General features: G+C 43.2%; 2 protein-coding genes and 1 pseudogene across 14 annotated transcripts; 1 reads left to right on the plus strand and 2 right to left on the minus strand.

The window, feature by feature from the left end:
• Positions 1-818: 818 nt before the first annotated feature.
• LOC130357440 (protein spinster homolog 1-like) lies at positions 819-79,675 on the minus strand. The gene is made up of 3 exons (XM_056560132.1): positions 79,509-79,675; positions 76,217-77,748; positions 819-871 (listed from the first exon to the last, which is right to left on the minus strand). The coding sequence occupies exons 2-3, from the start codon at positions 77,721-77,723 to the stop codon at positions 819-821; spliced, it is 1,560 nt and encodes a 519-aa protein (XP_056416107.1). The 5' UTR covers positions 77,724-77,748; positions 79,509-79,675.
• A 25,663-nt stretch (positions 79,676-105,338) lies between these two features.
• On the minus strand, positions 105,339-242,446 carry LOC130356112 (angiopoietin-2-like). 13 transcript variants are annotated; one of them, XM_056557159.1, is made up of 16 exons: positions 152,732-152,775; positions 149,163-149,381; positions 147,409-147,675; positions 146,462-146,622; positions 146,177-146,336; positions 145,582-145,752; positions 137,387-137,478; positions 129,148-129,305; positions 126,892-126,992; positions 126,470-126,694; positions 124,437-124,522; positions 122,359-122,495; positions 111,359-111,448; positions 110,499-110,707; positions 109,901-110,107; positions 105,339-105,775 (listed from the first exon to the last, which is right to left on the minus strand). In XM_056557159.1, exons 3-16 carry the CDS (start codon positions 147,583-147,585, stop codon positions 105,488-105,490), a joined length of 2,262 nt encoding a protein of 753 aa, XP_056413134.1. In that variant the 5' UTR covers positions 147,586-147,675; positions 149,163-149,381; positions 152,732-152,775; the 3' UTR covers positions 105,339-105,487. The 13 variants fall into 13 exon arrangements, with proteins under 13 accessions (XP_056413134.1, XP_056413135.1, XP_056413132.1 ...); XM_056557160.1 differs by lacking the exons at positions 149,163-149,381; positions 152,732-152,775 and adding an exon at positions 158,303-158,419; XM_056557157.1 differs by lacking the exon at positions 149,163-149,381 and having other exon boundaries at positions 152,732-152,778.
• LOC130359730 (U6 spliceosomal RNA) lies at positions 215,431-215,489 on the plus strand (annotated as a pseudogene).
• Positions 242,447-288,358: the final 45,912 nt, after the last annotated feature.

Raw genomic sequence — 288,358 nt, forward strand, 5'->3', positions numbered from 1 at the left:
CCAAGATTTGGGTATATAGTTTGTCTGACAATTCAGGGGATAAGTTAGATGGGTGTGAATATACTTTTAACGTTTTAAGAATGCAGGGCGTACCTGTACGCCCTGCGCCTGCTCCTTCTAGGATATAGGATCTGAACCGTGTCATATTAGGGTGATGATCACGGTGATGCCCGGCATTAACCCGGAGCTGATCGGGACCACCGCAATAAAACCGAGAGGACAGCGGGAGGGCCCTTACCTCCCTTCTCTCCATCCAATTCTCTGATGCTCCAGGAAGCCTCAGCAGCTTGGAGCAATTGAGCACAGATAACACTGATCAATACTATGCTTTGGCATAGCATTGAACAGTGTATGCAATCCAAGGAATGCATGTAACATTCACCTATGGGGACTAAAAATAGTGTAAAAAAAAAACCTGTAAATAAATGAGAATTAACTCCTTCCCCAATAAAAGTTTGAATACCCCCCTTTTCCCATAAAAAAAAATGTAAACAAAAATAAACACTGTGGTATCGCCACATGCGTAAATGTCCAAACTGTAAAAATATATTGTTAATTAAACTGCGTGGTCAATGGCATATATGTAAAAAAAAGTTATAGTGGTCAGAAAAGGACATTTTTAAATGTACTTTTTTGTGCACAAAGTTATAATTTTTTAACAGAAGTAAAACAAAATCAAACCTATATAAGTTGAATATCATTTAATTGTATGGCAAGTAGTGGTCGGCACTTCTGCATGTGGTGGTGCATGTGGATGAATTAACACATAGTGGAAAAGAAGGTCCCGGCACTCACCAATCTGCAAGCAAGTAGAAGTTTTATTGCATATCCTTATGGAACAGGACGCATTTCAGCATCAAGCTGTATGGACCTACAGAATAAAGATAAGGTGTCATTTTTACCGAAAAGTGCACTGCGTGGAAACGGAAGCCGCTAAAATTACAAAATGGCAAATTATAAACCCTCATATCTCAGGAATACAAAGGTGTATCAAGAAACTGTAAAAAAAAAAGTGTGTATTCAAAGCTATTTAATGAGAGTAATATCTAAATTTTTGGGGGTTGGCCACAGGTCCACTTTAACATACAGCATGAGCCACTGTGATAAATATGCTATATCTAGTTTAGTTCTTTAGCTGGGTTCAAGTATAATTTATTGGGAATATGTGCCAAACACAAACTGGGAAATGTGGATCTTTTTTTTCTTCTTATATTCTGAATATATTTCTAGTGCCTGGAAATTCTTGATATTGATTAGAATGGGGCTTATCTGTGTCCATGACTGTTATACTGTGACAGAAAATTGAGACTACCCACAGAATTTTGTGCCGTGTGCTTCAAATCGGCTTTTTCGCACATACCCTTAGCTGCCAAAATTAAAGGGGTACTCCAGTGGAACAAAAATTGTAATCAACTGGTACCAGAAAGTTAAACAGATTTGTAAATTAGTAGAAAAGTACCACGGCACTCGAAGGTTCCAATGCACTTAAAACTTCTTTATTTCGGCTCACAGGTTACTTAGGTAGGATGTGAACTAGATCCAACAAGTGCTGGTTTCACGTCATGTGACGCATCGTCAGGGCATGATGGGAGGAGACAGGTGTGTCCTTTTAACCTCCCACACATAGCCCAGCATGCAATGTTGCAATAGAGAATTTATACAAAAAAACATAAAAAAAATTGTGATACTCTTGTACGGTATTATTCTTGTTCCACATGATACATAATTCATAAAAATTAGGATAAATCATTGCAGTCATTTAACCCCAATATCCCTGTTGCACCTGTACGGATGATCCTTACTGCCTCTGCCTGGAGGAGTCTGGTATGACAATCAATTCTGCTGTCAGATTGCAAGATTCATTGGAGACCAATTAATCTTAACCCCTTTGTGTCCCCTGCATGTACAGGGTGGGCCATCTATATGGATACACCTTAATAAAATGGGGATGGTTGGTGATATTAACTTCCTGTTTGTGGCACATTAGTATATGTGAGGGGGGAAACTTTTCAAGATGGGTGGTGACCATGGTGGCCATTTTGAAGACGGCCATTTTGAATCTAGCTTTTGTTTTTTCAATAGGAAGAGGGTCATGTGACACATCCAGCTGATTGGGAATTTCACAAGAAAAACAATGATGTGCTTGGTTTTAACGTAACTTTATTCTTTCATGAGTTATTTACAAGTTTCTCTTTGTTTACAGCCATTGACATGTCGTCGAGGTTAACACGTGAGGAGCGGATAGAAATTGTGTTGATGTCTGGTGAACGCAGCAACCAGGTCATTGCAGCAGATTTCAATGCAAGACACCCTACGAGACCACCCATCTCCCATGCTACAGTTAGCAAACTGTTTGCTAAGTTTTGTGAAACTGGTTCAGTGTTGGATTTGCTAAAATGTGGACGCATGAAATCTGTTACTAATGAATAAACATCAGTGACTGTCCTAGCTTCATTCAGCAAGAGCCCACAGCGTAGCACTCGCCGGCGGATATTAGCTACTCACAAATGGCACCCTTACAAACTCCAGCTACTGTAGCATCTCAATGAGGATGACCCAGATCGGCGCACTGAATTTGCAGAATGGGCAAAACAAAAATTGGAACAGGACCCTCAGTTTACGCAGAAGATTTTGTTCAGTGATAAGACAAACTTTTATGTGAATCGTGAAGTTAACAAACAAAACCACCGCTATTGGTCTGACACTAACCCACATTGGATAGATCCCTCCGAGACTGTTGGAACACAAAAATTTATGGTATGGTGTGGTATATGGGGTAAAAAGATAGTGGGGCCATTCTTCATAAATGGAAACCTCAATGCCACTGGATGTGCGAAATTGCTACATGATGATGTGTTTCCCTCTTTATGCACTGAAGCTGCCACGTTCCCTGAGTTTTTCCAGCAAGATGGTGCACCACCACATTATGGGTGTCAGGTACGAGCATTCCTAGATGAACAGTTTCCTGGAAAGTGGATTGGTCATCGTGGGCCAGTTGAATGGCCCCCAAGGTCTCCCAATCTGACCCCCTTAGACTTTTATCTTTGGGGTCATCTGAATGCAATATGCTGTGAAGATACGAGATGTGCAGCACCTGAAACTACGGATACTGGAAGCCTGTGCTAGCATTTCTCCTGCGGTGTTGCTATCAGTGTGAAAAGAGTGGGAGAAGAGGGTTGCATTGACAATCCAACACAATGGGCAGCACATTGAACACATTTTATAAGTGGTCAGAAACTTGTAAATATCTCAGGAAAGAATAAAGTTATGTTAAAACCAAGTACATCATTGTTTTTCTTGTGAAATTCCCAATAAATTTGATGTGTCACATGACCCTGTTCCTATTGAAAAAACTAAAGTTGGATTCAAAATGGCCAACTTCAAAATGGCTGCCATGGTCACCACCCATCTTGAAAAGTTTCCCCCCTCACATATACTAATGTGCCACAAACAGGAAGTTAATATCACCAACCATTCCCATTTTATTAAGGTGTATCCATATAAATGGCCCACCCTGTATTACAGAGAGCGACAGAGAGCAGTGTGTTGCACAGAACAGCAGCGATTCAGCGCAAGTAAAAATCCTGCCTAGAAGCACTGATAGGGAAGGGAGTGAGATTGAGAGAGAGAGAGAGAGTGCAAATTTGGGTGTGTGCTGCATCTACATCTCAGGGCCACATGAGTCCTGTGGGGGCGGAAGTGGAGGAGGAGGGGGAGGGGCACAGTGGAGCACAGTTTAAAGGAGAACTCCGGAATAAGAAAATTGCCCGCCATACACCCGGCAGTAAAAAAATTAAACTGGTACATACCTCCCTTCTCTCCCCCATTGCCTCCAGTAACCGTCTCCGGCCTCTACCGCGATCCTCTTCCTGGTTGCAGGTGGTCGGCGAGTCATACTGCACTCAGCCAACCGCCGGCCGCAGCGAAGTCCCGACTTGTCCGGTGATAGGCTGAGCGGCAGTGTGACGTTTTCGGCCCCAGCACCAGCTGCAACCAGGAAGAGGATCGCGGCGGAGACCAGAGCTGGTTACCGGAGGCACCGGGGGAGGGAAGGAAGGTATGTACCTGTTTGAGTTCTCCTTTACATTTTGCCAATTGGTCGGTTTTTCTAGTCATCTGACAGGAGAGGAGGAGCAAGAGGAGCTAGAGCGTTATGAGGAAGGCGAGACAGAGGAGCCAGACACACCGTAGCAGTATGCAGTGGAGATGGAGGCAGGAAGTCCCTCCGAGTCACTTGCACAAATGGCACGATGCATGCTCAGTTGCTTGCGTAGTGACCGCCGAATTGTCACCATTTGGCAGTGGGATGACTTCTGACTCTCCACCTTATTAGACCCTCACTACCAGCACAAAATGGGGGCCTTTTTTTTACACCCACTGAGAGGGAGGACAAACTGACCTACTACAGAGACATCCTATGTAGTCAGTTGGCCGATGCCTATCTGCGCCATCGTCCATTCTCTCGCAGGTCTGACTCAGGGGGCCCTCTGCGCTCACCTTCCAATGCCATGGCTGCTGGGGAGGGTAGAGGTGGCAGGAGCAGTACCAGCTCTATCAGCAGCAGCCTGAGTCTACAGTCGCTGATGATTAGCTTTCTTCACCCACATAGTGAAGCAACTCATCAGCAGCAGGTAGACCTGTAGCAAGACCTGAACCAACAGGTGACGGAACCTTGAAGATCCAAACTTGATTTGTGGCCGCAACTAGCAGAGTTTGCCCTGGAAGAGCTGTCCTTTCCGACCAGTAGTGTGCCATCAGAGCGGGTGTTTAGTGCGGCGGGGGGCCATAGTAACCCCAAGGAGAACTCGTCTGTCCACAAAAAATGTGAAGAGACTGACCTTTGTGAAGATGAAACAGGTATGGATCAGCCAGGATTTCCACCCACCAATGCCTGATGCATCAGAGTAGATTGACCATGGTGCCTCACCAACACTTCACAAATATGTTGGTTTTGCATTTTTGCATTTTCGTTTTTTGCTCCTTGCCTTTAAAAAATCATAACTATTTCAATTTTGCATCTAAAAATCCATATGATGGCTTATTTTTTGCGCCACCAATTCTACTTTGTAATGATGTTAGTCATTTTGCCCAAAAATCTACGGTGAAACGGAAAAAAAGATCATTGTGCGACAAAATTGAAAAAAAAAAAAAGTTTTTTAACTTTTGGGGGCTTCCGTTTCTACGTAGTACATTTTTCGGTAAAAATGACACCTTATCTTTATTCTGTAGGTCCTTACGATTAAAATGATACCCTACTTATATAGGTTTGATTTTGTCGGACTTCTGTAAAAAATCATAACTACATGCAGGAAAATTAATACGTTTAAAATTGTCATCTTCTGACCCCTATAACTTTTTTATTTTTCCTTGTATGGGGCGGTATGAGGGCTCATTTTTTGCGCCGAGATCTGAAGTTTTTAACGGTACCATTTTTGCATTGATAGGACTTATTGATCGCTTTTTATTCATTTTTAAATTATATAAAAAGTGACCAAAAATGCACTATTTTGGACTTTGGAATTTTTTTGCGCGCACGCCATTGACCAAGCGGTTTAATTAATGATATATCTTTATAATTCGGACATTTCCGCACGCGGTGATACCATATATGTTTATTTTTATTTTTATTTACACTGTGTTTTTTTTTATTGGAAAAGGGGGGTGATTCAAACTTTTAATAGGGAAGGAGTTAAATGATCTTTATTCACTTTTTTTTCCACTTTTTTTTTGCAGTGTTATAGGTCCCATAGGGACCTATAACACTGCAAACACAGATTTTCATCATTCATCACTGGTTTCTCATAAGAAACCAGTGATCAACGATTCTGCCGCATGACTGCTCAGGCCTGGATCTCAGGCACTGAGCAGTCATTCGGCGATCGGACAGCGAGGAGGCAGGTAGGGGCCCTCCCGCTGTCCTGTCAGCTGTTCGGGATGCCGCGATTAGCTGCGGCTATCCTGAACAGCCCGACTGAGCTAGCCGGCCACTTTCACTTTCACTTTTAGCCGCGCGGCTCAGCTCTGAGCGCGCGGCTAAAGGGTTAATAGCACGCGGCGCCGCGATCGGCGCTGCGCGCTATTAGAGGCGGGTCCCGGCTTCACTATGACGCCGGGCCCGCCGTGATATGACGGAGAGAGAGTGATATATCAGGAGAGCAGGGCCAAGGGCGTACCTGTACGCCCTTGGTCCTTAAGGGGTTAAGGTGCTGCTCCCCAGTTACAGACATTCCTCTCCATCAGACAACAAGTAAGTATTGAGGATATGCATTAGCATAAACGTAACTTTTCTTAGGATAAAATATATGTACTCAATATTTTTTTTAAATCAAACAAAAGGAAAGGTGTACAAAAAACACCATGTGCCACCTACACCACAAAGTATTTATGTGATGCAAAGACCTCTAAGGCTGGGTTCACACTACGATTTGTAACTACGGTTCCCGTATATGGCTGGGAGGGGGCTTAATCGTGGGGCTTAACCGTATGCGGTTTCCCGACCGCAGGCAAAAACGTGGTCGACCACGTTTTTGCCTGCGTGTCGGGAAACCGCATACGGCCGAAAACGCAGCCGACCGGAGGCTGCGGTTCACTCCGATCGGCTCATAGACATGCATTAAATACGGTTCCCCTATACGGCTGAGTGCGGGAGCCGCGATTAAGCCCGTCCCCTCCTCCCAGCCGTATACGGGAACCGTAGTTACAAATCGTAGTGTGAACCCAGCCTAAAAGGGGGAATGGAGCAACGTATGGTCCATTGTAACCGGTGGGGGTAAAAACTTCCCTGTAAGGCCCTACTCTCGCATTATTAATTCCCTTCTTTGCAAATGTTAATCACCCTAAAAGGGTGGCCCCACACAGGAACCTCTCCCTATTTCCCCATACAAACACTGTCATTTCCCAGGGTTTTTACGTGGAAATAGAGAGAGTTTCCTGTGTGGGGCCGCCCTTTTTAGGGTGAGTAGCACTTGCCAAGAAGGGAATTAATAGGGCGAGAGTAGGGCCTTACACTGGAAGTTTTTACTCCCACCTTCTACAATGAACAATACATTGTTCCTTTCCACTTTTTTGAGGAAAGTGTTACTCGTCTTAAAAAGGGCAGCCCCACACAGGAACCAATCCCTATTTCCACCTAAAAACCCTGGGAAATGGCAGTGTTTGTAGGTGGAAATAGGGAGAAGTTCCTGTGTGGGGCAGCCCTTTTTAGGGCGAGTAACACTTGCCAAGAAGGGAATTAATAATGCGAGAGTAGGGCCTTAAAGGGGAAGTGTTTCCCCCACTGGTTACAATGTACCATACGTTGTTCCCTTACACCTTTTAGAGGTCTTTGCATCACATCAATACTTGGTGGTGTAAGTGGCACATGTTTTTTTTGCACATCTTTCCTTTGGTTTGACTTAAATAAATATTTTGGGGGCATATATTTTATCCTAAGCATATTATTAAAAGTTAAGTTTTACGTAATGCATATCCTCAATACTTTGTGGTGCACACTAACACATTTACAAAAGAGATCGTTTTCTTCTGCCTACCTGCCTCAGCTAGTATCCTGATCCCTCCTGATGCCACACATCTGATGCCAAGTTCTCCTTTTTTCACCCACCTTCGTCACCAGGTATTGGTATTGCCACCCACCGCACCACCTGATGCTGTTGCTGCCACCTCCAGGCTGTCTCATTCTGCCACCATATGTTCTCCTCATGCTGATGCCAGCTCCAATCTGTCTCATACTGCCCCCATATGTTCTCCTCATGCTGCCGCCACCTCCACGCTGCGTCATTCAGGCATTATATGGTCTCCTCATGCTGCCGCCACCTCTATACTGTGTCATTCAGCCACTATATGTTCTCCTCATGCTGCCGCCACCTCCATGCTGTGTCATTCAGGCACTATATGGTCTCCTAATGCTGCTGCCAACTCCAGGCTGTGTCATTCAGCCACTATTTGTTCGCCTCATGCTGCCACAAACTCCAGGCTGTGCCCTTCAGCCACTATATGGTCTCCTCATGCTGCCGCCAACTCCAGGCTGTGTCAATCAGCCACTATATGTTCTCCACATGCTGCTGCCACCGCCGTGCTGTGTCATTCAGCCACTATATGGTCTCCTCATGCTGCTGCCAACTCCAGGCTGTGTCATTCAGCCACTATTTGTTCGCCTCATGCTGCCGCAAACTCCAGGCTGTGTCCTTCAGACACTATATGTTCTCATGCTGCCACCACCTCTATGCTGTGTCATTCAGCTACTATATGACCTCCTCATGCTGCCGCCACCTCCATGCTTTGTCATTCAGCAACTATATGTTCTCCTCATGATGCCTCCAACTCCAGGTTGTGTCATTCAGCCACTATATGGTCTCCTCATACTGATGCCACTTCCAGGCTCTGTCATTGTGCCGCAATGTGACATGTGACTCCTTGTTAGATTTGATCTTTTGTAACCACACTATTTATTCAAAGTAAATGCCGGGGCCCGGGAAATTAAACTTGGGAGTGTAATAATACATTTTAATTTCAAAATCTTAAATTTAAATTTCAAAAAATCGATGTAATCTTTTCAAGACTGAGGCCCCATGGTTGTCGACGTCATATATTAGCTGTGGAATTACCACAAGAATCCAATGAAACAGGTTGGAGAAATAACAATGAACCATAACTGATTAAATGAAACATTTGCAGTTCTACAATTTTGACACCATATGGTCTCCCTGCTGCCACATCCAGATGCTCTGTGGCAGTGATTCTAATAGCGATGCCTGAAATCTGCATGTCGTGCTTAATAACAGTATTATTTCACTAACACAGCACACTCCCAATGCATGTTAGGACAAGGTAAAGTGTTTTCCACCCCTATTGAGACTCTCTGTAGGCCAGAAATAGCCGTTTTTAATAGCGATTCGCTGCAGATGAATTCGGAACAAAACTAGTTTTGTTGGAAAATTCGGCCCAATCAAATTTTTCAAAAATTCTCTCATCTCTACATGTTGCAGCAGAATCCTATTGTAAACAATGAGAGTCTGCTGCATCTGAATTTCTGAGCTAAATTTTTCTGCCAGATTCCACTAAGAAATTCTGATGTATGTATGGGCTCTTAACCTGTTAAGGACGAAAGGCGTACAGGTACTCCGTTGCGTCCTGGTACTTAAGAACTAAGGGTGTACCTGTACGCCCTGAATCCTTAAGCAGCTTTGAAGGGAGCGCTGGAGCTGCGCTCGCTTCAGAACAGTAAGTGCCGGCTACTATCAGTAGCCAGACACTCACTACTAATGACAGGTGATCCCGCCGCCGCCAGTCATTAACCTCTTGGATGCCATGATCACTGCCGATCACAGCATCTAATGTGAAAATGAAACACCAGCGGTTAATCCGAGGGGCTCACGGAACCCCTGCAATGTGATCGCGAGGGTTCTGCATGCTAAAATGGCAGGGAATGGTCCCCTTACCTGCCGCTGAATGCCGATTCCCTGATGTAGCCTGGTTTAGCCAGGCTATATCAGTGGATCGCCAATCAAACTGTATAAGGCTATGGCATCATATAGTAAATGGCATCATACAGCAAATGCAACATTCAATCAAGAGTATAGAAAAGCGGCAACTCACCAGAATTAGCGGGTTAAAATGTTCAATGCTTTATTTAAAATATGCAACATGACTGCGTGGTGGGGAGAGGAGGTGGGGAGAGGAGGAACAGATGGGTGAGGACGGCTGTAGCTACTTCGCGCACACCTTTAGGCCTAACAAAGCGCAAGGTGTGTGCGAAGTAGCTACAGCCGTCCTCACACATCTGTTCCTCCTCTCCCCACCACGCAGTCATGTTGCATATTTTAACATGAAAAGAAATAAAGCATTGAAGATTTGAATCCGCTAATTCTGGTGAGTTGCCGCTTTTCTATACTCTTGATTGAATGTTGCTTTTTTCGGATCCCGAGTAATACCCCAGGACCCGATATCTACATTGTTATAAGCAGAGCACCTCCAGTAAGCATTACATCTCCAGCCTCCATATAAGCATCACACCTTCCGTTATCCATATTCACAAGTAGTAGCCGACTCCTTACTATCTACGGTACTTTTGGTTCACAGTAAATGCAATCTAATGATTGAATATCAAAGTCCCCTATGGGGACAAAAAAACAAAAATAAAAAGAATTCAATTGCATTACAATACAAAATATAACATTTTGCCAAGATGTCCCACTACATTTATGGATCATCACTTATAATCCATTTCTGCTACCATGAATAATAGAGTTGCAGTCATCTCTGATGCCAGTAATAATGCTGGTTTACTCTAGATCTGATACCAAAGGGAAAGAAACTTAAATTATACCTAGTACAAGATGGAGAATAAATCAGAGGTCCACACTGATGCCAACAGAAATTGAAGAATGACTCTAATCTAACACACCTTATATGCTGCCCTAACAGATATGTGCAAAGGGTACCTCATGTTGGCATGCTTGTGCAACATGGAATATCATAGCTGTAGCTGCCATGAGGCAACTGAGACAGTGGCCTCAGCGCAGCTACAATCTTTGATAAAGGGGGTGCAGAAGTGCTCCTTTTTTTTAAATTTACCTTATTTTCCGGGCGGCCACTGCAGTGTGCGGTCGCCTCAGTAGGCATATCTGCGTCTCTGTAGAGGAGGCGCAGACCTGCTCCTCCCTTTGGTTTTATTACTTCGTTACTGCTTTCTACACTTATACTGCAGTGGCTGCCTGAGAGTAGAGCGGAACGTCACATCAGTGATGACGTGCGACGTGGTCCTGGCAGAGAGGAGCGCGCGGGTCCTGTGCATGCGCCCTCCTCAGTCTGCCTGTCGCCGAGTCCTGGGCCCGCGTTTCTGAGCTGCTGTTGCTGAATGCGGCAGCGCCAGGCCTCCTGGGCCAGCCCAGTGCCACCAACCATTTAGGTACACCCCCCACTGGCCTGCCCCCTACCTGCCTACCCCCATTACACCTGCCTGCCAGTGCCACCATATAGTTAACCCCCCACCTGCCTACCCAGATAACAACACCCCCCCCCCCCGGCCCTACATACAGAAAGGGAACCAATCAGCAGATTTCAGCAAATATACAGCTTGGCAATGCGTAATATATGCTAGAATCGTTATCCGCACCACCCCTGGGGGGACGATTGTGCCTGTGTCTGTTACCTAATTCAGTGTTTTCCCACCAATATGCCTCCAGTTGTAGCAGAACTACAACTCCCAGCATGCACAGTCTGTCAGTCCATGTTAAGAGTTGTAGTTTTACAACAATCGGAGGTTTGCGCCCGTAAACAGCCCCTACTCCCCACAATGTGAATGTAGTCACAGCTTTACAGTGAGTTTCCAAATGCAAGTTTGAGCTGCAGCAAATTTTCCACCGCAACTCAAACTCCCAGTGGGAAACTCACTGTAAACCCACGCCCGTGTGAATGTACCCTAAAAACACTAACTACAATACACTACACAAAATAAAAAGTAAAACACTACATATACAGGGTATTTGTGGTGGAGGAGGCAAGAGTAACGCTTGCATCCGTGTCCACACCTATGCAAATCCCTAATTAAGGCCTCAAATGCACATGGCGCTTTCTCACCTTGGAGCCCTGTCTTATTTCACGGCAACAGTTTAGGGCCACATATGGGGTATTTCTGTACTCGGCAGAAATTGTGTTACAAATTTTGTGGGGCTTTTCCCTCCTTTTACCCCTTATGGAAATTAAATATTGGGGTCTATACCAGCATGTTAGTGTAAAAAAATGTAATTTTTTACACTAACATGCTGGTGTTGCCCCATACTTTTCATTTCCACAAGAGGAAAAAGGAAAACAAGACCTCCAAAATTTGTAACACAATTTCTCCTGAGTACGGAAATACCCCATATGTGGACGTAAAATGCTCTGTGGGTGCACAACAAGGCTCAGGAGTGAGAGCGCACCATGTACATTTGAGGCCTAAATTGGTGATTTGCACATGGGTGGCTGATAGTTACAGTGGTTCTGACATAAACGCAAAAAAAAAAAAAACACCCACATGTGATCCCATATTGGAAACTACACCCCTCATGGAACGTAACAAGGGGTATATTGAGCCTTAAAGGGGTACTCCGGCGAAAACCTTTTTTCTTTTAAATCAACTGGCTCCAGAAAGTTAAACAGATTTGTAAATTACAATGTGCAAGGAGAAGGTGAAAAAGTCGGCAGACTCACCAAGGCTTCTTTTTTCAGGGTTGCTTCTTTATTAAATACTCACATACAAAACTTTGTGCGGAAGGGGAGAGAGGATCATATGGAGGGGGGTATTCACTGTCACCATGTGATCCTCTCTCCCCTTCCGCACAAAGTTTTGTATGTGAGTATTTAATAAAGAAGCAACCCTGAAAAAAGAAGCCTTGGTGAGTCTGCCGACTTTTTCACCTCTTCCTTGCACATTGTATTTGACTCGTCTCACAAGTCAGAGCACTACCTCAGCTTCGGGGATTACTCCTATTCATCCTAGATCCAGGTCCTTTTCGGTGGTCAGCAGCAGTGCTGGACATCGATATCTCTGTTTTTTGCCAGATTTGTAAATTACTTCTATTAAAAAAATCTTAATCCTTCCTGTACTTATTAGCTGCTGAATACTACAGAGGAAATTCTTTTCTTTTTGGAATTCTCTCTGATGACATCACGAGCACAGTGCTCTTTGCTGATGTCATAATAATAATAATAACTCTATATTTATTGTTGTCCTTAGTGGGATTTGAGCCCAAGGCCCCCGCACTGCAAGGTAGCAGTGCTTACCACTGAGCCACCATGCTGCCCTTAGCATACATCTGCTATGCACGGTTGCTAAAATGGACAGAGATGTCAGCAGAGAGCACTGTGGTCGTGATGCCATCAGTGTTCCAAAAAGAAAGGAATTTCCCCTGTAGCATTCAGCAGCTAATAAGTACTGGGAGGATTAAGATTTTTTTAATATAAGTAATTTACAAATATTTTTAACTTTCTGGCACCAGTTGATTTAAAAGAAAAAAGGGTTTCACCGGAGTACCCCTTTAACACCCCACAGGTGTTAAAGTTAAAGTTGTACATGAAAATGAAAATTTTTATTTTTTTCACAAAAATGCTGGTGTTACCCCAACGTTTTCATTTTCACTGGGGATAATAGTAAAGAAAAGCCCCCCAAAATTTGTAACCCCATTTCTTCGGAGTAAGTAAATACCCCAAATGTGTATGTAAAGTGCTCTATGGGCGAACTACAATGCTCGGAAGAGAAGGAGTGCCATTGGGCTTTTGGAGAGAAAATTTGGCTGGAATTGAAGGCTATGTTCGTTTACAAAGCCCCCCATGGTGCCAGAACAGTGGACTCCCCCCACATGTGACCCCATTTTGGAAACTACACCCCTCACAGAATGTAATAAGGGGTGCAGTGAACATATACACCCCACAGGTGTCTGACAGGTTTTTGGAACAGTGGTCCGTGTAAATCAAAAAATGTTATTTTCATTTGCACAGCCCACTGTTCCAACAAACTGTCCATAGCCAGTGGGGTGTAAATGCTCACTGCACTGCATTTTCTCCTATTACCCCTTGTAAAAATAGTAAATTTGGGGAAAAACCAGCATTTTAGTGGAAATTTTATTTTTTCATTTACACCTCCCACTTTAACAAAAAGTCGTCAAACACCTATGGGGTGTTAAGGCTAAGTGTACCCCTTGTTATGTTCCTTGAGGGGTGTAGTTTCCAAAATAGTATGCCATGTGTTTTTTTTTTCTATTCTGGCACCATGGGGGCTTCCTAAATGCAACATACCCCCCAAAAACCATTTCAGCAAAATTTGCTCTCCACAATCCCATTGTTGCTCCTTCCTTTCTGAGCCCTCTAGTGCACCCACAGAGCACTTTACGTTCACATATGAGGTATTTCCTTACTCAAGAGAAATTGGGTTACAAATTTTGGGGGGCTTTTTCTCCTTTTACCCCTTGTAAAAATTTAAAAAATGGGTCTACAAGAACATGTTAGTGTAAAATTTTAAGATTTTGAATTTTCTCCTTCACTTTGCTGCTATTCCTGTGAAACACCTAAAGGGTTAACAAACTTTCTGAATATCATTTTGAATACTTTGAGGGTGTAGTTTATATAATGGGTTCATATGAGGTATTTCTCACAGAAAGGTCTCTCAAATCCATTTCAAACTGAACTGGTCGCTGAAAAATTCTGATTTAGAAATTTTCATGAAAAACTGGAAAATTACTGCTAAACTTTGAAGCCCTTTAACGTCTTCAAAAAGAAAAAAAATGTCAACTTTATGATGCCGACATAAAGTAGACATATTGTGTATGTGAATCAATATATAATTTATTTGGTATGTCCATTTTCCTTATAAGCAGAGAATTTCAAAGTTAAAAAAATTCAAAATGTTCAAATTTTTATGAAATTTTGGAATTTTTCACCATGAAATAATGCAACTATCGCCGAAAATTTACCACTAACATAAAGTAGAATATGTCACAAAAAACTGTCTTGGAATCAAATTCATAAGTTAAAGCATCCAAGAGTTATTAATGCAGAGGTCAGATATGCAAAAAACGGCTGCGTCCTTAAGGTCAAAATGGGCTGTGTCCTTAAGGGGTTAAGAAAGGTATTCACTAAGAATACCATGGGGTTGACCATACACAACCCCCCCTAGTCTCCTCGTACGGTAAGTAACCCTCTTCACTAGGTTCAGTCTATTCCCCCATAACATTTGGAAGAACACACTGTAGACCCGGGTCCACAGAGGTTCTGGCAACATGCATACACTGCCCAGATATATCAGAAAAGGGAGCAGGAATGTTTTGATAAGGTTAACCCTTTCCCGGAGGGTCAAAGACCAACCCTTCCACTGATCCACCTTCTGAGCAGTGTTGTTTGGGGTAATCCCCTTGGCCCAATTTGATGCTGAGGGCTTTTGCAGATTCCTGGGGCTCTGGAAGGGCGTCCGGGAGATCAAAACCAGGATCTCCCCCTCCCAGCCAGAGACTCTCACACTTATCCTGATTTTTCTTGGACCCGGGTGCCTCCGAGTAGCGATCCACCTCTGACATCACCCATTGGCCTTCCTCTTGTGAGGAGACAAACACGGTGACATCATCAGCATACGCTACCGCCCTCAGAGCCGAATCCAGCACAGCCAGATCCATTCTCACCCCCGCCAACGGTCCACAATCAATACTCCTAAGGAAAGGATCAATTGCAAACACGTACAGCAACGGGCTCAAAGGACAACCCTGACGGATGCCAGACCCAACTTATAAAGAGCGGCTAATCCAACCATTCACAAGCGGGAAACCCTCTGCCCCTACATACAAGGTCTTAAGCCAATCAACAACCTCCCGCCCAGCAGGAGCAGGCCATATCTCAGAAGAACAGACCAGAGGTACTCATGGTTAACCTGATCAAACTCTTTTGCCTGATCCATGGACAGCAAGTACCCCTTCCATTGGCCAGCCCTACCCTGCTCCACAGCCTCTCAGGCACTGAGCACATCACTAAATGTACTGCGGCCCGGAACAGAGCAATGCTGAGCCCCCGACCTCTGCTCTTCCGGGGGGTCTCTGTGACATTAAGAGAAAACAAAATTAAACAGTGGTCGGAGAACTCCACCTCAACAACAGAAAATGCTGAAGAGACAGCTTCCTCCTTTAAATAAAACCTCTCTATGCTGGACCTACAACTACTCCTATGATAGGTGAATCCCGCATGACCTGGGTTTTGCCGGATGTGGACATCCGCCAGGCGAGTCTCACTGACTACGCTATTAAGGGTGACGCTATCATAAGTCAGCTTGTCTCTGGAATGTCCCCTGTCCTGGGGCTTCGTGACAGCATTAAAGTCCCCTCCAAAGACCACCTGCCGACTTGTAAAAAGATAGGGCTTCATTCTCATAAAGAGACACTTACTGTCCCACTTAGACTTTTGGCTGTAGATGTTAAAAAGGCAAAGTTCTTGTCCCTTCATGAGGACATCTAAAATCAGGCACCTCCCCATTTCTAACTCGATAACCCGTCGACAATCTACCGCTGCGGTAAAAAGGACCGCTATGCGGCTCTCCTGCAAGAGACCAGTAGGAGAGCCCATGCCTCCACTCCCTTCTGGCTTTAAATATAGATGACATATCTGTTAACCTGGTCTCCTGCAAAAATAAAATGTCAGCATTCATACGGCTAAGCGTTAACACCAGCGTTAACGGAGAGGGTGCCGCCATCAAGGGTGATAAAGTTAGACAGCTTTCTTTTTCACATTCCCCTTCTCACCCTCCACATCATAAGAACTCTTCACCCTCTTAAGAGATACTGAAGTATCCATCACACCAAACCCATTTTTACTTTCCTCGTCTCCGGACTCCAGGCCAGACCTTTCCCCTGAGGACATAACCTCCTCAGGAGATGAGAACTCGGCGCCCCCTGGAAGCCCCACCGTTACCTTCAGAACCTTACCCTCAGCCTCCCCTTCCGAGGAAGAGATGTCCTTGAGGGTTTGGAAACGATTGGAAAGGCCAATCAGAGGGGAGTAAGTTATGCCTTACTTTGGCACCTGAACCAGGGTGGGCGAAGATCTTTAATCTCCCCTTTTTCTACTTGTACCCCGCTTTCGTGTCTCCTTCTGCCATCCCTTATCATTCTTCACCACGTTATCTGAGGAAATGGCACCTTCCTCATTCTTGATCCTCCTGACCTCCTTCATCCAGCTCATCATTCCTCAGGGTCTCAGCAGCAAGGTTAGCCTCTGGGACAGGATTAGAGGTCATCCCGGTAACCTGGGCTTTCCCCAGCACCCTATCCCTTTGGCGTTTATCAAGACGTTTTAGTTGGGCTGGTGTCTTTTTCTTGCTAGTCCCCTCCCCAGCAGATTCTGGCTTGTGATCTTCATCCGCTAGGGCCAAGACCACATTAGCGAAAGAACAAGGACAATGACTGAATGGGTGACCTAGGTCCCCACACAGCACAGGTGACACCTAATCTCTGCACAAGATGCGGCAAGATGGCCTACACCCCACACAAGGCACCTTTCTGTACCATACAGTTTGCACTAAAGTGTGTGGGGTCACCACACCTGTGACAGAGCTTCGACTGACCCCGGTAGAAAATCTGGATACGATCCCTACCGAGAAAGGCAGAGGATGGAATATGGGTAACTGTATATCCTGAACACTTAAGTTTTACCAAAAACATCCAGGCTCCTGTCCAGATGCCAAACTCGGCCCTGTTCTTCTGGGGAACTCCCATGACCTCGCCATACCGTCCAAACCAGGTGATGATGTCTACATAAGACCTGTATAACCTGTATTATACTCCAGAGCTGTACTCACTATTCTGCTGGTGGGGTCACTGTGTACATACATTACATTACTTATCCTGTACTGATCCTGAGTTATATCCTGTATTATACTCCAGAGCTGTACTCACTATTCTGCTGGTGGGGTCACTTTATACAATGTATAACTTTTTTTTTTTGGGGGGGGGGGGGCGTAATTTTCTGCGCTTGCCTCAGGTGCAAAAGGATCTAGCTGCAGCTCTGTGGAGGATTATGACTATTGTATGTTATAGTATGCCGTTTGTGTCCAAATACCTTTACTTTGGCTTCAGACATACTAAATAGCAGTGTTTCATCTCTCTGTCCCGTAGGTGTACGGGAATTCAGCCTCAGGTACAAAACAGCAGTCTAGACCATGAGTTAAGATGGTCACATCTGAAATTGGTCTGTATGGTGTTTCGACTTGCAGTGGAATCCTACTCGTCTCTCTATTATATGCCTAAAAATGACATTGTGTCAAAATATAAAGAAGTGACTTTAGCCGCAAGAGTGTCTCTGATCTACAGTTGTTCTTCTGATGTATAATTTGAATAATATTTGTTTTTGAAGAAAAACTGTTGTATGCTGCAAATAGATATAAATACATAAAAAAATAAAAAGGTATCTGATCAAAAGTACACTGTTCATAAGATGAAGAGGCTCAAGGGCCCATGCCCTTGACATAGACAGAGGTGTCAGCAGAGAGCACTATGGTCAGGCTGAAAAGAACTTCACAACTTCCTCTAAAGCATACAGCAGCTGATAGCTACTGGAAGGATTAAGATTTTTTAATAGAAGTTATTTACAAATCTGTTTAACTTTCTGGCACAATAAAAAAAAATACTTTCTACTGGAGTACCCCTTTATTAACAGCACTGACAGCCAACAATCACCACTCAGAAGTGTAAATCTTCATTCAGTAGCAATGTGATGCAACAGCGCCAGTGCAGATTTTTTTCTATCTGGGCTTGGCGATGTAGGCCGAGCCCAGTCTGTCCATTAAGCTCTAGGAGGATGGGGATACAATGCAGAGAGGCCGTGCAATCCTATGGCATAGTGGAACCTAGGCCACACCTCTGTGACACTAAAATTGTGTTTTATAGCTAAATAAAGACTCGAACACTAGTTACAAAGGTGTAACATACTTTTTTGATATATTGAATAGTGATGTCAGTTCATTAGCAAATTTGTATATGACAGATTAGCTTCAAAGGAGTAATCTGACTTGTAAGCCAAAACATAAAAATGGTTATATTTCGAACAGGCTTACCAGGTGTTTTCTCATGAAAATTCAAACTTCCTGCTTGTTGAGTGTTACATAATGGCTAAAGAATTTCACAGCGATAAAAGATGTACAATGACCAGTTACATCACTTTTCATTTGCAAGCTATGGGCCAAGAAATTATCTAGGAATATCCCTTTTAGGGTGCATTCCCACGTGGCGTATTTTGCTGCATATTTGCTGCGTATTTGGTGCTGCGTATTTTCCTACCCATTGACTTCAACAGAGAAAATAAAATACGCAGCAGCAAATACGCAGCAAATACGCCGTGTGGGAATGTACCCTTAAAGGCACATTAAACAGAGAAAGTTCCCAAACAATTAATACTTACAATTAATACTTCCTCCTTTTTTTTTTTTTTTTTTTTTTTGCTCCTATTGTGTCTCAAACTGAGATATGTCTTGTTTAACCCCTTTATGATCAGCAAATTTTTCTTTTTTGGCTCACGTTTTTTTTTCCTCCTCACATTCTAAGACCCTTAAATTGTTCCACTGACAAAGTTGTATCAGGGCTTATTTTTGAAACCTTTATTTTACCATATAACAGAACCAATATATATATATATATATATATATATATATATATATGTAAGGCAAAATTGAAAAAAAATTGGAATATGGAATTGCACAATTTTGTAGGGCAATAATGTTTTCAAACTTCACAATATTGTAAATCTGACTTGCTAACTGTATTGTATGGGTCAGAGCAATTCCAATGATAACAAACATAATTTTTTTTGTTTGTTTTATGGTATTTTTATTTTTTTTTGGTGGGAAAACGTGAAAAAAAACTTTTTATTACGTTTTTTTTCTGGGACTGGATGTGACCAAAAATCATCTCTCCATGTGGAGTCTGCAGAAAGAATGGACAGTGCAGCAGAATCCCATTGAATACAATGGGACTCTGCTGTTTAGGAATCTCCAGAAGAATTTTAATGTGGAATTCTGCATAGAAATTCCAGATGTGTGAACATGGCCTAAGTGTTCCCCCAGTTTTCACACTTTATTCCGCTTCAGGATGCAGAAGCTGGACTTTAGCTGTTGGGAAGACACCAGGGGGAGATTTATCAAAACATGTATAGAGGAAAAGCTGACCAGTTACCCATAGCAACCAATCACATTTCTTCTTTCATTTTCCAGGGACCATTTTTTAAAAATAAAAGAAGCAATCTGATTGGTTGCTATGGGCCACTGGTCAACTTTTCCTCTGGACAGATTTTGATAAATATCCCTCTGGGTCCCTACCAAGTGGTCCTGGTTAGGTGGCAGCTGGCCATAGATGGTATTAGCACAGCAACAGAGTCTGATGAAGCAGAGCTAACTTGGTTTTATAGCTAAGCAGAGGAAATCAAATGCAGTGTGGTAGAGCAGCTTGCTCGGTAGACAAAAGCGTAGTCATCAATCCAGGCCATACACATGAGAATCAAGCAGGTACAAGGAATGAGGTAGATGCAGGGTCAGGATATGAGGTTCAGGCCAGACACAGGTATGTCAGATAAGTCAGGAACAAGGGAACAGCCACCTTCGCTTGTAGATACTACAATATTGCTCAGACACCACAGGAAGGGAGAAGTGCTATCATATAGGTGGTGCATGGCAAGGACTGGAGAAGGACAGAAATCAGAAATGCACACTGCCTTTATAAGAGAAGACGTGCACACACATGGCCCCAATAGAACATGCCAGAAACTGTCATAGCAAAAAAAAAAAAAAACTAAAAGACATCCAGAGCCTACAGTATACTGCACACACAGCACTGTACTGGTAAACATCAGTGCATACCACATGCCGGGTGACTCCAACTGCTGTTCATTAGCAAATTTGCATAGATGAAACCATCTACCAGATTCTCTGGATCTTCATTCTTTTCCTTTACAAAGGTTTGGTAGATGTAGTAGTTGTCGCTAATTTCTTTTATAGTAATTGGTGGCTTAGTATGCTTGTAGTTTATAATCATTCTGTGTAATGAAAATGATCTGTGCGTGTACTGAATTCTTAGTGTACATGTGATAGGCTTGTGTTTATATAAAACAAATAATCTTAAAGGAGTAGTCCAGTGGTGACTCAGTGGTGAACAACTTATCCCCTATCCTAAGGATAGGGGATAAGTTGTAGATCGCGGGGGGTCCGACCGCTGGGGCCCCCTGCGATCTCCTGTACGGAGCCCCGACAGCCCGCGGGAAGGGGGCGTGTCGACCTCCGCATGAGGCGGCGGCCGACACGCCCCCTCAATACAACTCTATGGCAGAGCTGAAGCGCTGCCTTCGGCAATCTCCGGCTCTGCCATTGAGATGTATTGAGGGGACGTGTCGGCCGCCGCTTCGTGCGGGGGTCGACACCCGCTATCTGGGCAGAGAGCCGGGGCCCTGTACAGAGAGATCGCAAGGGGACCCAACGGTCGGACCCCCCGCGATCTCAAACTTATCCCCTATCCTTAGGATAGGGGATTAGTTTTTCACCACTGGACTACCCCTTTAACCACGAGAGCTGCAGTGTATAGAATGGGTAAGAGGGGACAGAGTAGTAGTCGGAAGTTTGATAATGCAGGAGGTAGATTTCAAACTTCTTCATGCTCTCACTAAACACTATGGCCGATATTTATCATTGTCTTTAGACAGTTTTTTGTGTCTAGAAAAGGCACAAAAAAGGCGCAAGCAGGGTTTATTTGTGCCTTTTTTACGCCTTTTGGTTTACACATTTCTGCTGATTTTGAGTTGCAATGCACTGATTTTGGCACTACACATGATATGGAAGGTGTTACGCCGAGCGCTCCGGGTCCCCGTTCCTCCCCGGAGCGCTCGCCTCATCCTCGTTGCTGCAGCGCCCCGGTCAGATCCACTGACCGGGTGCGCTGCGGTACCGCCTCCAGCCGGGATGCGATTCGCGATGCGGGTGGCGCCCGCTCGCGATGCGCACCCCGGTCCCCGTACCTGACTCGCTCTCCGTCGGTCCTGTCCCGGCGCGCGCGGCCCCGCTCCCTAGGGCGCGCGCGCGCCGGGTCTCTGCAATTTAAAGGGCCAGTGCACCAATGTTGGTGCCTGGCCCAATCTTCCCAATTAGCTTAATTAGTTTCCACCTGTGCACTCCCTACTTATACCTCACTTCCCTTGCACTCCCTTGCCGGATCTTGTTGCCCTTGTGCCTAGTGAAAGCGTTCCCTTGTTTGTTCCTAGCCCGTGTTCCAGACCTCCTGCCGTTGCCCCTGACTACGAACCTTGCCGCCTGCCCCCGACCTTCTGCTACGTCCGACCTTGCTTCTGTCTACTCCCTTGTACCACGCCTATCTTCAGCAGTCAGAGAGGTTGAGCCGTTGCTAGTGGATACGACCTGGTCACTACCGCCGCAGCAAGACCATCCCGCTTTGCGGCGGGCTCTGGTGAAAACCAGTAGTGACTTAGAACCGGTCCACTGGCACGGTCCACGCCAATCCCTCTCTGGCACAGAGGATCCACTACCTGCCAGCCGGCATCGTGACAGTAGATCCGGCCATGGATCCCGCTGAAGATCCTACACTGGTCGCCCAGCTAGCCCTAAAGATCGCCCAACGAGATCACCAGCTGACCTCCGTGACACTGCATCTTCAGTCACAGATACAGCAGCTTCAGTCACAACTTCAGTCACAGCTACAGCTGCAACAACCATCTCCTCCGCCGGCTCCTGCAACTCCTCCGCAGCAACCGGCCGCTCCTAACCCCTGCTTGTCCCTGCCGGACAAATTTGATGGGGACTCTAGACTCTGCCGTGGTCTCCTTTCTGGAAAGGCCATGGATCCCGCTGAAGATCCTACACTGGTCGCCCAGCTAGCCCTAAAGATCGCCCAAGGAGATCAACAGCTGGCATACTTGACCTCCGTGACACTGCATCTTCAGTCACAGATACAGCAGCTGCAGCCGCAGATACAGCAACTTCAGTCACAGCTACAGCTGCAACAACCATCACCTCCGCCGGCTCCTGCAACTCCTCCGCAGCAACCGGCCGCTCCTAAACCCTGCTTGTCCCTGCCGGACAAATTTGATGGGGACCGCAATGATCCTGCCACAGCCACAGTCCAGTCCTTCTTCGCTGAGGTCCGTGGTGTCTTCGAGGAGCCTTCCCGAGCTTCTTCTGCCGAGACTGCCCTGCTGAACCTGGCCCAGGGTGTTTCTTCCGTTGGCGAGTACGCCATTCAGTTCCGTACTCTTGCTTCCGAGTTGTCCTGGAATAGTGAGGTTCTCTGCGCGACCTTTAAAAAAGGCCTATCCAGCAACATTAAAGATGTTCTGGCCGCACGAGAGACTCCTGCTGACCTACATGAACTCATTCATCTTGCCACTCGCATTGACATGCGTTCTTCCGGATGGCGTCTGGAGCTCCGCCTGGATATGGACTTTGTTCGCACGAGGCGTTTTTTCTCCCCGGCTCCTCTCTCCTCTGGTCCTCTGCAATCCGTTCCTGTGCTTCCCGCCGCGGAGGCTATGCAAGTTGACCGGTCTCGCTTGACACCTCAAGAGAGGACACGACGCCGCATGGAGAATCTTTGCCTGTACTATGCCGGTACCGAACACTTCCTGAAGGATTGTCCTATCCGTCCTCCCCGCCTGGAAAGACGTACGCTGACTCCGCACAAAGGTGACACAGTTCTTGATGTCAACTCTGCTTCTCCACGCCTTACTGTGCCTGTGCGGATATCTGCCTCTACCTTCTCCTTCTCTACTATGGTCTTCTTGGATTCCGGATCTGCAGGAAATTTTTTTTTGGCCTCTCTTATCAACAGGTTCTACGTCCCTGTGACCAGTCTCGCCAGACCCCTCTACATCTATTGTGTTAACAATGAAAGATTGGACTGTCTCGTGCGTTTCCGCACAGAACCCCTCCTAATGTGCATCGGACCTCATCACGGAAAAATTGAGTTTTTTTTCCTCAGGTTCTTTGGCCCCAAGAAGAGGGGGAGACCCAAGGGGGGGGGGTACTGTTACGCCGAGCGCTCCGGGTCCCCGTTCCTCCCCGGAGCGCTTGCCTCATCCTCGTTGCTGCAGCGCCCCGGTCAGATCCACTGACCGGGTGCGCTGCGGTACCGCCTCCAGCCGGGATGCGATTCGCGATGCGGGTGGCGCCCGCTCGCGATGCGCACCCCGGTCCCCGTACCTGACTCGCTCTCCGTCGGTCCTGTCCCGGCGCGCGCGGCCCCGCTCCCTAGGGCGCGCGCGCGCCGGGTCTCTGCAATTTAAAGGGCCAGTGCACCAATGTTGGTGCCTGGCCCAATCTTCCCAATTAGCTTAATTAGTTTCCACCTGTGCACTCCCTACTTATACCTCACTTCCCTTGCACTCCCTTGCCGGATCTTGTTGCCCTTGTGCCTAGTGAAAGCGTTCCCTTGTTTGTTCCTAGCCCGTGTTCCAGACCTCCTGCCGTTGCCCCTGACTACGAACCTTGCCGCCTGCCCCCGACCTTCTGCTACGTCCGACCTTGCTTCTGTCTACTCCCTTGTACCACGCCTATCTTCAGCAGTCAGAGAGGTTGAGCCGTTGCTAGTGGATACGACCTGGTCACTACCGCCGCAGCAAGACCATCCCGCTTTGCGGCGGGCTCTGGTGAAAACCAGTAGTGACTTAGAACCGGTCCACTGGCACGGTCCACGCCAATCCCTCTCTGGCACAGAGGATCCACTACCTGCCAGCCGGCATCGTGACAGAAGGGTTTTATGAACTGCAAAAAAGGCGCGAAGCCACTGAAAAGTCTCTAAAACTACCCCAGCCCAGACTTAGCGTAGCTTTTTGGTGTATGTGAAGAGAGAAATTTCAGAAAATGTGACCTGCACAAAATTTATCAAATGCTCTGTGACCATTTACTAAATTTGGTTCTCCTACACATTACCAGCACACACAAAAAATGTGTAGAAAAATGCTTCACTTACACTTACAATGATAAATGCCGGCCTATATCTAACCAGCAGATCATGATCAAAACGAAAGAAATATGTAACCGGTAAAGACAGAGATGAATATTTTATGCAATTGGTAAATATTTTATACAATATGAATGTTACAATTTGTTACCAGGCTAACTAGAGTAAAGGAGTGTTGCTAGTGATTTGGTGTAAGGCTAAACCAAGAGTTGAGTCCAGGAGATTTAAACAAACAACAAAAAACGTGGTCTCAAATGGCTGGAGGTGCTCAACCCCAAATATATCCTCATATGAAGGACATACCAGAGCCCGCACACCAACGCCAAGGTTTCTCAAAATGGCGCGGGACCTAACGCTAATCCTACCTGTGCGTGATAAGCAAAACAGGGGCCAGTGGGCAATTACGGAAGCATTCGGTCGACTCACAGCCTGCACCCAGGTACCCTCCAGCGTGACTGAGCACACATGCAATGGGAGGAGGGAGGCAAGCTGCAAGCCAATGTCATTGTGTACATCTCACACAGTAGTGCACCCATATTCCTGTATTGTATTATTCTAATTGTTACACATCCACACTGTCTATCTGGTGTAGGATTCTATTGTAGCACTTGTAGTCCGCTGCAGGCATCCTCCATTGTATGCTGGGGATCTCCCCTAGAAATGGACTACAAGGGCAGGATCTGCTCCCCCAGTATAAATGCACAACCGTATTTGGGGTTGAGCACCTCCAGCCATTTGAGACCACGTTTTTTGTTGTTTGTTTAAATTTTATACTTGGAGGTGTGTAAACGCCATAGTTAATGCGCCTTGAATATCTTTCAGGCAGCATTAGGGTAGCACCTTTAGGCCATGCACCTATATTAGCCAACTCAGGTGGGGCTTGCAGCTTGCCTCCTCCTCCCATTGTATGTGTGCTCAGTCACGCTGGAGGGTACCTGGGAGGAGGCTGTGAGTCGACCGAATGCAGCCATAATTGCCCACTGGAACCTGTTTTGCTTATCATGCACAGGTAGGATTAGCATTTTGATAAACCTTGGCGTTGGTGTGTGGGCTCTGGTATGTCCTTCATATAAGGATACACTGGCGAATGTCTCAATTTTAACATCAGTGTTGAGGGATAGCCAATGTCATTGTATACATCTACCACAGTAGTGCACCCAAATTCCTGTATTGTATTATTCTAATTGTTACACATCCACACCGTCTATCTGGTGTAGGATTCTATTGTGGCACTTGTAGTCCGCTGCAGGCATCCTCCATTGTATGCATTTTTATGCTGGGGATCGCCCCTAGCAACGGACTACAAAGGCAGGATCTGCTCCCCCAGTATAAGTGCACAACCGCATTTGGGGTTGAGCACGTTTTTTGTTGTTTGTTTAAATTTTATACTTGGAGGTGTGTAAACTCCATATGTTAATGCACCTTGAATATCTTCCAGTCAGCATTAGGGTAGCACCTGTGAGGCCATGCACCTATATTAGCCAACTCAGGTGGGGCTTGCAGCTTGCCTCCCCCCTCCCATTGTATGTGTGCTCAGACACGCTGGAGGGTACCTGGGAGGAGGCTGTGAGTCGACCGAATGAGTCCAGGAGATTGTCAGTTCTTTATCTTAAAGGGGTACTCCGGTGGAAAAACATTTTTTTTCAAATCAACTGGTGCCAGAAAGTTAAACAGATTTGTAAATTACTTCAATTAAAAAATCTTAATCCCTCCAGTACTTATCAGCTGCTGTATGCTCCAGAGGAAGACGAGTTGTTCTTTTCTGTCTGACCACAGTGCTCTCTGCCGACACCTCTGTCTATGTCAGGAACTGCCCATAGCAGGAGAGGTTTGCTATGGGGATTTGCTCCTTCTCTGGACAGTTCCTGACATGGACAGAGGTGTCATCAGGGAGCACTGTGGTCAGACAGAAAGGAACATTTCAACTTCCTCTGTTGTATACAGCAGCTGATAAATATTGTAAGGATTGCGATTTTTTTAATAGAAGTAACTTAAAAATCTGTTTAACGTTCTGGAGCCAGTTGATATGAAAAAAATTGTATTCCACTGGAGTACCCCTTTAAGGGCCTGGACCTCCCACTTCTTTTTAGCATGGTTCAGCTTCAGTGCTGAACCATGCTAAAAGAAGTGATATGTCACTTCTTTTCTGCATGGTTTACCACCACCTATTGAAGCAAAATGGGAGCAGGGTTTCAGACACTGACACCGCATGCATTTACCCTGGAAATAAGCATGGTATCTGCAGCAAAAAACATGTGAACATGCCCTTAAACCCTGCACAGAGTTTTGGTTTCCCCACAGGGAATTTTCAGGTTGCTACCCTCAGAGTAGTCTTGGAGCAGTAAGCAACTGTTGATGGAAAACACTAATATGTAGTATCAAGCCAGAAGATGGAGGTCTAGGCAGACAGACATATGTTAGGGCAAGCAGAATTCTTTAAAAATGGTCTCCAGGCAGGAAGTTTGAGCAGGTAGAGTTCTAGCTGTAGAATAACAGTCAGGGCAGTAGACTGAAGAATGTATTCAGACATATATCCAGGTTGTTACCAGAAGATTGCAATGAAATAATCACTTTAGTACAATCAAAAGGATTGCTCAGGCCCAGAACAGTGGTCCTTTAAAAATTCTAGGGCAAGCAGGGGTTCATCCAATTTGTAACAGATGGCCCAATAAGAAGCAGGAGGTAACAGTAGGGACCCTACCGGAAGAGCAGTGGTGTCTGGAGTGTAGGTGCCAGGCAAAAGAAAAGAAAGAGAAGCAGTGTCTGGATCATGTGAGCCAGAAGAGGAGAAAGGGCAGCAACGACTGGAGCATGGATGCTGTGCAGGTAAGTCCAGCATTAAAGATTTCTCACAAAAAAAAGTGACTCTTTGCACCACAATAAGTGTGATACTTGGTAAAATGACATTCCGAGTCTAACAAATCTTAACATAAACCCTGCAAAGAGATATGGTCATTCCCTGTCATATTCCCTGGTTGTGGTGCCCAGTAAATAAGTGAAGTGAATATTGAACCATGGATCATCAGAAGGAGAGTGGTCTGGGTGCAACAAGCCAAAGGATAGCTCAGTATGCGTTACACAGACTGGTAAGTGCTTTATTTCTCCTACAGTGGTGCTGCAGGGAAAATGAAAACCCTGTGATCACCTTATTTGGAGGCCATTTTAACAAAAAAGGATTGTCCTTAAAGAGTACCTATCATAATCTTGATAAATATTATAATCCTTCCAGTTCACTGCGCCTATCAAGATAAACCACCCTGTGCCTTTATTGTTTGTTAGTTTTCTACCTTGATATTGCTCTATATTTTCTGCTCAATCTCAGATTCACAGACTGGGAAGGCGCGTTACCCAGCAGGAGTGATCATCTGAAGCCACACAGGAGAGAATTTCCTCCCTCACTACGCTACACACACCCAGAACAGTTAAGTGTGAAAATGAGCTATGATTGGCTATGGTTGCACACACACCCTCAGCACTCCAGACTGCATTTCCTGATTTTAGACTTCTGCCAGGCCAGCATGAGTCCAATGTCTGTGCAAGAGGGAGACACCTAGTGGCAGCTTTTTTTAACACAAATAAAACATAGAAAACTTATTTTTTTAAACAAAGTACATTAGAAAGATTATTTACCATAAGGAGTGCAATAGCAAACATTAGTTTTAATGAGAGTGCCTATTTAATGGAAAGTCCTTAAAGCACAGTTTACTTTCCCTGTATAGAATCATTACCAAGGCAACTTAAAGGTACTCTTCGCTATAGGATGTGCTTTCAGTATGTTTGTTTGAAATGACTGATATAGAAAGCCCAGTGTTATTATGATTATGGTCTAGTTGGCCTACAGCAAGCTATGACAAACATTTTTTAAACAATTGACAATTCGAGGGTTCTCTTACTTATCTGTAGAATGATTATAGGCTGTCCCTCCCTACGAGTTTACTTGTCATTGTAAACATGTTAAACCTATTAAACAAAATTATTAACAATCTGTGAGTCACAGTAATTATTTCATTGTCAACTTAGCAACTTTTCTGTCCCAATATGTGCCCTAGACTTATATCAGTCACTCAACCTTCTTTTTTCCCTTTTTCTGAACATTATTAACAGGTGATAGAAATTGCATTTTGAGTAAGAAACAGGAATCTTTTATCCTTAGTTTCCACCTGTTTAATAACATACATTAGTGCCTTGATTTATGGGACTTTATAATCAAGTAATTATACATATCAACCAGCACTGAAAAATTATTTCCAAATAAGCAATGATCAATTTTCTGCAATGATGGCAATGATGGCCTACGTGTAGTCACCTTGAAAATAGATGCTAAAAGCATACCAAAAGTACAGGCGTATTGTTAAAGGGGTACTCCCGTAGAAAACATTTTTTATTTTTTTTATCAACTGGTGCCAGAAAGTTAAACAGATTTGTAAATTACTTCTATTAAAAAATCTTAATCCTTCCAGTACTTTTTAGGGACTGTATAGTACAGAGGAAATGCTTATTTTTGGGGGATTTCTCTTCTGTCACAACCACAGTGCTCTCTGCTGACCTCTGTTGTCCATTTTAGGAACTGTCCAGAGCAGCATATGTTTGCTATGGGGATTTTCTCCTGCTCCTGACAGTTCCTAAAATGGACAGCAGAGGTCAGCACTGTGGTCGTGACATAAGAGAAATCCAAAAAAGAAAAGCATTTCCTCTGTAGTATACAGCCCCTAAAAAGTACTGGAAAGATTAAGATTTTTTTAATAGAAGTAATTTACAAATCTGTTTAACTTTCAGGCACCGGTTGATGTAAAAAAAAAAAAAATGTTTTCCACGGGAGAACCCCTTTAACCTCTAAATGACTGATGATACGGAGAAACTTCCGCTCTTGGAATATCAACCCCTCACATGCTGTAGTCAAATCATGACTGTTGCATATAAGGAGTGCCTGAGTACTGATCTCTGTCAAAGTCCTCTTATGGAACTAGTAAATAGTAAAAAAAAAATTAATTAAAATAAAATATCATACAAATTATTTTTCTACATAAAAGTAACACACATATATTTGGTATCTCTGCTTTCTAACCACTCAAACAATAAAATTATTTTATTATTTGTTCCACACATTGAACACCAAAAAAAATAACTATATCAATTTGGTAATATAAATTATACAATAAGACATATGAATTCCATAATGGTGGTTCAAATAAAAAGAAGTCCCACAAAAAAAGCCCTCACATTGCAAGTTACGGCAATTAGACGACAACAATGGACAAAAAAAAAAAAAAAAGATTGCTATAGAGATAATCCAGGAATCGAAAAACAGACCTAATTTCTTTCAAAGACTGATCCCTGTCCGTCTCCACTTTGGGTGTGGTATTACAACTTGGCTCCGTTCACTTCAATTAAACTGAACTGCAGAACCACACCCAACATGGAGACAGACAGGGAGTGGTTTTTGAAATAAATTATCCCTGTTTTTCGTTTCCTGGATAACCCTTTTAATCAATTTACTGGAAAGACAAAATATAGAAAAGTATGGAATATGAACTTTTGAACCAAGCTTAGTGACATAAGAATAAGGAAAAAGATGGGCGGGCATAGTGTGGCATAGAGAACGGAGGCAGTTAAGCTTGGCAAACCAGCTCTGCACCTCCATTGCGCACTAAACTAAATTACCATTATAACAATTGGGGAGCGCATCTTCAAAATGCCTGAACCGATTTAAGTTACTGATACCTCATTTTACTCCTGTTAACCCGCAGTATAATCAGGGGTCAAGTCCTGGGGAAAAAAGGGCAGGACTTTTGCCAATGGGAACAGTGCTCCTGTTTTGGAAAAAGCGCAGGAACTCAGTTCCCATGTGTTCCTGCAGGAATTGAGCCTTAGTATAACCCAGTGTATTGAGTTTAGTGCGGATAAACGGCCTGTGAGTTTCCCTTTAAAACAAAACCGATCAACTGATCACTGTAAGTCTGACTTCTTTAACTGCTGGTGATAAGCTGTCATTACTAGAGGAAGCTGTATGTATGCATACAATTTCCCTATAGTGGCAAGTGATATATAGCATTACTTGTCAAAAGAATGGCTGTTTACGTAATGCATCGATGCATAGTAACTCTTCTTTAAGGTACATTTACACGTACAGGATCCTGCGCAGATTTAATGCGCAGGATTTGTAACTGCCGATTAGAAGTTGTGCTCAGTCATTTAGTTTACATTGAAATCTACAGCAGAAAATCCTGTGCATCAAATGCTGCGCATCAAATCTGCATATGCGTGAACTTAATGTTTCCCATGTCATTAACAGGGTTTCCTGGCCTCCTCTGGCCTTCCTGCGGCAGCCAGCATTGGTCAGGAAGTGAAAAAAGCCTAGCCGGCTGTTTTCCACAATTTATGTAACTAACATTTGCTTTCATGGAGGTTGTAAACAGCATGATATTGTGGGTTACACTGTTTATGAAACTCCAATTAAAGTCAATCATTTTTTAGCTTTCTAACCACCTTTGGCAGTCACAAGCAGGCCGGGGCGGGGGGGGCTGGGGGGATTTGGGTTAAAGAGGTTTTCAATAAAAAATTTGCATCTTTATATGTCAGTCATTGGTAATATTCTTTTTTCTTTCAGTGACAAAAAAAAAAGGGGGTCCTGGGGTCTAGAGCCCTGCTGCTGCCGCTTCTCTCCCCCTGGCTATCGGCGCCGCTGCCCCATTGCCGGCGCCGCTGCCCCATTACCTCCCCCATCCCCGGTTTTATAATTACCTGTTCCCGGGGTCGGGTCCGCACTGCTCCTGGCTCCGGCGTCTCCTGTGTTGTTGCTATGCCCTGTGAGGCGCAATGACAAGTGACGTCTTCAACGCGATGTCACTCGTCATTGCACAGCGCATAGCAATGACGCAAGAGATGCCGGAGCCAGAAGCAGCGCAGACCCGACCCCGGGAACAGGTAATTATTAAACCGGGGATGGGGGAGGCAATGGGGCAGTGGGGGCGGCGGTCTCTGGACACCAGGACAGGCAGGGGCAGGGAATCGGGCAGCGACGGCAGGTCTCTAGACCTGCAAAAGCTGCTGCAGTTCATTGATTTAAAGTGCCCGCTTTAAATTAATGAATGACAGCGGCTTATCGGCATATAACACGCAGATAGCAAGAAAAGAGCGGAGCATTGACGGTATTTGTAGCAGATTCCTGTCAGGATCCGGACTAGCAGCTGGTGAGGACACTGGAGGTGGATCCTCTGTGCCAGAGAGGCGATGGCGTGGGTCGTACTGGGGGATCGGTTCTAAGTAGTTACTGGTCTTCACCAGAGCCCGCCGCAAAGCGGGATGGATTTGCTGCGGCGGTAACTACCAGGTCGTGTCCCCCAGTAGCAACTCGACCTCTCTGGCCGCTGAGACAGGCGTAGTACAAAGGACAAGGCAAAGGCAAGGTCAGACGTAGCAGAAGGTCGGGGCAGGCGGCAATGGTTCGTAGTCAGGGGCAACGGCAGAAGGTCAGATACACAGGCTAGGCAAATACACAAAACACTTTCTCAGGGCACAAGGCGACAAGATCCGGCAAGGGGAGGAAGAGGAAGTGAGTATTTATGCATTTTAACTTGATTGGGCCAGGCACCAATTAGTGGTGCACTGGCCCTTTAAATTTCAGTGAGCCGGCGCGCACGCGCCCTAGGGAGGTGGAGGCGCCGGGAGGAAGACACAGCAGGACCCGACTGGTAAGTGACTTGGGATGCGACCCGCGGGCGGGGACGTCCTGCCACGCGTATCGCATGCCTGCCGCAGGCAGGGGGACAGCGCTCCCAGTCAGGGACAGTGACCGGAGCGCTGCTACAAGCCGAATGCCGCGAGCACTCCAGGGAAGCCGTGGGACCCGGAGCGCTCAGCGTTACAGTACCCCCCCCCCTTAGGTCTCTCCCTCTTTTTGGAGCCCAGGAACCTATGGATGAGCTCCTTGTCGAGGATATTGTCCTCGAGCTCCGAAGACCTCTCTTCGGGGCCACAATTCTCCCAGTCAACAAGAAACATTTTTTACCTCTGATGACCTTGGAGGCGAGGATTTCTTTTACCGAGAAGACGTCAGAGGACCTAGTGACAGGAGCAGGAACGGTGACCTTGGGGGAAAAGCGGTTTAGAATGAGAGGTTTGAGAAGGGATACATGAAAGGAGTTACGAATACAAAGAGAAGGATGAAGATGGAGCTTGTAGGAGACAGAGTTGATTTGACTGTTGACTCTAAATGGCCCGAGGTAACAAGGACCCAGCTTGTAGCTAGGGACACGAAACCGAATATATTTGGCAGCGAGAGCCACACTTTGTCACCAGGGGCAAAGACAGGAGGAGTTCTTCTCTTCTTATCCGCATGTTTCTACATGCGAGAAGAGGCCAGTGAGAGCGACTTTTGAGTGTCTTTCCAGATAGAGAAGTCCTGGGTCAATTCATCTACGGCAGGAACTCCAGATGAAGTGGGAATGGGGAGGGGGGAAGCGGGTGACGGCCGTACACCACAAAGAATGGAGACTTGGCGGATGCGCCCCTGAGGAAGTCACCAAGAGTGACGGAACGCGTGGGGACTTAGGGTTTTTGGGAGACACCCGCTCTTTACATGACAGTGTGATGTATATGTATTTGCTTCTTTGATTACATCATGTGACTTGGGTTATTTGATCTATTTATTGTTGCAGCTGCAGTGTATGGATTAGACTTGTGCACTAGAAAAATTTTCGTTTAATTTCGTTTCGTTTTTTCGTTTTGGAAAAAAATTTTGGTTCGGCAATATTTTCGGTTTTGATTTTTCGGATACATTCGGTATTCGGGTATTCGTGTTGTTTTTTCGGATACATTCGGTATTCGGGTACATTCGGTAAATCTTTAGTCTTTTTTTGGACTTTAGCGATCCTAATAAATAATGGAGATACCTTTTTTATTAAAATTTCGCAGGGTATCATAAAAAAATCATAATAAAAAAGATACAGTGGTGATGGAAAAAATTGTATCTAACGAAATGTATCTTTTTTATTATGAAATGTTTATTCATTTTTAATCAGGGATCAATTTATGTGAGCGGGTAAAGCACTAAAAATGTAGCCGACAATAATGAAAATGTAGTGTGTGCGTGTTTTTCACTTTTTTTAAAAACATTTTTTAGGTAGTACTACTACTCCCAGCATGGAACACACTCTTCCATGATGGGAGTAGTAGTTACCTGTACTAATTGACAGATCGCAGGGGTCCCTTGCGATCCTCTTGTATAATGTACAGATGCGGCGGCTGCTCTTCTATGGTCCCCTGCACTCACGTATATGTACACATATTCATATTTCGTGCAGAGCTGTGATTGGCCAGATGGTTCCAGCCAATCACAGCTCTCTGTGAGAAATAGGAATATGTGTATATATACGGCCGTGCAGGGGACCATAGGAGAGCGGCCGCCGCATTCATACATTATACTGGAGGATCGCAGCGGCTGTCAGGAGTGATACCCGCAGTGATCTTCCCTTTACTACAAGTACTATCACTCCCAACATGGAGTACACTCTGCTCCATGCTGGGAGCTGTAGTACCTGTATTAATAGACAGATCGCAGCGGGTGTCAGAAGTTACACTCGCTGCGATATGTCTATTAATGCAGGTACTACAGCTCCCAGCATGGAGCAGAGTGTGCTCCATGTTGGGAGTATTAGTACCTGCAGTAAGGGACAGATCCCAGGGATGTCACTCCTCCTGACACCGCTGCGATCCTCCTGATGTGAATGTCGGGATCAGCTGTTCTCAGGGCTACAGAGCCAGGAGAACAGCTGACGCTGAGCCGTAGGTATATATCGTATATCTACTGCCCAGCAAGAACTTACAGTGAGCCTGCAATGTGTATACAGTATACATCGTATATCTACTGCCCAGCAAGAACTTACAGTGAGCCTGCAATGTGTATACAGTATACACATTGCTGGCTCACTTAACCCCTTGCTGAGCTGTGCGCTATGCGCAAGCCCAGCAAGGGAAGAGTTAACTTACACTGCTGGACAGTGTAGGTTAACCCTTTGTGCGGTATACACTTTATACAGCTATCTATAGATAGCTGTATACAGTGTATACAGAAGACGAAGTCCAGCTTACTTCCCTCGAGCCCCGGGCCGGGTTCGTGTAGCTCCGCCCCCTAGTGATGACGTCATTAGGGGCGGAGCTACAGAAGGGAACAAGGCTAGTTTATCTGAAGCTCTGTTCACATTGTACGTTTTGTATAATGTGAACAGACCCTTCTGGCAGTGTCTACCCAGACAGGGAGACTCCAGCTGTTGCTAAACTACAACTCCCAGCATGCCCAGACAGCCAAAGGCTGTCTGGGCATGCTGGGAGTTGTAGTTTTGCACCAATTGGTGGCTCCCTGTTTGGGTAGACATTGCATCATGGGTGCTCTCCCCAGCGGACAGCGCCAAAAATGTCATAACCAATTTTTTGTGTTTTTTTTTCTTCTCGTTTCAGATCCGTGTATGCAGAGGATTACTGCGGATTCGATGGATTACGGCGGATTATTTTTTTTCCCTTTAATAAAATGGTTAACGAGGGCTGTGGGGGAGTGTTTTTTTAAATAAAATAATTTTTCCAATGTGTTGTGTTTTTTTTTTTATTTTTATTGAATTTTCAGGGTTAGTAGCGGAAGCTGTCTTATTGACGGAATCCATTACTAGGCCAGGGCTTAGTGCTAGCCCCAAAAACAGCTAGCGCTAACCCCCAATTATTACCCCGGTACCCACCGCCACAGGGGTGCCGGGAAGAGCCGGTACCAACAGGCCCGGAGCGTCAAAAATGGCGCTCCTGGACCTAGGCGGTAACAGGCTGGCGTTATTTAGGCTGGGGAGGGCCAGTAACAATGGTCCTCACCCACCCTGGTAACGTCAGACTGTTGCTGTTTGGTTGGTATTGTGCTGAGAATGAAAATACGGGGAACCCTATGCGTTTTTTTTTTTTAATTTAAATAAAAAAATTAATTAAAAAAACGCATAGGGTTCCCCGTATTTTCATTCTCAGCCAGATACCAACCAAACAGCAACAGCCTGACGTTACCAGGGTGGGCGAGGACCATTGTTACTGGCCCTCCCCAGCCTAAATAACGCCAGCCTGTTACCGCCTAGGCCCAGGAGCGCCATTTTGACGCTCCGGGCCTGTTGGTACCGGCTCTTCCCGGCACCCCTGTGGCGGTGGGTACCGGGGTAATAATTGGGGGTTAGCGCTAGCTGTTTTTGGGGCTAGCACTAAGCCCTGGCCTAGTAATGGATTCCGTCAATAAGACAGCGTCCACTACTAACCTTGAAAATTCAATAAAAAAAAAAAACACAACACATTGGAAAAATTATTTTATTTAAAAAAACACTCCCCCACAGCCCTCGTTAACCATTTTATTAAAGGAAAAAATAAATAATCCGCCGTAATCCATCGAATCCGCAGTAATCCTCTGCATACACGGATCTGAAAAGAGAAGAAAAAAACACAAAAAATTGGTTATGACATTTTTGGCGCTGTCCGCTGGGGAGAGCACCCATGATGCAATGTCTACCCAAACAGGGAGCCACCAATTGGTGCAAAACTATAACTCCCAGCATGCCCAGACAGCCTTTGGCTGTCTGGGCATGCTGGGAGTTGTAGCTTAGCAACAGCTGGAGTCTCCCTGTCTGGGTGGACACTGCCAGAAGGGTCTGTTCACATTATACAAAACGTACAATGTGAACAGAGCTTCAGATTAATTAGCCTTGTTCCCTTCTGTAGCTCCGCCCCCTAATGACGTCATCACTAGGGGGCGGAGCTACACGAACCCGGCCCGGGACTCGAGGGAAGTAAGCTGGACTTCGTCTTCTGTATACACTGTATACAGCTATCTATAGATAGCTGTATAAAGTGTATACCGCACAAAGGGTTAACCTACACTGTCCAGCAGTGTAAGTTAACTCTTCCCTTGCTGGGCTTGCGCATAGCGCACAGCTTAGCAAGGGGTTAAGTGAGCCAGCAATGTGTATACTGTATATACACATTGCAGGCTCACTGTAAGTTCTTGCTGGGCAGTAGATATACGATGTATACCTACGGCTCAGCGTCAGCTGTTCTCCTGGCTCTGTAGCCCTGAGAACAGCTGATCCCGACATTCACATCAGGACGATCGCAGCGGGTGTCAGGAGGAGTGACATCCCTGGGATCTGTCCCTTACTGCAGGTACTAATACTCCCAACATGGAGCACACTCTGCTCCATGCTGGGAGCTGTAGTACCTGCATTAATAGACATATGACAGCGAGTGTAACCGCTGCGATCTGTCTATTAATACAGGTACTACAGTTCCCAGCATGGAGCAGAGTGTGCTCCATGTTGGGAGTATTAGTACTTGTAGTAAAGGAAAGATCACTGCAGGTATCACTCCTGACGCCCGCTGCGATCCTCCAGTATAATGTATGAATGTGGCGGCCGCTCTCCTATGGTCCCCTGCACGGCCGTATATATACACATATTCCTATTTCTCACAGAGAGCTGTGATTGGCTGGAACCATCTGGCCAATCACAGCTCTGCGGGAAATATGAATATGTGTACATATACGTGAGTGCAGGGGACCATAGAAGAGCAGCCGGCGCATCTATACATTATACAAGATGATCGCAAGGGACCCCTGCAATCTGTCAATTAGTACAGGTAACTACTACTCCCATCATGGAAGAGTGTGTTCCTTGCTGGGAGTAGTAGTACTACCTAAAAAATGTTTTTTAAAAAAGTGAAAAACAAGCACACACTACATTTTCATTATTGTCGGCTACATTTTTAGTGCTTTACCCGCTCACATAAATTGATCCCTGTTTAAAAATGAATAAACATTTCATAATAAAAATGATACATTTCATTAGATACAATTTTTTCCATCACCACTGTATCTTTTTTATTATGATTTTTTTATGATACCCTACGAAATTTTTATAAAAAAGTTATCTCCATAATTTTTTAGGATCGCTAAAGTCCAAAAAAAGAATAAAAAGATTTACCGAATGTACCCAAATACCGAATGTATCCGAAAAATCTAACTATATCCTTTTTATTATATTTGTTATCAGAATGAATTCTTCACGTTCGTTTACAGATAACGAATGCATTCGTTATTTACAGCATTATGGTTGGGAAATAACGAATGTATTCGTTACTTTGCTATTCGTATTATCGTGGCTATTTGGGAATGTTCAAAATATGTTTTCGTGCATTCGGTTCGGTCCGAATGCACGAAAACGGTAAAATTTGTTAATTTAGACATTCGTGCCGAACCGAATTGCACATGTCTAGTATGGATTGTTAAGCATTGTTTATGTAGAAACTGCACTTTTTGAAGTAAGACTGTATGCATTTTTGGACCCATAAGAGCAGCCATTTGTGTACCCTATATCATACTGTGTTGGGGCCAGAAGTCACAGAGGGACTATTGCACTTTACTTTTGAGATATTTAGACATGAGACGGGTGTCTCTGTTTTGTGGGGGGAGTACCAGATTAAGTCTGGGATCCCTCCCTATGGCTTAAGGTGGTCCGAGATGTTTTGTGGACCTCCTTTTTAAATGTTTTTAATTACATATGGCTATTTTTTTGTACAATAAAGATTTATTTTGATACATATACATTTTTGGTGTGCTATCACTTTCTGCTTTTTCCTCTCTATTTATGGTTGTACATTTTGCTTTTAAGCAGGGATAAGCACCCATTAATAACAATAGCCCTTGTGGTTGAGCCCACTTATCTATTCACAAAGAAAAGAAGAGAGACAAGTTTGTGCGTGACAAACTAGATTGCAATCACGGTTTCATATTCACATGGAACCAGAAGAAAACAGCTTGGGGCAACAAAAGATACTCACATTATCGGCGCAGACCATTATCAGATTTCTGGACAACAGATTCAGAGTCGAGCCAGTCGGATGAGGTGGGACCTAAGAAGGATGTTGCATCAGGTCCACAAGATAGAGAACAACCTGCCCCTTTAGAAAGAGGACAAGAAGAGGGAGGCACAAGAAGAAGAGACCCACGGAGAGACCCATACAGGAAAAGAAAGACTGTGACCTGGAGGGATCAATAAATATTTCCAATTGTTGTGAATGTCTCAGACGTTCCATTATCCCCTGACTGAATTTCTCTCCTTTCTAGAGGTCTAAATTTTGGCCTTACAGAATCCTTTGATCCTGTTCATTACCAGATCGATTTATTTAAAGGTGTCAGAAAATTAAACCTTCACAAGTTTTTCAAATGCTATAAGCCTAGTGATGTATCTGCTGTACCAGAGGGTGAATCTCCTGCAAGAATAGGTCCAATAAGTTTTAGCCATATTGATAATGCTAGCGTGGTAGACAGACAGGTCATTCGGGATTTATGTGAACTCACTGATACTGTAATAAGTGATAGCATTGTTCCCACCACTCAGGATGCAACTTTTAAAGGGGGAAATGCATCTAGGTTCACCCCTCCTGTCCTCCCGGGCAGTCCATTGGATGTGTTCAAGAGGGCAGTTATGCAGGATGTCAAATCCTTGATATACCCCCCAAAAGTAGACAACCTATCGGGTGGTGAACTAAAGGCATTGAACTGACTCTCTAGTAGAAACAATTTGAGAGTCTGTAAAGCAGATAAAGGTGGAGCTACAGTGGTGATGTCAAAAGAGTACTATCATGAGGAGGCACTCAGACAGCTCGAGAATAGAGCAATATACACTCCCCTTGCCACTAACCCCACATGGGATACAGTGAAACAACTTCGTTACTTATTACGTGTTTACACCGAAAAAGGTATTATCTCTTGCAAATTAGGTGAGAGATTACTTCCTGAGTTTCCCAAATTCCCTACATGGTACTGTCTACCAAAGATTCACAAGTCGCAGAGCCGACCCCCGGGCAGACCCATTGTTGCGGGGATCAGCTCTGCGACTGAATCTCTTTCCAAATACATCGAATGGTTATTACATCCCATTTTGCCACATACCCCTACATATGTAAAAGACACAGGTGATTTGCTACATCATTTAAATGACTTCCAGTGGCAGGACACATTCAGACTTGCCTCACTAGACATAGAGAGCCTGTACATCCGCATCCCTCATGATGCGGGTGTACAGTCTGTCATTGAGGTTCTGGCCAGCACAAATAAATCAGCAACATTCATTGAGTTTATTACAGATTCCCTACGGTTTATTTTAACCCACAATACATTCAGGTTCAAGAACAGATGGTATCGGCAGGAGACTGGCACTGCAATGGGCACGCAGGTCTCCTGCACGTATGCCAATCTGTTGCATTTGAAATTATAAAATTGTTCCTTCGTTACGTCGATGACGTGTTGATAATCTGGTAGGGTACAGAGGTGATTTTCCAACAGTCTGTTAAATATTTAAACAAGACCAACAAAGAAAATATGTTTTTCACATACTCCTATTAACAATACAGCTTGAAGAAGTGCCAGTGAGGCACAAAACTGCACAGTCCTACCAGCATGTGTCATGCTTTACCTCTTGTAATAAAGAGAAGCAACTTTATTGCACTTTTGGTGAGTTGCCAAGTCTTTTTCTTCTCTTGTGATTTCAAACATAGATAAAACTTTATTTATATCACTGACAGTACTGCAGCTGCTTTGTTGCTTGTGTTGCCAAGGGGACCCTGGCCACATGACCTGGCACACAATTATAACAAAAAGTTCCACAGGACCATCTAAAATTCTATATTCTATTCTCATCTAAAAAGTATAGAGCAGTGTTTCCCAACCTTTTTCCGGTCGGGGCACACCTCAGAATTTTTTTTTTCCGCGGGGCACCCCTACTGAGGTTGACGAGCAAGAAAGGAACAAAAAAGAAAAACCGTAGAAAAAAGCAATGCACTATATCTATTTATCAGTGGGTATGTAGTTTAAAGTGCTGCTTTATACAGCTACTCACAAATGACATCTTCTCTAATTTGCAGCGTTGCCTTCTCTTCTCCATCTGGTCCAGGCCATCATCACGATTTCTTCCACACACAATTCTTCACCGTTGAACCTGCAAAACAAACCTATTAGGCTCCACACTTTTTTTTTTTACATGGGTGACAGAGGTGTGTAGAAGAGTGTACATGGGTGACAGAGGGGTGTAGAGGAGTGTACATGGGTGACAAAGGGGTGTAGAGTAGTTTAAAGAGGGGTGTAGAAGGGTGTAGAGGAGTGGACATGGGTGACAGAGGGGTGTAGAGGAGTGTACTGAGGGGTGTAGAGGAGTGTACAGAGGGGTGTAGAGGAGTGTACATGGGTGACAGATGGGTGTACATGGGTGACAGATGGGTGTAGAGGGGTGTACATGGGTGACAGATGGGTGTAGAGGAGTGTACATGGGTGACAGAGGGGTGTAGAGGAGTGTACATGGGTGACAGAGGGGTGTAGAGAAGTGTACATGGGTGACAGGGGTGTAGAAAAGTCTACATGGGTGACAGATGGGTGTACTTGGGTGACAGATGGGTATAGAGGAGTGTACATGGGTGACAGAGGGGTGTAGAGGAATGTACATGGGTGACAGAAGGGTGTAGAGGAGTGTACATGGGTGATAGATGGGTGTACATGGGTGACAGAGGGGTGTAGAAAAGTGTACATTGGTGACAGATGGGTGTACTTTGGTGACAGATGGGTGTAGAGGAGTGTACATGGGTTACAGATGGATGTACATGGGTGACAGAGGGGTATAGAGGAGTGTACAGAGGGGTATAGGGAGGTGTACAAGGGTGACAGATGGGTGTAGAAGAGTGAACATGGGTGACAGGGGCATAGGGGGTGACAGAGGGGTGAATAGGTGGTGGACATGGGTGACAAGGATGTGGTCAGAGGGTTGGACAATGGAGGGTGAACATGGGTGACAGGGATGGACAAGGCTGACAGAGGGTTGGATGGGGGGGTGTGGATATGGATGACAGGAGGGGGGACATGGGAGACAGGGGGTCAGAGGGGTGGACAGGAGTGACAGAGAGGGATGGACTATGGTGACAAAGGTACACATGGGTGAACAGGAATGTGGACATGGGTGACAGGGTAGACTATGGGGGTAGACGGGGGTAAACATGAGTGACAGGGGAGTGGACAAGGCGGACATGGTTGACAGGAGGGTGGACAAGGGTGAGAGGGGGTGGACATGGGTGACGGGGATGATAGGAGGGTGGACATGTGTGAGAGGGGAGGTGGACATGGGTGACAGGGGGGGTGGACATGGGTGACAGGGGGTGGACATGGGTGACAGGAATGAACAGGGAGGTGGACAAGGCGGACATGGATGACGGGGGGGTGGACATGAGTGACGGGGGGTAGTGGGTGGACCTGGGTGACAGTGATGGGGGTTTGGACAGGGTTGAGAAGGGTAACAGAGGGGTGGAAAGGGTACGGTACCTTAAGCAAGCCAGCCTGCGCAGCTTGCAGTTCCACGGCAGGCACGGGTGTCCGGCGCAGATGCAGCTTGTTCCGCCCCAAGGCACCATTTTCGGCTAACTGCACCGCAAGGGAGAGGGGGGTGACAGGGGGATGCTGTGTGCACAGTGCGCATGCAGGCTTCCCTTCCCCGCTGTGCCGTCAGTCATAAGGCCGCGGCGGGACATTAAAAAAAATCAATCACGGCAAAATCTCGTTGCACCACGGGCAGTGCCGAACACCGCGGTTGGGAATCATTGGTATAGAGTATCATCAAAAAATTTGCTTCCTAAATCCTCTAGTCATCCATTGAAAATGCCCAAAGAACATTGAACATTATCCACACCAAAACAGAAAGATCTTCTAAATATACTTGCATCTTTTTTTTAATACAATTTAGAATTCATATTGCTTTAATTCTTGTGAGCCACCTAAAGAACATTTCTAAATCCTGTGGTGAATTCATTGAGAGATAACGTTTTTAAAATGTGGGGATTTACAAGGGTTTCTAGCATCCAGGTCTCTCAAATCTACTTCAGAAATGAATTGGTCCCTAAAAAAATCAATTATAGAAATTTTCAGGAAAATCTGAAAATTTGCAACTAAACTTTTAAGCCCCCAAATGCCCTAAAAAGGTAAAAGGACAATTTATGAAATAACGCCAACATAAAGTTATCATATTGTAAATTTGAATTATTAACTAACTTGTGGCAGGAGAATATCAAATTTGGAAAATGCTAACTTTTTGCAAAATTTAGTTTGTCACAAAATAATAGCTGAAAGTATTAACCTTAATTTACAGCTAACATAAAAGTACAATGTGTAGGAAAATCCCTTGGTTTTATACATATATAAACTTTTACCCAACTATATTATTAAGCTAAAATTGTTTTTGGTCACCTCGATTTTTTAGCTCTGGGCAGAGTTTGAGTCTCTTACACCCTCTCATGAGGACACACAATTATTTCACGTATGCCTGAGAATACAAACGCTACACGGATAAAAACAAACACAAGGCATAGAGGTGATGTCAGCGGGCAAAGTCCTTGCGGCTGTTTTCTCTATGTTCCAGTTTACAGACAGTCTGATTGTTGAAACTCATTGATAAAGAACATGTTAAAGCAATAATAGATTGATAAATTGAATGAGTGAAAAAGACATGACGTAAGATAAAGTCTTGTGTGTTACATGCAAATGCGTATATGGTAAGTTTTCAATTTTAGTCTGGAAAATTTAGTAGGAGGCTCTGAGCAATGTAATATAGTTACAACTGGAAAAAAAAGGTGTCATTTTCATTGGTTAGTAGGAAGATTTTAATGAAAATAAGTACTGTGATCATCAATTTTAGGGCTTGATGTGATGTAATGTCTATTGGCATTTTAAAATAGACTTTTTATTTGTGTTCAGGACAGAATTAAGGGGTGTGTGGAAGAGAGACACATTAGTGGTAACAGAATACATTCCCACATATCACTTCCAGATAACATCAGAATAACAGAAGATCATAATTATTGATTCTTTTCATAGGAGCCCATGCACACTACAAAAATGCTGAGAGATTTCGTAAGCAGATCCATGCTGCCCAGAATCACGGTTAATTTCTCAAAATTTACTATGGAAAGTAACAACTGCAATCCAAAGTTTCATTGACTAATGGGCTTTTTCAGTAGCTTCCGTGTTGGAAGTTTCACTATGGAACTTCTTTAGTGTGCAAAGAGCGGCAGAATTCCATTAAGATCAATAGGATTTTGCTTCAAGAAGATTTAGCTTGGAATGGAGCACCCTTCAGCTGCTACTGAATATATGAAGACCCTCTGTTAGTCATTGGATATGTTGGTATTCTTGCCAAAACTGTTTATAAAGTCCCCCACTCTCATGTTTAGTGTATGGGGAACATTACGACAAGGACTGTATGGCTCATGACTAGATTACTAACAAAAGCAGATGGATGCAGAAATTATCTGCCTATTCAGTCCCACTCACTCTGCCTAGTCTCCAAGTAATATCTCCTACAGGCTACTATCTTCCTCTAGAAAATGGAAAGTGTTTATTGCAAAAGACTGTGCACACTCACATGATGGTACCTTCTAGAACTTAAACAAGAGACTGGGAAGCCTAAGGTTGACCGAGAAAAAAGAATGGTGAGAGGAGATAGGATGTGTGCCTTTGTGGGGTACCATCATACTTAATGTGAATAAATCTTTTTTTTTCTTTTTTTGACAATTTAATGTTGTATTGTATTGGGTCTGCAATTCAAAAAAGTGTAATTTTCTTTGCAAACTAAATGAAAATATGTCGAAAATGAATATATATACAGTACAGACAAAAAGTTTGGACACACCTTCTCATTCGAAGAGTTTTCTTTATTTTCATGACTAAGAAAATTGTAGATTCACACTGAATGCATCAAAACTATGAATTAACACATGTGGAATTATAGACATAATAAAAAAGTGTGAAACAACTGAAAATATGTCATATTCTAGGTTCTTCATAGTAGCCACCTTTTGCTTTGATTACTGCTTTGCACACTCTTGGCCTTCTCTTGATGAGCTTCAAGAGGTAGTCACCTGAAATGGTCTTCCAACAGTCTTGAAGGAGTTACCAGAGATGCTTAGCACTTGTTGCCACTTTTGCCTTCATTGGGTTCAGGTCTGGTGACTGTGGAGGCCAGGTCATCTGGCACAGCACCCCATCACTCTCTTTCTTGGTCAAATAGCCCTTAAACAGCCTGGGGGTGTGTTTGGGGTCATTGTCCTGTTGAAAAATAAATGTTGGTCCAACTAAACGCAAACCGAATGGAATAGCATGCCGCTGCAAGATGCTGTGGTAGACATGTTGGTTCAGTATGCTTTAAATTTTGAATAAATCCCCAACAGTGTCACCACCATCCGTTCACCTTTTCTGCACATGGTGGTTGGAACCAAAGATCTAAAATTTGGACTCATCAGACCAAAGCACAGATTTCCACTGATCTAATGTCCATTCCTTGTGTTAGTTAGCCCAAACAAGTGTCTTCTGCTTGTTGCCTGTCCTTAGCAGTGGTTTCCTAGCAGATATTCTACCATGAAGGCCTGATTCACACAGTCTCCTCTTAACAGTTGTTCTAGAGATGTTACTGCTGCTAGAACTCTGTGTGGCATTGACCTGGTCTCTAATCTGAGCTGCTGTTAACCTGCGATTTCTGAGGCTGGTGACTCGGATGAACTTATCCTCCGCAGCAGAGGTGACTCTTGGTCTTCCTTTCCTTGTGCATGTGAGCCAGTTTCTTTGTAGCTCTTGATGGTTTCTGTGACTGCACTTGGGGACACTTTCCACCTAGAATATGACATATTTTCAGTTGTTTCACACTTTTTTGTTATGTCTTTAATTCCACATGTGTTCATTCATAGTTTTGATGCCTTCAGTGTGAATCTACAATTTTCATAGTCATGAAAATAAAGAAAACTTCTTGAATGAGAAGGTGTGTCCAAACTTTTGGTCTGTACTGTATATATATATATATATATATATATATATATATATATATATATAAAACTATATATATATATATATAAAACTATATATAGCTAGCCTAGTAGCGTGCACCTGTAGGCCAGGTCCATATAATAGTTTGGTATCAACTAAAGTGCTGGCTGACTTATTCTTTGTCTATATATATATATATATATATATATATATATATATATATATATCACAACTTTTTAGTCACAAATTACATCAGGAACACAGTTGCTCCAAACCCTTTAGAAATGAACAAAAGTTTTTTTTAATGAATTATGTTATTTTCTGAAGAGTTTAATTTGCATTGTCACAGGGCTTAAATGATATGTACATATCACTCTCTTGAGCAAGCGCCATTATGCAATGTTTACTTTGTATTGCTAGACTGAAGATCAGACAGCTGATAACAAAATCCTCTGTGTAAAGTTCATAGAGTGCTGCATGCTGCATACTGACAATAAAGTTCAAAAAACACTAGTTTAGTCTGCGTGATTTTTACAATGTAATATCATTTGACTAGCAAAGGTGTACCATCCAGCTGTTGTTCATGGGGTCCAGTTCAAACAAAGGATTTTTAAAAGGAAACATATCAGCAGATTTTACCCTATATAACCATTAACAACAGGTTATAAAGGGTAAAATCATCTTGCTTACCATGCCCCATGTCCCCAAGGTCGGCAGCGATAGTAACGAAAATAGGTTTTAAAGCTGTTGCTTGTCATATGCTAGTTATCTCTAAGTAGACGCTGGGGAGGTGTGGCATCCGGGCTATGATCACACCTACTCTGGTGTAATTGACAGCTTGGGCATCTAAGATATCACTGCTCTGCTCCCTCTGTACATTGAAGTCTCGCAAGCAAAGAAGCAGCTTAATTCTCAGGAATAATGCTGCTTTTGGGCCTGGGAGGTGCGTGATTACAGCCCAGAGCAAATTGACACAGACATTTAAATACATTGAGGTCCACAACAGAAATGGTTAAACTTGTCATATTATATAGACTTTGCACTTTTAAATCACATTTTATATAGGGTGATTTTGTGTTAGTGTTCCTGTATTACTGCTGGTGATCTAGAGGTTAAAAGCTCTAGATATGGATTAATATATAATAACCTTGGTGGTCTATGGAGTTTTTTTTTGTTAAAGGGTTGAAAAATAATTCATAAAAAACAACAAATTGGCGTAAAAAACAACTTCACTGATCCCCTGGTGCGGTTGTTCCAACCATTGCCAAGTCCTTTTGATCTCAACTTCCTGGTCCAATCCTGATACGCAGGAAATACCCACTCATAGTGGTGATCCACCTCCTTGTGTTGACACTGAAGCAGGAAGTAGAGATCAGCAGGGACCTGGTAAGTGTTGAAAGTACAGCTTCAACAGACAATTGGTATGGTGAGTAATGCCCTTTTTTTTGTCCCTATAAAAAAAAAAAAAAAAAAATATATATATATATATATATATATATATGTAGTGGGGCAAAAAAGTATTTAGTCAGCCACCATTTGTGCAAGCTCTCCCACTTAAAAAGATGAGAGAGGCCTGTAATTTTCATTATAGGTATACCTCAACTATGAGAGACATAATGAGAAAAAAAATCCATAAAATCACATTGTCTGATTTTTAAAGAATTTATTTGCAAATTATGGTGGAAAATAAGTATTTGGTCACCACAAACAAGCAGGATTTCTGGTTCTCACAGACCTGTAACTTCTTCTTTAAGAGTCTCCTCTGTCCTCCACATCTTCCACTCCTTACCTGTATTAATGGCACCTGTTTGAACTTGTTATCAGTATAAACGACACCTGTCCACAACCTCAAACAGTCACACTCCAAATTCCACTATGGCCAAGACCAAAGAGCTGTCGAAGGACACCAGAAACAAAATTGTAGACCTGCACCAGACTTAGAAGATTGAATCTGCAATAGGCAAGCAGCTTGGTGTGAAGAAATCAACTGTGGGAGCAATTATTAGAAAATGGAAGACATACAAGACCACTGATAATCCCGCCGGAAAGATCTCACCTCGTGGTGTCAAAATGATCACAAGAACGGTGAGCAAAAACCCCAGAACCACACAGGGGGACCTAGTGAATGACCTGCAGAGAGCTGGGACCAAAATAACAAAGGCTACCATCAGTAACACACTACGCCACCAGGGACTCAAATCATGCAGTGCCAGACATGTCCCCCTGCTTCAGCCAGTACATGTCCGGGCCCATCTGAAGTTTGCTAGAGAGCATTTGGATGATCCAGAGAAGTATTGGGAGAATGTCATATGGTCAGATGAAACCAAAGTAGAACTTTTTGGTAAAAACTCAACTTATCCTGTTTGGAGTAGAAAGAATGCTGAGTTGCATCCAGAACACAATACCTACTGTGAAGCATGGGGGTGGAAACATCATGCTTTGGGGCTGTTTTTCTGCTAAGGGACCAGGACGACTCATCCATGTAAAGGAAAGAATAAATAGGGCCATGTATTGTGAGATTGTGAGTGAAAACCTCCTTCCATCAGCAAGGGCATTGAAGATGAAACATGGCTGGGTCTTTCAGCATGACAATGATCCCAAACACACTGCCTGAGCAATGAAGGAGTGGCTTCGTAAGAAGCATTTCAAGGTCCTGGAGTGGCCTAGCCAGTCTCCAGATCTCAACCCCATAAAAAACCTTTGGAGGGAGTTGAAAATCCGTATTGCCCAGCGACAGCCCCAAAACATCACTGCTCTAGAGGAGATCTGCATGGAGGAATGGGCCAAAATACCAGCAACAGTGTGTGAAAACCTTATGAAGACTTACAGAAAACATTTGACGTCTGTCATTGCCAACAAAGGGTATATAACAAAGTATTCAGATGAACTTTTGTTATTGACCAATTATTTATTTTCCACCATACTTTGCAAATAAATTCTTAAAAAATCTGGCAATGTGATTTTATTGATTTTTTTTTCTCATTATGTCTCTCATAGTTGAGGTATACCTATGATGAAAATTACAGGCCTCTCTCATCTTTTTAAGTGGGAGAACTTGCACAATTGGTGGCTGACTAAATACTTTTTTGCCCCACTGTCTTTAAGGCTGAACAACCCTTTTAACACTAAAAGAGGTTTTCTGACCTAAAAAAAATTAAAAATAAAAATAAAACCATTTTAACTGCATATGATAAATTTTACATACCAAAGTCATGGTCATGTGCTGGTCCACCTTAAAGGAATTATCGAGCTCAGAAAAATGTGTCCGCTATCTGAAGGATAGGGGATAAGTGTCAGTATGGGACCCCCGCAATTGCCTGCTGGCCCTCCGTTCATCTCTATGGGAGAGCCGAAGCTGTGTATTTGCGGCTCTCCCATAGAGATACTTGGAGGGGGCTTGTAGACCACAGCTCCATGCAAGGGCTATCCTAAATCGATTCTTACTAAGGCATATGTGAAGGTGAAAAATAAAAAACAATCTGATTTGGTTACATCTATTTCTAAAAAATCCAGTTCTAATCAGCTTCATAACCCCTTTAGATACAATTTTGTTACGAATTTCAATATTGAGGCATCTAATATTAGAAAAATATTAACTAAAAATTGGCCCATTATTCAAAATGATAAAATTCTAAACCAATTAATTCCCCCAGTCCCTAATGTCACCTACAGACGTTCCAAAAATCTCAGCAATTTATTAGCCCCCAGCAGATTTTCCGAATATCGTACACCACAGAATTCCTGTTCTATTAAACCATATTGTTTTCCTTGTAAAAAAAAGTCGCTGCCTCTGTTGTGAATGGATTATCCAAACTGATACTTTTTCTTCCTTTTTTACACAACAAACATTTAAAATTAAGGATCCACTAAATTGCGACACCACTTTTGCTATCTATTTATTAACCTGTGGTTGCGATCGCCAATACGTTGGCCGTACCACACAAACGGTGCGCTCCAGGATGAACAAACACAGATGGAACATAAAACATGGTTTTTTGTTGCATAGTCTTTCCCGTCACTTCACTCTTTATCATCAAAAAAACACTGAAACTTTAAAATTAATTATTTTAGAAACTATCCCCATTCATTTACCTAATAGAATACAAAGATTGAACAATCGCGAATCCTTTTGGATTCATAAACTACGTACTTTGCACCCTCAAGGTTTTAATGAATGTATCGATACAGTTAAATAATTTGATAATTTGGGATTTAAAAATTTCCCATCTTTCCATATGGATTAATTTTGAAAATATTATACCTTGATTTTTTCTTTGTTCCTTCTGTACTGTTCACCCTGGAGCGCCCCACGGTGTATTTATTTATTCCTTATGTTTTATTATCTAAGTTTTGTTTATTTTCCTTTCTTTTTTACATATAAACATCTTTGTATTTTTAATTTATTTATTGTTTGTTAATCTGGATTCTTGTACGAATATTCACACCCTGCGTTTTCGCCGGTTGCTGTATTCAATACCGCATTAGTTAATTGAGTTCATTTTATTCTCTAAGTAGTGTTCATACATTTCCTTTTTGATCAGTTGCGGTTTGGTTTATCACACTGTTATTTATTTTTTACTATTTTATTTTTTAATAAGGTAGCGATATACAATTAAATTTTTCTATCTCTTGAATCAATTGACATGACTCTTTATATCATATATATTTTTTGAAATAATATCCAACTTGTGTTGTTGAATGCCGCACCGGCGATTTAGCAGTGCGATTTCTTGAGTCGCTTGTGGTGTTACATTCACACCACATGCGATAATTATAATTATATTATATTATATATATTTATATACATATGTTTATAGGATTGCATTGTGCTTTCATATTGCTGTCTTATTACTATTTTTGTGATTTCTGTTTATATTTATTTATATATTTTTTTCATACATTGTCATATGGATATGTAATTCTATGCAACAACTCTTTTCAAAAAGCACTCTAATGGTTAATTCCTGGAGGTATATATACCTGTTACCAGCCTCCCCTTGTCATGCCTGATGAAGCTGCGCATGCGCAGCGAAATGCGTTGCATCTAATAAATCCATTGATTTTACTTGGCTGTCTGATGGTTCCTCTCTGCGCCAGACAAACTCCTGACTCCCTGGTCATTCGCCTTTGATTCTACACCTATCCAGGAGGGCTGCAGTGGACCTGCCTTCATATCTCTTCTGCTCCTAACCTTGTTGTGTGTGGGCGCACAACCAACTTCGGTAAGCGGCTTGGGAATCACCTTCCCCTACCCCCACCTGCAAGATCTACTGATCCCGCACATGAGGCGCCTTCCTTCCTTTCTCTAGAGCTCCATGCAAGAGGAAAGCCAGGTCGCTGGGCAGGAGAATGCGGGGGTCCCAGTGGTCGGACCCCCTGCAATCTGACACTCATCCCCTATCCTTTTGATAGAGGATCCATTTTTCTAAGCTGGACTACTCCTTTAACGCTTCAGCAATGTCAACACAAACAAGAAGTGACCATGATTTTGTGGCACCGTGGCAAAAGGAAATTTAAAAGTATGTTTTTTTAATTAAATACTTTCTCCTTCAGTTTACACAACTTCCAATAACCACTATCGGAGTTATGTAAATTGCGTAAAATAGCACTCTCAGCTGTTTTTGCTATTCCAACCACTTCTGGCTACCACAAACAAGCTGTTTGCGGCCAGGGGCCCTACATTTTGGCATAGGTGCAGCCCCCAGAGGTGAGACTATCATCTATCAGATATCTATGGCTTGCAGATATGTTTGAGATAGGAATATCCCATAAATCATCTCTGGAATTTATTTATGTAAATAGGCCTAAAACTTTGGGATTCTGATACAGAGCTCTAAATCTCTCTCTCCTCTTACCTCTTGTCACACAACCATAGAGTAAAATGATAATACTCCTCTAGCCTGCAGCTGCTGCTTGAGGAAACTCACTGAATAGTAATGTATACAGTAACCACTCATCTCAACAATAAATTCTTTTGCATCAGTCTCCCCCTAGTGGCAGCAAGAAGAATTGTAGAACTGAAAAACTACTCACATGAGTTGTAAGGCTATGTTTCCACTTCAGTGGCAATTGCAGCATGTTGACCTATTCTGTGAATAAGGCATAAATTCTCAGGATTACACAACCCCTTCTTAATGTAGAATTTTACATTTACATGTTGCAGTCACATTTTGGTTGTTGCCAAAATTTAGCAAACATCACAGCAAAACAATTCAGATTATGCAAAGCTCTAGACGCGTTTCAGGGTACTTAATCTAACCCCCTTCCTCAGTAGACAGAATCCAACTGAGGAAGGGGTCGGATTAAGTACCCTGAAACGCGTCTAGAGCTTTGCATAATCTGAATATAGCACTAAAAAGACGCATTGCTATGTGGCTACAATTTGCATTAAAGGGGTAATCCGCTGCTATGCCTTTATCAATACATTTGCCCATTGTGTAAAGTTGTTTAACTCTCTAATATGCTTGCTGTGTCAATAATGCATATTATTTCTGTTATACTTACTGTTCCTATGTGCAGGAAGCAGTGTAGTTTTTTGGTGCTTCGTGACTGCTGACAACGTTTGCGGCCATGTTGTTGTCAGCCCGCCCTGCAGTGTCGGCGTTGACGTCCGCATTTCCCTCCTCCCGTGTCCGTAGTCAAGCCGGCCCACTTCTTGAATATTCATTCTTTGAAATTGTGTGGGAATTACGTTTTTCACTTTCTTTGCCGCCCCTTGTGTGAGGTCCAATCGTCCTTTGCGCCAGGCGCATGCGTCATGTATATTTTGAGAGTCGTCTTCGGCACGTAGTGCGCATGTCTGGTCATTTTGTGAATCGAGTTCTCAGCACTACGCTTACAGCGTAGTGCTAATGTCGGCTACGTCAGTAGCATAGCCCTGCGCATGCACAGTAGTCCTTACAGATAAGGGCTTACGTTAGTAGCATAGCCCTGAGCTATAAGGACAACTGGGCATGCGCAGGGCTATGCTAGGAACGTAAGCCCTGAACTGGACGGAGAACTGCGTATGTGCATAGCTACGCTACTAATGTATGCTACGTTAGCACTACGCTGGCAGTGTAGGGATGCGCAGGCGCGCATTTCTCTACCGAACGATGGAACATAATGGGTGTGGAAAGAAGAAACAAGGGGCGGAAGCTAGGACGCCTATGGGCGGAAAAATAAAAAAAGGGGCATGCACATAGGCGTGAACAAAAAAAAGGATGGGCGGAATAACAAGGAAAAATAGGTGGCACCTAAGCGCATAATCAGGCCGCAAAGTATTAGGGGAATGGTAGTTTTCACAGACCGAACAACAGGAAATAAGCAACAACGTGAGCCAGACAGAAAGCCAACTCAGGGAACGACAACGCTAATGGATAAGGCGCATACAGTACAGGGGTGTTATGTGAAGTCATCAAGTAAGAGGTAAAAAGTTGGTGAAATAAGCACTAGGCAGCTGAGTACCCCTTTAACACTGGCTTTATTAATTACAAAAGACTACACCTACTACACCTGATCCTCTGTTCCATGTATTGGGAATGCTGTCTGCTTGAGCCACGAGTCCTCCGCACCTAAATCTCTGATCTGTGTTTGGGAACGCTGTCTGCCAAGCCACCAGTTTCCCTGCTGGAGCCTCCTGCTGGAGTAACATCTTAAGCTGCCTCGTGAGTAACCGTCCCACACAGTATACATAGACCCTGCAACTGTCCACACTAGAGAGAGCGACTCCAGCGCCTGCACTATTTCAACAGCCGCAGGACTTTACAATCGGTCCGTCCCAGCACGAGACTAGCGGCCGGAGGATCGGTGAGATATAATACAACAAACTGTTCTAGGTGGATAATTTCAGTCATTCACAGAGACTATTTAACATCTATCATAACACTATTTTTTCATTCAACATCATATGCCGGATCACCAAAATTGCCGGATTATTAAAATTGTCGAACTAACAGACAACAATATCAGAAATAGCGCTTTAATAATTAATAGCAGATTTGTAAATTACTTCTGTTTAAAAATCGTAATCTTTCCAGTACTTATCAGCTGCTGTATAATACAGAGGAAGTTCTTTTCTTTTTGAATTTCCTTTCTGTCTGACCACAGTGCTCTTTGCTGACACCTCTGTCCATGTCAGGAACTGTCCAGAGCAGTATATGTTTGCTATGGGGATTTGCTCCTACTCTGGACAGTTCCTAAAATACAGTCTTCCTGAACCTCCACCATTGAAAAAGGGGACGCAGTTCCCCGAAACGCGTCTGGTGTTAAGACAACCCTGCACATCATCTGAGACAATCGTTACCGCATTGCCGGTCCTCACCTACTCTCTCACCTGCTCCCCATGCCGTCGGGGTAGAGAGGATACCTCCAGCGTTTCCATACGCTGCTACGACCGCTAGACTTCACATCGCTGCCACACGCTGCTTCCCAGCCATCATCTCCAACCCCCAGCACCGGATCATATCACCCCTCCTACATTTCTCCCGTGCCGCCGGGACAGAGGGACGTGTATCCGGATCGCAAGCACAGCTGCACCCACCTGACTGTGCACACTGTAGCCGGTAAGAGGCACTAAGTGCCTGAACTGTATAGCGATTGCCCTTTTGCATTCAGTCCCCGTGCCGTCGGGGTAGAGGGGGCATCGCCTGTATCTCTGCACCTAAAAACGTTTATAGTGGGCCCCAATCTGGGAGGCTCCAGAGCTACCGAAAATTTGCCTTAATGGATTATCACCTTTTTTGCTATGTACTCTCATCTGGATTAATCCTGGCTCCTATAATATGACTTTACAGTATAACTAAACAGATACTGTTTGCACTGTCACATTGCCCCGCTTTCATTGTCTCATTGTCCAATAAGTGAAGTGCAATACCACTGTGTATATTTTATATTTTTACCATTTTATCTAGTGACCAGGGCCCTGCCGCAGACCTCACATCATTTTTCCAAATAAATGTTATCATTTTATGCTATTTTAGACACATTTTCTTTTTTTTTTTCTCTCTCTCTCTTTCTTCTGATTTTTGACCTTATATCTTTTACTCTGACCTAGCCTAGCAGGACTGCATCCCCTTTTTACACTATTAGTACTCTTTCTTGGCACATGGGTATGTGCAACGCAGTATCCTCGGTATAGGTTTTCTCTTTTTACGTTGAGCTCCCACATTTTTCTTAATACAGTTCCTAAAATGGACAGAGGTGTCAGCAGAGAGCACTGTGGTCAGGCAGAAAGGAAATTCAAAAAGAAAAGAACTTTCTCTGAAACATACAGCAGCTGATAAGTACTGGAAGGGTTAAGATTTTTATACAGAAGTAATTTACAAATCTGTTTAACTTTCTTTAACCAGTTCATTAAAAACATTTTTTTCCCCAGCGGAGTAGCCCTTTAAGGGTATGTTCACACGTACAGGATCTGCTGCATATTTTGTGCAGCTGATATTGCTACCCATTGCAGTTAAATGTGGCCTTAGTCATGACAGCTCTGGCTTGATCAATACAATTTATGTCAGAAATACATGAATAATCCTGCACAGCACTGTATACAGTGTATTTCCATGTATTACAAATTGTTGACCAGGCACTAGGACGCAGTATATTTGTTAATGTTCTAGCCTTAGTAATGCAAGAGAATAATAGTAAGTTAAACACAAGACTACTACCATTAGCATTGTGTAAAGTGTTTGTGTGTCTGCAGCTAATGAATTATAGACAATCCTTCTAATTAACACGTCTGAAGGCGAGGAATTGAGGAACAGCCAGACTGGAATTACAACCCAGCTGACAAGCTTCATAGCTGCATCAAATTCTCCAGAGGTACTACGTGACTTTATTCTTTAGCTTTAAAGGATGGTTATAAATGCATAGGCAAATTTTCCATTTGGCTGGGATTTTTTTGGTGGGTTGTTTTGATTGCCTAAAATATAAATAGGCTTGCAGCACCGGATTCAGCTATAGGAATAGTCTGCGTATTTTCTGAAGACAATAACCTGTTGGTACCGACAGATAGTGCAGGTGACACTGATGAGAATGGTACTCACCTTGTCCAGTTCTGTGGCGTGGATCTTCTGTAACCTCCTTTGTCAGCTCCTCTCCGGGCACCCTGCTTGGGGCATGGGCGGAGCTTACTGACGTCATCACTGCTGTTCTCTCACAGTGGAACCCAGCCGGGAGCAGCAGCAGTGACATCACTAAGCTCCGCCCGAAACTACTACCTTACGGCCCAATGACACATGCAGAGGTAATCCAATGTACAACAAAATAACCCTAAGGGGTTACAAGAAACCTCTATATTGCATGTGTCACACAAATAGTAATACAGTGGTCCCTCAACATACGATGGTAATCCGTTCCAAATGGACCATCGTTTGTTGAAACCATCGTATGTTGAGGGATCTGTGCAATGCAAAGTATAGGACAGTGGTCTACAACCTGCGGACCTCCAGATGTTGCAAAACTACAACACCCAGCATGCTGGGAGTTGTAGTTTTGCAACATCTGGAGGTCCACAGGTTGAAGACCACTGGTATTGGAGGTTATACTCACGTGTCCCTGCCGCTCCGGACCGTCACCGCTGCCCTGGATGTCGCCTTCCATCACTGTCGCCACGTCCCCGGGGTGTCCCCGACGCTCCGGCAAGGCCTCTGCTTCCCCGACATCCTCGCTCTCCGTCGCCGCCATCACGTCGCTACGCACACCGCTCCTATTGGATGACAGGATGGCGTGTGCAGCGACGTGATGACGTTGGAGGAGAGCACCGGTGATGCAAGGGATCCTGAAGAGGACGTGCCGGAGCCCCGAGGACAGGTAAGTGATCGTCAGCGGACCACACGGGGCACTGTAAATGGCTATCCGGTGGCAGCTGAAGCAGTCTGCACTGCTGGATAGCCGTTTATGCGATGGCCCCGACATACAAATGGATCGTAGGTTGATGCTGCCTTCAACATGCGATGGCCTCTGAGAGACCATCGTATGTTGAAGTGATCGTATGTCGGGGCCATCGTAGGTCGGGGGGTCACTGTACTTAACTTTTAATGTGCGCAAATTAATGTATAAATGAGGAACAAACGTATTTAAAAACACAGTTCCACTGTAGTCATGAGCGTCTGTAAATGTTCCTATAGGTCATGAGTGGGACGACCCAGTCTGGTGGATCTATACAATTGGGCTAAATGGGCCTCAAGTTTTTATATGATCCTGAGATTTAAAACTCTAGGGTCACTCTAAAGTGCTCCCCAGAGTAGAGGTCAAAAGGGTCTCTATTGTTAAGCCACTTATATATGTAGCAATTGATCGATCCTTGATCCCACAGAAGATGTTTGAGAAGTCCCAAAACTACCACCTGCTGTGCACCGCAGGCGTGGGCTATTCAACTGGACCTTATTTATTAGCTTTAGTCAGACATAAGATACACTGGAGTTGCTAATTAAAATACAAATCTGTCAGATTTGTGTAACACGTGCAATATAGAGGTTTCTTGTAACCCCTTGGGGTTATATAGTTGTACATAAGCTCCACCCGTGCCCCAAGCAGGGTGTCCGAAACAGAGCTAACAGAGGAGATTACCGAAGATCCCCGCCAAGGAACGGGACAATGTGAATACCGTTATCATCAGTGTCACCTGCAATATCTGTCGGTACTGACAGGTTAGTGCAGGTGACACTGGTGACAGATTTCCTTTAATTGTGTCCTTTGTATAGGAGTGGTAGGTCATTGCTTTAGAGAATACATAGACTATTCTAATAATTGTTTCAATTTTATAAGGCTGTTTATATCTTAGGCAATCAAATAATGTGAGTCGACTGCAAGGTGTGAACCTAGCCTCAAAGCTTTTATCTCTTTCTATATTAAAGAGGATGCACAGCAGAAATTATATCTACTAAAAGTAAATAAAAAAATATGTACTCCTACGCTCCCTTGCAATTTTGCATCACTTGGTCTCTGTCAAGCTGCATCTTCTGGTGCTGTGGTCAACATGTTGCCCTGCCGCTCAGCCAATCACTGGCTGAGGTGTGACTTGTTCCAAACACTTTGAGTGCTATCTGCAGCTGACGCCCACCATTAATGACGCCCAGTCATTTAATTTTATACATGTCACAATCAATAGTGATCTATACAGTTGTATGATGCATCACTGGTGGTTCATTGAGGGGGGCCCCCGGCATTCTTTTTTGGAATAAATCTTCAGCCTGCAGCCCTGTCACCACGCAGGGGCTGCGCTATGCAGACTGGGAAGAGCAGACAGGAAGCTCCTCCCCCTCTCTCACTCCCCTGTATACTGGACCTTGTGGAGATGGCCCGCTGTGTATATACAGGCCCGGACACCACCAGTATGGAAGACTTACCTGCCCAGTGCCCACTGCTGATGCTGCCCTTTTAAAGTAAGTAACTTGCTTGGGGGAGAGGGGGAAAGTTGTAGGAGACAGTGGGAGGTAGTTCAGTGTTTCCCAACCAGGGGGCCTCCAGCTGTTGCAAAACTACAACTCCCAGCATTCCTTTGGCTTTATGAGCATACTGGGAGTTGTAGTTTTGCAACAGCTGGAGGCCCCCAGATTGGGAAACACTGATCTATCTATCTGTCAATCTATTATATATCTATCTCCTATCTATCTATCTATCTATCATCTATCTATCTATCTATCTATCTATCTATATCATATCTATCTATATCATATCTATCTATCTATCTCATATCTATCTATCTCATATCTATCTATCTCATATCTATCTATCTATCTATCTCATATCTATCTATCTGTCTATCTATCTATCTATCAATCTCATATCTATCTATCTATCTATCTATCTATCTATCTCATATCTATCCATCCATCCATCTATCTATATCCATCTATTTATGCATCTATCTATCTTTCTCATATCTATCTATCTATCCTCATATCTATCTATCTATCTATCTATCTACCTATCTCATATCTATTATCTATCTATCTATCTATCTCATATCTATCTATCTATCTATCTATCTCATATCTATCTCATATCTATCTATCTATATCATATCTATCTATATCATATCTATCTATCTATCTCATATCTATCTATCTCATATCTATCTATCCTCATATCTATCTCATATCTATCTATCTCATATCTATCTATCCTCATATCTATCTCATATCTATCTATCTATCTATCTATCTATCTCATATCTATCTATCTATCTCATATCTATCTATCTATCTATCTCATATCTATCTATCTGTCTATCTATCAATCTCATATCTATCTATCTATCTATCTATCTATCTCATATCTATCTATCTATCTATCTATCTCATATCTATCTATCTATCTATCTATCTCATATCTATCTATCTATCTCATATCTATCTATCTCATATCTATCTATCTGTCTATCTATCTATCAATCTCATATCTATCTATCTATCTCATATCTATCTATCTATCTATCTCATATCTATCTATCTATCTCATATCTATCTATCTATCTATCTATCTATCTATCTCATATCTATCTATCTATCTATCTATCTCATATCTATCTATCTCATATCTATCTATCTGTCTATCTATCTATCAATCTCATATCTATCTATCTATCTATCTATCTACCTATCTCATATCTATTATCTATCTATCTATCTCATATCTATCTATCTCATATCTATCTATCTATATCATATCTATCTATATCATATCTATCTATCTATCTCATATCTATCTATCTCATATCTATCTATCCTCATATCTATCTCATATCTATCTATCTATCTATCTCATATCTATCTATCTCATATCTATCTATCTATCTCATATCTATCTATCTGTCTATCTATCTATCTATCAATCTCATATCTATCTATCTATCTATCTCATATCTATCTATCTCACATCTATCTATCTATCTATCTATCTATCTCATATCTATCTATCTATCTATCTATCTCATATCTATCTATCTATTAATCTCATATCTATCTATCTATCTATCTATCTCATATCTATCTATCTGTCTATCTCATATCAATCTATCTATCTCATATCTATCTATCTATTTTTCTATCTATCTCATATCTATCTATCTATCTATCTCATATCTATCTATCTATCTATCTATCTATCTCATATCTATCTATCTCATATCTATCTATCTATCTCATATCTATCTATCTCATATCTATCTATCTATCTATCAATCTCATATCTATCTATCTATCTCATATCTATCTATCTCATATCTATCTATCTATCTATCTATCTATCTATCTCATATCTATCTATCTCATATCTATCTATCTCATATCTATCTATCTATCTCATATCTATCTATCTATCTAACTCAGATAGATGAGAGATAGATAGGTAGATGGATGATATATAGATAGATAGATACATAAATATATATATATATATATATATATATATACATATATATATATATGAGATAGATAGAAAGATAGATAAATAGATGATATATAGATAGAGAGATGATATATAGAAAGATACATAAATAGATGGATAGATAGATGATAGACAGATCGATGGATAGATTATAGATACATAGATATGATATAGATAGATGATAGATAGATGATAGATAGATATGATATAGACAGATAGATAGATTAGATAGATAGATAGATAGGAGATAGATGGATATGATATAGATAGATGGATATGATATAGATAAATTTATATGATATAGATAGATAGATCAGTTTCCCAACCAGGGGGCCTTCAGCTGTTGCAAAACTACAACTCCCAGCATTCCCTTGGCTTTATGAGCATACTGGGAATTGTAGTTTTGCAACAGCTGGAGGCCCCCCTAGTTGGGAAACACTGATCTATATCAATCATCTATCTATTATCTATCTATCTATCCAAAAAAAAAATCAAGAGACCAGCACCACACAGAAAAATTAGTGCAAAAAAGGTGGAGATTTATTGCATTATCCCAGTGTAGAAAAGAAGCGACGTTTCAGCGACCTCTCGTCGCCGTTCTCAAGGAGCTTGTACACTGGGATAATGCAATAAATCTCCACCTTTTCTGCACTCATTTTTCTGTGTGCTGCTGGTCTCTTGATTTTTTCTAGTACAAGTGAAGCTCTGACCAAGGTCCACACCCAGCGTGCACCATTGCATTGGTTTTCTTCATTTTGTTGTGCTGCTCTTCTGGAGTTTTTTTTTATTATCTATCTATCCATCTATCTCCTATCTATCTATCTATCTATCTATCTCATATCTATCTATCTATCTATCTATCTATCTCATATCTATCTATCTCATATCTATCTATATCATATCTATCTATCTCCTATCTATCTATCTATCTATCTCATATCTATCTATCTCATATCTATCTATCTATCTATCTCATATCTATCTATCTATCTATCTATCTCATATCTATCTATCTATCTATCTATCTATCTATCTATCTCATATCTATCTATCTCATATCCATCTATCTCATATCTATCCATCTCCTATCTATCTATCTCATATCTATCTATCTATCTATCTCATATCTATCTATCTATCTCATATCTATCTATCTATCTATCTATCTATCTCATATCTATCTATCTATCTATCTCATATCTATCTATCTCATATCCATCTATCTCATATCTATCCATCTCCTATCTATCTATCTCATATCTATCTATCTATCTATCTATCTATCTCATATCTATCTATCTCATATCTATCCATCTATCTATCTATATATCTATCTATCTCATATCTATCTATCTATCTATCTATCTCATATCTATCTATCTATCTCATATCCATCTATCTCATATCTATCTATCTCATATCCACCTATCTCATATCTATCTATCTCATATCCATCTATCTCATATCTATCTATCTATCTATCTCATATCTATCTATCTATATCATATCTATCTATCTATCTCATATTTATCTATCTATCTATCTATCTATTCATCTATCTCCTATCTATCTATCTATCTATCTATCTCTTATCTATCTATCTATCTCATATCTATCTATCTCATATCCATCTATCTCATATCCATCTATCTCATATCTATCTATCTCATATCCATCTATCTCATATCTATCTATCTATCTCATATCTATCTATCTCATATCTATCTATCTATATCATATCTATCTATATCATATCTATCTATCTATCTCATATTTATCTATCTCATATCTATCTATCTATCCATCTATCTCCTATCTATCTATCTATCTATCTAACTATCTATCTCATATCTATCTATCTATCTCATATCTATCTATCTCATATCTATCTATCTATATCATATCTATCTATCTATCCATCTATCTATATCCATGTATTTATGTATCTATCTATCTTTCTATCTATCTATCTATCTATCTCATATCTATTATCTGTCTATCTATCTATCTATCTATCTAAATTAGTAGAAGTCCGCAGCACACAATCCAAATAGATGAAAAAAGTGAAGTTTTATTCCATAAACAGGTGAAAGTTACAGCGACGTTTCAACCAGCTCTCCTGGTCTTTCTCAAGCATAACACAAGTGCACAAAAGGACCCATTTTATGGGCCATACAATTACAAATCCAATTTAGTGAAAAAGTACAAAATCAATACAAAGTGTGCAAAATTCAAACAGTATATCACATGAACAAGTGTGAAAATATGTGTCACATATATCTATATATAATACATTATATAAATATAAACGTGAATCCCAAAATCATATAAAATCCCTAATAAGGTTCTGATCACCTACTCAGAACAGATGTGTGAAGATTAAAAATCATTAAAAACCAATATTTGCAGTAACGGATATGGGGGATCACTCACCGCCATGATGGAGAATGTAAGCGTGGGTAAAAAGTAACTGCGCATGTGCGCCCAGATCCTATAGCGGAAGTCAGAGGATGTATCTAACATGTAGCCATGGTGACCATGTACGGAGAGCATCGGCCCTACTGCGCATCCTCATGGCGTTCCAAGCCTCGCTCTCATGCTAGGAGCCTCCGTCTCCCACTGTGCACGCGCGCAGTGTTCCAGGCCTCATTCTCAGACCTATCAGCTCATTTGACGTCTCGGTCACCATGGCAATGTGTCATGTGATAGAATGGTAAGTAAACAAATTAGTGTAAAATAAATGAAGAAAAAAATGAAAAAATAAAAAATAAAGATGAAAATAAAAAATGAACCAAAGCAATAAAATTGGGATGGTCTAGTTATTTGAAGCATTCATACAGATCCCACCTCTATATTGAGACGTGTGGCTGCAGACCCAAGTAGCGGGCACAATGAAGTGTCCACACTCTGATCCGCTGGAGCACGGTATCCAGTGGTAGCCATAGTCTGAGGTCACCACTGCAACCAGCTCTCTATTCCACCACATATGCCCTGGTCCTGGGTTAAAAAGGGGGACTGTAATTAGACTATTGGAACTGCGTCCAGATATGACTCATCCCATAGCTGTTAGCAACAGCAAAATTCAAGATTAAATAATCAAAATTAATAACTGTGTAAAATAAGATAAATAAATAAAAATAAATAAATAAATAAATAAATAATAAAAAAATAAAAAAATAAAAAAATATGTAAAATAAAATAATGGAAAATGATAAAAATCATGATCAAAATTAAAATTGAAATAATCAAAAAATAAAATAAAAAATGAAAAAAAGTGAAGTGAAAAAAATGCTAAATAAAGTAAGATAAAATGTGTAAAATAATATGGTGTACTGAATATATGTATATCATAATTAATGAATATCACACATGTAATATACATCCCTGACTTCCGACAGAAAACATCAGATAATAACTAAATTGAATGTTATTTATTGTAAATGAATGAACGGAACATTTTTATATACACGTGAGTGACAATAATCCCCTCCGGTTACTGCAAAAAAGAAAGAGAAAGAACATGGTTAATAATATGTTCTAAAAGGAAATATTCCAAAAGTCTAAATAGTCATATCACTTGTGTTGTATACACCGGTTTACATGTAACCTAACTCAGAGCATGTCCAGGACTCATTACCTGCCTAGCACCCTATGTGAAATTTTGAAATCAACATTTAAACCATGAGGTCTCAAAGAATTAAGAATATATATCCATTTAAGCTCAAGTCTCTTCAGACGTCCCTGCCTATCACCCCCTCTTTTCAAAGGGGGTACATGGTCTAAGACCATGAATCTCAGGTCCCTTTCACTATCTGCAAGATCTGTGAAGTGTTTAGATACCGGGAGGTCAAGTTTTTTCTTACGAATTGAGTATCTGTGTTGATTCAGTCTAGTCTTGAGGTCCCATGTGGTCTCCCCAACATACAGGAGACCACACGGGCACCACAAGACATAGACGACAAAAGATGTACTACACGTAAGGTATTGTCTGATGGGAAAAACTTGTCCTGTGGACGGATGACAAAAGGACTCACCCTTTGCCATAAGTCCACAGTTGGTACAAGATCGACAGGGGAAGCTTCCCCTTCTAAAAGTGGTAAGGTACTGTTGGCCACTCCTCTTGGTAGACATATCTGCTTTTACCAACTAATCTTTCAAGTTTGTAGGTCTCCTATAGGCCATAATAGGAGGTGATTTTAATTCTGGAATATGTGTATATCCCTCAAGTAAATTCCAGTGTTTCCTAACAATTCTGCCGATCTCAGGGGAAAGATCATTGTACGTGGAGACAAACGCTATGCGAGGATCTGTGAGTATCCTACTCTGTCCAGACATGAGTCCCCTTTGTGTCCTATCAATTCTGTCCTTTTGTCTCACTATTAATCCCACAGGGTATCCCCTACTTTTGAAATTTTGAACCATTCTATCCAGGGCCTTGTCATATTTTTCTTCCGAATCCGTGACCCTCCTTGCCCTCAGCAATTGGCTATAGGGCAAGGAGTTTAGCATTTAGCATTTTTTTCACTTCACTTTTTTTCATTTTTTATTTTATTTTTTGATTATTTCAATTTAAATTTTCATCATGATTTTTATCATTTTCCATTATTTTATTTGACATATTTTTTTTTTTTTATTATTATTATTTTTTTTATTTATTTATCTTATTTTACACAGTTATTAATTTTGATTATTTAATCTTGAATTTTGCTGTTGCTAACAGCTATGGGATGAGTCATATCTGGACGCAGTTCCAGTAATCTAATTACAGTCCCCCTTTTTAACCCAGGACCAGGGCATATGTGGTGGAATAGAGAGCTGGTTGCAGTGGTGACCTCAGACTATGGCTACCACTGGATACCGTGCTCCAGCGGATCAGAGTGTGGACACTTCATTGTGCCCACTACTCGGGTCTGCAGCCACACGTCTCAATATAGAGGTGGGATCTGTATGAATGCTTCAAATAACTAGACCATCCCAATTTTATTGCTTTGGTTCATTTTTTATTTTCATCTTTATTTTTTATTTTTTCATTTTTTTCTTCATTTATTTTACACTAATTTGTTTACTTACCATTCTATCACATGACACATTGCCATGGTGACCGAGACGTCAAATGAGCTGATAGGTCTGAGAACGAGGCCTGGAACACTGCGCGCGTGCACAGTGGGAGACGGAGGCTCCTAGCATGAGAGCGAGGCTTGGAACGCCATGAGGATGCGCAGTAGGGCCGATGCTCTCCGTACATGGTCACCATGGCTACATGTTAGATACATCCTCTGACTTCCGCTATAGGATCTGGGCACACATGCGCAGTTACTTTTTACCCACGCTTACATTCTCCATCATGGCGGTGAGTGATCCCCCATATCCGTTACTGCAAATATTGGTTTTTAATGATTTTTAATCTTCACACATCTGTTCTGAGTAGGTGATCAGAACCTTATTAGGGATTTTATATGATTTTGGGATTCACGTTTATATTTATATAATGTATTATATATAGATATATGTGACACATATTTTCACACTTGTTCATGTGATATACTGTTTGAATTTTGCACACTTTGTATTGATTTTGTACTTTTTCACTAAATTGGATTTGTAATTGTATGGCCCATAAAATGGGTCCTTTTGTGCACTTGTGTTATGCTTGAGAAAGACCAGGAGAGCTGGTTGAAACGTCGCTGTAACTTTCACCTGTTTATGGAATAAAACTTCACTTTTTTCATCTATTTGGATTGTGTGCTGCGGACTTCTACTAATTTGTATTACATATAGGACCATTAACCAGGGTCCGGCTCTGCGTGCACTGCTTTTTTCTTCCTTTTTTTTGGGGTGCTGTTTCTCTTGGATTACTGTTATCTATCTATCTATATATCATCTATCTATCTATCTACAAAACTAAAGATCCAACAGTGATGTCACAGTTTATGATGAAGCACAGTGATGTCACAGTTTAGTATGAAGCACAGTAATGTCATAGTTTATTATGAAGCACAGTGATGTCACAGTTTATTATGAAGCACAGTGATGTCACAGTTTATTATGAAGCACAGTGATGTCACAGTTTATGAAGCACAGTGATGTCACAGTTTATTATGAAGCACAGTGATGTCACAGTTTATTATGAAGCACAGTGATGTCACAGTTTATTATGAAGCACAGTGATGTCACAGTTTATTATGAAGCGCAGTGATGTCACAGTTTATTATGAAGCGCAGTGATGTCACAGTTTATTATGAAGCACAGTGATGTCACAGTTTATTATGAAGCACAGTGATGTCACAGTTTATTATGAAGCACAGTGATGTCACAGTTTATTATGAAGCACAGTGATGTCACAGTTTATGATGAAGCACAGTGATGTCACAGTTTATGATGAAGCACAGTGATGTCACAGTTTATGATGAAGCACAGTGATGTCACAGTTTATGATGAAGCACAGTGATGTCACAGTTTATGATGAAGCACAGTGATGTCACAGTTTATGATGAAGCACAGTGATGTCACAGTTTATGATGAAGCACAGTGATGTCACAGTTTATGATGAAGCACAGTGATGTCACAGTTTATGATGAAGCACAGTGATGTCACAGTTTATGATGAAGCACAGTGATGTCACAGTTTATGATGAAGCACAGTGATGTCACAGTTTATGATGAAGCACAGTGATGTCACAGTTTATGATGAAGCACAGTGATGTCACAGTTTATTATGAAGCACAGTGATGTCACAGTTTATTATGAAGCACAGTGATGTCACAGAGACTACAGAATGTACAACTGTACATATGATGAAGATGGCGGGATGCTATCGAAACGTCACACATACATGGGGGAATAAAACACTTTGGGGAAGATTTATCAAAACCTGTGCAGAAGAAAAGGTGCCCAGTTGCCAATAGCAACCAATCAGATTACTTCTTTCATTTTGCAGAGGCCTTGTTAAAAATGAAAGAAGCGAGCTGATTGGTTGCTATGGGCAACTGGGCAACTTTTCCTCTGGACAGGTTTTGATAAATCTCCCCCAAAGTGTTTTATTCCCCCATGTATGTGTGACGTTTCGATAGCATCCCGCCATCTTCATCATACGTACAGTTGAACATTCTGTAGTCTCTGTGACATCACTGTGCTTCATAATAAACTGTGACATCACTGTGCTTCATAATAAACTGTGACATCACTGTGCTTCATAATAAACTGACATCACTGTGCTTCATAATAAACTGTGACATCACTGTGCTTCATAATAAACTGTGACATCACTGTGCTTCATAATAAACTGTGACATCACTGTGCTTCATAATAAACTGTGACATCACTGTGCTTCATAATAAACTGTGACATCACTGTGCTTCATAAAAAACTGTGACATCACTGTGCTCAATAATAAACTGTGACATCACTGTGCTTCATAATAAACTGTGACATCACTGTGCTTCATCATAAACTGTGACATCACTGTGCTTCATCATAAACTGTGACATCACTGTGCTTCATCATAAACTGTGACATCACTGTGCTTCATCATAAACTGTGACATCACTGTGCTTCATCATAAACTGTGACATCACTGTGCTTCATCATAAACTGTGACATCACTGTGCTTCATCATAAACTGTGACATCACTGTGCTTCATCATAAACTGTGACATCACTGTGCTTCATAATAAACTGTGACATCACTGTGCTTCATCATAAACTGTGACATCACTGTGCTTCATCATAAACTGTGACATCACTGTGCTTCATCATAAACTGTGACATCACTGTGCTTCATCATAAACTGTGACATCACTGTGCTTCATCATAAACTGTGACATCACTGTGCTTCATCATAAACTGTGACATCACTGTGCTTCATCATAAACTGTGACATCACTGTGCTTCATCATAAACTGTGACATCACTGTGCTTCATAATAAACTGTGACATCACTGTGCTTCATTATAAACTGTGACATCACTGTGCTTCATCATAAACTGTGACATCACTGTGCTTCATAATAAACTGTGACATCACTGTGCTTCATAATAAACTGACATCACTGTGCTTCATAAACTGTGACATCACTGTGCTTCATAATAAACTGTGACATCACTGTGCTTCATAATAAACTGTGACATCACTGTGCTTCATAATAAACTGTGACATCACTTTGCTTCATAATAAACTGACATCACTGTGCTTCATAATAAACTGTGACATCACTGTGCTTCATAATAAACTGTGACATCACTGTGCTTCATCATAAACTGTGACATCACTGTGCTTCATCATAAACTGTGACATCACTGTGCTTCATCATAAACTGTGACATCACTGTGCTTCATCATAAACTGACATCACTGTGCTTCATAATAAACTGTGACCTCACTGTGCTTCATAATAAACTGTGACATCACTGTGCTTCATATTAAACTGACATCACTGTGCTTCATCCTGTAATTTGATGTCACTGTGTATAACAACCCTGTAGTGACATCACAGTTTATTATTCTTGAATGCTGACTTCACTGTGTATATTTTCCCAGTACAATGACATCACTGTATAGTTACCCTCTACTGTGACAACACTGCGTTTATTAACCCTGTAGTGGCAAAACTGTTTATTGTCCCTGTACAGAGACATTACTGTTTATATTAACTCTGAACTGTGATGTCACTGTGCATATTTACCCTGTATTGTCACTCGCAGTGCAAGGTAAATATGTACAGTGGCATTAGGGTATACAGGCTTAATATATACAGTGATGTCACAGTGCAGTGTAAGTATCAACAGTGATGTTGCAGTATAGAGATAACACACAGTGATGTTATAGTTCAGAGATAATATACACATTGATGTCATAGTACAGGGATAATACACAGTGACGTCACAGTACAGGGTTAATACACAGTGATGTGACAGTACAGAGATAATACACACAGTGATGTCACAGTACAGGAATAATACACAGTGATGTCACAGTACAGGAATAATACACAGTGATGTCACAGTACAGGAATAATACACAGTGATGTCACAGTACAGGAATAATACACAGTGATGTCACAGTACAGGGATAATATACAGAGTGATGTCACAGTACAGGGATAATATACAGAGTGATGTCACAGTACAGGGATAATACACAGTGATGTCACAGTACAGGGATAATACACAGTGATGTCACAGTACAGGGATAATACACACAGTGATGTCACAGTGCAGGGATAATACACAGTGATGTCACATTACAGGGATAAAACACACAGTGATGGCACTGTACAGGGATAATACACAGTGATGTCACATTACAGGGATAAAACACACAGTGATGGCACAGTACAGGGACAATACACAGTGATGTCACAGTACAGAGATACAGGGATAATACACAGAGTGATGGCACAGTACAGAGATAATACACAGTGACGTCACAGTACAGGGATAATACACAGAGTGATGGCACAGTGCAGAGATAATACACAGTGATGTCACAGTACAGGGATAATACACACAGTGATGTCACAGTACAGGGATAATACACAGTGATGTCACAGTACAGGGATAATATACAGAGTGATGTCACAGTACAGGGATAATACACAGAGTGATGGCACAGTACAGGGATAATACACAGTGACAGCACAGTACAGAGTTAATACACAGTGATGTCACATTACAGGGATAATACACAGAGTGATGGCACAGTACAGAGATAATACACAGTGATATCACAGTACAGGGATAATACACAGTGATGTCACAGTATAACCATCTCACAGCCGGACCACCATGTAATTTTAGCAGAAAATAAAGCAGGGCCTCATGTTCAAGTTTCGCCTAAGGTCTCACAAAGTCTAGAGCCGCCTCTGGTCGGCCCTACCATGGGACCAGGTGGGACCATAAGTCCCAGTTGGCACTTTTCAGGGGCGGCATTTTGCTGCCCCCTTTTTTTTTTGTGCCTAGTAGGCTCATGGTAGGGTTGGCGCCGCCGCTGCTCACTGTTCTAAAGCAGCTGCGGGGTATAATAGCGCAGCCGGCACTTTAGACAGTGAGTCTGCCTCCGGCCGACAGGGCTCTGACAAGGGACGTCGCACAAGTGACGTACTTCTGCAGACCCGCTCAGGAGGACGTCAGTGACGTCACTCGTCAGGCCGCTGCCGGAGAGGAGAAGCGCTGTGCAGGGCAGGTAAGTGTGTCTCTGTGTGTGTCTGTGTCTGTCTGTGTGTTTGGGGGGGCTATGGCTACCTAATGTGAGGAATCTATGCTACCTAATGTGGGGAAGCTATGTTACCTAATGTGGGGAATCTGTGCTTCCTAATGTGGGGAAACTATGCTACCTAATGTGGGGAAAGTATGCTACCTAATGTGGGGAAGCTATGCTACCTAATGTGGGGAAACTATGTTACCTAATGTGGGGAATCTGTGCTACCTAATGTGGGGAAACTATGCTACCTAATGTGGGGAAACTGTTACCTAATGTGGGGAATCTGTGCTACCTAATGTGGGCAAACTATGCTACCTAATGTGGGGAAACTATGTTACCTAATGTGGGGAAACTATGTTACCTGATGTGGGGAATCTGTGCTACCTAATGTGGGGAAACTATGCTACCTAATGTGGGGAAACTATGTTACCTAATGTGGGGGATCTGCAGACCCGCTCAGGAGAATGTCAGTGACGTCACTCGTTAGGCCGCTGCCGCAGAGGAGAAGCGCTGTGCAGGGCAGGTAAGTGTGTCTCTGTGTGTGTCTGTGTCTGTGTGTTTGGGGGGGCTATGGCTACCTAATGTGAGGAATCTATGCTACCTAATGTGGGGAAACTATGTTACCTAATGTGGGGAATCTGTGCTACCTAATCTGGGGAAACTATGCTACCTAATGTGGGGAAAGTATGCTACCTAATTTGGGGAAGCTATGCTACCTAATAAACTGTGATTCATAATAAACTGTGACATCACTGTGCTTCATAATAAACTGACATCACTGTGCTTCATCCTGTAATTTGATGTCACTGTGTATAACAACCCTGTAGTGACATCACAGTTTATTATTCTTGAATGCTGACTTCACTGTGTATATTTTCCCGGTACAATGACATCACTGTATAGTTACCCTCTACTGTGACAACACTGAGTTTATTAACCCTGTAGTGGCAAAACTGTTTAGTGTCCCTGTACAGAGACATTACTGTTTATATTAACTCTGAACTGTGATGTCACTGTGCATATTTACCCTGTATTGTCACTCGCAGTGCAAGGTAAATATGTACAGTGGCATTAGGGTATACAGGCTTAATATATACAGTGATGTCACAGTGCAGTGTAAGTATCAACAGTGATGTTGCAGTATAGAGATAACACACAGTGATGTTATAGTTCAGAGATAATATACACATTGATGTCATAGTACAGGGATAATACACAGTGACGTCACAGTACAGGGTTAATACACAGTGATGTGACAGTACAGAGATAATACACACAGTGATGTCACAGTACAGGAATAATACACAGTGATGTCACAGTACAGGAATAATACACAGTGATGTCACAGTACAGGAATAATACACAGTGATGTCACAGTACAGGAATAATACACAGTGATGTCACAGTACAGGGATAATATACAGAGTGATGTCACAGTACAGGGATAATATACAGAGTGATGTCACAGTACAGGGATAATACACAGTGATGTCACAGTACAGGGATAATACACAGTGATGTCACAGTACAGGGATAATACACACAGTGATGTCACAGTGCAGGGATAATACACAGTGATGTCACATTACAGGGATAAAACACACAGTGATGGCACTGTACAGGGATAATACACAGTGATGTCACATTACAGGGATAAAACACACAGTGATGGCACAGTACAGGGACAATACACAGTGATGTCACAGTACAGAGATACAGGGATAATACACAGAGTGATGGCACAGTACAGAGATAATACACAGTGACGTCACAGTACAGGGATAATACACAGAGTGATGGCACAGTGCAGAGATAATACACAGTGATGTCACAGTACAGGGATAATACACACAGTGATGTCACAGTACAGGGATAATACACAGTGATGTCACAGTACAGGGATAATATACAGAGTGATGTCACAGTACAGGGATAATACACAGAGTGATGGCACAGTACAGGGATAATACACAGTGACAGCACAGTACAGAGTTAATACACAGTGATGTCACATTACAGGGATAATACACAGAGTGATGGCACAGTACAGAGATAATACACAGTGATATCACAGTACAGGGATAATACACAGTGATGTCACAGTATAACCATCTCACAGCCGGACCACCATGTAATTTTAGCAGAAAATAAAGCAGGGCCTCATGTTCAAGTTTCGCCTAAGGTCTCACAAAGTCTAGAGCCGCCTCTGGTCGGCCCTACCATGGGACCAGGTGGGACCATAAGTCCCAGTTGGCACTTTTCAGGGGCGGCATTTTGCTGCCCCCTTTTTTTTTTGTGCCTAGTAGGCTCATGGTAGGGTTGGCGCCGCCGCTGCTCACTGTTCTAAAGCAGCTGCGGGGTATAATAGCGCAGCCGGCACTTTAGACAGTGAGTCTGCCTCCGGCCGACAGGGCTCTGACAAGGGACGTCGCACAAGTGACGTACTTCTGCAGACCCGCTCAGGAGGACGTCAGTGACGTCACTCGTCAGGCCGCTGCCGGAGAGGAGAAGCGCTGTGCAGGGCAGGTAAGTGTGTCTCTGTGTGTGTCTGTGTCTGTCTGTGTGTTTGGGGGGGCTATGGCTACCTAATGTGAGGAATCTATGCTACCTAATGTGGGGAAGCTATGTTACCTAATGTGGGGAATCTGTGCTTCCTAATGTGGGGAAACTATGCTACCTAATGTGGGGAAAGTATGCTACCTAATGTGGGGAAGCTATGCTACCTAATGTGGGGAAACTATGTTACCTAATGTGGGGAATCTGTGCTACCTAATGTGGGGAAACTATGCTACCTAATGTGGGGAAACTGTTACCTAATGTGGGGAATCTGTGCTACCTAATGTGGGCAAACTATGCTACCTAATGTGGGGAAACTATGTTACCTAATGTGGGGAAACTATGTTACCTGATGTGGGGAATCTGTGCTACCTAATGTGGGGAAACTATGCTACCTAATGTGGGGAAACTATGTTACCTAATGTGGGGGATCTGCAGACCCGCTCAGGAGAATGTCAGTGACGTCACTCGTTAGGCCGCTGCCGCAGAGGAGAAGCGCTGTGCAGGGCAGGTAAGTGTGTCTCTGTGTGTGTCTGTGTCTGTGTGTTTGGGGGGGCTATGGCTACCTAATGTGAGGAATCTATGCTACCTAATGTGGGGAAACTATGTTACCTAATGTGGGGAATCTGTGCTACCTAATCTGGGGAAACTATGCTACCTAATGTGGGGAAAGTATGCTACCTAATTTGGGGAAGCTATGCTACCTAATAAACTGTGATTCATAATAAACTGTGACATCACTGTGCTTCATAATAAACTGACATCACTGTGCTTCATCCTGTAATTTGATGTCACTGTGTATAACAACCCTGTAGTGACATCACAGTTTATTATTCTTGAATGCTGACTTCACTGTGTATATTTTCCCGGTACAATGACATCACTGTATAGTTACCCTCTACTGTGACAACACTGAGTTTATTAACCCTGTAGTGGCAAAACTGTTTAGTGTCCCTGTACAGAGACATTACTGTTTATATTAACTCTGAACTGTGATGTCACTGTGCATATTTACCCTGTATTGTCACTCGCAGTGCAAGGTAAATATGTACAGTGGCATTAGGGTATACAGGCTTAATATATACAGTGATGTCACAGTGCAGTGTAAGTATCAACAGTGATGTTGCAGTATAGAGATAACACACAGTGATGTTATAGTTCAGAGATAATATACACAGTGATGTCACAGTACAGGGATAATACACACAGTGATGTCACAGTACAGGGATAATATACACAGTGATGTCACAGTACAGGGATAATATACACAGTGATGTCACAGTACAGGGGTAATATACACAGTGATGTCACAGTACAGAGATAATACACAGTGATGTCACAGTACAGGGATAATACACAGTGATGTCACAGTACAGAGATAATACACACAATGATGTCACAGTACAGAGATAATACACACAGTGATGTCACAGTACAGGGATAATACACAGTGATGTCACAGTACAGAGATAATGCACACAGTGATGTCACAGTACAGGGAGGGATAATATACACATTGATGTCATAGTACAGGGATAATACACAGTGACGTCACAGTACAGGGTTAATACACAGTGATGTGACAGTACAGAGATAATACACACAGTGATGTCACAGTACAGGAATAATACACAGTGATGTCACAGTACAGGAATAATACACAGTGATGTCACAGTACAGGAATAATACACAGTGATGTCACAGTACAGGAATAATACACAGTGATGTCACAGTACAGGGATAATATACAGAGTGATGTCACAGTACAGGGATAATATACAGAGTGATGTCACAGTACAGGGATAATACACAGTGATGTCACAGTACAGGGATAATACACAGTGATGTCACAGTACAGGGATAATACACACAGTGATGTCACAGTGCAGGGATAATACACAGTGATGTCACATTACAGGGATAATACACACAGTGATGGCACAGTACAGGGACAATACACAGTGATGTCACAGTACAGAGATACAGGGATAATACACAGAGTGATGGCACAGTACAGAGATAATACACAGTGACGTCACAGTACAGGGATAATACACAGAGTGATGGCACAGTGCAGAGATAATACACAGTGATGTCACAGTACAGGGATAATACACACAGTGATGTCACAGTACAGGGATAATACACAGTGATGTCACAGTACAGGGATAATACACAGAGTGATGTCACAGTACAGGGATAATACACAGAGTGATGGCACAGTACAGGGATAATACACAGTGACAGCACAGTACAGAGTTAATACACAGTGATGTCACATTACAGGGATAATACACAGAGTGATGGCACAGTACAGAGATAATACACAGTGATGTCACAGTACAGGGATAATACACAGTGATGTCACAGTATAACCATCTCACAGCCGGACCACCATGTAATTTTAGCAGAAAATAAAGCAGGGCCTCATGTTCAAGTTTCGCCTAAGGTCTCACAAAGTCTAGAGCCGCCTCTGGTCGGCCCTACCATGGGACCAGGTGGGACCATAAGTCCCAGGTGGCACTTTTCAGGGGCGGCATTTTGCTGCCCCCTTTTTTTTTTGTGCCTAGTAGGCTCATGGTAGGGTTGGCGCCGCCGCTGCTCACTGTTCTAAAGCAGCTGCGGGGTATAATAGCGCAGCGGGCACTTTAGACAGTGAGTCTGCCTCCGGCCGACAGGGCTCTGACAAGGGACGTCGCACAAGTGACGTACTTCTGCAGACCCGCTCAGGAGGACGTCAGTGACGTCACTCGTCAGGCCGCTGCCGGAGAGGAGAAGCGCTGTGCAGGGCAGGCAAGTGTGTCTCTGTGTGTGTCTGTCTGTGTGTTTGGGGGGGCTATGGCTACCTAATGTGAGGAATCTATGCTACCTAATGTGGGGAGTCTGTGCTACCTAATGTGGGGAAACTATGCTACCTAATGTGGGGAAAATATGCTACCTAATGTGGGGAAGCTATGCTACCTAATGTGGGGAAACTATGTTACCTAATGTGGGGAATCTGTGCTACCTAATGTGGGGAAACTATGCTACCTAATGTGGGGAAACTGTTACCTAATGTGGGGAATCTGTGCTACCTAATGTGGGCAAACTATGCTACCTAATGTGGGGAAACTATGTTACCTAATGTGGGGAAACTATGTTACCTGATGTGGGGAATCTGTGCTACCTAATGTGGGGAAACTATGCTACCTAATGTGGGGAAACTATGTTACCTAATGTGGGGGATCTGTGCTACCTAATGTGGGGAAACTATGCTACCTAATGTGGGGAAACTATGTTACTTAATGTGGGGAATCTGTGCTACCTATTGTGGGGGAAACTATGCTACCTAATGTGGGCAAACTATGCTACCTAATGTGGGGAAACTGCTACCTAATGTAGGGAATCTATGCTACCTAATGTGGGGAAACTATGCTACCTAATGTGGGGAATCTATGCTACCTAATGTTGGGAATCTATGCTACCTAATGTGGGGGGCTTGAATGAGCTGCTGCATATGGGAGGCCTTAATAAATAATTAGAAACTTATACAGCAAGTGACATATGGGGGTCCACCTGAGTAAGTGACACATGGAGGGGGGGGTGCTGAACAATTGATGTTTTGGGGGGGGGGGGCACAGGCACATTCTTTGCACAAGGGCCCTCTGCTGTCTGTGTCCGCCCCTGGGTAGAGAATAAGGGGTAAAGTGGAACATAGAACAAATGCAGTTATTTTTTTCTTAATTTTTTTAATGAAGTAAACGAGATAAAGGTAAGCAATGACTTTTCCTCAGTCTGAAGCGCGGTCCTCATCGGCAGGAAGCAGTGAGGAGGAGGAGGAGGATGACGGAGGTTCTGATTCCATCTCTGCTTCTTTTTCGTCCCTCTCTATAAATAGGGCCGTTGCCATGAAGAAGGCCCCTCCGATGACTGCCATTATGGTGCAGGTCATGAGGGCATACTCCAGGCTGCGGTATTTCAGAAGAGGGGATTTGGCATATCCTTGTTCGTAGGTGTCAGATATGAGGCCGATGAGGTACGGGCTGCCGGCGTCACCTAGGAGGTGATAGATTGTCATCTGCACGGCCAGGGCTGAAGATCTCCTCCACGGAGTTACTACTTTTAGTATAATGTCAGATATGAGGGTGAAATTTACTGACAGAAGCGTCTCTCCGATGAAGATGAAGATGTTGGTGGCAACGAGGCTGATGTTGCCAAAAGTCAATGCCAACAGAAGAAAAGGGGCAGAGAGCATCATCGCGCATCCACACACAAGCGGGTCCGCCCGTGGGTTGGATTTGCGATATCTTTTACTTATCTCCGTCCCTGCTACAACTCCCAGAATGCCGGAAACGACTGTAACCACACCAAATATTAGGATGTCGTGATAGTCACACGGTTCAGTACGGCAAGGGTCCTTCTCTTGTAGGAGTGTTCGTGCGTGGGTCAGGTATGACGGACCCCATACACCTATGGCTCCCACTATGAAGGATACAGCCGTCGATCCCATGGTGGTTAACATGAAGCTTCGATTTTTAAATAGTTTTTTCAGATCTGTCGCCCATTTGGCAAACTTCTGGGATTTGTTGTTCTTCTTCCCGTTTGTAGTCGTTCTTGGAAGCTCCTTTGGGACCAAAATCATCAAAGCCACAGCTATGAGGCCCAGGCCAGGGGTGACCCGAAATGCCCAGTGCCAATCGCCCCTTGCTGCATCAGTCACTTTGGGCCCGATGATGTATCCTAGTCCGCAGCCTACAGGTATGACGGAGTAAAACACGTTCAGCATGCGGGTCCGCTGGTCACTTGTAAAAAGGTCTGCAATGATGGAGGGGGCGATGGTGCAGAAAGTCGCCTCTCCGGCCCCAACCAGTCCACTCGTCAGCAGGAAGAGCAGGAAGTACCCGTCAGGGATGAATGACAGGGTAAGTGTCATGCTCAGCCAAACGATGACTCCTGCGCAAACAGTATATTTCTTATTACAGTGGTCGCCCAAATATCCGGCAATTGGTGCGACCAGAACGTAGCTTCCAATGAACAATGTATTCAATAAGCCGGACAGACTAGCATTGGTGTCATATGCTTTCTGTATATAAGGCAGCACCCCCGCCACGCTGGAGCGATTTGCATAGATGAGCAAATTAACAAAGGCGAGGATCACTACGGTGATGATGGAACGTGCGGCGGACATCACGCTTAGAGATGGCAGGTTCTGCCTCTCAGGGATATCGCCCTTTTCTACATCCATATCACTATGGTCCTCCATTGCTTCTTCCTCCTCCTTCAGCAATGGGTCTTGTGGAGAGGCCATGGTCACAGGTCAGAGCCTGAAAACACTAGAGAGAGAGAGATAAGTGAACACATTAGACAACATGTCATCATTCCTGTCATTATACAATAGATCCTTCATACAGAGCAGAAATGTCCAGCACAGAACCACAAGATAACACTAAGACCATCGCAGCCTCAGAAGAAGACGCTTCTCTATAAGTGTTTTATATGGAGACGTCTTCCCTGAGGTTACCAATGTCTGATAACCCTGAACCTGTCCAGTCCTAGTAATATCTGATAACCCTGAACCTGTCCGGTCCTAGTAATATCTGATAACCCTGAACCTGTCCGGTCCTAGTAATATCTGATAACCCAGAACCTGTCCGGTCCTAGTAATATTTGATAACCCTGAACCTGTCCGGTCCTAGTAATATCTGATAACCCTGAACCTGTCCGGTCCTAGTAATATCTGATAACCCTGAACCTCTCCGGTCATAGTAATATCTGATAACCCTGATCCTGTCCGGTCCTAGTAATATCTGATAACCCTGAACCTGTCCGGTCCTAGTAATATCTGATAACCCTGAACCTGTCCGGTCCTAGTAATATCTGATAACCCTGAACCTGTCCGGTCCTAGTAATATCTGATAACACTGAATCTGTCCGGTCATAGTTATATCTGATAACCCTGAACCTGTCCGGTCCTAGTAATATCTGATAACCCTGAACCTGTCCGGTCCTAGTAATATTTGATAACCCTGAACCTGTCCGGTCCTAGTAATATCTGATAACCCTGAACCTGTCCGGTCCTAGTAATATCTGATAACCCTGAACCTCTCCGGTCATAGTAATATCTGATAACCCTGATCCTGTCCGGTCCTAGTAATATCTGATAACCCTGAACCTGTCCGGTCCTAGTAATATCTGATAACCCTGAACCTGTCCGGTCCTAGTAATATCTGATAACCCTGAACCTGTCCGGTCCTAGTAATATCTGATAACACTGAATCTGTCCGGTCATAGTTATATCTGATAACCCTGAACCTGTCCGGTCCTAGTAATATCTGATAACCCTGAACCTGTCCGGTCCTAGTAATATCTGATAACCCTGAACCTGTTCGGTCCTAGTAATATCTGATAACCCTGAACCTGTCCGGTCCTAGTAATATCTGATAACCCTAAACCTGTCCAGTCCTAGTAATATCTGATAATCCTGAATCTGTCCTAGTAATGGCGGATTATAAGGGCTTGGCTGTATGGTCACTGGGCCATGTGAACTTCATACTGTAAATACAATTGGGCTATCCTGCTATATACATTTACTAATAATGAACCTACCCCACCTCATTGGGATCTATCCGTCCCCTATATGACTTTCTGCCACTAGTTGATATGAAAATTTTTCCTTTCGGAGTACCCGGAGTATTTCTATTGTTAGTACACACAGAATTCTATTATATAATATTATATTTCTGCCCTAATCTTTCTGTTATTCTTTTACTACACCACCAAATCTTTCTCATAGACTTATATCTTTTAGAACTTCATGAATTAGGACTCTTTTTCTTGGGGGCTTTTTTGGGCATAATTGCATTTTAGCAGTTTTGCAAGAAAAAGCTCTGGTCAGGATACTATCTGTGCGTTTTATTATGTTTAATGCCTAAGCCAAGTATTGTCACAATGCTATGAGAAATATAACTTTTGTTATTTCTTTTGGAAATTCATTTTTGGTTTTTTTTGCTAAAAAAAAAAAGCAACAGCATTAAAAAAAAACTGACAAACAAAAAGCCCTGTGTATGTATGAATAGAAGAGGCTGAGACTTACCTTGTGGTTCTCTCTTCAGACAAGGAACGGTCAAAATCTGGAATTCTCTATCGCAAATAGAAACTCTCTAAGAAACACTTTGCACCACAGGTTGTGAATGCAAAACACACTGAAGAGACTGCAGCCGGCGCGCACCTCCTTGTACAGCTTACGGTGACATCATCACAAGCATGTGTGACATCACAGGGTTCTAAACCATCTTCAGGTATGTGTATATCTGTATAGTAAATGTGAGTAGCCATATTAGTCCAGTGATGCAGATTGTAATACCTTTTTTATTGGACTAACAGAATTTTGTAGAGACAAACTTTCGGGATTCCCCCCTGATAATTTATAAAGTCCTTTGATCATTAGTCCTTGTCTATTGGACTTGATAAAGGGAGGAATCCTGAAAGCTTGTCTCTACAAAATTCTGTTAGAGTTAGAGACTGCAACATATTTTTTGATTTGTGTGTGTGTATATATATATATATATATATATATATATATATATAAATAGTTACAAGCGTGAGTAGGTGCCTCCAGCTAGGGTCCGTGTCCAGGATTCTGCATACGTAGTTCCAAGGAAAATGCTGTGGCACTCAAGGTATGGTGAAAAAATGAAAACTATTTATTCATCCCAAATGTGCAAAGAGCAACGTTTCAATGGTCTCACACCATCATTATCAAGCCACTTGATAATGATGGTGTGAGACCATTGAAACGTTGCTCTTTGCACATTTGGGATGAATAAATAGTTTTCATGTTTTCACCATACCTTGAGTGCCACAGCATTTTCCTTGGAACTACGTATGCAGAATCCTGGACCCGGACCCTAGCTGGAGGCACCTACTCACGCTTTGGGAGTGCTGCTTTCTTCTTTGACATATATATATATATATATATATATATATATATATATATATATTAATATACACCTAGAAATACATCAAGTACATAAAAACATCTTTTAGAAAAATATTTCTCCAGGCCTGCCGAGTATATCCCCGTACTTCACAGTGTCTTCTTAGTTTATATATTTTAGTCTTTTGACCTTTTAACCCCACTAGGACCAAGGGCATCCTGGGACTTAACCTCTTAAGGACATAGGACGTTCTCTAACGTCTCCACTACCTGGGCTTTAACCTCCCTGGCGGTATGATTCTTTCTGGAAATTTGCACCAAAAGCGGTACAATTTTTTGCACTAAATTTCACATCTCCCCCCCCCCCCGCCCATTTCACATCTCCCCCATCACATTCCCTCTCCCTTGTCACATTCCCCCTCTCCCTTGTCACATCCCCCCATCACATTCTCCCCCCTCCTTGTCACATTCCCCCCTTGTCACATTCCCCCCCTGTCACACTCTTCCCCCCTTGTCACATTCCCCCCTTGTCACATTCTCCCCCTTCATGTTACATTCCCCTCCCCCTTGTCACACACCCCCCTCTGTCACATTCCCCCCTTGTCACATTCCCCCCCCCCCCCCTTGTCCCATTCTCCCCCTTCATGTTACATTCCCCCCCCCCTTCATGTTACATTCCCCTCCCCCTGTCACATCCCCCCCTTGTCACATCCCCCCCCTTCATGTCACATTCCCCCCTCTTGTCACATCCCCCCCTGTCACATTCTTGTTCTGCAGCAGCATACACTAGGTTTGCCGGGCAGATTTCAAACCTAGTGTATTTGCTGCAGAACAAGCCCTTTCCCCTTCAGCCAATCACAGGATTTACACCACTGCGGCCTGTGATTGGCTGAAAAGGGAAAGGTCCTGTAAGATGAATAGAGCAGGGACCAGAGCGCACGGAGGGGAACGATATCTTCAGGGACCGGGATTAGGTGAGCAAAAGGTTTTTTTATTTTTACTACTTCTTCCTTTTACACTTAGCTCAGTGTTTTTCTACCAGGGGGCCTCCAGCTGTTGTGAAACTACTACTCCCAGCATGCCCGGACAGCCTTTGGCTGTTCGGGCATGCTGAGAGTTGTAGTTTTGCAATAGCTGGAGGCCCCCTAGTAGGGAAACACTGACTTTTAGTATTTTTCTTTACCTGCTCTGGCCGGCCCCCGCAACGGGAGCCGACTTGACCAGATAATCGCATGTTTTCTCGGGGGCTGCATCACTATATCGCATTGCTTTTGCGATATATCGTGCAGCCCGGCCGGGAACTCTGCAATTCTACCCCGAGCGTGACTCCGCTCAGGAGGTTAATGCCCAAGGACGTTAGAGAACGTCCTGTTGTATTTCTGGTCTCTGCTGCTCTCCGGGCAGAGATCGGAAGCGTATGCCTGCTGAAATCCTTCAGCAGGCATCCAGGGCAAACGCTTAGGGGGGCCATGTAGGCCCCCCATGTCGGCGATCGCCGCAAATCGCAAGCGAAATCGCCCTTGCGATCTGCGGCGATACCGGGCTGATCGGGTCTCTGGGACCCGACCGCCCGGTAATTTTGCCTGATCCCGGCTGTCACAGACAGCCAGGACCATGCTGGATTATAGGAGCGAGGTGGCAAACCTGCCACCTCCTCCGATCCACTGCGATCCGTCAGTTAACTAATCGACCAATCGCAAGGGGAGGGGGGGGGGGGGCGGTTACTTCCTCCCGTCCTGCCCGGCCCCTTGAAGTCCGGAGAGGACGGGAGGAAGACCGGAGGACGCGGCGGGGGACGGGGGAGTGCTGGGGACCGGCCCCGGTACTTACCTCGTCCCTGAAGACCCGGATCCCGGCGACGGAGACGGCGGCAGCGGCGACAGGTGAGTTGATCTTCAGCCGTGGTTGGGCCCTTTACAGCAATGCACGTCGCCGTAAAGCGACATGCATTGCTGTAATGGGACCCTGTAAACTACAACTCCCAGCATGCCCAGACAGCCCTTGGCGTCTGGGCATGCTGGGAGTTGCAGTTTTGCAACATCTGGAGGTCCACAGTTTCAAGACCACTGTGCCCTTCCAGATGTTGCAAAACTACACATTCTCTGCATGCCCTTACTGTCCAGGCATGCTGGGAGTTGTAGTTCTGTAACATCTGGCCCTTCAGATGTTGCAGAACTAGAACTCCCAGCATGCCTGGACAGTTTTGGCATACTGGGAGTTGTAGTTTTGCAACATCTGGAAGGGCACAGATTGGGAACCACTGTATTAGTGGTCTGCAAACTGTAGTCCTCCAGATGTTGCAAAACTACAACTCCAAGCATGCTGGGAGTTGTAGTTCGGCAACATATGGCTCTAAAGATGTTGCCGAGCTACTACTCCCAGCATGCCTGAGAATGCTGGGAGTTGTGGTTTTGCAACAACTGGAGGCACACTGGTTGGGAAACATTGTCTGTTTCCTAACTCAGTGTTTCCCAACCCGTGTGCCTCCAGCTGTTGCAAAACTATAACTACCAGCATGCACTGATAGACTGTGCATGCTGGGAGTTGTAGTTTTGCAACAGCTGGAGGTCCCCCCCCCTGTGAATGTACAGGGTACATTCACATGGGCAGGGGGCTTACAGTGAATATCAGGCTGCAAGTTTGCGATGCAGCAAATTTTGCGCGGCAGCTCAAACTCGCAGCGGGAAACTCGCTGTAATCCCCCTGCCCGTGTGACTGTACCCTAAAAACACTACACTACACTAATACAAAATAAAATAAAAGTAAAAAACACTACATATACACATACCCCTACACAGCCCCCCTCCCCTCCCAATAAAAATGAAAAACGTCTGGTACGCCACTGTTTCCAAAATGGAGCCTCCAGCTGTTGCAAAACAACAACTCCCAGTATTGCCGGACAGCCGTTGACTGTCCAAGCATGCTGGGAGTTTTGCAACAGCTGGAGGCACCCTGTTTGGGAATCACTGGCGTAGAATACCCCTATGTCCACCCCTAATACAGGCCTCAAATGCGCATGGGGCTCTCAATTCGGAGCCCTGTCGTATTTCAAGGCAACAGTTTAGGGTCACATATGGGGTATCGCCGTATTCAGGAGAAATTGCCTAAAAAATTTTGGGGGGCTTTTTCTCCTTTAACCCCTTATGAAAGGTGAAGTTGGGGTCTACAACAGCATGTTAGTGTAAAAAAATAAATTTTTTACACTAACACGCTGGTGTTGCCCTATACTGTTCATTTTGACAAGAGGTAAAAGGGAAAAAAGCCCCCAAAATTTGTAATGCAACTTCTCCCGACTACGGAGATACCCAAAAAGTGGGCGCAAAGTGCTCTGGGGGCGCACAACAAGGCCCAGAAGGGAGAGTGCACCATGTACATTTGAGGTGATTTGCACAGGGTTAATGATTGTTACAGCGGTTTTGACAAACGCAAAAAAAAAAAAAAAACAACACATGTGACCCCATTTTGGAAACTACACCCCTCACGGAATGTAATGAGGGGTGCAGTGAGAATTTACACCCCACTGGTGTCTGACAGATCTTTGGAACAGTGGGCTGTGCAAATTAAACACAGATCTGACAGACACCAGTGGGGGGTAAATGCTCACTGTACCCCTTGTTACGTTCCTCAAGGGGTCTAGTTTCCAAAATGGTATGCCATGTGGGGGTTATTTTGCTGTCCTGGCACCATAGGGGCTTCCTAAATGCAACATGCCCCCCGAGCCAAATTTGCTCTCCAAAAGCCAAATATGACTCCTTCTCTTCTGAGCATTGTAGTTCGCCTGTAGTGCACTTCAGGTCAACTTATGGGGTACCTTCATACTCAGAAGAGATGGGGTTACAAATTTTGGGGGGTCTTTTCTGCTATTAACCCTTGCAAAAATGTGAAATTTGGGCGGAAACACACATTTTAGTGAAAAAAATATATATTTTTTTACATATGCAAAAGTCGTGAAACACCTGTGGGGTATTAAGGTTCACTTTACCCCTTGTTACGTTTCCCAAGGGGTCTATTTTCTAAAATGGTATGCCATGTGGGGATTTTTTGCTGTTCTGGTACCATAGGGGCTTCCTAAATGCAACATGTCCCCCAAAAACCATTTCAGAAAAACGTACTCTCCAAAATCACCTTGTCGCTGCTTCCCTTCTGAGCCCTCTACTGCGCCCGCCGAACACTTTACATAGACATATGAGGTATGTGCTTACTCGAGAGAAATTGGGCTACAAATATAAGTATACATTTTCTCCTTCTCCCCCTTGTAAAAATTAAAAAATTGGGTCTACAAGAACATGCGAGTGTAAAAAATGAAGATTGCGAATTTTCTCCTTCACTTTGCTGCTATTCCTGTGAAACACCTAAAGGGTAAAAACACTGACTGAATGTCATTTTGAATACTTTGGGGGGTGCAGTTTTTATAATGGGGTCATTTTTGGGTTATTTCTAATATGAAGACCCTTCAAATCCACTTCAAACCTGAACTGGTCCCTGAAAAATAGTGAGTTTGAAAATTTTGTGAAAAATTGGAAAATTGCTGCTGAACTTTGAAGCCCTCTGGTGTCTTCCAAAAGTAAAAACACGTCAATTTTATGATGCAAACATAAAGTAGACATATTGTATTTGTGAATAAATTTTTTTTTTATTTGGAATATCCATTTTCCTTACAAGCAGAGAGCTTCAAAGTTAGAAAAATGCTAAATTTTCAATTTTTTCATCAAATTTTGGAATTTTTCAGTAAGAAACGATGCAAGTATTGACAAAATTTTACCAACAACATAAAGTAGAATAAGTCACGAAAAAACAGTCTCGGAATCAGATTGATAGGTAAAAGCATCCCAGAGTTATTAATGTTTAAAGTTACAGTGGTCAGATGTTCAAAAAATGCTCCGGTCCTAAGGTGTAAAATGGCCTGGTCCTTAAGGGGTTAAAGGGGTATAAAACTTTTTTATATATATCAACTGGCTCCAGAAAGTTAGACAGATTTGTAAATTACTTCTATTAAAAAATCTTAATCCTTTCAGTACTTATGACCTTCTGAAGTTAAGGTTGTTTTCTTCTGTCTAAGTCCTCTCTGATGACTTTTCTCGGACAGCGCCCAGTTTAGAAGCAAATCCCCATAGCAAACCTCTTCTAAACTGGGCGTTTCCCGAGACAGGTGTCATCAGAGAGCACTTAGACAGAAAATAACAACCTTAACTTCAGAAGCTCATAAGTACTGAAAGGATAAGATTTTTTAATAGAAGTAATTTACAAATCTGTTTAACTTTCTGGAGCCAGTTGATATATATAAAAAAGTTTTTGCCTGGAATACCCCTTTAAGATTGAACCGATTATTATTGATATATGTCATGAATGCATCAACGGTCAGATGGTCGAACGACCAAATGATGACCACATCGTCTACATACCTCCCATACCATGCGAGGCATGTGGAAAATGGATTGGTGTCAGAAAATATTAACTGCTCCTCCCACCAAAAAACAAAAAGCTTAGCCCGAGCTGGTGATGACTTTGCTCCCATTGAAGCACCCGTGCGCTGCAAATAAAAATTGTTACCAAACATAAAATAATTGAGTTTTAACACAAAATCTACCACCTCAATAATGTAATGTCTCAAATCCACAGAATATTTAGAAAATCTCATCAGTATATCCGAGATAGCTGATAATGCCAGGTTTTGCGGAATACTGGAATAGAGCGATTCAATGTGGCAAGTAAGCCACGACAGAGAATCGCTCCATGTGAATTCATCCATGATTTTTAGCAAGTGCTTAGTGTCCTTGATATAACTTGGGCATTGCATAACCAGAGGTTGCAGTACTGAGTCCAACCACTCGCATAGGTGCTCGTTATGGGATCCGATCCCCGCCACGATCGGACGCATCGGCGGCGGGAATCGGTCCTTATGCAGCTTGGGTAGCGAGTGGAAGATAGGAATAATTGGAGCAGGCACGAAAATATAATCCACTTCTTTTTGGGTCAAAATAGATCTGGCTTTCCCCTCTTCCAACAGAGTTAACAGTTCTTTTTTTAAATGGTTCAGTGGGATCCCCACAAAGTTTAAGGTAAGTTTTATCATCAGATAGTAGATTTTCATTTAAATTGATATACAGTCCCGTGTCCATACATACTACCGAGCCGCCTTTATCGGTGGATCGGATCGTCAAATTTTTGTTTTTCTTTAATTTCTTTATGGCAGCAGCCTCCTTTTTATTCAAATTAGGACGAGTTGTATTGGACATTACTTTTGATTGTAGATTAACCAAATCTTTCATGATAAGGTCCTGGAACCAATCGAAAATTGCTGGTCTGGTCTGTATGGGGTAAAAATTTTGGTTTTTAGTGGAGAAGGTATGTGCAGTATTCACTTCATCACAAATTGATATCCCACTATTTTCAAGGAGACAGAGATCTCTAAAAGCAATTTGTTCTGCTAACGTATGCATTAGTGGTAAATCAGGGTTTATAGAAAGTTATATAATGTAATGTCTCAAATCCACAGAATATTTAGAAAATCTCATCAGTATATCCGAGATAGCTGATAATGCCAGGTTTTGCGGAATACTGGAATAGGGCGATTCAATGTCACAAGTAAGCCACGACAGAGAATCTCTCCATGTGAATTTAGTTCTTCTGACCAGGAGTTTACTGAAAATTCAGATTGTTCAGATACCACGGACACTAGCGGGGACTCAGAACCGCAATATGTGAACACTCACAAGAATCGCAATGCGAGAAGACAGTCAAAAAACGAGGAAGGCGCGGTGGCAGAACACATAGGAAGAAGAGCTTCGGAGCGTAACAAGGACAAACGGAAAAAGTAATAAAAGAGGATTTTCAAGTCATTAACATTTCTGCACAAATCATTACAGATGAAGAAACCTCGATCCTATGGAAAGGACTGGGTTTCCCTCCTACACATCATTTTGATGTTTATCGGACAATTTTGGATATAAATAAATTTGTGAGAACTTTAACAGTTAAGAAACATTTTTTTGTGGAAAATGCTGATGAACCATCGGACCCACCTCAACTTTCTATAAACCCTGATTTACCACTAATGCATACGTTAGCAGAACAAATTGCTTTTAGAGATCTCTGTCTCCTTGAAAATAGTGGGATATCAATTTGTGATGAAGTGAATACTGCACATACCTTCTCCACTAAAAACCAAAATTTTTACCCCATACAGACCAGACCAGCAATTTTCGATTGGTTCCAGGACCTTATCATGAAAGATTTGGTTAATCTACAATCAAAAGTAATGTCCAATACAACTCGTCCTAATTTGAATAAAAAGGAGGCTGCTGCCATAAAGAAATTAAATAAAAATAAAAATTTGACGATCCGATCCGCCGATAAAGGCGGCTCGGTAGTATGTATGGACACGGGACTGTATATCAATTTAAATGAAAATCTACAATCTGATGATAAAACTTACCTTAAACTTTGTGGGGATCCCACTGAACCTTTTAAAAAAGAACTGTTGACTCTGTTGGAAGAGGGGAAAGCCAGATCTATTTTGACCCAAAAAGAAGTGGATTATATTTTCGTGCCTGCTCCAATTATTCCTATCTTCCACTCGCTACCCAAGCTGCATAAGGACCGATTCCCGCCGCCGATGCGTCCGATCGTGGCGGGGATCGGATCCCTTAACGAGCACCTATGCGAGTGGTTGGACTCAGTACTGCAACCTCTGGTTATGCAATGCCCAAGTTATATCAAGGACACTAAGCACTTGCTAAAAATCATAGATGAATTCACATGGAGCGATTCTCTGTCGTGGCTTACTTGCCACATTGAATCGCTCTATTCCAGTATTCCGCAAAACCTGGCATTATCAGCTATCTCGGATATACTGATGAGATTTTCTAAATATTCTGTGGATTTGAGACATTACATTATTGAGGTGGTAGATTTTGTGTTAAAACACAATTATTTTATGTTTGGTAACAATTTTTATTTGCAGCGCACGGGTGCTTCAATGGGAGCAAAGTCATCACCAGCTCGGGCTAAGCTTTTTGTTTTTTAGTGGGAGGAGCAGTTTTTCTGACACCAATCCATTTTCCACATGCCTCGGATGGTATGGGAGGTATGTAGACGATGTGGTCATCATTTGGTCGTCTGACCATCTGACATTTGATGCATTCATGACATATATCAATAATAATCGGTTCAATCTTACGTTTACCCACACATGGTGTAAAAGTGAAACCCCCTTTTTGGATGTCATATTACGTGGAAACCCTGATACAAATAAAATTGAGGTTGATCCTTACAGAAAAAAGATATCAGGCAATACCATCCGAAGGCCGAATTCATGCCATTCCAAACAAACAGTAAGAGCCATACCAGTAGGTGAACTTATACGAATTAAGCGGAACAGTTCTTCCACCGAGGTGTACCGCAGGGAAGCTGATGCAGCATGCACACGCCTGGCGGCTCGAGGTTACCCTGGATGGCTCTCGAAAAAAGCTCGGTCGAGAGTGGATCCTATGGATCGAAAATCCCTTTTTACAAGTAAGCAACCAACTGAATCACAAGATTGTCCTACATTTGTCACCACGTACAGTCCAGAATTTAATGATATCAAACGCATTGTAATTAAACACTTACCTTTGCTATCAACAGATCCCACGGTAGGGGAGATTATAAAGTCAGGTGTGAGATTTGCAACGAGGCGGGCACCTACTCTATCCAATCTCCTTGTTCCCAGTATGGTGGACACGGCTAGTGTTACCACCCAGTGGATTAGCACCAAGGGCTTCCACAAGTGCGGTAAATCACGGTGTGTGGTATGTCCCTTTGCCGAAAAATGCCAGAAAATAGAAGGTACAGTGGATGGCAAATGCCATGTCATTCACAACTTTATAAACTGTGATAGCACTTTTGTTTTATATAAAATCATGTGCACACAATGTCACTTAACATATGTGGGTTCCACCAAAAGGTCCCTTAAAAAACGCATGCAAGAGCACATTAGACATGCTGCTGGCCCTTTAAGCTCGAACATTTCTAACATATCTAAACATTTTCTAATATGTCATAATTCAGACACCACTTCCCTCAGGTTCTCAGGCATTGAGAAGGTGAAGCTAAATAAAAGGGGAGGTGACCATATTCGATCCCTCCACAATAGGGAAATCATGTGGATTTATCTTTTGAATTGCATTCAACCCCATGGTCTAAATAGCAAAAACAGATTTAATATTACATTACTGATATGTCTCCGAATAATTTATCTGTGTTTGGTCCCATGTTTTGTTTTAATCACGCGCACATGTGATGTGGACCTGTCCCTCCCCTTCCTGTGGGAATGGGGAATAAGCCCTGGAGTATGTAAGGGTGCCTCATTTGAGGATCTACAGGCTATGAGTAAGGATCGATAGATCAGAAACGCGTCAGCCATGCTTGGGACCCCCCTCTGTTTGTGCAATATTTCTTATTTTTGATATGTTCACGGTTTGTCTGCCACTGTGAAAGCTTTTAAGGAAGAACCCTGAGTAAAGACGGACGTTTTACTTCTACTTGCTGGCTTTTTTAGTATTTTATTTTAGTTTTATCCAATGTGCCAGGGATGAAAATTTTTCCCAAAGAAACTAACAACTGTCTATGCTCCCCCGTTGTTCCAATATTGGTGTCCCGTTCTCTGTTCGCCGCCTTCTGCTTTTCCTGCAGGTCAGTGAATCACGGTGCGCTCAGTGTCATCATTGTTTCAGCACCAGTTTTACAAATCAGTGTGCCTCCAGTGTTACACCAGTATTTACAAATAAGTGTGCCTCCAGCTGTTGCAAAACTATAACTTCCAGCATGCCTTGACAGCTAGAGACTGTCCGTGAATGCTGGTAGTTGTAGTTTTGGACCACCTGGAGAGACACTGTTTTAAAAACACTGCCTTAGTCAGTATTTTCCAACCTGGGGACTTCCAGCTGTTGCAAAACTACAACTCCCAGCATTCCCCTGACAGTCTTTAGCTGTCCAGGCATGCTGGGAGTTATAGTTCTGCAACAGCTGGAGACACTCAGGTTTGGTAGGTAGGTCCTTAGTCCATTGTTTTCCAACCTGGGTGCCTCCAGCTGTTGAAAAACTCTAACTCCCAGCTTAAGACTGTCCGGGCATGCTGGGAGTTGTAGTTTTGCAACAGCTGGAGGCCCCCAGGTTGGGAAACACTAGCTATGGCAGTGTTTTCGAAACATTGTCTCTCCATCTGTTGCAAAACTACAACTCCCAGCATGCTCGGACAGTCTTAAGCTGGAAGTTAGAGTTTTGCAGCAGAAGGTGGCATTTTGGTGGGTAGTTGGGCCCTTAGTCCAGTGTTTCCCAACCTGAGTGCCTCCAGCTGTTGCAAAACTACAACTCCCAGCATGCCCAAACAGCCAAAGCCTGTTTGGAAAACACTGGACTAAGGGCCTACCTACCAAATGTAACGTGGCCACCCACCTACCAACCAAACATATACCTGCCTACCTACCAACCAAACATATTACCTACCTAGCAAATGCTTTTCCTGCCTACCTAACAAACGTATACCGTATATACTCGAGTATAAGCCGAGTTTTTCAGCACGATTTTTCGTGCTGAAAACACCCCCCTCGGCTTATACTCGAGTGAACTCTCCGCCCTCAGTGGTCTTCAACCTGCGGACCTCCAGAGGTTTCAAAACTACAACTCCCAGCAAGCCCGGGCAGCCATCGGCTGTCCGGGCTTGCTGGCAGTTGTAGTTTTGAAACCTCTGGAGGTCCGCAGGTTGAAGACCACTGCGGCCTTCGACTTCATCCAGCCCCTCTCACCCCCTTTAGTTCTGTACTCATCTCCGCTCGGCGTTGGTCCGGTGCTGCAGGACTGTCCGGTGGGGAGGTCGTTCGGTGGGATAGTGGTTCCGGGCTGCCATCTTTATCGGGGGGGCCTCTTCTCCGTGCTTCGGGCCCGGAATAGTCACGTTGCCTTAACAACGACGCAGAGGTACGTTCATTACCAACGTCCCTCTGCGTCATCGTCAAGGCAACGCCTCTATTCCGGGCCCGAAGCGCGGAGAAGAGGCCCCCCGGTGAAGATGGCAGCCCGGAACCACTATGCCCACCGGACAGTCCTGCAGCACCGGACCAGCACCGAGCGGAGATGAGTACAGAACTAAAGGGGGTGAGAGGGGGCTGGATGATGTCGGAGGCCGCAGTGGTCTTCAACCTGCGGACCTCCAGAGGTTTCAAAACTACAACTCCCAGCAAGACTGGACAGCCGATGGCTGCCCGGGCTTGCTGGGAGTTGTAGTTTTGAAACATCTGGAGGTCCGCAGGTTGAAGACCACTGTATCAGACATTGACAAGCGGTGATGATGATAACATGTGGTGATGATGACAAGGGGATGATGAAGGGGGGGGGGTGGGATTATGACAAGGGGATGATGAAGGGGGGTGGGGATGATGAAGGGGGGGGGATTATGACAAGGGGATGATGAAGGGGGGTGTGTGGGATGATGACAGGGGGATGATGAAGGGGGGGTGTGGGATGATGACAAGAGGATGATGACAAGGGGATGATGAAGGGGGGTGGGGATGATGACAAGGGGATGATGAAGGGGTGTGTGGGATGATGACAAGGGGATGATAAAGGGGGGTGTGGGATGATGACAAGGGGATGATGACAAGGGGATGATGAAGGGGGGTGTGGGATGATGAAGGGGGGATGATGACAGGCGGTGATGATGAAGGGGGGATGATGACAGGGTGATGATGACAGGGTGATGATGATGAGGGTGTTAATGACGGGGGTCTGGATGATGACGGGGGGATGATGTATTTCCCACCCTAGGCTTATACTCGAGTCAATAACTTTTCCTGGGATTTTGGGGTGAAATTAGGGGCCTCGGCTTATATTCGGGTCGGCTTATACTCGAGTATATACGGTAACCTACCTACCTAGCGGCAAACCTTTTACTTGCCTTCCTACCAACTGAACTTACTACCTGCCTAAATAACTTGCAAACTTACTACTTGCCTACCTACTTAGAGAATGTTCTACTTACCTAATTTACTACTTGCAAACGTACTACCTGCTTACCTAGCAAACATATTACCTGGGTGGGGGGGGGGAGGCAGGCATATTCTTTGCACAGGGGCCCTCTGTTGTCTGTGTCCGCCCCTGCTCTATAGTGTTGTCATTGTCATGAACAGGACAATCTACATCTGTTATGGGTATTGTGTTATCATCTTATGTTAAGGGGGTTATCCAGCGAAACATGTTTTGTAACCAATGTGCCCAGGCTGTATAATGAAAGAAAAAAAGCTTCTACCTCCCTCCCTCCCAGCCTCCTGTATTGGTGACCTGGTCTCCATTAATACTTTGCTTCTTGACGCTGCAGACGTGACGTCACAATGCTGCTTAAAAGGGGCACTCCACTGGCCAGCGTTTGGAAGTAAATGTTCCATGTTGCGGGTGTTTGCCCCCCCCTCGTGATGTCACAGCCACGCCCCCTCAATGCAAGTCTATGGGAGGGGGCGTGACGGCTGTCACGCCCCCTCCCATAGACTCCCATTGAGGGTCGTGGCCGACACCCGCAGCGTGAAAACAGCGTTCGGAACATTTACTTCAGAACGCTGGCCAGTGGAGTGCCCCTTTAAGCAGAACACAGCTGCGGCCAGTGATTGGTGAAGCACTGATGTGACGCCACGTCTGCAGCTCCAGGAAGCAAAGTGTCAGTGGAGACCAGGGCGCTGATACCGAAGGCTACCAGGGAGATTAGTAGAAACTTTTTTTGTTTTAGTATACAACCTGGGAACATTGGATAACCCCTTTAATTGAAGTTTCAGGACTTGATGTAGGCAGTATGTGTCATCATACCCACTGTTCTATGAATCCATTATACAGCACCCATAGCCTGCAATGTGTCCATGTTGAGTCCCTGTGTACCATGGGGTGTCGGTCCAAGGCCACCAGGATTTTGATGTCTACTATTTTAGATCATCTTGCTTACTGGTTATTTAATAGGAAAGAATTAATGCATGACCATGTCTGGTGGGTATGGGAAAAATGAGTTATCACTCTTCAGTCTGGGTTTACAGGGGTGTGGAAATAAAAAAAAAAAAATACTTGTCCAAGGGACTAAAGCGGAACACAATCTACTTGGCCCTCAAGAAAATCCACTTGTCCTGGTAGACAAAATAATTTCGACCAAAATAGTCTGATCCCCCCCACTAGACCACCAGGGATGGATATAAGATTCCTTTAGACACTGCTGACAGCGGTGATCTAATGGTTTAATAGCGGCCACGGTGATCGCAGCATGCCAGGATATTAGCGGTGGGAGAGCTGTAGCTCCTCTTACACCCGAGACAAGCCTAGATAAGTCTAGATATAACTTTTTGATCACCATAAAAAATTTCTCATATGAAGTGACCAAAAATGAGCAATTCTGGACAATTTTTTTACATTTACACCGTTCACCGTACGGTTTAATTAACATCATATTTCAATAGCCTGTACATTTCCACATGTAGCGATACCACTTATGTTTATTTTTGTACATTATTTTTATTTAAAGAAAATTGGAAACTTTTATTAGGAAAGGGGCTTATTCACATATATTCGCACTTTTAAAAATATTTTAATCACTATTTTTCAGTCTTCATAGGGACTTATGTGTTACTGGGGGGGGGGGGGGGGGTTCTGCTTCTCCAGTTTATGTGCTGCATTTTGTGTCAGAAAATGCTGGAAGTTGCCTTTAGTTACTAGATAACTACAACATCCAGCATGCCCTGATACAGCCTATGGTTCTGTGGGTGTTGCAGCATGTTGCACTGTATAGTAGTACAGTTAAGGTTATTGTGTAACATGCTGGGAGTTGTAGTTTTGGTTAGTGTCAGCTGCAGAGCCATAGGCTGTGTCAGGGAATACTGGAAATTGCAGTTAGTAACTACAACACCCAGCATGCCCTGATGCAGCCTATGGCTCTGCAGCTGACCCGAACCAAAACTACAACTCCCAGCATGTTGCACTTTATAGTTCTACAGTTTAGGTTATGGTGTAACATGCTGGGAGTTGTAGTTTTGGTTCAGGCGTGTTTGTGTGCATCTGTGGGGCTCTTGGTTGGTGGGTGAGTATGAAGGGGGGGATTCTGGGGGTGCAATTCAGTGCGGGTGGCCAGAAACCACTAAAAATAAAAAACTAGATGGCACAACTGGTGGCGGCGGCAGTGCCCCCCCCCCCCCCACATCATACATTACATACACACATCACAGATACATCATACACATATACACACACATCATACATACACCCGCCACTGCCCCCGCCACATCATATATTACATACACACATCACACATACACTCACACTATACATATACACACACACCATACATACATCCACCACTGCCCCCACATCATATATTACATCACACAGACATCATACACACATCACACATACACTCACACTATACATATACACACACACATCACACATACACTCACACTATACATATACACACACACATCATACATACACCGCTGCCCACCCCACATCATACATCACATACATACACACATCGACAGACATCATACACACATTATACATTACATACAAACATCGACAGACATCATACACACATTATCCATTACATACACATCACACATAGACAGACATCATACACACATTATACATTACATACACATCACACATAGACAGACATCATACACACATCATACATTACATACACCTCACACATAGACAGACATCATACATACATTACATGCACATCACACATAGACAGACATCATACATACATTACATACACATCACACAGACAGACATCATACACACATTATCCATTACATACACATCACACATAGACATCATACACACATTATACATTACATACACCTCACACACAGACATCATACACACATTATACATTACATACACATCACACATAGACAGACATCATACACACATTATACATTACATACACATCACACATAGACATCATACACACATTATACATTACATACACATCACACATAGACAGACATCATACACACATTATCCATTACATACACATCACACATAGACATCATACACACATTATACATTACATACACATCACACATAGACATCATACACACAGTATACATTACATACACATCACACATAGACAGACATCATACACACATCACACATACACTCACACCATACATATACAACCACCCTTCCTGCCGCCGCCTGCATTCTCTGCCTCCTCACCTGATCCGCCATGAGTGGACATCAGAGCTGTAGTCACCGCCGGTGTGAGGTTACATGGGTTTAGAAATCTCGCCTCACACCGGACGTCCTCTCCTCCCCTGCTTTGTGTTTTCCCCGTGCAAAAATGCAGCCTCCCCGTGGTGGATTAGGTCCTGTGAAGAAAGAGCAGGGGGAGGGATAGAGCTGTGTGCGGGGGAGGGGAGGAGCTGTGTGCAGAGCTGTGGACATCCTTTCTCTCCCCCTGTCTTATTGTGTTATGTGTAGCTGCGTCCTCCATCCTCCGGGAGGGGAGATAAGGGGGCGGGGCTCAATGATGTAATGCGAACGTGCGACCTCGGGCTCTGCGGTCAGCTGGGGCTGCCACCCCCTCCATACACTCTGAGCGCCGGTGTGAGGTGTAGACTTGCATCCGCTCCTGCGCCTCACACCGGCAGTAAAGAAAATAACGGGGACGTCGGTCCGGCCCTGCTAGCCCGATACAGGGCTAAATCTATAAACAATTCACCTGCCCGGCGCCCAAAACTACTTGTCCTGGGCGTCGGGCGATAGGATTTCCACATCCCTGGTTTAGTCACCTGATCTATAAAAATTGACAGGACTTTGTCTCGGTGTCTAGGAGTACCTAAGTAGCCTCTTCAGTCTTCTTTTGTATTCATGACTAGTGTTGGGCGCGAATATTCGCATTTCAAATTTTTATCGCGAATATCGCAAATTCGGGAATATTGCAAATATATTCGCTATATATTAGAAATTACGAATACTCACTTTCTTCCGCATATGCGCATATTTGCATATGTGAATATTCGCTTATTTGAATATTCACTTATTCCTTCTTTTCACTTGTGGGCCAATTAGAATGATGCAAATACACTTGTCAGATGTTATCAACAGCATCCCTAGCAACCAATCGTAAAGTTGCCCACCCCCTCACTGTTTTCTTCCTTGAATATGTGAATATTCACATATGCAAATATGCGAATATTCGCATTTGCAAATATAACGAATACACGAAATTCCCTAATATAGGACGAATATTCGTCTATATATTCGCTAAATATCGCAAATTCGAATATGGGCAATGCCGCTGATCACTACAATCATGACCATGTTTACATCACCCCCAGTACTCCTAAAGGTACATGTTCCAGTTTAATTCAGGTCTTTATTTTGTTTAAATAATGCTCCATAAGCCCTTTTTTTTCCAGTGTTTGTTAACTTCAGTACAGTGCTGCTAATAAATGAATATTATTGAGTCTTTCATGTACACAAAAAAGTATCTACCTTCGATCTGCATTGACATTACTAATGCACGCTGTCTGCATATTTTCTCTGTAGGCTCCATTTGTTACCCAGATGTTTTTGAAGAAATTTCTATTTTAGAGAACATGAACAAAAAATAATGCCACACCAGTTAAAAGGGCTAGGACAGTGTTTCCCAACCATTGTGCCTCCAGCTGTTGCAAAACTACAACTCCCAGCATGCCTGGACGGCCGAAGGCCGTCCAGGCATGCTGGAAGTTGTAGTTTTGCAACAGCTGGAGACACACTGGTTGGGAAACACAGGACTAGGATATGCCATCACTATATGACCGGTGGAGGTCCAACCATTCCATGAAGAGCAATGGTTATTTGATGCTGCAGCCCTTTATTGTTTGTTCACAGTACTTAGCTGTGCCAGAACTGTATCTGGCCCTGTTCACATGAATGCAGCAGTGTTGCAGTTCCCTTGCACACACATTATTATTACTATTTATAGTTTTCATTTAACATTGCAAATGCATTGATTGCTTTATTGATATTTTACTCAGCATACTGGCCGGTAGTATGCATTTGATTCTAACCCCTTGGGGAAAACGACTGATGTGAGCGATGTCAATCTGCGTAGGAAATGTTGGCATTATATAAAGCATGATGACATAAAAATATATTGAGTTACATTACGTTATACAAGCAGATGTGTTAACTGTTTTGCTGATTTCAATCCGGACTAGCTGCAGGACCACACTTATGCCCTCTGCTGGTTCCCTACTCACCTCATTGCTACTTATATTGACAGTGATGTAAATTTGAAATAGGATCTTCTGAGTGACTGGCCTATTGTAGGCTATACTGTCCAAGCATTTGTATTTTGTTTGCATCAAATGTATTATTTTCACAGTGGTAGGTGACTCCCAATAAAGGGGTACTCCAGGGGAAAATTTTTTTTTTTTTTAATCAACTGGTACCAGAAAGTTAAACAGATTTGTAAACTACTTCTATAAACAAATTCTTAATCCTTCCAGTACTTATCAGCTGCTGTATGCTCCACAGGAAGTTGAGTTGTTCTTTTCTGTCTGACCACAGTGCTCTCTGCTGACACCTTTGTCCATGTCAGGAACTGTCCAGAGTAGGAGCAAATCCCCATAGCAAACCTCTCCTGCTCTGGACAGTTTCTGACATGGACAGAGGTGTCAGCAGAGAGCACTGTGGTCAGACAGAAAGGAAATTCAAAAAGAAAATAACTTCCTCTGGAGCATACAGCAGCTGATAAGTACCGGAAGGATTAAGATTTTTATATAGAAGTAATTTACAAATCTGTATAGAAAAAATATTGCCGGACCTTCCAAGTTAGTGGAATTAATTAAATATAGAATATGGATAACTGGGTCGTACTCCAATATTAATTCAAAATAATTATTTATTTAAAATGGATTCTAATACAGTGCATTAATCCTCACAGGGCCCATGTGAGAAGAACACATATAGTAAATATACAAAGTTAGACAATCTTAAAATGTAAAAATATGCAAATATTAAAATATAGCACTGGCATATGGAATAGCTCTATATAGACATATTGGGGGACATGTATCATTATTTGTGTATGGTAGAAGCATTTTACCCCTTTTCCCGAATTCTAAATTATGTGCAGAAGAGCTAAATTTATCAATCAAGTGCAATGAGCTTCATAAATTGCGGGTAAATATAGTAATCTCCTAAATCCACTCTTTGGAAAATAGAATCAATGATTTAGAGCATCTTGCTACGTTAAGTCCAAGATGGCTTATATTTGCGCAAAAAAAACAGCTCTTGCTGCAAAATTTTTGGTGTAAAAAAAAAGTACGCAGTTAATAAATCCATGTGTACTATAGATGTCACTCCAAGGTACCCTGATTCAGCCACATCTGGAGGACATGCTCTACCAAAACGTGCGCAAAAAAATTGCGGAAAAAAAGGGCTTGCGCAAAATTTTGTGCAAAAAAATACACGCAAAACAGGGGTAAAATCTTTGATACATGTCCCCCATTGATCTTATATCCTCGCAGTGTTAGAATATGATGACTACTGAGGAAAGGGTCGTATTTGAGAACCCTGAAACGCGTCTAGTCCTGCTCACTGGCACTTATGCTCTTTATGAACTCTATCCATTATCCACGGAGTAAGCTGATCATACTGTGGATTTTCTACACATTAGTCGATCCAGACTAGTGTCCGGTCCTGATCTTACCTGGCCAGCTCCGGCTCAGCTGACGTCACACGCCATCTACACGAGGCAAGTTCCATCTACCCAGCGTGCGGTCTCCGGCTTCTTCCAAGTCCAGCGGTGAGGAGATCGACATCATAAGCCCCTGCCAGCGCTTGGTCTCCTGGCAAGTATACCATCGACGCCTGCCAGCGCACGGTCTCCTGGCGATTCTACCATCGGCGCCTGCCAGCGCCACCAGCCTGTGACGACCACCACCGCGAAACATCTGGACCTTGAGAGCTAAAACCACAGCACCATCTAAGACCGCTGACTGCGATATCTAGGCACAGGAACAATTCTATTGCCTCAGCGAGAGCTGTCAGAGCCACACCATCCAGGACCGGTAACAAAGTATCTAACTTGATATACAATTGTCATACAAAAGGACACTTATATCGCATCATTCTAACACTGCGAGGATATAAGATCAATGGGGGGCATTTACTAATCTTTTACTATGTAGTCTGGTTTTTACCCTGTTTTTTTCTACTTCATTTTTGACTATGTGCGACAAATTTACTAAATTGTTGCACGGCATTAATAAATTTGCCACACATAGGCAAAAGTGGGAAATTTACTTCATGTAGTAGAAAAAATAGTCTGTTCCTTTTTCCAGCTGTCTGAATAGGTTTGGCTGCTGGTTTCCTTCTGGATCTTTTGTTTTTGAGTTTTTTTTTAGCTTTTTCACCACATCTAAATAATTCAATAACTACAGTGGTCCCTCAAGTTACAATATTAATTGGTTCCAGGAAAACCATTGTAAGTTGAAACCATTGTATGTTGAGACCATAACTCTATGGAAACAGGGTAATTGGTTCTAAAGGCACCAAAATGTCATCCAAAAATAGGAAAAAGTGACAAAGAAAAATAAGTAGATAACTAATATAGATAAAGCAAATCCTTACATATAAAAGTAATAAAGATCTGCTGGGAGCTGTAAATCACTGTCTATGTCAGTGTTTCCCAAGCAGGGAGCCTCCAGCTGTTGCAAAACTATAACTCCCAGCATGCCTGGACAGCCAAAGGCTGTCCGGGCATGCTGGGAGTTGTAGTTTTGCAAAAAATGGGGCCACCCTGCTTGGCAAACACTGGTCTATGTAGAGGACAGGAGCTTCTTCAGGGGTCCTGTACAGTACAGGCAATGTCCAAAACAAGTAATGGAGTCGCCCTCACCTGGTGTCCAAAAGAGCAGCTAACCCTGATACAGGTAAAGTGTACAGAACATGTAATACCAGTCAGTGCATACACTTCAGTAATACAGGGGTTTTACCAGTGAATGCCCATTTTGATTGGTTGGTTCTTCCAGCCATTGACACGTTTTACAGATCTGGACTGTCTGTAGCATTGTATGTTGAGTCTGGTTTCAACTTACGATGGTCCAGAAAAGACCATTGTATGTTGAAACTATTGTATGTTGAGGCCATTGTAAGTTGAGGGATCACTGTAAATTGTAGTCATGGCTCAGAAGTGGTAAACGGCGTTTAGTGTGCGTGTGTGTGTGTGTGTGTGTTTATTACATTTTTTTAACACAGTTTTTTTCTCCCTAAATGTACTTACACTTTTTTTTTTTTTGGTTACTTCTTCTACAGATCTGTGTATCCTGTGGACTCCTTCGGATTCGGTGGACTACTTCGATGACCAGCGTTTTTCTTTGCTTGATGTTAATAAAATGGTTAACGAGGGCTTGTGGGGGAGTGTTTTTTGTAATAAATTTTTTTTAAAACCTGTTGTGTTTTATTTTTATTTTACTTTACTAGACAGGCTTAGTAGTGGAAGCTGTCTTATAGACTGAGTCCATTACTAAGCCGGGCTTAGCGTTAGCCACAAAAACAGCTAGCGCTAACCCCCAATTATTACCCCGGTACCCAACACCACAGGGGTGCCGGGAAGAGCCGGTACCAACAGGCCCGGAGCGTCAAAAATGGCGCTCCTGGGCCTAGGCGGTAACAGGCTGGCGTTATTTAGGTTGGGGAGGGCCAGTAACAATGGTCCTCGCCCACCCTGGTAACGTCAGGCTGTTACTGTTTGGTTGGTATTTGGTTGAGAATAAAAATAGGGGGACTCTATGCGTTTTTTTAATATATTTAATTATTTATTTAAAAAAAAAAAAACGCATAGGGTCCCCCCTATTTTCATTCTCAGCCAAATACCAACCAAACAGTAACAGCCTGACGTTCCCAGGGTGGGCGAGGACCATTGTTACTGGCCCTCCCCAGCCTAAATAACGCCAGCCTGTTACCGCCTAGGCCCAGGAGCGCCATTTTTGACGCTCCAGGCCTGTTGGTACCGGCTCTTCCCGGCACCCCTGTGGCGTTGGGTACCGGGGTAATAATAGGGGGTTAGCACTAGCTGTTTTTGTGGCTAGCGCTAAGCCCAGGTTAGTAATGGACTCTGTCTATAAGACAGCTTCCACTACTAAGCCTGTCTAGTAAAGTAAGAAAAAAACACAACAGGTTTTAAAAAATTTTTATTACAAAAAACACTCCCCCACAAGCCCTCGTTAACCATTTTATTAAAATCAAACAAAGAAAAACGCTGGTCATCGAAGTAGTCCACCGAATCCGAAGGAGTCCACAGGATAAACGGATCTGAAATGAGAAGAAAACAAAAAAATGGGTTAGTACATTTATTATCACCTGCTCACACATCTCCCGCCCCGCACGACTACAACTGCCAGCATGCCCTTACAGTAAGGACATGCTGGGAGTTGTAGTTGTGTGGTGCAGGAGATGTGTGAGCAGGTGATAATAAATGTGACAAGCTTGTCCCCTGCCCCCAGCTGCAGGACTACAACTCCCAGCATGCCCTTACAGTAAGGTGGGGCGGAGGCCGGGCACAGTGTTTCCCAACCTGGGACTTGTAGTTTTGCAACATCTGGAGGCACCCTGGTTGGGAAACACTGTTTTAGGCCAGTGTTTCCCAACCAGGGTGCCTCCAGATGTTGCAAAACTACAAGCCCCAGCATGCCTGGACAGTCAAAGGCTGTCTAGGCATGCTGGGAGTTGTAGTTTTGCAACATCTGGAGGCAACCTGGCTGGGAAACACTGGCCTAAAACAGTGTTTCCCAACCAGGGTGCCTCCAGATGTTGCAAAACTACAAGCCCCAGCATGCCTGGACAGTCAAAGGCTGTCCAGGCATGCTGGGAGTTGTAGTCTTGCAACATCTGGAGGCACCCTGGTTGGGAAACACTGGCCTAAAACAGTGTTTTCCAACCAGGGTGACTGTTTTAGGCCAGTGTTTCCCAACATCTGGAGGCACCCTGGTTGGGAAACACTGTTTTAGGCCAGTGTTTCCCAACCAGGGTGCCTCCAGATGTTGCAAAACTACAACTCCCAGCATGCCTGGACAGTCAAAGGCTGTCTAGGCATGCTGGGAGTTGTAGTTTTGCAACATCTGGAGGCAACCTGGCTGGGAAACACTGGCCTAAAACAGTGTTTCCCAACCAGGGTGCCTCCAGATGTTGCAAAACTACAACTCCCAGCATGCCTGGACAGTCAAAGGCTGTCTAGGCATGCTGGGAGTTGTAGTTTTGCAACATCTGGAGGCAACCTGGCTGGGAAACACTGGAATAAAACAGTGTTTCCCAACCAAGGTGCCTCCAGATGTTGCAAAACTACAAGTCCCAGCATGCCTGGACAGTCAAAGGCTGTCTAGGCATGCTGGGAGTTGTAGTTTTGCAACATCTGGAGGCAACCTGGCTGGGAAACACTGGCCTAAAACAGTGTTTCCCAACCAGGGTGCCTCCAGATGTTGCAAAACTACAAGTCCCAGCATGCCTGGACAGTCAAAGGCTGTCTAGGCATGCTGGGAGTTGTAGTTTTGCAACATCTGGAGGCAACCTGGCTGGGAAACACTGGCCTAAAACAGTGTTTCCCAACCAGGGTGCCTCCAGATGTTGCAAAACTACAAGCCCAAGCATGCCTGGACAGTCAAAGGCTGTCCAGGCATGCTGGGAGTTGTAGTCTTGCAACAACTGGAGGCACCCTGGTTGGGAAGCCTGCGCAACTTACCGGCTTCCGTAGGATCCAGCGCTGCACGACACTGCCGCGCGACACTGCCGCGCGACAGTGCCGCGCGACGATCTCCGACAGCGATCGTCGCTGGAGCCTCGGAAGGGTAAGTGAACCTCTTCGCCGGTCCCCTTCAGCTGTTTAGTTTTGCAACAGCTGGAGGACTACAGTTTACAGACCACAAACCAGGGGTCTGCAAACTGTGGCCCTCCAGCTGTTGCAAAACTACAACTCCCAGCATGCCTGGACAGCCAATGGCTGTCCAGGCATGCTGGGAGTTGTAGTCTTGCAACATCTGGAGGCACCCTGGTTGGGAAACACTGTTTTAGGCCAGTGTTTCCCAACAAGGGTGCCTCCAGCTGTTGCAAAACTACAACTCCCAGCATGCCCGGACAGCCAAAGGGTGTCCAGGCATGCTGGGAGTTGTAGTCTTGCAACATTTGGAGGCACCCTGGTTGGGAAGCTTGCGCAACTTACCGGCTTCCGTAGGATCCAGCGCTGCACGACACTGCCGCGCGACACTGCCGCGCGACAGTGCCGCGCGACGATCTCCGTCAGCGATCGTCGCTGGAGCCTCGGAAGGGTAAGTGAACTTCTTCGCCGGTCCCCTTCAGCTGTTTAGTTTTGCAACAGCTGGAGGACTACAGTTTACAGACCACACACCAGTGGTCTGCAAACTGTGGCCCTCCAGCTGTTGCAAAACTACAACACCCAGCATGCCCTGACAGCCAAAGCCTATGGCTCTCAGGGCAGGAGCCCGGGCTGACATTACAGTGCAGCCGCCCGGGCTCCTCATACGGTCTCCCCGCTACCCACCTCCCCCTTGTCTCCCGCCCGGGCTCCTCATACGGTCTCCCCGCTACCCCCCTTGTCTCCCGCCCGGGCTCCTCATACGGCCTCCCCGCTACCCCCCCCCCCTTGTCTCCCGCCCGCGCCGCTCAGCTCCCCCTGCTACAAGACTACAACTCCCAGCGTGTCCTCACTGTAAGGCCATGCTGGGACTTGTAGTCTTGCAACAGCAGACAGATGGGAGTTGTGTGGCGCTGGCAGGTGAGAGGGGGGATGTAAATCACTGTAGTGTCCCGGTAGTGAGGGTAGCGGGGAGAAAGTATGTCGGAGCCCGGGCGGCAGCAGCTTTTCCTGCTCCATGTTGGAGCTGGAGTAAATTTAGTCAATTTTTATGGCCGTTGCGACAGTTTATTGCGCAACTGCGACTGTCTCAGTTAATAAATTCCTGACCACTGCAAGTCAAAACTGAAAACTTGCGTAAATTAAGCGGGAATTTTTTTTTTGACTTTCTAGCTCTTGCTAGGGAAAGTCGCACAATTTATAGGGTAGGCGCAATTGCGACAATTTTGCGCCAAAAATAGTCAGAAAAAAATGACTAAACCCCTTAGTAAATGCCCCCCAATATGTCTATATAGAGCTATTCCATATGCCAGTGCTATATTTTAATATTTGCATATTTTTACATTTTAAGATTGTCTAACTTTGTATATTTTCTATATGTGTTCTTCTCACATGGGCCCTGTGAGGAGTAATGCACTGTATTAGAATCCATTTTAAATAAATAATTATTTTGAATTAATATTGGAGTACGACCCAGTTATCCATATTCTATATTTAATTAATTCCACTACCTTGCAAGGTTCGGGCAATATTTTTTCTATACATATTTCCCATTATTTGCAACTGTGGTATAGTTGCATGCCCTGTTGACCTCGGTTAGTGCTTATATACCACTTGTGAGCTGCACTTACACTTTTTACACTAAAAAACAAAACAAAAAAACATATTCCACTGGAGTACCCCTTTAAACAAATGCATAAAACATCCACTAGGCTACTTTCGGCTTCCAACCACCTCTTGCAGCCATAACCAGGATAAAGGGAGCTGGGGGCCCTTGATCTGTATGGTGCTTTTCCCAAAAGCCTGCATCTATCAGACATTTATGGTATATCTTGTGGTGTTTCCTATACCATAAATGTCCGCAGCATACACCAGGGCATCCATAGTACATATTGCACATGATGATGTGACAAAATGATTTAACATTCCTGTAGTGGCACTCACATACACGCAAAAACTTCTTAACATCACACTGCCGCTACCACCGAGGTGGGGCACCGCTGCAGTTAGCAATTAGCTGAGCATCAGTTTTAGGTGTTGTTACCCCCAGAGGCAGAAAGAAGACCGCACTGGACAGGGCGGCAATTCAAGAAGCACTGTGGGAGTGAGGGGAGATAAATCAAGGTTTATTATTTTAATGCCGGCCTTTTGGAGAGTATTTAAAAAATGTAATGATACAATGCCATTAAGTTCAATTCAATGGAATGAAGAATTATTCCTTTACAGATAGCTCCATCTGGTGGAGAAAGAGGGCAGTGTCTGTTCAGCATGTATTTAAAGGGCATGTTACTCCTAGGACTGTAAAATCAGCCTGCAAAACATTGGATGGTACTTTTGTTACTTGAAAAGGTTGCTGACCCCCAACGTAAATGTTGAATTTTCCTGGTTCAAGAATCCAATTATTTGTCCAGACTGCCCGCTGTCGAGGCAAGACTGAAAAAGAAACTTTAACAGATCCATTCAGTGGGATTGTTACTCGATTTACGCCTACTAACTGCCAACGAGGAACTGGCACAGATGCATTGGTCCAACTCATGTATACTTGTATCACCTGTGAAACAAAAACAGAAGTGACAATCACTCTTATGTTTATGCCAGACATTAAAGGGGTAATCCGCCCCAGACATCTTTTCCCCTATCCAAAGGTTTATTCTGCAGTGCCAGCGATTTCTGTAGCACCACCCCACCGTCATCACTACAGAGCACAATGGCTCTGTGCGTGATGACGGGGCAATGCAGGGGACGGAGCATCGTGATGTCACGTCCCCGCCCCGTGACGTCACGTCCCGCCCACTCAATAAAACTCTATGGGGCTTGGTAATTGTCACGGCGGGGTGCCGCTGCAGAGATCGCGGGGATCCCCAGCGGCAGGACCCCTGCGATCAGACATTTTATCCCCTAACCTTTGGATAGGGGATAAGATGTCTGGGGCGGAGTACCCCCTTACGTAATCAGTATATAGATTAAAATACACTGATTCCAAATCTGCAATATACTGTAGTTACACTGGAAGATGTAACTATAATGGAAAGGACTACTTAGACTCTACATTTAGGTTTAGGAATCAGAGTCTTTTAATCTGTTTAATAATGACGTTAGTTTGGGGGGGGGGGGGTTGGAGGTGACAAAGCACTTTACGAAAACTATATGACGTAAGGTCCTGTAATGTAGCTTTCAGTTTCTGGTCCATAGACAAACACATAGGTTAAAAAACATACATGTCAACCAGATCACTTGGACTAGCGGTCCACTTAATTTTCCAGATCATGTTAACACTATTCTCCCGTCTTATAATTTTGCTATAACAGTGGGAGGGCATGTCCTCACCTTTTATAAATACTGATATTGTTTTAGGGGAAGCATGTTTTTTTTAAGCTTTTTGTACCTTTTTAAAATTGTATTTACTTTTCAGCCTGATGCTAAGCTCATCTAAACATGTATGTATTGTGGCAGATTAGCTCCAAAGAACCAGTCAAATAGCAGTCAGAGACAGGGACACAGAATAAACAGGGCTTCTCCTATTTCATAGCAGTCATATAATAGACTTTGGTTTCTCAATATCTATATATGCTTAATAAATACCCTTCTGGTGCTATGTATGTTTATATAATAATACCAAAATTCATATTTATCTATTCGAACTTATAGTAAGAGAAAGGAGACAAACACATGCACAGAATGCACCTCTCGTTCTCCTTTCTGAATGTACAGTATCTCACATAAGTGAGTACATCCCTCACATTTTTGTCAATATTTTATTATACTTTTTCATGTGACAACATTAAAGAAATAACACTTTGCTACAATGTAAAGTAGTGCACAGCCTGTTTAACAGTGTTTAATGTTGTGTTCCCTCAACACACTATCATGTCTAATGGCTTTACTTGTTGCAGTGTAGCCCTCTTCCACTCCTCCATGATGACATTACAGAGCTTGCAGATGTTAGAGACCTTGCACTCCTCCACCTTTGGTTTTAGGATGCCCCACGGATGCTAAATAGGGTTTTGGTCTGGAGACATGCTTGGCCAGTCCATCACCTTTACCCTCTTGCTTCTTTAACAAGACAGTGGTCATACGTGAAGGTGCGTTTGGGGCGTTTATCATGTTGGAATACTGCCCTGCGGCCCCAGGAAGGAGGATCATGCTTTACTCCAGTATGTGTCAGTACATGTTGGCATTTATGGTTTCCTCAATGAACTGTTGCTCCCCAGTGCCAGCAGCTCTCATACAGCCCCAGACCATGACACTCCTGCCACACACACCTAATACCATCTGAACCAAATATGTTTATCTTGGTTTAATCGGACCACAGAACATGGTTCCAGTAATCCATGTCCTTAGCCTTCTTGTCTTCAGCAAATTGTTAGCAGGCTTTCTTGTACATAATCTTTAGAAGAGGCTTTTTTCTGGGACAACCTCCATGCAGACCAGTTTGATGCAGATGCGGCGTATGGTTTGTGTACTGACAGGTTGACCACTCACCCCTTCAACTTCTGCAGCAATGCTGGCATCGCTCATACATCAAAAACAAACTCTGGATATGACCCTGAGCATGTGCACTCAACTTCTTTGGCCGACCGTGGCGAGGCCTGATCTGAGTGAATCCTGTCCTGTGAAACCGCTGTATAGTCTTTCCCACCCTGCCACAGCTCAGCTTCAGAGTTGTGGCAATCTTCCTATAGCCTAGGTCATTTTTATGTAGAGCAACAGTTCTATTTTTTCAGATCCTCAGAGATTTCCTTGCCATGAGGTGCCATGTTGAACTTCTAGTGACCAGTATTAGATAGTGTGAGAGTGATAACACCAAATCTAAGACATCTGCTCCACATTCACACCTGATACCTTGTAACACTAATGAGTCACATGATATCAGGGAGGGAAATGGCTAATTGTGCCCAATTTTCACTTAGAGGTGTACTCACTTTTGTTGCCAAGGTTTATACATTAACCCCTTAAGGACTCAGGATTTTTCAGTTTTTGCACTTTCATTTTTCCTCCTTACCTTTTAAAAATCATAACCCTTTCAATTTTCCACCTAAAAATCCATATTATGGCTTATTTTTTGCATTGCCAATTCTACTTTGCAGTGACATTAGTCATTTTACCCAAAAATGCACGGCAAAACGGAAAAAAAATAATTGTGCGACAAAATCGAAGAAAATACGTCATTTTGAAACTCTTGGGGGCTTCCATTTCTAGGCAGTGCATATTTTGGTAAAAATTACACATTATCATTATTCTATAGGTCCATACGGTTACAATCATACCCTACTTATATAGGTTTGATTTTGTCGCACGTCTGGAAAAAATCATAACTACATGCAGGAAAATTTATACGTTTAAAAATTTCTTCTTCTGACCCCTATAACTTTTTTTATTTTTCCACGTACAGGGCGGTATGGGGACTCATTTTTTGCGCCGTGATCAGAAGTTTTTATCGGTATGATTTTTGTTTAGATCGGACTTTTTGATCACTTTTTATTCATTTTTTAATGTTATAAAAAGTGACCAAAAAATTTTTGCGCGTACTCCATTGACCGTGCGGTTCAATTAATGATATATTTTTATAGTTCGGACATTTACGCACGCGGCGATACCACATATGTTTATTTATTTTTTTTTTTACACTGTTTTAGTTTTTTTATGGGAAAAGGGGGGTGATTCAAACTTTTATTAGGGAAGGGGTTAAATGACCTTTATTAACACTTTTTTTTTATTTTTTTTTTGCAGTGTTATAGGTCCCATAGGGACCTATAACACTGCACACACTGATCTTCTACACAGATCACAGGCGTGTATTAACACGCATGTGATCAGTGTTATCGGCGCTTGACTGCTCCTGCCTGGATCTCAGGCACGGAGCAGTCATTCGCCGATCCGAGGAGGCAGGTTAGGGCCCTCCCGGTGTCCTGCAAGCTGTTCGGGACGCCGCGATTTCACAACGGCGGTCCCGAACAGTCCGACTGAGCAGCCGGGTCACTTTCACTTTCACTTTAGAAGCGGCGGTCAGCTTTGACCGCCGCTTCTAAAGGGTTAATACCGCACATCGCTGCGATCGGCGATGTGTGGTATTAGCCGTGGGTCCCGGCCGTTGATGAGCGTAGGGACCGACGCGATATGATGTGGGATTGCGGCGCGATCCCGCTTCATATCGCGGGAGCCGGCGCAGGACGTAAATATACGTCCTGCGTCGTTAAGGGGTTAATGGGTGTGTGATGGCTGTGTACCCACTACTTTACATTGTAGCAGAGTGTCATTTCTTCAGGGTTGTCACATGTGTTACCTTTAGTGGAAGCCTATGTTCACATAGGCTTCTACTGAAGGCAACACCTATGACAACAATGTAAGTTTATAGACGGCTACGTTTACATGGCTGAATATTTGCGTAATGTCTGCCAATTTTGCAAGCAGAATGTCCACCAAATGCGGAATGTTCCCACACATTTTGCAAATAACGGGCACCTGCAGAACACTGAGCACACATTCCCTCAGTAGCTTTGTACATTTAACTATTCAAGGTCCTCCATTAAATGTTGGCTGTTTTACGCAAAATTATTCTAGTGTTGTTGCTAAGTAACAATCTTACACAATTGTGCAAAACCTTGCTCTGTCACCAAATTCTAGTACAATCCTGTTCCTTTTCTATAAACCTATGTGTAGGTTGCTTTATTCTCACCTCATCTCCTGTTCTCGAGCCTGAATTTTTCACTTGCACAGACAAATCAAGGGATTCACAAAGGTGAAGGGTATTTGGGGTCACCACCAAATCACTGTATTCAAAAGTCGTATAGGAAAGTCCATACCCGAAGGGGTAAAGAGGAACCTGATTCCCATAATAGCGGTATGTACGCCCATGCATGGTGTAGTTTTCCATCGCCGGAACCTTACAAAGAGAACCAAGATTTAGGTATTTTAATTTAATTTTCTGACCCAGAAAAACATGTTATGGAGTATAAAATAGATTATCCCCAAGATGACCACTAATCATTGTCTGACTGCTTCCTTTAAGCACTATGGGACGTCTGAAGGCAGCTGATTACAGTGCCCGGCCATCTTTGGGAGTACCACAGAGTATGAATGGAGTGGCTATGCACATACTTGACCACTGATCCACTCAGACAGTGGTACTAGGGACCCCAGTCTTATAATTGGTGGGGGTCTTGTGCCACACAAATCAGACACTTATACTGTAGATAAGCATAAAGTTGTCATCTTGAAATAACACCTTTAAAGTTAAAACTACTAAAAGACATCCATTTGATTAAAATACTTACCTGGTCCATCCCTGCTGGCCATGTGGCTGGAAGCCTGGCACCTGGATTTGCTCCTTCTGCTCCAGTTAAAAGTTTAACAATAGCAGTGCCTGTAGCTTGGGCAGGGAAAAAACACTCAAAGATGCTGTGGACACCAGTACTGTCCTGAGCCCAGGAAATATCCAGAGGTCCGGCATTAAATAGCAGCAAGACAAGTGGACGGCCTGCCGCTGGGAGGGTATAAGAGAAGTAAATACAATGACAACTGAATATACACATTTTAACATGGAAAAGAACCAAATTACACCAGTTATCCTGGTGTCAATAACAAACATACAAAATACTGTGCATGGCTGTTCATTTCCAACCAACTGACAGAATGAATTAATACAAAGAAAGTAGAAACATGAAATTAAAGATTCAGGAGAATTAAGCTTTTAAAATAAAGATAGGAGATATTATAGCTAAAGATGTAAAGAAGGGTAAGTGATCCCTGCCATTATGAAGTGTATTATTGATTTAAAGGGGTACTCCACCACTAGACATGTTATCCCCTATCGAAAGGATAGGGAATAACATGTCTGAGCACAGGGGGTCTGGCCGATGAGACCCCCGCGATCTCCCAGTCGGCCCCAGGCTTCTGTGATTGTGACATCCCGCCACGCCCCCTCCATTCATATCTATGGGAAGGGGTTTGGCGGCTAGTACACAGCCTCCCATAGACATGAATGGAAGGGGCATGGCAGCTGTGATCACCAGTCATCCAGCACGGGAAAGGGGATAACTTCTTGCAATGGGAATACCCCTTTAACTTTTATCCTCTGTCCTGATGAGTGTGAATGGTGGCAAAACCCTTTAATAAATTTCATTATAAAATGTACCTGATTCAACAGCATCTTTCAGTAATGTAGCCTGCAAACCAGGAAGAGAGAGATTCACTCTGTCTTTGCCCTCCATCTCTACAGATATACCTACAAGACAATGGGGTCAAAAAGTGTCTATCAGACAACTGGCTATGAATGGCTAAATATGGCTTTTCCCTAGGCTGGTACAGTTTCAACATCAAAACGGCCTACCATTTCAAAACATTATTGTTATTGAGTAAACTGAAATAAGTCATAAGATTTCTTCTGGATTTTAAAGCTTTGGAGTGCCGCTTCATCCTTTTTTGTCTCTACTGAACGTTTGGGATTGTGAGTCGGATGCCTGGAGCTGTGCACCCGCCTAGGACTTTAAGCCCTTCACTGTGCCTTACCTCACCTCCTCTTCTCCATAATATTATGCATGTGTTAATATGTAAAATACCTTTTGATGTATGTTTTCCTGTGCTCAGTCTTTCTTAGGCTAGGGGTGTTTTCCCTGGAGCTTGATGAACTCCTCTCCTCCCCCCACCCTGTTATGAGTTCTGCACAAGCATTTTTACATTTGCAAAAAATACTGTCTAAATGCATTCTCTATATAACTGTAATGCAGCCATATGAAACTATATGGTGCAAGGACAGAAGACAAAACCTGCCCTTTTTCCCCCAAAAATATAAATTTTTTGTAAGCAAAGTGCATGCTTTTTATAAGTATAAAGCAGCTATGTGAACCTACATGGTGCAAATACACAAGAAATAATTTCATAAAATGGCCAAAGAGAAACCATTTAGCATATAAATAATAGTTTAGCACCTTGTATTGCTTGTAACTGTGCATGAGGATGCTTCTCAAAGACTGCAGCTGTCTGGATCTTGTCTGTGCTCTGAGGCAGAGAATGGAGATAACTAGAGATGAGCGAATCAAAGTTGACGAACCCGAATTCGTTACGAATTTCATGAAAAATTCAATTCGCTACGAATATCGCCACGATTCTATCGAGCGAATCGCTTCATTAAACTCCATTTTACAGCGTTCCAGGCTATTGGGGACCTAAGATGGCGGATCCACATGTGAGTACAAGGGGCAGGGGATTATGGTAGGGCGGGAAACAGTGGCGGGAATGAAGGTAGGCGGGCTGACCCTGAATCACATGTGAGATGCCCCCTATCAGTGTTCACTGACCCCTGTGATGTCACAGCCCCTATATAATCGGCGGCCATCTTGCCTCACTTCATTTAATCTATGCACTCAGATGGAGAGGACGGGCCTGCGTGTGTGTGAATAGCTCATACCACAGCGTTACACTGCAACTGCTAGTCACATCAGCATTAGGGAAAGGCAGGAGTGCAGAGTGCTGTGCTGTTACACTAAGAAGGATCATTGATAGCTAAACCTCCTATTCACGTTATTGAGCATTGCAGCAGAGAGGGGCAGATAGCTGTCAGCTGCCTCATACAGATCTCCAAGCTGCCTGAACTTTATCAACCATCTTATCTCCTCATTGTTCAGCCCAATTGAGTTTATTTTTGTTTGCTCCACAAAACTTCTGCTGCTCAGAATTGTGTGACAGAGTGCAATTTAGGGTTTAATCCCTGGATTTTGTTTTTGTGGTGCTGTACTGCTGGGTCCTGCTGCTGTTCAGAAATACATGATTGTTCAGTGGACTGTAGTGCATTTGCACCATTTTGTACCTGTTAATCTGTCAAGGGGCTGGCTACATACTGTGCAAGTCCAAACAATACTATTCACCGGCTGTTTTTTTTTTTAAACAGTTTTTTCTGCGTATAGTTACGCATATATAACTGCCCTCATCAGTGCATACCGCATACGTACATCCAAGTATTGTACCATTTAGTACCTGTTAAGCTGTCAAGGTGCTCCATACCGTCAAAGTCCAAACAATAGTATCCACCGGCTTGTGTTTTACAAAAATACAGTGTTTTTTCTGCTAATAGGCATATTACTGCCCTCATCAGTGCATACCGCATACGTAAATTCAAGTATTGTACCATTTAGTACCTGTTAAGCTGTCAAGGTGCTCCATACCGTCAAAGTCCAAACAATAGTATCCACCGGCTGGTGTTTTACAAAAATACAGAGTTTTTTCTGCTAATAGGCCCTCATCAGTGCATACCGCATACGTACATCCAAGTATTGTACCATTTAGTACCTGTTAAGCTGTAAAGGCGCTCCATACCGTCAAAGTCCAAACAATAGTATCCACCGGCTGGTGTTTTACAAAAATACAGAGTTTTTTCTGCTAATAGTTTGGCATATTACTTCCCTCATCAGTGCATACCGCATACGTACATCCAAGTATTGTACCATTTAGTAGCTGTCAATGTGCTCCAAACCATCAAAGTCCAAACAATAGTATCCACTGGCTGGTGTATTACAAAAATATAGAGTTTTTTTTGCTAATAGTTAGGCATATTACTGCCCTCATCAGTGCATAACGCATAGGTACATCCAAGTATTGTACCATCTAGTACCTGTTAATCTAGGCCTACATACTGTTCAAGGACAGCCGTAAGTAATCACCTGCTGCTGTTCTAGACAAAGACTGTTTAAAGAGTAGTGTAGCGTATTGTAATACCCTCATAAACGCACTAAGTATGTCAGGCAGAGAAGTGCCAGGACGTGCACAGAGGAGTGGCAGAGGCCTAAATACTTCAGGCAGAGTTGGCAGCAGACATGGGGCGAGTGGCAGCAGGAGTCGCAGCGAGAGGCCTGAGCTCCCGTTATCAGCCAGCGGTCATGTCTCCACCAGCAACCCATCTGCCGTCGTCGATTGGTTAACACGCTCATCCACATCATCACAAGTGACATCTGACACCCACAGTCAACAGTCAGTGGGTTCCTCAGACACAACCCTCAGTTAGCATGGCCCGGGAGCAGTCCATGTCCTCCCATTGCCTTTGTCCTATGCTGTTCCCTCTCCTAAAGAAGTATCTTATGCTGTGGGTTCAGCTCCACTATTTACCGAGGACGATCCAATAGAGGACAGTCAGCAGCTACTGGACAGTCAAGAAGGGGAGGAGACATGTGCTGCTTGCTCTGCTAGGCGGCCAAGTAGTGATGCGGAGAGTGTCGTGGGAGGCGGTGTTGCAAGTGTTCAAGGTCCTGAAGCAGACACTGTTGAGGAACCTGAGGAGGACATCAGTGACGTGCACATAACTGTTGATGATGATGAAGCTGATCGCAATTGGGAGCCGGGTGCAGAAGGGACTTCATCATCATCAGGAGTTGCAGGTTGCCCTTGAGGCAGGAAGGTGGTAGCACGGTTGGCAGTCAGCGTGGTGGCAGTAGTGGAAATTCAGGAGCCAAACGTGCCCGGGGGAGACCACCTGCTTAGCGGCAGCCTACCTTTCCGGGAGGTAGTGGAACAGGGGTTCCTGGAGACGGCGCCAGTAGCAGTCAATTAGTGTGGACTGCGGGTGGGAAAATCAGCTACTCGGCGGTGTGGAAGTTTTTCATAAGGCATCCGGAGGAGGTTCACGTAGCCACATGCAAGATCTGTCGGCAAAAGGTGAAGCGTGGCCAGGGTCCCAATGTCGGCACCACGGCCCTGCGTCAACACATGCTTCGCCACCATAAAGCGGCCTGGGAGAACCGTGGCTCCGATGTAGTGGTCCCGCCTGCTGCATCACCCAGTGGCCATCCGCTCCCTCCTTCTTCCAGCCAAGGCTCCACCACCTCAGCCGAAGGGAGCTGTGTGTCAAACCCTCCTTCTGTCGCTCCTGCTTCTCCCGCTTTTAGTCAGCCATTCCGCCAACAATCCATCGGCGAAGCCATGTCCAAGAGACAACAGTATGCGCCCACTCATCCAACGGCGCAGAAGTTGAATGTGCTCCTGTCCAAGTTGCTGGTGTTACAGTCCCTCCCTTTTCAAGTGGTGGACTCTGCACCTTTCAGAGAATTGATGGCTTATGCCGAGCCGAGGTGGAGAGTCCCAAGCCATCATTTCTTTGCGAAGAAGGCAGTGGGCCAGTCCTTGAGCCTGTCAATGTGTTCAAAAGTGCATGGCAGCGCCGACGTGTGGAGCTGTAACTACGGGCAGGGACAATACTTGTCTTTTACAACTCACTGGGTAAATGTGGTTCCTGCACAGCCACAACAGTAACTTGGACAGGTCACACCGCTTCCTCCTCCACGCTCTCGCTCCCAGGAAGTTGGTCCTGTTACAGTGTGCGACGCCGCCTCCTCATGCTCCACCGTGTCCTCGGCCTTCACAGCACGTCCAAATCTCGGTGGCCATTCATCGTACCATGTGTGTAGGGCACGGCGGTGTCAAGCTGTTCTTCACATGGTTTGCCTTGGTGAACGGAGCCACACAGGGGAGGAACTGCTAAAGTTCATTCGTAAAGAATTCCGAGTATGGCTTACTCCACAAAATCTAGAAATGGGAACCATGGTGACAGACAACGGGAAGAACATCGTGCCCGCTCTGCGACAAGGAAGTGTGAAACATGCGCCCTGCATGGCACATGTGTTGAATCTGGTTGTCAAGCACTTCTTCAAGTCTTCACCCCATTTGCAAAACATCCTGAAAATGGCAAGGAAACTGCATGCACTTAAGCCACTCGTACCCCGCCAAGCACACCTTCCTGGTCAGAACGGTATCCTACAACATAGTCTTATTTGTGACGTTGCCACACGTTGGATCTCCACCCTCCATATGTTGGACAGACTATACGAACAAAGAAAAGCCATCACCGATTTCTTGATGATCCAAGCAGATAGGAGTACTCCCCTGTGTAACTTCAATGTGAACCAGTGGCAGCTCATACGTGACACCTGCCGTTTGCTGAAGCCCTTTGAGGAAGCCACATTATTTGTGAGTGGCCTGGATTACGCCATGAACGACGTAATTCCACTCCTACATTTCCTACAACAAATGATTGAAAACATGGCTGGTCACGGCAATGGAGACGTTTCACCTACATCTCAAGGCTACATGAGCCCTGTGGGGGCTGAACTGGAGGATGATGAGGGGCAGAGCGGAGCACAGTTTAGGTTGGATGAGATGGCCGGTGTTTCTAGTCTTCGGACAGGAGAGGAGGAGCAGGAGCAGCCAGAGGAGCTGGAGGGTTATGAGGAAGTTGAGACAGAGGACCCAGACACACCGTGGCAGTATGCAGTGGAGATGGAGGCAGGTTGTCCCTCTGAGTCACTGGCGCAAATGGCACGATGCATGCTCAGTTGCTTGCGTAGTGACCCCCGAATTGTCAAAATTCGTCAGCGGGATGACTTCTGCATCTCCACCTTATTAGACCCTCGCTACAGTCCCAAAATGGGGGCCTTTTTTACACCCACTGAGAGGGAAGACAAACTGACCTACTACAGAGAGATTCTACGTAGTCATCGGCCACATGGTCCATCCACTCGCAGGTCTGACTCAGGGGGCCCTCTGCACTCACCTTCCACTGCCATGGCTGCTGGGGAGGGGTAGGAGAAGCAGTACCAGCTCAATCAGCAGCAGCCTGAGTCTACAGTCGCTGATGAGTAGCTTTCTTCACCCGCATAGTGAAGCAACTCATCAGCAGCAGGTAGACATGGAGCAGGACCTGAATCAGCAGGTGGTGGCATACCTTGACATGGCCATGCCAACAACCATTGAAGATCCGCTGGACTTCTGGGCAGCCAAACTTGATTTATGGCCACAACTAGCAGAGTTTGCCCTGGAAAAGCTGTCCTGCCCGGCCAGTAGTGTGCCAGAAGAGCGGGTGTTTAGAGCGGCCGGGGCCATAGTCACCCCAAGGCGAACTCATCTGTCCACCAAAAATGTGGAGAGACTGACGTCTGTCCAGATGAATCAGGGATGGATCAGCCAGGATTTCCAGCCACCAATGCCAGATGCCTCAGAGTAGATTGACCAAGCTGCTACACCATCATTTCCCAATTATGGTTGTTATGAAACCCTCTTGGGTTATCAATTAGGGTTATGGAACCCTGTTTGGTACTGCGATTGCCTGCTCCTGGCTCATCCTGTGTCTTTCAGGAACTACTTGCCTCACTGATGCTTCTGGCCTTGGGCCTTTAATTTTTGGATGTTTAGCAGTAGCTAAATACATGCTTAATGCAAATTTCAACATTCATCTTTAAATGTAAGGGGTTGGTTAGGAAACCCTCTTGGGTACTGCGATTGCCTGCTCCTGGCTCATCCTGTGTCTTTCAGGAACTACTTGCCTCACTGATGCTTCTGGCCTTGGGCCTTTAATTTTTGGATGTTTAGCCGTAGCTAAATATATGCTTAATGCAAATGTCAACATTGATCTTTAAATGTAAGGGGTTATGAAACCCTCTTGGGTACTGCGAATGCCTGCTCCATACTCATTCTGTGTCTTTCAGGAACTACTTGCCTCCCTCCCCTCAGGCCTTGGGCCTTCAATTTTTGGATGTTTAGCAGTAGCTAAATACATGCTTAATGCAAATTTCAACATTGACTTTGAAATGTAAAGGGTTGGTTATGAAACCCTCTTGGGTACTGCGAATGACTGCTCCTGACCCATTCTGTGTCTTTCAGGAAATAATTGCCTCCCTGATGCCTCAGGCCTTGGGCCTTACATTTTTGGAAGTTTAGCAGTAGCTAATACATGCTTAATGCTAATTTCAACAATGATCTCTAAATTCTCAGCGCTCTGCTAGGGCCTTCTCCTACCCCGCCAGGGCCGATCCGAGGACCTCACTAAAGGATTCCATTCGGTAGTAGAGACATGCGGTGTGTACAAAGGGCAGGGATTTAATTAACCCGAGCTTATGACCGGCGCTTAGTTGTGATTCTTCTTTCCTGGCAAAAAACTGCAATCCCTGATCCCTATCGCGAAGGGGGTTCAGCGGGTTACCCGCACCTGTCGGTGAAAGATAGACACACGCTGGTCCGTTCAGTGTAGCGCGTGTGCAGCCCTGGACATCTGAGGGCATAACACACCTGTTATTGCTCGATCTCGTGAGTGATCGTGCAATGTAAGGGGTTATTAAAGCCTCTTGGGTACTGCTGATGCCTACTCCTGACTGCTCCTGTGTCTTTCAGGAAGTACTTGACTTCCTGATGCTTATGGGCTTGGGCCTTTAATTTTAGGATTTTTGAAATACATACATACATGCTTAATTCAAATTTCAACATTTATGGTGCAATGTATGGGGTTATTAAACACTCTTGGGTAGTGTTTTTTTCAAATTTTCTGATAATTATCACAGTAATAAACTTGAATTTTCCACAATAATAACAATTACACCAATGAACGATTGTTGCATTTGATTTTTTTAGTAAAATTTTCCAAAAAAATATGCAGAGGGATGAACTCTGCTTCTTTATTTCATAAAAAATTATTTTATAGAAGAATGTCTTTTGGTGGTCCACCGTCCTGCATTATTGAGTCTTCTGGACTCTTGGATATGCGCTTGTTCTTAAACAAAGGTACAAAAACCAAAAATGGCCGGTCAGGGCTATGGAGACGTTGCGCCTACATCTTACGGCCACATTAGCCCTGTGGGTGCTTGTGAGATTAGGTCATTTGTACCCACACGGCTGGGTCCGGGACACAAATTTTGATTTAAATTTCAAATAAAAAAATCACACATTTCAATGGTCTCCTCATGCTGCAGCCAACTCCAGGCTGCGTCATTCTGGTAATATATAGAGAGCACTCGCTGTCCTAAATTTCCGTTAAAATTTTTCGTCAAAAAGGTTTGTCTTTTTTTATTAGGGATTGTGAAGCTTTGGTGCGTACTCATGCATCAGCCAACTCCAGCCTGTGTCATTCAGGCAATATATGGTTTACTGATGGCGCTGCTGGGCCTGGGTCTGGGAATTTCAAATTTTCTCATAGGTAGCACCCGCTATCCATAAGTCTTCTTCATAAATTTCTACAATTGTTGTGTTTTTTTTGAGGGATTGTGAAGCCCTAGTGTGTACTCATGCATCAGCCAACTCCAGGGTGTGTCATTCATGCAACATATAGGTAGCACCCACTGTCCTAAATATTCTTAAAATTATTTTAAAAATGGTTGTTTTTTCTTTGGGATTCTGAAGCCCTGGTGTGTACTCAATGCTGCTTCCTGCTACACTCTCTCAGCCCGTTGGTCCTGCGACAGTGTGCTACTCCGCCTCCACATCCTCCTCTGTGTCTTAAGCCTCCACTGCCCAGACAAGTCTCAGTGGCCCCTCCATGTGTGCAGGTCATAGCGGTGTCACGCTGTTCTTCACATGGTTTGCCTTGGCGAGAAGTCTTGGAAACAATGGCCGGTCAGGGCAATGGAGACGTTTCGCCTAAATCTCACGGCCACATGAGCTCTGTTGGGGCTTGTTGGATTTGGTCCTTCGTACCCACACGCTGGGGTCTAGGACACGCAAAGGTTGTTTTAAATTTCAAATAAAAAAATGATGGCGCTGCTGGGCCTGGGTCTGTTAATTTCAAATTTTCTCATGGGTAGCACCCGCTATCCAAAATCTTTTTCAAAAATTTCTAAAATTGTGGTGCTTTTTTGGAGGGATTGTGAAGCCCTGGTGTGTACTCGTGCATCAGCCAACTCCAGGTTGTGTCATTCAGGCAATATATGGGTTGCTGATGCCGCTGTGGGGCCTGGGTCTGGTAATTTCAAATTTTCTCATAGGTAGCACCCGCTATCCAAAACTTCGGTTTAAATTTCTTAATTCATCTTTTAATCTTAGGGATTGTGAAGGCCTAGTGCCTACTCATGATGCTGGCAACTCCGGGCTGTGCCATTCATCCACTATATGGTCTCCTCATGCTGCCAACACCTCCATGCTGTGTCATTCAGCCACTATATGGTGTCCTCATGCTTCAGCCTCATCCAAGCTGTGTCATTCAGCCACTATATGGTGTCCTCATGCTGACAACATGTCCATGCTGTGTCATTCAGCCACTATATGGTGTCCTCATGCTGCCAACATGTCCATGCTGTGTCATTAAGCCACTATATGGTCTCCTCATGCTGCCAACACCTCCATTCTGTGTCATTGAGCCACTATATGGTGTCCTCATGCTTCAGCCTCATCCAAGCTGTGTCATTCAGCCACTATATGGTCTCCTCATGCTGCCAACACCTCCATGCTGTGTCATTCAGCCACTATATGGTGTCCTCATGCTTCAGCCTCATCCAAGCTGTGTCATTCAGCCACTATATGGTCTCCTCATGCTGCCAACACCTCCACGCTGTGTCATTCAGCCACTATATGGTGTCCTCATGCTTCAGCCTCATCCAAGCTGTGTCATTCAGCCACTATATGGTCTCCGCATGCTGCCAACACCTCCATTCTGTGTCATTGAGCCACTATATGGTGTCCTCATGCTTCAGCCTCATCCAAGCTGTGTAATTCAGCCACTATATGGTGTCCTCATGCTGCCAACACCTCCATTCTGTGTCATTGAGCCACTATATGGTGTCCTCATGCTTCAGCCTCATCCAAGCTGTGTTATTCAGCCACTATATGGTCTCCGCATGCTGCCAACACCTCCATTCTGTGTCATTGAGCCACTATATGGTGTCCTCATGCTTCAGCCTCATCCAAGCTGTGTCATTCAGCCACTAAATTGTCTCCTCATGCTGCCAACACCTCCATGCTGTCATTCAGTCACTATATGGTCTCCTGACACTGATGCCACCACCAGGCTCTGTCATTGTGCTGCTGTGCGGCAGTGATTCTAAAAGTGATGCCGGTAATCTGCATGTTATTCTGAATAACAGTATTATTTCACTAACCCAGCACACTCCATATGCATTTTAGAACACAGAAAAGTGTTCTATACCCCTATAGAGGCTGTATGTAGGCTAGAAATAGCCTTTTTTAATATAGATTCGCCGCAAAAAAATTTGGATCGAAACTAACTTTTCCTGGAAAATTCGGCGAATTGGCCGAATCGAATTTTTGAAAAGTTCGCTCATCTCTAGAGATAACCACACCTCCCTCAAAAAAGGCAGAATTTTTTGGGTTCGTTAGCAAAATTAAAAAGACAAAGACCCCTAGTGGCCATTTTTTTTAAACCCTTTTTTCACATATTTAGCAATCACATTTTTTCAAAGAAGTTTATTAGGAAAATGCTTAGTTTTTAGGGAAGTATTAAATGGAAAAAAAAAGTTGTTGCTAAGTAACACTTCAAAATAGAAAACAAAACAAGCAACCCTAAAATAATATTCTGTAAAAGTGCTGCTGGAAAAAAGCATGCATGTTGCAGGTGCTCTTGTGGTTATAGTAATTAACCAAAGGAACAGACTTGAAATAATAAACGTTTTATTTCTGGCACAACGTGTTTTGAGAATATTAAATTCTCTTTCTCAGGTCCGCATTACATTTTGCATATTCTCAAAACGCATTGTCACATAAATAAAACATTTAAGCCCGTCCCTTCGGTTAACTACTACAACCGAAAAAGCACCTGCAACACACATACTTTTTTACAATCACCCTCTGGAGCTCGTCCCGCACGTGGAGCATTCACTGAGGGTTTTGGATTGGATCCCTTGGAAACCGTTTCGTTACCACTGACTCCATCAGAGAATGCGTCTGGATGCTGCACTGATCTTCTGATCCTGCGGTCACACCGGTTAGTTGTGTCAAGGCCATCTTTGATGTTGTGCCCACAGCGAAACACAGCCAGGTGAGCATTTGTCATGACAAAACTGCATACACTTATATCCTGGAGTTATGGCACTTAGAGCGCCATTTGTCTTTTGTTCCCTTTTCTTTTTAATCTTACTGTTCACACAAACAGAGGCTCTGTTGATAATTCTGTCATGTATTACAGAAAGAATAGTGTAGCATATTCAAAATGACAGAGACAGCATCAAAAGAATACGACATCATGACAATATAATGGTGGGGCCTGTCAGGTGCCATGGGTACCCACTGATGAAAGGAATCGGCACTGCTGCCATTGTTTATAGTTTAAAAGAGCATTTTACATGGAAATGTAATGAAATTTACCATAGGTTATTACTACTAATCTTTCTAAAAGATGCTCTGTATCAAGAGTTTTTTTGTATTTTCTGCACTTACCTGTCCCAAGGCATACAATGGTTATGTCGACAGACTTCACCAATGTTGTAATCTCTTCAGAGGAGTATGTTTTACATTGTGCATCACTACACCCTGGAGCAAATCTCACCTCCACTGGAAGCTTTGCAATGCCATCTCTAAAAAAGCAGAATAGGTAACACAAATGTTATCAATCTTTCTAATATCCTACAAATGTTGACTTAAAAAAAACTAATAGCAATATGGTCTATTAATAGGAACATGTGTGCACTGTGTACAACATTATGCATAACGTTTAAACCTAAAACCTAATATTGCATTGGGCCCCCTGCCTTTTATACTGATACATCTCTGGTCTACCAAGGCATTGACTTCTCAAAACGTCTGACTGTGTCCTGTGGTATCCAACTGGCAGTCATGTAGGTTGTGAAGAGGGGCTTCCATGGACTAGACTTTTTTTCCCATCACATTCTACAAATCCTCGAACTGACTGGGAATTTAGAAGCCAAGTAAACACTTTGATTTCCTTGTCATGTTCCTCAGACCATTTCTGAACAATTGGCAGGGTGCATAATCCTGTTGAAAGAGGCCACTGCCATTAAGGAATACCACTGCCATGATGGATATACTTTGTCTATAACAATGATTAGATAGATGGTATGTGTCAAAGTACAATCCACGTGAATGCCAGGACCTATGGTTTCCAGCAGAACACCAATCAGAGCATAACATTTCCTCCTCTGGCTTGCTTTCTACCTACAGTGCATTCTGGAGGCCCTTTCCCACAGGTAAGTGATGCACATAAACCTAGACATCTAACTGCTGCTGCTGCAAAAACAAAACACATCTAATGAAACCAGGGGGACAGAGGTCAGCATGCAAGCAAGAAAATTACAGCAGCACACTGCTAGCGCTAAGATATTTGTAGAACTAGCTGAGTACCCGGTTGCCCGGAGAAAGCTTTTGTTCTGAAATCCCGTCCTCATAACCCGACCCTATATCCCCTAGATCTTCATATTTCAACCACATATTCTATCTTCATTTTTTGTCCTCATATCCTGTCCTCATTTTCTGACCTCATATCTCATCCTTATATGCCACTCATATCCCGTCCTCAGGTGGGGCAAAGTTGTGATGAAGATATTGCAAGCCAAAAATAGAAAAGGGTGAGGCTTTGTGGGAGTGGGCGTGATTTGTAAGCCAGACCGATGCACAAAAAGAGTATAAAATAAAAGGGGTGTGGCTTACAGAGTGGACGTGGTGTTGTGAGATTGGGCTTGCAAGCTGGACTGACACACTCACAAAGAGATGCAGAGAGGGACATGCCCCCTTTTCCTCAGCCATACCCCCTTTCCCGGTGGCCACACCCCTTTTTCAGGTTTTCAAAGTAAAATGGAGAGTTGACCGGGTTTTTTGAAAGTTTGGCGCAAATTCTGGTGCAGACACATGCAACACATTTTGACGCACAACCCGACAAAACAGGTCTGGTTTACAATAGTAAATCAAGGCCTTTGTCTATGGCTACGCAACTTAAAGAGTACCTTTCATGATCTTGTTAAATTTTATAATCCTCCCAGTTCACTGCCCCCATCATGATAAAGCATCCCCAGCCTTTATTTTTATTATTTGTTTTCTACCTTGATATTGCTCTGTATTTTCTGCTCAGTCTCAGTCAGATTCACAGCCTGGGAAAGGGTGTTCCCCAGCAGGCGTGACATAGACTCAGACTCAAAAATACATTGCTGTTTATGGAGACTGTTTATTTCTGAGCAGTCCTAGTGTTGTGCCTGGAAAGAATTTACTGGCTGAAAATCCACTGTGTGAAAGGGTACACATTCAGGTTTTGATCCTTTTTTTATGCAGTAATCAGGATCAGGAGCGGATTATTGTGGATTTCTTATCCATTATGATGCACTTCATGCTTTAAAGTCTGTGTCAAACCTAATCAAAATCTGGTAAGAGCTCCCTTAATAGTTACGATAGAACAGAGGATTTACGCACAAAATAATACCCAGCTATATTTGCTACATTAAACCTAAGGCCATGAGATCTAAATCATCACAACAATCACTTATATTTTCAGGATTTTTTCCTCCTACCTGGGAGTAGATATATATTGAGGATCTGGATGTGGCTCATAGTCTCCAAACAACTCAGAGGCATTATCAGCAAAAGGACCAATTATCTGAAGGAATAAAATAAGAGGGACTGATGAAGGAGATGCACACAAGAGGTTATTAATAATTATGTAACCCCTGGAGGACTATGAGACTTTAAAATGTGCTCAAGAGCTTACCGCGTGATTGCTGATGACTAAAATTTACCATTTAGCCAGCAAGAAGGCATTTTAATTAGTAAGTAGTAAAGTATAAACAAAACCCATATAAACTGGGTATTATTGTAATCATATGGACCTTCAGAATAACAATATAATATAACATAAACTGTGTAGAAAGGAACACCAACAAAAACCAACAAAATTCCATTTTTTTATTTTGTCCCCTAAAAAATTCTTGTCAAGCCCTGATTTAGCATAAAGTAAATATATCTGACAATATGTACATAAAATTTAAAAAGGTGCATAAAAACAATTAGACAAATTAAATTGTGTGAGAACTTCAAAAAGTGCAACATGCTTATAAAAACATGAAAATAAGGAATTTGTGTAACCTAAGTACACTGCTCAAAAAAATAAAGGGAACACTTGAACAACACAATGTAACTCCAAGTCAATCACACTTCTGTGAAATCACACTGTCCACTCAGGAAGCAACACTGATTGACAATCAATTTCACATGCTGTTGTGCAAATGGAACAGACAACAGGTGGAAATGATAGGGAATTAACAAGACACCCCCAATAAAGAAGTGGTTCTGCAGGTGGTGACCACAGACAACTTCTCAGTTCCTATGCTTCCTGGCTGATGTTTTGGTCACTTTTGAATGCTGGCGGTGCTTTCACTCTAAGGGTAGCATGAGACGGAGTCTAAAACCCACACAAGTGGCTCAGGTAGTGCAGCTCATCCAGGATGGCACATCAATGTGAGCTGTGGCAAGAAGGTTTGCTGTGTCTGTCAGCGTAGTGTCCAGAGCATGGAAGCGCAACCAGGAGACAGGCCAGTACATCAGGAGACGTGGAGGAGGCCATAGGAGGGTAACAACCCAGCAGCAGGACTGCTACCTCTGCCTTTGTGCAAGGAGGAGCACTGCCAGAGCCCTGCAAAATGACCTCCATCAGGCCACAAATGTGCATGTGTCCACTCAAATGGTCAGAAACAGACTCCATGAGGGTGGTATGAGGGCCCGACATCCACAGGTGGGGGTTGTGCTTACAGCCCAACACAGTGCAGGACGTTTGGCATTTGCCAGAGAACACCAAGTTTGGGAAATTCGCTACTGGCGCCCTGTGCTCTTAACAGATTAAATCAGGTTCATACCGAGCATATGTGACAGACGTGACAGAGTCTGGAGATGCTGTGGAGCACGTTCTGCTGCCTGCAACATCCTCCAGCATGACCAGTTTGGCGGTGGGTCAGTAATGGTGTGGGGTGGAATTTCTTTGGGGGGCCGCACAGCCCTCCATGTGCTTGCCAGAGTTAGCCTGACTGCCATTAGGTACCGAGATGAGATCTCAGACCCCTTGTGAGACCACATGCTGGTGCAGTTGGCCCTGGGTTCCTCCTGATGCAAAACAATGCTAGACCTCATGTGGTTGGAGTGTGTCAGCAGTTCCTGCAAGAAGAAAGCATTAATGCTATGGACTGGCCCGCCCATTCCCCAGACCTGAATCCGTTTGAGCACATCTGGGACATCATGTCTCGCTCCATTGCACCACAGTTGATACATCTGAATTACATTGATAATTTTTGTGTGATTTTGTTGTCAGCACATTCAACTATGTAAAGACAAAAGTATTTCATACGATTAGTTCATTCATTCAGATCTAGGATGTGTTATCTTAGTGTTCCCTTTATTTTTTTGAGCAGTATATAAAATACAGGTGTGACTATCCCAGACCAAGCAAGAAGCTAAATGAAGAATAAGGGGAAAGAAGACGACCATGGGCTGGCATGAAGTCAACATTTTCACCACAAGAAGGCACATCCTCAGTGATACCAAAAAACTTTCTTACCCCAAACTTCTTCCCTTTGATGCCCTGCAAGTCCATGGGCAAGGTGTTCCCAAGGTTCTTCAGCAGTACAAAGCTCTTTATAGCAGCCTCCACAGCAAGGTCTCGGTGTTCTTGAGTCTGAACAGAACTAAGGTCTAAGGAGCTGTAAGGATTCATATTTGGAGGATCAAATTCTCCCAGCCGCATTCGTGTGTAGAACAGCGGATACAAACGGTCCTTCACGGTCTAATAGATTATATAGACAAGTAACTCTCTATCCTCCAGAGCTTATAAGAAATGTTACAAGGTCACAAAACTATACACACAACACTACTATATGATGGGAACAATAAAAATTCATAATGTCCAGTGGAACAATTACATTCTTTGGGGCTAATATAAGATATTTTATGATGAACTATGGATAATATGTCATTCTTTACCTCCACTGTGATGTTGCCCAAATTCACTGCATCCTTTATTCTCATGAAAACATTGTCTACCATGAAAGACAGGTCCAAATTACATCCAGAGTTCACTGAGGCTTAAGACAAATAGCAAGAATTAGGATGCTGTGCTGTCTCCAACTTTTTATACAGATTTATTTAAAAATGTTTATATATAAGAAAGTCAGTAACCACAATGCCAGACATAACCAAAGAAATAGGATAGTGCTATTTCCAGCAAACTCCTTTTTTCTATTCCCAGTAAGGCTATGTTCACAATGCACTGTCCGCACAGAAAACCTCTGTGTGGACATTGCCCCTGAATGTGGAGCTCCGCCATAACATTCGGCAATGCCTTCTGCGTGGAGTCCGCAGAAAGAATAGACATGTCTATTCTTTCAGCAGACACCGGAATCTGAATTTCTATGCCTGATGTTTCCGGCACAGAAATTCTGCTATGTTAAAAGCGCAGCAAAAAACCCTTGAAATCAATGGGACTCTGCTACTTTAAAATCTCCATACAGAATTCCAAATTCAATTGTGTGAACATAGCCAAAGCAGTTACTTTTGCAGGAGGAATTTGCAACTAGCTAACCGTTCATTTCCCTGCAGTGCGCTGAATGTGCCAGAAAGATTACCAATGCTTTTGAAATTTCTGGATTGGCTCATACAGGATGGTCACAAACGGAATGCCTTTAATGACATCCATATTCCCTGATGGAACAACACCTTTTAATAGGGATACCCCAACACCATTTTTTAAGAAAGAGTATGGGTACTGATTCATTTTTAAAGCAATCCTATTACTGATACTTTTTGTATAATGGCACGTCACAGCAGAGCAGACTCTAGACTTTGCGTGGCCTTAGGCGAAACTCGAACATGAGGCAATATTTAGACATGTCCCCTGTAGGTAGGGAATCTTCCCCTTTGAGGTTGAAGTCCCCAGTAAGTAGGGAATCCCGCCCTATAAGGGAGAATCCTCTAGTAGATAGGTAGGGTATCTCCCACGTTACGTAGAAGCCCCCAGTAGATAGGTAGATAATTCCCCCACACAATTAGGTAGAAGCCCCCAATAGTTAGGTAGAGGATCCCCTATTAGGTAGAAGGCCCTAGTAGTTAGGTAGGGAATACCCCACTATTAGATAGCAACCCCCACTAGATAGGTAGGGAAATTCCCAGTAGTTAGATAGGGACTCCCCCTATTAGGTAGAAGCTCCCCCTATTAGGTCGAAGCCCCCAGCAGGTAAGTAGGCAGGGAATCCTGCCCAATTAGGTAGAAGCCTCCAGTAGATAGGTAAGGAATGCCAACTATAGGTAGATGCCTTTATTAAGTAGTTTCCCCCAGAAGATCCCTATATATTAATATATATACATTGAAATTCCCATTCATCTTCCCTCCGCTCCTGCCGTTGAGACCTCTGCATCCTCCGCTCTTAGTAGTGGTGCAAGACCTTCTCCTGCAGGCCGCGTGATGACATCATCATTCAGACCGCAGCTGATGCCTGCATTGCAACATCTACTGAACATGTAGCTTCCAGGTATTGGGGACAGGTACAAGTACTTGTGCAAATGTCCGGTATTAACACCAATACTGGTATGGGGACATACCTACCTTTCAAGGTATTTTCTTATATTCCATTGGGATACCTAAGACAACACTAACAGAGGCCTGTGATTTTTTGGGATCAACTGACAGAACCATTTGTTAAGAACCAGAACGTGAACTATGTACAACAAAGCTTGATGTTCCATAAATTCTGGATTTACAAATAACTCTGGTTCAAGGTTTGAGAAACACCCCACAGTTTTGCAGAAACATGAGGAAAAAAGTAATCCTATTTTACTTTAATAACTCTCTTTAGATTCCGCAGGGCTGTACACTCACACTTTTTTGTAACTGCTACCATATCATCTTCTTGTGACATGTGTGGGAACTAAGAAAGGTCCTTTGTTTAGCCAGCACCTTGTGCATTTTGGTGCTCCCTGCCCTGTGTATAACAAAAATCTAAGAATTTTTTTTTTAAGGAAATGTGCACACATCATTTTTTTAATGTTTCAATAAATCTAAAATGATATAACATCTCCAACAAGGTATCACTCCCCTCCCCAGGTATAATCTCTCCCATCTTACCCAGGTAAAATATTTTCTTGCTCTTGTTCTTGTTCAGAAATGATGCAACAGTTGAATGCTCCTGACTACAGCTACATCTAGAAAAACCTTACAGGAAGATGACTATTTAAAGGACTCACCAATAGCTGCTTCCAGAAAGTTTATGGAGTACTTGTGTGCTAAGGTTATAAATTCAAGGGCTCCCTCATCACTCACGACATAACCTTTAAAGCCCCACTCCGAGCGCAGGATGTCTGTTAGCAGCTTTTTATTTGCACAAGCTGGAATTCCATTTACTCTGCAAAACACAAAGCAAAATTGTACTTCGATATAAAGACAATAGATATGGCAAAAATGTCTAAATGGTGGGGATTTATCAGCTCATACACTACAGTTTGTAACTACGGTTCCCGTATACGGCTGGGAGGAGGGGTGGGCGGGGCTTAATCGCGGCGCCCGCACTCAGCTGTATTCGGGAACCGTAGTTAATGCATGTCTATGAGCCGACCAGAGTGAACCACAGCCTCCGGTCGGCTGCTTTTTCGTCCGTATGTGGTTTCCCGACCGCAAGCAAAAACGTGGTCGACCACGTTTTTGCTTGCGGTCGGGAAACCGCATACGGCCGAAAACGCAGACGACCGGAGGCTGCGGTTCACTCCGGTCGGCTCATAGACATACATTAACTACGGTTCCCGAATACGGCTGAGTGCGGGCGCCTCGGTTAAGCCTCGCCCACCCCTCCTCCCAGCCGTATACGGGAACCGTAGTTACAAACTGTAGTGTGAACCCAGCCTTACACAGACACTGTCATTTCAACAAACTTTGCAGACATCAATAGTAAATGTCAATACAGTGGTCTCTCAACATATGATGGTAATTGGTTCCGAGAGGACCATTGTATGTTGAAACCATCATATGTTGAGTACATATGTCTATGGAAAACTGGTAATTGGTTCCGGAGCTCCGAGACCATCATATGTTGAGTACATATCTCTATGGAAAACTGGTAATTGGTTCCTGAGTCAATAACATTTCAACCAAAAGTAAGTAAAAATAACCACACAAAGTACAGATAAACCAGAAAAAAAAGAGTGTTTTGTACAGGGTGCATCCAGTAGTTCCAAAACTACAGCTCTCAGCATGCCCAGATAATCTCTAGTTTTACAACACCAGGATGCACCCTGGTTGGTAAACAGTGAGGTATGCCAGGGACTTAGGTAGCCAGGGATGCACAGTTTTTGCGCCACCAATTCTACTTTGCAGTGACATCAGTCATTATACACAAAAATCTACGGGGAAACGGAAAAAAAATCATTGAGACAAAATTGTAGAAAAAACACCATTTTGTAACTTTTGGGGGCTTCCGTTTCTACGCAGTACATTTTTCGGTAAAAATGATACTTTATCTTTATTCTGTAGGTCCATACGGTCGTACTTCTGTAAAAAATCATAACTACATGCAGGAAAATTTATATGTTTAAAATTGTCATATTCTAACTTTTTTATTTTTTTGGGTGTATGGGGCTGTATGAGGGCTCATATTTTGCGCCATGATCTGCAGTTTTTATCTTTACCGTTTTTATTTCGATCAGACTTTTTGATCTCTTTTTATTAATTTTTCATGGTATAAAAAGTGACCAAAAATATTCTATTTTGAAATTTGGAATTTTTTTGCGTGTACGCCATTGACCATGCGGTTTAATTAATGATATATTTTTATAGTTTGGACATTTACGCACGCGACAATACCACATATGTTAATTTAGGAAAAGGGGGGTGACTTAAACTTTTAATAAGGAAGAGGTTAATGTGTGCTTTTTTTCTTTTTTTTTTTTTACACTTTTAGTCCCCTTAGGGGACTTTTAGGAGGAATCATTAGATTCCTCATACAGATCATTATGGTTCCATAGAACCATATTGATCTATGTGCTCTGTGCTTGATTGATAAAGCCTGGTCCTGCCAGGCTTTATCATTCAGAGCACAGCAGCCAGCATGGAAGCAGAGGTAAGCCCTTCGGCTACCTCCACAGTGGATCGCCCCCCCCCCCTCCCCGCAATCGCGCTGCGGGGGGGGGGGGGGGCGATCCACCCCACTGGACCACCAGGGACACGATTAAGGCACCTTTAGACGCCGCTGTTAACTTTGACAGCGGCGATCTAAAGGGTTAATAGCCGGCAGCGGTGATTGCCGCATGTCGGCTATTAACGCCGGCCCCCAGCTACAGGAATCAGCTGGGGGCCGGCCGGTATGGCACGGGCTCGAGTCGGGAGCCCACGTCATACCCCGTTAATGGCCATTGGATGAGTATACACGTCCATGGTTGTTAACAGGTTAAGGGGTCCATGCAGCCATGGGGGTTAATGTGCCGGGGATAGGTTTTTGAGGACTCACCACTCTTTTACTGTATACACCTAGCCCACAGAAGACCGTCAATGTCACAGAACGAAACTCTGTGTGATGCGGCAATGTCATGTGACGATGTAACGTCATAACATAGCTGGGAGATTTGAAGCTCCGCGATTACAGTACTTTGTTGAAACAGCCGGGCGGCGGCAAGGCGGCAGCTGCAGTAACCAGCGCCGCCGGAGAACCGTTTATTTTCATGATGGCCCCGACAAAAGGTATCGTATGAGAGGCCATCGTATGTTGAATATATCGAAGCCATCGTATCTCGAGTGATTTTTTGTTTTTAAAATGTTCCTCCTCCCTAAAATACTGTATGTTTCCCATAATTTGCCCATCAAATTATCATCCCGATGTACTGGAGATGCAATTCTGGGGCCAGTACTTTTTTGCATATTTCTTGGTTGTTGCAAGCTATGCAGCAGTTTTGGGAGGAGATCTATTCCCTTTTCGTTAGACTCCTGGGTAGCCCGGTACCATGAGGCTTCAATCATTATCGTTCTTCCACTTTACTGTTGTCTTACACACACTTTTGGTATCCTGTTTGGCAGTAGCAAGGTGTTGGAAATCTTCTGACATCCCTACAGTGGCATACATTGTAATCTCCTTTAAACACACCACTTGCACTATGGAGGGTTTGCTCCTTCACAGACTAAGTATCTTCAAACAGGCACTCAGGAGTCCCAGAAAATATCACCGCCAATGCAGGATGCAGAATCAAGGGGTCATCTTTATTGGATAAAAGATACAGGCAATAACGCATTTTGGGGTATCACACCTCTTCTTCAGATTGAGAATACAGATTAACATACATGTGTGGTTCAGGTATATAGGTACAGCTAATAAAACCAAGATGGTGGTTGGTGTCAGGTTGAAAGGTCACACTAGTACCATAAAATGCAAACACAATAATCATAAATAAAAACTACATTGTTAATGCTTGACAAATAATATTATTTATTTTGTTTGTCAAGCATTAACAATGTAGTTTTATTTATGATTATTGTGTTTGGTCTGCATTTTATGGTACTAGTGTAACCTTTTAACCTGACACCAACCACCATCTTGGTTTTAATAGCTGTACCGATATAAACCCCACATGTATGTTAATCTGTATGCACATTCTCAATCTGAAGAAGGGGTGTGATACCCCGAAACGTGCTATTGCCTGTATCTTTTGTCCAATAAAAACGACCACTTGATTCCGCATCCTGCATTGGCGGTAATATTTTCCGGCACTTCTGAGCGCCTGTTTAAAGGTAATTTTTCCTTCCATTAGCAATTGCCTCTATAGGACAGCCTCTGGATGTTTCCTGGTACCTTCTGGACCTGCACAGGATATCACTCTCTTCTGTACCCCTGATTGGTGTGATATGCGCACAATCTAAGTGCTCAAGGTGAGCGGCAAACTTATAGAAGTGACTGCACCCCTCCTATAGGTGTCTCCTCACCACTGGGGTAATACACGAGGCGCTGTCCTCTGGTCTCTTTACTTCTGCACAGGTTCTAAGTATCTAAAAGGCCTCCCTGCATCACCACAGGGCTTGAGGAAACTTCACTATGTTTTGACTTCTCAATTTCTGTTCTCCATTTCATGTGCACTTTGCTATTGTATTAATGTAACTACAACTCTCATTGCAATTTATCTTCCTCTTAGGTGACATTGGGGGAGATTTATCAAAATCTGTCCAGAGGAAAAGTTCCTGAGTTGCCCATAGCAACCAGTCAGATTGCTTCTTTCATTTTTCAGAGGCCTTTTCAAAAATGAAAGCAATGATCTGATTGGTTGCTATGGGCAACTCAGCAACTTTTCCTCTGCACAGGTTTTGATAAATCTCCCTCATTGTTCTTAAAGGACATCTGTAGTGCAGAAAAATTCCTGCCCAAACATCCTCCATACTAAAATTACACATTTTAGTCTATCATTTATATGTACCTATCTGCAGCCAATAAGTAGATATTCCACTTACCGGAAGCCCTGTAGTTCTGTCTGCCTCCTGATGGTCGTCCCCAATTCACTTAATTACAGCCGCCATCTTGGGGATGAAGACGTCATCATCCCAGCGCTCCTTGCGCTCCTCCCTTGCCTCCCCCTAGTCTCTGTCGGATCATCCTCGCTTATGCATAGGCGGGCACTTTCTGAGCCTGCCATAGGCTCTGCATGAAAGACGCCCCTATCCTACAGGCCTCCTATCACTCAGCACCCTGCGCACATGCACACTGCACACACGGCGGTCACAGGGCAGACATGTGATCACCATTGGTCACGGGATCTCACAGGTGGACCGTGGGGAGAGGGAGATAAGGGGAGGGGATATGCATATGGGAGGGAAATGGGGCGTATGAATATTATAATTTGCTAGGGGGAGAGAGCAGGGGGGGAAGTAGCTTACAGGAAGTAAGCGTAAAGCATCATGGGAGATGTAGTTTAACTTTTTCTTCTCCTTACTACTTCGGGTGGTGATAACTGCAGAATGGCGGGACCGATTTGGACAGGAGAGACATCGTTTAACTTTTTTGGCCCAGCAATACAGATGTCCTTTGACTACGTTGTTTCTCTAGTTTACCCTTCTTCTGAGTCTTGTTGCTTTGTTACTGTTATGTCTCGCGCTCCGGTTGGGCTCTCTGGCCGGGAGCACTCTCTCCTATCTTCTCCTGTCCCTGGAAGTGCCACGGTTCGCATCGCACGGTCCGGTGCGGGGCATGCTTGCTTGCTCTGTAATCCTCCAGCTCGTTCCTGTTGGCGCGCGCGTCCACGCCTCCTAGGTCGCGCGCGCCGACTCTGTAAAATTTAAAGGGCCAGTGCACCAATAATTGGTACTTTACAAAATCCGTCCCTATTTTGTTCCGGCACTTCCTGCGGCTCGCTGCCGGATCTTTGTGCCTTAGTTTGCCAAGAGAAAGCATATTTTGTGTCTAGTCTTGCTGTGTATATGATCTCCTGCTATATATACTGACCTTGCTCCTGTGCTGCCTGCCTTCTGCCCTTCTGCTTCGTGACCTGACTTTGCTCCTGTGTTGTCTGCCTTCTGACCACCTGCTTCATGACCTGACCTTGCTGCATTGCAGCTGTCCTGACACCTCCTGCCAGTACTGACTACGTCTGAGTCTCATCCTACCTGTGCCACGTTATACCTTGGCTGCCTGTGGGGACGAGTCATATGAGGGGTAGCGACCTGGGTGCCTCCTGCCGCAGCAAGTCAATCCCACTTTGCGGCGGGCTCTGGTGAAAACCAGTGGCACCTTAGACTCTGCTCCCTGGTATGGCTCAAGTCATCTTCCTCAACAGGTCAGTGGATCCACCTACCCCAGCCGTTACAGTTACTTTCTAACATTTCAATAAAAGATATTTAAATAAAAGAAAGCTTTGCATTGCAGTTTGGATCTAAGAGCTGTATATATCTGAAAGAGAGTTGATTCTATCCCTTGTTCCTATCGAAGTGTCAAAGTTTGTTTTGGTGTCCTTGTTTGAAGGATGGAGAATGCCAGAAAGTCATATATTTGAACAAAAAACTGGCTCTCCTCTATGTGCGCTGCTATCTCCCATCCTCCATGGCTCTAGTGTTGAGCGGCATAGGCCATATTCGAATTCGCGAATATTCGCGAATATATGGACGAATATTCGTCATATATTCGCGACTATTCGCATATTCGTAATATTCTCGTTTTATTTTCGCATAAGCGAAAATTCGCGAATGCGAAAATTAACATATGCGAAAAGTAGCATATACAAAATTAGCATAAGTGAAAATTTGCATATGCGAAAATTAGCATATGTTAATTTTCGCATGTGCGAAAATTCGCGCACACAGTAGTATTAGAGCCTTCTTTACACCACACAAGCTGGAAGCAGAGAAGGATGATCACTGTGAAAAAAATAAAAATAAAAAAACGAATATACGTAATTACGAATATATAGTGCTATATTCGCGAATATTCGTGAATTTGCGAATATGCGATATTCGGGAATAAAATTCGCATTGCGAATATTCGCGAGCATCACTACATGGCTCTCCCATCCGCCACCATGCTACTGCTCCTTGCACCCCCGTTCTGGGCTATAGGGCTGCACACGACTAATTTTTTTCTCATGTAAAGTGTCAGCACGCACACCTCTCAATCTCCCTCCAGAAATGCTTATTTAAGAGTGTACTGCCCGACATCCTGTAACTGAATATTGTTGGCACTAACTGCTTTGAGCAATAGGTGTGCTACTCTGGGGTTTTTCTTATACTGACCAGTGTGTATGTCCTGGTTTCCCATTCTGCCTGACGGCTTCTGCACGGACTCTCCAGTTGCTGAACCGGATTGCTGACTCCAACCATTGCTGTCTGCCTCAACTATCAGCCTGTATTTGACTACGTCTCTGCCTCATCCCAGGGTACCATTTTGACACTCCAGTGTATGACCACTGACAAGGCTTATTATCCTAACCCACCAATGCTACTCTCCTAGGCCTTCTGGTCTGCTTAGCCAGCCCCCACTGGGACCATGTTTGTGGAGCGGCACTTAGGAAACATCCTAAACATGGTATATATGGATTTTTCCAAAGAATTTGATATGATGCCATATAAAAGATTGGTGCATAAAATGAGTATGCTCGGACTGCAGGAAAATGTGTGAAAGTGGGTAAGTAACTGGGTCAGTGATAGGAAACAGTGGGTAGTTATTAATGGTACTTATTCTGATTGGGTGACTGTTACTAGTGGGGTACCACAGGGGTCAGTCTTGGGTCCTGTTCTATTTAATATATTTATTAATGACCTTGTAGAGGGGTTGAATAGTAAAGTAACAATCTTTGCAGATGATACTAAACTCTGTAAAGCGGTAAACACTATAGAGGACAGTGCACTGTTACAAATGGATCTGGATAGGTTGGAGTTTTGGGCTGAGAAGTTGCAGATGAGGTTCAACACTGATAAATTTAAGGTAATGCACATGGGGAGGAAAAATCCGGGCTGGGATTATGTATTAAATGGGAGAACACTTGGGACGACTGACGTGGAAAAGGACTAGGGAGTCTTAGTTAATAGTAATAATGCCGGGCAGCTTCTGCCAAGGCAAATAAAATCATGGAGTGCATCAATAGGGGCATAGATGCCCACGACAAGAAAATAATTCTACCGCTGTACAAATCACTAGTCAGACCACACATAGAATACTGTGTACAGTACTGGGCAACAATGTACAGGAAAGATGTAGTGGAGCTGGAGAAGGTTCAAAGACAGGCAACCAGGGTAATACGGGGAATGGGAAGACTACAGTACCCAGAAAGATTATCAGAATTAGGGTTATATAGTTTAGAAAATAGAAGGCTTAGGGGCGACCTAATAACTATGTATAAATATATCAGGGGGTCGTACAGAGATCTCTCCCATGATCTATTTATACCCAGGACTGTATCTATAACAAGGGAGCATACTCTACGTCTTGAGGAAAGACGGTTTCTACACCAGCACAGATGGGGATTCTTTACTGTAAGAGCAGTGAGACTGTGGAATTCTCTCCCGGAGGAGGTGGTCATGGGGAACTCTGTGAAAGAGTTCAAAAGGGGTCTGGATGCATTTTTGGAGAATAATAACATTACAGGTTATGGATTCTAGATCTATAGGGACAGAAGATTGATCCAGGGATCTATTCTATTCCAAGGTTGAACTTGATGGACTCTCGTCTTTTTTCAACCTTATGAACTATGTTGCTATGTTAACCAGAGAAATGAAAATGCACAATAAAAATATTTATACATTTCCAGGAGGAATATCAGAAGAACAGCAAACTGCAGATAAGTAAAAAAGGTATTTAATGTATAATGGGGAAGTATCTATTACAATACATGTCAGACTCTCTAACGTGTCATGTTGTCATTTTTAGTATGGGATTCATTTTATTTTTCTACTTAGCTCTCTGCTCAGCAATAGAAATGACATGAGATGAAAAGACAAATAGAAGCTAATGGTTTGTGTTTAGATATGTACCTGTTGTAACTGCACATAATGCTGTAGGTCCCAGCTTCAACACAAGCCTGGAATTGTGGTAAAAATGTCATTCGCAAATCGTTCTCCTCCACCTATGGGGAATACAAAAACATAGATAAGGCTAGGTTTCCACACAGGTGATGTTTTTCTGCCATTTTTTGGAAAACGACCACTGCAGTTTTTGAGCCAAAGCCAGAAGTGGACTTATATTAACCCCTTAAGGACCCAGGTTTTTTCATTTTCAATTTTTCCTCCTCAACTTTAAAAAATCATAACTCTTTAAAATTTTCACCTAAAATTCAATATGATGGCTTATTTCTTGCATCACTAATTCTACTTTGTAATGGCATTAGTCATTTTACCCAAAAATCTACGGTGAAACGGAAAAAAAATCAATGTGCGACAAAATTGATGAAAAAACACTATTTTGTAAGTTTTGGGGGCTTTCGTTTTTACGCAGTAAATTTTTCGGCAAAAATGACACCTTATCTTTATTCTGTAGGTCCATAAGGTTAAAATGATACCCTACTTGTATAGGTTTGATTTTGTATCACTTCAGAAAAAAATCATGAATACATGCAGGAAAATGTATACGTGTTACGCTATGCGCTTCTGTCTTACACGCTAGCCGTGAGCACATGGTCCCCTTACCTTCTGCTGCCGACGGGGCTGGGACTCGCATTGCTGGACGCACCCGCATGCGACCCCCAGTCCGTCACTCAAATGGTGTTTCTCCTGCCTCTGCTTCCGCCTCTCTGCTCTGGCGTGAGTGTCCCCGTCCCTTAGGGCGTGCGCGCACAAGAGCTTTAAGATTTAAAGGGCCAGTACGCTCATTAGTGTAACCACCTGTGTCTTGTTGATAAATTCCTCCACCCTCCTCAGTTCTCTGCCGGATCTTTGTTGCCTTGTGCCCTAGAGAAAGCGTTCCTTTGTATTGCCTTGCCACGTACCAGATCTCCTGCTCTTGTGTCCTTGACCTTGCTTCTCTGCCGCCTGCCTACTGAACTTCTGCTACGTCCCGACTACGCTACTGTGCCGCCTGCCCTGACCTACAGCTATCCTGACTACGAGTTGTCTCATCCCTTCTGTGCTTCGCATCTCCTCAGCCGCCTGTGTGCTTGAGCCATTGCCGGGGGTTACGACCTGGGTGTCGCCTGCAGCAGCAAGCCCACTCTGCTTTGTGGCGGGCTCTGGTGAAGACCAGCGGCACCTTAGACTCCGTTCCCTGGCACGGTCCGAGTCATCTGCCAGACAGGTCCAGCAGATCCACATCCACCGTAGTTCCTGTCTTCAGAAACGTGAGTGTTACAGTAAGATCCGGCCATGGATCCCGCTGAGGAACCCCTGTCTGAAGTTGCGGATCTTTCCTCCATTGTGATACGTCACTCACAGCAGTTGTCCCGACAGGCGCAGCAATTTTCTCAACTTGCAGCCATGATGCAACAGCTTTTGGCCTTGCAACAGCAGCAGGTACCTCAATCTGGCCCACTCCCTCCTCCAGCTCCTGCAGTCTCTCCTGGCTCCCAGCTGCACCTGCCTTTGCCTTCCAAGTATGATGGGGATTCCAAGTCATGCAGAGGCTTTGTTACACAGTGCTCCATGCATTTGGAGCTCATGTCTGAACTGTTTCCAACTGAACGTAGTAAGGCGGCCTTTGTCATTAGTCTACTTTCTGGCAAAGCCCTGGCTTGGGCTGCACCCCTTTGGGACTGTGGTGATCCTGTATCCTCCAATTTGTCTGCATTCTTGGCCGAATTTCGCAGTGTCTTTGAGGAACCCGCACGTGCCTCTTCAGCTGAGACAACATTGCTGAATCTCTGTCAAGGAGATTCTACCGTTGGTGACTATGTAGTTCAGTTCCGCATTCTAGCCTCTGAACTCGCCCAAAGGCAGGAGGAATTGCGCTTTGAGAGGGAATCTGCCCACCTGACACCTGTGTCCCAACGTTCTCCTCTTCTGTCTCTTGCACCTCTTGCCAAAGAGGTTATACAAGGAGATCATCCTCGTCTTACGCAGCAGGAGAGGTCACAACGACGCAATGAGAATTTGTGTTTGTACTATGCTAGCCCGGAGCACTTTCTCAAGGACTGTACCATACGTCTGCACCTAGGGTATGTGGGAGAGGCATCCCTGGTCGTGAATTCTACTTCTCCACGCTTAACTATTCCTGTACAAGTCTTTGCTTCAGCCAAGTCTTCCTTCAGCGCTACAGCATTTTTGGACTCCGGATCTGCAGGTGACTTTATTGATACGGCTTTAGTCCATAAGTATCATCTTCCTCTTACTCGTCTTGCCAAGCCCTTGTTCATCTCCTCTGTAAATGGACAAAATCTGGACTGTAAGGTTTACTTCCATACTGAATCTCTCGTCATGCAAGTGGGAGTATCGCATAAAGAGAAGATTGAATTCTATGTTCTGCCACACTGTACTTCTGAGATTCTTCTTGGTCTTCCTTGGCTGCAATGCCATTCCCCGCTACTGGATTGGAGAACTGGAGAAATAATTCGCTGGGGACAATCCTGTCAAAATTCTTGCCTCCAACCTGTTCTGCGTAAAGTTGTTTCTTGTCTTCTACTTTTACCTGGCCTGCCGCCACCTTACCAAGATTTCTCGGATGTCTTCTGCAAGAAACAGGCTGAATCTCTGCCTCCACATCGTCCTTACGACTGCCCTATTGATCTTCTGCCTGGTACCACTCCTCCTCGTGGGAGGATATATCCTCTTTCAGTTCCTGAGACCAAAGCCATGGCTAAGTATATCCAGGAGAATCTCCAAAAAGGATTTATCTTTAAGTCCTCTTCTCCTGCTGGAGCAGGTTTCTTCTTTGTAGGGCAGAAGGATGGCTCACTCCGTCCATGCATTGACTACAGGGGACTTAACAAAATCACGGTAAAGAACCGTTACCCTCTACCTCTTATCTCAGAACTTTTTGACCGTTTACGTGGCGCCAAGGTCTTCTCCAAGCTGGACTTATGCAGTGTGTATAACCTCATTCGTATCCGCAAGGGAGATGAATGGAAAATGGCCTTCAATACTCGTGATGGACATTTTGAGTATCTTGTTATGCCTTTTGGTCTCTGCAATGCTCCAGCCGTTTTCCAGGAGTTTGTTAATGATATCTTCCGTGATCTTCTTTACACCTGTGTTGTCGTATACCTTGATGACATCCTGATCATCTCTCCCAACTTGGAGGAGCATCGTGCTCATGTTCGCCTGGTTCTTCAGAGACTACGGAAGAATCATCTCTACGCCAAATTGGAGAAATGCCTGTTCGAAAAGTCTAATCTTCCATTTCATGGCTACATTGTCTCTCATCAGGGCCTGCAGATGGATCCAGATAAGTTATCTGCAGTTTTGGATTGGCCTCGTCCCTTGGGCCTATGTGCAATTCAACGCTTTCTGGGATTCGCTAACTATAATCGTCAGTTTATTCCATATTTTTCATCCTTGGTTGCTCCTATTGTAGCCTTAAGGAAAAAAGCATCCAATCATAAGTCCTGGCTTCGAGAGGCTGAAGAGGCCTTCTCCCGTTTAAAGTCTGCGTTTGCCTCCGCTCCCGTGCTTACAAGACCTAATCCAGAGAGGCCCTTTGCGTTGGAGGTTGATGCCTCTTCTATTGGAGCGGGTGCCGTCCTCACACAGAAAAACGCCAAGGGCAAGAGTGTAACTTGTGGGTTCTTCTCCAAGACTTTCTCTTCTGCAGAGAGGAATTACTCCATTGGAGATCGTGAACTTCTCGCTATTAAGCTAGCTTTGGGGGAATGGCGACATTTACTGGAAGGTTCTTCTCATCCGGTCAGCATCTACTCCGATCATAAGAATCTTCTATACCTTCAGTCAGCTCAGCGTTTGAACCCCCGCCAGGCAAGATGGCCACTGTTCTTTTCACGTTTTAACTTCTTCATTCACCTCCGTCCTGCAGACAAGAACATCAGGGCTGATGCACTCTCCAGGTCCTCTGATGTCATTGGTTTGGACTCCACGCCTAGGTACATTATTCCTCCTGACCGTTTGATTCCTGCCGCTCCTGACGAGATTCAGAAAATTCCTCCGGGAAAATCCTTTGTGCCCACCAGATTGAGACGCAAGGTCTTGAAATGGGGTCATTCTTCTTTAACAGCAGGACATCCTGGAATACGCAAGACCCTACATCTTATTTCCTGGCACTATTGGTGGCCCCATCTTGAATGTGATGTTTCTGATTTTGTTCGGTCCTGTGTAACTTGTGCCCCTGACAAAACTCCTCGGCAAAGACCTGCAGGCCTCTTACAGCCTCTACCCATTCCGGAGACTTCCTGGTCCCATATCGCCATGGATTTCATCACCGATCTGCCACCTTCTCATAATAACACCGTCATCTGGGTCGTGGTAGATCGGTTTTCCAAGATGGCTCACTTCATTCCTCTACCAGGTCTTCCTTCTGCTCCACAGCTGGCGAAGTACTTCTTGTTGCATGTCTTTCGTTTACATGGTCTTCCACAGCATATCCTTTCGGATCGAGGTTTGTTTGTTTGTTTCTAAGTTCTGGCGGGCCCTTTGTAACCGTCTGGACATCAATCTGGACTTCTCCTCGGCCTACCACCCTCAGTCCAACGGTCAGGTGGAAAGGGTCAATCAAATCCTTGAGACTTATCTTCGGCATTTTGTTTCAGCTCGCCTAGATGATTGGGTCGACCTTCTCCCCTGGACTGAATTCTCATATAATCTTAAGGATTCCGAGTCCATGAGGTCGTCTCCCTTTTTTGTTGTATACGGACTCCATCTCCGTCCTCCTCTTCCTCTCCCAGTCTCCTCCGGTGTGCCTGCTGTTGATGAGCTGGTTCGTGACTTCTCCACCATCTGGCAACAGACCCGACAATCATTGTCCCAGGCTTCTTCACGCATGAAGGCGCAAGCGGATAAAGGTAGAAGACCTCCTCCGTCCTTCTTTCCTGGTGACATGGTGTGGCTTTCATCCAAATAGATCCGCTTCAAGATCCCCTGTTACAAGCTCAGTCCCCGCTACCTTTGTCCCTTCCAGATTCTACAAAAGATCAATCCTGTCTCCTACAAACTCCGTCTACCTGCTAAGTTACGTATTCCCAATTCCTTCCACGTCTCTCTCCTCAAGCCTCTTGTTGTAAACCGGTTTTCTCAGAAGAATCCTCTCCCAACACCTGTCTCCGGCTCCTCAGATGTCTACAAAGTTAAACAGATCCTTTCTGCAAAAACTGTGAGAGGTAAACAATTTTTTTTGGTTGAGTGGGAGGGTTACGGTCCTGAGGAGTAATCTTGGGAACATGAGGAGACTATCCTGGACCGTGACCTTCTCAGGAGTTTCCTCCCTCGTAAAAGGAGGGGGAGACCAAAGGGGGGGGGGGGTACTGTTACGCTATGCGATCCTGCCTCACACACTAGCCGTGAGCGCATGGTCCCCTTACCTTCTGCTGCTGACGGGGCTGGGACTTGCATTGCTGGACGCACCCGCATGCGACCCCCAGTCCGTCACTCTCCAGGTGTTTCCCCTCCCTCTGCTTCCGCCTCTCTGCTCCGGCGCGAGTGTCCCCGTCCCTTAGGGCGTGCGCGCGCCAGAGCTTTAAGATTTAAAGGGCCAGTACGCTCATTAGTGTAACCACCTGTGTCTTGTTGATAAATTCCTCCACCCTCCTCAGTTCTCTGCCGGATCTTTGTTGCCTTGTGCCCTAGAGAAATCGTTCCTTTGTATTGCCTTGCCACGTACCAGATCTCCTGCTCTTGTGTCCTTGACCTTGCTTCTCTGCCGCCTGCCTACTGAACTTCTGCTACGTCCCGACTACGCTACTGTGCCGCCTGCCCTGACCTACAGCTATCCTGACTACGAGTTGTCTCATCCCTTCTGTTCTTCGCATCTCCTCAGCTGCCTTTGTGGTCGAGCCATTGCCGGGGGTTACGACCTGGGTGTCGCCTGCAGCAGCAAGCCCACCCTGCTTTGCGGTGGGCTCTGGTGAAGACCAACTGCACCTTAGACTCCGTTCCCTGGCACGGTCCGAGTCATCTGCCACACAGGTCCAGCGGATTCACATCCACCGGAGTTCCTGTCATCAGAAACGTGAGTGTTACAATACTTTAAAATGGTCATTTTCTGACCCCTATAACATTTTTATTTTACTGTGTTCAGGGCGCTATGAGGGCTCATTTTTTGCACCCTGATCTGAAGTTTTTAGCGGTATCATTTTTGTTCTGATCAGACTATTTGATCACTTTTTATTCACTTTTTTGTGGTATAAAAAGTGATCAAAAATGCGCTATTTTGGACTTTGGAATTTTTTTTGCGTGTACGCCATTGAACGTGCGGTTTAAAAAGCGGTATATTTTTATAATTCGAACATTTCCGCACGTGGCGAAACCACATATGTTTATTTTTATTTACACTGTTTGTTTGTTTTTATTCTTGGAAATGCAGGGTGATTCAAACTTTTATTAGGGGAAGGGATAATTCAAAGGTTTAATGATTTTTTTTACACTTTTCTTATGCAATATTATAGCTCCTATAGGGGGCTATAACATTGCATTAACTGATCTTTAATACTGATTGATGCATCTACATAGGAATGGATCAATCAGTGTTTTCGGCAATTGATTGCTCAAGCCTGGATCTCAGGCTTGAAGCATTCAATCAGCAATTGGACAGCGCAGGAGAAGGTAAGAAGACCTCCTCCTGTGCTACAGCTGTTCGGGATGCCGCAATTATGCCACGGCGATCCCGAACAGCTCCCTGACCTAGCCGGGCACTTTCACTTTCGTTTTTAGCCGCGCGCTATTAGCGGCAGGTCCCGGCTTCACTATGACGCCGGGCCCGCCGCGATATGATGAGGGGTCGCCGTGTGACCCCGTGTTATATCGCAGGACCGGGACTCATGACGTACGCGAACGTCATGGGTCCTTAAGGGGTTAAAGGGGTACTCCAGGGGAAAAAAATATATTTTCAAATCAACTGAAGCCAGAAAATTAGGCTGAGTTCAAACCACGTTTTTGCAATACAGTTCCCGTATACATTTTCAATTTGAAAACCGTACGGAACCGTATTGAAAACCATATGCATTGACTCTCCATTGAAAACTGTATGCCAAAACCTGCATAAGGTTGTGTCCGTTTTGCATCCTGTAAGTTTTTCCAGTTTTTTTCCCGTACCCAAAACCGTAGCCTACCATGGTTTTTGATCTGGGTGAAAAACCATATTGAAACGTATACTTTTTTTTTTTTTTTAACATGGGAGTCAATGGGAACTGTATAGAACTGTATGTGCATACGGTTCCATCTGGTTTTCACCATCCGGTTTTTGACTTTGCACAGTTTTTTTTCTTGGAATTTCAATCAAACAAGTGAAACTTTATTCATAATGGAGTGAAAAGTTAAAAACGTATACGTTTTTTTTCTTAAAAAACGGATGCAACCGGACATCATTTTTCAAACCGTATACGGTTTTAAACCGTATACCGATTAAAATTTGTATACATGTTTTGATACAGTTTAGTCAGGTTTTGAGGAATCCTTTTTTTTTAATCAAAAACCTGATATGGGAACTGTATTGCAAAAACATGGTGTGAACCCAGCCTTATACAGATTTATCAGCTGCTGTATTATTCAGAGGAAGTTGTGTAGTTCTTACCAGTCTGACCACAGTGCTCTCTTTGTTCACTTTTGTTCATGTCAGGAACTGTCCGGAGCAGGAGAGGTTTGCTGTTTCGATATGGGGATTTTCTCCTGCTCCGGACAGAGGTGCATCAGAGAAAACTATGGTCAGATTTGAAAGAACTACACAATTTTCTCTAGAACATACAGCAACTTATAAGTACTAGAAGTGTTGAGATTTTCAAATATAAGCAATTTACTAATCTGCATAACTTTCTGGTACCAGTTGATTTGAAAAAAAATGTTTGCCTCCAGAGTACCCTTTAATATTCTAATGTTCTGCATGTAGCCTTTGCAGCTAGTTAATACATTTTGTAGTCCCCTAGCAGTTCAAAAAAGGTTCTAAATGTTTATAACATTTTGCAATGTAGAAAAAAACATCCTGTTGCTAATACGTAGGATGAATTGATGAATTTTATTCCTGTTACATCTCTAGTTAGTACTTGGGGTACATAATGGTGTAAAAGTGCTGTTGGACTTTACACATGAGTCCTACTGATTGACATGACTACCAATTGCATCAAATAGTTTACAGACTGCATTACCTTGGCATCAAAGCTAAACCTTGAAACAGGGATGTTTTCTGGACCACCATGGGCATCAAAGTGTTTGCAGCCGGCGTTGGCTTTGATATAGCGGGGATGGTCTCCCTGCAGTCCTTTTACGAAAGCTGCTGCCAGAAGTCCACTGAGGTAAGGATCTTCTCCATAGGTTTCCTGAAGATAATACACACGGTGTGATAATCAAAAATGACATTCTGCTAAAAGGGTCACTTACTATTACTTACCATTTAGAGATAATAGAACTCTGAAAGCAGTATGCTTTATAGCATTAACCTAGCCACATTACAATTGCAAAACCCTCCCAAAAATGTGACTTCTTTATTGGATTTTTTTTTACATTTTGTGCTTATTTTTTAAAGTTATGTCCTAAGATAATGAATGATTATATAAAATATATTAACATTCAAAATTACAAAAAAAAAAAGAAACCAAAAATCCCTGAAAAATATGGATAACAAGCTTGGTTTAATTAATGGGTCATTTTTTGATTCCCGTTTTAAGCCAAAATTCTTTGGGACAGGAGTTAAAGCCATTCAAGTCTATCACCTTTATATATTTTTGTTAGTTTCTTCCTTACCTGATTTCTGCCCCACAGAGGATGCCTCATGATGTTTATAACAGGACTAAAGCAGCTAAGTCCAGTATGGTCATCATAGTTCCCGATTGACATGAAGTAGTTGTGTTTTGCTCTGACTTCAGTGGCTGTGGCATTAGCCACTTTTAATATCAATTCAGGGCTGCAGATAAAAGCTTAGTATTAGATGTTACCACAAAGCAACCCATAAGCAAGTGTAAAAAAAAAAAGAGACTGAGAAGACCTCTGTAAAAATATATATATAGTTTTTATTATTAATTAAAATACCTGAATGATGCAGCCAGACCTATAGCCTGAGGGTAAGAAGTGGAGTAACCAGGTGCCTGGACATCTCCCCTTAGACATTCTGTGTTCCAGTTATAAGGCTTGATACCCAAACGAGGGATAGCGGGAGCAGGTCCATTCTTCATTGCACCACCCCTTGCCATCTGCAATTGATAAAATGTATCCATAATAGTTTTACCTGCTACAGTATAAACCTTAAAGGGGTACTCCTGTGAAAACCTTTTTTCTTTTAAATCAACTGGTGGCAGAAAGTTAAACATATTTGTAAATTACTTCTATTAAAAAATCTTAATCCTTCCTGTACTTATTAGCTGCTGAATTCTACAGAGAAAATTCTTTTCTTTTTGGAATGTTCTCTGATGACATCACGAGCACAGTTCTCTCTGCTGATGTTATTATAATAATGCTTTATTTATTGTTGTCCTTAGTGGGATTTGAACCCAAGTCCCCAGCACTGCAAGGCAGCAGTTCTAACCACTGAGCCACCATGCTGCCCTTAGCATACATCTGCTATGCATGGTTGCTAAAATGGATAGAGATGTCAGCAGAGAGCACTGTGCTCGTGATGTCCTCAGTGTTCCAAAAAGAAAGGAATTTCCTCTGTAGCATTCAGTAGCTAATAAGTACTGGAAGGATTAAGATTTTTTAATAGAAGTAATTTACAAATATGTTTAACTTTCTGCCACCAGTTGATTTAAAAGAAAACATGTTTTCACCGGAGTACCCCTTTAAGGCCAAGTATAGTCTCTATGTATGATAAGAGAAATGCACATTATATGGTTTTCCAGAATGCTGCATTATACATTTTTTCTATCTATAAGAAAACTACCGAATGTTTCCAATTCTGCATGTAACTCACCAGTATCTATAGAATTAGATGGCAGAAAAAGGACAACAGTATTTATATATTGTAAAACATGAGCCATTACCTGTAGAACCATTTCTTCAAGGCTAAGCCGATCGATCAGGTCCCTCACACGGACTGCCCATGGCAGAGAGGGGTTCAAGAAAGGATAATCCTGCCCCAGACATCCTGAGAGCTGTAGTAAAACTATGGACATAGACACCATGCTGGCCTTAGCCATATACAATGTGTTGGACTCCATGCTTCAATTTCAATTATAAAATGGAAAGGAAAGTTTCACTATTAGGAGCAGTCACAAGCTGACATGAGGAAATTCCATTTGATACATCATCTATACAAGAGGAAAACAAAGAAAATGTTAATACAATTACAAAGAAAGATCAATTATTATTCACAAGGTGATCTAAAACCTTTCCACACTACATAAAGGCTGCTGAGTACATATAAGTGCCACTTTATATCACAGTTTGCTCATGTTTTAAGCCCTATTTAGAGGTACACTGCCCCATGTGTCTTCTCTTCCTTGGTATTTTTCCCTTTTTGTTGCATTACAACCTGGAATTCCAATAAATTTTAGATTTTATGTAATGGACCTCACAAAGTGGCTCAAATTGGTACAGTGGAAAGTAAAATACCTTCCTTAAACCCTTAAAGAAGTAGTCCCGTTAAGAATGTTTCTGTGCCGTAATCCCTGGGCAGCTGGCATATAAATCAACAAACTCTGCAGTCCTCTACAGCCGTCTTCTTCCTGGTTGCCAGTGGTCAACAAATCACACTGTGGGTCAGTTAATCGCCAGCCGCAGCGATGTTTAGCCTCGGCCAACGATAGGCTGAGCGGCAATGTAATGCATTGAACCCAGGTACCAGTAAGAAGACTGGTGCCAGTGAGCAATACATTGCACTGCCACTTTCTCTCCACAGAGCCATATGAGGGATTGTTTTTTGCACAACCATTTGTACTTTGTAATGACCGTACATTTTTATCGTGATGTACAATCATAATGTACAATGAAACCAAAAAAATATTATTTGTGGTGGGAATAGGCCTGTATAAGAGCTTGTTTTATAATGCCATCATCTGTAGTTTTTATTGGTTCCATTTTGATCTCTTTTTTTAGTTTTTTTTATCTCACATATGGGATGGGATCAATAATGTTATATTTTAATAGATCAGTCAATTCCACATGCTATGATACCAAATAAGGGAGTGATTTGAATTTTTATTAAATCTTTAATCAGATAGATCGGTGCTCTGTTATTAGCCCCTTTTCTTTTATAGGCTAGGTTAACAATTCCGTGTGTGGGGTTCTGCTGCACAGTCCACATTATGGAATTTCAGAGAAAGATATTGCTATTGATGGAAGCACTTAAAAGGTGTTTACATGACCAACATCAGTGTGATCACTGATGTCGAACAATGACTGTGAATGCTGGCTGCTAAAAGCAGCAGCCATCACTCACAGTATATGAAGCGAGCTCAGCTCATGAGCTTTCTTCATAGATTCAATGCACTGATGTAAATGTACGCTGTGGTACAAGTGGTTAAACAAGATCTGGTCCATAAATTGAGATGAATCAAACCAAAGTGTCACATGATCTGTCACATGATGTCAGTATAAATACACCTGTTCTGAAAGGTCTGCAACCGCCACTAAACAAGGAACATGAAGACCAAGGAGCTCTCCAGACAGGGATAAAAGTTGTGGAGACATATTGATCAGAGATGGGTTATAAAAGACTATCCTATACTATAAACAATGCATGGCACACAAATAAACCATTATAACAGAATTAAAAGAATATGACACAACTACAAACCTGATGAGAAGGATGCTCACTAAAACAGGCATGGAGGGCATTCATCACAGATTTTACAAACAGTCCCCCCAACATATGGAAGCAGGTTCTCTGGTCAGAGAAGACAAAAATTGAACTTCTTGGCCATCATGGAAAATGCTGTGTGTGGTTCCAAACACTTCCCATCACCCCAAGAACACCATTCCCGCAACTTCCTCTGTAGCATACAGCAGCTAAGTACTGGAAGGATTAAGATTTTTTTAATAGACAAAATTTACAAATCTATTTCACTTTCTGTGCCAGTTGAATTGAATTTTTTTTTCCTCTCTAGAAAACTCCATTAGGGTAGGGTCACACGTAATGTATTTTACGCTACGGATCTGCCAGTTATCCGACCCATAGTGTGCCTCCAGCTGTTGCCACCCCCTGCCCTGCCCCCTGGCCTGCTCACAGTGGCATTTCGCTGCTTCCAGGAGCAACAAAAGGGCCTGCGAGTTGCCGTGCGCATGCGCAGTGTACTCAGACATCGCAGCTGACAGTGGTTGATTGCCACTGCGAGCAGGCCAGGGGCGAGGCAGGGAGTGGCAGCAGCTGGAGGCACACTATGGGTCGGGTCACCGACAGAATCACCGGCGGATCCATTATGTGTGACCGTACCCATAGGGTATGTTCACATGAACAGGATCTGCTGCATATTTATGCTGCATATTTTCTGCAGCTGATTTTGCTACCCATTGAAGTTAATGGGTAGGCAAATCAGCTGCACAAAATATGTAGCAAACGTATGCAACTGCTCCTGTACGTGTGAACGTACCCTTAAGCATAGTATGGCCTGTGACGAATGCCATACAGTGGCATTTGTCACTCATAGAATACTTTTATGGCAAGATACTGTGGCAAAATATAATTTAAAGCCCCTGAACTGGACGCTAAGTGGGCAAATGAGCGGTTTTATCAATGCTCTTTCACAATAAACGCCCTATGTAAAAGCCAGCAATCAACCAACGAACGAGCAACTGACGAACAAGCTTGTTTGTTGGCTGATTGGAACTTTTGTGGGGTCATTTGAATTATCGCTATGAGCCACACATCACCCTGGATGAATGATTATTGTTCGTTCAAGTGGCCCAGCCATACAACTGATTGGACCTTGTTAAGGCCTATTGACGTTTTCTGGTCAGAGAGCGGAAGAAAGGACACTTTTTTGGCCTCTTTCTGGTAATGGAAACCTATGGACATGGGTAGCAGGTATGTCTGGAGCTCTCCCAGAGTACACGCTAGAGGGTCACATGTTGTTTTTTGAAGCGTATTTTCTGCCGCTGATTTTTGTACCCATTGGCTCAATGGGTGGGAAAATACAACTTGCCAATGTCATGATGTTATGAATATATGGACACTTTAGAGCCATACTGGGTTTAAATCAGTTGAAATAAATGAGTATGAGGCAAGAATTCCACTGAGGCTTAAAAACGCCAGAAAAACTGCAGTTTTTTTCTGTTGTTTTTACCTTTGTGTGGAATTTGCCTTTTTTGGCCCCTTTGGTGTTTTTTGTACAAAATTAGTTGGGTAACAAAACAAAAAAAAAGAAAAAAGGATGCAGTAGGGATGTAAAAAAATGTATTTAACCCAAAAAAATTTTTATAACAAAATTTTTACATTTTTGTTTATAAAGTGTGTGTGCGTGTGTGTTTGACTTTTTTTTTTTTTACATTTTTTATGTAGTACTACTACTCCCAGCATGGAACAGGCTGTTCAATGATGGGAGTAGTAGTACCTGTACTAATAGACATATCGCCCCGGTTGTCAGTCGTGACACCCGATGCAATCGTCCATAATATAGCAGAGATGCGGAGCGGCTCTATACAGCACTCGCATCTCTGCACTATACTCCGGCCAGTGATGTGAATAGAACATCACTCATCCATATTTTCCGCCCAGAGTGGTGATTGACCGGATGGTTGCAGCCAATCACCGCTCTCTGAGGGAAATATGAATGAGTGAGTGGCCGCCCAGAGTATGGTGCAGAGATGCGAGCGCTGTATAGAGCCGCTCCATCTCTGCAATAGAGAGGACGATAACAGTGGATGTCAGTAGTGATACCCGCTGTGATCTGTTCTTACCTGCAGGTACTACTACTCCCAACATGGAGCACACTCTGCTCCATGCTGGGAGCAGTAGTACCTGCATTTACAGACAGATCGCAGCGAGTGTAATTTCTGAAACCTGCTGCGATCTATCTATTAATGCAGGTACTACAGCTCCCAGCATTGAGCAGAGTGTGCTCCATGTTGGGAGCAGTAGTACCTGCAGTTAAGGAAAGATCACAGCGGATGTCACTCCTGACACCCGCTGTGATCCTCCTGTATAACGTATAGATGTGGCCGCTCTTCTATGATCCCCTGCACTGCCGTGTACATATACACATATTCCTATTTCCCCACAGAGAGTTGTGACTGGCTGGAACCATCTGGCCAATCACAACTCTCTGTGGGAAATATGAATATGTGTATATATATACGGCAGTGCAGGGGACCATAGAAGACCGGTTGGCCGCATCTATACATTATACAGGAGGATCGCAACGGGTGATCTGTCTATTAGTACAGGTACAACTACTCCCATCATGGAACAGTGTATTCCATGCTGGGAGTAGTAGTACTACCTAAAAATGTTGGAAAAAAAACACACACACACTACATTTTTATTATTGTCGGCTACATTTGTAGTGCTTTACCCACCCACATTAATTGATCTCTGTTTAAAAATTTATAAAAGAAAACTTTCGTCAATTTTTTCCATCACAACTGTATCTTTTTTATAATTTTTTTTAATGGTACCCTACGAAATTTTAATAAAAAAAGGTATCTCCATCACGTTTTTCGCTAAAGTCCAAAAAAGAATAAAAAACGGCTGAAAAAACGCCAAACTAGGTTTTGTCGGGCGTTTTGAAAAACCAGCTTCTGAGCCCAAAATTTGCTGAAAAACGCCAAAAGGATTAAAAAAACACCAAACTGAAAAACGCCAAATGGATCTGGTATTTTGCAGTTCACTATTGACTTGCAGCTAACATCTGGACGCGGTGTTTTTTTTTAGCATTTTGGCAAAAAAAAACTCAGTGGAATTCCAGCCTGACAGTGTTTTTTTTTTCCAACCAGGGTGCCTCCAGCTGTAGCAAAACTACAACTCCCAGCATGTCGAGACAACCGAAGGCTTTCCAGGCATGCTGGGAGTTGTAGTTTTGCAACAGCTGCAGGCACCCAGGTTGGAAAGCACCGTAGTGGTGCCGCAAAGGGCACTGGCTATACCCTTTGTTAAAGTGGTCAGACCCTCTGCAGTAACTTATAAAATATTCTAGCATTATCCAAGCACTAAAAGGATGTCAGCGGCCCAGTGCACAGATCGCAATCATATGATAGCCCTGTTTATTACTGTAGCAATGCCACTGGAAATGGCAGCATAGATCACCAAAGTGTGACACTTTATTATCCAAAGGGGGGCACTTAATCTGAAGGGGGCACCAGTATGCCAGGATTAGCATGTCCATAGGATCAGAGACATACATTACATAAAAACAATGTAATGGCACATACCTAGAACGTTGCTCCTGAATGACTTCCCTTATTTTGCTGCTTCCTATCCAGCTCTGATGAGGCGGAGCCGAAACAGGGCCATAAAAATCTTACCGAACTCCTTTTTTCTGTCACTTGGTGGCGCTGGAATGTAAGCTTGAGCCTGTACTTGTAGCTGGACATCTTGCAAACTTTAGTAAGAGCTGCTTTTGTCTGTATGCAGAACTGGTGTTGTCTAAAGTCAGGCTCACATTGCCTTTTTGCTCTGTCCCGTTCAATTTTCTTTTTTATCCCAAAAGGCCTCAAAACAGGTCAGAGCACAACTGACACCACTGGGTCACCACCTGGTCCTGACGGATCCTATGGACTTGAATGGGGTCCGCTGCAGTTTACCAGATAAAAAAATTTGTGAACGCACTATTGTTTTCCTCCACTAAACATCTGTTGTACCAACAGTCTGGCTGAAAGGGCTACATATAACAGGACTTAATGGGGTCCCCTGTGTAAAAAAATGTTTTTAATCAACTGGTGCCAGAAAGTTAAACAAATTTGTAAATTACTTCTATTTAAAAATTGTAATCCTTCCAGTACTTTACAGCTGCTGTATGTTCCACAGGAAGTTATTTTCTTTTTGAATTTCTTTTCAGTCTGACCCCAGTGCTCTCTGCTGAAACCTCTGTCCATTTTAGGAACTGTCCAGAGTAGGAGAGGTTTGCCATGGGGGTTTGCTCCTTCTTTGGATAGTTCCTAAAATGGACAGAGGTTTCAGCAGAGAGAACTGGGGTCAGACAGAAAGGAAATTCATACAGAAAAGAACTTCCTGTGCAGCATACAGCAGCTGAAGTACTGGAAGGGTTAAGATGTTTAATTAGGAGTAATTTACTAATTTGTTTAAAGGGGTACTACCGTGCTGACAACTTATCCCCTATCTAAAGGATAGGGGATAAGTTGCCTGATCGCCTGGGGTCCTGCCGCTGGGAACCCCCAATCAGACACTTATCCCTGTGATCTTCTGTACAGGGCAACTGCTCGCCCGACATCTACCAGCCCATGATTTCTACTATTGTGCAAGCCCACTAGATACTGCTACTTTTCACCAGCAGTAGATGTTTTAAAAGCAAGCAAAACACCAAATGGGGCCCTATAATCATTTTTGTTTAATCAATTAGAACAATTGTCTTTTCTTAGTAGTCAGGGACCAACTTACACATAAAGTAGCTGATAGAATGATGAAAAAATTTGAAGTGTTCAGCAGTTAGAGACTTACAAAATCCTTACTATTATGACTCATTGGGCACAATACATGAAATACCAGCAGCAGCAGCACTACCCCTTAGGTAGTTATCAGTAGCCTCCTTAGGTAGTTATCAGTAGCCCCTTAGGTGGGAATAAGTATCCACCTTAGGTAGTTATCAGTAGCCCCCTTAGGTAGAAATAAGTAGCCCCTTAGGTAGAAATCAGTAGACCCCATAGGTAGTTATCAGTAGCCTCCTTAGGTAGTTATCAGTAGACCCCATAGGTAGTTATCAGTAGCCCCCTTAGGTAGTTATCAGTAGCCCCTTAGGTAGTTATCAGTAGACCCCTTAGGTAGTTATCAGTAGCCCCTCAGGTAGGAATAAGTAGCCCTCTTAGGTAGTTATCTGTAGCCCCCTTAGGTAGATATCAGTAGCCCCTTCGGTAGGAATAAGTAGCCCCCTTAGGTAGGAATAAGTAGCCCCCTTAGGTAGTTATCAGTAGCCCCCTTAGGTAGTTATCAGTATCCCCCTCAGGTAGGAATAAGTAGCCGCCTTAGGTAGTTATCAGTAGACCCCTTAGGTAGTTATCAGTAGTCCCTCAGGTAGGAATAAGTAGCCCTCTTAGGTAGTTATCTGTAGCCCCCTTAGGTAGGAATAAGTAGCCGCCTTAGGTAGGAATAAGTAGCCCCCTTAGGTAGTTATCAGTAGCCCCCTTAGTTAGTTATCAGTAGCCCCCTTAGGTAGTTATCAGTAGCCCCCTTAGGTAGGAATAAGTAGCCGCCTTAGGTAACAATAGAAAAAAAAAAATTTACCGGGCTCCCGCGCAGTCCATGGCCTTTTCTCTTCTGTCTTCTTCTCTGGTTTGTGCTCCAGCGCATGATGATGATGTCATTCATGTGCCAGAGCGCAGAGGATGGAAGCCCGTGCCTCTTGTCGGCGCCTGCATAATATGGGTGGCCCACAAGAGCGATTAACAGGGCGAGGAGCCAATGGCTCTTCACTCTGTCAATCAGCCGAGCCCGAGTGCCGTGTTGAACTATAGGCGCGTTTGTAAGACGCGCTTATAGTTTAATGCGTCCTGGACCGGCCATGGAAGCAGGAGACCGCTGTGTAAACAGCGGTCCCCTTCTTCTGTGCTGCGGCAGCTGCAGGGGGGTGCAGCAGGGACCAGGGCCCCTTACTGGAGTACTGGCTGTACCCCCCGACGGGGGCCCTGGCTGTTACTAAGACTAACTAGACGCAACACAGAGCCAATAATCACCATTACAGGCCTTATGTTTCTCTCTGACATTGTTGTACATTCCAGTTACAGTGGTTAAGTCTGGTGGAAAAACAATACAGTCTCCCAATTTTTTGACCTTTTAGGGACTAATCATAAAAATGGAGTAAAAATTTAATTAACAAAATACCCTGGATCTGAACATGTTATGTGATGTTGACTAATATAAACCCATGCAACACAGGAAGATCTAGGAGTTAAAGGGCTTCTAATAAGATTCATCTTTATACTTTATTAATGCATTCTGAGTTCATATGGGAGGATCTTTATTCAGGATCCCAAATTTCCCCCAAAAAAGCATTGGTTTCCCTAAGTCATAATGGACATAAGTTTTTTCATGTATCAGAATGTGGAGCACTTCAATTTGACAACATCCATTGTACTAGTAATAGTACAAGTCCTAGTAATAATTAACACAATTACTAATTAAAAAATTAGTTAAAAAAATAATTTTTGCTATTGCTGAGATACGCTAAGAAAGTGCCAGATAAATCCTGGGGACTTTGTATATTATTTAATAGAACAGTAATTAATGAAAACATAATACAACAAAAATATCAAATACCTACACAGATAGGCACAAAAGACACAACAGCAAATATTCTGTGCACATCAAACTTGTAAGAAAAATTATTCTAGTTGCAAATATCAAACAAACATGTACAAGCATAAATACCTAAATAATCTTGCTTGGCATTAAAGGGGTTATTCAGGAATAGAAAAACACTGCTACTTTCTTTCAAAACCACTCCCTGTCTGTCTCCAGGTTGGGTGTGGTTCTGCAGCTCAGTTCCATTGAAACGAATGGAGCCAAGCTGTAAAACCACATCCAACCTGGAGAGAGACAAGGAGCTATTTTTGAAAGAAATTAGATCTGTTTTTCTAATCCTGGATAACCCCTCTAAAGGATTTGTGCCAGCAAAAACTAACTTTTCCCCTATAGGGGGGATAGGTGCTAAGTAGCTAATTGCAGGGTGGGGGGAGGGAGAGGGGGGTGTAAGTCAGACTGCTGGGATTCCCCCCCTCAATCTCCTGCATGGCGCTTTGGCTTTCCCCATGAATGGAGCAGGGGGAAAGCTGGAAATACACAAGTACAGCGTGGAGATGCATGAAGGGTGCATGCCAAACCCCACTCTGTTCATGGGGAAAGCCAGAACGCCATGCAGGAGATCACAGGTTTTCTCAGCAGTCTTACCTCCGCGATCAGCTACTTATCCCCTATCCTGTGGATAGGGGATAAGTTACTTTTCGATGCACAAGCTCTAATTCCCCCAAATTCACCATAAATGTGGCTGCTACTATTATAATACATCGATTTCATTTGGACCTGAAATGATAGGTACATTTTAATATCATAGATACAATTCTAGTTATACTGTGGTTCTTCTAGTAAGAAAGCATCCATGCAATAGTATATTTCTATTACATATACAAGCAAATAAAAATGAAGATCTTCACATGAATTTGATCCCTGTATTAGGTGAAAAGGTCACTGGAAAAAATGAATCTGAATGTATCTTCATCTGTTATCATCTTGAATATTATAAATTATCATAAGAATAGAGAACCAAAGAATTAAAGAACTAGAGAATCAAAGTTTCTAGTCTGTTGTGGCTCTAAAATATTCATTCCAGAGTAAAGATTACAAGTGGGAGAGAACTCCAGTTTATGTAGAACCAAGAGGCACGTCTGGCATGATATTTGACTCCAGGCACATAGGTTGATTTCAAAGTTGTGGACTGGCAGCGGTAAATCATTTGAGAGACGTATCATTTGTATTTCATACCACTCTCAGTAAAGAAAAGAAGGGGTTACTGTTGCTAGTTTTCCGTAGATAAGAAGGAAAAAAAAAATGTTTCCTTTGACAACCCAGATACAAAACATATAGCTCAGGCTTTTCCATATCTAGGTCCACCACTGATGATAAGAAGACACTTTTCAGACTCCATGGTATAGTCATCAATACATGGCCGTTACTGGAACTGTTCATTTTCAATTTCCGAAAAAATAGGTATAAGCCAAAATTTTAAGCTCAAAGTGACAACCAGTTCAGTAGTCTGTAGGACGGATCAGCATGGAGACAGATTTCAGGCCATGGCTGGGTCCCTTCCAATAATGCCATTTGATACTATTATACTTAGGTGGACCAGATCCACTTTTGTAATAGACACCATTTAAGTTGGATGGACCACAGGCATCAAACCACCAACCTAGGGGGACAAAGAATTTTAGTTCGGGAAGTGAACATTATTTAAGCATATTAAAGGGGTATTCCAGGAAAAAAACATTATATATATATATATATATATATATATATATATATAATCAACTGGCTCCAGAAAGTTAAACAGATTTGTAGATCACTTCTATTAAAAAAATCTTAATCCTTCCAATAGTTATCAGCTACTGAAGTTGAGTTGTTTATTTTCTGTCTGCCAACAGTGCTTTCTGCTGACACCTCTGCTTGTCTCAGGAACTGTCCAGAGTAGGAGCAAATCCCCTTTGCAAACCTCTAATGCTTCGGACAGTTTCTGAGACAGACAGAGGTGTTTGCAAAGAGCACTGTGGACAGACAGAAAAGAACAACTCAACTTCAGCAGCTGATAACTACTGGAAGGATTACGATTTTTAAATAGAATTAATTCACAAATCTGTTTAACCACAAACTTACTACAATTTGTAGATAAGGGCAAAGTAACATACATAGACACAAAATGATAACTATTCTTTCTTGCATTGTAATATGATAGGTTTAGGGAAAAAATTCCTGGTTATTGGCGCAAACCACCAGCGATGGATAACAGTTTCTTCAAAAGGAATTTTTATTGCCAAAGAAAACAATGCGTTTCAGAGCTTTGGAGCTCCTTCATCAGGTAATTATGGCAGCATAACAATACAAGATACAAAGACGCTCTTTATGCTCGAAATTGGCGCCAGATTGTAATATGCAATAAGACACCTACATTAATGACAGTCAATATACTCTATGCACTGCTTTACACACATGTGCATATGGCTCTGTTGGTTGCATAAGCCCTAAGAGTATGTTATTGCTTTTAGATTTTCTGAAAGATTTACCTCCTGTTGCGTACTGAGCACATTTGCAGCTGCACCCATCGTTATCTACATCCTTGGTGCTGAAGTTTGTCCCTGAGGGAGCAAAACTGCTTGTCCGCCCTGCAGTCCCACTGTAACCTTTTACATTTAGCCTAGAGGGAAAAAAAAAAATACAATGCACAGATTTATGTGAATTGATGTGCTAAGAACTCATGTTTCAGTGTTAAATTTAAGACTATGTTCCAATTCAGTTTCTTGTTCCTCCTTATGGTTATTATTTTCAATAAAAGTATGTTAAAAAGACAGAAAAAAGGCATATATGTCCATTATACATTTTCTCTGTGTCGATTCATTGTTGCCTATAGTGTTGCTCGCGAATATTCGCAATTCGAATTTTATTCGCGAATATCGCATATTTGCGAATTCGCGAATATAGCGCTATATATTCGAAATTCCGAATATTCGAATTTTTTTTCACAGTACACATCACAGTGATCATCCCTCTCTGCTTCCAGCTTGTGTGGTCTAAAGAAGGCTCTAATACTACTGTGTGAGACCGCCGGGCAAATTTTTGCGAATATTGATCCCTCCCTTCTGCTGCTTCTATCAAGTAACACTGGTATACTTGCTATCAAGTTCATAAATTTGCACATATGCACATATATTCATGAAATATCGCAAATTCGAATATGGCCTATGCCGCTCAACATTATTGCCTAATTCTTTGTTCTATAAAAGACAGAAAAAAAATACAAACAGATGTATGGATCTCAGTAAACCTAAAGAACAAGCCCACAGGTCTCATATCTTTGCCTCATGGTTACATTCACAGGGATAATTTATGGACTTGCAGACTAAGGAGCAAGAGTTCACAGTTCATTGTGATTCCATTCATTTTCAGAAAAGCTTTGTGTGAGATGATCTGGGGGCTGTGTATAACTTTTATTCTCGCACTTCTGTGATAATATTTAGGCTGCAGAACCATTGTAGGTTCCCTTCCTCTGGGATACAGCTTCAAAGCATCTAGTAAAGTCTGATGTCTGGGAGAAGACAAAGGCAAAGCATGCCCTGTGCCGATGTGCCAAGCCAATCTAAATACACAATGACATTTCCATTTGTTTATTTAGTGTTGTTTGCCTCGGACCAAAAACACAAACAAAACCAGCCGATTTCCAATCCATGCACAAACATGTCCTGTTTGTCTTGAAGCGTGCAGGAGGCCTTCTATGAGTCTACCAGTTATGAGTGCCCAACCAGGCTGCATGTGTGAACAGCACTAAACTCATGATAGAGCTAAATGGAAATGGAAAGGTTTCAGAATTTCTTTAATGGGTATTTAGTTCTCCCAAGGCCCACGTATACCAGATTACACACACAACATATGATCCTATATACTACTTATAGCACTGGTGGGTAAATCTCAAATTATGACAATTATTATTAATGCCGTGCCCCCCTGCGTTCACGCCCCGGCAGGCTCATTTTGCACTGTCATCTAACTTGACACGGATTACAGCACAGAATACAGGATGAATTCCGGGGACAACCACTTGTGAACAAAGCCTAAACGTCACACTACTACCAATGATATGACTGAATCTCACCTGTAATTATTTTCCTCACTACTTAAAGAGAAGACATCATATAGGGAGTAAGCTTCATTGCCATCCCAGTCCTGTAGCTGGATCCTCAGCATGTGTGAACCTTGAGATGTTAATTGGTAAACAAATTCATTGCCCAACCAATATTCACCAGTTGGTGATCCAAAACCCTAAAAGATAATATGTTTGATTATTTCAGAGGTAAAGAATTCACAATTTTAAGATCTGAAATTAAAATAAATATTTACTCTTAAAGGGGTACTCCTGGGAACTGAACTGACACTTATGCCCTATTCACATGATAGGGGATAAGTGTCTGATCCCAGGGGTCTGACCACTGGGACCTCCTACAATCTCCTGTATGGGGTCTCGGTTACTTACCTGCCCTCGGCACACTCCAGCCCCCATCTGCCTGGATGAGAGTGTAGTGACTCACCGTGATGGTGGGACCACGGGCTGTTGCGGTGTAGGTGGATGGGGCAAGATGGTATTGACCCCAGGGGCAAGGTGTTATGAACCCCTAATGTTCGTGATGCCAGAGTGGTTTTTGGGTACGGAACCACCCAAATGGTATCTACGCTATTCCAATAGCTAGGCAGTGAAAATGAGAGTCCACAACCAGATTATGGTTTAACAGAAGCTTTACTTAGGTCAGATATGTGTTATTATCTTCACAGCTAGGCCAGAATCCCAGAGAGGTGGCCAGGAACACAGAAGGACCTTGCAGCTTGCTGGGACCAATTATACTTGTAATAGACTGTAGATAATTGACTTGGTGCTTAACTAGACTGTAGGCAGTGACAGCAGACATAGACTTGACTTACTGGAAGTGACTGTAGATTTGAGGTCTTCCAGGTGCTGGACACTAGCACTGAGACATCTGGTCTCCACTGTTCCTCAGCAAGAGTGATGGAAGAAGAGAGAGAATTGTAATGGCCTCCCCCTTATATAGAGGGGGGCTGAGCTAAGGCCCATTGGTCAAGCTGCGGGTCATGTGTTAAACTGGTGCCCTTTGGGTAACGTGATTACATAAACATAACATGTGACATTTCACAGGTCCTTTAGACATTTATTGGAGTCCTGCTAAGGTCCTTTATACTGACTATACATTGGTATACTGACTATAATCCTATTACATTAAATAACACTATAATAACAGCAGGGGAAACACTGCAGGAAAGCCCCCAGGTCACAGAGGGACTCAACCTGACAGGGCCTAACTGTAGTGCAGGACAATGTCCTGTACTGGGACATCACAAACCCCCCCTACTTAATACAAGTTGCCCTCGACGCAGGTTCTGTAACAGTTGAGAGTCGAGGTGGCACTCAGGCCGGATGTAGTCCTGGGGCCTTTTCTGCAAACAAATGTCCTTCCCAGGCTGGTAAAACTGATAACATAAGAGACTATGTAATATTGTCCATACATGCTATGATTTTTGGTTGCTTAAATGAGAACAGGATTAGTGAAGGCTATGACTAGTACTGACAACTCGATTTTAAGGACCTATAATTATGCATTTGATGACTTGACTATGCATAACAGTTGACTAGACATAACATGACATTTTTGAACTATGCAGGTAATATTCTATACATTTGGTACAAGACATTCGCAGATTGGGTTGCCTGAGGCTTTCTGCTCAATGCCTTGGCTACTGGGGTCCCTTGGCATTTAAAACACTTCTCCCCAGAACACTATTTTTAAGTTTATGCTAGACCATATGACATTAAAGTAGACTGTGTAATTTTGAGTGCTACAGTACTACTGTACTGTATGTGACTTAAAGGGGTTATCCAGCAAAAAACTTTTTTTTATATATGTTAAAATGTTTAATATACAATATAACTCATGCAAGGTATTGAACTAGGGTATACAAGATGGCTAACTTGACAAGAGTCAAAACCTAAAATGGATGCCATGACCTTTAGGAACAGTTAAGCTATAGCTGAATACTTTAGATAGAATTGCTGAGGTATGCATAACACACTATACTATTCTAAGAATAGTGAAGGTTGAAACAGTACCGCAGTACCATATATGTGAAGGTAGTAATGTCCAATCAGTATGTAAGTTAAGCATGACATAATGTATACACCCATTAGTTAAAGATATACTCAAACCAACCCACTAGGAGGAGATATATAGAGATAAGTATATTTATGGATATAAGGCTTAGTATAATCACGCCCACATATGTAAAGAACACACCCATAAGTATGGTATTTAAGAAGACTGCATCATTACGGAAGCATCATTAAGGCATCATTAAGGAAGCACCAAGGATGAAGCAAGACCATTGAAGTAAGCCAAGCCAAGCTAAGAGGAAGGAGGCGGAGCCAGACCAGTCTGATGAAGGAGGAAGCCATCTTAGATGAACTTTCCATGATGGATCCAGCCCACACAACCCTCAGTTGGTGAGATTGTTCTAAGAACATGCCTACAATTCCTAATGTCATTATTGTAATACTTAAGCAAGAACTGTTATTTACATAATATTTACTAGTTTGTTCTGTTTGCCATATTTGTGTATGAGCCTAAAATAAATGTATGATTGTTTACTTAATTTGAAGTAATCTGAGTAATTTATTCTCCAATGGTGACTATACCTGTGTCAAATGAACTTTGACCAGTATAAGAATGTAACAATATATCAACTGGCTCAAGAAAGTTAAACAGATTTGTAAATTACTAGTGTTGAGCGGCATAGGCCATATTCGAATTCGCGAATATTCGCGAATATATGGACGAATATTCGTCATATATTCACGAATATTCGCATATTCGTTATATTCTCGTTTATTTTCGCATATGCGAAAATTCGCGTATGCGAAAATTAACTTATGTGAATATTAACATATGCAAAATTCGCATATGTGAAAATTCGCATATGCGAAAATTAGCATATACTCATTTTCGCATATGCGAATGTTCGCACGCCAGTCTCACACAGTAGTATTAGAGCCTTCTCTACACCACACAAGCTGGAAGCAGAGAGGGATGATCACTGTGATGTGTACTGTGAAAAAAAAACGAATATTCGTAATTACGAATATATAGCGCTATATTCGCGAAATTCGCGAATTCGCGAATATGCGATATTCGCGAATAATATTCGAATTGCGAATATTCGTGAGCAACACTATAAATTACTTCTATTAAAAAAATCTTAATCCTTTCAGTACTTATGAGCTTCTGAAGTTGAGTTGTTCTTTTCTGTCTAAGTGCTCTCTGATGACACGTGTCTCGGGAACCGCCCAGTTTAGAAGAGGTTTGCTATGGGGATTTTCTTCTAAACTGGGCGGTTCCCGAGACACGTGTCATCAGAGAGCACTTAGACAGAAAACAACAACTCAATTTCAGAAGCTCATAAGTACTGAAAGGATTAAGATTTTTTAATAGAAGTATTTTACAAATCTGTTTAACTTTCTGGAGCCAGTTGATATATTAAAAAAAGTTTTTTCCTGGATAACCCCTTTAAGGTGTACATTACTTGTATGTGTACATTGTGTGTACATGACTATGTGTACTTTTAGGTGTACATTATGTTTATGATCTACTGTTTATGATATATGATGCTTAGTCTTTATATCTGGCTGGTGTTCTGCCCTTGCGTGGACCATTGGGACCTACGCAGCATCATCTCTTGGGACCCAGGAACGTCAACTTCTTCAAAAGCTCTTGACTCAACTGGACTTACGACAGGTTTCTCCCTTTCAGCAACCGAAGTAGGTTGTAACTCTGGACTGGCAGGACTTGGGGGTTCGGACATGGGTGAAGCAGGTGGTCTGGAGACTGGATTATACTCTTGCACCAATGGTGACAGAACTTGAGCCGGTGTGTGGTGACTAGAGTTGGTTGCGGAGGCCCACAGGTTGGCATGAAACCGAAGATTGCAGCTTGGCCAGGAGGGAACATGGGGACATCCATGAACGGGTGAATTGCCTCTCCAGGCACATACTCCCTTGCAGGTCTGACTGGTGATGAGGGAGGCAAAGGGAGCACAGGCAGATCTTCCTTGTGACACAGCGTGATCTGATTACGATGAATGACTTGCGGTTCGTGCCCTGACCTCTGGATTGTCTGAGTCTGGATAAGGTACTGCGGTCACCGTATAGGGCTCCGTTTCCCAGATGGAGTCCAGTTTGTGGGTTCTCAGGAACTTCCCCAGCCAGACCTTATCGCCTATCTGGAGAGGTTTGGCAGAGGCATGACGGTTGTAGTCTTTCTGCTGCCTCTTTTGAGCCTCACCCATCTTTCTGCTGACAATCTCTCTTGCTTCCTGGATCCTTCTCTGGTGGTCAGAGACCCACTCCAGAGAAGCTTGCGGAGAGTTATTGAATGGATCTTTGAGTTCAAACGTCCGATCCTTAGGCAGCAAGCCATGTCGACCCATCATCAAATAGAATGGGGTGTATCCAGTGGAACAGTGCACAGTGTTGTTATAAATCTCTAACAGTTCGGGTAACAACCGGGGCCACTCTTTGTGTCTGGACACAGACACTGCTCGCAGCATGTGAATGAAGACTTGATTAATTCGCTCACAGAGCCCGTTCCCTTGAGGGTGATAGGCAGTCGTCCGGAGTTTCTTGCAGACATAAAATTGACACAGCTCCCGGAAGAGTTGGGCCTCAAAGACCGGACATCCAAGGATTTGCACCCAATGGGAGTAGAACATCTGGGCCGTGGTTTTGGCTGTGAGATTTTTAACTGGCACGACAACAACCCACTTAGAGTAGTGATCCACCATGGTGAGAGCATACGTGTACCCGGACCGGTAGGGGACAACTTGATATGGTCTAGCGTGACCAACTGGTTAGGCTTTTCACTCTGGATGAAATGGAGGGGTGCACTGGCATCCTTGTGCCCATTCTTGGTGACGTTGCAGATGGTACACTCACCGCACCACTTCTCAATGTCGCTCCACATACCTATCCAGTAGTACCTTTGCCTGACAGTAGCTTCGGTCTTGTGGACTCCAAAGTTTCCCGACTGATCATGGTAGGCGTTGAGGATCATCGCCACGTCTCTTGTGGGGACCAGGATCTGATGATGTCGTTCACCCGAAACTGGATCCAAAGAATTTCGGTACAACAGTCACTTTTGTACGAACAGTCACTTCCTTTGTCACCACAAGTGCTTCAACACGTAGTCGCTCTGAGCCCAACGTAGACGGGTTGGTACCTATTTCATTAGAAGGTAGTCCAACAGATCCCCCATGACTCCAGTTTTGTCTTGCAGAGTCTTCTAGGTGTATAGGTTTTCCTTGACCTTCTCGGACCTGGGTTCACTCTCTTCGAGGGTGGTCGCATCATTCTGACTCGCAAACCTCTGATAGAATGGGGGTATCTCCACATCTTCCCACTCGTCCTCGACAGTTGGTTCTTCGCTGGGGGTCATTTGAGATAGTACATAGGCGTTGACATTTGACTTGCCGCTTCTGTACTTAATGGTGAACTCGTAATTGGCTAACCTTGAAGCCCAACGCTGTTCAATGGCACCCAGTTTGGCAGTGTTCAGGTGAGCCAACGGATTATTATCCCTATAGACAGTGAACGGTGTGGCAGCCAAATAATCTTAAAATTTCTCAGTTACAGCCCATACGAGGGTAATGAGTTCCAGCTTGAAGGAGCTGTAATTGGCATCGTTCTTCTCTGCTCCTCGCAGATTACGACTGGCATAGGCTATCACTCGCTCTTGTCCTTCTTGGACTTGGTATAGGACTGTCCCTAGACCTTTGAAGCTGGTATCAGTATACAGCCGGAACGGCTGAGCGTAGTCTGGTTAAACCAGGATGGGCGGTTCTGTCAACAGGTGTTTCAGGGCTTGGAACTCTGTTTCTTGCACCTTGGTCCAATCCACCAGTAGCATTCCACTGTAGTTCTCCTTCGTGGTGCTCTGCAAGAGAGCTGTGAGGGGTTCTGCAATCTGGGGGAAGTGAGGAATGAAGCGCTGGTAGTAGCCGGCAAATCCCAGGAAGCTCCGGACATCTTTCACCGTGCGCTGGGTAGGCCAGTTCTTGACAGTTTCCACCTTGTAGGGATTAGGCTGGATTCCCTCAGCGCTTACAACATGACGTAGATAGTGTACCTGAGGTTTAAGCAGATGGCACTTGGATGGCTTGATCTTCAATCCATGTTTGATCAACCCTTTGAAGACGTCCGACAAATGACCAAGGTACTCCTGGAAGACTCATAATATACAATGACATCATCGAGGATCAGTAGAATACTCTGGAAGTTTAAATGGCACAAGCATCGCTCCATCAGCCGCTGGAAAGTAGCAGGGGCATTGCACAGCCCAAACAGCATATTTTTAAACTCAAACAATCCCATGGGAGTCACGAAGGCTGTATTCTCTGTTATGGTGAGCGCTCCGGTCCGGCGCTCTGACCGTTGTTAAAGAGATTTTGGATTCTGAATTTATCAGAGGAAAACTTTTTGTTCCTTGTGGATTGGGAAGGATTTGGGCTGGAGGAAAGGTATTGGGAGCCGCAGGACAATATCTTAGACCGAGACCTCATTAAGAAATTCTTGTCCTCCAAAAGAGGGGGGGACCAAAACGGGGGGTACTGTTATGGTGAGCGCTCCGGTCCGGCGCTCTGACCGTGAGCGCTCACCTCCCCACTCTCCTGCCCGGGCCGCGATTGGCATCGCAGGACGTGCCCGCATGCGAATCGCAACCTGCTTCTCACCTGGCTCCGCTCGGCACGCTGGTTCCCGGCACGTGCGCCCCCACCTCCTAGGGCGCGCGCGCGGCTGCCTGATATTTAAAGGGCCAGTGTACCACTGATTGGTGCCTGGTCCCACTGCTATGTTATATAAAGAAGCTCCTCCCTTTCCTCCCTGCCGAATCTGCAGTGCCCCTAGCCTGAGATTAAGCATTCCCTATTGTCTACTGCCTTGCCCGTGTTTATTGACCCTTCCACTACATTTTCTGACTACGCACCTTTGCCGCCTGCCTTGACCTTCTGCTAAGTCCGACTATGCCTCTGCCTTACCCTTCTGTACCTCGTCTTTGCCCAGCTACCTGTGTGGTCGAGTCTTATCGGGGGTAGCGACCTGGGTGTTGCCTGCTGCAGCAAGCCCATCCTGCCTTGTGGCGGGTTCTGGTGAAGACCAGCAGCACCTTAGACTCCGCTCCCCGATAGGGCCCGTGTCATCTGCCACACAGGTTAGAGGATCCACATCCAGGTCTGTTACATTCTCTTGATCTTCCACAGCCATAGGCACTTGCCAATACCCACTGGTTAAGTCCAGGGTGGAAAAGTATGCTGCTGACCCAATGGCGGTGAGTGATTCTTCGATTCTTGGAAGGGGATAAGCGTCCTTATGGGTGATATCGTTCAGTTTCTTATAGTCGACACAGAAACGAATGGTCCCATCCTTCTTTTTGACCAGGACAAGGGGCGCCTCCCAGGGACTCTGACTTTCCTGAATTAAAGTCTTTCATGTCGACTAATATCTGCGTCTTTCATGTCGACTAACATCTTCTTGATGGTTTGGTACATGCCTGGCGCAACCGGACGGTGTCTCTTTTTAATAGGTGGGCTGTCGCCTGTCAGGATCCGATGCTGGATCATGGATGTTTGTCCGAAGTCTGTTGGATGGTTACTAAATGCCTCTTGGTACCTCTTGGCGATGTTGATGACCCCATTGACTTGATTCTTCAGGGTGGACTCGTCTCCCATTTGAAGTTGTGCCCACCAGGGTTCACAGGGATTTTCAGAAGGACCCGGAATCACTTGAGCTGCCCGTTGTCGAGCCAGCTTGTTTTCTAATAGAATGTCACTTGACTCTAGAAGATACAGCTGGGCTAACGGAGTGTATTATGGTAAGACTGTAGCCACACTGAACAGATTAACTAGTCAGACTGGAACTTTCCCATTGATGACTGTGACCAGACTTCTTGCTGCTCAAACTAGCGGATGGTCTTCCAACTGTATAGGCTCTAAAAGGGCTTGGTAATCCTTGTTTCTCACTCCAGGACGTGCACGGCACCACAGGACTGTCTCTGTGTTGGGTTGCAGGGTACTTGAATCCGTACTTTACAAACTTCTCCTCGACGATTGTAAAACTTCTGCTCCGCTTGGAGAACCTTTAAGTTGTGCTGCGCAGCTCACTGGCCTGAGGGGGACATGTAGGGGAGAGAGGCATGCAAGGAATCTACTATGTCAGTTAAGCAATGTTTCATGATATTCATTCCCAATATGAATTCTGCAGACCCCTAATCAGACACATCAGTTACAATCCCTCCCTATCCCTTAAGCGCATGTTTTCCCAATTGAATGGTGGGCTCCCAATATCCATGTCTGGGTATTGGTTTCCCATTACCTGCCACTACCTTGAAGTCAACATTGTCAGGTTCACAGAATAAATTAGCATTCCAATACATGTAAAACATGTCTTTAGATATAGTGGACACTTGTGACCCTGTATCTATTTGCGCCTCCAACGGGACACCTTCTACGATGACTTTAAGATAGGGCCAGGAGGGGACATATAGTGAGAGTCCTCACTTAGATTGTTCTAGGTTCGGACCTGATATCTGCTTTCCTGATGGCCGGTCAGCGACCTCAGGGGAAATCTATTTAAATCCCAACATTGGAAAGTACAATGTCCAGGTTTGTTGCAATAGGTACAAAAGGACCTTTGAGTCCCTGGGGGCCTATTGGGCGGATTATTGCGGGGGTTAACTGGACGAGGGGCAGGAGCAGATGCAGGCCTCTTAGGTAAGGGCGGCTCACGGTTGGTCTGAGTGGCCTGACTGGCAAGATCCTTCACAGCCTGAGTCAATTGTTCAATGTCGTGTTTGACACTCTGAAAATGTGAGGCTGTGGAAGCTGGTAGGGTATTGGACACTGGGGCGGGAACCGGTGGTGGAGGTATGGGGCCGGCTGCCGCACCCAAAGGTTCTGGCATAGGGGCATAACTCTCTTTAGACTTAGTCCCATGGGTGATACCATCTCAAATACCTGATATAACCCCTCGAAGATCTGTTCTACTATCGCCTTCTAGGAGGCGGGCCAGGTATGGACTTCTGCAAGTGCTGGTCCTTTTAGTTGTCCTGTGAGCAGTTGTACCTGTTGATTAGGAGGGAGAGAGTAAAAGACAAACAAGCTCTTAATTTTCTCCTTGAAATCCCTCAGAGTGAAGGGGTCTCCGCTGTAGGTAGGAAGGACAGGATTCCCCAGAAATACTGGTGTAGTTGCTGGGACACCCACATGATTGACATGGACATCTGGAGAGCTGGGTGCTGACATGTTGTCGATCTCCTTGAGTGCACTGTCGCTTTAAGAAGATTTGAGTGCGCTGTCACTTTAAGAAGATTTGAGTGCTCTGTCACTTTAAGGAGATTTGAGTGTGCTGTCACTTTAAGGAGATTTGAGTGCGCTGTCGCTTTAAGAGGATTTGAGTGCGCTGTCGCTTTAAGATGCTTGGCAATACACTGCAGTGGTTTAACTTTTGATTAGCAAGAACCATCCCCCTTACTATGCAGCAAGTGCCCGCGGACTTCGGTGGGCACTGAGGGGTTAACACTGACTGCTACCTGAGCTGGAGACTTGTTGCGGAGGATCATTGGTTTGTGCAGAGTCTGCGCTGTAGCAGGTGCTTGTCGGTATTTTACTGAGCCAGACGCAGCCGTCGGAACCTTCCATATGGCTGCACCCAGGGAACTTCCAATTCCAATTCCAATTCCATCTTGGGACTCCCGACACACTTGGCACACACCCGTATCTTGATAACGGTGACTTGACTTGGTGGTTAAGTGGTTAAGGCACACACCCGTATCCTGTTTGTGATGCCAAAGTTGTGGTGACCCACGGTGATGGTGGGACCACAGGGTGTAGCAGTGTAGGTGGATGGGGCAAGATGATATTAACCCCAGGGGCAAGATGTTATTAACCCCTAATATTCGTGATGCCAGAGTGGTTTTTAGGCACTGGAACCACACAGACGGTATCTCTGCTATTCCAATAGCTAGGCAGTAAAAATGAGAGTCCACAACCAGGTTATGGTTTAACGGAGGATTTACTGAGGTCAGATAGGTTTTATTATCTTCACAGCTAGGCCAGAATCCCAGAGAGGTGGCCAGGAACACAGAAGGACTGCACAGCTTGCAGGGACCAATTATACTTGTAATAGACTGTAGATAATTGACTTGAGGCTCGACTAGACTGTAGGCAGTGACAGCAGACATAGACTTGACTTACTGAAAGTGACTGTAGATTTGAGGCCTTCCAGGTACTGGATACTAACACTGAGACATCTGGTCGCCACTGTTCCTCAGCAAGAGTGATGGTAGAAGGAGAGAATTGCAATGGCCTCCCCCTTATATAGCCAAGGCCCATTGGTCAAGCTGCGGGTCATGTGTTAAACAGGTGCCCTCTGGGTAACATGTGATAACATAAACATAACATGTGACATTTCACAGGTCCTTTAGACATTTACTGGAGTCCTCCAAAGATCTTTTATACTGACTATACATTGGTATACTGACTATAATCCTATTAAATTAAATAACACTATAATAACAGCAGGGGAGACACTGCAGGAGAGCACCCAGGTCACCGAGGGACTCAGCCTGACAGGGCCTAAGTGTAGTGCAGTACCATGTTCTGTACTGGGAAATCACAAGGGCAAGTGATGGCCCACTCAGCCAATCACCAGATGCAGCATTGTCCTAGGTGCCGTGATAATGAAAGCTGCAGGGGAATGTGGGAGGTAAGTACAGGCCTTTTTACTTTTAGCAGGAAGTAGGCATGTGAGTAAGGTATTTTTTGCATAGTAATGTGGTTATTCCATATATTGCCAACATCAGATTACTGGCGGATACAACACTGGACGGTGATTGTGAAATCACTGGATATTTGTATATTTGCACTTGTATTGGCAGAATCAGTTGGTTCCACTGTGTAGAAAGAAGAGGGCACAATCACATCGTATATACAGAGTGGTGCTCTGACACTCTTCTTTCTCATATGACAGTGTTAGCACAGGGCCAGTTGACACTGCAAAAAGGACCCAGTTATTAGCTAAAAGGCTAATTTACATGGTAAGCGCCAAAAATAACAGAAGACATAGAAGGACTCTGGAGGTACTCCTAATAAAGAGAGTATAACAATTTTTTTTTTTTTTTGTGATGAAGGCTGTTTTAAAGTGAACATTGCAAATCCTTTTGATTTCACAGTATGGTTTAGTCTAATCCAATATTGACATAATAGGCCTCATTTACCAAGAATGTCAGGTTCTTACTAGTGGGATAACTAGTAATGTTATTTCAGACTTGCAGGATTCTGCTGTATTTACTATGAGTATTCATATTAACAAGTCGGGAACATTTTCTGAACACCTTTTTCTTGGTGAAATTTTCCAGCCATTTATCCACAGGATTTTCTGTGAATTCACTAGTAAATAGGTCGGGTTTTGAAACCACGCCCCTTTCTGGGCTGACTATGCCCACTTTTTGCGACAGACCACACCCTCTTTTCATCGTTTCACAGTGCAATGTCGGGTTTGTCAGAATTTCCTGTCGCACACTGGCGTAGACTGGCGTAGACATGTCGCAGACAACTCTGCACCAAAATAACGAGACAAAAAACGGTCGGTTTTAGCTTAGTAAATGAGGCCCAATGGGTCCATAAACCAGTCAGGAGGCAGATGACTGTATGCTTTAGTGACCAATGAGATTAAAGGTTCTCTGTCAGCTACAAGACACCATGCAAGTTACTGACACTGTTAGGCTTGGTTCACATTACGATTTTATCGTCCGATTAACAGAAAGTAAAATCAGACAAAAACTGATTCCCTGAAATTTGAAATAATTGTTTGGCATCCAAATTAAAATCATATGCCAAAATTGTATGGTAGAAAATGTAAAGCTTTTTCATCTGATTTTTACACTCCTTGTATGTAGCAGGTGTACCAAAATGGAAACCAGGCTCCAAAGACTGGTTCTGAAAGTGGGTAAAAGGCTGCTGTGGCACATTATACAAATGACAGTGTCTTCTGGAAGGAAGAATCTTGAAGCTTCTAGGGTCTGTCACGCCCCCTCCCATAGACATGAATGGAGGAGGCGTGGTGTGACATCACTAGGAGGAGTGGCAGTGATGTCTCGTCCCTGTCTTGGAGGCAGCACCGAGATCGCGGGGTCCCCAGCGGTGGGACCCAGGGGATAAGATGTATAAAGCCAGAATACCCCTTTAAGTGCAATGCAAAGAAATACATTTGCAAGATTCCCCAATATCTGATACACACATTATACAACCAGCAAACTTTTATACATTCAGCCACCCAACACCTGTAGTCGGACACTAGACTTGTTCTGCATTTTGCTACTTATCATAATTTTTATATAAATATTTAGACACAATTTAAATAGCTCAAAACTTGACAAAGTGGAATATTTTACTAGCTAAAATGAATGGGCAATGTAAAAATGTCTTAGTATCCATGGAAATAAGAGCATAACAGCTATGAGAGGACACATTGCTATGTGCTCAGTGAACCAGTTAATCTCCTTTGACCCCATTTATAGCAGACATAGAGCAGTGGTATGTGCAACTCTGCCGCTAATGTAGTACAGATCCAGCTGTCAGCGTATATGATGTCTATTTTAGGGTAATTATTAAGCAAACATTGCTGTGGTCTCTATGTATCTAGAAATCGCAGCTGTCATATTCAGGAAAGTTTTATAAGGAATAAAAATAAATATTTACTTAATTAACCTATACAGGATGCTGATATCCTGTGCATAAATATAGCTTATCATACCATGGATTCACTTAATTTATTTCATAGTACCCAAAAATAAATACAATTTACCTATATGGGATGTATAAACAGTCAGCTGAGCTGCAGAAAAGTGTCATTTAAAGCAGGTCTGTCACCATAACATGGTGCTCTGGCAGAATAATATGGGGACAATTCTACTGAACTATTAGCCTATACAGCACAAAAAAGGGGTTATTCACCTTTGGTGGTGTTTCAGACACACAATGTATTTTCTGAGAAATGTATTGCTAGTGCACGCTATTTGGTAAATTAATCCCATCCGGTCATATGCCAAAACTTGTGCTGTCATGCGCCCAACTTTGTCCAAAACTAATTTTTTCACCAGTGTATTGTGGCGTATAGGTGTCAGTTATATAAATAATATGCAATTACCACCAAATATTTACCCCCATGTACTTTATTGTGAATAGCACCTCCTACATGCTGATAGGGGCTGGGGAAGGCAATAAGATTATTTTGCCAGAACATTGAGCATGTTTAACATTCTGGTGGGATTTTTAGATCGAAATTTTCTGACAGAAATTCCACCTAGAAAATTCTGCAGTGGAAATGGGTTAACGGAAAACTCATTCACTTGCATGTTACCTTCGAGCATCAGAATTTCAAAGAGAAATTCCTGAGCAGAATTCTGCTCTGAAATTCTGTAGTGTGAACCCGGCCTAACTAACCTCTAGAAATTATGGGGAGTAGCATGCACTTAATAGCATATACCTAATGTGGGGGAACTCTGCTGCCTAAACCTAATGTGGGGGACCTCTGCTGCCTACACCTATTGAGGGGGAATTCTGCTGCCTACACCTTATGTGTGGGAACTCTGATGCCTGGCTAATGTCGGGGACTATCTTCTAGGTTCCTCCCTAGCTAATATGGAGACAAACTACCAAACTAATAGGAGGGCTACCTACTCCCCACATAGGGGGTTTTCATACAGGGGGCAGCTATCTGGGGGATTTACCTACAGGGGAAATGACTACCTACCTAGAGGACATTAACTACCTGGGAGGATGATTCACTAGGGGCCACTACCTCCTTGATACACTACCTACCTGGGGGCAGTACCTATCTGCAACTTTCGCAAGCAACAACTTATTTTCTGTCCGCTAACACAAAATACTTTGATGTCCCCTCCCGAGAAAAGACTTTGCATCTTCCACTGGTTGAAGGGGGATGCTGGATAGCTATTTGACTAACTAGCTGGCTATCTAACTTACTTTATACCTGGATGCCTAACTACCTGCATACCTGGCTATCTAACTACCTACATACCTGGCTGCCTAACTACCTACCTACATATCCTGCTACCTACCTACCTGGCTACCTAACTACCCCAATTTGTACAGACCTAAGCTTTTATACTTGGCTGCCTAGCCTCCTAGTTAGCCACCTACCTACATGCCTGGCTACATACCTACCTACCTGGCTAATAACCTACCTACATATCTGGCTTCCTGATCTACCTACCTAGTTACCTATTTACTTGGCTACCTACCCACTTGCCCTTTTACTGTGCAGGACACCAAGGAGGGCATTATTACAGTTTGTGGGCCTATAGATGGGATAATTCTGTAAGGAGGGGAGGGCACTGGAAAATTGCAGAGTCCAACATGCTTGTCCTGCAGATGTTAAGAGACTGGCATGGTGGTCTGATCCAGACGGAGAAGAAAAGAAAAGAGGACGCTGACGATCAGAAAAGAAGTAATTGTGAGTCTCTAGATGTAACTGTAAGTACATATATGGTATACAGATCCTGTATACAGCTGATATCTACTGCCATATGGTCCTCTATATAATCACATATTGTATACAGAACTCTATACATTCTACAGCTATAAGGGCACTGTATATAATCGCTTATATAGTATACAGATGCTGTATAGTATACAGTCTGTGTATAGTGCTTTTATTCTGTACAGTATGGTGGTATTATCCAGTTATTGTGTGGTGGTATATATTTCCTCCTCGTATACTGGTATTATTGTTCAAGGATTTGGGTGGAATAGGTGTGTGGAATAGGTGTGTGGGTCCAGGGGCCCTGAGTGTTGTCAGTCCGCCCCTGAGGACATGTCAAAAGTTTTGTAGAAACTAAGTGACCCTTTAAGTGAATAAAGTTTATAATTGGATGTATAAACAATAAGGTTCATATTAAAGTGATATCATATCTAATGTTAGAGAGAAGATTTGAACTGGTTTCATGTTTACACCTTACTTCTTTGTATTCCTTCCAGTTCCGGTGGAAATCCATTGATCCATCTCTGCGATGCTGAATGACCGTCCATCCTCCTCCACTAGTATCCATATCACAAAATGCCTGCATAAGATATTATACAACATTAAAACAAAGGAATGCATTCTTTACTAGAATAAGTTACTGCTCGGTGAGTTTAATGGGTCTAATAAGTGTTTGTGCTGGAACACATTTCTTTAATGAGTAGAAACGCTGTTAAACATCAATACCCAGTATACTAGTCCAAGAACAACTAACATTATGGTAAAAGACATTTCCTTTGATGGTTAAGAGTAATGTCAATAAACAGAACATTACATTTTGGATTTTACTGTTAGCGTTTTGTTTTTCTTGTATTAAATTGGGTTGATTTCAATTTTTTGTAAAAGCTTTTTGCTGAGTTTAGATGGTTTAACTTTTGATCCCTATGTTGTGGCCCAGTATAGGAGTTGCACCCCTGTACCCTTGCTGTCCAGCCAGGCGGACTCTATTACGGTGTCTCCTATGTAATGAAAATGGTTAATTATACATTGTGTTATCTATTATAATGTCTTTATACTGTTATGTGCCTTTAAATCCTGTTACCAAATGTTGTAACCAAGGAAGGTACCAGTGATCACGTGACTAATAGGGTGACCTATAGGACCCCTCCAGAGTCTCCCCCCATATAAACCCTGGGAGAAGCTAGTTCAGTCTGTTCTCTTGAGTTCTGAGGTCAGTGAAGTCAAGTCCTGAGAGAGTCTCAGGTAAGCTACATACAGGTTGAAGTCAGTCTAGTCAAGTCAGTCAAGATCAGTCTGTACCAAGTCAGCGTGGGCCTGCAGCAAATTGTCCAAATCCCCTGTAAGTCCCAGCGACCTCTAGAGTCCCTGAAGTCACTGGTCACCTCCTTGGGCCTAACTCAGCTGTCAAGACCATTACACCTCAGTAAAGCTGCCGTTGTTCCGTAACTTGGCGTCGGAATCATTATTTGTCCCATGCCTAGCCCAGGATCCAGCGGCAAACCGTCTGTGGTGCAGAGGTGAAACCATGCCCTGGCATCATGAATATAAGGGGTTAATGTCATCTGCCCCTAGGTTAATAACATTTGCCCTCCATCACACCCTCACCACACCTATTTCACCCACTAAACCTATATTCAATAGAGATTGCATATATACTGTATGTTCTATCATGGTTGCCAACAGTCTGTAAAAAATGTTTGTACAGATTATTGTGATTGTAACAATTATCATTTGGTACAGTTCACAGTAAATGCTGCTATTGTCTACATTTCAGTATTCTGCATTATAAACACATCACTTTCATTCATTCTGGTTTTCATTATGGTTAGCTGTCTGGGAAATTGTTCAGAAATTTTTTTAAAAAAATGGGTTGGCAATCTTGTACTATAGGGGTTAATTGATAAAATGGAATCACTGCCCGGAGGTATTCTGGGCAGAGATTCTGTCTGGGACGGGCACCGGCAAAACAAGTCAGAGCTAGGATCACTTGGAAATGTCTCCACAGATGACAATGCATTTCAGAGCTGATTCTCTCCAAAGAATGAACATGGAGTCTGGGGTTTGGAAATTTCTGCAGCAGAACATACGCTACATAAATTCCGTAGTGTGAAAGGTGCAGCAGAATTGGATTGACAAGAATGGAAGGCTACTGCACCGTATTCCGCTCTGAAAATCTGTAGTGTTAATGGGCCCTAAGTCTGGAACAGCAGAATGGGAGAGGTCTATTACCGGAGGAGAATGGGCTCAGATTGCTATTTTCACTCTTCATTTCTTAGGCCCCATTCACACCACATTTTGGTGTTCACGTCAGACTCTATAATAGCAACCTGTGAAAATAGGATGCCAATCCATTACCTGACTTGCCCATCTACATCAAAAGTTATTAATAGCTTCCACCACTTCTTTCTAGCTTTTACAGTATATGAAAGGGTTTGCTTTATCTGTATTAGATCATTGCTTATTTTTCTTTAATTGTTTTTTTTATTTTTATTTTTTTTAACTTATTTTGGGATGTCTTTTTGGGGAAGTTACTAGTTTTCCATAAAGCTGGTCTCAGTACAGTATTTTCAACTTTACACTGATAGTTCTAGAAGCAAATACAGTGATCCCTCAACTTACAATGGCTTCAACATACAATAGTTTCAACATACAATGGTCTTTTCTGGACCATTGTAACTTGAAACCAGACTCAACATACAATGTACAGACAGTCCAGATCTGCGAAACGTGTCAATGGCCGGAAGAACCGACCAATCAGAATGGGCAATTTACTGGTAAAACACCTGTATTACTGAAGTGCCTGCACTGACTGGTGTCTGTACACTTTACCTGTACCAGGGATACCTGCTCCTTTGGACACCAGGTGAGGGCGGCTCCATGTTACTTTTTTTTGGGACACTGTGTTCTGTACAGGACCCGGAAGAAGCTCCTGTCCTCTACATAGACCAGTGTTTCCCAAGCAGGGTGCCCCCAGCTGTTGCAGAACTACAACTCCCAGCATGCTGGGAGTTGTAGTTTTGCAACAGCTGGAGGCTCCCTGCTTGGGAAACACTGACATAGACAGTGATTTACAGCTCCCAGCTGATCTTTCTTACTTGTATATGTAAGGATTTGCTTTATCTATATTACTTATCTACTTATTTTTCTTTAATCCTGACTTTTTCCTATTTTTGGATGACATTTTGGTGGCTTCAGAACCGATTACCAGGTTTCCATAGAGTTCTGGTCTCAACATACAATGGTTTCAACATACAATGGTCGTCCCAGAAACATTTACTATTGTAATTTGAGGGACCCCTGTAATATTGTAACTTGAGGGACCACTGTATAAAATCAGTAATGCTTAGTAATCCACAATAAAGACCAATGTCAGTGATTTAATAGCCAAAGCGTACACATTCCTTCACCTAGTAAGTATTTAGAACGTAATAATATCAGCCTGTATTACTCTCTGTATATCTGCAGGCAGCTGCTAACATCCAGTGGATAGTGTACTGTTAACACATGTTGCTCCAGTGTCCATATGGAAAATATTCAATTCCTTATTTGAGATGCTCATTTGACAATCATGGGTTCTGGGAAGTCTGTTTACCCATTGTTATTTGTCTCTGGATTTAATGTTTGCAAGTAATGTGATATTCAATGAAATCAGGTCTAATGATTGAACTATTCAGTTCATCAGTAAAAATAATAGGATCATTTACTCATCAGCTTTTTCCATTGGAATCTAAACTATTTCATTTCCTAAAACTATGTGTAAAGTATATTATAATTTACTCCAAAAGCATTTTGGACTCTTAGGGGTGATATTGGCGTTTCAGACACTGGTCTTAAAGGGGTACTCCAGTGGAAAGGGTTGTTTTTTTTATTTATTTAAAAGATGCCCAGGCTGGCTGCTTTAGAAAAGCAAACCTGTACATACCTCCAAAGCTGCCGGTCTCAGGTGCTCTCCTCTTTAGGGTCCTGGGGGTCAATACGTCAATTGCCGCTCAGCTAATTACTCGCCATAGCGGCTCAGCCAGTGATTAGCTGTGTGGCAGTTTGATGTACTAGGTCCAGCCCTGGTCTCAGTGTACTCTGCTTCCTGGTACTGGGGCCCAATACATCACATAAGGGGTCATCCAGGCACAGGCTGAGGTGGGACACCGCTGCTAAGCGGCATTTGACCTATTGACCAGCATCCAAAGGAGGAGAGCACTAGAGACCGGAAGCAATGTTACTGAAGGCAGCAGGGAGGGTGGGTGATTTTTTTTAAAGCAGGCAGCCTGTGTATCTTTAAAAAAGCAAAACTTTTTTATGCCAGTGTACCCCTTTAAGTAAAATCCTGTTGGATTTAGATATGCCAGATTTAATAAAAGGGGTGCTCCACTGGAAAATATATATATATATTTTTTTTTTTAAATCAACTGGTGCTAGAAAGTTAAACAGATTTGTAAATTACTTTTATTAAAAAATCTTAACCTTTCCAGTACTTATCAGCTGCTGTATGCTCCGCAGGAAGTTGTATTTCTTTTTGAATTTCCTTTCTGTCTGACCACAGTGCTCTCTGCTGACACCTCTGTCCATATCAGGAACTGTCCAGAGTAGGATCAAATCCCCATACCAAACCTCTTCTGCTCTGGACAGTTCCTAACATGGACACAGGTGTAAGCAGAGAGCACTGTGGTCAGACAGAAAGGACATTCAAAAAGAAAAGAACTTCCTATGGATCATACAGCAGCTGACAAGTACTGGAAGGATTAAGATTTTTTTTTTTATAGAAATAATTTACAAACCTGTTTAACTTTTCTGGCACCAGTTTATTTACATTTTTTTTTCCAGTGGAGTACCCCTTTAAGGGGGCAGATTTCCTAATAAGTCTGGCACATTCATGGCGATCTTGTGTTCCTCTGACTGAAATATACCCTAGCTAGGAGCTTGTATAGGTTTTCAGATAAAACCTTTGTCTGCTTTAGTAAATCTGATGGGTGTAGGAGGCCACACACCCTTTCTGAAAATTCACTTTAACTGTCCGCTAAGCCTTACCCTATAAGGGAGCTTGGTGTAAAGTTGCAAAAACGAGTACATTTTTGTGCAAAATGGGGCTTATGCAAATATTTTCAACTTTTCACTCCAAAACAATGGTGTACTTAGTTGATAAATTCCTCCCTTAGACCTCTTAAATTGAACGTATAACCAATAATCAGGATATATAGTAGTTATATAACTCCACTGAGGCTGTTTTTACACATCATGTTTCTTGCTGCCTTTGTTCTGTTTTTAATTTGTGGGAAATGTAGGCTGAATCACAGAACCCACATAATTGTGCAGTTGTAAATTAAATGGAGCCTATCGCATGCATGCCACATCACTAAAAAAAGGTAGGCAAAAGACATACACAAGAACATCTAAATTATTTTTGCTTCTTATTTGCTTCTTGAAAGGAGAACTCCAGCAAAAGGTAACTTATTTCCCATTTACAGGATAGGGGATAAGTAGCTGATCATGGGGGGAGGGGGGTCTGACCACTGGGTGCCCCTGCGATCTCTGGGAAGGGAACCCGGTTCTGTAAGTGAGGAGCGTGTGTTGTCTACCATTAGATGGCATGCACTCCATTCCTTTCTATGGGAGCGCCCATGATGCCGGAGTAACGTACTCGGGTCTTTTTGGTGCTCCCATAGAACTGTATGCTGTCTGCAGCACATGCTCCTCCCTGAGCGCTGGTCCCATCCCAGAGATCGCAGGGGGTCCTATGATAAGCTATTTATCCGCTATCCTGTGGATAAGGAATAAGTTTATGTTTGTATCTTATGGCCAAGATAAAAACTGCAAAATTTCAGGATTATTTTACACAAACATTAAACAATGGGTCATATTCTGATGACACGCTCTTTTTAAATAAAACCTGTCAACAGGTCTATGTAAAGCCTCATGCATCTGGCTCTTTATGGCTCAATTCTGTACAGATCTGTATTATGATACCCATAGAGCAGTGTTTTCCTAACATTGTGTCTCCAGCTGTTGCAAAACTACAACTCCCAGCATGCCGAGAGTTGTAGTTTTGCAACAGCTGGAGACACACTGTTTGGAAAACACTGCCCTAGAGGTGGTTTACTACTAAATTGACAGCAAAAAGCATCAAGTGAAGCTATCTTGGTGTGTTTATAATGTCAAAAAATAGAGGCCAAAGATGCCTGGGTGGGAAACTCTACTTAATAGCTGGAAGAAGCCTTCATGTTGTTATGGGTCAGATGTAAAACATGTGGAAAGTGAACAACTACAGTCAGGTCAGCTGTGAGTCATTGGATTGAATAGTTTCTTCCTCAGACTTCACTTGATCAGTACTATTGTTACCTGTCTGGTGATGGTAATGGTGATGGTAATAGTTGGTCATGTTACATTGGAATTTACATTAATATTTATACTTAGAGATGTGCCGTAAGTACTTATAATGGGGAAAAGTATTTTGCTCTGATGATACAGAGGAACAGATGCCTATGGAAAAATAAAATGTTTGTAAATAGTATATACAAGTGACACAATCGTAAAGGGAATATAATTCTTTACCAGATTCATGCTGAGGGCATCATATATATATGAGGGCATCATATATATATATATATATATATATATATATATGTATGTATACGGACTACACAGTAAGCACGTGCTTAGTAGTTTGTAGTATTTATCATGAGGGTCCCTATCACCAGATATGGCTCAATGTAGTAGGGGGCCTTACAATGACGACTGTATTATTGTATATTAGAATATGTCCCTCTCAGGAGAAAGGGCTTGATGATTGTAGTGACCCTATTAGTATTAAAGGGTTACTCTGCTCCCTAGTGTCCGGAACATTGAGTTCTGAACGCTGTGTGCGGGCTTCCGTGTTCACGCCCACCCCCTCGTGGCTTTACAGCCTGCCCCCTCAATGAAAGTCTATGGGAAGGGGGCAGGGCGGCCATCACGCCCCCTCCCATAGACTTGCATTGAGGGGGCGGGATGTGATGTCACATGACGGGGCGTGACGTCACGAGGGGGCGGGCGTGGGCACGGAAGCCCGCACACAGCATTCGGAACTCAATGTTCAGGACGCTAGGTAGCGGAGTAACCCTTTAAGTAAAAGAAAGATAAACATTGTTGTAATGTATGATACATTATATAACTTATTGGTATTCATTTTTATGAAGAATTAAAGTGGTTATCCAACATAAAGTGACTTCTGGTGCCAGAAAGTTAAACAGATTTGTAAATTACTTCTATTTTAAAATCTTAATCCTTCCAGTATTTATCAGCTACTGTATGCTCCACAGGAAGTTATTTTCTTTTTCAATTTCCTGTCTGACCACAGTGCTCTCTGATGACACCTCTGTCCATTTTAGGAACTGTCCAGAGCAGGAGAGGTTTGCTATGGGGATTTGCGCCTACTCTGGACAGTTACTGAAATGGACAGAGGGGTTAGCAGAGAGCACTATGGTCATACAGAAAGGAAATTCAAAAAGAAAAAAACTTCCTATGGAACATACAGCAGCGGATAAGTACTGGAAGGGTTAAGATATTTAAATAGAATTAATTAACAAATCTGTTTAACTTTCTGGCACCTGTTGATTAAAAAATAAAAAATGTTTTCCATTGGAGCTCCCACCATCCTATTTTTTTTTGCTAGCCCGTTTGCACCCCCCCCCCCCGCTACGGCACTATGCCCGTTCCCTCCTCCCCCCACCCCCGCCCCGCATACCCCGTTCCCTCATTACACTTGCAGTTACTGCGGAGTCCGGCAGCGGGCGTGCAGGGACAGCGGCGGCAAGGAGGCGGAGGTGGCGATGTGCGGGAGGAGTTGCCTCCCAGCCAGTGGCCGGGGAGCCAATGCGTTTGCTCCCGCCTGTCTGATTGACAGGCAGGGAGCGAGTGCAGCCTAACTGAAAAAGGACTGATTGCCACTCCTTTTTCAGTGGCCGGTTTTTAAATGTAAATTAAACCTTTTTAATGAAAAAAAAAATATAAAAGTATATTAGAGATATGTTGTAGTACATAGGTACTACAACATATCAAAAAATAAAGTTGGTGACAGTGCCCATTTAAGGATCCAGCCAATTTTTAGTGTAGGACTCGGCCATTTTTTGCACTGATCTGACCACTGTCACTTTAAGCATTAATAACTCTGGAATGCTTTTACTTTTCCGTCAGCTTCCGAGAATGTTTTTTCGTGACATATTCTACTTTATGTTAGAGGTAAATTTTCGTCTATACTTGATGAAAAAATTTTACATTTTGCATTTTTCTAACTTTTGAAGCTCTCTGCTAATAAGGAAAATTGACATCCCAAACAAATGATATATTGATTCACATATACAATATGTCTACTTTATGTTGGCATCATGAAGTTGACATGTTTTTACTTTTGGAAGACACCAGAGGTCTTCAAAGTTCAGAAGCAATTTTTCAATGTTTCACAACGTTTTCTAAATCTGAATTTTTCAGGGACCAGTTCAGTTTTGAAGTGGATTTGAAGGGCCTACATATTAGAAATAACCCACAAATGACCCCATTATAAAAACTGCACCTCTCAAAGTATTCAAAATGACATTCAGTAAGTGTGTTTACCCTTTAAGTATTTCACAGGAATAGCAGCAAAGTGAAGGAGAAAATTCAAAATCTTCATTTTTTACACTCGCATGTTCTTGTAGACCCAATTTTTGAATTTTTGCAAGGGGTAATAGGAGAAAAAGTCCTCCAAAATTTGTAACCCAATTTCTCTCGAGTAAGGAAATACCTAATATGTGGATGTCAAGAGTTAAGCGGGCACAGTTTTGGAGAGTGAATTTTGCTGAAATGGATTTTGGGGGGCATGTCGCATTTAGGAAGCCCCTATGGTGCCAGAACAGCAGAAACCCCCCCACATGGCATACCATTTTGGAGACTACACCCCTCAAGGCACGTAACAAGGGGTCCAGTGAGCCTTAACACCCCACAGGAGTTTGACCACTTTTCGTTAAATTCGGATGTGTAAATGAAAAAAAAATTTTCACTAAAGGGCAATTTCCCCCCCAAAATTTACCATTTTTACAAAAGGTAATGGGAGAAAATGCCCCCATTTGTAACCCCATCTCTCCTGAGTATGGAAATACCATATGTTAGGACATAAAATGCTCTGCGGGCAAACTACAATGCTCAGAGGAGAAGGAGTCAAATTTGGCTTTTGGAAAGCAAATTTTGCTAAAATGGTTTTTGGGGGGCATGTCGCATTTAGGAAGCCCCTATGGTGCCAGCACAGAAAAAAAAACACACCCCTCAAGGAACGTAACAAGGGGTACAGTGAGCCTTAACACCTCACAGGTGTTTCACAACTTTTTGTTAAAGTTTGATGTGTAAATGAAAAAAATGCAGTTTTTTCCCCAATTTTACATTTTTACAAGGGGTAATAGGAGAGAAAGACCCCCAAAATTTGTAACCTCATTTCTTCAGAGCATGGAAATACCCCATGTGTGGATGTCAAGTGCTCTGCTGGCGAACTACAATACTCAGAAGAGGAGGAGCGCCATTGAGATTTTGGAGAGTGAATTTGTTTGGAATGGAAGTCAGGGGCCAAGTGCGTTTCCAAAGCCCCACGTGGTGCCAGAACAGTGGACTCCCCCACATGTGACCCCATTTTGGAAACTACACCCCTCACAGAATTTAATAAGGGGTGCAGTGAGCTTTTACACCCACTGGTGTTTGACAGATCTTTGGAACAGTGGAAAAATAAAATTTTTCATTTTCATGGACCACTGTTCCATAAATCTGTCAGACACCTGTGGGGCGCAAATGCTCACTGTATCCCTTATTACATTACATGAGGGGTGTAGTTTCCAAAATGGGGTCACATGTGGGGGGGTCCATTGTTCTGGCACAATGGGGGGTTTGTAAACACACGTGGCCTTCAATTCCGGACAAATTTTCTCTTCAAAATTCCAATGGCGCTCCGTCTCTTCTGAGCATTGTAGTGCACCCGCAGAGCACTTTACATCCACACATAGGGTATGTTCTTACTCAGAAGAAATGGGGTTACAAATTTTGGGGGGCTTTTTTTCCTATTTTCCCTTGTGAAAATGAAAAATTTAGGGTAACACCAGCATTTTAGTCAAAAAATTTTTTTTCATTTTCCCATCCAACTTTAATGAAAATTCGTCAAACACCTGTGGGGTGTTAAGGCTCACTATACCCCTTGTTACATTCCGTGAGGGGTGTAGTTTCCAAAATGGGGTCACATGTGGGTATTTATTTTTTTGTGTTTATGTCAGAAACACTGTAACCACATATGGGGTATTTCCGTACTCAGGAGAAATTGCGTTACAAATTTTGGGGTTCTTTTTTTCCTTTTACCGCTTGTGAAAATAATAAGTATGGGGCAACACCAGCATGTTAGTGTAAAAGTTTTAATTTTTTTTCACACTACCAGGCTGGTGTAGCCCCCAACTTTTCCTTTTCATAAGGGTAAAGGGAGAAAAAGCCCCCCCAAATTTGTAGTGCAATTTCTCCCGAGTACGGAAATACCCCATATGTGGCCCTAAACTGTTTCCTTGAAATACGACAGGGCTCCGAAATGAGAGAGCGCCATGCGCATTTGAGGACTACATTAGGGATTGCATAGGGGTGGACATAGGGGTATTCTACATCAGTGATTCCCAAACAGGGTGCCTCCAGCTGTTGCTAAACTCCCAGCATGCCTTGACAGTCAGTGGCTGTCCAGAAATACTGGGAATTGTTGTTTTGCAACAGCTGGAGGCTCCGTTTTCGAAACAATGCCGTACGATACGTTTTTCATTTTTATTGGGGGGGACAATGTAAGGGGTGTATATGTAGTGTTTTACCGTTTATTATGTGTGGGTGTAGTGTTTTTAGGGTATATTCGCACTGGCGGGTTATGGTGAGTTTCTCGCTAGGAGTTTGCAATGCGGCTAAAAATTTGCCGAGCTCAAACTTGAAGCAGGAAACTCACTGTAAACCTGTACATTCACATGGGGGGCAAACCTCCAGCTGTTTCAAAACTATAACTCCCAGCATGTACTGACAGACCGTGGATGCTGGGAGTTGCACTTTTGCAACAGCTGGAGGCACACTGGTTGGAAAACCTTCAGTTAGGTTCTGTTACCTAAGTCAGTTTTTTCATATCATTGTGCCTCCAGCTGTTGCAAAACTACAACTCCCAGCATGTACTGATCACCGAAGGGCTGGAGGTATGCAACTGCAACTCCCAGCATGCCGAGACAGCTGTTTGCTGTTTGGGCATGCTGGTATTTGCAGTTCTGCAACATCTGGAGAGCTACAGTTTGGAGACCACTGCACAGTGATCTCCAAACTGTGGCCCTCCAGATGTTGCAAAACTACAAATCCCAGCATGCCCAAACAGCTGTGAGGGCATGCTAGGAGTTGTAGCTTTGCAAGATCTGGAGGGCTACAGTTTAGAGACCACTGTATAGTGGTCTTAAACTGTAGTTCTCCAGAAGTTGCTAAGCAACTCAGCGGCTTCTGTAGGATCCAGGGAGCCGCATCACCGTCCTCTGTTGCAGCCGATCTCCGACACGGATCGTCGCCTCCGCCGCCGCCGTCGGCGCCGGTTCCCTTCCGTTTCCACATTCTGCCCACCTATTGTGGGTGGGCAGAACAGGGAAACCGAAAGTTAACCCCCTCGCCCCCGATCTACCATTGGTGGTCGCGTCTTGGACAACCCCGATCCCCCTTATTTTCCGGGTCACCATAGACTTGTATAACCCTGAATTGCGCAAATCACCGGTGTAAATTCACCGGCGATTTGCTGCGATCGCCGACATTGGGGGGGTCTGATGACACCCCTGGGCATTTGTGCGGGGTGCCTGCTGATCAATATCAGCAGTCACCCCGGTCCGGTCCCCGCCCCGTGCGCGGCGGGGACCGAAATTCCCACGGCCGTACATGTACGTAATGGGTCCTTAACTACCAGGGTCCCATGACGTACCGGTACGACATGGGTCCTGAACAGGTTAAGTACTTACCTGCCAGGCAGTTATGGACATCATGCTTTAAAAGGATCTGTACTTGTCTTGGGGCTAAATGGCTATGTTGTGAGTCCACCATAATGCTGCTTCTTTCTTTTTGTGAACTGGCTACTTCCTGTTTCTTTGGTCTTTCTTAGATTACAATCCCCAAGATCCTTGGTGGGAGGTGACTTATCTACTTCCCACACATCAGACACCCCACCCATTGCAGCACAGCTATGCTCTCTTCCATGAGTTCTGTTCTTGAAACTACAATTCCCTGCAGCCCTATGGAAAATGATCTCCCACCCACTCAGAGTTCGCTCCGTCCACTGAAGCTCAGGAACTCTGAGTGTCCAAAATGTAATCAATTGGAAGCCAGTATGAGCCATTTATTATGGTTGTGTCCAAAATTGTTACATTTTTGGTCAAATGTTAGAGATCAAATAAGGAAAATTTGTGAGATACCTAATTGGGAGTTACATTGGAAAGTAATATTGGGAGATACTTAAGGAATAGGTAAGGAGAAGAATTGTATATTCAGATTAAATACGTATGCTAAGGTGGAGGTGGCTAGGATATGGCATGATTCAAGATCCCCATGTATTAAGGAATGGTAGGGACTGGTGGAAAAGATTAGGAAATATAAGTGGGAAATAGCCAAAAAATAGAAGAAGGTAAAAAAAAAAAAAATTTCCAACGGTGTGGGGGTAATTAGGAGGGGAAAGTTTTTGGCTAAGGAATGAAGAGGTGAAATCCCTAAAATAGGGGAATGAGGGTAAGGTGGAGAGGAGGCGCCTTTTTTTTCCCCATGGAACCCCGGGTGGGGGGGGGGGGGGGATATATTAATGTGCATGGGTACTTTATGTATTATTATTAGGGATTAGGGAATCTAATCTGACGAATCCGAATTTATTACAAATTTCAGGAAAAATTTGATCTGCAACTAATGCGAATATCGCTGCGATTCCATCACACGATTCACTTCATTAAACTCCAATTAGTGCGGTCCAGGCTCCAGGGCATCTAAAATAATGAATCCTGAAGCCTGTCCAAGTGTCTAGTGCGTCCGATAGTTTGGTGCACCTGGGTGATTATTTTCATTGATATATTTTCTACTGTCATTTTTGGATATTAAGAAATTACTAAAGAAGCATTTATAAAATCTTAAAGAATTGTGTTGCGTTTTCACTTGCAAAAAACTGTATACTATTAGTGAGTCAAGAGTCCTCACTTGAAAACGCATAGACGGAACCCAGTGTGAATAGGTGACTACACATTTTCATTTATGCTACATGGGGCAAGGAATCCTGGGAAGGGGGGAACAAGGAACAAGGGTCGGCGGGATGGCCCTGAATCACATGCAGAATGAAGACTATCAACAGCCAGCCACCCCTGTGATGTCACAGCCCTATATAATCGCCAGCCATCATGCGGCCAGTCACTTCAGCCTTTTATTGCTGAGAAAGAGAGAGAGAGGATCAGACAGTAGTATGTGTTGCCCAGAAAAGCATTTTTATAGCAGCAATTCACCTCCCAGTCACATCAGTGTTCTATTGCAGAGAAAGAGGGACAGACAGCAGTGTGTGTTGCACAGAAAAGCATTTTTACAGCAGCTATTCACCTCCTAGTCACATCAGTGTTCCATTGCAGAGAGGGACAGAGAGCAATGTGTTCAACAGAAAAACTTTTTTACAGCAGCGATTAACCTCACGCCAATCCAGCCTAGAACCACTGATAGGGATGGGAGTGAGATTGAGAGAGAAAGTGCAATTTTGGGTGTAGTACACAGCGTCTGTGTGCTGCAGCACTGGTGTGTACAACAACTGATAACCTAATAGTAGCCAGCCAGTGAGGGTGAGCAGAGCACTAAAAGCATATTGTCCTCTATTAAGTGTAACCTGTGCGTACATCTAAGTGGTGTACCATTTTGTTCCTGTTAAAGTCTTAAGGGCCTAGATACTGTGAAAGGCTAGGCAAAAGTACACACCTGATAGTATAAATTATATTAATAAATAGTAAATATTATAATGGTCTGTGACCTACAGGGCCCTTATAGGTCAACTAGACCACAGATAGTGTAAGATAAAATCAGTGTGTAAGTAATGGAATAAAACAATATAAAAACAATAATATAAATACAATGGAATAAATTAGTATAAAGTGTCCACAATAATACAAGTGACTTCAGAATTGTACTCCTGGTATAAATAATTGTAGTGAACACACAGACTACAATTAATTATACCAGGAGTACAATTCTGAAGTCACTTGTATTATTGTGGACACTTTATACCAATTTATACCATTGTATTTATATTATTGTTTTTATATTGTTTTATTCCATTACTTACACACTGATTTTATCTTACACTATCTGTGGTCTAGTTGACCTACAATGGCCCTGTAGGTCACAGACCACTATAATATTTACTATTTATTAATATCATTTATACTATCAATTGTACATTAATTAATTAATTTTACAAATAAATTAATTTTATATCAAATATTCACAGACCTGTGAGCCCCAATTTCTTTATCTATTGTATTTTTGCTAGACACCGTGGGTGTAGGTGTCATTTGGGCAACTCAGGCAACGGATAAATAGATTGGTAAGAGCCTCTCCAATCCCCTTCCAAAAGTGCACACCTGCTGGTGTTGTAGACAAATAGTGTTTTAAGCGTAGTGGAGCGCATTGTACTCCCCTCATATACGCACTAAGTATGTCAGGACATGCAGAGGCCTAAATTAATCAGGAAGAGGCCACAGCACACTAGGGGCGAGTGGCAGCAGGAGTTGCAGTGAGAGGCCTGAGCTCCCGGTATCAGCTAGCGGTCGTGTCTCGACCAGCAACCCATCTGCCGTCATTGATTGGTTAACACGGTCATCCACTTCATCACAAGTGACATCCAATACCCCCAGTCAACTGACTGGGTTCCTCAGACAGTCCCTGTCCTCCCATTGCCTCTGTCCTATGCTGTTCCCTCCCCCATAGAAGAATCTTATGTTGTGGGTTCAGGTCCAATATTTAATGAGGACGATCTAATAGAGGACAGTCAGCAGCTACTGCCCAGCCAAGAAGTGGAGGAGACATCCACCGCTTCCTCCGCTAGGCGGGCAAGTAGTGATGAGGAGAGTGGCGTGGGAGGTGGTGTTGCGAGCGTTCAGGCTCCTGAAGCAGACACTGTTGAGGAACCTGAGGAGGACATCAGTGATGTGCAGACACAACTCGATGATGATAAAGCCGATCACACTTGGGAGCCTGGTGCAGAAGGGGCTTCATCATCATCAGGAGAAGAGGGTTGCAGGTTGCCCTTGAGGCAGCACATGAGCCAGCAAGGTGGTAGCATGGTTGGCAGCCAGCAGGGTGGCAGAAGTGGAAAGTCTGCAGCCAAATGTGCCCGGGGTAGACCACCTGCTTTGTGGCAGCCTACCTTCCCGGGAAATAGTGGAACAGGGGTTCCTGGAGTCGGTGGCAATAGCAGTCAATCAGTGTGGACTGTTGGTGGGAAAATCAGCTACTCAGTGGTGGGGCAGTTTTCTATCAAGCATCCGGAGGATGTTAACCTGGCCACATGCAAGATGTGTCGGCAGAAGGTGAAGCGTGGCCAGGGTCCCAATGTTGGCATCACGGCCCTGCATAAACATATGCAGCTTCACCATGAAGTGGCCTGGGAGAACCGTGGCTCCGATGTGGTGATCCAGCCTGCTGCATCACCCAGTGGCATGCCGCTCCCTGTTTCAGCCAGCCAAAGCTCCACCACCTCAGCAGAAGAGAGCTGTGTGTCATACCCATCTTTTGTCACTCCAGATGCTTCTGCTCCTCCTACTTTGAGTCAGTCATTCCGCCAGCAATCCATCGGCGAAGCCATGTCCAAGAGACAACAGTATGCGCTTACTCATCCAACGCCGCAGAAGCTGAATGTGCTCTTGTCCAAGTTGCTGGTGCTTCAGTCCCTCCCTTTTCAAGTTGTGGACTCTGCACCTTTCAGAGAACTGATGGCTAGTGCCGAGCCGAGGTGGAGAGTCCCAAGCTGTAATTTCTTTGCAAAGAAAGCAGTACCAGCCCTGCACAATTTTGTGCAACAGAAGGTGAGCCAATCCTTGAGCCTGTCATTGTGTACCAAAGTGCACGGCAGCGCCGACGTGTAGAGCTGTAACTATGGTCAGGGACAATACATGTCCTTTACGGCCCACTGAGTGAATGTGGTTCCTGCACAGCCACAACACAAACTTGGACAGGTCACGCTGCTTTCTCCTCCACGTTCTCAGGCCAAATTTTCCTGTGACAGTGTGTTACTCTGCCTCCTCATCCTCCACTGTGTCCTCAGCCTCTACTGCACGGACAAGTCTCAGTGCCCCTCCAGTATACCATGTGTGCAGGGCACAGAGGTGTCACGCTGTTCTTCACATGGTTTGTCTTCGCGAACGGAGTCACACAGGGGAGGAACTGCTAAAAGTCATTCATCAAGAAATGGAACCATGGCTTACTCCAAGAAAACTGGAAATGGGAACCATGGTGACCGACAACGGGAAGAACATCTTGTCTGTGCTGCGACAGGGAAGCCTTAGACATGCACCCTGCATGGCTCACATGTTCAATCTGATTGTCAAGCAGTTCCTGAAGTGTTCCCCCCATCTGCAAGACATCCTAACATGTGAAGGAAACTTTACATGCACTTCAGCCACTCAAACACTGCAAATCACACCCTCCTTGAGCTGCAGAGTCAGAACGGCATCCCCCAACTTAGTCTGATTTGCGACGTTTCCACGTGTTGGAATTCCCCCCTCCATATGTTGGACCGACTATATGAACAGAGAAAAGCCATCACTGATTTCTTGGTGATCCAAGCGGATAGAGGCACTCCCCTGTGTAACTTGGATGTCGAGCAGTGGCAGCTCATACGTGACACCTGACATTTTCTCAGGCCCTTTGAGGAAGCCACATTATTAGTCAGCCAGGATTATGGGATGAACAAAGTAATTCCACTGCTTCATCTACTACAACACTTGTTGGAAACAATGGCTGGTCAGAGCACTGGAGACGTTGCGCCTACATCTCACGGCCACATGAGCCCTGTGGGGACTGAACTGGAGGAGGAGGGGCACAGTGGAGCACAGTTTAGGTTTCGTGAGATGGGCGGTTTTTCTAGTCATCTGAGCAGGAGCAGGAGCAGCTAGACTAGCTAGGGGGTTATGAGGAAGGCGAGAACCAGGACCCAGACACACCGTAGCAGTATGCAGAGGAGATGGAGGCAGGGAGTCCCTCCAAGTCACTTGCACAAATGGCACAATGTATGTTCACTTCCTTGTGTAGTGACTGCCGAATTGTCACCATTCGGCAGCGGGATGACTTCTAGATCTCCACCTTATTGGACCCTCACTACCGACACAAAAGGGGGGCCTTTTTTACACCTACTGAGAGGGAGGACAAACTGAACTTCTATAGAGACATCCTACATAGTAGGTTGGCCGATACCTATCTGCGCCATCATCCATCCTCTCTCAGGTCTGACTCGGGGGGCCCTCTGCACTCATCTTCCACTGCCATGGCTGCTGGGGAAGGCTGGCAGGAGCAGTACCAGCTCCATCAGCAGCAGCCTGAGTCTACAGTTGCTGATGAGTAGCTTTCTTTACCCACATAATGAAGCAGCTCATAAGCAGCAGGTAGACCTGGAGCAGGACCTGAACCAGCAGGAGGTGGCATACCTTGACATGACCATGCCAACACACCTTGAAGATCTGCTGGACTTCTGGGCAGCCAAACTCGATTTGTTGCCGCAACTAGCAGAGTTTGCCCTGGAAAAGCTGTCTTGCCAGGCCAGTAGTGTGCCATCAGAGCGGGTGTTTAGTCCGGAGGGGGCCATAGGAACCCCAAGGAGAACTCATCTGTCTGCAAAATATGTGGAGAGACTGACCTTTGTGAAGATGAATCAGGCATGGATCAGCCAGGATTTCCAACCACCAATGCCTGATGCATCAGAATAGATTGGCCATGGTGCCACATCAACACTTCACTAATATGGATAGTGCTAAACATATTTAAGGCGCTGCTCCCCAGTTACAGACATTCCTCCGCATCAGACCACAAGTAGATATTGAGGATATGCATTACATAAAACTTAACTTTTAATAATATTCTTAGGATAAAATATATGTACCCAACTTTTTTTTTATCTAATCAAACAAAAGGAAAGGTGTGCAAAAACTACCATGTGCCACCTGCACCACCAAGTATTGATGTGTTGCAAAGACCTCTTAAAAACTGGAAGGGAACAACGTATGGTCTATTGTAACCGTTGGGGGTAAAAACTTCCCTTGTAAGGCCCTACTCTCGCATTAATTCCCTTCTTTGCAAGTGTTACTCGCCCTAAAAAGGGTGGCCCCACACAGGAACCTCTCCCTATTTCCCCCTACAAACACTGCCATTTCACAGGGTTTTTAGGTGGAAGTAGAGAGAGTTTCCTGTGTGGGGCTGCCCTTTTATGGGTGAATAACACTTGCCAAGAAGGGAATAAATAGGGCAAGAGTAGGGCCTTACAGGGGAAGTTTTTAACCCCCTCCCCCCCTGCTACAATGGACAATACGTTGTTCCCTTCCACCTTTTCGAGGAAAGTGTTACTCTTCTTAAAAAGGGCGGCCCCACACAGGAACCAATCCTTATTTCAACCTAAAACCCCTGGGAAATGGCAGTGTTTATAGGTGTAAATAGGGAGAGATTCCTGTATGGGGCTGCCATTTTTCGGGCGAGTAACACTTGCCAAGAAGGGAATTAATAATGTGAGAGTAGGGCCATACAGGGGAAGTTTTTACCTCCACCGGTTACAATGGACCATTTGTTGTTCCCTTTCACGTTTTAGAGTTTTTGCATAACATCAATACTTGGTGGTTTAGGTGGCACAAGATGGTTTTTGCACACTTTTCCTTTTGTTTGATAAAAAAAAACGCTGGGGTCCATATATTTTACCCTAAGCATATTATTAAAAGTTAAGTTTTACGTAATGCATATCCTCAATACTTACTTGTGCACACTAACACTTTTACAGCTCCAGGCTGTCTCATACTGCCACCATATGTTCTCCTCATGCTGCTGCCACCTCCAGGCTGTCATTCAGCCACTATATGGTCTCCTCAAGCTGCCCCCAACTCCATGCTGTGTCATTCAGGCACTATATTGTCTCTTCATGCTTCCGCCACCTCCAGGCTGTGTCATTCAGCCACAATATGGTCTCCCCATGCTGCTGCCAACTCCAGGCTGTGTCATTCAGCCACTATGTGGACTCTTCATGCTGCCGCCACCTCCTCGCTGTGTCATTTAGCTACTATATGGTCTCCTCATGCTTCCGCCAACTCCATGCTGTGTCATTAAGCCACTATATGGCCTTCTCATGCTTCCGCCAGCTCCAGGCTGGGTCATTCAGCCACTATATGGACTCCTTATGTTGCCACCAACTCCATACTGTGTGACTCAGCCACTATATGGTCTCCTCATGCTTCCGCCACCTCCAGGCTGTGTCATTCAGCCTATATATGGTCTCCCCATGCTGCCGCCACCTCCATGCTGTGTCATTCAGCCACTATATGGTCTCCTCATGCTGCTGCCACCTCGTCGCTGTCATTCAGCAAACTATATGGTCTCCAAATACTGCTGCCAACCCCAGGCTGTGTCATTCAGCCACTATGTGGACTCCTCATAGTGATGCCACCTCCAGATTCTGTCATTGTGCCACTCTGCGACAGGTCACCTCTGATCTGCATGTCATACTGAATAACAGTATTATTTCACTAACCCAGCACATAACCTACGTGTGTTACAGCAAGGAAAAGTGTTCTATACCCCTATTGAGTCTCTCTGTAGGCCAGAAATAGCCGTTTTTAATAGCGATTCACGGCAAATAAATTCAAACAAATTTTTTAGGAAAATTCGGTGAATTGGCTGAATCAAATTTTTCAAAAATTCGCTCATCACTAATTATTATATGATGCCATTTATCTACTTTTTGGACAATAAAAATTAAGACAGGCTTCCTTTTGTATGCTGCTAAAAATGAACATCAGGGCAAAGATCCCATAAGAATTGCATGACCAGCCATCAAACACAGGTACAGACATTATATTATAAACTATACTAACTGTGTAGCCCCTGTATAGAAAAATCCTCCAAACCTGCGACGGGAGTAAGAGGGCGATGGACACACCACCAAGAAAGAGGGATTTTTTTATTCACCCATAATGCAACGTGTTTGACAGTTAAACTGCTTCATCAGGCATGTCTGTTTAATTGTGAATTAACAAATCCCTCTTTGATTGTCGTTAAGGGGTTAAACATTTCACAATTGCTTCTTTAAAATCCAAATTATATCCCTGTTTTTATTTGCCAATCCACATTCTGTGAAAAACTGCTATGGTATTCCACTATTTCACTTTTTAATGGCAATATCCACACTATTATCCTTTAATATATTGTTATAGCTTGATGTTCTCACGTGAAGTCCAAATAATTGTAGCCAAGTGCATTCTTTTACTATTGCTCAATTTTCAAGCATTTCTGAAAATAGTATGTTATTTAACTCCATAAAATGAATTATTTTTCTTTTTTTTTTTTGCTGAATAGAAGACAAATGTAACTTACTTTAGAACAGTGTTTCCAAACCAGGGTGCCTCCAGCTGTTGCAAAACAACAACTCACAGCATACCCGGACAGCCTATGGCTGTCCTGGCATGCTGGGAGTTGTAGTTTTGCAATAGCTACATGGCACACTAGTTGGGAAACACTGCTATAGATGTTAGCCTCTTTACTACTAACCTTAACTGATTCTGTAGAGTTTGAGAAATGCAAAGTGTAGACTCCACTGGTTGTCAGACCAGCTTTATAAGCATCTGCACAGTCTCGGAAACTCAATTGCTCCTCATTTGGTACGTCTGGAATATCTGAAAAACCAAATTAGATCATTTGCATTTATGAGTCTAGGACATTTTATGAGAAAACACAGAAGAGTCTTTAAACCTTAAATGTATAATGTTTGGAAATATGGCATTGCTGTATATAAGGCCATTTTACTAAGACCATCGTCACCCCCCCCCCCCCCCCAAAAAAAAAAAAAAAAAAGACTATGTACAAAATGTTATTGAGAACCTCTGTAGGAGACTTTTAGGCCATGAATATTAGACGTTGGGGGATCCAGTTCTTGGCACCTCTCCCCCACCCTAGTCATCCGCTATTCTTGGTAATTGCTGCCTCCCCTTCATTGTTTCTCAGGCTCAGCTCTGCACTTTTACTAGCGTCTGGTATAACGGCTCAGTCTCACTTACTTGGATGGGACAGAGCTGTAGTACGCAGTAATGTCAGCTATTGTTGCAACTAAAAGTACAGCACTGTAAACAGGAGCACTGCAGCCCCTTTAAACAAAACATAAAAAAAATTATAATAATAATAAAAAAGAAAATGCAGCCCCTTTAAACAGCTGATGGCTAGGGGTATTGAGAGCTAGACTATTACTGATCTAATTATGTGTTTTCTAAGGAATATAATATTTAATAATATAATTAAGATTTCATAATAAATGTTTAACTTAAAGGGGTACGCCGGTGGAAAACATTTTATTTTTAATCAACTAGAGCCAGAAAGTTAAACAGATTTGTAAATTACTTCTATAAAAAAATCTTTATCCTTCCAGTACTTATTAGCTGCTATATGCTACAGAGAAACTTTTTTTCTTTTTAATTTCTTTTTTTTTTCTGCCCACGGTGCTCTCTGCTGACACCTCTATCCGTATCAGGAACTGTCCAGAACAGGAGCAAATCCCCATAGCAAACCTATGCTGCTCTGGACAGTTCCTGATACAGACAGAGGTGTCAGCAGAGAGCACTGTGAGCAGAAAAAATAGGAAATCCAAAAACAAAAGAACTTTCTATGTAATATACAGCTGCTAATAAGTACTGGAAGGATTAAGATTTTTTAATAGTAGTAATTTACAAATCTGTTTAACTTTCTGGCACCAGTTGATAAAAGTAATAATAATAATAATAATAATAATAATGTTTTCCACCATAGTACCCCTTTAAGGAAGACATCTTATTTGCCCAAATCCTGAAATGTAATCCTGTAATCCTAAGAAACCAAAAATCTGACATTAGTCCGTGTATGGCACATGAGCTTTTATGACACAGTACATACAGTAACTGAGAGAAATGATGGAGAGCACTCACCTTGATGTGATGCATGAAAAGAAATGCTTTATTTCAATGTCCACATGTGCACAAAGTGTGGAAAGGAGGAAAAGAACAGGACCCGCGAGCTCCGTGGAGCTCCTGTTTTTTTTTTCTTCCCTTCACCGCTTTGTGCACATTGAAATAAAGTGTTTCTCTTCATGCATTACATCAGGATGAGTGCTCTACATCATTTCTCTCTGTTACTGTATGAATGCTGATATTTGTTCAAGGGCACCCCCGAGACGCATATACTGTACATATCTCCCTCTAGTGCACCGTTATTAAGGTTGCGGGGGTTTTGCTGTGCAGTGCTAATTCTGTCATACTCTACCCTCTTCTTTAAGATACAGTGTATGGCATGCTGACCATAAAGGGGGAGATTTATCAAAACCTGTGCAGAGGAAGAGTGGTGCAGTTGCCCATAGCAACCAATCAGATTGCTTCTTTCATTTTCCACAGGCCTCTTTAGAGGCCTGTGGAAAATGAAAGAAGCAATCTGATTGGTTGCTATGGGCAACTGCACCACTCTTCCTCTGCACAGGTTTTGATAAATCTCCCCCAAAGTGCCTACATACTAATAGTAATATCTTTAGATAACAGAAAGAAGGTAATACTGATAAAGTACAGAAATATTTGTTTACTGTTTCATCTGTTTTACTAACGGTTGTATTGTGAAATCAGGTTGGTAAGTTGGCCCACGGTCTCCATGATGTATGCCTGCTGTCTCTGTAGCATGCTGTTGTTGTGCGTTGCTTCTAGGAGTTGTTCTCCCAGTTCTTCAATGAGTTCACTCTGCTTGGAAAGTAACTCATCTACATGAAGTTTCTCAGCTTTCAGTACTTCTATTTCCTCCTGGTGTTTCTCTTCCATCTGCAAAACTTTATTTTCTAGAAAACTGAAAATGAGGTAAATGCAAAGTCATATACCTGAATATGATGCTATCACAGAGATACAAGAAACCTGCATTTTGAAAATACCTTTTTTTGTGGATCATGAGAAATTACATTAAAGAGTACCTGTCACCAAACTAAGCTTTTAATATATTGTTCCTTATTTAATTATTAAGACACTTTGCTATTTTCTTGCTGTTAAAATTCTCAACCTTTATAGGACTGTATCTATAACAAGGGGGCATCCTTTACGTCTAGAGGAAATAAGGTTTCTACACCAGCACAGACTGGGGTTCTTTACTGTAAGAGCAGTGAGACTGTGAAATTCTCTGCCAGAAGAGGTGGTCATAGTGAACTCTGTAACAGAATTTAAAAGGGGTCTGGATGCATTTTTGGAGAATAATAACATTACAGGTTATGGATTCTAGATCTATATCAACTCGGTAGGGACTCATTAGGGTTATAGGTTGAACTTGATGGACTCTGGTCTTTTTTAGACCTTATGAACTATGTTACTATGTTTTTAATGTGGTTGAAAAAAACGGATATTAGGTGGCTCTGTTCTCTTCACTACTGCAAATCAAACAGTTAGTTTGGTCTCCTCCCAGCGTGGTAGGAGACCAAACTCAGGAAGTGTGGGGCATGGCGAGGCACAGTTCATGCAGGCTTCAGTGGCATTGCGCCTGCTGGGGTATGCCCACTTTCTCCTGCTGGGAGCTCACACAATGTGAGGAAGGGGAAAGGTGTGATACAGAACTTTTTAAAACTCTGAATTTTTTTTTAAGGGCAGGAGGGGTGTTAGGAGTAATTAGGGAGTATAATCTGAGTTAATTTAGAAAATATGGTTTGATGGCAGGTACTTTTTAAATTAACATAACTTAGTAGTTTTTTATTAAATAAACACAAAAACACAAATTGGCCTTGATCAAAGCCAAAGGGCAAATGTCTGTATATTGTAGTATAGTTCATTATAGTTATTGTAGACATGAATGGTCATGGGTATGGGTCTTAATATTGTAAGAATGAGGCTGCTATGCTGGTGCTTTGGATATATATAAGTATTCAAATGCAAAGGCACAAAGCTGCAAAAATGCTTGCAGGGCTGATTTCTGCCATTAAAAGGAAAACTGTCAGCTTGCTCCCCCTGTACTAACCAGCGGTACTGGCTGATGCGGGGGACGCTGATCAGTTTGATCCTTACCGTGCCTGGATCTGCAGTACCGTTCGGCTGTAATCTTCTATTTTTGATATATGCTAATTAGGTGCTAACTTGCACTGGCCGGGCTAACTGGCACTCTGATGTCAGCATTTTTGGCAGCAGCGCCACCCAGCTCATCAGTATTCCTCCCCTCCCTCTTCTCCCCACTCTGTAATGAAGAGCGGATCCGGGCACGGTAAGCATCAAACTGATCAGCGTCGCCAGCACTACCAACCAGTACCACTGGTTAGTGCGGGGGGAGCAAGCTAACAGTTTTCCTTTAAATGCCCTTGTGTCCCTCATGCACAACTACATTTTAACATCCACATCAAGAGCTGAATAACAATGTGGAAGAAAACATGTTCTATTTCTAACAGCCGTACACTACCATTCATGCTTTAAGAATTTAGTAGTAGTTAGGGTAATATCATCCCAGAAAATGTGAAGCAATGCAAATGTCTAGGAGAAAAATCATTATTATGGTGAAAATATCTATTATTGTATGTCACTTGCACAATTGTAATATAATAGTTTACGAAATCCTCATCTTATCGATGCAAATCTTCATGTCAGCTTTATAGTTCAACAGTTTTGTTGGGAGATCACAGATTCTGTGTAATCTCTGATCATTGTAAACACCTATGAATTAAATGTGACTAAAATTAAGCTGGAATTTAAATGGTGAGGATCAGCAGTGACATAATATTCATGAGGTATAAGGCCCTTTATAATATTAATAAAGACATACAATACAGATGTCTAATAGAGTGGTTAACATGGTATGTATATCTCCATGTTATATGGTATAAACTGCAGTTTATATATATATATATATATATATATATATATATGTTTATATATAAAAAATATTTGACTAAAAACATGTAATTCACACTTATACTCCATATAATAACAACCCTAGGTTCATACCTGTTCTTTTCACGTAAATTACTGATGTCTTGGCTCTGCAGTAGCAAAGCTTTTTCCAACTTGTTAGTGGATATTGAGTTTTCCATTAATTGGATTTCTAGCCTATTTGTTTGGTTAAGGACCTGTCAATAAGAAATATAAAATGAGTATTTTAGGCAAGAAAAGTATTTATAACAGTAAAAGATGTTGAAGCGGTAGCCAAGCATGCACCCCTCCCCCTCTTTTTTCATGATCAATGGGGTCCTGTGGATGGGGGATAACTGTTAATGTAGGGATAACCCAACCCATTTAAATGCATATGAGATTTTCTATATACAGAACTGTATAAACTTTATAAGCTACCTACCAAAGAAACAACTGCACTTTACCCACTATACAATGCACATATAAGATTCCAGACCCTTTTTAAATGTTGTTATGTTGAGGCCTTCTGTTAAAAGTAAAAAAAAATCTATTCCCCCCCCCCCCCCATCGATCTGCAAATGTATTAAAATTTTACATGTACATAAGTATTCAGACCCTTTGATAGGACCATTGAAATTTAGCTCTAGGGCCTCACATATTTCTTAATCATCTCTGAGATTTTTCTACACCTCGATTGGAGTAAATTCAGGTGATTGGACAAGATTTGGATAGACACAGCCCTGTCTATATAAGGTGACTATACATATCAGGTATAAGGTGACAATACATATTGTCACAGGTGCCAATACAAATCAGAGCAAAAATCAAGTCACAAGGTGAAAAGAACTGCCTGTAGAGCTCAGAGAAAGGATTGTGTGGAGCTAACCTTGTGGCATTATACCCAAGAACACTGGAGGCTGTAGTCGCTGCCAAAAGGGCTTCAGCTAAGTACTGAGTAAAGGGTGTGAATACTTATTATTTTTTCCTTTTCAATAATTTAGCAAAGATTTCTAACATTCTGTTTTACCTTTGTCATTATGGGGTACTGAGTGCAGAATGATTGGGGAAACATGATTTTTTTATTTTATTTTAGCACAAGTCTGCAACATACCAAAATGTGAAAAAGTGAAAGGGTCTAGAACGATTCCCAATGCACCGTATTCTAATAAATGAAATTGAATAGCAGGAAGTTTCTTTATGGAAACAAATAGGGATTGCTCTGCTGGTGTAAAGCTGTAAAAGTGCTATACACCTTATACTAAAGTCATCTTAACCCATAGTTGCCACCAGGTTTGGTTCATGGATAAAGTTTTTGGTAGCCTCCAACATGTTCACCAACAGACGATGTTGGTAGAGAGTAGGTTCAGGCATTTTGATTTTTTTAACGTTCAACCCTATTGTTTAAAGGACATCTATGGTGTACATTTTTTATAATCCCCTGTGCCCGGGCTGCAAAAAGGAATAAAACAAACTTTAACTCACCTTCCGACGTTCCCCTATTGCTCTGATATCAGCGACACGGTCCTCCGGACTTCTTCCTGCTTCCTGGAGACGGTGACTCATACTGTGCTCATCGCCGGCCAAAGCGATGTCCCGCCTCGGCCAGGGATAGGCTGAGCGCAGTGTCATGGAAGTGTCAGGAAGCAGTGTAGCACCGGAGGACCGTGATGCCGATATCAGAGCAATAGGGGAACGTCTGAAGGTGAGTTAAAGTTTGTTCTGTTCCTTTTCGCAGCCCGAGCACAGGGGATTATAAAAAATGTACACCATAGATGTCCTTTAAGGAGAGATGAGCCAACCCAGAGCTTTCTGGCTGTGGCTTACCCCTTCCCCTATAGAGGATATATGAACATTTGCCTCTGCCAAAAATTCATGTGTATGGGAAGGTCGAGAGAGATAACTGTCAGCTGAAGGAATTTTTGTCCGACAGATACTGAAAGTGAATTAAACCTTAAGTCCAGATGAGTTGGTACTTAAACGAATAAAATTATAATGAATATTTTCCCACAAATATGTGTATCTATCTCCTTAGCAACTTCTGTTCTATAACATGCATGTAGATCACACAGTATTTCCAAGGTGGCAGGTTTCCTTTAAGAAGTATTTTACTACAGCTGTTTTCTGCAACAGAAAAGAAATGTGTAATGCACCAGTTTTCGACAGCCTATTAATCTGGCATCATAAAACTATTTGGAATATGCTAATATATTATCCAACGTATGTAAAGGAAACCATAAAGCCAGCTATTTATTACATAAATCTTTACATATAACACATTAATGCACTGAATGAAATAAGAATAATGTGAAAAGCTGTAGATTTAAAGCAGAACGTGTCATTTTGAATAATAAAAATGTCTCTAAATTCACAGCAGACGACATAGTAAGTGCAACGTTTGATGAATAAGTGCAGAAATAATGTACATGGCAGACCTATGTTAGTGTTAGGATTATGTAAAAATGTTCTGAATGTAACCAGATTCTTGTATAGACAAAGGTAAACAAAGTCTATAAAGTGGAAAGCAAAAAAACAAGTAATTAAAGACCAATAAAGAGATAAGTCAGGTGTAAGTGTATTATATATAGACACAACAGAGCCTTAGGGGACTACAGGTAGGGGATAGAAATGTAATGGATGACCAGAACTGTTAATTAGAAAAAGCTGCTTAACCTGAAAGTGATAGATATCTAACAAGACAATAGAAAATTCTGGGAATATCTGGCATCTAGGACTGCAGCTCAGAAAATGTGAAAAATTATGAAGATTTGTGTATTTATATGGACATACTAGACACAACTGAGCTCTGTTTCTAGTTTTAATATATTACATAAACAGGAGAATACAGCAGCACACTGCTAGCACAAAGATACAGATAAAACATGAAATGCTATATTGCTACAATGCAAAAAATGCAAAAATTAGGTACTTAGCTCACAATTTGGCGGCCAAATAGTTTGGACCATCCCACCACGATAAACTCTGTCATTGGGACAGACCCTGAGACGTATAGCACCTTATACAGCACCTAATAGAGATGGGTGGGTTGCAGGAGCAAACATGGAGGTAGGCACTCCCCCATATGTATAACACAAACAAGGATAAGTTGGCCAGCACATACTGATACCGAAACTACTGCATGGACCTGGCATACAGGTGCATGCTGCTAGGCATTCATGCATTTCATGTTTTATCTGTATCTTTGTGCTAAAAGTGTGCTGCTGTATTCTCCTGTTTATGTATATTCAGCCTAGCAGCGTGCACCTGTATGCCAGGTCCATGCAGTAGTTTCGGTATCAGTATGTGCTGGCCAACTTATCCTTGTGTGTGTTATACACATGGGGGAGTGGCTACCTCCATGTTGGCTCCTGCACCCCATCCATCTCTATTAGGTGCTGTATAAGGTACTGGATGTCTCAGACCTTGCAAGCCTGTTAAACTGATTGCACAGAGGCATATTCACAGTGTAGGGTCCGTCCCAATGAGGTCACCTTATCGTGGTGGGATGGTCCAAACTATTTGGCTGCCAAATTGTGGGCTGAGTACCTAATTTTTGCATTTTTTGCATTGTAGCAATATAGCATTTCATGTTTTATCTGTATATTTGTGCTAGCAGTGTGCTGCTGTATTCTCCTGTTTATGTATATTCAGCCTAGCAGCGTGCACCTGTATGCCAGGTCCATGCAGTAGTTTCGGTATCAGTATGTGCTGGCCAACTTATCCTTGTATATGTTATACATATGGGGGAGTGGCTACCTCCATGTTGGCTCCTGCAACCCATCAATCTCTATTAGGTGCTGTATAAGGTGCTGGACATCTCAGACCTTGCAAGCCTGTTAAACTGATTGCACAGAGGCATATTCACAGTGTAGGGTTCGTCCCAATGAGGTCACCTTATCGTGGTGGGATGGTCTAAACTATTTGGCTGCCAAATTGTGGGCTAAGTACCTAATTTTTGCATTTTTTGCATTGTAGCAATGCAACATTTGATGTTGCATCTGTATCTTTGTGCTAGCAGTGTGCTGCTGTATTCTCCTGCTTATGTATATTCAGCCTAGCAGCGTGCACCTGTATGCCAGGTCCATGCAGTAGTTTCGGTATCAGTATGTGCTGGCCAACTTATCCTTGTTTATCTAATATATTACAGATATCTAGATGAATAAAAATAGTGAAGTTGGTGGTTGCCCCCACTGCAACAAACAGCACTTAGGTGTGTCAGTCCCAGAAACAGTGAATGGAGCAGTGATCACAGACCTCTGTTCTCATTCTCGTCCCAGTGGTCGGACCCCCAGCTTTCATACATTTATCACCTATTCTGCTGTTCCTGGACCAATCTCTTTATCTTTAATATTTTTTTCAATTATGGGTTTTATGTGATAAGTCCCAATGTTCTGGTTTAGTGTCTTCTGGTGAATTCTGGTTCAAAGGAATGTCAATGTATTGTTATTTCTTTACAATAGATGTTGATATTTTACTGTGTTTCAGTCTTGCATACCTGGGTTTCCACTTCAGCCAGCTTACGTGTTTGTTCTGCTGTTTGTGTTATTAAATTTGTTCCAATATCCATCATGGTGTTTGAATCGTTCTGCTCAGTTGATAGATGGGAAGATGCCATCTCACTTTTGACATTATCCTGGATGTAGCTTTCCAGCTGCAATAAAAGTTTAAAACCACTTAAATGGTGCAAACCAAGTCACACATATTTATAAGAAAATCAGACGTTATTACCAAATTATGAGCCTTTAATTGGCGTTTCCTGCCATATGTATAGCCAATTCACCTTGTGTTAGAGAAGGTGGATGTTAAGAGATTGCTAAAGGCAACATAATACTAATGTTAAGTGATGGATTTATTATGTATATGTTGTATTTTAAAAGCCTTGTGTAGAATGTACCTTAACATGAATATGCAAGTGTGGAAAGTTTTGCTGCAAAGACGAGTTACATATGCCTTTATAGAGCAGCAACCATTATGTGTTTTGCTGGGATGATGCCCTTATTATTCTTATGCGTTTAATGTCTAATAATGAGAAGTATTATGCCATTCCCTGAAGTTCTGTGAAGCAGCAGACAAAGCCTTACCTCATTTATTGTATGTGCCATCCCTTGCTTTGACTATCAGTGGTCATTATGGTGTTGGGAAAATTCCACCCAGAAATTGACCCCTGGCTTAGGAGGGCACTCATTTTTAATGACTTTTCCCAATAGGAGGTGCTCCTATATATTATATACCAAACCTAGTTATTGTATACAAGGTTGCAGTCATCGAACTCCAGAAGGAGGATTCTAATAGTCATGAGCCCAGTCATACGGAAACAAGAAAAAATAGGGGCGCTTCCATGTGCGGGATCATCAATGTATATGTGGAAATAAAACGGTGAGTAATACGCTCACCTTATGAGGTTGTGCAGTTCCGAGGCACAACACTCAAAACAGCATAGAATGGAGATATGTGTTGCTTCGAGGCTGGTGCAGGCTTCCCACGCTGGACTGGCGAGTAATGGATACAGGAAGAGAGCACAATCGAAATTGAGGGAAGTAATCCCACGCTGCTAAAACTCCAAGGCCAGGTAGATAGGGAGTAAGAATTTTATTCAAACATACATACAACGCGTTTCAAAGCCAGTTTGGCTTTTTCATCAGGCATCATGAAAAATGAAAAAGCCAAACAGGCTTTGAAACGCGTTGTATGTATGTTTAATTCCCTCAATTTTAATTGTGCTCTCTTCATGAGCCCAGTCATGGATTACCTCACCCCCAGAAGCACAGCCTATCCAAACACTGTGAGGAAGATTATTTAAAACCTGTTCAGAGGAAAAGTAGACTAGTTGCCCATAGGAACAAATTAGCCTGCTTCTTTAAATTTTAAAAAAGGGCTCTAAAATTAAAAGGTGGAATCTGCTTGGTTGGTATGGGCAACTGCATCACTTTTCCTCTGTGCATGTTTTGATAAATCCCCCCCCCCCCCCTATGAGTAGCAAGTGTGTTGAGCTAAATGGAGACCGTGTATACCAAATATGATCTATGCAATAACACCAGTCGGAGAGTTGTTATATTTATCTCTCTTTTGGATGTTGATACTGTGTGGTGCAAGTGCTTTGTCCGGATGAGAGCAAGGCTAGGTATGAGGACAGAAATGAGACTTTGGCTCTGCTACTTGTAACTGTTTAAGTCTGCTTCATGTGCCTTTATCCTGCTTCACCCAGTGTTGTGGAGCCTAGTAAGGCAATAGAACATGTTGGCCGACCACCCACTACACGTGACCACCTACACATTAGCCCATCCAAACTAAACTTCTAAGAACTATTCAGTTGAAATCTGAGATATTTCGTAGTAACAGAACAATCAGAACAATGTTGTGGGCAAGCATTATTCAAGCATTATGAAGTTTGGGGAAGAACAACAACATATGTTAATTATTTCATTTTGTCTAAAGGCATCATGAAGGCTGATAAATACAAACAAATATTATACTAATCTATAATATATATATGATATCATATACAATAGTAGTGACCAATGGGCACCATTGACTTAGCATGTGGTCTGTAATGCCTTGTTCATTTTACCTGCAAAATTATAGCTACATTCTACATTTTTATTGCTAGCAAATGTGAGATTCCCAAAAAAAAGATTCCTGACATCTCTGTGAACAGAGTTTTAGGTCCACTTTATTGTGAATATTTGTTAGGAGGAACCTTAGGTTAATTCAACACCAAGACATATTACAGACTGTTCCAATAGAAAGCCCTTCATCAGTTATTAATGTTCTTGAACAAACTATGCATTTCTCTAAGTTAAACAAACTGTAACATATTTGACCCACAATAATACCACAGAGAAAGAACTGTGTGAAATTCTTAAATAAAGCTTTTTTGCCAAATCTTTATTGACACAATATGTGTAGTTGACACATGGCTAATACCAAATTTTGTAATTTTGTAATGTAAGTTTTGTAATTTTAGAACATATGATGCAGATTCAATTCCTATATATGTATGGATGCTATAGATTTATGGCTCTCTGCTGTAATGACCAAGACCTTTAAGGGGTATTCCATGAAAAAAAAAAAAGATTTCATATCAACTGGTTCCAGAAATGCAAACAGATTTTTAAATTACTTCTATTAAAAAATCTTAATCCTTTCAGTACTTATCAGCTGCTGAAGTTGAGTTGCTCTTTTCTGTCTGACAACAGTGCTCTCTGTCTGTCTCAGGAACTTTCCAGAGCAGGAGAGGTTTGCTATGGGGATTTGCTGCTATTCTGGACAGTACCTGAGACACACAGAGATGTCAACAGAGAGCACTGTTGTGAGACAGAAAAGAACAACTCAACTTCAGCAGCTGATAAGTACTGGAAGGATTCAGATTTTTTAAGAGAAGTAATCTACAAATCTGTTTAACTTTCTGGAACCAGTTGATATGAATTTTTTTTTTTTTTTTTTCATGGAATACCCCTTTAACTGGATACAGAAATTGAACTAGATGGGCCAAATGGTTCTCATCTGCGGACACATTCTATGTTTCTAACTAGTACATGTAGAAATGTATATAGGGCAAGAGGGGACCTTCACCCCAGAAGTCCAGAAGAAATTTCTATATCTGTACTTTTTTTGGTCAGGTCCATGCGCTGCTACAGATGCTTTGGCTGTTTAAAAAAAAATAAAACTTTTCCCTCTTAATGGTCAGGGAGATCACTGCTGAAGATCTGATCATGGAAAGCCAAATAAAAACTACAGAATCCTCTCCTTCTCCTCCTCCATACACTCAGCATGTGATCAGTACCGGGAGAAAACAGCAATCCGCACCATCCGTACAATCTTTGTTTAGTTTTCTGATATAAACCATGGAAGGTAGGGGGCATTTGGAGCAGTAGAGAAGTGACACTACAAAAAGCAGTCTTGAGAGGGGACATAAGGTGAGAAAGAATAAAGTGCTGTCTGTGTAGCGGGAGAGGCAGTCTGAACAAGTGAGAAATAAGGACCATTCTGTACGGATGATAATTTGGCTTCATACAGTGGACTATATTTAGTAACAGCATTGTAATACTATTCAGTCAGCATGTATTGTAGTTGTATAGTGATATTTTTGGTAATACTGGTCTATGGTAACAGTGTGGTAATATTATTTAGTGACTATTTCATGGTAATGGTAGTGTTCATCGTGTGCTGGTAGTATTTCGGTATTAATGGTAACATTGGCTTAGTGGTTAGCACTGTTGCCTTGCAGTGCTGGGGTACAAGGTTGAAACCCAACTATGGTAGCATTTGCATGTTTTCATGTTGTTCCAGTTTGTGTGGGTTTCTTTTGGGTACTCCGGTTTCCTCCCATACTCCGGAAGCATAATAAGGTTAGATTGTAAAAGCAATGGGGACAGGACCAATGTAATAATCTTTGTAAAGGACTGCTGAATATGTTGACATTATATCATGAATCAAATAAATAATTATGGTCTTTGTATTGTATATTTTTTCAGTAAGGTACTTCCACATGTAATATAAATGATGCTATTTCACGCTCAGAGCAGTAGAGATGGGCGAATAACTGAAAGGGAGATAAAACAAATGATACCTGTTTCTTAGCTTATAGTTGTTATCAAATTTATAAAATGGTGTTTTTCTTCTAAGATTGAGTGATAGAGGCTGAGCAGAGATGAAACATGCCCAGCCCCAGCTCTTCCTGTTCTGCATAATTATTATACAAGGCTAAGTGCTGAAAGCCAAAGCATGTACATCAATCATGCAGGGCAGGGCAGGGATGGGGGAGGGAGAAGGCATGCAAACTGCAGCTCAGCACAGTCTCTTCCACTTAAGCTTAGAAGAAAAGCATACTTTTATAACTTTGGAAATAGCCATCTGCTAAATGACCAGTATTATTTGTTTATCACATATACTCAGAGCTCTCATAACTTTTGCCATATATCTATGTAGAATTTTACTATTCTACCTTTAAGATATATGTTGGGCTAAAGCTCATGATCTTGACATAAAGAAAAAAAAAGTGTCTTGATAAGTTTTACACACATACATATCACTGGTCAATGTTACCCTACAAATATAGTATGACTCCTTCCACAAATAGTAACTTCATAGCATTTCTGAACACAGGCCGTGTGAGAACATGACCAAAACTCTTATTCCATGGGCATGAAATTCCATGTTAGCTGCCAGTGTGCTTGAAATGCCTGCTGAACTTAAAGGGGTACTCCGGTGGAAAACTTTTTTTTTTTTTTTTTAAATCAACTAGTGCCAGAAAGTTAAACAGATTTGTAAATTACTTCTATTAAAAAATCTTAATCCTTCCAGTACTTATTAGCGCTGAATACTACAGAGGAATTTTTTTTTTTAAACACAGTGCTCTCTGCTGACATCAGGAGCACAGTGCTCTCTGCTGACATCTGTCCATTTTAGGAACTGTCCAGAGCAGCATATGTTTGCTATGGAGATTTTCTCCTACTCTGGACAGTTCTTTAAATGGACAGAGATGTCAGCCGAGAGCACTGTGCTCGTGATTCAGCAGAGAGCTCTGGGTTCCAAAAAGTTCACACAGAAATGCATTGCTGTCTATGAGACGGTGCATTTCTGAGCAGTCCTAGTGCCGTCATGTTCTGCCAGTGTTCCGCTGTCGGGTTATTGTCCGCATGGAAATTATGAAAGTATGCACTGGTAATGCAAGCCATTATAGGGTGATTTATTAACTGGCATGCGCATGCTGAATTGCATGCATTGCGTGTTTTAATTTTGCACATTGAATTGCAAAGTTATAATCTAATTTTGCGTTGCTTTTACACTGTCTGCCCTGGCTTCGTAATTTTTCGTACTGTGTCCTTCAAGGGAGATAGTAAGCAGATGCACTTTGTTGGGCGCTGAATCTATCATTTGTGCAAAAAAAAAAGTGTGTGAGCTTTTTTCCTTTTTTTGTGCTATCAGGGTGCGTTCACACGCTCTTAGTTTTTGCGGGTTTTCCGCTGCGTATATGAAAGGGGTGGGCTCTTTTCGGCTGTCCATAGCAGATTGGCCGCGGCAGAATTTATGCAGCGGAAAATCCGCCGCAGTCCCTACTGACTTCAATGGGGTTTGCAGCGGATTTTCCGCAGCGTAAATTCCACCGTGGAAAATCTGCTGCAGATAGCCGAGTAGAGCCCGCACCCTTTCAAATACGCAGCGGAAAACCCGCAAAAACAAAGAGCGTGTGAACGCACCCTCATGCGGCTTTTTTTCATTTGAGCATGATGAATTTTGTACATAAACTGGGAAAACACACACTTGCGCAGCAGATTTTGAATTGCACAAAAATCTACAGTCCTGAAAAGCCCTCCCCCTGCATGGTAACATTAGTTTTTTTTTGTATTTATGTGAATTTCTGTAAGGCTATGTTCACACGTCAGAATGTCTGCACGGAAAATCTCTGTGCGGACATTCTGCGAACTGCGCGCTAGGACCGCACTGGAATGTAGTGTCTCATAGATGGCTGTGCATTCCATGCGGTGTCCGCAGAAAGAATGAACATGTCGATTCTTTCTGCAGACACAGAAATCAGAATTTCCGTGTTGGAAACATTTGGCACGGAAATTCTGCTGTGCGCACAGTGCAGCAATATCCCGTTAAATTCAATGGGACTCTGCTGTAGCGGAATTCCAAACGAACTAACTATTTGGGTTTGAAGTGCATGAATCAATACTCAGGGACCAGTAAACTGGATTTACTTTTTTTCTATTAGTACACTTGGTTGCTACTAGAGATGAGCAAACTTACAGTAAATTAGATTCGTCACGAACTTCTCAGCTCGGCAGTTGATGACTTATCCTGCATAAATTAGTTCAGCTTTCAGGTGCTCTGGTGGGCTGGAAAAGGTGGATACAGTCCTAGGAGACTCTTTCCTAGGACTGTATCCACCTTTTCCAGCCCACCGGAGCACCTGAAAGCTGAACTAATTTATGCAGGATAAGTCATCAACTGCCGAGCTGAGAAGTTCGTGACGAATCTAATTTACTGTAAGTTCGCTCATCTCTAGTTGCTACCTTACTGCTTTTCATTATTTCTACTATGAAAGGCTTCCTGTAGTTTTAACAGGGGCCTAGAATAGTCCCTGGATACATTTATCAAGTGATTTGTGTCAAGCAGGACATTGCAGCCCAATAAAAGTGTTAGAGCTGAAGAATTCTGCCTCCCCCAGACAGCTGGCTTGTGGCTCTTGGTTCTAGTCTCACTTTCTTGTCTCTTGGTAAAATAAATATGGAGATGTGGGAAGAATGTCAACATCTTGATAAATTACCGGAAATACAAGCTGTATTAAAACCATTCGTAAGGTAAAGGTACAACATACAGACAATTATTCTTTCCAGTCAACAGCAGATGACTTTGGAAAGATATGTGAAGCCCAAATTAACCTTGTGAACCCTAACCAAATAATCATATTTTATACAGTAGCCACAGTGCAAAAGAGGATCCGCAGCACTCCAAATAAGGTAAAATCAAACGTGCACTTTATTCCCCCATGTTTCAGGATACAACATTTCAATGGCCTCGCCATCTTTCTCAAGCATGCAGGGGATTACAAGTGTCACATATTTATGGGGTTTCCAAATAATTGCAAATCAATCAATTCAATCATCATAAGTGTATAGTCATCAAAAAATACAGTGTATATATCACTACAAATCACACAAAATCAATCCAAACTCAGCCTTAATTATGCTAATACATATCCCCAAAGTGCACTAGTGTAATTAAAAGTTATTAAAATCAGTCATAATCCTAGAAGGGGGAGGCGTCACATTCACCGTAATGTACAGTTTGGGGTATTGGCATTCTATAGAACGGACCCATGTACGTGCTGTGCAGGGGCTCCCAGGAAATCACTGTAACCAATCAATGCAAGGCAAAGTGTAGAGACTAGGTGACATAGCGGGCGCATGCACAGTGGCGATCTATGTCCGTGGCGGCCATCTTTGAAAGGGGCAAATAACTAAAATGAATATATTCATTAGTGATTTGTGAAATTGCAAAAAAAAGTGATTTTTCCCTACATTTTGGTTTATTTAAATAGGGTATTCCAGGATTTTTTTTAAATTTGACTTTGCTTCAGGGTTTGTAAAGTTAGTGTAGTTCATAATATAGTGTCTGTACCTGTGTGTGACAGTGTTCTTGCAATTCTCCTGTGATTTTTGCCCCAATATTTATTTTTTGAAGCCTACAAAATTATTCAGGTCTTGGGTTTTCTCAGGTTGCAGTGCGTCCAGACATGACAACAGACATGACATCACTAGTCAGGTGTGCATGTGGAGCCTGTCCTGCTTCAATGGGTTAAGTGACTGCTGGGTTGCAGAGAGATAATTTTGCAACAGCTGGAGCAACCCTGGTTAGAGAACACTGGTATTTTTAATGCAATGCAGTTAATTTGTGTTTCAATGGGTGGGGTGGCTGATGTGTGGGAGGGAGGAAAGTGACCTCAAACTTATAAACAAGGAAGCATGGGATAAGTAGTTTGAGAACGGAATCCAACAGGAAATACCCAGTTCACCAAAAATTAGCCACAGCGTTATGTTAATCTCACAATATAGCCATTTAGCCCCAAGACAAGTGCAGATCCTTCCTAAGCATGTCCATTACTGTCTGCCAGGTATGTACTAAAATCACCTTATGGTGGATAACCCCTTTAATTCATCATTCAGAAATCACCTTAAATAATATAATAGCTTTATAGAACCAAGTAAGAGTATATTATTTGTTGTTTGTAACTGAAATATCTAAGTGTGCCTTAAAAACAGGCATTATAAACTAGCAGGCTGTCTAGTCTTATATGGTATGGATGTAGATTATATATCAGGTTATCTATGGGATGTAATGAAGGAATGATCCATCTTTACTTTCATCTTGTATGCTGCCATTAGCTTTAGTTGTAGTATACAAGAGGTTAAATAAAGAAGACCAAGTTACTTTATTGTGATGAGAGGGACACATAATATGGTACAGATCCTCTGAGGACACCTGCCTAGTACAGCACAGGTTGTTGAGGGTATAGGAATGATATCCCCATGTGCTCGCCATGTTTTGGAGTAGTCTGGAACCTCTTTAGTTTTTTGAAGTACATTATATAATAGAAAACAACAGTACTTGACAAAATATATTTTTTTCCCTACTAATCTATATAGAATTGTGCATTAAATACATAGCAGTACCCTTACTCACATGATCTGTACACCATAATGGCATCCTAAGGCCAATTTCACACAAACCTAATATGAGTGCAAATAGGCTTAGATTCCAGGGACCTGGAGGGGCAAGCTGTGCGTAACTAACTTGTCCCCTGACTGGTGAGCAGTTAAGGGGTTAAGAAATATACAGGCAAGGTTTTTAGCCCTCTCCCCTGCCTGTAAAACTTGTCAGTGGCTATAGTGGTATGTCCCATGGGTGGGGGAGAGGAGTGCACCAATCAGTTTAATAGTTTACCGGGCTTTCGGGGGCCCTCCCCAGGGTATTTATAGCTGTGGTGCCTCCCTTCCCCCCTCAATCTGCCCAGGACCCGGAGTTTTGGCTGCTGGTTGGTATGTTGCTGCCCCCTTATGGCCCAGATGGAGCAGGAGGGTGAGGGCTGGCATGCTCGCTTGTGGCTGAGCTGGCCTCCCCTCCTGTTGCGCTCGAGGCGGGTTCGGGAGGCTGGCGGACCTCTCGCAGTCCCGCTCTCCTTTCCCACTATAGTCCCTGTGAGCCCTGTCCCGCCCGTTCCTTTGGACCTCTTCCCTGCCCGTGGCCAAGCCCTCTCCCCTGCCTGTGCCTTGAGCCTTTCCTCGGACATGCTCCTCATGAGCATGTTCTGCATTCCTCCTTGTCCCCCCTGTCCCCCTCCTTGTCCCCTCCGCCTACTTTCTGTTGTGGTCCCCTCCTCCCTCCCCCCCCCCCTGTTGTCCCCTCCGTCGCTGGTGGTGGCGCCCCCTGGGTGGCTGCTGCTGGGTGGCTGCTGCTGTTTTAACCCCCTATGCGCAAATGGACGTTTATTAACGTCCATTTGCACGTCCCCAAATATAATGCACGATCACAAGGCGAGCGCGCATTATATCCGCTGGGTCCCGGTTGCTCTTAGCAACCAGGACCCATGCTACTGCCGGACATCGCCGATTGGGCAGATTTCTGGCATTACCTCTTTAGACGCGGCGCTCAACTTTGAAAGGGAAGTTACAAGCATCCCGGCTGCTCAGTCGGGCTGATCGGGACCATCGTGATAAAATCGCGATGTCCCGATCAGCTGGGACGCAGCAGGAGGGTCACTCACCTGCCTCCTGCGCGTCCGCTCGTTGATTGATTGCTCCAAGCCTGAATTTCAGGCTTGAGCAATCAATCCTTGATAGCACTGATCGTTGCCATGTTAATACATGGCAAGTGATCAGTGTCAGGATCTGTGTGTGCAGTGTTATAGCTCTTATGGGAGCTATAGCATTGCAAACAAAAAAAAAGAAAAAAGTTTAAGTTAAGTCATTTAACCTTTTTCCCCGACCATACAAAAAATAAATAAATACATAAAATACTGTATTACAAACATACACATATGTTGTATCGCCGCGTGCGTATGTGTCCGAAGCATAGAAATATATCATCATTTGAAGCACTCCGTCTATAGCGTACGCGCAAAAAAATAAATAAATACAAAAAATAAATAAATAATAATAAAAAAAAAAAGAAAACATTTTTTTTTAAATGAAAGAAATAATAAAATTTTATAAATAGGTAAAATACAGAAATAAATAATATCAGTAATAATTGAATAATAAAATTTCACAGTCCAAATTAGCGTATTTTGATCACTTTTTCTACCGTATATATGAATAAACAGCGATCCCACAATCCACTTAAAACGACACGGGTACTGCAGACAACTTCAGATCACGGCGCAAACTATTTGAGCCCTCATACCGTCCCCACTCATTTACCCAGCTTCTCACCCCACCACACTAGCACCCCCCCCCTTATCTCCCCCTGCCCACTGCTGCCGTGGGGCTGCTGTTGCCGCCCCCCCCCCCTTTTCCTCATGCTTTTCCGGTGCTCCCCATGGTTCTTGCAGTCACTGCGCCCAACCCCCCCCCCCGCCTCCCCAGCACCTCTCCGCCCCGAGTTCCCGAACCCCCCCTGCTGTCCTTCTTCCTCCTGCCTCTCCAATGCCCCCCATGGAGGGGTAGGGAGTGCGGCAGCGGGGTGCCCACGACTCGGCGGTCTCCAGCGTGCCTTGTCCCATGCCTGCGGCGGTGGTGAAGTGGTTCCACCAGCTGTTGTCCTTCTTCATCTTCTGGAATTGGTGAGTGTTCTGATGTGGGGCTTGGCCCCTTCCCCGGTTAGTGTGCTTATGGCTGCGTTCTGTGCAGTATTCGTGATGTCTGTGTTGGTCTCTGGTTGTGAGTTGGGTACATCTGTTCTTGACAGGGTGCTTTGAAATGGTATCATTTTCTGTGGTGCGCGCTTTGGTGACTGGTCTTTTGGCATTACGCTCTGGGTGGCCGGGGTTTGGCGGACTTAGCTCCCGAGGCTTGTTCCTTATCCTGAATCGGTGGCTGCCACCCACTTACGGTTTAGTTTCTTTTGGTTTTCTCCCCCTTTTGTTTGGTTTATCTCTCCGTCTTTAGTTGTAGTCTCTCTCTGCTGCTCCGTTTGGCCTGGTGTATTTGTCTGATGTTTTTCCTGTTTTGCTCCCAATCTATGGTAGGCGTGGGACTCCTGTATGTCTTGCTGGGTGCTTTAGCTGATGTGGCAGTGGGTAGGTTTCGCTTGAGTCTCCGGTGGGTAGGTTTCGCTTGAGTCTCCGTTTGTCTTGCCTTGTGAGTTCTTCTGTTTGTGGTGGTATTCCAGAGGGTGATTCTCCTGTGCTCTACGCTTGTTGGGGTGTGGTTTGTTGCTGCAAGGCTGACACGCAACTTCGTGAAGCGTTCCATATTTTGTGCTCGCTTCGGCAGCACATATGTTAAAATTGGAACAATACAGAGAGGATTAGCATGGTTTCCGCATGCCGCGTTGGTCTACTGTTTTCCTGTGGTCAGGGAGTGATTGCGTTTTCTCGGTTTTGGTTTCCTCGGGGCTCGCTAGGTGCCCTGGTTCTGGTCCTTGCTGGTTTACTGAATGTTCCACGTGGAATATGGTTCTGGGCGGAGTTTTTTCCTGCAGGTTGTCTCTGGCTGCCGAGGGTGTGTGGTATCTGTGCCCCCGCATATGTGCCCCGGGTGCGCTAAGGGCTGACGTTTCGGTTGGTTGGGGTTTTTCATGAGTCCTGCAGTGGACAGGCCTGCTTTCAGTCCCCCGTTGTGGATCACGGGGAGCTTGCTCTGTTCTCAGATGGGGCTGGTTTGGTTGGTTGTTGGTGTGGTGTTTGGTCTTTCAGTGGTGCTGCGGGGTGGTTTACCCCTGGGTCTTGGTAGTCGGTGGGTTTCTGCCATGCTTGGGTTTTGTTTGCGCTTTTCCCTTGGTGTTGGTTGTGGGACTTTGGGTGCTTGCTTAGGCAGCTCATGTTCTAGAATTGTAACGGTACTGTGTGGGTTGGCGCCCCTGCGCTTGGTTGCACTCTAATTTGGTGATACTTTTCTTCTTTTCTAGGGTGTGATTTGAGTGATCGTGGCGTGTTATCGGTCTGACATTAGGGGCGTTGTCACTGCTATTCTCTCTTTCGGCTTTCTTCTTGTGCTCGGCTTGTTGCACCTAGTTCTTCGCTGTTCGGAGTTACGATTTATTTTGGGGCTATGCTCCCTGGGGTCGGTATTGGGTGTTGACGATTTGTCCCGTTTTTTCTCTGGCAGTGATTCCGGAGGTTGCTCCCTCGGGCGGAGTCGGAAGGTTTGCTCGTGTGGCTGGCCCGTGGGTCATCGGGCAGAGTGGTGTATTTCTTGGTCTGCTTTGGTGGCTCCTGCGACTTGGTCGCACTCACGGTAAGGCGCTTGCGAGTGGTTGGTGTGGAGGCCGGGATGTCTACAGTCGTGGAGGGTCCCGGAGGTTCCAAATGTGTCTGTGGATAGGGGATTTGTTTTTCATACCTGGAATGCCCCTTGTAGTAACCTTACAAGGCTCTGATGTTTGATTTCCTATTTCCTTTTTATAGGATGTGATAACGGAAGTTACCTGCTGTGTCACCCCCCCTTTTAAAATTTTTGCTCCCCGCCCCCGATTATTCAATTTCCGTTTTTTTTTGTCTGTTTTGTGTTTTTTGCTTTTCTTCGATAGGATGGGGTGTTGTGAGTTTGGAATTCGATCTCTTTTTGTGTCGGGGGCCGGCGGAGGTGGCTGGGTTTCCGCAGAGGGTAGTGCAGCGCGTGGGGCACTGGCGATCTGCATGTTGTGTTGCTGTTTTCGCCCAGCTTGTGTTTCCCATATGTGCTTTTGTTTTGCGAGCGGCTTTCCGCAAGGTGGTGCGAGTGCTGTGGCACTCTTCGGTGTATGGGCGAGTCTGAGAGAGGAGTTCACACAAGGGTTATTAAAAAAAAAATAATAATAATAAAAAAATAAAAATAAATAAAAATAAAAAATAGATCCTGGCGGCAGGTACCTCAGATGGAAATGTGTTGGGCGGATTTCCTGAAGAGGAAATGTGTTGGGCGGATTTCCTGGAGAGGAAATGTGTTGAGCGGATTTCCTGAAGTGGAAATGTGTTGGGCAGATTTCCTGGAGAGGAAATGTGTTGAGCGGATTTCCTGGAGAGGAAATGTGTTGGGTGTATTTCCTGGAGAGGAAATGTGTTGGGTGTGTCCGGGGGGCTGAGGTGGCCCCAGGTGTTGGCTGTCCGATATCTCTTGGGTGGGGGTCGGAGCCCAGTGTAGGGCTAACTGGTCTCCTCTGTGGCGGTAAGAAGACGGTGAATGCGGGGTCAACCCGCGGTAGACCTCCACACATGACGGTGTGGCAGCACCTCTCGGGTTGGTAAGAAGCCAATCGATGTCTTTGTTACAGTTAAATTGTTATTTATATAAGTAATTTTATAAATAAAGCTGTGGCCGATTCCCACCCACGGAAAAGTTAAGTTGTTGTTGTGTCAGTTATTATTAATTATTTATTGTAACAAGGGGAGGGGTAGTTATAGCCCGCTAGGAGGTAATTGGGTCTCAACAGTCTAAGCAAAGGGCATCATAGATCCAAAAAATGTAATCACTAAACCTGTGTTTAGGTCGGGACCTGAGGCTGTAATACATCTGTGTGAAATTACCCTAAATGAAAGTCTAATGTGCTCTTTAAAATCAGTTATGGATTTGCTTCACTACACACAATAGCAGGCAATTTTATAAAAGCTGATTGTTCCCCAATAATCATCTCACCTGAGTGTTTCTCCCTGATTGTTCTAGGGAACGGTGAGGTCTGGGCACCCAGACCCCCACCGATCAAAATTTTTTACTTACACTTTAATTCCTCTTTCACTTGGCAGAATTTCTGAGCTGAATTTTTCTGCCAAATTTAGCGCGGAAATTCCGCCGTGTGAACACGTAAGTTAGCCTTCTTTGTTTAACCCATTGTATACCACAACCAAAGCTCATGGCAACATTCCAGAGGAAAGTAAAGGGGGATCATACTTTCATCTTATCCCATAGTTACCCTGATATATATCGAAGTAAAAAATGAATAGTGGCACTTACCATGTCATGTAAATTCCTTTTTTATTGAGCATAATAATCATATAAACATGGGGGGATGTACATAGATGGGGAAGTACAGCAAGAAGGCTACAGCAGCCGTTTCACACTAGTTAGTGCTTCATCGGGCCCGATAAAGCTCTAAATAGTGCAAAGTGGCCGCTGTAGCATTACTGTACACCCCTATCTATGTACGTCTCTCGCCCTGTATTTATGTGAGTATTATGCTAAATAAATGAAGACTCTACGTGACATGGTGAGTGCCACTTTTAATTTCTTACTTCGATATATATCAGGATAACTATGGGATGAGATAAAAGAATGATCCCCCTTTACTTTCCTCTGGTATGTTGTAGTATATAGTGTCGCTATTCATTCATTTCTTACTTCGATATTCCAAAAAGACTATCAAGAGTAGTGATGAGCGGCATAGGCTCATATTTTGCGAATATATGGACGAATATTCGTCCTATAGTCGCGAAATTTGCATATTCACTATATTCGTTCTCTTGTTTTTTTATGCAAAAATGTGTAATTAAATTCGCATAGTGTGCATGCGCGATTATATCTTTCACCTAAAAGAAGGGAGGGATTAGTGCCCTCTGACTGGAAGTGCCGATATTCGCGAATATTTGCATATTCACGAATATCTGCATATTCGCAAATATTTGCATATTTCCATATTCGGATATATTGGCAAAAAAGAAAAAAAAAGGAATATTCATCATTGCGAATATATATCACTATTCTAAATATTTGCAAAATCGCGAAGTGCCGATATTCGCAGTAAAAATTCGCATTTTGAATGTTCGTGCTCAACACTAATCAAGAGCAGAGCACCACTGTATGCCGCAGAAGTATTATTACACGCTTCTATTGCAAGAAATCATTGCTGCAAATATCCCTGGTGTTTGTGTGGTGACCTGCTAAACTATTTAGATCTTCATATCAGAATTTACCCTGATATATAATCTGTATCCCTATTACTATATATAAGACTAAACAGTCTACTTGTTTATGATTAGTTTTTTTACGGCATACATAGATATAACTGTTACAAACAGCAATTTGTTATCATTCCGTTGCATTGTTTTTAATGGGATTCTGCTACACTGCGCACTTGGCGGGATTTCTGCAGTGAAAACATCTACATGTCAATTCTTTCTGCAAAATCCGCTCAAAAAATGTATTGCCATCTATGGGGACACTGCATTTTCGAACAATTGCAAGTACTGGAATCCTAGTTATCCCAGAACACATTCTTTTACTTCCTCTCAAGGCTACTTGTCATTTTGTCTTTATGGATGTGTCACAATCACCAGACTTTCGAATTTATCAGGGAACGTGATATATTGTAGAGTTGTGCCTACAAGACACCAATAAATTCTACAGCAGAAAACAATTTACAAGACAGGCAGCTGAAAGACAATAACTGAGTGTTACCCAGAAAACTGAAGACACTAGAAACTTTCCAAGTAAGAATCTTATCTTTGCTGGAATAATTTATACGAAGCAAAACTTAGTTCATAGTTTGTTTTTCATGGAAATATTCATAAAAAAATACAAATATGTAAAGAGCTTGAAAATTTGTCAGCATTTGAATTTTATGTCATGACCTCTCGTTCTCTTCTCGGTCTCGTGCTCCATCATCATAGATAGAACAGCTGTTCACTGAGCTCCGTCAACTCCATCACTGGCCAAGCTGTGTTTGTAAGGGCATATTCACATGGCCAAAATCTGTGAATATTTGGATGCAGAAACGTTTCTAAATAAAAATGTATCTTCAATTTTATCTTCAAATTTATTAAATTGAAATATCTACGCAACGGTGAAAAATCTCTTCAGATTTTGAAAATCACAACACAGAAAAAATGTAATGGTATGTTCACACTGTAAGGAATTCCGCTATAGTATATTTCACATGGACATTCCGCTGCAGCATGATTTTTAATGGGATTCTGCTGCACAGTGTAATTTACACGGCAGAAACATCCTGATTTCTCAATCCACAAAAAGAATAGACTTGGCTATGAGACGGCACATTTCCGAGCTTTCCTATTGCCCACCAGATTATTCAAATATGCAGAATGTCTGCCCGTGTTTTCCAGACAAACAGTGCGCACATCTCAGATTATGCTGAGATTGGTGGACTGCACATTTTCCTGTGTAAACAGATGTCAGTCAACAACGATTTAGGTGAAGTACTGGAGGAATGATCCTAACAACACGATCAATAAGGTGTGCACAAGGCTCATCTGCTAGATAAGCATCTTTTTGGCATGGTCTGCCCATCTGAAAGGACCCTTACTCTTCAGTTTGGCTGAATGGGCATATTTGTGAAGTGGGCTAGGGCACAGCAATAAAAAGACAACCCCGGAATTGACAGAATGGGAGTGTAGGGGTGCATGACAGGGGACAGGTCTGGAACGAGAGGGGTTAACAAGGGGTCAGTCAGAGGGCAGGGGGTTGGTTAAAGGGAGGAGTCCAGGGGGGAGTTTTTATATAGGGGGTAAGGGGAGTCTGGTTACCTCAGAGGGAGAAGACAGCCAAGATGAAAGTTAACCACCCACCCGCCCTTATTGCAGTGATACTAGAGGGTAGTGCTGGGCGGTATACCGGTATGAACCGGATACCGTTTTTTTTTTCTCCCATGGTATGGATTTTTGCCCATACCGCTATACCGGTCGGGCCCCTCCCCCACCCTCCAAGTCAATAAAAAAAATGTAACTTACCCGTAATGGGGGTGGTCCGGGCCATCCATCCTTCCTGTAGTGTCCGGCGGCATTCCGGGTGGAGGGTGAACCAGTCCAGGCTGTCCTTCTTCTCCGGGGTCCTCTTCTCCACTCCGGGCAGGCTCCGGCCTAGTTCGCTGTATAGACGCCGCTACGCCGTGACGTCAGGTGCGTCGCTGCGTACGGACGTCACTGCGCAGCGGTGTCTATGCAGCATTACTAGGCCGGAGCCTGCCCGGAGTGGAGAAGAGGACCCCCGGAGAAGAAAGACAGCCCGGACCGGTTCACCCTCCACCCAGAATGCCGCCGGACACTACAAGAAGGATGGATGGCCCGGACCACCCTCCCCGGACGGTCCCTGCAGAAACTGGGAAGATGAGTCAGGGTTCTGGGATGGACAGGGGTCTGTTTAATATACTATACCTACAGTAGGCCCTCCAGCTGTTGAGGAACTCCAGCTGTTGCAAAACTAAAACTCCAAGCATTCCCGGACAGCCACCGGCTGTCCGGGCATGCTGGGAGTAGTAGTTTTGCAACAGCTAGAGGCACCCCTAGTTGGGAAACACTGACCTATACTATACACTACTATATAGTCCAACATGCTGGCAGTTGTAGTTTTTCAACAGCTGGAGGCTGTAGGGTTGTTTGTTACATCTATTTAAAAGGGTACTCCACTGCCCAAGTGTTCAGATCATTTAGTTCCAAAAGCCCATTTAGTTCCGCTACGCCACCTCAATGCAAGTCTCAATGTAAAAAAAAAAAATACCGTGATACTTTAGAAAAATACAGTGATACTCATTTTTGGTCATATCACCCAGCACTACTAGAGGGAGGAAGGGGTTTTTACTTGTCGCAGCGGCAGGAGCTAGAAGGGGACTTGGAGACACTTGGAGAGAGATGGCGAAGAATGGGATGGTGAGGCTGGGGGCGGTACCCAGCCTCGTGTGGTGATCCCTGCGGGAGTGGCCCAAAGGGGGCAGGGATCTCTGAAAGTGGTGCCCTGGGGTAAGGTGAAGGGACGACCCAGGGCAAAGTAGGAGACCCGAGGGAGAAATTGGGATGCCTCCAAGTCCCCATCCGGCTAGGTGGTAGAGTGGGACTAAAAGGTTTTTGCACTATTTGAATTTGCTTTGTTATTTTTAAAAGAAGGGTCAGGCAATGTTGCCTGATTATTTATGAAAGGTGATTTATAAAAGATTATTTAATATATTGTTATTATGTTATTTAATAAAACTGGCCACTGTGGCCTTTTCTACCATAAAGTGGTGTCAGAGTGGTGTTTGGTAAGTGGGAATCGGGTCACAGTGCAGGTAGATTATACCCTAGTCATGTCACCACCTATTTTTAGATGCACAATATGTTGGCATAGGCTGAAATCTAATTTACAGCATGTCATCCTATATACCGTATTAGGAAGTAAATGATAGGGGGGGTGTTGGTTATTGGCTTAACCACAATATTTACACAGGAGACGCCAGAATAGGCTAACAAAATAAATTTCAAAAATGTTGTATTTTGTAATAAAAAAGTTATAGTGACAGTTACATATCATAAACATATTTATCTTATTGATTTTATATTTATTATTTTATTCCCAAAATAGTTTTTTTAAATAATTGAACTGGAAAATATATATATTGTTTCTACTTCTATTTTTAGGCCAAAATGCACGCAAGTAATTACCTCATTAATCCGTGTCATTAGCATGTGACATATGGACATATTCATATTAGTAGTGACCAAGAGGCAAACAGCTGCCATGCTTGTATAGTTCAGAAAACAGCAGTTGTACATGTGACTATTTCTATTTCTGTTTTGAAATGAATCCCTTTGAAAACAATGAAATATCTTTAAGGAAATTTTGTCACAACTGACATGATAGACCTGCTTACTGTAGATTCTGGGTAGCGTTAATTAACCACTACACTTTCAACTAACATTGCATGAATTAATAATACAAGTGAATATATCTTATCAGAGAAAAATGATTTTCCCATTATTAGGCTACTTTCCTGCACAAACAACTCCCCCCCCCCTCATTACTTGCTCTGCAAAAATATACATAAATCAATAACAAAATAAAGAATTCATACTCGTCTGCCTTGATCACCTGCAGCTGGCGTTCCCATGTGACATGACAGGAAATGCACACTCGGCCAGTCACTCGCCACAGCGGTGACCCAGCTCAGTCAGTGATTCTTTGAATGGGCATTTCCTGCACAAATGAAACACCATATGAAGCGGGGAGCAGCGAGTGGGTCTGGGTGACATTGGAATGGCAGCTGTGTGGGATCAGGTGAGTATGCATCCTTTTTTATTTTCAAAACATCCTTACTGCATATTCTAAAATTGCCTATGCCAAATCAAAAAACTTGTTATACGTTGTACAAGTTTCATCTCTATGTATCTGATTAGGTGCCTTATTTGCATACTACATTGAAGAGGGGGGGGGGGGAGGGAGGGATGGGTGTGTGCATGATGTCCCTATTTTCACATGACAGAATGTCCGCATGGAGAGTCTCTGTGCAGACATTCTGCAAACTGTGGATTGCCGACATAGTATGCTGGTGCTAGGACCGCACAGGAATGCACAGTCTCATAGACGGCTATGCACTCCGTGCGGACTTGGCTAGCTTTGTGCAGACACGGAGATGTTTCCGCCACAGAATTTCCGCCGTGTGCACAGCGCAGCAGAATCCTGTTGAATTCAATGGGACTCTGCTGCAGCGGAATGTCTGTACCAGATTCCAATGCGGAATCCGTCACAGAAATCCTGCCATGTGCTAAAGCTTCTAGACCTTTTTTAACCTCCCTTCTTGGCAGCTGGGCTGTGCAGTAGGTGGAGACCACTGTGTCTAAGTATTCTCCACCAATCAGCCTTGCCGAGAATAGTCTCTATCCCTGTGTTCCTGCCATCTAAGTGCAGGCGTGGATTCAGTATGTTCAGATGTCTAGCCATTCATAGGTATAACAAAATGAATATACAAAAAATTATTTAAGGCTGTTGGAAAACTGCCACTGTAGTTTTTGCAGCAAAGCCAGAAGTGTATTCAAAAGGAATGGGAAATATAAAGGAAGGATTTATACTTCTTCCTGCTGGATCCACTTCTGACTTTGGCTCAGACTTTGGCTGAGATTTTTCTAGAAGAGAACGCCAGAAAAAAAAACGCATGGAAACCTAACCTAATCTGGATCTGAATTTTGAATAAAATAACACTGTATATCGTATAGGATTTTAAACCACAGAGAAAGCTGGTGGAACTCTAGAACTATCATATAGTGGAGATGAAATCCATGATCTCATTATTCAAGAATTAGGGTTTGGTTAACATGTGAAGATGTTGTCCATGTAATCCAGATAATACATTAATAAGATGGTTATTTATGCTGCTCATTTACACACCACTGTTCTCAATGCAAAAAACTAAAGTACACTCATATTTTCCTTATATTAAATAGGGTTTAGGCTTCATCACATCAGAAAATGCATTGGAAAAACGACATAAACTCATCCACCTGAGTAGTGCCTTAACCATGACTGGATCAGATTTTCTATAGAAGGTAATGTCATTTCTCTGTCCAATGCATCTGATCCTACTAGATATATATATATATATATATATATATATATATATATATATATATAAATATATATAAATATATATATATATATATATATATATATATATATATATATATATACACACACACACCATACCAGCCCTTTAGTTGAAATCTTGGGTGAGTTCCCACACCTTTTTTCCCCGGACTTGACCCCTGTATATTATTTATATGTATATAAACCAGGCTATGAATTATGTACATATAGATTTATAACGTTTCTATTTGCTTCATTCATCGATTATTTCATCATTTACGATTATATTTTTCGCTAGCAATGTATAAATAAAATACCTTTAACAGCCATTGTGTGTTGTTCTCCATGATATTCTCAAGGTCCCGTATCCTGTTGATAGGCCACTGGTGGTCATCCGGGGCAGGTGCATCTCTTTGCAAGGAGTTGGACACCTGGTAGTCCGCCGGGGGTGAGTGGCAGTTGTCAATCTCGGGGAGGAGGAAGGTGTAGCTGCAGTGTCCATGCTGCACCTTGTGGTGAAGTTTCTCAGGTATGTTCAGGTGAGTGGCCTCAGGAATGAGGACCAAGCATGGCCAGCTCAGAAGAAACAGCAGGATCATGTTCCTCCCCATCATGCTGTAGTATTCTCTGTGGTCACTATGTAGTAAATGAAGGTCTCTGCTTAGTGTCTGCTCAGTGAGATAGCTGCCAGTGCCTTGTATAGCAGACCACGTTGTCCTGTCAACTTCAGGAAGTTTTTCTATGTAAGCAGCAGCCCCCCTCTATCCATAGTCTCCCGCCCATTGTATGTGACTAGTGCTGGAATACTTCTAAGGATGCTTTATCTCTTAACCCGTTATTTCCCAACCAGTGTAACTCCAGCTGTTGCAAAACTACAACTCCCAGCATGCCCAGACAGCCGAAGGCTGTCTGGGCATGCTGGGAGTTGTAGTTTTGCAACAGCTGGAGGCACACTGGTTGGGAAGCACTGTCTTAACCTTTACATTGCCAGATGGCTATGAGTCAATACGAGAACACATTTGGGGAGATTTATCAAAGCTGTCTATGTCCCGCATCTATATAGACCAAACTACAGAGGGTTAGGCTGGTCTATCGTGCGCCAAATTTATCAAAAATCGCACGGCTCTTGATAAATTCTGCGCACAGACTTCGGGATCTATGCTATAGACTGTATATAAACCTGCTCCAACATGGTCCGACATTTTTGCGTACTTTCAGCAGATTCAACTTGTCGCTGAAAAGTCGCTATTGATAAATTCACCACCAATGCATTTTTCCGTCTAAAATAGACTAGAATGCATCATGTTCTAAAAAGTCGCACATATTTAGACTGCAACTTTCTGTGCGACAGGAAAAACCAGTCTAAATCCTTTGATAAATCTCCCCCATTGACACTCTTCACCTAGTTTGCAACATATTTGCACATACATATACATGCAATACATGCGTTATGAAATCATAATCATGCTTAAAGAATCTTTACATCAACAATATCCTCGCTAGGCCAAGGCTCGGATGCAATTGGGACACAATGGGGGAGATTTATCAAAACCTGTGTAGAGGGAAAGTTGCTGAGTTGCCCATAGCAACCAATCAGATCGCTTCTTTCTTTTTTAACAAGACCTCTGAAAAGTGAAAGAAGAGATCTGATTGGTTGCTATGGACAACTGGTCATCTTTTCCTCTGGACAGGTTTTGATCAATATGTCAAAATCACTTAGTAAAATGTCAACTGAGCTTCATAAGAAAATGTTTTACATTGAATTGTTCAGCATTTACTGTAGTTATCTCAGGAATTTTTGCGACACACTTCTCATTTCTATTGTTTCCTGTTTAAGGAAATGTTAATGTTATGTTTTAAAACACACTATTTATACCGAGAATATGGGTGCATGCACACCACGTTTTTGCAATACAGTTCCCGTATCAGGTTTTTGATGAAAAACTGATTCCTCAAAACATGACTAAACTGTATCAAAATATGTGTACAAATTTTAATCCGTATACGGTTAAAAACCATATACGGTTTGAAAAATGATGTCCGGTTGCATCCGTTTTTTAAGAAAAAAAAGTATACGTTTTTAACTTTTCACTCCATTTTGAATGAAGTTTCACTTGTTTGATTGAAATTCAAAGAAAAAAAAACTGTGCAAAGTCAAAAACCGTATGGTGAAAAACGGATGGAACCATACGCACATACGGTTCTGTACGGTTCCCATTGACTCCCATGTTAAAAAAAACATATATAGTTTAATACGGTTTTTCACCCGGACCAAAAAACGTGGTAGACTACGGTTTTGGGTACGGGTAAAAAAAATGGACAAAACCGTAAAAGACGCAAAACGGACTAAACCAGATGATGCGTTTGACATACGGTTTACAATGTAAAGTCAATGCTTACGGTTTTCTATACAGTTCCGTACGGTTTTTAACTTCAAACCTTATACGGGAACTGTATAGCAAAAACGTGGTGTGCATGCACCCTATCACAATTATTACAGTTAATAACAGTAGTTAAAATATTTGAGTGACATATTATTGGGATATTACAAAATACACTCACTGAGTAATGACTAAGACATATTTACTGTGGAGACCCATCCAAAAAAAGAAATAAATAAAAAATGTTGACATATCAAAGAGATTGGTGGTGGTGGTGCCATTAGTCACTAAAAAGAAAGGATAGAAGTGCTCACTTGTGCCCTTTAGATTTCTGATGAGTCCTGCTCCACTCTACTCAAAATGGTTTATGAAGTGTATAGACCAGTGTTTCCCAACCAGGGTGCCTCCAGCTGTTAAAAAACTACTACTTCTGGCCAAAGGCTGTCCGGGCATGCTGGGAGTTGTAGTTTTGCAACAGTTGGAGGCACCCTGGTTAGGAAACCTTGATGTAGACTATGAACCTGTGTGTTGCTCACTTGGCTTATTCCAAGAGGAAATTCCTTAGTGTGAACCCGGCCTAAAAGCTTTATGTTAAATATTCTGTAACTTATTATAACACATGGCTGTTACAATAATCAGAATAAACCAGTGGCGTTGCTATCGGTGTGCGGGCCACTCCAGGTGACACCTCCCAAGTGGAGTGACACCATCAAGTGGGAAGTAATCCCATGATGGTGTCACCCCAGGCCCCAGCAATGCAAGTAAGTGCACTGCCTCTATGGACGCAGAGGCAGTACACTAGAATGGTGGAGCAGGAGCTGTCAGCTCCCGCTCCACCATTTACTCTCACTCACATGCTGCAGACACATCTTGCTTGCAGCGTGTTAGCTGCGGGGACACGATCCCCAGCAGGCCGGCACAATGATGTGTCGTCATCGTGTCTGCCCGGGGATCCCATCCCAATGGCTCACATGCTTCAAGCAAGAAGCAAGGGAGAGACCTACTCGTGGCAACGTGGATTAGGTGAGTATAACAGGGGGCATTTTATGTGAAGGGCACAGGACAGGGAGCATTATATGTGAGGGGCACAGGACGGGGGCATAATATGTGAGGGGCACAGGAAAGGGGGCATTATATGTTGCACATGACAGGGGTTGTTATATGTGAGGGGCATAGGGTTATGTGGGGGGGGGGATGGGGGTATTATTATTACATGCGTGGGCACCGGACAGAGGGCAGTATAATTTTTTTGGGGGTACAGAATGAGGCATTTTTATGTGGGGGGAATAGGACGGGGCATAATTATTATGAGTGGGCACAGGACATGGTGCATTATTATTATTTCAGGGGCATAGGGCAGGGGGTGTTATGTGGAGGGCACAGGACATGGTACAATGTGTGGTAGTATTATATTCAGACGGTACAGTGTGTGGTGGTATTATATTCAGAGAGCACAGTGTGTGGCAGTATTATATTCAGAGGGTACAGTGTGTGGTACTATTATATTAAAAGGGTAGTGTGTGTAGCAGAATTTTATTAAGAGGGTACAGTGTGTGGTTGTATTATATATTTAGAGGGCGCAGTGTGTGGTAGTATTATATTCAGAGGGCACAGTGTGTCGCAATATTATATTCAGAAAGTGCAGTGTGTCGCAGTATTATATTCAGAGGGTACAGTGTGTGGCATATTATATTCAGAGGGTACAGTGTGTGTGGTACTATTATATTAAAAGGGTAGTGTGTGTAGCAGTATTTTATTAAGAGGGTACAGTGTGTGATTGTATTATATATTTAGAGGGCACAGTGTATGGTAGTATTATATTCAGAGGGCACAGTGTGTCGCAATATTATATTCAGAAAGTGCAGTGTGTCGCAGTATTATATTAAAGGGGTTCTCTGGTGCTTACACATCTTATCCCCTATCCAAAGGATAGGGGATAAGATGCCTGATCCCCCGGGATCATGCATGCAGCACCCCGTTTGTAATCAGTCCCCGGAGCGTGTTCGCTCCGGGTCTGATTACCGACGACCACAAGGCCGGCGGCGTGTGACGTCACGCCTCCGCCCCCCGTGTGACCTCACACACCGCCCCTCAATGCAAGCCTACGGGAGGGGGCGTGACAGCGGCCGGGACCCGCGGCTAATACCACACATCACCGATCGCGGCAATGTGCGGTAATAACCCTTTAGAAGCGGCGGTCAAAGCTGACCGACGCGGGAGCCGGTGCAGGACGTAAATATACGTCCTGCGTCGTTAAGGGGTTAAAGGAGTGTTCCAGGAAAAGTTGTTCTTTTGGAGTTGTTCTTTTCTGTCTGACAACAATGCTCTCTGCTGACACCTCTGCTTGTCTCAGGAACTGTCCAGAGCAGGATAAGTTTGCTATGGGGATTTGCTCCAACTCTGGACAGTTCCTGAGACAAGCAGAGTGTCAGCAGAGAGCACTGTAGTCAGACAGGAAAGAACAACTCAAGTTCAGCAGCTGATAAGTACTGGAAGGGTGAATTTTTTTTTAATAGAAGTAATTTAAAAATCTGTTTAACATTCTGGAGCCAGTTGAAAAAATAAGTTTGCCCTTAGGCAGCCATTAGCAATCGAGCACAGATTTCATGGATCAATGTAATGCAATAGCAGGAGAAAATCCCTATAGCAAACGTATACTGCTCTGGATAGTTCCTAAAATGGACAGAGGTGCCAGCAGAGAGCACTGTGGTCATGACAGAAAAGAAATCCCAAAGGAAAAGAATTTCCTCTGTAGTATACAGCCGCTAATAAGTACTGGAAGAAATAAGAATTTTTTATAGAAGTAATTTACAAAAATATGTTTAACTTTTCTACCGGAGTACCCCTTTAATTGGATTAGAACACCAACATTCTTAGAAATGAAAATAAACAATATTTCAATATGCAACCAAATTTACAAAGTCTTTATTATGGTGTCTGCCTAGCAGAAACAGAGCCAGAAAAGGTGTTGCTCTAGCAAAAGCCAGACTAGAATGGACTAGTTTGGGTCCAGCCCTCTGGGGAGAGCGGTTGTCCATGTCTTTAGGGGTTGATCTGGGCACTCCTCCGGCAACCTTTCTGGAATCATTCATCTGATACAATATGAGAATGTTTAACCCTTACATAAATGAGAGTTTTCAGTGTATGCTATAATGGCAATATAATACACACAACAGCTATACAGGTCAACACACAGTACCCCATACTCAGATTTAAGCAGTAAGCAGGGTTTTCTCAGCCACATGACAACTGCACAGATATTGTATCTGGAATAAGGGTATCGGGACACTGCACAGGCTTCTTAATAAATAAGTCACATCTGAGACTGAAATCTACGACAGCTAGAAATATATATTTTTTTTCAGTTACAATTAAAGACTTACACTTAGGTGAGAGAGTGCGGCATAACCCCTTGGGAGCCCTGTTGCCTTGCTGGGACTTGTGGTGCTTACACCAAACAGATTAATACTGACTTGCGAGATGGGTAGATGAATACTGGTAGGTAGGGTCCTGTCAAGGTACTGAAGCTTTCTCCACTGGGGCATGAACTTCCACCGTGCAAGTAATCCTTGCAGAATGACCAGTTGAGATTAGATTTGAGCTAGTGTGGTGTCCCAGTACAGGTACATTGTGTCAAGGTATTGTAGGCCCTGTCAGATTGAGACCTCCAGTGTCCTGGGGGCTCCCCTGCAGGGACTCAACCATTTCTAATGTTTATTTGCACTGTTATAACTTAGCAATCCGTTATTAGGTGTCTGTAGCTTTAAGTATGTTACCTAGCAACCTCATGCTTAGTTAGGGTATGTGAGAGTGGAGGACTGAGGACTAGACTGAACTTTTGTGTAAGGTGTTATATTATGTTATTACTTGTATGTAGCTTTATTGTAAATCCTAAAGGGGATACAGACAACTCTATGATCCACAGCTGCCTGGCCAATGGGCTGTAGTTCAGCCTTCCCTGATAAGGGGTGGTGTTTCCTGAGTAGAGGAGTTGAGCGGAGTTCAGGGTTCAGAGTGAAGAATCAGCAGCTAATTTGAGTTCAGAGTACAGAGTGGAGGAATATCAAGTCTTTACTGCAGCCTTGATCAGAGAATTCCTAAAGGAATTCTTCTGGCGAAAAGCCACAAATCTACCGACACTTCAGTAAGTGACTTTAATCTCAAGCCTAATATAGCGCAGACCTAAAACTTCTAGTCCGGCCGAAAGAGCCAAGCATATATGCAATATCAAGTCCAGGCACTGCAAGCTGTGTGGTCCTCTAGAGACTGTATGTTAACCCTTTGGGAGACTTTGGTTGAGCGCTGTGGAGATTGTACCACCTATCTTCAAGTTAGTAAAGCCTCCGTTAAACTGCAACCTAGTGTGGAGTCAATTCTTTCCTTGCTAGCCTGTGGGGAGATACCAAGTACTCCGGGAGATACCAAGACTACAGTGGCGTCACGTGACATTAAGGGTTAATACCATCCGACCCTGGGTTCATAACCCCCCCCCCCCCCCCAAGAACCAAGTAGCTAACCCCAGCGTAGTGGAGGTCGCGGGTTTCACTCGTGGTTACCACACTAGGCCTTTCCTTGAGGCTTCACCACACAGCACACCTGAACCACACTGTTGCTCAGGAGCCACACAAGGGTGAACACTGGGATAACTCTTCCCCCCCACTACACTATATAGGGGAGGCTTTAGGGGTTTTTCCATTAGCAGGCAGGGTCACATGGGGTTCACTGCTCTCATTTAAGGGTACAGTAACACAGAATTATTTTAGGAAAATATATTATTTTGCTATAGAATGTAAACATATTTGATTTAACTGTAAGTCCAAAGCCCCGGGACAGCTATTGGTGCTGGGACACCACAATAATATTTTAAATGGCCACTGTCACTAACATTTTTTTTGTTCAATACAATAGATCGCTATAAAATAAGTATATTTAAAAATACATTCAATATTTTTTTTCAGCAATTTAATTTACAAATTTCTTGTTTAAAAGTGGCCACTAGTGGTCCTCACAAAAGAGGCCCATGCCGCCCATCGCTATATGAAAACCGACAGTGGCAACACTCCTGGTCCGTCGGAATACAGGAAGTGAGGGAGGCTTTAGAAGGCTCTGTGCGTGCTCCCGGCCTGTCACTTTGCACAAGGAGAAACAGAGGGAGGCATGTATTTCTGCGCCAGGTGCCGTACTACAGCTGCTTGTCTGTCACAGGTACTGCCTGGGGCTATAGCGCTATCCCAGTCAGAGTACACAACTGGCTGTGATTTTTAGTCCCATTATAAAATTTGTAAGAGGAGCAGAGGATTATATATATATATATATATATATATATATATATATATCATGCTCTGCTCCTCTTTCATATTCCATAAGATATTGTGTGTAAGGGACTACAAATCCCAGCCAGTTGTGCAATATGTAGTAGGATCAAAAGATAATATATATATACTGCTAGGCTCGCTCCCGAGACTCAATGACACACAGTAAGGGAGGAAGTTTAGTCATGTAGAGTGAGGGCAAGAGAGGGACACGCCCCCTGCCTGAGAGAAGATGAGAATCCAGACTACAACTAATGTAAGCTGTTTTTAATGGAAATATAGGGGTGTCACAGCGAGTGATCCGGACTTCACCTCCGGACCGGAGCGCCCGCTGGGTTCCGGCCTCTCCCGGTCAGACGCACTGACCGGGAGCACGGGCCCCACAGTGGCAGAGACGAGGCTGACGTGGCGGCTGGTCCCCGCTCACGCGCCGCATCCCTGTTCGGCCTACCTTCTTCCCGCACGGCTCTCGGCTCCTCTGCATCCCGCGCGTGGCCCTGCTCTCTAGGGCGCACGCGTGCCGACTTCAGTAAATTTTAAGGGCCAGCGCACCGGTAATTGGTGCGCTGGTTCCTCACCTCCCACTGTCCTTCCCAATAAAAGGCACCTGCCCCTTCCTGCCCTTGCCGGATCTTTGTGCCTTGTGCCTCAAAGAAAGCGTCCCCTACTGTGATAGTTGCCTTGCCCGTTGCTGAACCCGTTGCTACCGTTTACTCGCCTGTAAACCCTTGCCGCCTGCCCTGACCTCTGGTACGTCCGACTATGCTCTTGCCTGCTCCCTGTGTACCACGCTATCAGCTGCCAGAGAGGTCGAGTTGTTACTGGGGGATACGACCTGGTAGTTACCACCGCAGCAAATCCATCCCGCTTTGCGGCGGGCTCTGGTGAAGACCAGTAACTGCTTAGAACCGGTCCTCCAGTACAACCTGTGCTATCGCCTCTCCGGTCCAGAGGATCCACTACCTGTCCTGCCGGTACGTGACAAGGGGCTAAACATATAAATTAAGAGAATGTCTGTTCGGCACTGCGGATCCTCCACTGCTGGAGTTACCTAGATAGGGGCTTTTAATGTATTGGTACTTGCTGAGAATGCATTGGTGGGGTCAGGCTAAAGGTGTGTTTAGCAATATCATATCAATGGAATAAAGATAAGAATAGAAGCGGGCCGGCTTCTCTTCTTTTCTTAATTCCATTGATGCGAAACACATAAAACATGATCAGGGTGAGGTACTGAGTAACACATAACAGTTTTAAATTTGTTGGGGGCTATTATAAGTACGTTTTAAGGAAACATATGAAGCATTTCTGCTATATGTTAATTTACCGTAATATTGATAGCTACATGCCCTTGCAACAGTGTCAGCCAAAAGTTTCTTTGAACAGTCTTTGACACAATCCTCTAAGGCTAGGTTTCCACGCAGGTATTTTTTTTTTAACAGCCCCTGCAGTTTTTAAAGGGGTATTGCAGGATTTTTTTTTATTTGACTATGCTACAGGGGCTGTAAAGTTAGTATAGTTCATAATATAGTGTCTGTACCTGTGTGTGATGGTTTTCTCACAATTCTTCTGTGATTTTCTCCCCACTATTTATTTTTAACAGCATACAAAATGACTGTCGTCTCAGATTTTTCCCAGGTTTCAATGCGGCCGAGACCTGACTCACTAGTCAGCTGATGACATGGAGCCTGTCTGCTTCAATGGGTGGAGGGGTCACTTGGTGGGAGAGAGATCAATCTGCAACAGCTGTAGGCACCCTGATTGAAAACCACACTGATTTGAATGGATGCAGCTCATTTATGTTTCAATGGGTGGGGTTGCTGATGTGTGGGAGGGAGGAAGATGGAATTGTGGGATTTGTAGTCAAAAGAAGAAAAGTCAAACAGGAAATACCAGTTCACAAACAGCTAGCCACAGTGTTATGGTAATCTCACAACATAGCCATTTAGCCCCAAGACAAGCGCAGATCCTTCCTAAGCATGTCCATTACTGCCTGCCAGGTACGTACTAGAATCACCTTATGGTGAATAACCCCTTTAAGCCAAAGCTAGAAGTATATTTAAAAGGAATTGGAAATATAAGAGAGGACTTATAAATATCTTTCCTACTAGACCCACTTCTAGCTTTGGTTTAAAAACTGCATTGGTAGTTTTCCAAAAAATGCCAGAAAAAAACCTGTGTGGAAATCTAGCCTTACAGTAGAGCCACGACAATGCCTCATACATCATTACAGCCACAATGCCCCCTACATCAAACACAGCCAAAATGCTCTCTAAATCAGTAAGGCCACAATGTCCCCTACATTAGTGCAGCCACAATTCACATGTCCTGAACATCAGTAAAGTTACATAAAAGATCAGCCAAATGCCATTTTCTCTAACTGACCCTTCTTTTTTGTACTGCTATAAGACTGGCATATGCAAGGGTTTTTTCTTTTTCTTGTAAAGCATGAAGTATTGAGCACGGCACGTTGAGTGAAATTACTTTTCACACTTTATGCATGGAACAAATTATTTAAAAAAACATAAATTTGGCAGGTTTATGTATAATTGATTTTCCTCACATGTTGAGATGTCATGGATGATACATGTTTCTTTGTTTTATTGAAAGAGGTCAAAAATGGTATTTTACATATGTTGTGCTGGTACTCTTTGTTTGTTAATATCATTTACTTACTTTTATATACTGTGAAAAGTATTGGCACCTTTTGAGTTTCTGCTATCTAACCCATAAGTAAGGGTAAGATTACACTTGTGTAACTGGAAGGGACAACAAACTAAGAAATGATGGGTGTAGTACTTCTGAATATTCTCCTGATTAGCTTAGGTAGATGCAATGTGCTGTATCTATTTTTATAGTGCCATAATGAAGGCAAATAAAGTGATAGTACTGTAATGCTAGACAGGATTTTTTAGAATATAATAAAACAAAATATTATACAAAATCAAACTACAGGGCTGTTGTAGCTGCTCAAGTAAAGAAATGAAAATACAATTAATAAAACATACACTTAAATCATAAAAAAAATTGGATTTTCATTTCCATATTGGATCAACTACAAGGGCCCTGTAGTTTGCATTCATTTAATTATAGTATTCTAATTAAAACAGGCAGAGAAATCTATTAAACGTGTTGTCAATAGATATTTAATAACTTCATAATAGTTTATTATACTCCTGCAGTATTTTTGGCCCAACAGTATTTCTAATCATACTGCTACTGCTAGGATCTAAGGAATAACACGGTTAGCATATTGGAAATGTTTAAAGGAGTACTGCAGTCTTAGACACTTATCCCCTATCCGCAGGATAGGGCATAAGTGTCTGATCGTGGGGGGTCCGAATGCTGGGACCCCTCTCAATCTCCAGTATGTGGACCCGGCATTGAGATATCTCAGAGAGATATTGGATGCCTGCTCTGTCACTCATTCTTGTAGACTACAGGTTGCTTTAGGCTAGTGACTTTCAAGAGATTAAAGGGGTACTCCGCCCCTAGACATCTTATCCCCCTATCCAAAAGGATAGGGGATAAGATGTCAGATCGTCAGCGTCCCGCTGCTGGGGACCCCCTGGATCTACCATGCAGCACCCACCTGTAGCAGCTTCTGGAACTGCTGGAGGTCCTCAGGCTGAGTCCATCTCGACCACCAGGAGGGAAGATCGTGACGTCATGACTCAGCCCTCGTGTGACGTCACACCCCACCCCTCAATGCAAGTCTATGGGAGGGGGCGTGACAGCCAAAGGACCTCCAGCGGTTCCGGAAGTCGCTACAGGTGGGTGCTGCATGGTAGATCCAGGGGGTCCCCAGCAGCGGGACCCCGGCGATCTGACATCTTATCCCCTATCCTTTGGATAGGGGATAAGATGTCTAGGGGCGGAGTACCCCTTTAACCTCTTGAAAGTCACTAGCCTAAAGCAACCTGTAGTCTACAAGAATGAGTGACAGAGCAGGCATCCAATATCTCTCTGAGATATCTCAATGCCGGGTCCACATACTGGAGATTGAGAGGGGTCCCAGCGGTCGGACCCCCCACGATCAGACACTTATGCCCTATCCTGTTTTCATCCTGATGTCACAGCATTGCGCCACTTGTACTGGAATGGAATGGATATAAAGTAAGTTACAAATAGTTTTTTATATTTTTGTTAATGTAAAGGGAGCATACTGGTAAAAAAAGAGGTATCCCTACCTGCCTACTTAATGGGGGTCTTATCTACCCATTATATTGAGGGGCCTATGTACCTACTATCAATACCAAATGGCCAAATGGGGGTCTATTTACCTACTAAATGGGGGTCTTACTACATACTAAACCTGTATAAATATGGGCCACAAAGGGGAACATTTCAGTATGCACGGCACAAAAAAATTATCATAACTGTTGTGCTGGAAATGGCATAATTTATTGTTTGCACGTTTACTGTGTATAATACACTTGCTAGAAATTACAGGGCTAATAGAAGTTCAGGACATACATTTCCCAATGTATAAACCAGCTGTGTATTTAGCCACATTCAAGTGGGGAGATACCATGCGTGCGTGAACCTATAATGGGGATCCTTCATTTCATAGAAAACACAATACAACTCCATTTGACCAGTTCAAGCTGACTATTGCAGAGCTTGTAACTACAGCAAGATACACTGTATACAGCTTTATAACATAAAAAGTAATGTTCCTACAAAGTACCCTGTGAAGTTTATAGTGAAAATTACAATATGATTCCTATCAGAATTCCGAGTATGTTGTGAACAGATTGTTGGCTTGAAGATGACTTTCTGACAAAGTCATTGGCTGTGACTACAGGACCACAAGGTAGGACCATTGTAACATGTTCAGTTTCTATGAAAGTAATCTACAGCAAATAACTCAAGATGCAGTGTATAGGGAAATGGATCCTGAGCTATGATAAGCTTACATTACTATGCATTGCTCTAGGCATGACTGCTATTATGGGTAAAAGAGCATCAACAAACACAGTGACTGTGATAGTAAGTTACAAGAACATATGAATTACTTTTATATTGCCTTAAAGGGGTTGTGCGCTGCCCTGCCTTTCGGAGCTCCGCTCACAGCTTCCGGAAGTTCATTACTCCGAACGCTGTGTGCGGGCTTCCATGTTCGCGGCCGCCCCCTCATGACGTCACGCCCGGCCCCTCGTGATGTCACGCCCGCCCCCTCAACCAAAGTCTATGGGAAGGGGGCGTGACAGCGGTGTCTCTCTGTGCAGACACAAAAAATCTTTGCTGCCAGAACAGCAATTTTTCACCCATAAATATGCACTTTTTTAAACCAATGTATATTACAAATATACATATAATGTTATTATCTACATTATATAAAAAGTTTTTGCTAACGACAGGTACACTTTAGGGGTAGGGTCACACATGCCATATTTTGCTAAATATTTTTCTACACATTGAAGTCAATAGGAAGCAAAATCAGCTACAGAAAATATGCAGCAAAATATGGCATGTGTGATCCTACCCTAAGTAGGTTATTATTTTTTTTCAATAAAAAAAAGAATTGCTTAATTAAACTCCATTTAGTGCGGTCCAGGCTCCAGTGCATCTAAAATAGCGGATCCACATGTGAGGACAAGGGGCAAGGAACTCTGGGAAGGCGGGAAGAGAAGTAGGCAGGATGACCCTGAATCACATGTAGGTTGCAGCCTATCAGCAGCCAGTCACCCCTGTGATGTCACAGCCCTATATAATCGGCAGCCATATTCCGGCTAGTCACTTCATTCATTACACTTCAGAGAAATAGGACAGTGCTGTGTGTTAGCCAGACAAGCTTTTTCCAGCAGCGTTTCACCTCATAGTCACGTCAGCAGTGCTTTTTTCACAGATAAAAAAATAATTTTTACTGCAGCTATTAACCTCCCAGTCACTTTCTACAGCAGTGTACAGAGAGGGGCAGATAGCTGAGTGTTGCCTCATACATGTGATCAAGCTGGCTCAGCTTGAGAAACAGCAGAGGATGGAGGAATAATTTTTCACCGCAACTCTGTGTCTTTGTTCCACAATAAATGGTCTGCTGGTTATACTAGTCTGTAGATGGTATAATACCCAGCAGTCCATTCCTAATAGTCTTTGAGAGAGGGGAGGAACAGCTAAAAGTAATTCATAAAGAAATCAGAGCATGGCTTACTCCACGAAAACTGGAAATGGGAACCTGACTGGAAATGGTGACTGACAACAGGAAGAACATCTTGTCTGTGCTGCGACAAGAAAGACTGAGCCATGTATGGCACACATGTTCAATCTGGTTGTCAAGCGGTTCCTGAAGTGTTCCCCCCCCATTTGCAAGACATCCTAACAATGGGAAGGAAACTTTGCAGGCACTTCAGCCACTCGTACACGACGTTGCCACATGTTGGAATTCCACCCTCCATATGTAGACCGACTATAAAAACAGATAAAAGCAATCACCGATTTCTTGATCCAAGCAGATAGGGAGACACCCCTGTGTAACTTCAATATCAACCAGTGGCAGCTCATACGTGACACCTGCCATTTGCTCAGGCCCTTTGAGGAAGCCACATTATTAGTCAGTCGCCAGGATTATGGGATGAACAACGTAATTTCACTGCTTCATTTCCTATAACAGGTGTTGGAAGCGATGGCTGGTCAGGGCAATGGAGACGAGGCGCCTACATCCTAAGGCCACATGAGCCCTGTGGGGGCTGAACTGGAGGAAGAAGGGGAGGGACACAGTGGAGCACAGTTTAGGTTTTGCAAAATGGGCAGTTTTTCTAGTCATCTGACAGGAGAGAAGGAGCAGGAGCAGCCAGAAGAGCTAGTGAGCTATGAGGAAGGCGAGACAGAGGATCCAGACACGCCATGGCAGTATGCAGTGGAGATGGAGTCAGGGAGTCCCTCCGAGTCACTTGCACAAATGGCACTTGCTTGCGTAGTGACCGCCGAATTGTCACCATTTGGCAGCGGGATGACTTCTGGCTCTCCTCCTTATTGGACCCTCGCTACCGTTACAAAATGGGGGCCTTTTTTACACCCACTGAAAGGGAGGACAAACTGACCTACTACAGAGACATTCTACGAAGCTAGTTGGCCATGTCCATCCTCTCGCAGGTCTGACTCGGGGAGGCCCTCTGTGCTCACCTTCCACTGCCATGGCAGCCTGAGTCTACAGTCGCTGATGAGTACCTTTCTTCACCCGCATAGTGAAGCAACTTATCAGCAGCAGGTAGACCTGGAGCAGGACCTGAACCAGCAGGTGGTGGCATACCTTGACATGCCCATGCCAACAAACCTTGAAGATCCGCTGGACTTCTGGTGGCCAAACTTGATATATGGCCACAATTAGCAGAGTTTGCCCTGGAAAAGCTGTTCTTCCTGGCCAGTTGTGTGCCATCAGAACTCATCTGTCCACAAAAAGTGTGGAGAGACTTACCTTTGTGAAGATGAATCAGGCATGGAACAGACAGGATTTCAACCCTCCAATGCTTGATTGACCATGGTGCTACACCAACACTTCACAAATATGTATAGTGCCAAACAGATTTAAGGGGCTGCTCCCCAGTTACAAAGATTCCTCTACATCAGACCTTTTTTCACTCACCTTCATTACCGGGTTCTAGTATTGCCACCCACTGCACCACTCTGTCCCCGCCTCACTTTCAGGACTTCTGATGCTGCTGCCAACTCCAGGCTGTCTCATTCTGCCACCATATGGTCTCCACATGCTTCCGCCAACTCCAGGCTGTGCCATTCAGTCACTATATGGACTCCTCATCTGCCGCTAACTCCAGGCTGTGCCATTCAGCCACTATATGTTTACTCATGCTGCCGCCAACTCCAGGCTGTGCCATTCGGTCACTATATGTTCTACTCATGCTGCCGCCAACTCCAGGCTGTGCCATTCGGCCACTATATGTTCTACTCATCCTGCTGCCAACTCCAGGCTGTGCCATTCCGCCACTATATGTTCTACTCATGCTGCCGCCAACTCCAGGCTTTCCCATTCAGCCACTATATGGTTCACTGATGCTGCTAGGTCTGGGACATTACCTACAATTTTTTATGGGAGCACTAGCTACCATAAATCTGCAATTTAAATTTTAAAATTCATCTTTTAATTTTAGGGATTGTGAGGCCCTATGGTCTCCTCATGCTGCCGCGAGCTGCAGGCTGTGTCATTCAGCCACTATATGGTCTCCTCTTGCTGGTGCCAATTCCAGGCTGTGTCATTCTGCCAGATTATGGTCTCCTCCTGCTGCTACCACCTCTAGGCTTAGTCATTGTGCCGCCATGGGACTCCTTGTTAGTTTGTGTTTTGTGGTCATACAGTATTAGTTCAAAGTAAACACCGGGACATTAAACTTGGGAATCTAATATAAATCTTAAATTTAAAAAAAATCGATGTCATCTTTTCAAGACTTAGGCCCTGTGGTAGTCACCGTCATATTACCTGTGGAATTATCACAAGAATCCAATGAAACAGCTTGGAGCTATAACAATGAACCATAACTGATTAAATGAAACATTTGCATTTTCACAGTCAATGGGGCGCTGAGAGGCAGGTGCTGGAACAGGTGGTATCTCGTCTGACGAAGGACGCCAGCCCAATTTTAAGATACAAGAACGAGCTTTTTTACTGCAGCCAAATCTAGCTTTATGCGCCCACTTATCCAATGGCACAGAAGCTGAATGTGCTCCTGTCAAAGTTGCTGGTAATGCAGTCCCTCCCTTTTCAAGTGGACATGGGGGTACGCTGAGAGGCAGGGGCTGGAACAGGTGGTAGCTCGCCTTGCTGCACACCACCAGCTCGATGCTCACCAGAATGGGTAATCAAAAAATGAAAATAAATTCAAATTAAATTAAATAAAAATTACATAAAAAATCTGCCACATCCAGACGCTCTGCGGCAGTGATTCTAATAGCGATGCCTGTAATCTGCATTTCATACTGAATAACTGTATTGTTTCACTAACACAGCACACCCCGCTTGTTAGGACAAAGCAAAGTTTTCTACACCCCTATTGAGCCTCTCTGTAGGCCAGAAATAGCAGTTTTTAATAGTGATTCGCTGCAAAGAAATTCGGACCGAACCAAATTTTTTCAGAAAATTTGGCGAATCAGCCGAATCAAATTTTTTAAAAATTCGCTCATCTCTAGTTCACATTCATCAGGTGTCTCAGTTGGACACACCAGACAACACCATTCCCCTGTCCGGCATGCAGAAACAAAGAACACTGGATGCTACACAACTGATGACAAGTTATGCATGTTGTCATCAGTTGTAACATCAGTTGCATCGAGATTTAGGCTGAGTTCACCTATCCCAGACATATGTGAACCCAGCCTTATTCTACAGAGGCCTTAAATTGCTCCACCGTGAAACAAGGCCCCTTAATGACAACCATTAGACTGACATATAGGTATCCTATATAATTTTTTTGTGCTTTTATTTAGTTTACCACATTGAAAAAAACACAGTTCTGTGTTTTTCATTTATAAATAATTGTAGGATCATTTCCTAGAACTGATAAATATGTAGCCCAAAATTACAACAAAGTGTTTGTTTGACAGGATTTGTGATGGAGTTGGCTCATACTATACTGAAGTACACTATATTAGTTTTAGAAAAAAATAAAATACAGCTTGAGATGATGAATGGTATGGTATGACTATTGCCAGACACCATATACAGCAGGAATGCTCCCATTGCATAAGCCAAGTGTGATCATAGCCAATAATGAACTTGACATACATGCCAAAAGTGTGCCCTATTGACATGTGTTTAGACAGTATACATCGTCTATGCTTTTCAATATTGGCAACCTAAGCACCCGTAGAGCATGCTTATGTTGTGGCTATACATTCAGCATATATATCAGGAACATTCTGTTTGCACTAGACTAAGGCCAGAGTTGGGGTAAGGGGTCTGCAATGGATTTAACCCATACCTGTTTTACCTCTTATTTAGTAAAGCCATATTTTCCATATATAATCAGTAAATACAGTGACCCCCCGACCTACGATGGCCCCGACATATGATTATTTCAACATACGATGGCCTCTCAGAGGCCATCGCATGTTGAAGGCAGCATCAACATACAATGCTTTTGTATGTCGGGGCCATCGCATAAACAGCTATCCGGCAGCGCAGACTGCTTTAGCTGCCGCCGGATAGCCTTTTACGGTGCCCCGTGTGGTCCGCTGACGATCACTTACCTGTCCTTGGGGCTCCGGAAAGGTCCTCTTCGGTATCCCCTGCATCGCCGGCGATCTCCTTCGTCGTCATCACGTCGTTGCGCACGCCATCCCCTCATCCAATAGTAGTGGCGTGCGTAGCGACGTGATGGCAGCGACGGAGAGCGAGGATCCCGGGGAAGCAGAGACCTTCTCGAAGCGTCGGGGACACCCCGGGGACGCGGCGAAAGCGATGGAGGCCGACATCCAGGGCATTGGTGACGGTCCGGAGCGGGGGGGACATGCGAGTATAACCTCCAATACCAGTGTTCTTCAACCTGCGGGCCTCCAGATGTTGCAAAACTACAACTCCCAGCATACCCGGACAGCCGTTGGCTGTCCGGGCATGCTGGGAGTTGTAGTTTTGCAACATCTGTAGGTCCGCAAGTTGGAGACCACTGTCCTATACTTTACATTGCACGGATCCCTCAACATACGATGGTTTCAACAAACAATGGTTAATTTGGAACGGATTACCATAGTATGTTGAGGGACCACTGTATAAATAAGAACTCAGGACCTTATTGCTATACAGTTACTAAATTGGTTAATTAGAGAAAAAAGAATTCTGTAAGGATAATTGGGAAGATTTATCAAAACATGTGTAGAGGAAGAGTGGTGCAGTTGCCCATAGCAACCAGTCAGATTGCTTCTTTAATTTTTCACAGGTCTCTTTCAAAATGAAAGAAGCAATCTGATTGGTTGCTATAGGCAACTGCACCACTCTTCCTCTATGTACTATGAATAATGCTTGTTTAGGAACTGTGGGGGAGATTTATTTAAACCTGTCTAGAGGAAGTTACTGAGTTCCCCATAGCAACCAATCAGATTGCTTCTTTCATTTTTGAAAAGGTCCTGCGAGAAATGAAAGAAGCGATCTGGTTGCTATGGGCAACTGGTCAACTTTTCCTCTGAACGGGTTTTGATAAATCTCCCCATGTGTGCTTCAGACTTTCCATATTAACATGAATAACATATTCAGGTGACAATGTAGAAAGAATGCTGAACATTCTTGTGGGTGAATGTCACATACTTTCTGTAGGAAAGCTCAACAGTAATGACCACACCAAACAATAAATCAACTAAACTATTATTGAATGTGATGGTGGCAGGGAGAGAAGATGTTTGGCTGGGCCTGTCTCTCCACTTGTTTTGGTGACATGTCTCTATGACATTTTTAAATGGCAGTAACACTTTAATATTTTGGGTCCGTTGAATCTTTTTTTTATTTTTAAATCCTTGTAAACCCCTTAAAGTACTTTTATTGTTTTTAATCAACTGGTGTCAGAAAGTTAAACAGATTTGTAAATTACTTCTATTAAAAAAATCTTAATCCTTCCAGTACTTATTAGCTGCAGAATATTACAGAGTAAATTATTTTATTTTTGGAACACAGAGCTCTCTGCTGACATCTCTGTCCATTTTAAGAACAGTCCAGAGTAGGAGAAAATCCCCATAGAAAACATATGCTGCTCTGGACAGTTCCTAAAATGGACCGAGATGTCAGCAGAGAGCACTGTGGTCATGATGTCAGCAGAAAGCTCTGTGTTCCAAAAAGAAAATAATTTCCTCTGTAGTATTCAGCAGCTAATTTTACAAATCTGTTTAACTTTCACCAGTTGATTTAAAAAAAAAAAAAAAAAAAAAAAAGGTTTTCCACTGGAGTGCCCCTTTAAGGTGCTTAAGGCTGGGGAAGTTAGTAATAAAGGTAAATATTTAGGGAGGCGAAGCCTAGCCACGGACTGAATGGACGTGTGAGCCTGCAGCTCCCTGTCCTAGCACGCTCCTAACACCTTACATTGCCCTTTAATTAGCTGAAAATGGGTAAAATAAGTAGGGGAACCTACCAAGAATGCGCTGACCCTCCTGGCCCCGGCAGGAATCAAGCTGATCTGGCCAAATTTCTGAAAAAGAAGGATGCTGTCTCTCCAGCAAGACCACCCAAAATGGCGCCGGCGTCCTCACAGCAAAGTGTGTATGAAGATGCAGAGGACTCTGGAGGTGAGGAAGGGGGGCAAGGTGCTGCAGTGATCACACAGCACTTTCTCAAATCGTTCATGAAAAAGGCGCTAACAGATGTGTTGAAGCCGGTCATTGCGGACCTAACAGAAATAAAAACAGAAGTCCGCGCTATCGGGCACCGTACTGAAGCGCTGGAGGCTGCATGCTCGGACCTCGCTGTTACATAGTTACATAGTTAGTATGGTTGAAAAAAGACATACGTCCATCAAGTCCAACCAGGGAATTGAAGGGAAGGGTGTAAGGGGATAAGGGAAAGGGATGTAGTTTTATAATTCTGCATAAGCATTAATGTTATTTTGTTCCAGGAATGTATCTAACCCTGTTTTAAAGCTGTTAATTGTTCTTGCTGTGACCAGTTCCTGAGGTAGACCGTTCCATAAATTCACAGTCCTCACGGTAAAGAAGGCGTATCGCCCCTTTAGACTAAACCTTTTCTTCTCCAGACGGAGGGAGTGCCCCCTCGTCCTTTGGGGGGGTTTAACCTGGAACAGTTTTTCTCCATATTTTTTGTATGGGCCATTTATATACTTATATACGTTTATCATATCCCCCCTTAAACGTCTCTTCTCAAGACTAAACAATTGGAACTCCTTTAATCGCTCCTCATAGCTAAGATGTTCCATGCCCCGTATTAGTTTAGTCGCACGTCTCTGCACCCTTTCCAACTCCGCAGTGTCCCTTTTATGAACAGGCGACCAAAACTGAACAGCATATTCCAGGTGAGGCCGTACCAATGCTTTATAAAGGGGGAGTATTATGTCCCTGTCCCTTGAGTCCATGCCTCTTTTGATTGTTTTGACTGTACTCCCCCTCTAAACTACCCCTACGTACATACCTCCCTAGGAGCACTCATTAGGGTCTTGCCACTGGTCTTGCCTGAACTGGTGACTCACGGTTGTTCGTTGTTACTCCCTTACCCCTCCTACCTGTAGGTCCACCATCACTTTCCCTCTTTCCCTCCCCCAGTCCATCTCCTGCCCACTTGTCCCCATTCTTTCCATCTACATCTAATTGTATTTTGTAGCATTTGCTGCACCCATCCCTACAACCCCCCACCCCCCTCCCTTCCAGTTTGCCTACTTGGGGTTTTGAGAGCTATAAGTTGGAGATGTCAGATGTCACAATCCTGTCACTGAACGTTAGGGGATTTAATACGCCTAACAAACGGAATCATACGCTAGAAGTTATTTGCAAACAGAAGGCCAAGAACCTGCTGCTGCAAGAAACACAATTTTAAAGAGGGGGAAATCCCTAAATTACCAACGTGCCATTATGACAGATGGTATCACTCCTGTAACCCCACCTTTGCCTCGAGAGGAGTTTCTGTAGCACTACATCAGTCTACATCTGGTAAATCTCACATTTCTCAGCGGGCCATTGCAAAGGTTAACTCTAAATTGCATGCTCTCTCCCTTCTAGAGGCCTGGCGTTCTTTCCATCCCATGGGCAGAGACTACTCCCATTACTCTGCGGTCCATAACTCTTATCAGAGATTGGACTACCTGATGATACACTCCTCGTTGCTCCAGAATGTTATAGCCGCAGGTATGGATCCAATCACTATCTCGGACCACGCCCCGGTGTACATATCTCTTTCCCTCCTACTTTCGCTCCCCCCCCCCCCCCAAAATAGATAGAGACTCAATGAGAGCCTCTTAGAAGACCAGAGGGTGAAGGATGACATTCAGACCCATTTAATGACATACTTTAGTATTAACTCAAAATCAGGCCCATCGGTCCCAATAGTCCGGGAGGCGCACAAAACTTATATTAAAGGCATCTTCATATCTTGGGGCGCCAAGTTAAAGAAAGAGCGACAGCAACATATTAACCGACTACTGTCTGATATTGCAAAATTGGAAAGGATCCATAAAAGGACTTCAGCTGTAGAGGTTCAAAGTGAACTACGAGCACTTAGGGAAAAATTACTCACTTACCTGGAACGCAAGTCTGCTAGATATTACCTCCACTCACGCCATAGAATCAATGCCCATGGCGATAAGGGGGGCAAACTTATGTCCACTCTTCTCAAAAAAGCGAGAGCCAAAACCCACATCCATGCCATACGCGACTCCACTGGGAACATAGAAAACACTATCTAACAATATGGCCCTCTCTTTCAAGGGGACACTAATACACAAGCGGAGACTAGGCGCAACCTCACACAATCTTTCTTAGATGACCTACATTTGCCATCGCTCTCCTCCGAAATGGGACAAAACCTAGTACGCCCTGTGACGGAAGAGGAGGTGACAAAGGTGCTATCTTCATTCCCCCCGGGAAAAGCCCAGGGCCTGATGGCCTTCCCCTCACCTACTACAAAAAATTCAGTACCCTTTTGGTTCCTAGACTCTAGACACAACCAGAGTGGTGTAATGCTGCGTTTAGTGGAGAGATGCTTCCTACCTAGTCACAAGAGGCACACATTATCTTGTTAGCGAAAGAGGGAAAAGGATTGCAGTAGTTATAGACCCATTTCCCAGCTAAACCTTGAAAATGGGTCTATAAGAATTTGATGATGTTCCTCACTGAAATACCTGGGGATACGTGTCCCGAATTGTATTACTAAAATTTATGACACCAATTACAAACCACTTTTAAAAGTAGTTAAAGACTTACTTGAAGAATATGACATCCCTTTAATCTCCTGGTTTGGAAGGAAAAACTTTATCAATTGCTATATTCTCCCTAAGATTAGGTATATGTTGAGGATGTTACCAGTTGCGCTCCCCCAGTCCTTCTTTAAGCATATTAAGTCCTTATTCTCCAAATACATTTGGAGATCGGGGAGACCCAGGTTGGCACATAGCACTCTCATTAGGAGCACGCAGGGGGGTGGGATGGGCCTACCTGATGTCAGGAAGATTTATAGAGCTATACAGCTACAAAATTGGATGGACCTAGTGGCCCCTACATGACCCCAGTACCCCACCGTTAATGAGGCCCCGGAGTTCTTATCACCTGACACTATACAGAACCTTTGGATGCCTCCCAAACATAGATTCAGTCATAACTCACCACACCTCCTCTTCCAGGGTATGCACTCCACTTGGTCAGAACTCTCACCTTCCCTTGCCCCGTCCCTCTCTCCTCTTCTCCCTGCCAGTCTCATACCTGCGGTTGTGCACAGGGAGTCGGAGACTTTCAAACCAATGTGGAACAAGTTATGTCACATATCAGTGGGTCAACTGTTCAGGGACGGAGTGATGCCGACATCCGGGACTCTCAGAAACCTTCTTCCGAATCAGAAGTACTCCTTCTTACACGTAAGTCATTTTGTCTCTTGTTGCGCTCTTTTTTGGAACCAGCATGGCCCGTTGAGGAAGCTGACCAAGTTTGAGGAGCTCCTTCTTCTTAGCTCACACTCTAAGGAGAGGCGTTTAAGAGGTTGTCTGTCCATTATTGATACTGCATCCCCCCACACTACCCCGCACTTTGTAGCCTCTTGGGCTAAGGATCTCAACCTTACCCTATCTAATACTGATGTCTCACTCATACTGAAACACTCACATGGCTTTTCAAGATGTGTACGGTTTCAAGAAACACAATACAAACTCACTTCTAGATGGTACAAAACGCCTGAGTTTCTTCATATGCACGGCCTATCTGATTCAAATACTTGCTGGAGATGCAAATCACAAAAGGGAACACTAGCGCACATCTGGTGGACCTTCCCATCTATGGTTCCTTACTGGAAGGCAATCATTAAAACAATAGAAACCATTCTCAAAACTACGATTCCATTCTCCCCAGAAGCAGTGCTGCTAGGTCTCCCGTCTGAATTATTCAACGAGGAAAAACTCTCATTACACATTTGCTTATGGCGGCTAAATCTATTATCCCATTACACTGGCTTCAAACGGAGCCTCCGTCATTGGAGTAGTGGCTCTCAAAGGTCCACCAGGTATGTAGATTCGAGGGTATGCAGCATAGATTGTTGAGAACTCATAATAGGTTCCTAAAGATTTGGCAACCTTGGCTATCATCTGGTTTTTGTAAGGATAACATTGTGTAGACATCACCCCCTTGCAAGTATTCCGGTACCTTTTATCTGGTGGCAATGGAAAGGAACATGTCCACATTCGGTGGACTAGTTGGAAGCGCACTTTGACATACCTCTTTCTTAATTACTGTACCCCATTTTGGCAGCTAACCTGTTTTTAGCAGCCCAATACTCCCCCTTTGCACTAAACCAGAAATTAAAACTTTTTTAAATCGGCTTCTATTTTTTTCATAAAATTTTTTTTATTTAACTTTTAGTGCATTATTATGACATCTTTTATTAGCTGTTTTTAACAGCACTTAGACATATGCTTTTGGACATAGGTGCAATAGTCTGCCCCATACTCTATTCACTAGAAAGAAAGAGGTGCATGGGTATGCTCTGTGACCTGTGCAGAGGTCATTTCAAAAGGAGAGGGAGGCTGACCTCTGATCTTCAGCTACTGCCTTATCTATATAATGGTGACAGTTGTGTATATGACTGAGCACTTATTGAGCCCTTCTGATCACTAGGGGGGCATGGGCAAAATGGCAGCTGGTTGGGAACAGTGTCTAGATATGCAGAAGGGAATAGGATAGTACAGTATGAGTAGTAACATAGTAATAAAAGTGTAACAATGCTCTAGGTCTGACTGAGTTGTTCAGGCCTACTGTTCTCAGGAAATTGTTTCTTCAGTCCATGATGAACACTGTGTACTGATGCAAGCCACTTGCATTATAATAAATATATGATGAGATTATTAAAAAAAGGTTCCAGTATGCTTACATGAGTCAGTTTAGGACTATAAATAAAACACTTTGAAGGGTGAACTGGTTCCATGGCAAGAATTTAGAAAATAGACTGATAATTAAAATATCTTTGGATCAGCAATAGTCCATCCAGTTTGAGGTTTGTTATCCAAACTTATGTCAACATTGATCCCTGCTTAGTATATCCACTGATTGTTTTGTATGAGCACCCAATGGCGAAAATGTATTTCTTTGTTGTTTTAACTACAGTAACTCGCTCCAAAACTATTCTACATAATGTGGATGGGATACAGAAAATCTTTACGAGCAAGTCCTTTCCACTAAGATCAGCCAGTTATGAAACAATCCTATACACAGTGTAGGGAAGCTGTAAATCAGGATTTGCATTTTAGCAAGTATTTATTGGTGACTCAACATGGACCATAACAACAAGCGTGAACCAAAATGTCTATTCCTAAATAAAACAAATGATGACAGCATTATGGGATAACCTAAAACAGCTCACGGATAGCCATACCAAGCTCTAACTATGAAGAGCAGCGGTTACCACACTCCACTTGCCCAGAATGGTGTGTTGCCATGATTTACAGAATTCTGTCTTGCTCTTGAGCCATAAAGATGGATCCTTTAAGCCAAGCTGTTTTTAATATGCATTCTCTCTTCATAAGAGAAGCCAGTCAACCTGTTTTCATAGTTTATTTCACGAGTCATTGAGCTGGTTGTTTTGCATCATGGACAATACTTTACAGCCAGTTGGTTGCTGGTGAGACTTAGTGATCAACTGGCACCTTTTCTAGCACATTGAATTTATTTGGATCCTGATCCATCTATCTAACGATCTACGCTGAATGAGCTTACCTGTAAACTCTCGGTATTGTGGTATTTCCGTTGTTAAAGTTGTTTACTTTGTGTCACATGTTGTTCATTTAGATCACATGTTCCCTTTGTTTTCACACGTGACCACGACGCCGCCCACTGTGACGCCGATAAGAGTCGTCACGGCAGCGCGTGGCATTCGTATAACGGCTGGAAGAAGCGCTCCCAAGCGTGAAACAGTCTGTCCTGGTTACATCCTCCGCTCTTGTACCAGCTCGTTATGCCTGACTACTGTCAATAAAACGCTGTACGGATGGTGAGTGCAGTCCTTGTCTTCTTTTCATCATTGTCACCATACAACCTTTGTGTACAATGATTTAGTTTTCATGTATTTTATGTGAAATATTTCTAGTGTTTTTCTAGGTTTTATAAAGTTCATCTTTGGGGCAAATACAATTATATTATAAACAACAAAAGATGACATCATTGTATGCTAGGTGAAATAGGACATTCCTATAAAATGACAAAGCTATGACATGGTTTCAATACAGTAGGGCATCTATGCAGAATCATCTTTGACATGACACAGTCCTATTTATATAGAATTCATGGGGAACATGAATGGGTTTCTTATCAGGGGTGGATCCCACCCACATGTATTCAATCCAGTAAATAAATGGATATATGATGAATCTTGATAGACCATAAGAAATCCACCAAATAAATGATAACAAATAATTATTGGACTATGATGGAAGCTATGACACCACGTAAACAGAACATCATCTTTTCTATGCAATCAGACATTTACATGTAAGGCTATGGTCACATCACACTATATGAACACGGTCGGAGTATGTGCTAGAAAAGCTCCCTGCACCTACATCAAATATTGCCATATGGCCCATTTACCCAATGGATTTTACTGTGGACTTCAGGCCACAGTGTGCAACCCACAAAATACTGATGTGTGTGTGTGTGTATATATATATATATATATATATATATATATATATATATGTATATATATATATATATATATGTATATATATATATATATTATTTATTTTTTTTTTCACATTGTTGGCAACCCACAGAATGCCAACATTGAAGATATATACAGTATCAGGGATAACTCATGATGTAAACCTCCAACATTATTAGTGTTACCATAAGGTGATTCCATTAGTGTTTGCTTTTTAAGTGTCTGGAACACCAACAAGCATCAGGTATACTATAGCTTGCATGACAAGAAATATTCTGATCCTTCATTAAAGTTCATGTTCCCATGAATTCTATATAAATTGGACTGTGTCATGTCAAAGATGATCCTGCATAGATGCCCTACTGTATTGAAACAATGTCATAGCTTTGTCATTTTATAGGAATTTCCTATTTCACCTAGCATACATTTATGGTGGGGGCGTGGCATCACTAGGGGGCGTGGTCATGACATCACGTCCCCATCTCGGAGGCAGCACCCGGCACAGAATGCCGGGGGCTGCACTGAAATCACAGGGGTCCACAGCGGCAGGACTTCTGTCCCTGTCTTCACTAAGATTTCAGGATCTAGTGATGACAAAGTATTATATAACATTTTATAAAACTGTCCAGGGAAGTCGATTAAGGCTGCTTTCACACTATAAAGTTCTTCCGTTTTAAAGAGCTGTTAAAATGTTCCGTTATGAAAATCCTTAAAAACAGCCATTAAGTGGCCGTTACAAAATCCCATAAGGCCGTTAAAAAATCCCATTAAAGTCTATGGGATTTTTACATTATCCGCTTTATTAATAATGGACGTTATTTTGTGACAGGAGAAAAATAGTGCATGTACCATTTTTTCTCCCGTCACGAATAATGTCCGTTATTAATAACGGGCTATGACGGGTTAAAACGGATAATGTAAAAATCTTATAGACTTTAATGGGATTTTGGAATGGCCGTTTAACGATGCTTTCAAGGGTTTTCGAAATGGAAGATTACAATGGCTCTTTAAAACGGAAGAACGTTCTAGTGTGAAAGCAGCCTAACATGAATTCTCTTGACTAAACATGAGGTAACAGGTAACATTAAATAATGTTTTTTTTTTTATGATTTTATGTCAAACAGTCATTTTAAGTACTGTATGTATCTCGAACAAGCTGAATAAGCATTAAATGACAGCTATACAGAGATTGTCATAGTATGAATGTCAAACATAATGTAATATAAAAAAGGATTAAGGTGGGATGTGTAGAATATTTTTGTGTGTGTTATGGTACTACCTCGGAGAAAAAAATAAACTAAAAGAACAACTACAAACTCTACAAATGTTTCACATTTAAATGTGCGTAGTTTGATGGCAGAAGTTGTATCTGATTCACACATGGCAAAGCATTTACTAAAAGGAAAAAAAGACCTAACATAGGGCACTCAGTCAACATCTGGCTTCAAAAAGAGAATTGGCACACATGCTAGCATTTACATGCTACGAATACCATTTCCCTTATTATTTATCATTTTTGTTATCTTTTTTTTCCCTCACTGTCATGACAGATAAGAAATAACGAACAGAAATAGAAAATTATCATAATAGTAATAAAGGACCTAGGAACGTGGGACTGAAAAAGGAAAGGAAATAATGGCCCAGATTTACCAAGGACAGAAACTATCAGTTTTTATATTTAGCAACCAATCACAGCTCAACTTTCACTTTACCACAGCTCCTTAAAGAAAGCTGAGCTGTGATTGGTTGCTGTGGGCAGATCAGACAGTTTCTGTCCTCAGACAGATTTCTATATCTGGGCCAATGAGTTATGTGATCTCAGGGGGGAGGAAAAGTGAAGTCATGATCCTAGATCTTTGCCTAACTTTTGTCCAAGTATAACAAAGAACGTGGGGTCCAGGAAGTTTTTTGTATCTTGCAGTACTAATCATTTTTCTTTGATAAATGTCAGCTGTGTGTTCGTTTGGCTGATAACTATGGGGTGAGCTGCTGCCAGACAGGTCTGGTGCCCTTTTACCTCTCTAAGACCAAAAGGATTGGGCAGCTAAAATCCAACATACCTGATCCTTCTCTTCCCTGACATCTTTAAGGGGAAAGTCTGGAGGCCCCAGTATACTTTTAACTATTCCTGCTGATGTCAGAAGGTTTGAATGACTTTTCCCTAAAGCGTATTGGGTCCTTGAAACTTTCCAATAAGACTCAACTAATGCCTTAGTACACCTCCAGTCTCCAATGGTACAAAGACCTTTTCAAACATGTACAGTCTGGTTTGACATAGAAAGGATTTACTCTGAGGATGGAAGTATATAATACAGAGTCAGTCCGATATAGCAGTATACAGAGTAGACTAATAAAATGATAAGCTCTTGGTTAGGTTGGAAACTAGTCTTTCAGTCTCTCCTTCCTGAGCTAAGCCATGTCGTCTTTGAAGAACTGTCCATGTACAGTGCTCTCTTGCAAAGCAGCTCCAAGTTCCCTTGATATATAGTAAGAGAAGGGAACCTTACTATGTCATAGTAACTGAAGGCCAATTAATTTTATTACACTGGAGACTTTCTGCCAAACTCTAAAAACTCCAACAAAAGTTATGGAAGTTCCTGCCAATGATACTCAACAGCCATGTCTCTGAGAAAGTGATACAGAATTTAGGAAGATTAAAGGGGTATTCCAGTTAAAAAATATATATTTTTTTAAATCAACTGGCTCCAGAAAGTTAAACAGATTTGTAAATTACTTCTATTAAAACAATCTTAATCCTTCCAATAGTGATCAGCTGCTGAAGTTGAGTTGTTCTTTTCTGTCTGACAACAGTGCTCTCTGCTGACACCTCTGTCTTTCTCAGGAACTGTCCGGAGCATGAGAGGTTTGCTATGGGGATTTGTTCCTACTCTGGACAACTCCCGAGACAGGTGTCATAAGAGAGCAGTTAGACAGAAAACAACAACTCAACTTCAGCAGCTGATAAGCACTGGAAGGATTAATATTTTTTTAATAGATGTAATTTACAAATCTGTTTAACTTTCTGGAGCCTGCTGATATATATATATATATATATATATATATATATATATATATATATATATATATAAGTTTTCCCCTGGATACCCCTTAAATCGAATTCCCCATTTGCTCATCATCCCTTTTAGTAAAGATGCTGTGTTTGTAAAATCAATAATGCTGATTACATAAAGTGTAATCATTTCCTGTTTGCGCATTATTTTATTGCATTCATTTGTAAGAAATGGCTGACACTGAGAATGACTTGATGCTCACTGTTTCATTCTTTTCTACTGAAATGACTGTCCTTAAAAGGGGAAGATCACTTTCTTGTTGTTTTATGGTAAAGCATGTAATGTGGAACCAAGCATTAGATTTTACCATATTTAAGGCTTGGCAATTCATTATATATGGTAAAATCTTAATCCTCACCATCCCTGATTTTTGCCACCATGGGTGGTAAGGATATGAAGTTATAAAGTCTCCCCAGCCAGCCCGTAAGTAGTCCCTTTGGCTGGGATCTATACTTACCAGGTCCTGCCGCTCTGGCTGTAGTGACGCCCCCTGCTCTAGCTGTAGTGTCACCACTCTGCTCTGTCTGCTTAGGCAGCAGAGTGATTACACGGGTAGTCAATCAAACAGTTCTAGTGCACACCAGGGAAACTCTTATTTATGAAGTGAGGAAGACAGCCTGGTGTTCATGCTTGAATTTTTTTTTCTTTTTTTCGTATTTTTACCTACTATTAAGGTGCTGGCCTAGCCAATTTTTGGGGAAAATATTGGTAATTTGTTGTAAAATGCCTATTCCATGTTCACTCTTAATGCTAGTAATGTCTATTTATATTAACACCAGCAACAAATGATTTTTTATTTATTTTTTATCAACTCAAGAACACACTGGTAACTTGGTGTAAAATGCCCATTCCACATTAAGTTACACCCAGCTACAAATTATATGTGTTTTTTTTTTATTTACCCCCAAAAAACAGGTAACTTTGCTTTGATTTATTATGTAATGGCTTTCTGGGATTAGCAGTTCAACAAAGAGTTCTTCTGTGTGGCTAAAATGCATTGCAAAAGTATTTATCAGTCTCTTAAACCCACTACTATGCTGTCTCCTGATTGGCTTTAGAGCTGTTTGCAACATATTTGTAACACTCACGTTTCAGTAGACTGGAACACTGATGATAGTGGATCCGCTGGACCTGTGTGGTAGATGACTCGGACCATACCAGGGAGCGGAGTCTAAGGTGCCGCAGGCTTTCACCAGAGCGTACCGCAAAGCGGAATGGACTTGCTGCGGCAGGCGGCACCCAGGTCGCTACCCCTGGCACAGCTGGGATAAGTCAACTTGTGGTCTGGATAGCAGGAGGTCAGGGCAGATGGCACAGTAGTGTAGTCAGGAATGTAGCAAATGGTCAGTAGGCAGGCGGCAAAAGAGCAAGGTCAGGTAACGGAGCAAGGTTATGATACATTGGCAAGGCAATACACAGGAATCCTTATTTATAGCCCTAGGGCAACAAAGATCCGGCAGGGAAGTGTGGGAGGTGGAGGAATTTATCAATGAGCCGCAGGTGTTACTTCACTAATGGGCGCACTGGCCCTTTAAATCTTAACGCTCCGGTAAACGCGCACCCTAGGGGATGGGTAACAACCTTTAAGGGATAATCCCCTCAAGGGGAAACCCTTACTAGAACCCTCCCTTTAAAACTTATATATCTTTATTACTCTTTATTAAAATAGATCGTACCCCAAAATATAGTTAAAATTTGCAGTGGTGTAGGGATATTGTAGTATTGGATGTGTACTATGCCACATGCTAGGACGAGGTCAGGACTGGACCGCAGTGTCACCTGTGTACATGTATTGCGGTCCATTGGTTAGTCCAATGTCCGCTGATCACCACGGTCCCTGACTCTACTATAGACGCTTGTGCCCTAACACCACGCCAACTAAAACATAACACTGTAGGCCTCCCCGACGTTTCGGTGACGAATCACCTTTGTCAAGGGTTGCAAGGCTACTGCCAACCCTTGACAAAGGTGATTCGTCATAAAAACGTTGGGGAGGCCTACAGTCTCATGTTTTAGTTGGGGTGGTGTTAGGGCACAAGCGTCTATAGTAGAGTCAGGGACCGTGGGGATCAGCGGACATTGGACTAACCAATGGACCGCAATACATGCACACAGGTGACACTGCGGTCCAGTCCTGACCTCGTCCTAGCGTGTGGCATAGTACACATTCAATACTACAATATCCCTACACCACTGCAAATTTTAACTATATATTGGGTTAGGATCTATTTTAATAAAGAGTAATAAAGATATATAAGTTTTAAAGGGAGGATTTTAGTAAGGGTTTCCCCTTGAGGGGGTTATCCCTTAAAGGTTGTAAATGATTACATTGCCCTGATAACTCCCAGGGACTCAATTGTTTTTCTGCCCTAGGGGATGGGGACACGTGCGTCGGAGCAGAGAGGCAGGAGAAGCACCAGGTGAGTGACGGGCTGGGATTCACATGCAGGCACATCCCGCGATGCGAATCCCAGCCCCGCCAGCAACAGCAGGTAACAGGACCATGCGTGTGCGGCCGGAGCGCATAACGTAACAATATTGCAAGCAATGATTGGCTAACCTAGGGTCATGTGATCTTGCTGCTCACTGCAAAGTTTGCTGGGCTACCCTTATGTCACCTCAGTGTTACTTCCTCATTATATCATGTATTCAGGCACCAAAACGCCATGCGTTCCTCATCAATTCTTCTATTATAGTGGCGTTGCCTGGCAAAGGTCAAATGTTTGGCGAGCCACTTTTCCCCAAAAGTAGACTCGGTTTACCGGCTCGGCTTGCTCATCTCACCATTGAAATAAACATGCACATAAGTGTTCCAAATATTCATGTTGGAAGCTAAAGGAATAGCTGTCATCCTTGTAAACATCTGACTGACAGCTAAATAATTTGTATGGCTGGCATTAGTTATGGAGAAGAGTATTACTTCCTAACTAAGTGTCATTGAGGGTTTACATGGTTTTCCATGAAAATTTCAAAATTTCCAGAATGGGAAGATATGGGCATTAATATTTTTCTCATAGAATGCCGTTGACTGCAAAGATGTGTGCATGTACAAGGTCTAGTCAGTCAGATACATAAGCGGGAAGATCAACAAACAAGGTCTGGAGTTGGTGCTACCTTCTCGTGGGGATTGGTGGTAGAAGTTGTGTCTTGTACACAATATGAAAAGGTGAGTGTATTCTCTACAGGATCTTTGACTATTGCTAATCTTTTTTTTTTTTTAAATGTTGATGTTTATTTATTACATTTTCCAATAAGTGAACTGGAGAAAAAAATTAAACAAAACTCAAACATACAGTCACTAGCATGAAGGCCTGTGGAATAAGAAAACAATGCAAATTATAAATTAAATATACAGGGACTAAGAAAATATACAAAATGTATCTTATTGGTGGAAACATCTCAAACTGAGTTCCACTAAGGTGTGCCAATAGAGTACAGCAATTTCCAGCGCTGCAAATGAACAGAAGTCGCCAATATAAGGGGTCGAGTGTCAAGAGTCGACAGCATAGCAGGCAAACAGTATACAGGCGTAATAGATTATGTAAGAGAGAACAAAACTCACTACAAAGATGAAAGCAAAGACAACGAAAGAAAAAGGAATACAAAAGAGGAGCAAAATGAAAGGAGACTATTGCTAAATGTAATGGTTAAGTACTACCTTATAAGGCGCTCTGCCTATGTATTGTTTCTTTTACATTTCTTCCCTGGCCAGTCAGATGTCATTCACTGTAGAGGCAGACATTTTTTAATAGGTAACTGGATTAATATTGAATACTCGTTTGAACACCATGCTTTATTTAGTAAAATTCTTTTTAATGCTAGTTATATTCTTTTGGGGGGACTTATACCCTGTTTACATATGTGTGAGTTACTTAATCATTTGTGTTTCTCCTATACCCTTCATACAGCCCAGTATTTCATGTTTTTTTTTAAATAGAATTTTAAGTAGTATAATCTGTCTCTACAAAAAATAATTGTCAAAGACACCAGAGCTTTGCAGAAATTTGTTCTTGAATGACAGGTTTTTGAACATGTGCAATAAAGATGTTTTGTAAATATGGAAAATGAGAGAAGGTGACCCTAGGCTATCGTTCATCATTACACCTTTCAAGATAAGAGGAAATTCCTTTACACATCTTCAGAGACATTTAGACACCTTCACGTACACTCTGGAGAGTGTTCCCATGAGAAGGCACCATGTGTTTGTAATTGCGAAGTATAATCCATACCTTTCACCTCTGAAACAGTTAGGTGAGAATCATGCAGATCCTTGGGGAAACCTCTAATCAGAAAACAAAATGCAGGAATATGACACATGAGGAATCCATTCATTCTGAATCCTTCCCTTTGAAAGTGTTTCTTTCAGTAGTGTATGAAAAAGTAATGCATGGAAATAGAGATAATTATCTTGTTGCTTCAAATGTGAACTTGAAGGTTGCCATGATTTAAAAAATATATATGCATAGTTCAGTCAATAAGAAGCAACTTCTCAAAATTATTGATCTGTAATAATTGCTAAAATTGTGGCATTCAGGAAAACAACAGCAAAAAGCAATCCCTAAATGGTACATTGAATCAGAAAATGTTTCTTGGCTACAACACATGTCAAATATTCCAATTTGGTGTAAGTATGGGTTTAACCAGCAAGTGCATGTCATTAGGTAGGAAAGCATTTAAGGGGTTATCCAGGAAAAAACGTTATATATATATATATATATATATATATATATATATATATATATATATATATATATATATATCAACTGTCTCCAGAAAGTTAAACAGATTTGTAAATTAGTTAAAAGTAAATGGGGCTCAAAGGTCAAAGATATCTGGTTTAAAATAATTAGTATTTATTAATATAGAATGAAAATAGATTAAATAAAGAATGTACAGGGCCCTTGTACTCCCCTAATTAATTTAATACACAATAATAAAATATAATAATCCCAATATAAAAATAACAACTATAAAAATAACAACTATAAAAATAATCTGCGATTTGAGCCTGTGTTATCAATATGGCGATCTACTGATCCTGTGGAACAACACAGTGCAAATGTTCATTCAATTGTTCCTGTTCTCAGAGATCTTCAATATAAGGCAGATACAATGTAGCAGCTACAGATAACAGTTAGTCAATTGATGCAGTGGTACTGTATCTGTCCAGACAGTGGCAACTCGATCCCACCGATACAGTGATACAATGTAGCGCTTTGTGAACAGTGAACAGTCACTTAAGATCACTCTTTAAGCATCTCTGTGTATACCGCACATCAAAATATCAAATCAGCCAGTTTGCAATAAGCTCCGTACAATGCTCACCACTCCCGGGCCTGACAATATAGAATACTTGCCTGACAGTACTAGCGATCATCCGACAGATCCAAGGCATTTATTACAGTGCGCTATCTCCCGAGCGAGCGACCTGTGCACGAGGAACGCCGCCGGGTTATTCACTCTGTATACCGCATCCAGCCGTTATATTAATTACAAGTAAAAAGCCAATTGGGCTATCTACAATAAGGACTTGATGCTTGCTGACCGCCATCATTCCCAGCTGGTCCGACCAAGGGACTCCGCTTGACAGCGCTGCAGTCCCCCTACACGGTGCCCACCACCAAGTGCTGCGCTCTTAGGAGTTGGCTGAGACTCCAGCAGCACGATCCCTGACTGAGGCAAGTCACCGGGCGAAAGACGCTATACAGCCGGCCCACAGGACTACACTGAAGGGAGATCCGTGGCATCCCGGGAGTGGTGAGCATTGTACGGAGCTTATTGCAAACTGGCTGATTTGATATTTTGATGTGCGGTATACACAGAGATGCTTAAAGAGTGATCTTAAGTGACTGTTCACTGTTCACAAAGCGCTACATTGTATCACTGTATCGGTGGGATCGAGTTGCCACTGTCTGGACAGATACAGTACCACTGCATCAATTGACTAACTGTTATCTGTAGCTGCTACATTGTATCTGCTTTATATTGAAGATCTCTGAGAACAGGAATAATTGAATGAACATTTGCACTGTGTTGTTCCACAGGATCAGTAGATCGCCATATTGATAACACAGGCTCAAATCGCAGATTATTTTTATAGTTGTTATTTTTATAGTTGTTATTTTTATATTGGGATTATTATATTTTATTATTGTGTATTAAATTAATTAGGGGAGTACAAGGGCCCTGTACATTCCCTATTTAATCTATTTTCATTCTATATTAATAAATACTCATTATTTTAAACCAGATATCTTTGACCTTTGAGCCCCATTTACTTTTAACATATTGTCCCTATTTTTATACACCGTGGGTATAGGTGTTTGTTGGGCTGCTCGGGTCTTTAGTGACAGCCAGACAGACAGGAGCCTCTCCATTGTGTTTATATTAGATTTGTAAATTACTTCTATTAAAAAAATCCTAATCCTTTCAGTACTTATGAGCTGATGAAGTTGAATTGTTCTTTTCTGTCTAAGTGCTCTCTGATGACACGTGTCTCTTTTTTCTTCTTGGTTTTTGGTGTTTGGAGGTCACATATGGCTCTTACCTGTACCTGGGATATGTGAGGGTGCTTGGTCACCCTTTTATACATACTAGAAGTTCCTTTTCTTTTTCCCCAGGTTATATTGTCCATCTTTGTTATATACATACAAACATTTGTACAACTGAGCAAAGCTGTAGGCTGACCCATATGATAGCATATTTAAATCACTACGAATGCAGTTGAGCCATCTAAAACGCCTTTACTTACATTTACGGGGTTTAAGCACGCACACAGTAACTCAACCAGTTGTAAGCTAACAGCACAATAAAAAAAGCATGATCATTTAATACGCATTAGCCTTCTAAAGCGATTAATATATACATATTCTTGCTTAAACTAAAACATGTTATATTTACCCAGTTGTAAGTTAACAGTGCAATAAAAAGCATGTACATTTGACGTGCATTAGCCTTCTAAAGCGTCTGTACGTAAATATACATATATATATATATATATTCATTCTTGAATCACATAGTATACCTACTTGGTTGTAAGATAACAACGCAGGTCAAAGTGTTGAATATTAAAGGGGTATTCCAGGCCAAAACTTTTTTTTTATATACCAACTGGCTCCGGAAAGTTAAACAGATTTGTAAATTACTTCTATTAAAAAAATATTAATCCTTCCAATAGTTATTAGCTTCTGAAGTTGAGTTGTTGTTTTCTGTCTAACTGCTCTCTGATGACTCAGGTCCCGGGAGCTGTGCAGTTCCTATGGGGATATTCTCCCATCATGCACAGCTCCCGGGACGTGACATCATCATTGAGCAGTTAGACAGAAAACTTCAGAAGCTAATAACTATTGGAAGGATTAAGATTTGTTAATAGAAGTAATTTACAAATCTGAAGAAAAGGAAAAAAAGTGCAAGTGCAGCTCACAATTAATGTGTAGACACTACCTGAGGTCAACAGGGCATGCAACTATACCACAGATTTACAAATCTGTTTAACTTTCTGGAGCCAGTTGATATATATAAAAAAAGGTTTTTGACTAGTAGGTGAGTAAAATGTGATCCCAAAATAATCTCAAAATCTTTTACAATGCCAAAAAAATATGATAGCCAAAGAAATTGTTGGACAGGGTAGAGGACAGAACACTCCTGCCATGTCCTCTGCCAGTAAGAATGTTGGCGGCAGTATTAGAAACAGTACAGGTAGCAGCAGCAGCCAGGTGTCTGTGGTAGTAGTAGCAGCAGTGCCAGTTGTCCAAAGTTCTTACTGTCTGTCTGGGTTTAGGATAATCTGGCCCCAACACTTTCAAGGCCGGAATGCTGAGAAAGTTGGGACTATATCAGCTGTTATCAAACAACACAATTTACTCTCTTCAAGATTGCTGATATGGATGGATGAAGGATATTGTGGAGGGAAAAAACCTGCTCCCTCTACTTCAGTCTTAATGCATAAGGTATAGCATAAACTGAAACAAATTAGACAGATAGGAAAGGATAACTTTGATCACCCAGAATTTGGGCAATTTGATGGATCTGAATTATGGAAGAAAGCTGAGGTTCTGCGGGTTAAACTTCTATTTAAGGTTGGTTTGTTTTGGTCGTTTGTCATTAAAGGGGTACTCCGCACCTAGACATCTTATCCCATATCCAAAGGATAGGGAATAAGATGTCTGGGGACCCCCACAATCTCCCTATGGGAAGGGGCATGGTGGCCGTGACGTCACGATACTCTGGCCCCTGTATCGCCCGTCATCGGCCACGGAGCATTCTTCGCTCCATGCAGCTGGTGAATGGGGGTTCTGCAGGAGAGATTGCGGGGGTCCCCAGCGGTGGGGCCTATCCTTTGGATAGGGGATAAGATGTCTAGGGGCGGAGTACCCCTTTAAAGACCCTGCTTTTAGATATGGTAGTTAAAGTTAGGTGATCCTCAGGTTTAACCTCTAAAATATTTAAGCTTTTACTTGCCAAGGTTCATAAATTGCATCCAGAACCTGACAGAAAGTAAAAACAGATTTGCAAATTACTTCTATTAAAAAATATTAATCCTTCCAGTACTTATCAGCTGCTGTATACTACAGAGTGTAACGGATCTGGATGTGGTTCCTCTAACCTGTGTGGCTGATGACTCGGACCGTATCGGGGAGTGGAGTCTAAGGTGCCGCTGGTCTTCACCAGAGTCCACCGCAAGTCAAGATTGGCTTGCTGTGGCAGGCGACACCCAGGTCGCTACCCCAACACGGCTTGACCACACAGGTAGCTGGGCAAGGCGAGGTACTGAAGGATAAGGCAGTAGCATAGTCAAACGTAGCAGAAGTCTTGCTTAATCTCAGGCTATGGGCACTGAAGATCCAGCAGGGAAGTGTAGGAGGTGCAGGGACTTATAATATGGTGTCAGGTGCAAACACTAATTATGGGCGCACTGGCCCTTTTAATTTCAGAGCTCTGGCACGCGCGCGCCCTAGGAGACAGAGACGCGCGCGCCAGAGCTGAGACACAGAGGCAGCGGAGCGAATTGTGTGAGGGGCTGGGATTTGCATGCATTGTAGTGATGCGAATCCCAACCCCGCCGGCAGACGGGGGCACTGGACACCGGGACACTGCGCTAACGGCCGGAGCTTGTGGCCGGAGCGCAGAGCATAACAGTACCCCCCCCCCCTTTGGTCTTCCCCTACTTCTGTGGTTCAGGAATTTCATGAGAAGGTCCTGGTCCAGAATGTTGTCCTGCAGCTCCCAAGACCTCTCCACCGGATGGAATCCTTCCCAATTTGGAGTCCAAGATCTTCATAACAACAAAAACTGAGGTGCCAGAGTTGGGAGAAGGTGAGATGTCCTTTTGAGAAAAACGGTTGTAGATTACTGGTTTCAAGAGGAAAACATGGAAGGAATCCGGGATCCGGAGGGAGGAGGGCAGATGGAGGGAATAGGCCACAGGATTAAGTCTCTTATAACTGGGTATCTTGAACCGGATATATTTAGTTGATAACCAGGAGAAAATTCAGGAGGAGGACGTCTTTTCTTGTCCGCTTGAAATTTCATGCAAGAAGTAGCATGTAGAAGAGAGAGACGTGTCTTCTACCAGATGGAAGAAAAATTCAGCACTTGTTCAACAGCAGGAGCTCCAGAAGAAGAAGATAAGGGGTGAGGAGGATGAGGGTGAAGTCCATATACCACATAGAAGGGTGAAGTACAAGTGGAATCGGAATCTTTATGATTGTAGGAAAACTCTGCCCAGGGAAGCAGATCAACCCAGTCGTCTTGACGCAGAGGGTAGTAAGCCGAGGAAGAATTCATCTTAACTTGAAGGTGTGAGCAGAGGGCCCGCCAGAACTTAGAAATCAATTGGACACCACGGTCAGATACTATATGGGAAGGAAGTCCATGTAAGGGAAAGATATGCTGAAGAAAAAGCTTAGCAAGCTGTGGTGTAGAAGGAAGTCCGTATAATGGTAAAAAATGAGCCATTTTAGAAAATTGATCTACTACCACCCAGATGACTGTATTGCCATGGGAAGATGGAAGGTCGGTAATGAAGTCCATGGAAATATTGGTCCAAGGAAGCTCTGGAACCGGCAAGGGCTGAAGAAGTCCCGCTGGTTTGGAACGAGTGGTCTTGTCCCAAGCACAGACTGAGCAGGACCAGACAAAATCAACGACATCCCATTTTAAGGTAGGCCACCAGTATTGTCTGGAGATGAGCTGTAGGGATTTACAAATACCGGGATGGCCGGCCAGAAGAGAAGAATGTCCCCATTTCAAGACTCAGAGCTTCATACGGGGAGATACGCAAGTCTTTCCGGGAGGCAGATGCTGAAGACTTGCAGGTGCTGCAGAGATGAGATGTTCAGGAGAAATAATATGCTGCAGAGGAGATTCTGCGGAGGAGCTGTGGAGGAGCTTGTAAATTCTTTTCTGCAGGACGGAAGTGGATGTAGAAGTCGAATCTGGAGAAAAATAAAGACCACCGGGCTTGCTGTGGGTTGAGTCGATGGGCTGCCTGAAGATAGAGCAAGTTTTTGTGGTCTGAATAAATAGTGACAGGATGTACAGAGCCTTCCAAGAGGTGACGCCATTCTTTTAATGCCAACTTAATAGCCAAGAGCTTGCGATCTCTGATGGGGAGTGGAGTCTAAGGTGCAGCTGGTCTTCACCAGAGCCCGCAGCAACGCAGGATGGGCTTGCTGGGCAGACGACACCCAGGTCGCTACCCCAGACACGGCTCGACCACACAGGTAGCTGGGCAAGGCGAGATACTGAAGGATAAGGCAGTAGCGTAGTCAAACGTAGCAGAAGGTCAAGGCAGGCTGCAAAGGTGCGGAGTCTAATAACGTAGTGGAAGGTCTGGAAACACGGGTAAGGATAACAGGCTATAAGGGTCACTTAATCTCAGGCTAGGGGCACTGAAGATCTGGCAAGGAAGTGTGGGAGGTGCAGGGACTTATAATGTGGTATCAGGTGCAAACACTAATTATGGGTGCACTGGCCCTTTAAATTTCAGAGCTGTGGCCGGAGCTGAGACACAGAGGCAGCGGAGCGAGGTGAGTGACGGGCTGGGATTGACATGTGGGCGCGTCCAGTGATGCAAATCCCAGCCCCGCCGGCAGACGGGGGCACCGGGACACTGCTCTAACAGTCGGAGTTTGCGGGTAGAGTGCAGAGCGTAACACAGAGGAATTTCTTTTAATTTTAAATTTATTTTCTGTCTGACCACAGTGCTCTCTGCTGACACCTGTCTGTTTCAGGAACTGTCCAGAGCAGTATAGGTTTGCTATGGGGAATTTGCTCCTGCTCTGGACAGTTCCTGACATGGACAGAGGTTTCAGCAGAGAACACTGTGGTCAGACAAAAGATATTGAAAAAGAAAAGAACTTCCTCTGTAGTATACAGCAGCTGATAAGTACTCGAAGGATTAAGATTTTGTAATAGAAGTAATTTACAAACTCACAACTGGCACCAGTTGATTAAAAAATAGTTTTCCACCGGAGTACCCCTTTAAGAGCAGCGTTTTACTCCCTATCCCAAGTCTTACCAACAATAATAGGAATGTAAGGATTTAATTAAACAATGCGACTGGCTACATCTTCTGTCCTTGTCAGCACTCCATTTAAAGGGTATGGAAAATGTAAAGGTTGATTTTCTAAGCAGCCACAGACTCAGGGGGAATCGTCTTTAAACAATTTTCAGGCAGATTATGCAGATTTGGGGAACCCAGATGATAGATCTCTTTGCTACAAAGGAGAACAGACTGGTGGAGAGATTCTTCTCCCTGAAACTGGAGGATTTCCCATAAAGGATAAATACTCTAGCCCAGTCACGCTCTCAGGGACTCCTATATGTGTTTCCCCAATAAGACTTATTCCAAGGGTTCTCCGGAAGGTCAGAGAGGACAAAACTACAGTCATCATGATAGTGCTTTTGGTCAAGGAGGCTGTGGCTTATCTGCTTAAGAAGCCTCTCCATAGCCATTCCTTTTCCTCAGATCCCGGACCTTCTGGTTCAGGGGCCAGTTCTTCACCCAGAGGTGGACAATTTACACATGACGGCATGGCTATTATGTTGAGGATAGAGGTCTTTCAGACCGGGTAACTATTATGCTTGTTACTAGTAGGAAGAGAGTGACTTTGGAAATCTATTTAAGGACATGGAAGTCCTTCTGTAGGTTTTAGGAGGTCCCTGTGAATGTTCTACAACCTTCTGATGTACCTGTTGTCTTAGACTTTCTTCAGGTAGGTCTAGACATAGGTTTTAGACCCAGCACTATTAGAGTTCAGGTTTCAGTACTTAGTGCCCTGCTTAAATACAAGTTGGCAGATCACCCATGGGTTAAAATGTTTGTAAAAGCAGCTGGTAGGCTGAGATCTACTCTGAGAAGCAGACTTAATTGGTATTTAAAGCCTTAGTTAAAATCCCCTTTAATTGTCTTTTGGAGATCTTGATTAAGTTTCTTACATTTTAAAGTAGCTTTTTTGTTAGCACTTACATCAGCTAGTTCGGTAGGAGAGATTGGCTCTCTCTATTGAAGAACCTTTTATGATTATCCAGAACAATAGAGTGGTTATCTCCCTAGATCCTGCTTTTTTGCTGAATGTGGTAACAGACTTTCTGTGTGTGGTGCGCAGTCACATCAGAGGAAGCCAGCCCACCCCCAGTGACATCCAGCTCTGTCTGGCTCCTGTCGAGAAGGAGCAGAGTGCCACGCCACGCCACTTCTGCCTCATGTGCCGCGGCATTTCGGGCTTAACAAAGGTAACTGACTGCAGCAGTTGTTGGGTAGCTGCAGTTTCCTCAGGACCCAGCATGACACCACCTCCTTATCATCTCCCCACTTAACATTTCTTTCTCTGTACCTTATGGTGTTACAAAACTACAGCTCAAAGCATGCCCAGAAAGCCTTTGGAGGCACACTGGTTGTGGAACACTGCCTTGCAAACTTTGGTTTGGAAACACTGCCTTAGAAATAACAGACACAAAGCAATCACTGGGAGATGCTGCCTCCCTATAGTAAGGCGGTGATGAGGTACAGGTACACCTTTGCCATTTAGGACTTAATGCATTAGGGAGTACCTGTACCTTCTCACAGCTATCTTTACTCTGTAGCTTCTAAGGCAGTGTTCCACAACCAATGTACCTCAAGCTGTTGCAAAACTACAACTCTTAGCATCCCCAGACAGCCTTTGAAGGCATACAGGTTGTGGAACACTGCCTTAGAATCTACAGACAGAGTAAAGATAGGGGTGAAGAAGTACAGGTTCGCCCAGGTGTATTAAGTCCTAAATGGCATAGGCGTACCTGTACATCCTCACTGCCAGACGCACAGCAATGACTAGAAGTTGCTTCCTCTCTATAGTAAAGATTGTGGTGAGGAGGTACAGGTAGGCCTTTGCCACCTGGGATTAAATGCACCAAGGTGTACCTGTTCCTCCTCACCGCTTTCTTAACTCCATCTGTAACTTCCGTAGCAGTGTTTCACAACCAATGCATCTCCAGATGTTGCAAAACTACAACTCAAAGCATGCCCAGACAGCCAGATGCTTTCTAGCTACATACTTGGCTACAAAGTTGTTTACCCACATACCTGGCAACCTAACTACCTGGCTACATTACTACCTAGCTAGCTACCTACATATTTGGCTAGTTACCCACCTTCATACCTGGCTACCTACCTACCTGGCTAGTTACCTACCTATATACCTGACTACTTAACTACCTTGTTAGCTACCTACCTGCCCACTTTTACTGAGCAGAACAACAAGGGGAGATTGTGTAGAGGAAGCTACTGGAAAAATCTGTAATGTAACATATTTGTCCTGCAGATGCCAAAGAGATGAAGTTTTGGCTGGAAGAAGTTGTCAGGTGGAGAAGAAAAGGAAAGAGGTCACCGCCGATCAGAAAAGACATCATCTTTAAGTCCCGAGATTTTATGGGTATGTTCACAAGTGTGTATTTTCTTCTGCAGATTTGTAGCAGAAAATATACACATGTAAACATACCCTAATCACAGTGTGCAGTGTGCACCTGTGCACGCATTTCATTTTGTTTGGAGATGCTGACCATTTTAGTTTTTTGTATTGTAGTAAAAAAAAAAAAGGGTTTTCATGCCCTTTTGCAGACCCTTCCCCTTGTGTCAGGAAGAGCAATAAAAGTCATGATAGACAACTCTACAGTAGTGGCTAGTGATGAGCAGCAGGGGCCATATTCGAATTTGCGATATTTTGCAAATATATGGAAGAATATATGTCCTATGTTTGCGAAATTTGCATATTCGCAATGTTCGTTCTCTTTTTTTTCCCCAATGCGAAAATCTATAATGGGCAATTATATATTTCACCTAAAAGAAGGGAGGGATCAGTGTCCAGTCTGGAAGTGCCGATATTCGCATAAATATTCGGATAAATTCACATTAAAAAAAAACACAAATATTCGTCATTACAAATATATATATCACTATATTCTAAATATTCAGGAAATCACGAAGTGACGATATTCACGGTAAAATTTGCATTTCGAATATTCGAGCTCAACACTAGTAGAGGCATATATAAACCAACAGGGGGGCATTAGGTCAATCGCCAGTTATGAGAATATGTGACTTTCTTTTCAGATTGACAGAAACTCATCTAAAATCTCTTTACTCTCCATTTAAAGCGATTTCAGAATCAGGTGGCAGACATCATCTGAACCAAGGGAATTGGGAATCAGTCGGTGTTCTCCCAGATCTTAGAGTAACTTCATTGGTAGATCTGTTTGTCTTCAGAGCAAACAAAATGGTTGAGAAGTTCTCCCTAAATCCAAGGAGCATCTTGATAGACAGTAGACTTTCGGACCAGGTGATCGCAACTCTTCTAGAAAAACAGTTACCAGTAGGAGTAATTTTAATTTTATGCTGAGAGTCTGGCTAGCCAGGTAATCATCATGTCCATATACATTTTGTGGAGTAGGGGCTGAAGTAAAAAAAAAATGCCCCCCCCCCCCCCTCCCCATGCAGGGCCAGTATAAATAAATATAATTTCCCCCCACCCCATGTTAGGCCCATATATCCACATATCCAAATATTAACTCCCACCCTCCCATGTTGCAGGGCAAACAGCATTGACCAATAACATAACCAATGCTCCCAACACCTCCTAACAGCTTGGTCAGAATGGATAAGATGGCATTTATTTCGTCAAAAAAAAAAAATCAAACTGCTTCTTTCAGTCAATTGGTGTGCCTTGAAGTTGTTTTAAACAGGAAGAAATGTCTTTAAGGCTAGGATTCCACTTTCCACAAAAATGCAATTTCCTGCATCTGATGTTTTTTTCTGGCATTTTTGCTTTTGAGTGGAAGTTGCATTTTTGGCCCATTTGGTGTTTTTTTTTTGTCAAAATTTGTTGGGTACCAAAAAATAAATAAAAAAAAGGATGCAGTAGGAATGGAATAAAATGTTTTTAACGAAATTTTTTTTTTTCATTTTAATTAATCTTTAGTAAAGTGTGTGTGTGTGTGTTTCACTTATTTTCCTTTCTATTTTTTATTTTATTTTTTAAGGTAGTACTACTACTCCCAGCATGGAACAGACTGTTCTATGATGGGGGTAGTAGTACCTGTACTAATAGACATATCGCACCAGGTGTCACTCCTGACACACGATGTGATCGTCCATAATATAGCAGAGATGTGGAGCGGCTCTATACAGCGCTCGCATCTCTACTCTGTACTCCGGGCCAGCCTTTGATGTGAATAGAGCATCAATCATTCATATTTTCCACCCAGAGTGGGGATTGGCCGGATGGTTGCAGAGAGATGTTCTATTCATATCACTGGCCGGCCGGTGTATAGTGCAGAGATGCGAGCGCTGTATAGAGCCGCTCCGCATCTCTGCTATATTATAGACAATCGCATCGGGTGTCAGGAGTGACACACTCTGCTCCATGCTGGGAGCTGTAGTACCTTCATTAATAGACAGATCGCAGCGAGTGTAACTTCTGACACCTGTTGCGATCTCTATTAATGCAGGTACTACAGCTCCCAGCATGCAGCAGAGTGTGCTCAATGTTAGGAGCAGTAGTACCTGCAGTTAAGTAAAGATCACAGCGGATGTCACTCCTGACACCCACTGTAATCCTCCTGTATAATGTATAGATGCGGCCGGCCGCTCTTCTATGTCCCCTGCACTGACTTATATATATACACCTATTCATATTTCCCACAGGTAGTTGTGATTGGCTGGAATCTTCTGGCCAATCAAAGCTCTCTGTGGGAAATATGAATAGGTGTATATATACGGTAGTGCAGGGGACCATAGAAGGGCGGCCAGCCGCATTTATAAATTATACAGAAGGATCGCAACAGACCCGGGGCAACCTGTCAATTAGTACAATTAGTACAATTAGTACCAATCATGCTGGGAGAAGTAGTACTACCTAAAAAATGTAAAAAAAAATAAAGAAGTGAAAAACACACAGACACACTACATTTTTATTATTGTTGGCTACATTTTTAGTGCCCTGCCCACACACATAAATTGATCCCTGTTTAAACATTTATAAAAATGTCATTATAAAAAAGATAAATTTAGTAAAATACAATTTTTTCCATCACGACTATATCTTTTTCATTATTATTTTTTTAATGGTACCCTATGAAATTTTATTAAAAAAGGTATCTCCATCAGTTTTTTGGATCGCTAAAGTCCAAGAAAGAATAAAAAACGCCTGCATAAATGCAAAAGTGAAAACCCACATGGTGTTTTTTTTGGCATTTTTTCACTCCTATAGACTTCTAACGGAGAGCAATGCCATGATTTCAGGGAAAAAATGCCGTAGGCTCAACATGCTGCGATTTTGCAAAACCGACAAGGAGCTGAAAATTAGTGAAAAAACGCCAAAAGGATTTAAAAAAAAAAAAACACCAAAATGAGAAACACAAAGTGGAAAAAGAATTTAGCATTTTTTCATTGATTTACATCTAACATCTGGCCGCAGTGTTTTTCAGCCTCAGTGTGCCATAAATGCATTTCTTAGCTCCTTTGTATCTCAAATGATTGTGGAGGAATCAGTATCTACATTGGTCAAGTGCTTTTTGTATTTGGCACCAGCTATATTAACATATGCAGTTTGGGAACATTGGGAACAGGGGCGGACTGACACCACCCAGGGCCCCCGGACCAAATAAAGCAAGGGCCCCCAGCAAGACTCCACCCCTGGCCCCACCTCTGCCCCGACCCTATTCCCGCCCAGTATGCATATGAATATTTGCCATAGAAAGGAATAGGAGGTGCAGTGCGCTTGAGGCTATGGGGTACTTTGAGGGATGGCAACTACACCAAGGGGGAGATTTATCAAAACTTGTGCAGAGGAAAAGTTGTCCAGTTGCCCATAGCAACCAGTCAAATTGCTTCTCTAATTTTTCGGAGGCCTTTTCAAAAATGAAAGAAATGATCTGATACACACAGTGTACAGAGGTCCGCTAATCCTCAGTGTACAGAGCCCTGCTTGTCCTCAGTGTACAGAGCCCTGCTTGTCCTCAGTGTACAGAGCCCCGCTTGTCCTCAGTGGACAAGTGGGGCCCTGTACACTGAGGACAAGCGGGGCCCTGCACACTGAGGAAAAGCAGGGCCCTGCACACTGAGGACAAGCGGGGCCCTGCACACTGAGGACAAGCGGGGCCCTGCACACTGAGGACAAGCGGGGCTCCGTACACTGAGGACAAGAAGGGCTTTGTATACTGAGGACAAGCAGGGCTCCATACATTGAGGAAAAGCAGGGTTCCGTACCCGAGGATAAGCGGGCCCTGTACGAGAGAGCGAGCAGGTCGGCGGGCACACAGTGAGTTCCGACGTGGTACTTAGACGTGAGGTCACGTCACCCCCCACGGTGACATGACCTCACGCGCCGCAGTGCCACGCCGGAGTTCAAAGCGCATCTCCCAGGCAGCCACTGCGGTTCTCTTACAGGGCTGCCATGGCTGTTTGGGAGCTGCCAAACAGCAGCCAGCAGCACCATTCTCCGGGTCCGGGTATGTGTCGGGCCCGGGTCCGGGTTTGTGCCGGGCAATTAGATAAAACATTGTTTTTATTTTATGTGGCAGGCGGCGGACAGCGGGCCCTTTCCCCCGTCCGGGCCTTCGGACGAGGGCCGATTGGACCAGCCTGTCAGTCCGCCCCTGATCGGGAATAACTGACGGTGACTTTATTTCTTTCATACTCAAATGTGAATTAATGTTTCTATTATAAATAATGTACCTGACTGAAAATCTTCCTCGTTTGGTGTTCTTAAAAAGACTTGTCCAGTGTTGACTTTTCAGGGTCTGTCATTGCTCCTAAGTGTTTTTTCTACTTTGTGGTTTGGCATGGGGTGGTACATACATTCAAATAAATATTGCACATGGCCTGTTACATATAGGGGTCATATACATTGCACTTATCAGAAATAAATGCTAAAAGATGACATCACATCAAGATTAAACAGACACAAAACATCAACCTGTTTCTAATTCTTCTGGGGGCCAGTTTCAGTGGACTTGTTCATGTATTTAAAAAAATCTAGTATTATCTGGAAACATTTTACATACAATAAGTCATATTTCAATGCCTACACAAGTGGTAATATGTAATGGTAAATGTGATCACTTGATCTCCATTATGTAGGACTCATTGTCAGTTCACATCATAACTGTTTATACTACAATGGTTGTAGGTAAAAACTTCAATACATTTCTGTAATATTTATTTTGCTATCTAATGAACAAAGTTTGATAACACTCTACTGAAAACAATGTGCTGGATTCCCATACCTATATATATATCAATGAGTGTGTGTGTGTGTGTGTGTGTGTATATGTGTGTATGTGTACAGGGTGGGCCATTTATATGGATACACCTTAATAAAATGGGAATGGTTGGTGATATTAACTTCCTGTTTGTGGCACATTAGTATATGTGAGGGGGGAAACTTTTCAAGATAGGTGGTGACTATGGCGGACATTTTGAAGTTGGCCATTTTGAATCCAACTTTTGTTTTTTCAATAGGAAGAGGATCATGTGACACATCAAACTTATTGGGAATTTCACAAGAAAAACAATGATGTGCTTGGTTTTAACGTAACTTTATTCTTTCATGAGTTATTTACAAGTTTCTGACCACTTATAAAATGTGTTCAATGTGCTGCCCATTGTGTTGGATTGTCAATGCAACCCTCTTCTCCCACTCTTCACACACTGATAGCAACACTGCAGGAGAAATGCTAGCACAGGCTTCCAGTAACCGCAGTTTCAGGTGCTGCACATCTCGTATCTTCACAGCATAGACAATTGCCTTCAGATGACCCCAAAGATAAAAGTCTAAGGGGGTCAGATCGGGAGACCTTGAGGGCCATTCAACTGGCCCACGATGACCAATCCACTTTCCAGGAAACTGTTCATCTAGGAATGCTCAGACCTGGCACGTTCCCTGAGTTTTTCCAGCAAGATGGTGAACCACCACATTATGGGTGCCAGGTCCAAGCATTCCAAGATGAACAGTTTCCTGGAAAGTGGATTGATTGTTGTGGGCCAGTTGAATGGCCCCCAAGGTCTCCCGATCTAACCCCCTTAAACTTTTATCTTTGGGGTCATCTGAAGGAAATTGTCTATGCTATGAAGATACAAGAAACTATGGATACAGGAAACCTGTGCTAGCAATTCTCCTGCGGCGTTGCTATCAATGTGTGAAGAGTGGGAGAAGAGGGTTGCATTGACAATCCAACACAATGGGCAGCACATTGAACACATTTTATAAGTGGTCAGAAACTTGTAAATAACTCATGAAAGAATAAAGTTACATTAAAACCAAGCACATCATAGTTTTTCTTGTGAAATTCCCAATAAGTTAAAGCGCTGCGGAATCTGTATGCGCTATATAAATAAATAAATAATAATAATGTGTCACATGACCCTCTTCCTATTGAAAAAACAAAAGTTGAATTCAAAATGGCCATCTTCAAAAGTTAATATCACAACCATTCCCAATTAATTAAGGTGTATCCATATAAATGGCCCACCCTGTATATTAGGGATGAGTGAATTGAATCTGACAAATCCGAATTGATTACAAATTTCAGGAAAAATTCGATTAGCAACGAATGCAAATATTGCCACGATTCGATCTCGCAATTCGCTTTTTACATCAAAATAGTGTACTATTTTGTACCTGTCAATCTGTCAAGGGCCTAGATACTGTAAAAGGACAGCCAAAAGTCCACACCTGCTGCTTTTCTAGACAAATACTGTTTTAAGCGTAGTGAAGCGTATTGTACTCCCCTCATGTACGCACTTAGTATGTCAGGCAGAGAAGTGCCAGGACATGCGCAGAGGAGTGGCAGAGGCCTAAATTCATCAGGCAGAGGTAGCAGCAGACTAGGGGCGAGTGGAAGTAGTCGCAGTGAGAGGCCTGAGCTCCCGGTATCAGCTAGTGGTCATATCTCGACCAGCAATCCATCTGCCATCATCGATTGGTTAACATGGTCATCCACTTCATTACAAGTGACATCTGACATCTGAGTCAAAAGTTGGTGGGTTCCTCAGACACAACCCTCAGTTGGCATGGCCCAGGAGCAGTTCCTGTCCTCCCATTGCCTTTGTCCTATGCTGTTCCCTCCCCCACAGAAGAATCTTATGCTGTGGGTTCAGCTCCACTATTTAGTGAGGACAATCTACCAGAGAACAATCAGCAGCTACTGCCCAGCCAAGAATTGGAGGAGACATCCCCCGCTTCCTCCGCCAAGCAGGTAAGTAGTGATGAGAACTGGCATGGGAGGTGGTGTTGCGAGTGTTCAGGCTCCTGAAGCAGACACTGTTGAGGAACCTGAGGAAACATCAGTGACTTGCTGACACAACTCGATGATGGTGAAGCCGATCTCACTTGGGAGCCGGGTGTAGAAGGTTCTTCATCATCATCAGGAGAAGAGGGTTGCAGGTTGCCCATGAGGCAGCAGCTGAGCCAGCAAGGTGGTACCATGGTTGGCAGTCAGCATGGTGGCAGAAGTGGAAAGTCTGGAGCCAAATGTGCCTGGGGTAGACCACCTGCTTCATGGCAGCCTATTTGTAGTGGAGGGGTTCCTGGAGTAGGCGGCAGTAGAAGTCAGTGTGGACTGTTGGTGGGAAAATCAGCTACTCAGTGGTGTGGCAGTTTTTCAGCAAGCATCCGGAGGATGTTAACCTGGCCACATGCAAGATGTGTCGGCAGAAGGTGAACCGTGGCCAGGGTCCCAATGTTGGCACCCCAGCCCTACATCAACTTATGCAGTGTCACCATAAAGGGGCCTAGGAGTACTGTGCCTCCGATGTGGTGGTCCAGACTGCTGCATCACCCAGTAGCACGCCGCTTCCTGTTTCAGCCAGCCAAGTCTCCACCACCTCAGTCGAAGGGAGCTGTATGTAATACCCATCTTCTGTCTCTCCAGATGCTCCTGCTCCTCCTACTTTGAGTCAGTAATTCCGCCAGCAATCGATCTGCAAAGCTATGTCCAAGAGACAACAGTATGCGCCTACTTATTCAATGGCACAGAAGCTGAATATGCTCCTGTCCAAGTTGCTGGTGCTGCAGTCCCTCCCTTTTCAAGTGGTGGACTCTGCACCTTTCAGAGAACTGATGGCTTGTGCTGAGCCGAAGTGGAGAGTCCCAAACTATCATTTCTTTGCGAAGAAGGCAGTACCAGCCCTGCACTATTTTGTGGAACAGAAGGTGGGCCAGTCTTTGAGCCTGTCTGTGTGTACCAAAGTGCATGGCAGCGCCGACGTGTGGAGCTGTAACTAGGGTCAGGGACAATACATGTCCTTTACGGCCCACTGGGTGAATGTGGTTCTTGCACAGCCACAACCCCAACTTGGACAGGTCATGCCGCTTCCGCCCCCATACTCTCTGGCCGTTCTTCCTGTGACAGTGTGCGACTCCTCCTCCCCATCCTCCATGTCCTCAGCCCCCACTGCACAGACAAGTGTCAGTGTTTCTCCAGCATACCATGTTTGCAGAGCACGGCTGTGTCACGCTGTTTATCACATGGTTTGCCTTGGCTAACAGAGTCACAAAAAGGAGGAACTGCGAAAAGTAATTCATCAAGAAATTGAATCATGGTTTACTGCATGAAAACTGGAAATGGGAACCATGGTGACTGACAACGGGAAGAACATCTTTTCTGTGTTGCGACAAGGAAGCCTGAGACATGCACCCTGCATGGCACATGTGTTCAATCTGGTTGTCAAGCGGTTCCTGAAGTGTTTCCCCCTTCTGCAAGACATCCTAACAATGGGATGGAAACTGTGCATGCACTTCAGCCACTCATACACTGCAAAGCACACCTTGAGCTGCAGCGTCAGAACGGCATCTCCCAACATAGTCTGATTTGCGACGTTTCCACACGTTGGAATTCCACCCTTCATATGTTGGGACAACTATACGAACAGAGAAAAGCCATCACTGATTTCTTGATGATCCAAGCGGATGGGGGGACTCCCCTGTGTAACCTCAATGTCAACCAGTGACAGCTCATACGTGACACCTGCCTTTTGCTCAGGCCCTTTGAGGAAGCCACATTATTAGTAAGTCGCCATTATTACGGGATGAACAATGTCATTCAACTGCTTCATCTACTAAAACACTTGTTGGAAACAATGGCTGGTCAGGGCACTGGAGCCCTGTGGGAGCTGAACTGGAGGAGGAGGGGGAGGGGCACAGTGGAGCACTACTTAGGTTTCCTGAGATGGGTGGTTTTTCTAGTCATATGACAGGAGAGGAGGAGCAGGAGCAGCCAAAGGAGCTAGAGGGTTATGAGGAAGGCGAGACAGAGGACCTAGATACACCGTGGCAGCATGCAGTAGAGATGGAGGCAGGAAGTCCCTCCGAGTCACTTGCACAAATGGCACGAAGCATGCTCACTTGCTTGCGTAGTGACCGCCGAATTGTCACCATTCGGCAGCGGGATACCTTCTGGCTCTCCACCTTATTGGACCCTCGCTACCGGCACAAAATGGGGGCCTTTTTTACACCCAATGAGAGGGAGGACCAACTGACCTACTACAGAGACAGCCTACATAGTCAGTTGGCCGATGCCTATCTGCACCATCGTCCATCCTCTCGTAGGTCCGACTCGGGGGGCCCTCTGCACTCACCTTCCACTGCCATTGCTGCTGGGGAGGGGTGGCAAGAGCAGTACCAGCTCCATCAGCAGTAGCCTGAGTCTACAGTTGTTGATGAGTACCTTTCAGCTGCATAGTGAAGCAACTAATCAGCAGCAGGTAGACCAGGTAGACCTGGAGCAGGACCTGAACCAGCAGGTGGTGGCATACCTTGACATGACCATGCCCACACACCTTGAAGATCAGCTGGACTTCTGGGTAGCCAAACTTCATTTGTGGCCGCAACTAGCAGAGTTTGCCCTGGAAAAGCTGTCCTGCCCGGCCAGTAGTGTGCCATCAGAGCAGGTGTTTAGTGCGGCAGGGGCCATAGTAGCCCCAAGGAGAACTCGTCTGTCCACGTAAAAATGTGGAAAGACTGACCTTTGTGAAGATGAATCAGGCATGGATCAGACAGGATTTCCACCCACCAATGCCTGATGCATCAGAGTAGATTGACCATGGTGCCACACCAACACTTCACAAATATAGATAGTGCAAAGCATATTTAAGGTGCTCGTCCTCAGTTACAGACATTACTTGCCATCAGACCACAAGTAAGTATTGAGGATATATATATAAAAAGAGGTTGTGCAGCTTACTCAGCAGCAGTCCCGAGGTTAACTGGGAAGTCTAAATCCCACAAGACTTCAATAATGTGGCAACAAAAATACAGAGAGTGTGTACCAGTCCTCTAGGGATAGCAGAGAAAATAGAGAAAAAAAAAGAAAAAAGAAAATAGAAGAGAGAGAATGAAGAAGAAGAAGTAAGGGGGGAAAAGAGAGAAGTGACGAGTAAATAGTGAAGAGTGAAGTGAGGAGTAAATAATTAGATATAGATATGGATAAATAAATTGATATATAAATGAAAACCTGAGAATAATCAAATATGACAATTTATTAGACAAAAATAATAATGTACACCTGGGCAGGGCCCTTGCTCAGGTGTACCAAACAATAATAAAATGGCTAAAAATACTAAAAAAATTTAATTAAATAGAGAGATATTAATCCATCCTGGTGTTGAAAATTATGCTGTCATAGATGGATATAGATCAGCACTAAATTGTATCAAAGTTCAGTAAGTAGCAGAGTTCAATAAAGTTCAGTTGTATCAATTGTCAGAGTTCAATGCAGTTCAATGGTAATAGGGGAAATAGTTGTCAACTTTACAAAAGTAGATTGAATATGACCTACAGTGCATTGTGGAGTTGATAGTAAATATTAGATACCTTGTATCCAGGTGTTTAGCGTGGTAAAAGCAGCGAGTCTCCCTCAGAGTGGCATGCTCCGTGGATGTGGGGATCCGTGCTCGTGCGGTCCTGCGCCTGGCCGTCCTACGGCAGCAGATGTAGCTGGTGGTGACAGATAGTCACAGTGGCTCGGTGCAGCGACCGGCCCTTAGATGTCAGCAGTGATGGCCGCAGCAGATGCAGTGGTGGAATCTGGGGACCCGGCTAGTGGTCCGACCGGTAGGTCTATCAGAATGGTTGGAGAACTGCGCTCCGTACAACAGGAGAAGGTAGGCGGTCAGCGTCCCTCGTGTGAAATGCGCGCGAGCCGCACAGTGGGCATTCAAGTGCGGTGCTCCAGTGCTGTCAAGAGTGGAAGTAGTGCAAATATGGATGGGATATCTCAAAAAATGACTGGAATAAGAGGCTATACGCGTTTCACGGCTTACTGATGCATTCTTCAGTAGCCAAAAATGTCAGTAAAGTAATAAAGTATTGAGGATATACATTAGCTAAAACTTAACTTTTCTTAGGATAAAATATATATACCGAAAAAAAATTTCAATCAAACAAAAGGAAATGTGTGCAAAAAACACCAAGTGAAGCATTTTTTTTACACCTTTTTTTTTTGTGTGCCTCTAAATGTGTAGGAGAACCAAATTTAGTAAATGGTCACAGAGCATTTGATAAATTTTGTGCAGGTAAACATTTTCTCAAATTTCTCTCTTCACATACACTAAAAAGCTACGTCAGGTCTGGGATGGTGTAGTTTTAGAGACTTTTCAGTGGCTTTGTGCCTTTTTTGCACCTCTTTACAAAAAGGCGCAGTTCATAAATTCCTTCTATATCATGTGTATTGCCAAAATCAGTGGATTTCAACTCAAAATCAGTGGATTGCAACTCAAAATCAGCAGAAATGTGTAAACAAAAAGGCGCAAAAAAGGCGCAAATAAACCCTACTTGCGCCTTTTTGTGCCTTTTGTAGACACAAAAAACTGTCTAAAGACAATGATAAATGTCGGCCCATGTGTCCCCAACACCACCAGGTATTGATGTGATGCAAAGACCTCTAAAAGGTGGAAGTGAACAACGAATGGTCCTTTGTAACTGGTGGGGGTAAAAACTCCCCCTGTAAGACCCTACTCTCGCATTATTAATTCCCTTCTTGACAAGTGTTACTCGCACTAGAAAGGGTGGCCCCACACAGAAACCTCTCCCTGTTTCCCCCTACAAACACTGCCATTTCCCAGGGTTTTAAGTGGGAAATAGGGAGAGGTTCCTGTGTGGGGCTGCCCTTTTTAGGGAGAGTAACACTTGCCAAGAAGGGAATGAATAATGCGAGAGTAGGGCCTCACAGGGGAAGTTTTTACCCCCACCAGTTACAAAGGACCATATGTTGTTCCCTTCCACCTTTTAGAGATCTTTGCATCACATCAATACTTGGTGGTGTAGGTGGCACATGGTACTTTTTGCACACCTTTCCTTTTTGTTTGATAAAAAAAAATGTTTTGGGTACATACATTTTATGCTAAGCATATTATTGAAAATTAAGTTTTACGTAATGCATATCCTCAATACTTACTTGTGCGCACTAACACTTATACAAATGAGACCATTTTCTTCTGCCTACCTACCTCAGCTACTATTCTGATCCTGCCACCCGCCTGATGCCACATATCTGATGCCAAGTTCTCCTTTTTTTCACCCACCTTCGTCACTGGGTACCGGTATTTCCCCCCCACCGCACCAATCTGTCACCGGGTCTCTTTCAGGACTCCTGATGCTGCTGCTGCCACCTCAAGGCTGTCTCATTCTGCAACCATATGTTCTCCTCATGCTGATGCCAGCTCCAAGCTGTCTCATACTGCCACCATATGTTCTCCTCATGCTGCTGCCACCTCCAATCTGTGTCATTAAGCCACTATATGTTCTCCTCATGCTGCCGCAAATTCCAGGCTGTGTCATTCAGCCACTATATGCTGCCGCCAACTCCAAGCCATGTCATTCAGCCACTATGGGGGACATTTATCAATGTTTGCTAATGTATTCCTTTTTTTAGTAATTTTTTCTTAACTTTTTTTTTTTTTTGCTTATGTGTGACTTATTTATCAACTGGTTTCATCCTGTTGCTAAATTTCTTTCACGTAAGCAATTTTTTCTTTTTTACTTTGGTAGTAGCCTTTTCTGCTCCATGTTTGAGCTGGAGTAAATTTTGTCAATTTTTAACCTTGTTGCGACTGTCGCAGTTAATAAATACCAGATTAGCCGTAGTCCATTTAAAAATTATTACTACGTAGTTGAGTTTTGGAAAACTTGCTTTTCTCGCTCTCCAGTCAAAATGTCGCACGAAAAATCGCGTAGTCGCAGGTGCGACATTTGTGCGACATTTTTAGTAATTTTTTTTTAAATAAATCGCTTGATAAATGTCTGTCTATATGTTCTCCTCATGCTGTCGCCACCTCCATACTGTGTTATTCAACCACTATATGGTCTCCTCATTTTGCGGCCACCTCCACGCTGTGTCATTCAGCCACTATATGGTCTCCTCATACTTCCGCCACCTTCACGCTGTGTCATTCAGCCACTATATGTTCTCCTCATGCTGCCGCCACCTCCATACTGTGTCATTCAGCTACTATATGGTCTCTTCATGCTGCCAACACCTTCACGCTGTGTCATTCAGCCACTATATGGTCTCCTCATTCTGCCGCCAACTCTAGGCTGTGTCATTCAGCTGATATATGGTCTCCTCATGCTTCCGCCACCTCCAGGCTGTGTCATTCAGCCACTATATGTTCTCTTCATGCTGCCGCCACCTCCACGCTGTGTCATTCAGCCACTATATGGTCTTCTCATGCTTCCGCCACCTCCAGGCTGTATCATTCAGCAACTATATGTTCTCATGCTGCCGCAAACTCGAGGCTGAGTCATTCAGCCACTAAGTGGTCTCCACATGGTGCCGCTAACTCCAGGCTGTGTCATTCAGCCACTATATTGTCTCCTCCTGCTTCCGCCACCTCCTGGCTGTGTCATTCAGCCACTATATGGTCACTTCATGCTTCCGCCACCTCCAGGCTGTGTCATTCAGCCACTAAATGTTCTCATGTTGCTGCCACCTCCAGGCTGTGTCATTCAGGCACTATACGGTCTCCTCATGCTGCCGCCACATCTACGCTGTGTCATTCAGCCACTATATGGTCTCCTCATGCTTCCGCCACCTCCAGGCTGTATCATTCAGCCACTATATGTTCTCCTCATGCTGCCGCCACCTCCACACTGTGTCATTCAGGCATTATGTGGTCTCCTCATGCTATCGCCACCCCCAGGCTGTGTCATTCAGCCACTTTTGTTTCCTCATGCTTCTGCCACCTACATGCTGTGTCATTCAGCCACTATATGTTCTCATGTTTCCGCTACCTCCAGGCTGTAATTGAGGTACTATACGGTCTCCTCATGCTGCCGCCACCTCCAGGATGTATCATTCAGCCACTATATGGTCTCTTCATGCTTCCGCCACCTCCAGGATGTATCATTCAGCCACTATATGTTCTCCTCATGCTGACGCAAACTCCAGGCTGTGTCATTCTGCCACTATATGGTCTCCTCTCCCTGGCACCACCTCCAGGCTGTGTCATTTAGGCACTATATGGTCTCCTCATGCTGCCGCCACCTCTATACTGTGTCATTCAGCCACTATATGGTCTCCTCATGCTGCTGCCAACTCCAGGCTGGTTCATTCAGCCACTATGTGGTCTCCTCATGCTGCCGCCAACTCCAGGCTGTGTCATTCAGCCACTATGTGGTCTCCTCACGCTTCTGCCACCTCAAGGCTGCATCATTCAGACACTATATGATCTCCTCATGCTGCTGCCACTTCCACGCTGTGTCATTCAGGCACTGTGGTCTCCTCATGCTGCCACCATCTCTATACTGTGTCATTCAGCCACTATATGGTCTCCTCATGCTTCCTCCACCTCCAGGCTGTGTCATTCAGCCACTATATGTTCTCCTCATGCTGCCGCAAACTTCAGGCTGTTGTCATTCAGCCACTAAGTGATCTCCTCACGCTGCCGCCAACTCCAGGCTGTGTCATTCAGCCACTATGTGGTCTCCTCATGCTGCCGACAACTCCAGGATGTGTCATCTAGCCACCATATGGTTTCCTCTTGCTGCCGCCACCTCTATACTATGTCATTCAGCCACAATATGGTCTCCTCATGCTTCCTCCACCTCCAGGCTGTATCATTCAGCCACTATAGGTTCTCCTCATGCTGCCGCAAACTCCAGGCTGTGTCATTCAGCCACTATCTGGTCTCTTCATGCTGCTGCCACCTCCAGACTGTGTCATTCAGCCACTATGTGGTCTCCTCATGCTGCCGCCAACTTCAGGCTGTATCATTCAGCCACTATATGGTCTCGTCATGCTTCTGCCACCTCAAGGCTGCATCATTTAGACACTATATGGTCTCCTCATGCTGCCGCAAACTCCAGGCTGTGTCATTCAGCCACTATATGGTCTCCTCATGCTGCCGCCAACTCTAGGCTGTCATTCAGCCACTATATGGTCTCCTCATGCTTCCACCACCTCAAGGTTGCATCATTCAGCCACTATATGTTCTCCTCATGCTGCCGCAAACTCCAGACTGTCATTTAGGCACTATGTGGTCTCCTAATGCTGCCGCCACCTCCACGCTGTGTCATTCAGGCACTACATGTTCTCCTCATGCTGCCCCAAACTCAAGGCTGTGTCATTCAGCAACTATGTGGTCTCCTCATGCTGCCGCCAACTCTAGGCCGTATCATTCAGCCACTATATGTTCTCCTCATGCTGCCGCCACTTCCACACTGTGTCATTCAGCCACTATATGGTCTCCTCATGTGTCCGCCACCTCCACACTGTGTCATTCAACCACTATATGTTCTCCTCATGCTGCCCCAAACTCCAGGCTGTGTCATTCAGCCATTATGTGGTCTCCTCATGCTGCCGCCAACTCCAATAGGTGTTATTCAGCCACTATATGTTCTTCTCATGCTTCCGCCACCTCCAGGCTGTGTCATTTAGCCACTATGTGGTCTCCTCATGCTTCCTCCAACTCCAGGCATGTCAGGATCCGGACTGGCAGGAGCTAGCAGAAACAATTTTTTGGGGGAAATTCGGATAATCGTCCGAATCTAATTTTTCAAAAATTCGCTCATCTCTAGTGTGTGTGTTCCAGGATCACTTCCAAACGGCTGAAGATATTAACATGAAACTTGGTACACATGTTACTTATATTTCAACAACAAACATAGGATAGGTAATTTAACCCTTACCCCCATTTGTGAGAGTCAGGGTTTTTATTTAAAGTCCCCATACAAGTCTATGGGAAATATATGCTACTGCATAACTTCCAAACAGCTGGAGATATTTTGATAACACTCGGTCACATGTTCAGTCATGGATAGTCAATTTACTCCTAACCTACCCTCATTCGCAAGGGTCGGGGTTTATGTTTAAAGTCCAATACAAATCTGTGGGAAATGTATGTTCCAGCATAACTTCCGTACGTCTGGAGATACTTTGATAATACTTGGTTAGGTTATTTATATGTTAAATAAAAATATATAATAGTTAAATTAACCCTCAACCTACCCCCATATGTGAAGGATAGGTTCCATGCAAGTATATAAGATTTCTGGTGCCTTACTCCACAAGCTCCGCTCTGCATCTCCTGGTGAATGCGTCAGTCCGGCCACACCCCTCCTGCATTCCATGCCCCATCTTGCAAAGATATGCTTACAATATCTTTACAACGCAGCCCCACCTGAGGACCCGATATGAGGATTAGAAATGAGGATTAGATATGGGGACGGGATATGAGGACGGGATATGAGGTCAGGATATGAGGTCGTGATATGGGGACAGGATATGAGGATGGGATATGAGAACGGGATATGGGGATGGAAGATGAGGACGGGATATGAGGTCGGGATATGGGGATGGGATATGAGGTCGGGATATGAGGATGGGATATGAGACATGAGGACGGGACAAGAGGTTGGCATATGAGGATGGGATATGAGGAGGAGATATGAGGATGGGATATGAGGACAGGATATAAGGTGGGATATGGGAACCGAATATAGGGACGGGATATGAGGTCGGGATATGAGGACAAAATATGAGGGCAGGATATGAGGTTGGAATATGAGGAGGGGATTTGGGTTCGGGATATGAGGAGGGGATACAGGGTCAGGATTTAAGGACAGGATATGAGGACAAAAGCTTCCTCCTTTGTTGCTTTTCCTCCCCCACAAGGATAAGGTAGGAAAAACCATGCAACGCCTGGTACTCAGCTAGTAATATATAAGAATTCCTAAAGCAAGTACAATTGTGTACAGTTTGGAACTGAACTGTTCACCTGAAATTGAACCATATTGTCTAAAACCCTATTAAAATGTGTATACATCCTAAACATTATTCTACTTTGTATAGTTATCTTTAAAGGTGTTATACACCAAAAGGTGATTTTACTGCCAGACAGTAATATCCATACTTAGGAAGGATCTGTTCTTGTCTTAGGGCTAAATGGCTGTGTTGAGAGATTACCATAAAGCTGAGGCTATATTTTTGTGAACTGGGTATTTCCTGTTAAAGTTTGTACCCTTAAACTACAAATCCCATGATTCCTTGTTTGTAAGTGTGAGGTCACTTTTCTCCCTCCCACACATTAGCCACCCTGCTCATTGAAACACACCTGTGCTGCCTTCAGTGCAATAGACCAGTTTTTTCTGACCAGGGTGCCTCCAGCTGTTGCAAAAACAGAATGATCTTCCTCCCACCCAGAGTGGTTGCTCTACCCATTGAAGCAAAGACAGGCTCCCTTTGATTAACTGACTAGTGATGTAATATCTCGGGCCGCACTGCAACCTGGAAAAACGTAAGAGGACACTAATTGTGTATGCTGTTAAAAATAAACATTGGGGAAAAAAATCTAAGAAGAATTGTGAGACCACAGTCATACATAGGTACAGACACTGTATTATGAACTACACTGACCCTGTAGCATAGTCAATTAAAAGAAAAATCACGGAATACCCCTTTAACAAATCCTTACACATTAGGCAATGTTTAGTTAAAACTATTGATTTGTGCAAGACCAGACAATCCAATGTGCATTGAGGTAACCCAACTCTACCCCACATTTTGGAGAAAAGAAGGTTTTGGAATTAAGGATTTCAACAAGGCCTATCCTTTCTATGGGAGATCACCACAGCCAGACCCCTTGCAATTACTTCTCCCCATTGAAATATACAAGCACACTTTGTCAAGCCAAATATAAAGATTTATGTATGGCCACTTTTAGTCTTGAAAAATGTCAAATTACAAAACAATTCTCTACATACCATAAACAAGTAACAGTCTGTTGGAATTGCAGATTAGATAAAAAAAAAATTCTAGGTATGAATACTCAAGGGGTAAAAGGTCTTAAAAACACCTGAAAAATTGCCAGAAAAACTGCCACTGTTTTTCCCTGCGTTTTGGCATTTTTTCTGGTGTTTTTTCTTGCGTTTTTACCTTTATGTGGAATTTGGCTTTTTTGGCCCCTTTGGTGTTGTTTTTAGTTGAGTACCAAAAAAAAAAAAAGATGCAGTAGGGATGTAAAAAATGTATTTAACTAAATGTTTATTTTTTTATAACAAAATTTTTTATCATGTGTGTGTGTTTAACTTTTTTTTTTCTATTTTTTGTTTGTTTTACATAGTACTACTTCTCCCAGCATGGAACACACTGTTCCATGATGGGAGTAGTAGTACCTGTACTAATAGACATATCCCCCCTGGTATCAGTCCTGACACCCGATGCAATTGTCCATAATATAGCAGAGATGCAGCTCCATACAGCGCTCGCATCTCTGCTCTGTACTCCGGCCAGTCATGTGAATAGAACATCATTCATATTTTCCGCCCAGAGCTGTGATTGGCTGGATGGTTGCATCCAATCACAGCTCTGAGGAAAATATGAGTGAGTGGCCGGCCGGAGTATAGTGCAGAGCAGAGATGCGAGCGCTGTATAGAGCCGTTTCATCTCTGCTATATACAGGACGATCACAGCGGGTGTCAGTAGTGATATCCGCTGTGATCTGTTCTTAACTGCAGGTACTACTACTCCTAACATTGAGCACACTCTGCTCCATGTTGGGAGCTGTAGCACCTGCATTAATAGACAGATCACGCCTAACTTCTGACACATGTTGTGATCAGTCTATTAATGCAGGTACTACAGCTCCCAGCATGGAGCAGAGTATGCTCCATGTTGGGAGTAGTAGTACTTGTAGTTAAGAACAAATCACAGCAGGTATCACTCATGACCCCTGCTGTGATCCTCCGGTATAATGTATAGATGCGGCCGCTCACTTATGGTCCCCTGCCCTGCCGTATGTATATACCTAGTCATATTTTCCACAGAGATGTGATTGGCTGGAACCATCCAATCACAGCTCTCTGCGGGAAATATGAATAGGTATATATATATGGCAGTGCAGGGGACTTTATAAGAGCGGCCGCATCTATACATTATACAGGAGGATTGCAACAGGCAATCTGTCTAGTACAGGTACTACTACTCCCATCATGGAACAGTGTGTTCCATGCTGGGAGTAGCACTACTACCTAAAAAATGTAAACATTTTTTTTGAAAAACACACGCACACACTACATTTTTATTATTGTTGGCTACATTTTTTGTGCTTTACCCGCCCACATAAATTGATCCCTGTTTAAAAATTAATAAACATTTCGTAATAAAAAAAGATACATTTCGTTAGATACAATTTTTTCCATCACTACTGTATCTTTTTTTATTTTTAATGGTACCCTACGAAATTTTATTAAAAAAAAGGTATCTCCATCACTTTTTTGGATCGCTAAAGTCCAAAAAAGAATAAAAACCGCCTGCAAAAACGCAAAATTTAAAACCAACATGGCGTTTTTCTTGGCGTTTCTACTCTCCCTTAAACTTATATGGGAGGAAAACGCCACGATTTCAGGGCAAAAAATGGCAAACTAGGTTTTGTCGGGCATTTTGAAAATCCAGAGCCCGAAATTGCTGAAAAACGCCAAAAGGATACAAAAAATGCCAAACTGAAAAACGGCAAGTGAATCTGGCATTTTTTAGTTTACTATTGACTTGCAGCTAACATCTGGATGCTGCGTTTTCTCGCTGAAAAAAGGCAGTGCGGGAAAATTGGCGTTTTTTACGGCATTTTTGCAACAAAAAAAAAAAACCTCTGTGGAATTCCAGCCTAAATGTTTCAGAAAGTCATAGAGGTAATTGTAGCAACTGTCCTGTGGGTTGCGGAGAGAGGACCAAACTCAGATCCCCCCTATTCACCTTCTCTATGGGAAGTGTCACACGAAAATGAGAACTACCAGGATACTAATGCCACCAATTACTTATTTGAAGGGGTTTGCTCACAAATGAAAAAGATGGCTTCCTGATCATCTTTAATGTGTTTTCATCCACATGAGGGGATCAAGCACCAAAAATAGCCAAGCACCAAAAACTCCTATTTCCATTAATATTAAGTGTTCAAATGGTGTAGCACCATGTGGTATTCTGTTTACATAATACTGTAGTTGCTGTTTTCAAGCATGCTTGCTTACTTGCAGCTCCATTCATTGTCTATAAGAGTCCCAGAGCCCAACACTGTACTCAGCTACAGTATCTTTGGTTCTTTCATAGAAGATTAATAGAGTGGGCTCATGCTTGCGGAACCCATCACTCCATTCTAATGATAGACTCAGTTCCCCAGTCTTGGGTGTTTTAAGTTGGAATACCAATTTAAGCAATATACAGTAATGAACCACACACAGTTTTAATGTATCCTTCAGTTCAGCCTTAGTGGGTTGATGTGGTTGGCAGAGTTTTGTGCAAGATTTTTGTTCAGCCTGAAAATACTAGTGATATTTATTTGGAAAATGTACAATGTCCATAAGCTTAGTCAGCATGACTGGACAACTAGCTAATAGGTATGGGATCATCCC

This window comes from Hyla sarda, chromosome 2, assembly GCF_029499605.1.
Source record: "Hyla sarda isolate aHylSar1 chromosome 2, aHylSar1.hap1, whole genome shotgun sequence".
Lineage (NCBI taxonomy): Eukaryota > Metazoa > Chordata > Amphibia > Anura > Hylidae > Hyla > Hyla sarda.

What these genes read in the sequence shown, in the direction of transcription:
- LOC130357440 (XM_056560132.1), bottom strand. Translation starts at nt 77,723, where the DNA reads ATGGCCTCTCCACAAGACCCATTGCTGAAGGAGGAGGAAGAAGCAATG. An exon ending in TCCTGCCGATGAGGACCGCG is followed by an intron (nt 872 to 76,216) that starts CTTCAGACTGAG and finishes TTTATTCTGTAG; the next exon opens with GTCCATACAGCTTGATGCTG.
- LOC130356112 (XM_056557160.1), bottom strand. Translation starts at nt 147,585, where the DNA reads ATGGAGTCCAACACATTGTATATGGCTAAGGCCAGCATGGTGTCTATG. An exon ending in TCAAAGGGAAGAAGTTTGGG is followed by an intron (nt 124,523 to 126,469) that starts GTAAGAAAGTTT and finishes TTATTCCTTCAG; the next exon opens with ATAATTGGTCCTTTTGCTGA. An exon ending in CAATATATATCTACTCCCAG is followed by an intron (nt 122,496 to 124,436) that starts GTAGGAGGAAAA and finishes CTGCTTTTTTAG; the next exon opens with AGATGGCATTGCAAAGCTTC.